This window comes from Sorex araneus, chromosome 2 (genome assembly GCF_027595985.1).
Source record: "Sorex araneus isolate mSorAra2 chromosome 2, mSorAra2.pri, whole genome shotgun sequence".
NCBI classification, from domain to species: Eukaryota; Metazoa; Chordata; class Mammalia; order Eulipotyphla; family Soricidae; genus Sorex; species Sorex araneus.
The window spans coordinates 46226375-46514732 of NC_073303.1; the positions used below are offsets into that span (position 1 = coordinate 46226375).

The following is a 288358-nucleotide window of genomic DNA, read 5'->3' on the forward strand; positions in this document are numbered from 1 at the left end:
CGAGAGAACAGAAAGGGGTAGAAAGGCTAAGGGAGAGACAGGACAGCAGTTAGGGTGCCTGCACACAGCGTACCCCATTCTGTATGGACCACACGGTCCCCTAGCATAGGCCGAGAGCAGACTGGGAGGGCCCTGAGCATCTCCAGGGATCCGGGTCATCCCTGGCACCACAGACCAGCTCAGCTGGGCTGGCATCTCATGAAAGGACTAGACCAAGCTGGTCAAGAAGCAGTGAATGAGGAGGAACTGGAGTGATAGTGCAGCAGACAGGGCCAGGCCCTGCACATAGTCAACCCAGGCCTATCTCTGGCATCCCAGATGTTCCCCAAGGCCATCAAGAGTGATCCCTGAGCACAGAGCCAGGAGTCAGCCCTGAGCACCTCTGGGTGTGGCCCCTAAATCAAAACAACAACAGAAAAGAATCACTAGGAGTAGCCCCTCAGCTTCACTTAGGAAGACCACAATAAACATTTTTTTTTTAATTTTAAAAATAAAAGAGATAATGGCTTGAAAAATCTCAAGGTTGAAAAAGATGTGAGTCTTTACATCTAAGAAGCTGAATAATTTTATTTAAGCAGGAGCATCTCAAAGAAATCCACACCACAAATGTTTCACCGTTTTGGAAAACACTATGGACACTTCTCAAAAAAGCTAAGACTTGAGTTTCCATATGATCCAGCAATTCTAATTCTGAGCATCTACGCAAGAACTTACCAGAAATGACTTTTGTGCTCCTATGTTCATTGCAACATTATTCACAATCGATGACTGGATAGAGTAACTGTGGTCTATAGACACAAATGACTATTATTCATCTATAAAAGCAGATAAAACCATGCAATTTGCTGCTTTGTGGATGGAACTGACAGGTATCACGCTGAGTGAAATTAGTCAGAAGGAGAAGGACAAACACAAACTGATCTCTCCCATATGTGGGATTTTAAAAAGCAGAGGAAGGCCAAATGCAGCAGTATCTCAGAACTGATCTACAGAACAAAGCTTACCATGAAGTTTACTGTAGTGGTGAGATGGGGTGAGAGGGGAAGGAGGAACCTGAGGGGGTGGGGGGGAAACAGGTGCTCTGGTGGTGGGTGCGGTGTTAGGATGTTGTGTACATGAAACCCTACTATTGATAGCATTGTAAATTTGTAAATTATGGTTGACTGAAATTAAAATAAATATTTTTTAAAAAGAAATCCACACCAAAATCCATACCATACATACAGTCTAAATACCCGAAGTAAAACACCAGTGGATCTTGATGGCAGTAAGAACAGTGACTGCTCACTCACAAGAGGGGAGATTCTTACGACAGTGGCAGTCAAATGCTCATCAGGCCAGCCCAGAGGGCAATGGAAGCTGATACTCAAAGTGAATGAAAGGAAGCAAAGACAAATCTTCTATCTAGGGACTAGAGCAAGTACAGCAGTTAGGGCACTTGCCTTCCCCCATCTGGCCTGGGTTCAATCCTCAGCGTCCCAGACCCAAGAACACAGCCAGGTATGACACAAAAGAAAAGCAACAACCAAAAATCCCATGTCTACAAAGGTTAGGTTAGGTCAATCCCCCAAATTAAGAAGGAACAAGATGTTTTAGGAGAAACAAAAGCTGAAAGAATTTGTCACTAGCAGAAGTTACCAGTGAGAAATATGAAACAGAGAATCTTGGGTTAAAATGAAAGGACAATAGAGAAAAACTGAAATCCACATGAAAAATATCACATGCACTGGTAAGCATCAGAGACAGTATGTGGTATTCGCATTTATAATTTCGTTTCCTCCACTCAGGACTAAGAGACAATTTCATAAAACATTCATTCCAAACATGGTCTTGAGAATGCATGAAGACTTCACTTTATAATACATAAATATTTCATTTAAATGACAATAATAGCATAAAGGATGGGAGAGGGTACAAAGCTGTGAAGCAACAATGTCTTTATCACTGTTGGAATTAAGCTGGTATTAACACAAACTAGATTTTTAAAGTCAAGGTGGTTATTTTAATTCCCATGAAAAACTCTAAGAAATTAACATTATATATTTCTATGTTCATTGCAGCACTGTTTACAATAGCCAGAATCTGGAAAAAACCAGAGTGCCCCAAAACAGATGACTGGTTAAAGAAACTCTGGTACATCTACACAATGGAATACTATGTAGCTGTCAGAAAACATGAAGTCATGAAATTTGCATATAAATGGATCAACATGGAAAGTATCATGTTGAGTGAAATGAGTCAGAAAGAAAGAGACAGACATAGAAAGATTGCACTCATATGTGGAATATAATGTAACTGAGAAGTACAAGTTGGCAACGAGAATACTAAATTACAGAAACCCAAAACTGAGAGGCCGCTAACTGTGGTCACTCGACCTCATACCTCTTCATCCTCAGCAATGGAAAACAATTATCTAATGCTTCCTTTTCAGCAGGTCTGACTTTAGGGGAGAGACTCTCCAAACAATAATAGTGAGTTTTGTTGAAATATTGTATGCAATCAAAGTGAAAGTAAAGTGAAATTTATTAGTTACACAGGCGGAGGGGGCTTAGGGTGGGGGGGCTAGGGGCGTGGGGGGGTTAGGGGTGTGAGGGGGCGGGGTGGAGCTATACTGGGATTCTTGGTGGTGGAATATGAGCACTGGTGAAGGGATGGGTATTCAAGCATTGTATAACTGAGATTTAAACCTGAAAACTTTGTAACTTTCCACATGGTGACTCAATAAAAAATTAAAAATAAATAAATAAATAAATAAAATAAGAAAAAGAAAAAAAAAGAAATTAACATTATAACATTATAAGTGTGTGTGTGTGTGTGTGTGTGTGTGTGTGTGTGTGTGTGTAATAAAATAGCAAGGAATGAAACTGATCTACTGGCCTACTAGGGAACTTCTACTAACCACAAAGAAGCCAGTAATGGAGCCCAAAAGGGCGAGATGTGTCATGCAGAAAACAAATGGAGAAATGGAAGATGCAAATACTAGATGATCCATAATTATATTAAATGACTAAATTCTCCAAAGAGGCCAAATGGGAAAAAGGAATTTTGCTTGTTTATTTGCTTTTGAGGAAGCCACACCAGACTGTACTTAGGGCTTACTCCTGGCTTTGCACTCAGGGAACATAATGTGATTCTGGGAACTAAATCCAGTCAGTCACAGGCAAGGCTAGTACCTTACCCATTGTACTGTGTCTTTGGCTCTAGAATGAACTTTTGAAAACATAACCCAACTTTCTGTTGTCCTTAAGAGATATAATTTAGTTTCAAAGATAGGAAGAAGTTGAAGGCAAAAGAATAGGGAAAAAAATATATAGCATGTAATAACACAACCAAATGAAAATATCTGCTAATATCAGACAAACCAGACTTGAAAATTCTCTTACCTAAATCATAATTGAAACAATTTTTAAAAAGATAAAGTGATTTCTTTATCTTGTAAATATCTTATAAAATGTGACCCCCAAAATTCACATTTTATAATAAGAAGGATAACTCATAGAGAATATATAGTACCTAATCCATAAAGCATATATAATACCTATAAGTATCTATTCACAATATCAGAGTCCCAAACCCAAAAAAGGAAAAACTGACCAAATTGAAGAAAGGAAAATACAATTCAGCAACAGCAGTTGCTGGCTTTGGTACTTCCCTTTCAATAATGAATTGACTATACTGAAGGTCAGAAGGAAAATGAAAGAATAAACAATATTACAAGCCATTCCTAATAGAACACTAGTTCCTACAGGGCAGAATATAATTCGTCTTCCATGCATATAGACTCCTTCAGAACAGTTCATAGTTAGGCAGTAAAACAAGTCTCATATAGTATGTGTGCTTTGCACGGACAAGTCTCTGGGTTTGTTGTTGGCACCAAAGCCACAACACACACACACAAACACAAAACAACCCATTACTCCAAAATAAAACACCCAAAATTAGAAGTCTTGGGGCTAGAGAGATAGCACAGTGAGTAGGTGTTTTGTAGGCCGCTGGCCCAGGTTCAATCCCTAGCACCCCATATGGCTCCCTGAGCCTGCCAGGAGTGATCCCCAAACACAGAGTCAGGGGTAACCCCTGAGCACCTCTGGGTGTGTCCCCTCAAAAAATTAAAAGTCTCATTAAAATATCAAAGATTAATTGGGAATGTAGCTCAGAGGTAGAGCGCATTTGCCTTGCACAAAGCCCCCAGTTCAATTCTTGTACCACCAAAACATAACACAAAAATATAAAATTTCAAAGATTAAAACTATACAGACAAGACTGAAATATGTTCATAAACCATAGTGGAAAAAATGTGAAATAAATAATAAAAGAAACTGTGGGGAAATAATCAGAATATGGAAATTAAGTACCACAGTCCTGAAATAGGTCCAAAATAAAATCATGAGAAAAGAAAAAATCAAAAGTAAATTTGAGATGAATAAAAATAAAACCATGTCTCAGGTGACCAGCATGACCTCTCAGCTGGATTATTCACTAGAACTCATGGACTCCTGTATAGTTCACTCCAGGCTTCGGCATATTACAGACGCAGAGGGACACTAAATGAAAGAAGCGTAAGACAAGATGTAGGGACAGAAATCAGGACAGTCTGGCCCCAACCTTTCAAAGGTCACTTGTGTTTAATTCCTCCAGCAATGAACTAGGACATTTACTATATTGCTAACATCTCATTCAAGATGCCAAACACAGAAATTTTGGTAGGACTTAACAAAATAGGAAGATCCTCCTGGAAAATAATCAGATTTCATTTGCCAAAAAAGAAAGCTCCCCAAACATTGGTCTGAACAGAAAGTGTTCAGGGCCAGGGTGAGCTTAGTTGGCAGAGCACCTGCCTTGGAGGAGGAAAGCTGCAGGTTGTTTTTGTGTTTGTTGGTTTGGGGGCCACACCTGTTTGTGCTCAGGGCTTACTCCTGGCTCCGTGCTCAGGGGCCATTCCGTGTGGGGCTCAGAGGCCATATGTGGTGCTGGGGATCGAAGTCACGGCAGCCACGTGAATCACTCCAGCCCCATGAGGCTGTAAGTCTGATTCCCAGAACTGTGAGGAGTGTGACCCCGGCCGAGGCATTCCAGTGTAGAACCCCCAAAGCCACAACCTCTTCTGCAGTGCAACCAAGTAAGTGCGAGCCCCGAAACCCAGGAACTGAGTGTGCAAGGACCGCAGTCAGGTATGTGACCAACTAGCCACCACCACAGTCAGGTAAGCTCCACAGCCAAGTGAATGAACACCAAAGGCTAGTGTGTGACCCATGGCAACACAGTGTGCATGAGCACAAGACTGAGTGTGCAGCCACTTGCAAGCACCACAACCTGGGGTGTGTGGGCAACACAACCAGGTTGCAACCCATGATCACCACAACATCAGAGGGAAGGGAGGGGGGAATTTTATTAAAAAGAAGGTAGGATTTTAGTATAAACGATATTGTACATATATATCATCCAGGAGTAACTTTTATTAGTCTAGAAATAAGACTCTTAAATCTAAAGTTCTAGGTACAGGCCAAGGCTTGACACTGCGATCAATCCTTCGGAAGGGTGACAGCTCAGCCCTTGCATGACACTTAGGAGACGCCGCAGAAGCCTAGAGACAGACTGGAAACTGCAGATGAATGATTGAACGGATCTCAACTCTATAGCCTCTTACTTCACCTTAAGAAACTTAAAAAAGAACAAAATAAAACAGCATCTAATTCCAAAGCAAGCAGAAGGAAGATGATAGTGAAGATTAGAATAGAAATAGATAAAAAGACAAAAAAGAATAAAGAAAAATCAACAAAATGAGAATCTGGATCTTTGAAAACATCAGCGAAATTGTCAAACTTCAGGCATGAAAGAGGGTAACATTACTACTGACCTCTTACAAACAAAGAGGTTTAGAAGGTTTATAAAGGTTTCCTTTAGGAAACAGAAAATTATCCAAAAACATAAACTATTGAGATAGACTCAAGGACAGAAAATCAATATAGAGTTATAATAATAAAGTGAATTAACAATCAAACCAATTCTATCAAAGAAAAACTGGTTTGAGATAGCTCCATTATTACATTTTACCAAGTGAGTATAGTAGAATTAGCATCAATTCCCATACAAACTCTCTTTAGAAAAGAAAGAAACAATGCTTAAATTGGTCTATTGGTTAATATTATCTCTGATATTCAAATGAAAGAAGATCATTACAAGGAAATCATACAACAATAATCTTTGCAAACACTGTATCACTATATCACTGTCTCGATTTACTCAAGCAGGCACCAGTAATGCCTCCATTCATCCCAGCCCTGAGATTTTAGCAGCCTCTCCTTACTTGTCTTTCCCATCAATTGGAGGCTCTTTCAGGGTCAGGGGATTGAGACCTGTTATTGTTACTGTATTTGGCATACTGAATACACCACGGGGAGTTTGCCATTTGATCTTCTCAAATGAGAGAAGATCATTACAAGGAAATCATACAATAATAATCTTTGCAAACACAGGCTCAAAAAAATTGAACAAAACAAGTTAGCCACATAAAGCATCTGTAGTTGGACTAAGTAATTTATCTAGGAGCACAAGATTGGCTGAATTTCTAAAAAACAACCAATAATAACCCTGTCAAGAGAATTAAAAATGACAACCATATGATCACAAATGTTGGTATAAGGATAAATGATGGATTAAAATTGGAGTTTATGAATAAACCTTTACATTATCTTGAACTGTTCTTTATGAACAATGCAATGGAGGAAAGAAAAGTCTTTTCAACAAATGGTGCTACAAGTAGCAATCTAGATGCAAAAAGAAGGAAGAAGAATCATACCTCAAAAATTCACCAAAATGGCCCATTTCTCCGCGCCCGCACCCCCAGAATGACCGACGAAGAGGATGGAGCTGCTTGGGACACCGGCAGCCCACCAGCAACCTGCAGTATGTGACTTGAGAGTTTCCGCCAGGTCCCCCGTGCGGAAATCTCTCTCTCTCTCCTTCAACTTTTTCCCTGGACTTTAGACAGAAACCCAGAACCGCGCGGCCTCTGCCGCGGCCGCGCGACCTAATGTCATCTTAGTATCAGCAATATGTAATGGTTCCTTCTTAATGGGTCGGACTTTTGTGGGTGAACCTAACAAGAATAGTAAGTATTTTGTTGAAATATTGAAGGCAATCAAAATGGTAGCCATCTCTCTAGACTGAACTAAGCTATATCTCCACGCCGGCTGAGAAGAAATATCCTTCTTTCTCGGGAAGAAACGTGGCGTGGTGTCAAACATAGTGTGATGTCCATTAAGCAAACAGACCTGGTGGCGTGGGAATGGGAAATAAGGGGAAAAATTAGGTACATGGACCAGAGGGACGCTGGTGGTATCTCGAGCCGGAGCCGATATCAGCGCAAGAGCTTTGGTTCCAGAAACTGTTTGCAGACACTCTACTAGACTATCAACTAAGCCAGAGCCCCACGCCGGCTGATGACGGGAAATAACCATCCTCTTCGGTTTTTTTCCCTTTGTCAGACAGCGTGGCGATTACTAAACAGGCGTGAACTCGGTGGCGCGGGGCAAGGGGGAAAAAGAAAAGTTATGTAACAAACAGCAGGACTTAATATCTCTATATGCTTAGTAATGGAGAATTATCAAATGCCTCATTGGCAATAGGACTGTCTTTTTCTTTTTGGGGGGAAACCCCAGCAACGGTAGTGAGTTGTGTGTTGAAACATGGAATGTAATCGAGATAAGCGCAAATGAAGTGAAACTTATCACGTACAAGGGTGGGGACTAGGGAGGTGGGAGGGGGCGGCAGATATACTGGGGGGGTTGGGGATGGAAGATGGGCACTGGTGAAGGGAGGGGTGTTTGAATATTGTATAACTGACATAATCCTGAGAACTTTGTAACCCTCTACTTGGTGATTCAATAAAAAAAAAAAAAATCCACCAAAATGTATCAAGAAACAAATGTAAAAGCTAAATCTTGTAAAACTGTTGGAAAAAAAACCCAAATATTGATCACCTGATATTAGGCAATAACTTCTTTGAGCTGACACAAAAGCATAATATACAATGGAAAAAAAGAGATAGTGTGAACTTCATTCAAATGGATATTGTTGGAACTAGAGATCTGGAGAGTTAGTACAGGGGTTAAGGCACCCACCTTGCATGGTCAACCACAGTTCAAGCCCCAGCACCTCATATGTGTCCCCAAAAACTTCCAAGTGTCATCCCTAAGCTCAGAGCCAAGAGTAAGCCCTGAGTACAGCTGGATATGACCCCTAAACCCAAAAATTTAGTCAAAAAAAAAGTAAAATGAAATGGAAAACATTTATCCTTCAAAGGATACCATTGAGAAAGTAAAAAAAGACAACCTACAGGAGAAAAGATGTGTACATCAGATCCAATAAGAGTTTAGTATCCAGAGCCAGAGTGACAGTGTCGAAGGCATGGCGCTCGCTGCACACAGGGCCGATGAGTTTTCATTTTCTTTTCTTTCCTTTCCTTTTCCTTTTTTTTAGCCAGAAGTGATGTGTGAGCACAGAGCAAGGAGTAAGCCTTGAGCACTGCTGGGTGTGGCACCAAATAAAACCTCAAACAAAGAGATCTGTATTTAGAATATATGAAGAACACTTACAACTCAGTGATAAAGTCACCTGTAGCAAGAGGTTTAAGTAAATACTCCTCCAAAGAAGATAATGAACAACACACACGAAGAGAGCCTCATCATCAGTCATTAGGGAAGTGTAAGCTGAAAGCTCAGTGAGCTCCCACGCACAACGGGAGCCCAGTGCAATGACAGTAATAAAACACGAGCACCAGCGAGGACGTGGGGGAGGAATCAGAACTCGCATCTACTGCTGGTGGGATTGTAAAACTGGCACAGCCACTGTGGAAACAGTTTTGCAATTTCTCAATAAGTCGAACAAAAGTTGTCTTATCCCAGTAACTCTCTATTCCCCAAGACAGTAAGACATTCACTCAGGTATTAGTGCGCACGTGCTCACAGCTGCATTGTTTGGAGTATCTACAAGGTGGAGACAAGCTGGATGCTCATCAACTGATGAACGGCAAACACTGTGGTGTGCACGTGCAGTGGGACATGTTTAGACATGAAACAACTGCAGTATTGCTACATGCTATGCCAGGTAAGAACCTTGGAAACATTACTGAGTGAAAATGAAGCCCCCACCCCCCTGCCCCAATGCCTACATAGTACGTAGCTCTATACGAAGCGTCACCGGTAGGAAAATCTACAGAGTGAAGGACAAGAGCAGAGAGAGAGAAGCACCAGGGAGTGACTCATGGAACAGGGTTTCTTTTGGGGGCGTGATGGAGGGGGATGAATATGTTCTGTAACTAAAGAGCAGTGTTGGTTACACAGCTCTGGGAATACATGATTCTATCAAACCACTGATTGTATAGTGTAAAGCTTGACCTTTATGGTATGTGGTTCAGATCTAAAGGGAAAAAGCAATATTTGGATTTGTCCTCAATACCAGTTCCAGGGCAAGTGCCCGACCCTCTGTACCATCTCTCCAGCTGCTCTAAGAGTGTTTGACATCACAAGTCACACAGACACTCCCATCAGGACCAGAGGCAATGGAAGCCTTGTGTTTGATGGAGCCCCTTCACTGGGGTCCTGCGGGCATCCACAGGGTCACCGAGGGGCCGGGACTAGCCACTTCCTTTCCTGTCATCACCACCCTTCCTGCCAGGGCAGATGCAGCTGTTCCGCACGTGTCTCGAACTGCTGAGCACTCTGGTGTGGGGATGAGTCTAGAGGCACCCGTAGCTGCCCCCGTGTCCACACACCCACCTGCCCCGCTTCACAACTGAATCTCGAGCAGATGCCAGCCAGTCAGTAAAATTCATGGATACACAACTCTCATGATGATTCTGGGGTGCTGGGGGCCGAGTACCCACCCTGCAGCCCAACTGCCAACTCCACTGCCTCGTGATGAATCTCTGCAGAGAGCCAGGACTACAGAAATTCCAGCACACAGGTTTTCGGGGGGAGCTCTGCGGGGTCTCCTTGGAGTGGGGTGGCGTCTCCCCAACTCCCCTGCACTCCGCCGCTGCCCTGTGACTCACCCAGCGACCCGGGCCTACAGATCCCGGAGTTTCTGGGTTGGGCCGCATGCACCGCTGATCCCCATGGCACTGACAGCTGCGGAGGAGCACGGCAGCCGAGGCGGGGGGCGGGGGGGGTACACAGGAGCCGACTCAGCACACAGGGACAGTCACACAGGCTCAGCTAGCAACAAGCAGTTTGTGAGCCGACAGACAAGGGCAATCCCCTGGGCGAGACATAACAACTTTCACCAACTTTCTGTTACTTAAGTATTTTTAAGAAATGATTCCACTAGCTATACAGTGGCAACAAGCAATATAGATAAACTATTACGTGCCTGCTAAGGGGGAAGGACTGAGGGCTGCCGGAGGGGCCAGCGGAGGCGAGAGGGTCTCCTGGTGGCGGGGTTGGTGCTGGCAGGACGAGTGCCTTAATGTAGTCCAGGAAAGACTTTGTAAACATGGTTCAAAACTTTTTTTTTTTAAGAAAAAAAGAAAAGAAAAGAACTTAGAGCGGGTGCAAAGGGAAGGCTGGTCAGTGCAGGGAGGGCCTCTTTGCTTTCAGCCACCACGGCTGCCAGCGCGCACAGCCGGCCCCGCGTCTCCGGAAACTGCGCTGGAGAATTCACTCAGCAGAGCAGAAGTGGAAAGTGAAAGTGACTCAGACTTTTCAAGAAAGGTCAACAAAGGTCATTCGCCTGCTTTCAAATTCCTCTGAAACCTTTCTTTGGAGCATCCCGGGCCCACTGCGTACCCTGCCCGGCAGCAGCTGTGTGGCCCTCCTACTGCTCTTGGGCACGGGACGGGGGCTAAGGCACTTGCCTAGCAGGTGGCCAGCCTGGTCTCCTAGGACCTTCAGAGGTCATCCCAGAGCACAGGGCCAGCAGTGGCTCCTGAGCACCACCACGTGTGGCCCAATTCCCACCGACCAGAGGAGCCTAAGAACTTCTCCTGAGTGCCAGAAAGATAGCCTAGTGGGTAGTGCACTTAACCTGCACGTGGCCAACCTGAGCTCGTGAGAGAGCGGTGAGCATCAATGTGAAATACTTCTGTACCCAACTTGGCAGCCAGCGGGGGTCAAGCAGGAGGAAAGGCTGCCTTGCTTTCCTGGCCCGGGTCAGGGCCCTGCAGCACCCACCTGTGCTGGCAGCTACAGGGTTCGGGAGAAAGTGGGCTTCTTTCCAGACAACCTCCCAAGCAGGCCTCAGGGCTGAAGCCCCAAGTGGCGTGATGGCGCTCGCAGGGTGGAGGCGACTGTCTCACGGACCACCCAGTCGCTGCGGTGTCCATTCTCGGTGATGTCCGGTTCCCGGTGCCTCTCAGCTCCCTCCTGCTCCCCGACACCCACGAGCTCACCCAGAGCAGCACCCGAGACCTTGGAGCTTCAGTCTGTCCCGCAGGGGGAGTATGGTCCTGGCCGCCCGCACCCCCGCCCCCCCTGCTCACTTCCTGCATCAGCCCAGCTTAGGGGCTGCTCACGGGCCTCGGGGGGGCCTAAGAAGCAGCCCCCAAGGGCCAGAGAGACACAGTGAGCAGGGGCCTGCCATGCAAGCGAAACTGGGCTCAACCCCTGCACCCCTAAGGCCCCCTGGCAGCCCAGGATGAACCCAGAGCAAAGAGCCGTAAGCCCCGAACATTTCTAAGTGTGACTCAAAAAGCCAATAAAATAAAAAACAAGTGAATACAATACAAGGAGAAGCTTCCCCTGGTGACTGGGCCCGCCCCCCTGACACGGAGCAGCGGGCAGAGTGGCCGGGAGACCCAGGGCCTCCTCCAGGGCGGCAGACTCAGCACTCCTGGGGCAGCCACAGGGGCGCCTGCACGGCTCTGTTCCTGGACCCACAGCCCCGTTCCTGGCCTGGCCTCTCAGCCGGAAGCAGCTGCGACCCCCCCCACCCTGCCCCAGTGCTCGCCCCTGCACGTGAAGCACAAGAGCAGCCCCCTCTCACAGCCCCCCCACCCGCTGGAAGCTCCAACCGTGACCCGCCCTCTCGGGATGTGCTTTCTGCAAGGGCTGTGTGGAGAGCTGACGTGTGGCCCTTGTGTGTGAGCCTACGGCTCCTGAGCCGGCATTGGAGGTGAGAGCACGGGACAGAGCCAGGCACGGCTCGCCCTTCCCCAGAGGCCCCCCCATTGCTTACTTCCCTAGGGGGGTTGCTCTGACAGACCAAGGAAGCCCTCTTGGCAACCGCTGGCACACGGGGAGAGGGTGGGCTGACTCCTCGAGGCAGCTCTCTCGTCCGTGCGGTCACGAGGGCAAAGAGCGGGCTGGGGTGAGTCCGCGGCCACGGTGCTTGCTTTGCACGCGGCTGACCAGGATGGACCCATACATGGCGCTTCCAGTAGCGACCCCCGAGTGCAGAGCAGGAGTGAGCCCCGGGCACCCCCGGGAGTGAACAAAAAGCAAAGAAAAAGGAGAGGGAAGAAGTGGGGGAGGGGCAGGACTTCCTTTACTGAATCTCCTGGGCCGCTCTCCGGGATGCCTCACCTTGATGCAGCCTGCACACGGGGAGCCCTGTCCACATCTGCAGGCCTCTGGGAGCACAGCAGAGCGAGGCAGCACAAGTGTCCCTGTCGCAGAATGTTCCGAGTTCCTGTGGAGTGGTTTTGAATCCCCACTGTCAGGTGCTCGTTTCCACAGTCCTGTGGGAAACCGAGTGAGGACTCCGGTTTACTCCCTGCTGGGCAGATCACAGCGGAGGGAGGGTGTGGGGGACAGAATGAGCATGGGCAGTCTCAGAACACGCAGTCCTGCAAAGCTGAACCACATTCTGCAGCGGTGGGGTGGGGGAGGGAGGGAGAGAGAAGTAAAGAGAGGGAGGGAGAGGGAGAGAGAGGGAGAGGGAAGGAGGTAGAGAGGGAGGGAGAGAGGGAGGGAGGAAGGGAGAGAGGGAGGGAGGAAGGGAGAGAAAGGCAGAGAGAGGGAGGGAAGAAAGGAGGGAGAGGGAGAGAGAGGGAGGGGAGGAAGAGAGGGAGAGGGAGAGAGAGGGAGGTAGAGATAGAGGGAGAGAGGGAGGGAGAGAGAAAGGGAGACAGAGGAGGGAGAGAGGGAGAGAGGGAGGGAGGAAGGGAGAGAAAGGCAGAGAGAGGGAGGGAAGAAAGGAGGGAGAGGGAGAGAGAGGAAGGGAGAGCGAGAGGGAGAGCAGGAGGTAGAGATTGAGGGAGAGAGAGAGGGAGAGAGGGAGGGAGGAAGGGAGAGAAAGGCAGAGAGAGGGAGGGAAGAAAGGAGGGAGAGGGAGAGAGAGGGAGGGAGAGCGAGAGGGAGAGCAGGAGGTAGAGATAGAGAGAGGGAGGGAGAGAGAAAGGGAGGCAGAGGGAGGAAAAGAGGGAGAGAGAGAACAAGTTTTTATTCCCAACATATTTCAGTAAGACTTCTGCCGCTTTCTAATTCCACCTCTGGATGTCCTAAGAAGCTCCCTAGCTTAGAAGGGACGTTCCCTGGTGTCTGCGAGGGGCTTCTCTGAAAGCCCCCTGATCTGCGGGGGCTCCCCACTGCGGGCTGCCTTTCCGGCACGCCAGGTCCCCTGCCTCTTGGTGGCGAGAAAGGCAGTGACAGGGCCAGGGAAGCGCTTTTTTGGCAACGTGCTGGGAGGATGGAAGGTGGCGGATTCCTGCCCTCCGCACCCCCATTGGTAGGAATCACTTCCGAACCACTCACCCAGACTCACTCCCAGGAAACGACAGACCTGGGAGCAAGACCCCCACACCGGTGGGCCGTGGCCAGAGCCTCCCAGACTGGCTCTCGACTCCCAGAAGCAGCAAACACACCTCGGGGCTCTCGTGACCAATCCAGCTCTCCCCGCTGTCTCTGATCTGTTAAAGACGGACCCTTTCCCTGCAATTTCTGTGTACCAGAAGTGAAAGTGCAGGTGCAGGTAGTGCTCCGTGCCACCTCACTGGCCCTGCCGCGTGCCTGCCGCCCGTGATCAGTTGCTGCATGTTCAGACCATCAGTTTTCCCTTCGGAGAGAGGCTGGTCCACTCAGGGCCTGCTGGCACTGGGGACCCAGCAGGTGCTCTGTGCAGTTTCCGCTGAGCAGGGGTCACAGGCCCAGTTCCAGCACACCCCCCGCAGGCTGGTCAGGCCGCGACCTCCTCCAGGGGGCCAGGGACAGTCACTGCAAGCGGGACGCCCTGAGGAGCAGAACATAGAACCCTGCACTTCCCAGCAGCCTCATCCTACCGGAGCCTGCTTCTCCCACACCCGCTACCTGCTGTGACCTCAAGGAAAACGTTTCCTGGACTGAAAGCAGCTGGACGTTGTTTTCTCTGCCACGCGATGCCCACAGGTGTCAGGAGACCCACTGCTGCCTGCCAGCAGCTTTCGATCATGAGGTGGCTCTGATGTAGCCCCCTAAATCTCAGACTGCACGACGTTGACGTTGGTGCAGGGTCAACCCTGACCAGAGCCGAGCTGTGGGTATCAGCCACCCTCCTGCACTTTACTCGGCCGGCCTGTGCCCAGCTCTCATCTGAAACTTCATCTGAAAACCAACGCTATGCATGAAGCTCGAAGTGTTGGGCTCGGGAGCTACCCGTTCCTGCAGACGCCAGCAGGACGCCAACAGGACCGAAAGGAAAGCATGTGAAAGCCAGGGGGTCAAGGGTCTCAAACCGACAGCTCTAGGGATCCATCCCTTTATTACCTCCTCAGTATAGGCTGCCATCATAGTCTATGATCTACATCATCTACACAGAAAAATGGTTAATTGAAAACATTTTAAAGTTATTTAAAATGTTGCATTTTTCCCTTCTGTGACCCATCCAAGTATCCTTTGAATATAACAATTGCCACTGTTGTTTTGGTAGCGCCCAGTAAATACTGACACCCATCAGCTAATATTTAATCAGGTGGGTTGACAACTAGAACAGCGTGACTAAATTTTACAATGCTCTGACTGCCAGGATTCCTAGACTTCGTTTAAGAGCAAATGCAGAGCCAAGCACGACCAAAGAGGGAAAGTCAAGTGAGGAACAGGGTCAGCGGCTGGCCGCAAGTCTGTTTGGCATTTTTCTAAGCATGGCATAAATGCAACCCACCCCTCTACGCCAGCCCACGTACAAAGCTGTCAGGCAAAGTAACACTTTGTGACAAGCCAATTTCTTGACAGCTGGGAGGGGAGGGAAAAAGGAATAGATTGACAAAAAACCCAGGTCTTTAAAAATATATATTATTGGAAACACACACTTATAAATGATCCTCTAAATCACAGAAGGAAATTACAGAAAAATCTGCCCCTTCTTTTGGGCACTATTGATCTCATCTCGTGTCTTCCAATCTCAGTAACTTGGAGACTTCTTTATCTTTTTGAAAGAAATGATCAATTAATCAGCACAAAGTGACTTCAAACTAGTAGGGTCCGGCTGTAAGGGAGCATGAACTGCTCTTTCCGGAACCGTGACTAGCTTGGCCGACCAGCCCCTGGGGCTGCTTTAAGTTACCTGAACATCTGGACAGTCGCTTCTGCTGGCTGAGGCTTCCCGTGAGCACCGGTCACCCCAGAGCTGGGAAAGGCAAAGGCACTCCCGGCCAGCAAGTCTCAGTGAGCCCGGAGGGGTGAACCCCCTTTCCCAGCCCCTGCTCTGGGGTCACGATCATCCCCAGCAATACTACTGCTAATGACAACATAGGGCAAGGTCGACAGCCATCTGCATGGACAGGCAAATATTTCTCTTGCTGTCTGTACTACCTCAAGGACGATGTTTCTGACTACAGCACAGGCCAGCAACTCAATCGGATCTTGTTAGGACAAGATCTAAATGACAGTTAGAGACAGATTAGGAGTTCCAGTGAGGCTAAACAAGTCATCGAGTACATTCTTAGGACCTTCCCCCATGACTAGAAGTATCACCTTGTCTGAAAAGTGCATTTGCACACAGGCCAGCTCAGACAGAGCCTCGAAGGACCCCGAGAACCAGGCCCAGCCGGCCCCTTCAACTACCCTGCATGCCCCAGACGGCACAGGCAGGGTGCCAAGTGCGCCACGTGGCAGAACAGCCAAGCCCGACCTCTGAGGAGCCTCTGCCACAGGGCGCTCGTCCGCCGAGCCCCCAGCCCCAGTCTACGGCTGCCCTGGGCGCCCGCCCACCTGGCACGGGGGGCTGCAGTGGCAAGTCCACGCTTGCCTCTGGAAGAGTTTTCGATTGAGAGTTCAACTTCCCAAACTACAAACCAAACAAAGCTTCCGCGATGGAAACATTCAGCGTCAACCTGTTTTCAGAGAACAGCTGTTTCGGGGCTGACCCAGGAAGGCCAGGCCAGCCCAACTGGACATACGGGGCCGTGGCTGAGAGGGCGCCTGCAGCTCCGGGAGGCAGGGCTCCCGGCCCGTGGTACCAAGCCCTGCGGAGCCCAGACTGGCGGGTGAAGCGGGGAGTGCGGCTGCCCGCTTCTCACTGAGCGCCGCGCCAGTGCCAGCAACGAACCCCCCATCCCGAGGCTCGCGGCGCCCAGGCAGGGTCCCGGGGGCCGGCCCGGTGTGTTCCTGCGCCAGGCCAAGCGGCCACCGGGAAGGAGGCACAGTGGGTGTTGAGCCCAGGCCAGGCCTGCAGCCTCGCTGGACTCTGGCCACAGCCTCCTCGCTCTACACCGGGCCAGGGGCCAGGCCGCTGGTCAGGAGATCCGGACAGTGTCAAGGTCGCAGGCGGCTCGGCAACCTCGCGAGGCCGTGGCCTCAGTCTCGGGTCGGGTCTTCACTGCCCAGAGAAATGGCGGGGAGGGTGCTTTCCTCCCAACTCCAGCGTGCAGTGATTCATCCCATTCAGAAAGAACAGGGTCCAAGAAAAATGTCCATTTTCACGGGTTTTTATTAATATTTGGTATTTTCAGTCAGAATATTAATTCCTGGATTAGTCTGAGATGGATATAGGTAGGTGTGTCTGTGCAAGTATGTATAATCCCTTAGGGAGACTTTATTTGGTTTAACTTCACATTTTTGGTATGTAGAAATAATTTTTTTATTTTTGTTATGCAGCACAGTAGACATCTGATCAATAATATTATCTCCTAGAATGTGCAATATATAAATTATTCACATTAAAAAGTTAAGAACAGAAAGCCTCATATGCAAGAAATATTTAAAAATGTACACCTAACTCTGGATCTGTGTTTCTGACATTATACACACTAATGTTATCAATCTGGATGAAGATGACAGGACACAACATGAACAGAACACACCATGGTCCATTCCAGACAGGTAATGCACTAAATGTGACGCTGGCTTTTCCCTCTGGTCGCTGGGACCCCCAGTGTCAGCACTCAGCAGATCTGAAGAATACTGCCAGAAGCACATCTTTCGCAGGAACACAGCAGGGATTTCCTTTTCTTCTATTCTCCTTTATAGCGAGGAGGCCTTTTCTCTTTAAAAGCAAGAAGACCTTCGAGTCTATCTTTCGTTGGAATAGTCTAAGAGAAACAAAACACTGTATTATTTATGTCAAAAGGGACAAAATATATTTCAGGCTCCAAGTTCAAGGATTCAACCACGACAGATGCTGGGAATTCATGAACACAGACCTCTCACACAGCAAAACGTGCACAAAGTTCAAAACCACGCAGCTCCAGGGCCGAAGTCTAATGGCAGGGTGGCATTCCCGCATACTCCCCTCTCCCCGACCCTTTTGTTGGTTTTGGGTCACACCCAGGGATGCTTAGGAGTTGCTCTGGGATGCTGGGGACTGAACCTGGGTCGGGCATGCCTTACCCACTGAGCCACCTCTTCAGTTTCATCTCCACAGACTCCTTAAAATTCCCCTGTCCCTTCCCCCCTATGATTACTCCTATATTAATGTGGCACATTAGCTGCATGAGATGGATCAATATATTGTTATTAACTAGGAGACACAGTTCACACAAGGGCTCCCTACGTGGCAGCTCTCTAGGTTCTGACAGTTGCAGAATGTCATGTAAAATCTCACGATTTTCCCATCCTTTGTGCTCCCGTTCTTCCTTTCTGTCTCTCGGCCGTTTGAAATCATACAGTAGATATTTTTCAATCAAGGCAATGTAGCTAACAACAGAATTAGTACTTATGCTTTAGCACACAATGGCAGCTGCATCCCATCCACCACTGAAGTGCCAACATTCCTCCACCACTACTTCTAGGTCTCATCTTGTCTGGGTCACGTCCTTGTTTTTTCTGAGGGGGCAGCGTGTGGGTCACACCCAGCACTGTGCAGGGGACCATATGGTGCCAGGGACTGAATAAAAGTCAGTGGCGTGCAAGATAAGTATTTGATCCTCTACACTATCTCTCTGGCCCCCAACCCGTCCGTTTTTATACCTGTACCACCTTTGGCACACGGCAAACTCATTCTGTTGACAGAGTCTTACGATTTGTTTTCATTGTCTATTCCCTTGTTTTATTTCTTCCTATTCCACAAATTCGATCATCCAGTATCGGTTTTTCTCCTTCTATTTCTTTTAACATAACTCAACCCTAGTTCCATCCATCCATGTTGTAACAAAACACAAGAGTTCAACTTTTCTTCTAGATGACTAGTATTTCATTATATATAAAACTGTATTATATGTATTTATATATGTATAAATGTGTGTACACTTTGTGTATATAGACCATGATTTCTTTACCCATTCATTTGCTGTTTGGCACTTGGGATAGTTCCAGATCTTAAATACCATAAATAGCACTGCGGTGAACATAAGGCACACGTATATTTTTAAATGAGTGATGTTGTGTTCTTGCCATAGATGCCAAAGAGTGGAGTTATGGGATCCCATGCTAATTCTTCAGATTTCTGAAGTCTTTCCACACCATTTTTCATCAAACTGGACTGTATGACAACTCCACTACCTCCGGGCCTGCCCTGCTTGCTTCCAACTTTTTCTGACGTAAGCCACTCTTACGGCTATGAAGCGTTAACTCGCTGTTACTTTGACTAGTATTTCCCTAATTATCAGTGATAAACACTTTTTCACGTGTCAACTAGCCCTTTGAAGGATGGCTTCTTTGGAGAAGTGTCTGTTTAGTTCTTTCCCATTTTTGTTGTGTTTTTTAGCTGTTGCTAAGGTTTGTTTTATGATTTGGTTTTAGGGACACACCTGGCTGTGTCCAGGGCTCACTCCTGGCTCTGAGCACAGGGATTACTCCGAAATTGCTTGGGGAACCATACAGGGTGCCAGGGATAGAATCTGGGTGAGCCATGTGCAAGGCAAGTGTCATACCTGCTGTAACATGGCTCTAGCCTCTGTTGTGGTATTTTATGAATGCTGTATATATTTTGGATATTAGCCTTTGCCAAATGCATGGAATGCAAGTATTCCCCCCCATTCTGGAGGGCAGTTTATAATTACCCATACTTTCTTTCATAGAGCAAATGTTTTTAGCTTGGTAATTGATGTTATTTATTTATGCTACTACTTTCTTGGCCAATGGTATCTTGGTCACTGAATATTCCTCTGATATCAGTATCACAGAGATATAATCCTCAATCTATTTAAAGAGTCCAGATCTAACATCAAGGTCTTAACCCTTCTGAATTAATTTTCATGGATGGTGTGAGGGAGTGTTATAGCTATCTTTACAAATCTTGCATTTTTCCATTTCACAGTTAGATCTCGGACCCATTTTGAGTTCACGTGTACGAAGGATGCAGTTCTATGTCTAGATTTGATTGTGTGTATGTGTGGTTGTGTGTGGGGAGGGTGAAGAGACAGGTGTTTCAGTATTATTTGTTTTCAAGAATATTTTTTCTTCTTTGCACTGCCTTTACTACTTGTCAAGCAACAGAAAACGACCTTTGTGTGGGTCTACTTTGAGGCTCCATATTCTGTTCCATGAACACATCTACCTGCATCACCGCACTGCTTTCATTACTGCACTGCGCTCGGGAACTGCCTCAGTGCTCTGATGCTGTTTTTCAGAATTCTTTTGGGGACTCTGGTTCTTCAGAGTTTCCATATAAACTTTAGGAGATGGGTTTTACCAACACAACAAGCAACTTACTGGCTGTAGTATAACAGTGGTTTGTCCTTTCTGCCTTGCCACAGTGAGCTTAGGTTTATTGGGTTATTCCTATCACAGTGCTCCAATCCTCTTGTGTTTATTTGTAATCTCTTTCTTTGTGCTCTGCTCTGCTTCCCTAACCGGTCAATCACCTTTATCCCCAAATCAGACTGTTGACTTGTAAATACTGCTTTTCTCTTCTCCTTAAGTCCTTGTGGCAAGAAAGAAAAGGCTGCATAATTTCTATTTTTTACATTTGATAAGGTTTACAGCCAAATGTGTGTTCATAATTTTCTTTCAGACTCTGAGGTCATCATTAAATCCTTTAAAAAGACGGCTTGTCATTTATTTCATTCATGGCAGGTAGTCACTAATGAGAAGAGGTGATTAATCAACAGAATCAGGCCCTGAACAACACACTACAGAGTTCCTAATTTAGGGTACTGCCATCCATCTGTGCAAGCCGATGCAGTGATCAACTCTCACAAAGATCAGAAGAATCACTTTTATTTTAAATATGCCTTTAAACAGAGTTGGATAAGGATGGAAGGAGGAGCGGGCGGGAGGGAAGATACTTGGTCCTCTACAGAAAGCCCTGCTGGCGAGTGTACGGAAGGACACTGTACCTCGGCTGGGAACTTCCAGTGGGCACAAACACCTGGGAAAGCCAGTGACTGTCAACACTCATGTTTTGCCACAGATCGACTCATTTCCGTCTTCCTAACTCATGTTTATACCAGTGTTGGGACTCAAGTCAATGGGACTAAATTTAAATGTTCTGTAATTATGCAGACAAGAATAATTAGTATATAGAACAGGATGTTATCAGAGCTGGTAACAATCCAATGGGAGAAGTATAATGCAATCCATTGGTGGGAGAAAACTCCTGCTGCGTGACTGATTACACACATGACTTCCACAGAGGTAGACATGATTGCTAAGGCAGTAAGTATGTTCCCTGCATCTGTGATTGTCTTACATACCTGAGCATAACAAGCTTCCTCTATGGCTAATCCTGTAACCAAGTCAACCTGAGGATAAAAACATCATTCATTTCAGCATAAATCATTTTTACAAACACAGTAGGCGCAATAAAACTTATTCTGAAGAGGACAGGCGGCTCAGAGGGCTGGAGTGCATGCAATGAGAGAGAAGGCCACAGATGGGTCCCCAGCCTGGCATGGACCCCGAGCACTGCCAGGAAAGACCCCGAGACACCCTCACCCAGTCCATTTTTTTCCATGCTGGAGCAGACCACATAAACTGCTGGACTCATCTCTCTCTCTCTCTCTCTCTCTCTCTCTCTCTCTCTCTCTTCTCGCGCCTCCCCCTCCATTTGAATACCCCTAATTTCACATAACCAAATCCTCTAAAAGGTCACAAATTAAAACTGGGCCTCAGGAATACAATTCTGACTCCATTGGGGGAGTTGTGTGACAGTCATCATTTCTGTGCATTAAAGTGTCACAGCTAAACAAACAAGGGGTAATGGTAGCACGTCCAAAAGAGTTATTAAGTGAGTCATTCTAGGTGAAACCTTTAAAAAGCACCTCTGATTTATATGATATGCACACAGGAAGGACCATACAAGACATTTGCTATCAGTACCGGTGCTCCTATACAGAACTGTAAAAGAACCATAAAGCTACCTCTAACATACTTGAAACTGCATTCACTGCTGACTAATCAATCTTTAGACAGCTGTGAGGCCCAGGAAGGTACTGTGACCTCTGGGCCTGCCCCCTCCCCCACCAAAAAATGTATCTCTCCCCAAACTTCCCATAATTTCATCACATTATCAGTGACAAGTTCAACACATCTGGGTGCCCACACTTCTACTCTGCCCTGTCCACCAGCAAGGGGCATCTGCTCTTTAGTCACCTGCCAGAGTCCCAGGACCCCGGGCAGAGGCTCTGGGTGCTCTGAGAAAGCAAACGGAGAGTTTCAGCAGGAGTGCCAGGCACGCTCCAAGCTGGCCAAGTCTCCTCGGGCTGCTTTCTTTTCTCTCTTTCTCTTAAAAACCTCAGTGCTGGTGCCGAGAGCATGCAGAATGCCGCCCCCTTTTGCTCTGCTGGGAACTCTGGCCACTTAGTCTGTCTATTAACAACAGGAAAAATGACAAGGTACCATCAATTGCAGAGCATAAGGAAAATAATAAAATTCTGCAATTTCATTACTGAGCCAACTGCAACTATAAGCAGACTAAAGTCCACACAGCTCAATGCCCCCTCAGCAACTTTCAGCAATGTTCATACTGAAACAGCTGCATTACAGAGTATTAAAAAAAAAAGTGTCAAAGTCCAAACATGACTGTAATGATCTATTCCAACAAGCACTGGGAACTTACCTCCATCCCTTGATTAATTGCTAATTTTGCCACTCGCATTGCAACAGGTCCCTAGAATTTAAATTAAAGACAGATTTCAGTTGTCATCCTTTGAAAGTGATGTTCTTAATCTCAGTGAAATTGAGAAATTCCATTTTTGCTTCATGCATACCACCAATAATGGGTGTGAGAGAGCTAAGGGAAATTTTATTTTAGGAGTCTTGCAGGTCTTTACTCAACAACTGTAATGGCTCTTAACGCATTAGCAGGTGATTTTGATTTTGCAACACACTGTAGCACACAAATTCTAGATGCTAGGAGGTCAGCATCGGTATGTGCCCAAGGGATGTGTGTATCTGAGATGTAGGGATAAGAAAAAGGGATAAGTGGTTTGGTAGAATATACTCAGGGAAGTTTGGGCTGGTGGGTGCTGTTGATTCCTGTGGGGCTTGGACAGCACCAGGTTCAAACACTGGCTCTGCATCTCTCCTGCGTGGGCATCAGTGGACAAGCAGGCCCAGGGCAGGTTAGCAATGAGGCGTCCTTCAGGCAATGTTCCTACTTCACACGGCAGCTTCAGACCACAGAGTTCCTAGGGTGTGTGAGGGGCAAAGAGGAAAGAACTGGGCGTTCTTGACTTAATTAGCTTCTCTTCTTAAGACATAACATCCATGTCATAAAGTTTTAAGGTAAAGAAAGAAAACTGGAAGCTTGCCACAAGTGTGTGTGGGTGGAGGGCAGTTAAGATAGAGAAGGGAACAGTAGGACAGTAAGAGTTGGAAATGATCACTCTGGACAAGAACTGAGTGTGGACAGTGAGCAGAGGGATATACATGATGGCCTTTCAGTACCGGCAATACAAACCATAATGCCCCCAAGAAAAGGCAGAGGGGGAGAAAGAACAGTACCTGTCCCAGAGGGGGGTGGGGTGTGTGCATGCGCGCCTGTGTGTAGGTGGGGGCAGGGGGGAGGAGCAGGAGGGAAACTGGGGACACTGATGGTGGGAAATGTACACTGGTGAAGGGATGGTGTTGGAACACTGTATGACTGAAACCCAATCATGAGCAACCTTGTAGCTGTGCATCTCATTATGATTCAATGAAAAGAATGAAACTATGTCTATTGATATCTTGAATCCTTTTCTTGGGACATATTTCCCAATAGTTCTAGGTAAGTATCTATACCAAAGTTAGAGTGAGTTCTACCCCTCACCCCACAGCCCCCGAAAGCAATAAAACTCTTTTCTATGTGTGAGGTCTCCATCAATACAGTGTATCATATATGAAGTCTGAATCACGGACGGGGCTGGTTCTCAAAAAGCTGCAGCCCCGGGCTAGTGGAGGAGCATGAAGCACTAGCCCCAACACCGCGGTGTTAAATGCCCCTCGATGGGGAGGCCTTGTCCAGCAGCACGCAGGGGACAGGTGTATCTCCACAGACTTGGTCCTTGTGAGCAGACAAGTGTAAGAAGCCCTGCTCACGTGGCTGTCCACGAAACCGGCAGTGGAGGCTCTGCCTCTCACTAGACAACCATCTCGTGACACTCCCACACGCACACAAATCCTGTCTGAGCTGGGTGACTCTGAGTTCTAGAGGAACTTATTTTGACTCCAGAAATTATTAGGAGGACTATAAAGCTGTAAAAATGACTGCAGCGAGAAACTCCAGTAGGGGTAAAATCGTAACAGAAGCAGACTCCTCTCCTCAAGTGAAGATCCCTTCCTTCACCACCTTCCAAAGAACAGAACACTTGGAAAATCCTCCCAGGGATCTCCAATCGACTGCTATTATCCGAAGACGACAGCCATCCCGGGAGAAAGGACTCTCTGAGACCCAGGTTTCGAAAGTCCACTTACGAGGATGTCCACTGTGTAAAGGAGACCTAGATCATCACAAGACAAACACAACAGAACAAACGATGGTTGCTGCTCAAGCTGCTTGTCTCAAATGAAGCGACAGCCCAAGCTTCACTGGAAAACTCACTAAAGTGGTCATTATACCAAACTCACTTAAACTTGCCAAATTCACTGAAGTGGCCATCATACTTGAGCTGACTGACCATCCTACTAAACTCACTGCAGCGGCCATCTGACTCAATGGACTCATGCCTAAGGCCGCTTCCTGACGTCCAGCTGCACCGCACCCCCCCCATTCCTTGCCACCTCAACCCCAGAGGCTCTCTCAGACGGCCGCCTGGCCAGGGCTCTTTCTAGTTTTACAGGAAACACCAGCTTCACTACTTGCCGAACAAGCCACACACATCACAGCGCGCGGGACGGTTGGCTTTTGCCGCTGTGGCGGGAGAACTCTCTAGGGGAGACTGACTGGGTTTACCTGAGGTAAGAACTCCTTGGCGAGGTCCAAGGCCTTCCTGTAGGCAGCGTCCCCCTCCTGGTTCTGCTCCAGGACGTGGCTGACCAGGCCGACCGCCTTGGCCTCCTGGCCGTCGAGCACACGTGCTGAGAAGATGAGCTCTTTGGCCAGGGCCATCCCGATGGCGCGCGGCAGCCGCTGAGTGCCCCCTGCAGGTGGGCGAGAGAGCACAGGGGTGCGTGACCTTAATGGGCAGTGTCTCTGGGTGTCACATCCAGCCGGGCCCCGAAATTCAGACACCAACATTAGTCACTGGGAAGCCACTTGGAGACAATCTCATTTCTCAGTTCATAAAGTCAATCACTTGAATGTCTCACTGCCGTGACGCAGCATCTACGTTTCTGAGCTGGATCCATAATCATAAGTAAGACGCACAGTGCTGGGCAAGTGCCACTGTCCATCAGAAAGTCCGCCAGAGAGGTGGCGGCTGAGGAAGCCTGGATTCTTGTCTAGCTTACACACAACTTAAAACTGGAGAAATTCAACCATGCATTTGTGGCAAAATAAACTGCTTTACCACAATGAATTCATTAATTTATTAATTTACCATTAATGAATCTTAATGCAATTAACATGAATACAGAAAGGAAAACATTTTTGTCCTGGTGATATTTCTTATTTTTCCCCAGCAGAAATAGTAACGGGCCTCTGATATTCTACGCCAGCAGATGCATCTACCTGCCGAGTGTTCTGTGACAGGATGAGATCGCATTAATTACAGAAACTGGAGCGAAGTAACACAGATTCAGCTTTAGTTTCTATGAACTAAAATGAAAGAATAGCTGCAGTGTTAGAAATTAATCTCAGTATTCTCCTTAAAATGGACAGAGGCTGCTCAGGGCACTGCTGGCCAGGAGACTGGTCAGGGGCTGTCTGCCAGGTCTCAGAAGGGAAAGCAAACCCATCTTTGGCTTGGGTCCAAATGTACGTACTTTCTCTTTCTGTATTAGTCAACAGCATATAAAAACCGGGTGGGCGACCTATTAAACAAATCGCCTCATAACTGAAACCAACTACAGGTAGACTTTTAGACACAACACACTCATTTGCCAAAGCCCCCATCAGCCCATATGACAAACTCTTCAGACAAAGAAATCTTTCTTTCAAATAACTTTAAAAGGGAAAAATACTCTTGTCTCTATCAAAAGTGGGAAAACAACAGCAAAAAAGTAAGATACAAGAAGGTCCATTTTCCTTCGGTGGTAAGGTTCATGCCTACCAACAGGAAGAAGTATGTTCGCACCCAGAGAACAAAGCTTAAGAACAAAGGGGGGGGGGGAGAACAAAGGAGAGAAAAGAACCCGTAAAACAAAAACTGTAAGAGACTATTCAAACAAAAAGAAGACAAAGAAGTAGAAAGGTATCCCATATTCATGGGCTGGAAGAAATAATATCACCGAAAAGTCCAAATATTGCCCACAACAGTCCAGATTCAATGCAATTCCTATCAAAGCCCCAAGGAAATTTTTCAAGGAAAAAAATTCATACATTTCTAAAATCTGTACAATTCTAAAATCCATACAATTCTAAAATCTGTATTTTAGAATATACCTGACAGTGAATATATGTTTTGATTGTTTAAACTACGCAAATAGGATTTCTACTACCAAAAATGCCTGCAAGTACAGATGGACTGAAGAAAGAGATTTGAATAAATGCAATTGGGCCCTGGAAAAAAAAATACACAGTAACTAGGGTAGAAGGGCTGGCTGGGTCAAGTTCCCCACTTGAGACCAATAACCAAAACACAAAAGGACCATGAGTAGCCTAAGATCCTGAGAGAAAAGAAAGAAACAGAAGTATCACCTGCCCTAAGTTCAAACTATACTACTTGCAACAGTAATCAAAACAGAATGATACTGGAGCAAAAACACAAGGAGGCTACTAGCATGGAGGAGCCCAGAAATGCATCCACACAAATGGATGTATAGTTAGGACAATGAACTCAGGGCCATGCAATGGAGCCAGGAAAGTCTCTTCAACAAACGGAGCTGGAAAAACTCAACATCCTCTGTCAAAAAAGCAAAAAGGAGAGAGAATGAGTGAGGGATAGCAACCTCGCTCTTCCCGCAGGTTTACTGAGTTACCCCCACAACAGAGCCCTGAGGCACACCCAATTCCACCAGGCACTAATAATACCATGTTGCTTTTCTCTTTCCTTTATGCCTTTTGGTGTCTTAGCAATGTCCTTTTTGTACAGACACAGGAAGACAGTTGATACTATGTTTTATAACATGGGAGTTAATTGACTCCAAAAGATGTTTACTCCTGGGCATCCATATTTACTTGACTTAAGCCTCAGTTGCCCTTCATTCCTAGCAGTCCAAAAGCAGGGTCCCAAAGAAGGGACTGGATGGGCCCAGGACAAGCTGTGAGCTATGCTGGCATCAAAAGGAAACAAGCTAAGTGCCACAAGTATAAAAAGTTAAAAGCACGGTCATGGAACAAACTCTGTCATGACCCAAAAAGAAGTAATTGAATAAGGACCCTGCTGGGGTTAAGAAAGACTACCCTGGCCTGAGGACTGTGGTCTGGGATAGATAGTGAGATGTCCCCAGGAAGAGCCACCCTTTAAGCTTAATATATCTTTGTGTTCATAAAAAATGACTAAAAATATTATCACTGTATCACTGTCATCCTGTTGATCATCCATTTGCTCAAGCAGGCGCCAGTAACATGTTCATTCATCCTAGCCCTGAGATTTTAGCTGCCTCTACTCGTTCTTCCCAGAGGTGCCACATTGGAGGCTCTTTCATGGTAAGGGGAATGAGACTCATCATTGTTACTGTATTTGGCATATCGAATACGTCACGGAGAGCTTGCCAGGCTCTGCCATGCAGGCAGGATGCTCTCGATACCTTGTCAAGTTCTTTGAGAGGGAGAACTAGGCTATAAGAGGTCGCTTCTGGGAGCATTGTATTACAGTCTCTGGATCTTGGCTGTTGATAGGATTAGACAGCACCGGGCAGTTTGTGGGTGTGGCTGCCAAGCTACTGAAAATGGGGGATCTGGGTGGAGGATGCCCCCATCCCGATCTGAGCAGGCTTGGAGGTCTCAGCACCGGGTCCCACACACCTGGGCTTCTTTGCCGGTTCCTTCATGCGTGAGGATCGCCAGAATGTGTGGAGAGGGGCCTTGAGCATGGCTGTGGCTGGATTCCAGAGGTCTTTGGCTGCCGGGGCTCAGCTCGGGGTGGGGAGGGGAACTCAACCCACCCCTCTGGATCTTGGCCGTTGATGGAGTTACACAGCGCTGGGGACAGTTTGTGGATGAGTCTCTTGCCCCGTGCCTGGTTGTCTTTCCCGGGGCCCCTCAGAGTGGGACAGGTTGAGTTCCCCTCCCTGCCCCAGGCAGAACCCCGGGAGCTGAACACCTCCGGAACCCAGCCACAGCCATGCTCAAGGCCCCTCTCCACACGTTCAGATGAGCCTCACGCATGAAGGAACTGGCAGAGGAACCCAGGTGTGTGGGACCCAGGGCTGAGATCTCCAAGGCTGCTCAGATTGGGACCGGGCCTCCTCCACCCAGATCCCCCATTTTCCAGTAGCTAGGCGGTCACGCTCAGAAATATTATCAGAAGTAAATTCACTATGATTGTTTAAATGGATTATTAGCTGAGGAAAGGAGAAAGCAGTACACCCTGGATGGAATCCCGCCCTTAAGCAGATCTCCTAGTAGTCTGGGGGCTGAACCCTCAGGTGAGATCTTGTCCTTGAGTTAATCTCCCAAAGGACTGGCTTTACCTCTGTTGTTAGGACAATGTCCAACCCCACCTTATTTGTATCCCCACCCTCATGATTCCTATAGGGGTCAGAGGGGACTGAAATGTTGAAGACTAGTAGGATGAGAACTGAAACTTTGGAGACCTTTAGACTCTGGGGACTAGAAGGGGGCCCAGACGATGACATGACTGGAAGCAGAGGACCATGTGACTATGACAAGACGAGGACTTTGAGGTCTGCGAGGAGACTAGGGTGATGGGATATGATGATCCAGACTCCAACTATGACTGTGCCGTAAGGTGGGAGATCGATCACGCTGAGGGGAGAGAAATAAAACTCTCTACCGACCAGCCTGGGGCTCAGTTCTTGTCTCGCTGTTCCCCACTGTTCATGCATCGCCATCCATCGCCCGGCCTGGGGAGGTGGCTCTCGACCACCGAATGCTGAGTCCCCTGCATGCCTTTTTCTTTGAAACTCACAGCTGGCATCCCTGGGCCTGGGCCTGGACCACCAACTGGAGGGCATCGAAAGTTAAGGACTGCATTGGTGGACTTCCACTTACAGGGGTGAGAGGGAGAACAGATTTTCAGGTTACTGGGACCTAAAAGTCCCCCACGCAGAGGAGAGTGGGACAGTAGATTTTTCGGGGTGCTGGGAGTTAGAATCCGAGCTGTACCCCCACTGAGATGGGACAGATTCTGGGTCTCCCCAGGCTCTTCTAGTGCTTCTCGAGCCAGACTGAACGGGTCAAGCTATTTATGGAATGATTCAGTATCTCTCCCACAGAACAGGGGACCTGGAAGACCACATTTCCCGAGACCAACTATGGGCCTGCTTTAAAGTAGTTTATGAAATAAATGCATGGTTCCTAGATGAAGGGACTCTAGAGACCAAGATTTGGAAAAAAGTTAAGAAAAGTGTCTACATGGCACCTAAGGAAGTGACTGAGATCTCCATGGAATTCTGGGATACACGGGAGTCTGGGGGAAGTACAGTACTCTGTCCCTCTCGGAGAGCCCGGCAAGCTACCTAGAGTATCCTGCCCGCACGGCAGAGCCTGGCAAGCTACACGTGGCATATTCGATATGCCAAAAACAGTAATAAGTCTCACAATGGAGACATTACTGGTGCCCGCTCGAGCGAATCCATGAACAATAGGAGGACAGTGCTCCAGTGCAGTGCTACAGTGGAGGAGGAGAATATTAGGGATGAGACGCCCTCAGCTCCTCCCATACCCAAGTCCTGAAAGAGACTCAACGTGTTTCCAGCAGAAACGCATCTCAAAGTAAAAGTATTTCTGATGATGGCAAATTAATGTTCCCTACTGGGAGAGCCCATCTCTTCCATACAGCTCCACTTCCAGAGCATCAGGTTAGAGTGATGCAGACGATGAGCCTGCTGCCACCTCCTCGGGTTCTGAGTCCGAGTGGCTCGGCAGAGAAGGCTTCCTGCTTCTCAGCCACGTGGCCTCCAGACCGCTCCGGACATGCTCCCAATCGCCCAGTCCAGCTGGAGGAGAGCAGCCTCCATCTCACCAAGGGTCAGGAACGGATTCCCTCGGCTGTTTCAAAAAGGCCTGTGCCTAGTACGGACCTACATCTCCGTACTGTAGGGAGTCTCCTATAAGACAGTGTAACAGTGCCTATTAGGTACCCCAAGATTTTCACGTGGTTGCTAAAACGCGCTTAAGCCTTTCTCAGTATATGCAATGGAGGATGTGGTTCAGTGATGAGGCCAAGGCAAAACTTTATGACTTACGTCATTCTGGATGAAAATTTTCAGGGATTAAATTGACTCATGAGATGTTAATAGGCGAAGGGAAATGGCACAACCCCAAAGGGCAAGTCGCTGTGCCTTGTGCTATTTTAGCTCCTACCTGTGAGGCAGCCCTGTGTGCTTGGGAGAAGATTGATGCAGATGCTGAATTTAAGAGAAGCTTTACAAAGACTGTTCAGAGGGCCTCAGAACCATTTGCAGACTTCATAGGGAGGTTGATGGATGCAACTGATAGGCAGGTTAAGTGTAAAGTGACTCGCCAAAACCAGCTGAAACAACGGGCTTTTGAAAATGCTAATGAGGACTGCCAGGCTGTTGTGTCCCAGTAAGGAAAAGCAGGAAACAGCGGGGTACGTGAAGGCGTGTCGTAATGCTGGTTCCCTGAACATCAGGCGCAGACGCTGAGGCCTGTGCAGTACAGAGACAAGCTCAGAAAAATGTTTCAATTGTGGGAAAACAGATCACTTTCCAAACGACTGCAGGGAAGCCCCTGCTTCTTCAGAAGCACCGTGTAAGAGAAAAGCACCTCCCAGGCCCCGCCTCCGGTGTGAGGGGAAACCACTGGGCCAGGGACTGCAGTGCCAGATTTGATGCTCTGGGTAACCCGACCTCGGGAAACCAGCAAGGGGCCAGCCCCAGGTCCTGTGAAACCAGGGGACATTCCGGACTGCAGCCCCTCTTCCCACTACGGTGCTCCAGAGCGCCAGTCGGTAGATGCGCGGCAGCCAGCCCCAGCAGGCCTGGACATTCCCTGTCCTGATACAGGTACTGTAACCCCCGCCCGGTGTCCCTACGCATTAAATTCTGATGTAAATGGACCAACCCCCCGGGGCACTGTGGGCCCACTCTTAGGGAGAAGCAGTCTGACCACTAAGGGAATCACTGTTCACAGTGGGTCGCTGACTCTGGTTATACTGGTGAGACAGCAACTGCTATGACGGTGCCAGCTGCTTGGACGTTTGCTAAGAGAGAGCACACTGCTCAGCTTCCAACGCGCTCGCCCAGGACGGGAGGCACGGCAGCGCCATCTCTGACTGCCTTTGTCGCCTTCTTAGGGAGGGCAACTCTGAGATCCATGGGAAGAAATTTAAGGGAACGACAGACTCAGGGGCCGATGTCTCCATCATCTCTATACAACACCGGCACTGTAACCGGCTTCTTCACAAGATGCCCCGGCATTCCTGATGGCCTGCCGGACTCCTGAGACGCACTGCTGTGACGACGAGCACTGCTGCCGCCGGAACAGCTTTTCAGACCTCACCACGATGCATGATTTCGTCAGAACGTGGCAACATGACTCTCACCACCTCTGGACAGTGCCGGCGACTGTCACCCACGACACTGAGCAATGCCTGGACACGTCATTACAAACACTGCTCTGGGTTGGGGGAGGGGAGGCTGAAATTTCAATGTTTTGTGTCTTTCAAACAGAAAAGCGGGCGGCGTTGGATAAGGGGAAAGGCTTCCCAGCGAGCCCACGCACCTTTTCTTGGAAACTCACAAATGAGAACTGAGAGAAGCCTCTGAAATCAGAGACGTGAGACTGCCACTCCCGGGTGACCATCAGGGGTTTGAGGACAGGTTACTGTCCGTGGGCAGGGCGGAGCTGGGGCTACTAGTGGCAGAGCTCCCAGAGGCTCAGAGAGGAGTTTCAGAACAAGCTGCCGAGGCTTTCAGCATTCGCCGCGGTCCAGCATCCCCACTTGCACGGCCCCACTGAAGTCTGGTCTTGGCGAATCCTGTGCATGGGCGGCTGGGGCGTAGATGCCCCTTCCCAGGGGGGTGGGGGCATGGCGTCCTGCTGCTGTCCTGGGCAGGGGCAGAACATCAGGTCTGTGGGACTTGACTCCCTGGACTGAGAGTCCATGTGGGTGGCCTTGCACAGAGACACCTCCCAAGTGATGGGCACTGCAGGGCGATGCCGTGTCAGCCCGGCGACTCGGACACAGACCCCAGCGCCAGGCCCCGTCGCTGGCCGGGCTCCAAGGCTGCAGCCTGTGTTCTAGCTCTGGTTGTCTGGGTTTGGGGAACTTCCAATAAAGCACCCTTTTGATCTGGGTATGTTTTTGAAACTGCATGCTTTCCAACATCATGGATGATACAATAACTTAACGGGTGGTTTTGCTACTTTCTCAAGAAAAAAAAAATCACTAGTTGAAACTGAATGTGAGTTTGTTTTGCTTTTTGCAAATAAAATCTATGGGTTCGGTCACTAATTTATTGAAACCTTGCCACTACCATGGAGGTTGAAGATCTCGGACAAACCAGAAAGACCATTCCTAGTTTTCTGAAGCTTATGGCCGAGGGGCAGAGAGCAAGCAGGGAAAAGAGGAAAGGGGCTGATGCTTTGGAAGGAACCGGGTGCAGAGGAAAGACTCCAAGGCCACGTCAAGATGACAGTTTCAAACTGGGTGGCTGGGAGGAGCCTGGTGATAAAGGTGTGGCCACGTGTGACTGCCACCAGGCAGCGACACGCAGATCAGGGAGCATTTCCAGGGTGCAGAGTGGCTGCGTCTGAGTCAGGTCAGGCTCAGTCTGTGTGAGGGGAAGGGCTGCACCAAAGGCAGAAGGTTCTGGAGGGAAGGGGTCAGGCAGGCAGGGCTAAGCTCACAGCAGGTGACAGCAGAGGTCTGCGCCAGTGTTACTCCACCGAGGGTACAAAGATTCTGGAGGGTTCCCAGGTTCTTACAAGCATTTGCAAAGACTCTCAGCTTGAGAAAGACTAGGTTACAGGGTGAGGCCCCCTGCTGCCACTCAAGTCCCCTGTCAGGGCAGAGGAGAGTGAACATGAGAACATAAGTGACAAGGAAGGCGGCAGGGGTCCCGGGGTGCTGCCCCCTCGCTGAAGCCTGGCCGGAGCCTGTGACTGCCTCTCTGACATCGGCCCGCCTCGCCCTGGGGAGCTCAGGACGACGCTTCTCCCAGGAACGACTCGGCTCTGAAGCATCCTTCCTACAGTTACCAGGCCGTCTCCGGACACCGCCACGGCTGCCCCGACACCGGGAGCTACGATGCCACTCAGACAGGACAGGAGCCACAGGGCAACCCTCTGCACTGCACATGGCCCAGGAGAAAGGGAATTCTCCTTGCTGACCTTGACAATGCTCAAACCACCTGACCTGTGAGCCCCCAAGACAGTTCAAGTATGTTCTTATTATGTAAACTCCGTGGAACAGGATTTCTAGTACAAAAAATGCCTCCAGATACAGAGGGATGAAGAAAGAGATCTCCATATGTGTACTAGGATCTGGATAGAGACATACACTAAGAAAATAGGGTAGAAGACCAGGTGGACTAAGCTCCCACCCGAGACACATAACCAAGAGGAAGCGTGATTATCCACGTAGTTCCACAACTCCGTGATGTCCGGTGTTGGGTCGGAGTAGGCAAACAGGCTAGACACGCGCAAGGAGCCGAGGGACAGCACTGGCTGACACTGGCGGGAAGGAGCCAGGGTGTCCATGTTCACTAACCGCTTCCTACACAGTGGTGTGTTTGATTTGTTACAGTCACTCAGGGAGGTTCCAGAAAGGCGGAGATCACTTTGCAATGAAGGCATTCTTGCAAAAAACAGCGAGTTCTCGCTTGATGAGGCGAGGAACGAGGCTGACAGAGAAAGTGGCCACAGGCAGGCGCGGGCTGCGAGCCAGAACCGGCCACGACACCAGCATAGACACAAGGCTGAAACCCAGTTTTGTGGACAGGACGAGATGCCGTACATAAAAAAAAAATGCTGAACATAATTTCTCAAATCGGTGTCTATATTTTAAAATCTGTTGACTAGCAGCCAGGGAATCTATCAATCTACTGGGGGAAGTATATTCGTGGCCTAATCAAAAGCCCCAATCAATTTCCCTAAACATCAATAAAACAGCTGGGGAAATTCTTTAAACTGGTATCTAACAGCCTATCATGACTTCTGTGTGGTATTTCACATTTTTAACACCAAGCACCTGATCACGGAACATTAATGAACTCATCTGGCACACGTCTGCGTGCTTACAGGAACCTGTTAGGATGGGATTCTGTTTCCTTACTCAACACAGATGTCATGGAAGTAAAGAATGTATAAGCTTCCCAAGGGTCAAATGAGAAGTCTGCGATGGGGGTCAGGGCAAGACTCCCAGAGGACGCTGGGTCCCCAACGTGCGCCAGGACAGTGGAGGAGCAAGCAGAGACTCAGAACTCACGGCCACTCTCCTTGGTTCCTGGGCTCTGAAAGCGGGTTGCCTGGAACCTGTGTCAAAGCCCGCCAGGCAGCAGGAGAGAACACGTCACAGAGATGTCTGTGAGGCTTCCTTTGCTTGTGAGGACAAGAATTTTATTATCCATAATAAAAATGTAGGCTGGAACTCTGGTTTTCACAACGGCTGCTTCTATTCCAAACCAGGGTGTTTCCTAGCATCCTTCCAAAGGACAGGTAAGGTTTTACTCTTTGGGACCTTCACAAGCTTACAGATTCTGACTCATTTCAGGCGCTGGAAAGAACTGTCACTATTCTCACAGCCGCTCCAACCATGCCCCTCTCGCCAGGAACACACTGAGACTGATCCTGGTCCTTCTGACAGGAGCTCAGCTCAATAGTTCCCGCTACCTTCTCATTCTCTAACATCACAATGGTTCAAGCACACAAGCCAGACCTTGAACCAGGAGCCCGGCGCTGTCAGCTGTTTTGTTTGGGTTTGGGCAGCGCTGTGATTTACAGGACTGCCGTGACAGAACTTCCTGTGTAAAACACGGAGCTGTACTTTGAAACACAACACTCAGACCATGGCCAAGCTTACTTATTCCAACAGTCGCGGTATTTTTGATATGCATCTTCTGCACACATACTCTTTGAACAACCCTGCATTACATCTCAAGGCTCCTCCTTCCCCCAAAGGGGATGAGCACAGGGTAAACATTAGCAAGTGCCACGGGGAGTGAGTTCTTTCTTGGCCACCAGAACTCTCCTATGTGACAGTACCAGATCGTCAACTTTTCCACTTGCCCTTAGACATCTAGCCCCTTCACAAAGACATCCAGATTCACTACTTGGATTTAAACACATCCTTGACACTCCAGGTGTCAATCAAAAGCCATGGAGCCAGTTTTCTCAAGCCTTCCCCAAGGGTCCCAGGTGCTGGCCCCTCCACCCAGGCCCTGTTTCTCCCTGACTGTGGTCATGCTCCACCCTCAATCTTCCAGGAAGGAGCCAATGAAAGCTAAGCCCAGCCCCACGTTTGCAAGCTGGCAGCGGGCAGGAAGAAGCAAGGAGGGGAAGAGGGAGCTGTCACCAGAGTCACCAAGTCTAAGCGGCAGCTTCTGTTCCTTCCCTCCCTGGCCTGGTCGAGTCCCGTCAGAACTGGGAAAGGTGGCCTTCCTTCTACTTAAGTGCTTTGCAATTGCACAGGGCATGTGGCTAAAACTCTATTACAAGTGGAAAATGAAAAGTGGTATTAATGGTAGCAACTGTAAAGCTGTAAAAAAAAAACTGTTATAAAAATATCTGCATGCTTGTATTTCTTGGAAAGAATATAAAAATATATTTTGGTTTCTGGGCTACACCCAGCGGTGCTCAGGGCTAAGTTCCAGCTCCGCGCTCAGTCATCACTCCTGATGGGGCTCGGGGGACCATATGGATGCCGAATCTGGGTCAGTCACATGCAGGGAGAGCACCCCAACCCTCAGCACTACAGCTCTGGCCCCGAAAACATTTTTTAACTGTCAGATTCTTTTTTTTTTTCCTTTTTGGGTCACTCAGTGATGCACAGGAGTTACTACTGGTCCATGCACTCAGGAATTACCCCTGGTGGTGCTCAGGGACCTTATGGGATGCTGGGAATCGAACCCGGGTCGGCCACGTGCAAGGCAAACGCCCACCCCGCTGTGCTATCGCTCCAGCCCAAAATGCCGGATTCTTAGCCCCCAAATTTCTACCACTTAATCCACTATTCTGAGGAAGCACCAAGAAAACAATTTCTCCCTACAGGGAAGTCTCCTAGGGTTATACCACCCAAACCACAGTATTTTCAAGTAGCATCTTTACTGCAGCAGAAGATAAAGCAGCAGTAAGTTTGTTTTTGCCAGGAAAAGGGAACAAACATCTTCAAACTAGCCAGTTCCATCTTTCCTGCAGACACGCAGACTTCCAGTGTGGGGAAACTGCGGACACTCTCCCCACCCAAGTCCTAGATAGTCTAAACCCAAACACAGACGCTACTTTGTTTCCTTGCAGTTAACACAGGCATTTAAGAGATTTAAAGCTAAGACTGACATGTCACAATCAACAGCAATGCAATGTGCAGGTAACCTAACTTAACAAAGGTTTAGGATAACAAATTATGCTTCTGTAATATTTACAAGGCAGAAAATACCAAGTTTTGACTTCATTCTGGGGGGTTTCACATCTTAGCCTTTCTCTTTCCCCTTCTTAGGACTTCATGAAGACATAAGACATACTTAGGCCGACAGCATTACCACTGTTATAAAATAAATGAATAAATACATGTATAATAAAAGAAATAAGCCCTAAAACCTGGGGGGGGGAAGGTGCTGGTAGCATTTTTCAAGCAGAAATCCGGGCAGATGCCTTATTAAGGACATTTGCTGATATGTTTAGAAGAGATATTGTTTTTGACTTCTAGAAGTAAATCTTCCTTACTTTTAAATCTTATTTAAAAAAAAAAATCTAATTAAGTGATTGAACTGAGGATTCCTCAGCTCAGGGGCCCGGGGCCACTCCCAGCAATTCTCAGCCAACCACTGGGCCCCGTGAGAGCCCCAGCACCACCACGGGTCAGGCAGGTCAGTGCTGGGGGCCGAGGGCCTCCAGGGCGCCCCCCAATGGGGGCAGGGGCTGCCATGGCGGAAGCTGGGCTCACGCAGCGGCAGAAGCACCTGCCCTTGGCCCCGGCTGCCACCCTCCCCCACAAACTGGCTCCTTCAGCCTGTGCCCCACTGCCACTGCTTGTCCTTCGGGGAGCCCCCCAGTCTCCCTTCTGAGGGACCGTCCTAGAGGTCCCCAAGTCACCTCCTGTCTCCTCATCTGCCCTTTACCCCAAGAGCAGTTTCAGTCCATGTCTCCCCCCCCCCCACCCCCGATCTTCTCTCAGTCTCAAAACCAACAAGGAGATAACTGGACACCAGAAAACCATTCAGTGCTGATCTTTCAGACAACGAGCAAGGGCCCGTGTGATCACACAGAGGGGAGGGCGCTTCCTTGCATGCGGTCAGCCAGTCTCCGGCATCCATCCCCCAAGAGCACTGTCAGGAGTGTTCCCTGAGCACAGAGCCAGGAGTAAGTCCTAAGCGCCGTCAGCGTGGCCCCCAAACAAAAACAACAGCAAAACAATAAAATGCACCCGGGCTCAAGGTACGGGCACGCACGCCCAACAGGACTTCCTGAAACTCGGCCTCTGCTGTCTTCATTAAATTAGGGTCTTGCAATGGTCGCAGGTGCAGGTGGCCAATCCCCATGTCTTTCCTGAGAACATCTGGCTGTGAGCAGGTGTCGGTAAGATGGACAGTGGTCCTGCAAATGGGAATGACTTTGGTGTTCTTGACTCACAGCAGACTCAGCGATGAAAATCAGCAGCCCCCTTGCTCACTGGCAGACATGTGCCCTGGGAGCACTTACTGAAACTTAGCAATTCTTCCTCGGAGTTTCTGTGAGAATCCAATGGGGTGATGACTATTACTCTTCTTGAACATCCAGACGCCCTGAGAGCTGAGCAGGACGCCCGACCATCTGCAGAGGGCAAGGCTGGGTGTCTGCACCCGCAGGCGGGCAAGGCTGGGTGTCTGCACCCGCAGGCGGGCAACGCTGGGTGTCTGCACCCGCAGGTGGGCAAGGTTGGGTGTCTGCACCGGCAGATGGGCAAGGTTGGGTGTCCGTGCACCCGAAGACGGGCAAGGTTGGGTGTCTGCACCTGCAGGCGGGCAAGGTTGGGTGTCCGTGAACCCACAGGCGGGCAAGGTTGGGTGTCTGCACCCGCAGGTGGGCAAGGTTGGGTGTCCGTGAACCCGCAGGCGGGCAAGGTTGGGTGTCTGCAACCGCAGGCGGGCAAGGTTGGGTGTCCGTGAACCCGCAGGCGGGCAAGGTTGGGTGTCTGCACCCGCAGGCGGGCAAGGCTGGGTATCTGTGCACCCGCAGGCGGGCAAGGTTAGGTGTCTGCACCCGCAGACGGGCAAGGTTGGGTGTCTGTGCACCGCAGACGGGCAAGGTTGGGTGTCCATGAACCCGCAGGTGGGCAAGGTTGGGTGTCCGTGAACCCGCAGGCGGGCAAGGTTGGGTGTCTGCACCCGCAGGTGGGCAAGGTTGGGTGTCTGCACCTGCAGGCGGGCAAGGTTGGGTGTCCGTGAACCCGCAGGCGGGCAAGGTTGGGTGTCTGCACCCACAGGCGGGCAAGGTTGGGTGTCTGTGAACCCGCAGGCGGGCAAGGTTGGGTGTCTGCACCCGCAGGCGGGCAAGGTTGGGTGTCCATGAACCCGCAGGCGGGCAAGGTTGGGTGTCTGCACCCGCAGGCGGGCAAGGCTGGGTATCTGTGCACCCGCAGGCGGGCAAGGTTAGGTGTCTGCACCCGCAGACGGGCAAGGTTGGGTGTCTGTGCACCGCAGACGGGCAAGGTTGGGTGTCCATGAACCCGCAGGCGGGCAAGGTTGGGTGTCTGCACCCACAGGTGGGCAAGGTTGGGTGTCTGTGAACCCGCAGGCGGGCAAGGTTGGGTGTCTGCACCCGCAGGCGGGCAAGGTTGGGTGTCCGTGAACCCGCAGGCGGGCAAGGTTGGGTGTCTGCACCCGCAGACGGGCAAGGTTGGGTGTCTGTGCACCGCAGGCGGGTAAGGTTGGGTGTCCGTGAACCCGCAGGCGGGCAAGGTTGGGTGTCCGTGCACCGCAGACGGGCAAGATTGGGTGTTTGCACACGCAGGCGGGCAAGACTGGGTGTCTGTGCACCCGCAGGCGGGCAAGGCTGGGTGTCTGTGCACCTGCAGTGCACCAGCTGCCTCCCCCGAGTGGATCCGAGACAGACCCTCAGCGGGCAGAGCTGTGGTGGGAGGAGCCAGCCTACGGACGTCCCTGGGGAGTGGGAAGAAGACAGCAGCGTCAGTTTCAGCGCTGCTGGCCGTGAGGCGGGAACAGGCAGAAACGCTTCTGAACAAAAGCTCAGTGGCCACGGGCCACAGGGAAAGGGTTGATGGAGAGACACGGAGTCCTCTGAGGGTCCCCGGGCTGCACGCCCACACCCTGTGGCTGTGGCTCTCCCAAGCACTCCCCCGCTCCCGTCCTTTGAACATCCTCGGGCCGACTGCATTGGAAGAGCAGAGACACAGGCCCCATGGAACTGAGGAAAGGTCCAAAGGCTGACGGGTCCGAAGTGAGACCCGCGCCCCAGGTTGCTGAGGTCTCTTGGACACACGGCCCAGGTCCTCTCGATTCTGTCCCCTCCCCCACCTTTCCACTTTGAACAACAAAACAAGCACACTGAAGCGAGCATGGTTATTCCCAGTGGGCGGAGCAATGGAGAACTAGCTGGCATTTCTACTGGAAGAGCTATCGGACATTCGGGAAATAATAATATGAGGTTTTGTCCTCTAGAAAGTAAGTCAACAACTGTTTCCTGTCAGGAAAGAGGGACGAACCCCACTCTAGAGTGTGGCAGGCAGGACAGAGCAACCTAATGACTGGAGACACATTAGTTTTGTAAAATACACCCGGCCCCCAGCCTGTTCCCACAATTCTAAGCCCTGTCGGTGAGAAAGACAAAAAGCAGGTCAAAACCATCTCACCGCCCCTGACAGTGACACAGGCTGCAGGAAAGCGGCTGGAATCTCTCCCAGGCCAGCAAGGGAAACTGCCAGCACAGTAATGCTGGAGACGCATGTCCTCACCGTGCCTGCAGCTTTCTCACATGCGAAAGCTAACTTGTAAAAATGATCCAATGGCATTTAAAAAATGTTCACTGGCGAGCCCTGACAGTAGAAATTAAAACAACACAACAGTCACCGTGAAATACTGGGCTGAAGTGGCCCTAACATTAGTTGCCTATAAGCTTTGTTATTTGTCTTGCTCACCGTTAATCAGCCACTCACGAAGGAAAGAAACTTCCCAGCACGTGGAAGAAGCAGGTCTTTGGGAATAGGTCAGAGTGTTACTTCAAACGGAGGCACCAGGCACAACCAGAGGGAACCCAGAGGGACATCAACAGGTCCCAAAACGCCACATTCCCATCCCAGGGCTTCTCACGGGCAGGGCGAGCAGTGAGCCCGTCCAGCAGCCCTGGCTGTGTCCTGCGGGGAACCCAGGGGCCTGGCCTCAAAGTCCCTGGCCCACCACCCCACCTCCAGGACATTCACACCCAGCAAGAATTCAGTATTCAAAAAAAAAAAAGAAGAATTCAGTATTCTTACTCCAGCAAAGAGCAGTCAAATATCTGTTACCATAACTAGAAACACGGCGTATGCCCTCAGTGGATTACGAAGAAACTCCTCTCAAGAATGAAGACTGAGATACACACAGCAAGATCAATGGGTGAACAGGATTTCAAGGAAAAACTCTGCAAACAATGAAAACCCAGTATGCATTGAGGGTCAATTTAAAACACATATAGGAAATACGGGCCCTGGAGCAGGGAAAGCCCCAGTGAGGCCACGACAGTCAGGGAGCCTCGGCCGTCCCCTGACACCGACCGTCAGCATCCTCCGCGCTGAGAGGAAACTGAGGCCTGGCGTCAGGGCAGAGGCAGGAGCCAGAGCTGTGCTGCTGAATGGGGGAGACAGCCTGTCCCCGGCCTGTCCCCGTCCGCTTGCCCTCCCTCCGTGGCTGAGGACAGCAGGGGACACGGGCACGTCTGCATCCAGACCCGCAGGGGACGCACCCGGGAAGCCTTGGAGCCAGGTGCGTCTCCGTCGCCTCCAGACCCTGACCTCTGCCGCCGCCAGATGGAAAACCAGGCAAAGCTCAGCCCAGGAGAGAACGCGATGAACGCCTGCCCTGAAGAACCCCCCGGAGACGCACGGTGAGCCGGCAGCGCCCGCCCCAACACAAGCAAACAGCCCCGCGCTGAGGGATGCCGTGGCAGGGCGGACTAAGGGCCGCCTCGCCTCGGGAAGGAGAGGTGCGGGCCTCGTCCCCGGCCTCGGGGCTGGGGCAGTCACGGGAGGAAAGCACACACGGCGGGAGGCGCGGGCGAGCCCGGCTCCCGAGCACTTGCCCGGCTCGACGTGCGGGACCGGGCTCCACCCCTGACACAGAGACGGCTCACCAAGGCTGGGGCAGTGTGGCTTTTTCATTCGCTCCAGGAACCGGCCCGGCTTCCACTGAAACCCCCAGAGCCTGCCCAGCCTCTTCTCTCGGCCAGACAGGTTCCCTGGGCTAGTCCCCCATCTGCTGACTCCACGGACCCCCCAGCCCCAACCCCCAGCCCCTTCCGAGTCTCCCTTTCCAAGTACCCTCCCTCCAGCTTCCAGAGCCATCTCTGCACACGCCCGGCTCCTTGATGCAAGCCTTACTTCCACCATTCCCCCCCACACACACGGCCCCCACCAGCAACTGGCAATCCCATAGGGGCCACACTGCCTTCAGGACCTTCCCTGGCACCTTTCTGGGCGATGTGACTTCTGCAGGAAACCTCCAGGGCTACGGGATGGCACCACTCGGTCAGTCCTGGTGCCAGGGAGCCCCGCCACCCGCGAGTGGGCACGCGCGGTCACTCCTCCCTCGGCGCCCACGCTCTGCTCACACGTGCAGGCAGCCCTCCTGGCCGGGGCCCCTCTCCACGGAGCTCTCAGGCCCTGCCCTGCCTCATCCACCGAAACCACTGACCTCAGAGAAGCGAAGCCTCCGGTTTTCGCCATGAGTGGGAGACCTGAATTGGGTGTGATCACCATTACTCTCTCTACAACGACACCGCCTGCTGCCAGCCTGTTGTGACTGTGCGCACGCTGCACACGCCGAGACAGTGCTCTTCAGGTACACGACATCCGGCGCACGGAGAATACAAGGGCCGTGACTGGAGGGAGGGGATGGCGGGGCAGCACTGGGCTGTGTGAACCCCGGTGCCCTGGCAGGAGTGATCCCTGAGCACAGAGCCAGGAGTAAGCCCTGAGAACTCTTGGTATGGCCCCGAAACACAACAAAACACAATGGCACAAATCAACACTTCAAAAATGATCTTGGCTCACCTACGTGGGGCAACACTGTGGTTTCCATTTAAGTGAGCAAGTTCCATAAAAAGACCCACCACATGTTTTATTACTCTGAGTTTAAGACATTATTTCTCATGACGAAAAGCAAGGGATATTTTAGGTTGCAAAAGAAAGAGCGCATTTGTTTTAGAGGAAGAAAACCTGGCTGGAAAGCACTAGGTTTAAAAAAAACTTGACATTTCTCAAATTAGTTTTACAAGTTTTCCCTGAGACAAAGAAATACAACAGTCAATGTCCGCACTGCACCCAGGCACAGCACAAGAGGACTCTGAACCACGGGCTGTCCACGCGGAAGGACAGGCTGCTCCGGGCCTCGCTCCAAGCCCAGCAAGTGGACGGTGGCCCTCCATGCCCCTCCGCCCCGACACAGCAGTGCCGGAGGACCAGGCAGACCCCCCTGAATCGGGCAGCCGAGTGGGCAGAGACCCAGCCTCGCCCAGGGGACCCGGCCCAGCGCGGCAGGGCTCGGGAATCAATGACCCGGCGCCGCTCAGGCCAGGCCGGCGGCCTTGGGAGCCGGCCCTCCCGAAGCCGGGCCACAGGACGGGAAGGCCGGCATGTGGCGTCCCAGGGAGCAGCTGCTGTAAGCCCAACTGCGGGGAGCCTTGTGTGACCTCCATGGGGCTCCCGTCAGTCCCAGTGAGCACAGGATGCTCAGATCCACCCTGGGCAAAGCCAAGAGACAGCGCAAGACCCCGGCAGCCCCGGGATGTCTCCCAGAGGGAGCCGCCCGCTGGGGTCTACCCCTCAGCTGAGGCACACACACAGGGCCTGTCCCTAGTGCTGTCCACTGCATTCACCATCGGACCCGTGGCAGAAGCCTCCTCCCTCTGACGCAGGGGTCTGGGAAGTATAAACAGGATGGAGATGAAGAACCCGAAACCAGTTATTACATTCAATATGCGTGTAAGATACATAACACCTCTCTGTCTCTCTCTGTCTCTCTGTCTCTCTCTCTGTCTCTGACTCTCTCTCTCTCTCTCTGTCTCTGACTCTCTCTCTCTCTCTCTGACTCTCTCTCTCTCTCTCTCTCTCTCACACACACACACACACACACACACACACACACACACACACACACACACACACACACACACACACACACACACACACACACACACACACACACACACACACCCCGGGCACATACAAACACTGTGCGAGATCACAAACAAAACCTCAGCCAAGCAAAACCTTCTTGTGCTCCTTGTCACAAAGTCACCAGCACCAGGTACCAGACAAAAGTAGACTCAGAGTCGGGTTTCAAGTCTGAAAACACCTGCATGGTGACTGGTAACTGCGGCCTAACAGGAAGCTGATCCACATAAGGAAGCTGTAAGGGACCAAGAAGAAACGGCCTAATCTGGAAAAGATTTCAATCTTCCTCAAATTTAGTTATAAATTTAATGAAACACCAATTTAAAGATGAACCAGATGGACCTGTTTCAAGATGGGGAGTCGGTTACCTGGATCAGGTGATTTTCCAGCAAAGCGGGGGGGGGGGGGGGCGCGTTCCTGGAGTTGATATGTATTTTTATATCCTCAAATCTATCATTTTAGCTTTATAGAATATGTACTGATACGCACACACAATGAAAAGTACTGGAGATCTAAAATACCAGTAACAGAAACAAACAGCAAGGAAGCCCAAGGTCACTTTAGGAATAAAAACAGGGGACGCAGAAGGAAAACACGGGAATCCCAACTGGCAGGAGCCAGAGGCTGCAGTGTGAGTGGGGTGGGGGAAGGGGGGCCGGGAGGCAGGGAGGGGGAGGGAGGAGGGAACCGGCCACACCGGCCACACCGCACATGGGGTTCTGAGGGCTGTAGGCTGAGGGAAGGGCAACCACTGCCTCTGTCTGGGGTGGGGGCGGGGGGCTCGATGGCAGAACAGGCTGCGCTGGAGCCGGACAGCGCCAGGACCAGAGGAGGGAAAGCTCCCGGACATCGTGAGCACAGGGCACCCGCGTCCCCTGCCTGGATCCAGTGGCCCGAGGCGGCAGCTGTGGCAGGGCTGTGCCTGAGCAGACCAAAGCTCTCTGGTGAAAATGTCCACGGTGCCTCTGCGTGGACAGATGTGGGGAGCATCAAGCCGAGTGAGGAGTCAGAAGGGACACACACAGGCGGAACGCACTCATCTGTGGGACACAAAAATCACAGTATGTGACTAACACCCAACACAGCAGAAACAAGGACAGGAGGGCTGGCCCAAGGGGAAGAGGACGCGGAGCCAGGACAGAGGACCCCATGGCAGTGAGAGCGGGAAATGATCCCTCCGGACAAACCTGAGTGCTGGAAGGAGTAAAGGGAGAAGCACAACACCCTTTCGGCAGCAGCACTGTAAACCACAGTGTAACAGGAAAACTGGGGGCGGGGGGTGAGAAAAATGCCTACCACTGAGGCGAGCTTGGGGGAGGGGGGCTGCGGACATCAGTGGCGTGAATGTGCACTGGCGAGGGGAGGGGTGTTGGGACACAGCATGACGGAAGCCCAAGGTGATTCAGTAATGAAAGCAGTGGGGCGGGGGTCCTCAGCAGAGCACACGCGCAGTCAGGGGCCGGGTAACTCAGGAACGGCCAGCAACCACCCGAGGATCCAGAGGCGCACGGGAAAAGCAAGTTCCGGACCCAAGAGATCAGTGCATGGAGCTGCTGAAGGCTCCGCAGACCACCAGCGACATCCTCAGACACGTGTTTCTCAAGCAACTGCCTTTCCCACAGGTGGAAAATGACAAACGGGTGTAAGACCAGGAACAGAAAACCGGAAAAATGCGAGAGGGCAGAAATGGCAGTGGCCTGGATTCCCGGTGAGGGGACAGAGCAGAGACTCCCGGGCGTGCACGGAGGGCAGCTGAGCACTGCGCAACAGGCTGGGAAGCCGCGTCCAACACTGCACCAGAGGACAGAGGGTGCGCAGCTGGGTGCAGGCAGGGTCCGAGAAGGCAGGAGCCGGGGGCATCCGCGACACTATCGCAGAAATATCGCTGCTGCTTCCCAAGCACCGAGGGCCGCCACCCATCACTGTGCAGTGAAATGCACGACTTAACACAGTACTGGAATGCAGCTCGCAAGGGACAAAGGAGAGACTTTAGGGCAACCAGGGAACAGGAGGACAAACGTCCCCCTCGAGGGAGCAGGAACTGACCAGAGCCGGCTCCTCTGCACAAGCCCTGGGCAGCGGGGTCCTTGCGGGGAGGGTGCCCGCCCCCAGCACACGCACCAGTGGACACAGACCTGAAGAATGAGGCGAACAGGCCGTTCCACTCAGGCGACCCGGAGGGGGCCGAGAGGGCCTTCCCCGCACCATGGCGCCAGCCCTGGCGCCGAAACGCCCCGAACTCAACTGCCGCTGTGCTCCGGGGCTGCTCCGCACATGCGGGCCGGGCCCACCCGTGAGCGAACCTGCTCCTGGTCCGCGTGGCCGCATTCGCGCCACTAATGCTCCAAGAGCAGCGCGCCACACTGGGTGGGGTTAAAGCAGAAGGCAAGCAACCGGGGGAGGGAAATTTTATTTTACAGATATATAATATAGATACGTACACATGTCTTTCCTCTAAGGAAAGCTTTCCGGATCATTTTCAGCAGTTTATTCATGACAAACAATACAAAATAAATTATTTTGGTTCTGCTTTGGGGCAGGGGTTGGGGTTCGGGGTGGTGGGATTGGTGTTTGAATATTAAATGTAATCAAATATTGTTAACTACTTTATAAGAATAAAATTAAATTAAAAAAAGAATGAAGACAACACCAAGAGACAAAAAATGAAACTACAGCCACTGCTCAGCAAGTATCAGTCTATCTGAAAGCGGGTGAGAGCGCCTGGTGCCCCCGTCAGGCCACATCTGTCTCCGACAGACCGCTCACAGCCCCCCGCTCTGCAGCGGCCACACGGCACCCTCGAGTGACGCGGCTTCTCAGGCCTCTTTCGATTATCTCTCAGTTTTGTTTTCTTCCCGATGAGCTCTGAGTTCCTGACGGCTCCTGGACACAGACCTCTGCTTCCTCAGTCTCGAATCTTTCTATTTTTTCTCAACAGTGTCTTTTAACAACAGATATTCTTAATTTTGATCATGTCTAATATTTCCCATTTTCTTCCTCATCGGGCCTGTGCTCTGGCACCTTTTATGTTTTATTTTATTTTTGCTTACGGTTCATATTTGGTTCATATGGTTCATACGGTTCATATGCAGTATCTGGGGTAACTCCTGGCTCTGCACTCAGGAACTACTCCTGACAGACTCAGGGAGCATATGGGATGTCAGGGATAGAATCTGGAACACCCGTACGCAAAGCAAATGCCCCAGCCCACTGTACTACCACCCCAGCCCCTGCTATTGGCATCTTAACTGAGAATTTTTACAAGAACACTAATAGTTGTTTTCCCACAATCTTGTCGAGCAGTTTTCTATTTTCAGGTTTCCTATTGATATTACTGATGCATTGTGATGTACTTTTTTTACTTAGGTGAGAGATAGATCCAAGCTGGCATTCTTGATAAGCAAACAAAAATATTAATTGAAGAGATTCTTCCCCAGTGAGCGGCTTTACCCCCAGATGCTATCATTTCTAAATTGCTGTTACTATTTATGTCTCTAAGAGATCAGATCTAGGGGTAGTGTCTCAAAATAAGGTACAGCCCTTTACCCTAAAAATCTCAAAAAATTAGAACTGTAAGCGCTCAAGGAAGAGCTCAGAGACGTAGAACTCCTCCTGCCTTGTGGGCTGACAGTCGCGTCTGAAACCCGGAACCACATGTGCCGGCTCGAGCGCGTGAGCGAGGCAGAGTGGCCGCCCTGCCCGGCCTCCCAGGCCCCACACAACGTGGGCACACCTGGCTGAGAGGAGTCACTCCTGGCAGGGACGTGTGACAAGCACACGGGGACCCCAGTGGGCCCTGCCAGCAGCATGGGGCACCTCAGTGGAAGACGGGGGCCTCAGCCCAGACGCGCAAACACTCTGACTGAAGAGTGACGCCTCAGGGAGCACCAAGGCGGAGTATGTGAGTTCCGTGGCCTGACACGGGAACCCCTGGGTGGGCCCCAGGGCTAAGTCTCCCTCACCTCAGCGTCACCACCCTGGTGAGGGGGGGAGGAGTTCGCCTGAACGTGGAGAAGGGGGGCTGCAGACAGGACAGCAGGGAGGGCGTCTGCCTTGCACGCAGCTGGCCCATGCTCCATCCCCACACCCCGCAGGGTCCCCTGGGCACTCCCAGGAGTGGTCCCCGAGTGCAGTCGAGAGTAAGCCCTGAGCGCTGCAGGGTGTCACCCCCCAAAACCAAAACAACAGAAACATAAGTAAAGGCGTACATTCCCGATCGTGCCGGACTTCTGACAAGAGGCACCCAGGTCTAGAAGCTGGCGGAAGGCAGGGCCCGGCCTCAGAGGGGCAGGACGAGGAACCTCAACACTGACAAGCACACCTCACCCTGCGGCCCCTCCACTGGCTCACAGTAAGAAGCCGCGCGCACACGGGCACACACCTTCTGTCCGCAGGCAAGCGGAACGGTGTGTGGGCTCCCTGTCAGCAGTGCCGCACGGCGTGTCTGTAAGGAGCAGTGGCGGCAACCGGGAGAGGAGGAGGCAGGAGGAAGCAACGGCTCTGAGCGCTGGCGAGGGCAGCCCGGCTCCGTGGGTGCTGGCAAGCAGCGGAGGAAACTACCCGGCACAGAGATCAGCCTGACACGCCCTTGCGGCTCCCTGGGCAGCCTGCGCGTGTCCGCAAGCACTGACTTCTCCCAAGGGCGTCGAGTCGGGACCTTGGCTCATAATGAAGGACGTGCCAGGTGGGAGTAGACAAAAAGAACGCGTTTGAAATATGCTTACCAACCACGGCTTTGGCTTATATTAAACAAGAAGATTATTTAATTTTAAGCAAAATTGCAGGCTCCCTGAAAGTGGTCATCCCCCTTAATCTCGTCTTTTGGAAAGACGAAAAAATACAAGAGAACTAAGAAATTCCCTCTAGGTCAGGTGGAAGGAAAGAGAAGCAGGGAGACACACACACACACACACACACACACACACACACACGCATGCACGTGTGCACACACGCACACACCCCAGGACTCAGTGGCCCTGTCTTCACGCAGCTGTTTCTTACCCCTCTGAAAAATGCCTTTAAAGACAAAACCACACCAACCCTTCTGCACCAGGCCACAGGGGCCACTGTCTCATTTAGCAAACACGCACGACGCCCGTGACGGTGACACGCTCACTTTCCTCCAGGACCAAGGCCAGGCTCGGCCTCACACCAGGACTGGCCCTCCCCAGAAGCAGCTGAGCCTCAGGTGCCCCCAGAGAGCTGCACTGGCTGAAATCGCATGTTTTGCTAGTATTTGCATCTAAATCACTATAAATTATTTTGTCACTGCGATTAATTTTGCAGCCAGTTGATAATCTGATTTCCCCTCTTATTCTACTATCAAAGCAACTAATTAAAAACCTAAAAGAAAAAGTTGAGGACATATTCATTATGCTCTTTTATTTCTGGAAAACAAGGCCTATAATTTGCAATTCATTAAGCAGGAGGGGGGAGGGGATACGAGTTTCCAAACTAACACATCGCTGATCTTCCTCCCTGTGACAGGGAAGAGGCCGGCGTGCCCCGGCGCTGGGGCGGGAGCCCGGCTTTCTGGACGCCAGCGCCCGGATGTCCAGCAGCACACGCCGGAGCATCTTCTGGCCAAACGGGCTGTGACAGGCCAGAAGTGGCCCTTGAGAGGAGTGGCGCCCCCTGTGGTGGCCCGACGGAGCAGAGCCAAGGGACTGGCACTGGCCACTTCTGTCTGGCCAGGCGGTCACCAAGAATGAGACAGATCAACTCTGCAGCCTTCCTTGGTGACAGGCTAATAGTCATTCATGGAACACAACTTCTGCGCCTCAGCCTGGCTCCGGGCTCCGGACACAGGGGCATCGAGGGCAGCTAGCAGGGGCAGTAAGAGTCCCCAGGTCAGGGCCTGAGGGACAGCACAGCAGGGAGGCCACTCGCCTTGCACTCGACTGACCCAGGTTCAATCCCCGACATCCCATATGGCCCCTCAAGCCCACCAGGAGTGATTCCCGAGCACAGTCAGGAGTAACCCCTGAGCACCACCAGATGCTCAGAGTCAAGAACTACCACCGAAGTTAACCGGTATATTGCTGAAGTGGCCCCGGGAGCCAAACTGCAGCCGTGCCTGAAGCACCACACCGCCTCCTCTGGACTCCTCCCCCGTCTGGAGAACTCTCAATGGCACAGCAGCACGCGGGCCCTCAGGTTCCTTCCAGACCCGGCCAGGACCAGGGGCGCTGAGACGGTGGGGGCGCAGGGGTGCTTGTGTCACCAGGAAGCAGCTGGGGCGGCTCTGGCTAGAGGGGTACAGCCAAGAGGACTCACTGGAGTGCCCTGGGCCTGGGGGAGCCGGTGAGTCCGACAGAGAAGGGCCCTGTGCACAAGGTGCCAATCGACTGGCCTTACCCACGGCCGCCCCAGGCGCGTCTCTACAGGACTGCCCCGAGTCTGGACACTGGGGAGTCCCGGGCCTGCTGGATGAACACACTGCACTCCAGGCAAGCCCAGCAATCCGGGTGAGTTAGCAGGGAGGGAGGACCCGCCCGGGGGAGTCACACATCAACAAGAAAGGGCCTCCCCAGAGGGGTGCGCCCACACCCAGTGCAGAGCGCGTCTGCGTTAGGTCTGCTCTGTTTGTGCTGACAGGGATTAAGCCGCGCTCAGTGTCGTGCACGCGCAGGCAAGGGCCCTACGCCCGAGCTCAGTCCTGTCCCACGCGCCAGCTCCAAGCCGCAGGTGGAGCCCAGTTCTCCTTCCCGCCTAGAGTGGCTGTGTCTCCACTGCCCGCCAGCTGTGCTGTCTGTACTACTTACAAAGCGGCTGTTTCTGGGGAGTCACGCGAGCATGGTGAGCACCAGCCAGTCACTGGCTGAGCGAGTGCAAAGCCAGAAGCTGTGGCTCCCACTGCTCTGAGCCCCCTGAGCCTGTAAGAGAAGGAGAAGGAGCCAGTGTCGACGGCAGCCCGCAGACGCGGCCCCCCGCTCAAGCCACACGGCCTGGTCACCCATGCCGGCTTCCCGCACACGCCACACGGCCTGGTCACCCATGCCGGCTTCCCGCACACGCCACACGGCCTGGTCACCCAACCCCAGGACCGCGGGGAGACCCGGCAAACTTCACCAGTCAGGTCAAGAAGAACCAACACTGGCCCCTCTAGAGCTGTTAGAACTGCGTCTTTATCAGTGTAAGGGCCCGTAAGTTCCTTACCCGTTACCGGCCCTTTATGTCTTACTGGGTCGGCCTACCACTCTCTCTCTTCTTTCTCCGGGAAGGGCAGTAGCAACAATGACTTATCTATCTACTTATTTATTTATTTTCACACCTTGTGGGGAGGGGCTATTACCAAAGAACAGTTACAGGAAAATAGTGGTGTCCTGAAAAAAAGTTTAGGACAATAAGCAAGGCCCCAAGCTCCAGGCACTCTGCAGAGAAAAGAGGAAAGAAAAGAAATCCGCCACGAGATGTGAATATGCTTCCACTAAAAACACCATGAAACACTCAGAGCAAATAAAGACATTAAAATTGACCTTTCAGATGGAGGTTTTAAAATAGTCTTTTGATTTTTACATTTCCACTACTAGACTATAATTTAATCACTTATGGTGCAGATGAGTGTTTACTGAGAATAGGTCAAATTGTGTGTTTCCATACTACCTGCTAACTGCTAATGTACTCTTGCTTTTTTAATTAAGCTCTTCCCCTTTCTTAGGGGGGAGGGGTGTTTGGGTCACACCCAGGGGTGCTGAGGGCTTACTCCTGGCTCAATACTCAGGGGGCCCAGTGGGGGCCACGTGGGATGCTGGGGACCGAGCCGTCAGTCACATGCAAGGCCAGCGCCCTACCTGCTGTATCCTCTCTCTTTTTTCTTTAAATTCAAAGTGTGACTACTGATTTTTAAAAGTCCATTAAGGGTGGCCGGAGAGACAGTACCAGGGCGACGGCAGCTGTCTTGCGAGCGGCTGGTCCTGATCGGATGCCCGGTACCCTCACCCAGGCCCCTCTGCCCAGAGGGAAGCAGGTTCTTCTTCAATGTGACGAGGAGCTGGTTTTCCAGCTCGCCTGTGATCCCAAAGCTAGTCACGTCCTGGAGAGCAGGAGACACAGCACGGGCACGGGGGCAGCTTCCGCCTCCCCTGCAGGCCCTAGGACTGCTGCCCAGGAACGCGGCACCGGCGCAGGGAGGCAAGGCGAGGCGTCACTACACAGGGCTGACATCTGTCATCCCTAGCCGGCCTCTCAGCAGGTAAACGGTATCACGTATAGGGTGCGCCGGTGGGGAAACAACTAAGAATGTGCAAGAAGACGTCAGCATAGGAGACAAGTCAAGGAAAGGCAGCGAGAAACACAACCCCACTACTTTAGATGGAAATACAACCAAGATTCTTTGGTATATATTTAAAAATCCTGAAGCAAAAAAAAAAAAATTAGTGGAAAGAATGCATCCAAGTAAGAAAAGCAGACAGAGGCGCAAACGGCGAGCAGGGAGCAGACTCAGGGAGCCGAGGCGGCCTCTGTGTTCTCAGGGGGCTGGGGAGAGGGGCTCGTCACCTGTGTTCTCCCTCTCCTCTGTCCTGTCCTGCCCTCCCCCCCACCTCTCTCCACTGTGACTTTCAAAGCTGTCCCAGGCTCTAGGCCTGCAGTGTTCCGAGGACAACCCCAGCTTCCCTCGCACCCCAGCCTGCCCCCCGGCAGCTTCCCAGTGGGGGGGTCTTCTGCTTGCAGTGCTCCTGGCTCCGTGGTTTGGGACAGGACGAGTTCACGGTTTCTTCTTCAGTGTGAGGCACTGAACACTGGTTTGGTTTGGTTTCGGTGTTTATTTTGGTTGAGGGCTCAGCACTCAGGAGTCACTCCTCGCTGGCTGGGGGAACCCTAGGGGGTGCTGGGGATCAAACCGAGGTCAGATGGGAGCAAGCATCCTACCCACTGTACTATCTCTCTGGTCCCCTTTGTTTTGTTTCTTAAAAGGGGCCCAGGGAGGCCCAGAGGCACTCAAGAGATAAAGCTCAAGGCCTCACCTGCGCCTGGCACATGCTCTACCAACGGGCATCTTTCTGGCCCACCACAGTGATCATCACGTCGACACCATGTGCACCTGAGGGAGGGGACAGAATTCCAAGAGACTAATTTGTAAGATTCAGAATAGAGTCTGGATGGCAAGGAACGAAAATCCCAACAGAGTGGCAGCAGAAACAGAAAGGATATCGGACATTAGAGGTGGATAAACTGAAGCCAAGAACTACGTACATTCGCAGTAACCTGTATGCTATCCGCGCAGCCCGGCCAGGGCCGTCCGGAACACCTGTCCACAGGCATCCGGGCCAGTCCTGCCGTCCTACACCTACGGCCCGTCAAGAACAAGCCTCTGAACAAGCGTCCTTCAGCCTTTGCACACCTGCAGCCCAGCACCTGTCCGGAATCGTCCTCCGCAGGCCGGGTTCCGGCAGCTCTGCCGCCCTGCCCCTACGGCCACCAGCAGACTAGCGGGTGAAGGCACTTCTAACAATCCTGAGCTGCTGCTCGGGCAAGCTCGGCCCTCTCTCTGGGTGAGACGCCCTCAGCAGCTATTCCAACCTAGAGAACGTCCCTAGGTTCACTCCCTATACCTATGAAATGGGAGCGACCTGGGGAAAGAGGCGACGGAGAAGGCTGGGTCAAGCGGGCAATTCCCGGGCGCAGAGCTAACATGCAGCCTCACCCGAGAAGCCAAAGTGCTTCAAGTTCCACATAAAAGCTGTAGCCATAATTCCACTTGGGTCAATAAAGGAGTACTTATATGTCAAAGTCAGCATTTGGGCCACAACATTTGTAATTTTAGACAGCTGACAGTCTTATCAATGCACTTATCCATATCGTGAGATCTGGCATAAGAAGTTTTTTAAAAAACAAAACCTCAGGGCTGGCGCAACAGCAACTGTACACGGACAGGACATTTGCCTGGTGCGCGGCTGACCTGAGTTCAATACCAGGTATCCCATATGGTTCCCCCGAAAGTACCGCGAGGAGGAATTCCTGAGAACGGAGCCAGGAGTGACCCCTGAGCATTACCAAGTGAGTTACCCAAAATTCAAACACAGCAACAACAACAACAACAACAAAACTTTAAGGATGATAATCCATATAATTTCAACTTTTGTGATTGTGTTGTGATTAAATTTTAATATTTTCAGCTTACGTGAGGCCAGAAGAGTATGCCTTCCAGAAAAGCACCTGAAACATAGTGAGGCCACATATTTCAGCTACTTCTACAGTTTATTTGAAATTTGTGATGTGAGTGAGGACAGTGCTACAAGAGAAAGTCATAAGAAAAGGCTTTGCACAGCTGCTTGTAATAAAATAAATAAACCTCACAGCAAGGGTTGATTAGATAAATATAGTGACACATACTTAAGTCCAAAATAGATCTGAGAAAAACTGTTATAAGGGACATTTCCATGATTGTCCTGAGGAGCAATTTTTAATAATTAAATGTGCCCATGCATGTACTGGCTTTTTATATAAAAGCTAATTACAATACCGCCTTGCAACTTGAGTCAAAACTGCATGTTTTGAAACTAATCTATCAAATGCTAATCTGGTACGTGGTAAAACTATAAATGACCTTTATTACTTCAAATCAAAAGAACAGAAAATAATCACTTAAATAGTTTTTTTTTTTAATTCTTTTATTGAATCACCATGTGGAAAGTTACAAAGCTTTCAGGTTTAAGTCTCAGTTCTACAATGCTCAAACACCCATCCCTTCACCAGTGCACATATTCCACCACCAAGAATTACGGTATACCTCCCCTCCTCCCCCCACCTCCCCAGCCCCCCACCCCGCACGTGTAACTGGTAAATCTCACTTTACTTTCACTTTACTTTGATTACATTCAATATTTCAACAAAAAATTCACTATTATTGATTTGGAGTTTCTCCCCCCTAAAGTCGACCTGCTGAAAAGAAAGCACACTTAAATAGTTTTTAAAAACACCAAGCTGAGGCATTATAAATTACCTAACTCTGAAATACTAATAAAGCACAAGCTATGTAAGCTCTGGTATTTTTTATCTTCCATTTTATTGCAACTAAATAGAATAAATATTTTATTTCCATTTTGTGTTAAACACAATAAAGGTCAATCATTTGTGATAAACAGGAGTATTTCATTTTATTTTTGGTTTTGGGGCCACACCTGGCAATGTTCAAGCCTTAACCTTGGCTCTGTGCTCAGGGGTCACTCCTGCTTGTGCTCGGGGAACCAGGTGTGGTGCCAAGGACCAACCCCTAGTCTGTGGCGTAAAGGCAGGCCCCCCACCCACTGTACTCTCTCTCCGGCCACAAACAGAAATATTTTAGATTGTCTTTGGTTGGTTCATTAAATCAGTTATTCATGCTTAAAATGCTAAACATATGTATACATATATGTGTGCATCTATATGTATTTACAATTATAAATTATAACCGATAACAATTAAGCTGATGATTTATTTAGTGGTTTAAATCAACACTGCATAAGGTTTATCCTGAAGTAGCATTTACTACTGAAACTAGGGTCAAGCTTGTTCTAAATAATAAAAAACTCTGACCCATTTTGTGACTCAGCTAGAGAACGGCCGGAGGTAAGGGGCAGAGCCTGCAGCCTCTGCGAGTTCTCACGGGGACGTGCCGCACGACTCCTCCGTCTTCAGTCGGTGTGAAAATCGAGCAGCATAATTTACCTCATTTGGTTCTTTCCTTCTCTGTTAAATTTCAGAATCACCTTGCCATGTCACAAAAATAAAGAAATAAAAACACTACTAGGCCAACCAGGGTCCCACTGAATGTCCAGACAAATGTAGAGAATGTCTTCAGGAGACCCTCTTCTGACACGTGAGCGGGCCAGGCCTTGCACTTAGTTCAATCTTCTTCCATCTCTCCTCACCATGTTTAGAATGGTGTGCATAGATTCTGCACAAATTTTGTTAACTTTCTAGTATTTCATGTTTTTAATGCTATAAATGGGAGTGATTAGCTTTCATTTTACAACTATGCACTGCAAAACATAAACGTACAGTTCATTATTAATACACTGACTGTGTATTCAGAGAGTCTAACTAGTTCTAATAGTGTTTGTCCTGAAGCCTTTCTTGGAGCATGATTATGGCGCCTGAAAATAGAATGTAAGCTCTCCTTTCCAATCCGTGTGCCTTCATTTCTTCCCCGTGCTTTCCTGCGCTGTCTGGGAGCTACAGCACATGCGAGCAGAGAAGGGAGCGTGCATGCCCGCTCTGCTTCCGTGGCAAACGAGAGAGGGCTCGGATTTTCATCATTACATTCGGCAGCTGCAAACTGTCTATATCAGAATATAGTCTGCATATCCTTCTGTCCCAATTGGACGGTTTTAATTTTTATTAAAGCAACAATGGCTTAGATTATATAAGCTTTAGATGTACAACAACACTGTATTTTAACACCTGTATATTCATTACAGTCACCAAAATTCTAGCTTTGGGGCCAGAGAGATAGTACAGCAGATAAGGTGCCGGTCTTGCACGAAGCAGACCCATGTTCGATCCCCAGCTCTACACACGACCCCTCCAGCCCTGCCAGCAGTGACCCCGAAGACAGCTGAGTGTGGCCCAAACACTCCATGCAGCCGCGCGACAGCTAATAGCCTAGTTCTCCCTCTTGGAGAACCTGACAAGCTAGTGAGAGTCTATTATCTGCTCAGGAAGCCTGACAAGCTCCCTGTGGCGTATTCATATCCCAAATACAGTAACAGATACATACATCCCTCTTGGAGAGCCCAGCAAGCTACCGAGAGTATCCCGCCCCCACAGCAGAGCCTGGCAAGCTATCCGTGGCGTATTCGATATGCCAAAAACAGTAACGATAGGTCTCATTCCCCTGACCCTGAAAAAGCTTCCAATTGTTGGGAAAGACGAGTAAGGAGAGGCTGCTAAAATCTCAGGGCTGAGTGTAATAGAGACATTACTGGTGCCCGCTCAAGTAAATAGACGACCAACAGGATGACAGTGATACAATAATGGCATTAAAAAGAAAATAATGTAAATTGGGGTGCTGGAGTGGTAGTACAGTGGGCAGGGCCTTTGCCTTGCATGTGGCCAGCCCTGGCTGAATCTCCCATATCCCATATGATGCCCCGAGCACCGCCAGGTGAGATTCCTGAACGCAAAGCCAGGAGTAACCCTTAAGCGTCAACAGCTGTGGTCCCAAAATACGAACAACCAATCAAATAGTCCGTTTGTGTAAAGTCATTATTTCTGCACTAGCTGTTTCTGTAAGTCACTCTATCTCTTTCCTCCCGGAATTCTCCCACTGGTGGTCTGTCCACAAGATAGCCATGAGTGGGAGCCACTCTCCAGCGTCAGCCACTCTGAGCTGTCCTCCTGCCTACCTGGACACCTGTGCTGGGCTTGACACTGGCCAGAATGGGCAAGCCTTACTCACGTGGACAGAACAGAACCTGAGCACTGGCCAGTCGCCCCTGAAAATGAGATGTACATTTAGCTTCATGCCTGAAGAACTGTTTTTGCCTCCTTTGCCTGAGACTCCACGAAGGCTGCTCCTGCTTCCTGGGCCTGGGGAACAGGGTGGGGAGCTGGGCCATCCTGCAGGCACACCAGACACCTTCTGCTGTACCTGCTTCTGGAGCTTTCAGCTCTCAGCCACGCCCTGAAACAGCTGTTGAATCTACTTGCTGCTGACTCCTGCCCTGAGCTTTGTGACCTGTGGGTTAATGACACTGACTTAGTATTTTTCCCTTTGACATGCTATGCTTTCATTTTTTAAAGAGGCCTTATTAAAATGAGGAAAAAGGAGAGTGCCTAAGACCTAGTCTGCTTCCGAACCAGATACATAAATAATTTAAGCTTACAATGGAAAGTTACAATCATGAAACTAAAGAAAATGGCACAATGAAATGTCATGACTGATGACTAATGTTCAAGAATCTATTCAATTTTTTTGTGAGGCCAGAGATCAATCCCAGGTCACATGAATCAACCCCAGGCTTGCATCTTTTCTGCTGCACCTCATTCCTGGTACCAGATATGTTTTCAGCAAATGAAGTCTGCTCATCTGTGGTCTCACAAATAATAAACTCCCCTGAAACTGGCCTATCTAAGAATTAATCAGCATCCGGGAGAGGCTGGAGTCTAGATGGCCAAGGAGCCGTCCTTGCTGAGGCCGCAGGAGGAAACGTCATCCTGTGGAATGGAGAACTGCAGACAAGGTTGGAGCTAAGGAGCATTTCCCCTGAGCACTGTGCCAGGAGTATGCCCCGAGCACCACCAGGTACAGCCCCCAAACCAAATACAACAAAATGGTGTTCAGGGGCTGGAGCAATAACACAGAGGGTAGGGCGTTTGCCTTGCACATGGCCGACCTGGGTTCGATTCCCAGCATCCCATATGGTCCCCTGAGCACTGCCAGGGGTGATTCCTGAGTGCAGAGCCAGGAGTAACCCCTGTGCATTGCCGGGTGTGACCCAAAAAGCAAACAAAACAAAATGGTGTTCAGAAAACTGGGTAGCCACATTCAAAACAATGAAACTGGAGCTTTATCTCACACCATATGATGAGGACAGAATCCATTCAGTCTATCGAGGAAAACACAGGCAGACACTCTAGGGTGTGGATCTAGCGGTATCTCAATGATTTGACTCCAATGGCTTATTCTTTTCTTTAATGAACTAAGGAGACTATATCAAATAAAAAAAAAAACACCTTTGTGCACGGCAAAGCAAACCAACACTAAAATAAAAAGACACCCTACCAAATGGAAGAAAATATTTGCAGACCATGTCAGAGAAAGGGGATAGTATCCAAAACATAGAGCTCTCACCAAGCTCGGTAAACAAACACCTAATAAGAAGCGGGGAGAGAAGATGATCAGATACTCCCCCAGATGTTCTCTTGTTCGGTTTCTGCTTGTCACTTCATCAGCGGTGCTCAGGGCTCACTCCTGGCAGGCCCAGGGAACCATACAGAGTGCCAAGGACTGAACTCAGGTCTCTGTAAGGTAAGAGTCCTACCCACAGTGCTCTCTCTCCGGCTCCAAGGTTTATCCCATGGAAGTGACAGTGTGCAAATAATGAACCCTTTTCAAATGCAGAAGTCATGCCTCAGAGCTCCCTTGCAAGTGAATCTGCCAGCAAAATGCTAAATTGTCTGGAAGGCTGAATGCAGAAGTGCAGGAGTCAGGGAATGATGTATTCAAAAGCCCTCGGAGGGACCCATCTAAATATAAATGCTCAGAGATTCCACTCCATTAGTTCACACTCAGGAAGGGGGAAAAAATCTCATCTATCTTCAGAATTCTTGCAGCAGTATTTCAGTAAGAAACAGATGTATAACAAAAGGGTTCCTCATCCTAGATGAGTCAACCTGGAGGTGCAGGAGCGTCAAGATCAGTCGCGTTACACTCCTGAAGCTAAAACCGCCACTTCAAAATTACAAGAGGGAAAATGATGCAATTACTATGCTTATTAGAAAAATAAATAACCCACGGGTGGGGGTGGCGTGCCTACACAGCACAGTGCGTCTCCTCTCCTCCGTCTCCCGCAGGCCCCGGTTCAAACCCCAACACTCAAGGCCCCTCCACCAGCACCGCCAGGGGCCATTCTCAGCACAGAACCAGAAACAGCCCCTGGCACAGCTGAGTGTGGCCCCACCCCCCAAAAAACAAACAAAACCCCCAAACTACACAGATAAACACTCCACTACAGACCCCGACGCGCCACCAAACTGCCAAATCAGCCCGAGGACCCTGATCTCCGGCCTCTCAGGAAGGGGGCGGGCAGATTGTACGCGCAGCAGCCCACACCTGAACGCCCTGACCGTGAGAAAGGGCCCAGCTCCGAGCTCCTGCAGCGCGTGGCTGCGTGCAAGGCCACACAACACCCCCTCCAAGCCCTGGTGTGCCGCCAGCCCGGGAGGAGCACAGGGGCCTGACGGGAGGGCCGCCCAGAAGCCCAGCCCCAGCCAGCAGGAACAGGAACCCAGAAGCCCACTGCACCGACGCTCGGCGAGCCCTGGCGGCCTCAGGGCCAACAAGCACCACCAACTGACTCCTGCTGATCTACTTCCTGATGGCGTCACGCGCCATTTTGTTGCAACAAGCAATATGGAGCAACTTTGTGCCTGCAAGCTTCGGGGGTGGGTGGGAAAATGGGACACTGGTGGCGGGAAGGTCACGCTGACGGTGGGCTGGCATCAGAGCACTGAGTGCCCGAAACAACTCCGTCATAAACAGGTGCTCTAATTTTAAACAACGCAGCTTCAAAAATGCTCCGTTTCAGTCACTCCTTCTGCACATCACCCAGGGACTGATTTTGAGGGTGTGGGTCACGGGTCTTTGTATTTCACATACAGGAAACAGGAAAACACTGTCTGATACCCAGATCCGTGGAAACCAAATCTTCCGAAGCCCACCCCAGAGAGACGCGGCCCCGCCCACTCCGCCTGGGAGCAGCAGGACTTTCCCTGAACTCACATCTGCAGTTGGACTTGCAAACAAGACACCTCTCCAGCCAAGCGGGGCCTGAGAAGGGCAGTCAGCGCGACACAGACCGAGGGTGAGGTGCACCAGAAGGGCCTGGTCTCGAGGGGCTTGGGGCAGGGGTGGGAGGGGCACACCCAGCCATGCTCAGAGCTTGCTCCTGGCCTCGCACTCAGGAATCACTCCTGACGGGCCCCAGGAGGACCATACGGGACACTGGGGACAGGGCCTGGGCTGATCACAAGCAAGCCGAGGCCCTCCCTGATGCACGATGGCTCCAGCCAACGGCTGGTTTCTGCAAGCCTCTTGTGGATAGGCCTGAGAGAGAAGGGCAGAGATCAGACAGACCGAGGGCCAGGCAGAGTTAGGGCTGCAGCCCCCCAGCAGTCCTGTGCAGGGCTCCAGGCCCCTGGGAACAGACTCCACACTGGCGTGAACACGGGGGCATCTCAGGAAGGGAAATGCGTTCTGGGCAGAGCGAGCACTGCACACTGCTGACCCCGGGCAGAGCGAGCACCACGCACTGCTGACCCCGGGCTGGCCGTGCAGAACTACCCGCGGGAGGGGTGTGCACAGCGAGAGCCACGCTGGGACGCAGACACGGGTCGGGCAGTCCTGCAGGGCGAGGAGGAAAGACCGAGCCCCTTCTCTTCTGGCTCTCCCTAGATCTGATCTGAACAGAGAACCCGGCTGTGACGCACTCAGGTGCAGCCCCTCGGACCGTCTGCGGCGGCCGTCACGGAAGCTGTCAACAGAAACCAGAACAAAACCCACCCACAAGGCCGGAGCCAACCCCACCACCGCACGCACAGGGCCGGGACTCGGCAGACACAAGGCTCATGAAGCCTAAACGTTATTTACAGGCAAAAATGCACTGACAGCTACTGCTGCCACAGAATAGTGGAGAGAGCAACTGCGCTAATCCGGCCCAGCTCCTACCGAGGTCACGGTGCCGTCCAACGCTGAGGCGCCCAGGGGAACGGGCGCACAGGGGCAGAGGAGCCCGGTTTCCTCGGAAGCAGCTTTGGTAAGCAAAGGCAGGTGCAGCAGGAGTAGTCCTGTTTTCAATCACTCTCTTCTCTATACAGAACAATACAGATTCCTAACACTTCTTTAAAATTAAAATATTTGTAAGCTCTCCTCTAAATATCCAGTGTTACGAAACTTGAAAAATGCCAGTTACGCAGAGGTGATCTAGGGCTCGGCTAAAAGAACTTGTGTTTGCTTATTTATTGGAAATGATGCAAAAAAAAATCAAATCTGAACGCAACGCACAGCAGTGATCACCCAAACCCAATCATAAAATACTTTACAACAAATTAATACAAAACAGCGCGCCTCCGAAGGGCGGCATTTGCTCAGAGACAATTAATGCATGCAGCTGGCGCTAACCTTCAGTAAGTTTCAATCAAAGCTTGACAGCTACCAGCTCCACTTCGCACAGGGTAATTATAGCAAATGGCATTCAGGCTTAATGTTCTGCCATTTCTTTTTCTTTCTGGAATGTAATCAACAAGATATTAAGACTGCCGCAGCTCGGCTCTGCTTTAATCTTCACACTGACAAAAATAAATATTCAATCATAAGGCAGTTAGTGGAAAGTAAAGGTGAGGAACAGCCTCAACGCTGGATAAAAATTTTCCCTACGACAATTACTTCAGCAAATGATGTATTTAGAGCTCTTCTGCAAGAAACACTCTATTAATCCTCTCACAACAGAAGACAAAACACCGCACCTCACTGCTCACTGTCTGGTCCCAAGGCTCCTGAGCAGCCCCGACGGCAGCACGTGAGCTGGTGGTGTCCTAAATCGGTGCTCCGACACGTCCTTTGTCCGTGGAGTGACAACTAAAGCAGACAGAGGAGCATATGGCTGCACGCTTTCGTCTGCAGACTGGAGCACTGGAAGAGTTCATTCTCAGATCCTAATGTGCTTTTCAATGACACTCTGCAACGACCGTATTTGTACTTAAACGCATTACGGGTGGGGAGGGGGGGAGCAGGGCTGAGGTCTGAGCTGGGGGCTCCTGCAGTCAATTCCTCCCCCCAGACCCACTAAATGTGAAGGGGGTGCTGGTGGTTCTGGAGACGCTCCATCTAAGGGCTCCTGGCGCAGTCCTTGGACCAAGCCAGCCTGGTCAGAACTGGGTGAGCCTCCCGGTCTTTCACGGTCTCGGCGGAAATGGACCAAGGGTGCGTGGGTGCTGCCCAGAGGGAGTGAGTCCACTGAGTGTGGCCTCCACCCTCCGATCAAGCCTCACCCTTCTCGAGGCATTTGCTTCTGCACTTCTCTTGATGAACGACATCAGCCCTCCGCCCGCCCTGTCTGTAGTGCTGCTGCACACACCCTCAACGGCACGTGCCACGAAGGCAGAGATCCGGCCTGGCCTGTTCACTGATGTGTTTTCCTAGTTGCGGTAGGTGTCTGGGACAAGAAGGGCCCTTGTCCGAATACAGACTAGAGACTGAACACAATGGCCACTCAACACCTTTATTGCAAACCACAACACCTAATCAGAGAGAGAGAACAAAAGGGAATTCCCTGCCATAGTGGCAGGGTGGGGTGGGAGGAGACGGGACTGGGGAGGGGGGGAGGGATGTTGGGTTTACTGGTAGTGGAGAATGGGCACTGGTGAAGGGATGGGTTATCGAACTTTGTATGGGGGAAACATGAGCACAAAGATGTATGGATCTGTAACTGTACCCTCACGATGACTCTCTAATTAAAAATAAACTAATTAAAAAAAAAAAAAGAAGAAGGGCCCTTGTCCTGCATGCGGACAACCTGGGTGCGATTCTCAGCAACCCATATGGTCCCCGGAGCCTTCCAGGAGTGACTCCTGAGCGCAGAACCAGGAAGAAGCTCTGAGCACCAGCAGGTGTGGCCCCAAAACCAGACCAGAAAAATAACTCTTCTTCTACCTCTTAATTATTTCAATGAATCCATTTGCAAACTCACATACCCGCTGTCACCCTCTCCAGGGGATTCAGAGACTTGTGGACTCGGAAAGAGGGGAGGTCTGATGCTGTCAAAGACGCACAAGATTGAACACGGAGTCGTTGAGAGGGGGCTTCCCAACTGTGGCCCCTGCACCCCAACCTCCCCGCTGGCACCCTAGTCTTGTGCCGAGGCCACCCATGCGCCTCCCTGCTGCACTGCTGCTCTTGCGCCAGGGAGCCGTGTGTTCCTTACCCTTCTTACCCAGGGAGGGCTGGTGTCCGGACTGGTGTCTGGGCACTGCAGGACAGCGGTATGCACCTTTCCAGACCCAGGACCCAGCAGCCGTCTGTGACTGGCCATCGGAAACCACGGTTTCAGCCCACCGACGCCAAGGGGCACAGGCACAGGTGCAGCCCCACACAAACACACAGAAACCACTATTCCAGAATCTAACTCAAACTGCGGAGCTGCAGTATTCTTAAAAGAATAATAATAAAGTTTATTTCAAAGTAAATTGGTGGGGCCGGAGCAGGCTCCATCTGCAGCGCCCCAGACGGTCCGCGGAGACTGACAGGAGTAATTCCTGAGTGTGGGGCCAGGAGAAAGCCCCGAGCACTGCTGGGTGTGACCCAGAAAGACCAAAACAAACGAATAATAAAATAAACGTGTACTATATCCTTGGAATGATCTGAAATTTCTCAGACTTCAGAAAGCGGAGTCTGAAACACACGTCTCTGGCCCTGCTCCCGGGGACACGCTCCCTGCGGAAGCCTGCCGCCTGCCTGTCAGCGATGCCTGGGCCGTGCTCGGCTGGCTGGGCGTGCGTGAGAGGGACCGGGGGCCACGGCGCGAGGCTGAAGCGTGCAGCTTCAGGTGGCTGAACCCCTGCCTCATTCTGGAGCCCTAGCAAAGGGGCTGACAATCCAGACTCTGCAAACGGCACCCAAGGAAAGGGGTTCTGTGTGTTTCTGTTGGGGGGCCACCCCACAGTGCTCAGGGCTTTTTCCTGGCTCCGCACTCAAGGATTACTCGTGCTGGGGCTCGAGACTGCTCGGCTCCAACTAGGGGCAGTCACAGGAAAGCCAAGCGCCTGCCGTGTTCCCGCCTCGGGCTCGGTGGAGTATTTTAAACGCCCTGTCTTCCCATCTCTACTGAGACGAGCTTTAAAGTAACATCCATGGGGGCGGCGTGCTCAGCTACCAGGCCCTGGGGCCCTGAAGAACCCCTTCTTGGCCAAGGTGCCCTCTGAGCACCTGGGCAACGGGGACCCCCGCAACTCTCAGGGGGGCTCACGCGGCCGCAGTTAATTTTCCCTTTCCCAGCACTTTGCACTCACACCTCAGCTTCCAGGACCTCATTCTGAGGAGGACAGCCTGTACCCCACACATCAGGCCAACAGCCGACTCGCCTATTCCAATCAAAAGCCTCCCTAGACTCACGGTGAACACAAGAATCTGAACAAGCCTACTGTAAAAGCACACACCCCCTGAAGCTGCGCCAGTGCTTGAACATCAGGCACCACTTGTATCATTTCTCAGCCCGTTGATCCTCGATTTGCTCGAGTGTGCGCCAGTAAAGTCTCCATTTGTCCCTGTAGCGTGCTAGTATAGCCCAAAGACATCTGCTCGCTACAGGAACAGGAAGAGCCTCAAATCATTCATTCAGGGTTTTGACGAAGAAGTCTGACCATCTCGTAGGTGGGCGGCCTTTTGACGTCCCATGGAATCTGAATAGCATTCTTATCCTGTTTGTGTAGGGCCCAGGTCTCTGAGGTGTATGTTAGTGCAGGAAGAACAGTGGAGTCGAAAAGATGTGCCCGGAGCTGGAGGTTTTTCATGAACATTGTCTTAGTGAGATTCAGCTCAGTCCGACCTTTCAACACTCGCGGTCGAAGTCAGCCAGCATTTGTGCCATTGGCTAATGTCTGGTGTCATGAGAACGATGTCATCAGCGAAGCGGAGGTGGTATAATTGCTGACCATCTATCTTCACTCCCATTCCTTCCCATTCCAGTCGTCGCATGATGTTCTCAAGGGTGGCACTGAAGAGTTTCACTGAAGTGGTATCACCCTGCTGAACCCCTCTCTTTACGTCAATGATCACTTCCTTGTAAAATGGTGAGATCCTAGTGGTGAATCTATAATACAATTCGAGGAGATCTTGATGTACTGAGTTTGAATGCCCTGTTTAGCTAGGGCTTCAATGACTGCTTCAGTCTCAACAGAATCAAAGGCCTTCTTTAAATCAATGAACGTTAGACAGAGAAGCATCTTGAACTCTCGCAAAACCTCAATGAGCTTGGTCACCCTGTGGATATGGTTGATTGTGCTGAATCCTTTTCGGAACCCAGATTGCTCGCATGGTTGTCCTTCGTATAGTGTTCTGCCAATCCTATTCAGGATGACTTGAGTGAATAACTTATAGACGATGACAACAGGAAGATCGGGCGATAATTGCCGGTCATGAATGTTTCCCTTCTTGTACAACAGGACAGTCCTGCTGGTTTTCCATTGGGATGGAACCTTGCATTCAGACAGGTAGCTGTGAAGAGCCAAGTCAGTGTACTGACGAGTACTGGCGGCAGATTCTTAAGGCATTTGGGTCTGACCTTGTCTGGACTGGGTGGTGTCTGCATCTTTACCGACGAAATGGCGTGTCGGATTTTGGAAAGGAGGACGTTGGGAACGACATATCCACCCTGTGGAATTCGGTATGTGGGCAGGTGGACATGGCTGTCAAAGAGATCCAAGTAGAAGTCGTGAATAATCCTCTCCATTGCCCTTCTGGAAGATGTGATAGATCCATCAGGATGTCGGAGGACAGTCATCTTGGTCTTGTAGTTGGCGAAGGACAGGCGAGCATTGCGAATACTTTTCCTGGCTTCTGCCGCATCAGCCAACACTGCTGCTCTTCTCTCTTTGAGGTCTTCCTTTATCGCTTCTCTGCACAGCTTTGCGAGCTTGGACATTAGCTTGTGGTTGCCTGAGGCTCGTGCCAAACCACGCTGGCGAATGAGCTTGAGAGTTTCCGAAGACAGTCGGAAACTACCCAGCCACGACCACACTCCAGGATGCTTTCCGGAGCAGGATGCTTTGCAACCGCACAACACAGCATAGAACACTTAATACGCATTTTCCATAATTTTCACACCATATTTAATGGGCTTCAAATATGGTCTGAACCATGGGAACACCAGTAAGGGCGACTGGAGGTCACCTAAAAGCCTCCATCCCTCTCAGAGAGCCCAGCAAGTTACCGAGAGCACCCCGCCTGCACGGCAGAGCCTGGAAAGCTATCTGTGGCGTATTCGATATGCCAACAACAGTAACAACAATGAGCCTCATTTGCCTGACACTGAAAGAGCCCCCAATGCGGCAGCGTTAAGAAGGATGAGCAAGGAGAGGCTGATAAAATCTCAAGGACAAACTAGACTGCCAAAATGAAGAAAGACTAAAATGACTGCCTGTACTTTCAACGCATGTACGCTGGCATCAGAAGCATCCATCGAGGACCTGATGGTGCAAGCACAGGAGATCAAGTACGACATCATTGGTCTGACCAAAACGAGAAGGCATCAATCACATCACGCCATTTTCGACACTGGAGAAGAACTGTTCCTTGGAACATGCGACCGCACAACACAGCATAGACAACAGATGCATCAGTGGCGTCGGTGTCTTTGTCCACACAAACTTGGCCATGAGCACTGATTCACTGGAATGCCTAACAACCTGAATCGGACAATTATGCTTGAATAGATGTGGCTCACTGCCAGCAGTTTCGTCGTCTACACACCAACATCCAACTACGATGAAGAAGAAAATTGAGAAGTTCTACATGGAGCTGGAGAAGTTCTATAAAAAAAACCACACCTTCTACAAGATCATTGTTGGTGATTTTAATGCCAAGATAGGACTGAGAAGGCCGCCCAATGAACTCCACATTGGGTCCCATGGACTAGAATGGAATGATCAGGGCGAGAGACTGTCTGAGTTCATCATGTCAACCAAGACCATCCATGGGAACTCACAGTTCCAGAAGGCTGAATCTAAATGTTGGACATGGGAGTCTCCCGGTTCCACAACAAAACTGACCACATTATATTCAATTGAAGGTTTTGCCTGACTGATATCGATGTTGTCCCAAAATTCCAAACGGGATCGGACCACCATCTCCTTCGTGCAAAATTCTACTTCACAGAGTGGGGAGAAAGGTCTGCGCAGTTAAGCAGAGAACTCCCAGAATGACTACCAACTGGGAGCTCCTTGGCATTATTTCGGCAGCGTGAGAAGATGCCGTGGTTGACAACATCGACAAGGAATAAGATCGACTGTTCAGCACCTCCATGATTGCGCAAAAAATGCCGAAGGTGGGAAAGCCAGAAACAGACAGCTGTCTTCGGAAATCTTTGATAAGGGAGCAATAAATACATAAGTACCTCACGCTAACCGACTGCGCCACTGGCGCTCTGGGAGGAAGAAATATAAAGTGGAGCAAGGAAAGACTCTCTAACAAATGGTGCTGGCAAAACTAGACAATTACACGCAAAAAAAAAAAAAAAAAAAAAAAAAAAAGGGCTCAGGTCTCTACCTAACACAATGCACCAAAGTCAGGTGAAAATGGATTAAAGACCTCAACATCAGACCAGAATCCATAAGGTACACTGAAGGTCTGCAAAACCCTCCATACCAAGGACGCTAAAGGTATCTTAATAGATGAAATGCTACTAACCAAGTAAGTGGAAACATAGATAAACAAATGGGACTATCTTAAACTAAGAAGCTTCTGCACCTCAAAAGAAACAGGGACCAGAATACAAAAACAGTGTACAGAATAGGAAAGGATACTCACCCAATACCTTCTGATAAGGGGTTAATATCAAGGACCAAGGATAAAGAAGGTACTGGTTGAACTTTACAAGAAGAAAGCATCCAATCCCATCAGAAAATGGAGCAATGAACAGAAACTTTCTTAAAAGAAGAAATCCAAATGACCAAAAGGCACAAGAAAAAAATGTTCTTCATCACTAATCATCGGGGAGATGCAGATCAAATCAACAATGAGATATCATCTCACACCACAGAGACTGGCCCACATCTAAAAGAACAAAAGAAACTGGTGTTGGTGTGGATGTGCGGAGAAAGGGACTCTCCTTCACTGCTGGTGGGAATGCCGACTGGTCCAGCCTTTTTGGAAAACTGTGTGAATGTTTCTCAAAACATGAGAAATTGAGCTCCCATTTGACCCAGCAATACCACTTCTGGGAATATATTCCTGAGATGCAAAAAAAGCATAGTAGAAATGACATCTGCACTTGTGTTTACTGCAGCACTATTTACAACAGCCAGAATTCAGAAAAAGCCCAAGTGCCTGAGAACAGATGACTAGTTAAAGAAACTTTGGTATATCTATATACAATGGAATATTATGCAGCTGTTAGAAAAGTTGAAATCATGAAATTTGCATATAAGTGGATCAACATGGAGAATATCATGCTAAGTGAAATGAGTCAGAAAGAGAGGAAGAGACATCGAATGAGTGCACTCATTTGTGGAATATAAAATAACACAATAGGAGACTAATACCTAAGGATAGTAGAGATAAGGGCCAGGAGGACTGCTCCATGTCTTAGAAGCTGGTCTCACGTGCTAGGGGGGAAAGAAGCTGGGACAGAGAAGGGACCAGTAAGTAAATGATGGCTGGAGGGCTCACTCGGGATGGGAGATGCGTGCTGAAAGTAGGCTGTAGACCAGATATGATGGCCAGTTATTACCTGTATTGCAAACCATAACACTCGAGAAAGAGGGATCTGCCTGCCACAGAAACGGGGTGGGAATGGGTAAGGGTGGTGGGAGGGATACTGGGAACGTTGGTGGTGAATGGGCATTGGTGGAGGGGTAGGTACTTGAACACTGTGTGACTGAAATGTAATCATGAAAGTTTGTAAGTCTGTAAAAAAATAAATTTAAAAAATTAATTAAATAAATAAAATAGCATTCGTGTTTGGAGTTTCACTAGGTAACTAGGCAAAAATCAGCCCAGTGACCCAAATAATAGGACTGGGCATGGTGACTCCCCTGGGGGCAGAGAGGCCACTGGTGGGAAGGCCCGGCCAGTGTCCTGTACTGAGAAGGGGCTGCACTCTGACCGGCACACTGGCTCCTCTGGCCACAAAACACACGTCCTGGAGCCTGCCTGCCTTTCCGGTCTCGTGGAGAACCTGAGCAGGCTGGCAGCTGTGCTGAGAGATACAATCTGTTCCTCTCTTCTCCCGCTGCCTTGGGATCTCAAATGATGGGCACATGAGCCCTCTCCAGGGTGGCATTACTCAGAGCCTGGACAGTTCAGACATGCCCCCCACAGTGTAAAGCATGTGTCCATGTGACGATTAAAACCAGACCGACCTCAAATCAAAGTCTAAGGGCAGAGAGAGAACTCAAGTGCGCTGAACACACGGACTTTGCGGCAGAACCTAATCCAATGAACAAGCATGATCAGTGGACCCGCTGCCTAGAAAGCCTAGAAGCAAGGGGCTCGCAAAGCGCCCACTGATCTCTCTGGACAGATACGTACGGGGTGCCCACGACTCCCTAAGCTTTGAATTAGACACTGCCAATGCAGGGGAGAAATGCAGTAATTCAGACCCTGAATTCGAGCCAAAGACACAGGAGGACGTAACCACACAGCAATGAAAGTGGGCATGTTAATCACCCAAGGAGGCAGGAGACAGAGGAAGGCTGCGTGCGACCGTCTGCCTAAGCTGAGCAACACCAACCGGTCACCGCCTCCAGGCCGTGAAATCCACACACCGAAAGTGGTGAACCACAATCAGCCAACAAGCCTACACCAACCATCCCGGACCTCGTCTCCTTACTGCGCTTCCCTCTTTTCTCTTGTCAAGGCCAGAGCAGTCAGACAGCGCGGAGGGCGCCTGCCTTGCCAGCAGCCAACCTGCGTTTGATCCCTGGCGTCCCATATGGTCCCCCAAGCACTGCCTGGACAAACTTCTGAGTGCAGAGCCAGAAGTAACCCCTGAGCACTGCCAGGTCTGGCCCCAAACCCAAACAGTAATAGTTATATAAATAACAAGTCTCTCCCCAGTTTGTATCAATGAAGCGTTTCTGAATACACTGTTTGCGTTCTACTCAAACTGTTGATTAAACACTCAAAAACTGCCAAGAAACAGTGTTGACACTAAGGAACCAGCCCTGCAAGAGGCCGACCCAGGTTCAATTCCCAGGCACCATATAACCGTGTATGACCCACTATGCAGGGTCAAGAATACCCCTAGGCACCAGAGGGTATGGCCTCAAAATCAGAAGGGGTGTGTGGGGGCTGGGGGGTGAGGAGTGGGGCTAAAAATATTAAAATGCTGTTTGGTAGAGTAGCTTTTAATTTTAGCCCAAATATCTTGTGACTTCCTTTTTTTTTTTTTTTGCCCACAATACATCAGATAAAGGACTATTAATCAAAACATTTAAAGCACTGAGACTCAGCAACGAGAAAACCCTGAGCCGTGAGGAAACTGGGCGAGGGGGAACAATCACTCCCATGAGGAAGGCTTGTGGTTGGCACCAGCTCCATGCAACAGTGCTCGTCACTTATAATGCGGGAAACACAGACCTAAACAACCATCTTCCGCCAGTGAGAAAGGCACATGTCAGAAACACTGGCACTAACCCCCACTGGTATTAAAACTTTCACGCAGTGGGAATGCTATCTCGTTCAGACCCAATGGAAAACAGTATTAAAAAAATTAAGAACATGGGGCCAGAGGGACAGTTCAGCAGATAGGGCACCTGCCACACCTGAGCCACGCCAAGCTCCACTGGTGCCCCGAGCCTTGCCAGGAGATCCCTGAGCACTGAGAGGAGGGAAGTGAGAGACTGAGGGAAGGCCCTGGGCATACCGCTCGTCAGTGATGCTGGGAAGATGCCACAGGCACAGACAGTCCCTGCCGCTGACTTTGGAGCACAAACTGAGAGCCCCAGGCGAGGGGTCAAGGACGAGGTGGTGGCGGTGACAGAGGCTATGGGTGAGGGTCTCGGGCACTTCAGTAGAAGGAAGGTAGGTATGGACACCGAGTGCCTAAGTATTACCGTGGTTCCAAACACATAACCAAGGTAAGAACGACTTTTTATGTTTTTAATTGTTTTTCGCTTTTTTAAAATTCTTCTTTTTTTAACAAATCACTATGAGATACAGTTACAGTCTTAGAAACTTTCGTAATTACGTTTCAATCACACAATGATTGCGTACCCTCCCTCCACCCCTGCCCATTCTCCACTACCAGTATCCTTCCTGGCACCCCCCAGACCTGCCCCCCACCTCCTCTGGGGCAGGCACATTCCTTTTTTTTTGGGGGGGGGGGTCACACCCAGCAATGCAGAGGTTACTCCAGGCTCATGCACTCAGAATTACTCCTGGCAGTGCTTGGAGAACCATATGGATGCTGGGAATAGAGCCGGGTCAGCAGCGTTCAAGACAAACACCCTCCCCGCTGTGCTCTCGCTCCAGCCCCCATGCACATTCCCTCGTACTCTCCCTCCTTTGGGCTGTTACAGTTCACAATACAGCTACTAAGTGGCCGTCAGGTTTGGTCCATAGTCTACTTTCAGCACACACATCTCCCATCCCGAGCAAGCCCTCCAGCCATCATTTACTTGGTGGTCCCTTCTCTATCCTAGCTGCCTTTTCCCCCAGCATGTGAAGCCAGCTTTCAAGTCGTAGAGAGATCCTACTGGCCCTTATCTCTACTGTCCTTGGTTTTAGTCTCCTGTTATGTTACGTTATATTCCAGTCCTTCTATGTCTGTCCCTCTCTAACTCATTTCACTTAGCACGACACTCTCCATGTCCATCCACTTAGAAGCAAGTTTCATGATTTCATCTTTTCTAACAGCTGCATAGTATTCCACTGTATAGGTGTACCAAGGTTTCTTTAACCAGTCATCTGGAGAACGACTTTTTAAATGTGTCATGCCTGTTCATCTCTTAACAAATCACAAACCCTGATCTGTATCTGAATACCTTGTAACAATGATTCTAATCCATGTAAGGAAACAATTCAAATCCTTTCCGATTTTAGGCTTATTTCTTACTGAACTCCTAACAGTTTAGGAATAATTAATCTAGGAATAATTAAGAGCCCCTGCAAAATCACACATACCTTTCGTTGTGATTTCATGACCCTGATTCCATTACAAAGCAGAAGGAAGGGCTAGCAGTGGCGAGCACAGGGCAGGGAGGTTCCCCAGTGGCCGGGGGCCCAGCCCCAACGTGGTGGCCCAGTTCTCACACTCCCAGAAGCTTCTCCAAAGGCTGACTGGACTGACACCAGCATCAAAGCCACTGCTTTCAAACAGCAGGTAGCACCGGGTCTCCAGGGAACTACTCTGAAAGGAGTCCTGACATTTATTCTACCCTACAAGTATTTCCCAAACATGTTTGCAGTGGATCACAGTGAAATGAAATTTATAAACTCACATACATATCTCAGCCATCTTTTAAAAAAACTTTTTTTAATAGTGAATCACTGTGAGGGTACAGTTACATATTTACAAACTTTCGTGTTTGTGTTTCAGTCATACAGTAACCAAGTACCCATCCCTCCACCAGTGCCCATTCTCCACCACCAATGATCCCAGTATCCCTCCCACCACCCCCACCCCGTCCCCCCACCAAACCCCGCCTCTGTGGCAGGGCATTCCCTTTTGTTCTCTCTCTCCTTTCTCAGCCATCTTGAGTCAGGCAGATCCCAGTGTGGCATCAGGGCTCTATGGCACTGCCCAATAAATAGCTCCTCAGTTTGTCTAAGCATCGACTGTAGTGTTCAACAGATCAACCTCGCCACACGACCTCTGCGGAACAGAAAAGCTGTAAGTTACCCTATAACTGGAGGACTATGACCATGTCCAGATACTTCCTCTGCTTCTGAAACGTTCATGATCAAGTATAATTAATTACTAACAGGTCAAAGAATAAATTAATTCCAGGGCACTGGGAATTATGTTCGTGAAATGGAAAGTGGCCTTGCTGACATTGCGTCACTATTTCTAGACAGCACACTTGAACATCAAATAAATCTCACATCATGGAGATATGCCAAAAGCCAGTGACCTACTTTCGTTTAGGGTGGGAAAGGAATAGCAATCTGTCCTTTGAGACTCGTACCAAAATAGCTTTGCAAAGCAAAGCATCAGGCTTTTAAAAAGTTTTAAATAATTTTTCCATGCAAGGACAAAAATAATAGCCAGAGCTAAAATCAAGCATGAATTTCCTTCACATACATCCACAGCATTGAAATGCTAGCTCTCAAGACAGTATCTGCATTTTCAACATTTAGGGAAAAAATAAAGAACAGTAGAATTGAACATGAGGCTATTTTATGACCTTATTGTTAGTATTATTTTTTATATATTCTGCTTCCTAGTAATAAGTCTTAGTTTTACTGTAACCTGTTCAGCTAATGTTTCAGCAGTACCACTTCTAAGAATAAGAAAAGGCAGTTTCACTTTGGATAATTATTGCTTTGGCCAATTTCTGTAACTAGACAGCATGGTTTTTAAAGAGGGAAGTATTCATTTTGCTTGCAGAGTTTAGACATGGTTTATTCCACTCATTACAAATTTTTTTTGTAATGTTTAAGTATCCACTACCATTGTGTTAATACCCTGCACCAGGCAATTAAACCACACCATGAAGTTAGCATTATTTTTGAGAAATTCAACAAAGATTACTGATGACTTTGTCAATGCTACATCTAAAGAAAACTGCAAGTAATGACACCAAACTTTTTCAAATGCATCTTTATAGTACATGTACTTTTTTGTTTAAAAAAACATATATAGAGAAAGGGCTGGAGCGATAGCACAGTGGTAGGGCATTTGCCTTTCACGCAGCCGACCTGTGTTCGATTCCTCTGCCCCTTTTGGAGAGCCCGGCAAGCTACTGAGAGTATCGCGCCCGCACGGCAGTGCCTGGCAAGCTACCTGTGGCGTATTTGATATGCCAAAACAGTAACAACAAGTCTCACAATGAGAGACATTACTGGTGCCTGCTTGAGCAAATCGATGAACAACGGGATGACAGTGACAGTGATACAGAGAAAAATTAACTCCTACATGACATCAGCACGATGTATAGACCAAGCATCTAAACCCACTTGGTAGAGGGAGGACGCCAGATCTATAAATATACTTACATATTAAATCTATAGGCTTAGTGGGGGTTTCTTGCAACATCAAAGATGTGAAAACTAGATAAAACTACCTCTTAGAGGAAAACATCATTTTACATCTGCAAACTGCAGCTCAACAGACAAAAAACAAAGGCTGGATAAGAAACACAGGCAAATGATATTTAAATAAAGTCAAGGCTCATGTATCATCAGCAGGAATTTTAAAATCTTCATAGGAAACAGAAGTATATCACAATGATGAGGTTCTATAAACTATAATAAATGTATGACTCCATCAAGCACCAAAAAACATATAACTGAAATACATATACATATACATATATGAAAATCTGGTAGAAAAGCAAGGAACTGACAGAAACATAACAGCATAGGGTGTAGGAGAGACATAACCTTATATAATTTCTCTCCAATTTCACAAAAATAATATATCCAATTAATAAAGTACCAAGTGATGACTAAGCCCTACAAAACAACACTTCCTTTCAAAGGCCAAGAGACTACGTATTTACAAAACTTGCCCAATGCAGCTATTATCCAAAATGAAACTGCCGTCACTTCCTCCACACTCTGCTGCTGAAACATTAACTGAACAGGTCACAGTGAAACTGAGTTAATAATAGAAACAGGAAGCACAAAAATAACTGGAACACTAAAATAAGCCGAGGAGCTCTCACACTAAAATGATTAAATGTGCAAATCTAGTAAATAGTAACACAAGAGCTGTAAGAAACTGGCATCAATTAATAAAGATGAAGAAACAGTCGCTTCAAAGAAACAGAACTGCACACAGCAAGGTCTTCTGGGAAATTAAGGTCGAGTGACCTGGGCAACCCGGGAGCTGAGAGACCTGGGGGAGCCTGGGAGACCAGAAGAGCCCGGTGATCTGGAACATCTGGGGACCTGGGGACCCAGGGGGCCCAGGGGGCACAGGGGTGCTCAGTGAGAGGCACCCGCCAGCCCAGCGAGAGGTGGTGAGTCGGGGAGCTGAGGTCACCCTAAATGCAGCTGAGTCTCGGCGCGCCAGCGCAGGTGCAGACGTGGATGAGCACCAGGAAGGCGAGCACCAGCAAGGACCTCAGCTAAGGCAGCAGGCGACCCCGAGCCATGAGTCAGGGGAAACGGCAGCAAAAGGCGCCAAGTCAGGGAAGAGCAGGAGACCAGACGGACTACAGAAACAGGCGCACACAACTGCCAGAGACAACGGGACCCAGACACGGGCACCAAGCGCCGTGACAGAAGGAAACAGGTGTGCAGCAGCAGACACGTGTGTGAGCCTCAGTCTTACTGAGAAGCAGCAAAGAGCCTTGCGTAAAAGCCAATTCAGCACAGAGCGAAGTCAAGAGGTCCAAACGCTGGCCCAACGCTTCCCCACTCTGCCCGCCACGATGACACCAGACGGCGCTCACCTGCGTGGACAGGTGACTCGGAACTGACAGGACGTGCCCAGGAGCGGCCCTGCTCTTGGCTTCTGCCACGAGTCTTTTAAGATCATTTCTCTAAGCCTGATTTCACCTCTGTGGGCAATAAATCCTGAAAGCAGTGTGGTGAGATCTCAGTGAAAGGAAAACAGCGAGTTAGTCTGAGTGTACAGGCAAGAGGATATTTCCTAATTAAGCTGTCTTTGACAAAACAATGCAACTAAAGATGAAAGCATGTGTATGCATTAAGAAACCCAAGAACTTCTTCCCACAAAGGTAGTAAAAATTAAATTAACCTCCCTCAAAAAAAAAAAGAAAAGCTAAAAACATTGTACAAACATTGTACATGAGGTGGCATCAGACAGTGGCACTAGAAAGATGGAAACCAGGAATTAGGAGAACAGAGAGACCCATGCAGCTAGACTGCGCAGGAAGAACGCCAGAAAAAAATCTAAAGGTCCTTCCTGAGCATTCAGCGCAAAACTGCCTGCTCGTGCCCGCCGCGAACCTCTGAGGCTACAGCCTCAGCGCAAGGCGGAGCTCCAGAGAGGCCCAGCGAAAGCAGCAGCAGGAGGACAGCAACGAAGCTGCTCCTGGCCGTCCACGGCGCAGGAGGAAGCGGGACGGCCACCCCGGGCATCCGGAAGGCACAGCACAACACTGGCCTGAGATCTCCAGGGAGGGCCACCTGCGAAGCGGAGTAGCAACAGGCAGGACATGGGTCTACACAAAGGGAAAACAAAACTTAGAAGAGTAACTTCAGAAGTAAGCATGCTTTTCTAATAACTGATTATCTAACGAAAGTGGTGATGAGTATCTTGTAAGAGTACAGCAGCACAAAATTCAGGGAAAGATGTGGAAAAACTTATTGTAACACTGTAGCACTCTTGTAGAGTGAACTTGTAAACGGATGCTCTGATCCCAAAATTCATTATGGAAATGTGAATGACATATATGAGACAGAACAATGTAGAGGACTGACACCACCTCATCTCACCACTTACTACAGTGCTCGAGTGAGAGGACACAGCGCTGGCCTCACGGTGGGCACAGAAAAATGGCAGCACAATGTCCAAAGAGTGAGAAATTCCATTCTTCCTCTTCCTCCCTCTCTCCCTCTCCCTGCCCTCTCCCTCTCCCTCCCTGCCTCCCCGTCATCCAACGAATTTTTAAAAGGGACATTTTTAATAATCAGATTTCTGTATGTCCAGAAAACATCAGCCCATACCTAATACTTTATTCAAAAAAGTGAGTCAGATATGTCACATACACCTACAAATAACATGACACTGAAATGTTATGTTTGTATGTATGGAAGTGGAAACTACAGAGAAACTTTGCCTTGGCAGACTCATTCTGGTCAGAGGCAGGACTGGGCGCCCCGGGCCCGCGGTGCCAGCGAGCAGAGGAGCCGCCGGACCTCAGCGCCACAGGAGATCTCAGCAGCTGGACACTGCAGTCACTTCAGCGACGGCTGCAGGGTGAGATGTGCCACCAACAACCTGAGATGGAAACGTGTCACCAAGCGGGTCATTTGTGAAAGGTGGATTCAGTCTTACTTTTTAAAGAGAGAGTGAAAGGAACGGTCACTTCCTAATTCGCACAGACAGACTCACTCACCTTCCCCTGGTCGTGCGTTTGCATCTCATGTCCGTGCTTTCGGCACCTGCTTTCTGCAGCCCCTGGTGACCCAGAATGCTCGTCACGGAGCCTGGTACCAAAATCAAATCAACAAAATGGGCCGTGGGGAAGCACACAGCAGTCAGGGCCCGTGCCTACACTCACCCAGGGCTGTCCCCCGCACAAGGTCACCTGGAGACCCCCGGAGCACCAGCATGGTCAGGTGAGGCCCAGGTGGTCCTGGACACCCTCGGCAACACAGGGTTTCGGCAGTGCCACACCCCAGGGCTGAGCCCTAAACAGCAAGGGCCACTCGAGAGGCCAAAATCAAAAAAACCAAAGCCCCACGTAACAAAACCATCTGAACTGCAACTGGACAAGAAAAAAGTAACAAGGCAGCTGACAGGATGAATCACCTAGTTTCTACAACACTGAGTTGCTGGCTATTAAAACAAAAAGATTTAACGACATTAACATCAATCCAACACAAAAGCGGCTGGAGACGCGGTGCTTCCCTTGCAAAGGGCCAGTCTGAACCGCATTTGCATGTGGTCACCAAGCTCCTACCAGGAGGGATCCTCACAGTCAAGTGTGCCCCGAAACCAAAAACAAACAAAACTTAGAATCACTAACTGATCGTATTATACAAACTGGACACAAAAGTGCAATTTAATCAAGTGCCATTTACTGAAAACATGCAACTGAAATACTCCCGTACCAGTAATTCTCAGTTTGCTCTGCATAACCTCTCTGGGTGGCTGGAGCAGCACGCTACCTCCCCGGGCGGGATCACACACGCAGAACCGCAGGCTCAGAGACCTCAGGGACCCGGGCCCAGCTTCCCACACAGTGTCGCCCTCGGACCAGGAGAGAGTATCTGCCTCCAAGGAGATTTGTAGATGAGTACAGCTGTAGTTTTGGGGTTTAAATTTGTAATCCATTTTTAGCTAACTTTTGTACAAAAAGAGACTGGGTTTTTTGGGGGGAGGGGGTTGGGTTTGTTTGTTTTTTTGCATACTCTTATCCAATTCGCCCAACATATTTTTTCCCCCACAGAATTGTCTATTGTGCCCTTGTCAAATAATTCTATGGGTCTATTTCTGAATTCGGCTGTGCTGCACTGAGCGATGTCCAACGTCTCCCAAGAACACCATGGACTGGACTCGATGATCGGCCAATGTCCTGGTCCACCCTCCTTCCCAAAGGACATGCTCTCTGGGTATCGCATTCCTAACCACCACTGCAGAAACACCATTTTTATGAGAAATTTGGTCATCAAATCATTCCCTCCCTAGAAGTGATGTTATCTTTTCATGGGTGGTGATTGTTTTAAATCATTTATGTATGATTGTGTCTGTTTGCGCATCTCCTTGGTTAAATTGGTTGGGTGCACTTAACTTCTTATATATGCATGTTCATCACATCCTTCACATAATTTGCGTTCTCAGTTATTACTTCTTCAAATATTATTTTCTGAACTCCTTTCCTTTCCTTTCCTTCTAAGACTCTTGTGACCCAAATGACAAACATTTCGGTAATGCTTACAGAACATAGGAGTTTCAGTGATTCAGTGCTTTTTTTCTCCTGGTTATTCACGTGAATGATTCCTACTGAGCCATATTCTCACTCTCTTTCTCCTGTGTCTCTATTCTGCAATTCAGTCATTCCATGCTTTTCCTACTTTAGTTATTTGTATTAGTTTGGGGTGCATACCCAGCAGTGTCCAGGGACTGTTCCAGGCTCTGTGCTCAGGGATAACTCCTGGCAGTGCTCAGGGGACTGTCTGTGGTGCTGGGAATCAATCCTGGGTCCAGTGTGCCAGGCTAGCATCTTCCCGGCTGTCCATGCTATTAGGCCCCAATTGGAGCGAAAATTTCTACTTGTGGATCATGTTTTCTCTTTTATGTGTTAAAAGATTGTCTGTTTTGTGGTATAGGCTTAAAATTAAAATGCATTACATCTTTATTATTATTATTATTATTATTTTGCTTTTTGGGTCACACCCAGCGATGCACAGGGGTCACTCCCAGCTCTGCACTCAGGAATCACTCCTGGCAGTGCTCAGGGGACAATATGGGATGCTGGGAATCGAACCAGGGTTGGCTGAGTGCAAGGCAAATGCCCTACCCGCTATGCTGTCACTCCAGCACCTAAAATGTATTACATCTTGTGCTGCCAAAGAAAAGGGACACCTGATCACAAACGCCCTGACCACACTCTCCTCCCCACTCTGCTCCCTGGGTTTACATGCGAGATCAGTGGTTTTCCACCATCCATACTGTTCACCTGTGGAATAAGAGCACTAAGGCGGAAATAAAATATAGCACATTTATGGAAGTATTTTGAATATTCCTTTTTAAAATAAGTATTATATGACTATGGGAATTTATCTTCCCTAACCCCCCCCCAAAAAAACCCACCAAGAATGGGGTATGCCCCTAGGTAAAATAGATTAGGTTAGAATGCAAAGGGTTTGCAAATATACACCAGGGAAGAACAGAAAGTCAGGAAAAAAATTTTTTAAAAGATGACAAACTAGCTGTAAATGTGTGCCAGGAAAGCACAGAACAAGACGATTCAGGGTCTTCCAGATGCTGGGGAGGGGGGACTGGGGGGAGGTAGTAGGACGCTGGCAGGGCTTTATTTTCAAGAGTGCCTCCTGGCAGCTGGGTGAAACGCCCTGCCCGCACGCACCCACTGACGGTCAGGCTAACTGTCCTGAACTTCTCTGCCAACAGTGCCTCCCCTGCTGGGAGCCCAGCGGGGCCAGTCTGTGAACTCACTCACAGCTGCCCGGGCAACCCCAAGGCCTGGCCCGTCTGCGTGTATTTGTCTCATTCTTGGTTAGTGACCCTCACTGGGCAATGGCTGAAGGCGCGATTCGCCTGGCATTCTCCCTGTAACGAAGACACCGGGACTGGTGAGTAAGCACACACGCATGTACTACGCATCACCCACGGCAAACCCAGCTCAATCCCTGGCTCCATCTGTGATACCCCAGCAGGCGCCAAGAGTGACCTCTAAGCACAGACCCAGGAGTGGAATAAAGTAAAATATAAATTAACCTCTTACCCAGGTGTATCTGGTATTGAGCAGCAGGAAGTATTTTGTGGACCAGCAAGAAATTTCTGTGGCTGGCACCAGTGGCATCAGTGACCACGGATGACCTAGAGCCTGTCTTCATAAACTGTGAGATGTGGCCACATTAGTGTCACTCAATGTGGAGGTTAAAAGAAAAAAAATTAAAAACAGCAACAGCAGAACGTGGAAAACGTGTTCTGGTCCTAGAGAATCAAAGTTTCTCACTGGGACAAACCCAGTGAATTTAATTTTCCTGGTCTTCCGTGAAACCATTCAAACGAAACAGCCACACCCTCGGCTGGACAGAGGCCACTCAGCCTCCCGGCAGCCTGACCCCGCGGCCCGCACATCACTGTCCTCATGCACACTCCCAAATGCCCCGCAGGCACACACGATGCGGAAACTGCTACCAGCTGCACCGACCCGGCGTCAGCTGTTATGTGCTGGGCCGTTCTCGGAAGCCCGAGACAGGAACCCGTTTCCCAACAGCAATGCGAAAAGGAAATTTGATTCTCTAGGACTGAGTGGCTCACTGTTACTCGGTGGAGTTGCTTAGTAAGAACACTCTGAAACTCTCCGCCAGTTAGGGGCTGGAGCGATGGCACAGTGGACCAGGTGCTTGCCTGGAACATGGCTCACCCAGGTTCAATCCCCAGCACCCCGTGTGGTCCCCTCAGAGCTGGCCAGGAGTGAGGCTTGAGCACAGAACCAGGAGTAACCGGTGTGTCCCCATCCCCAAAGTATCTTTTGCCAGTGAATCTGAACCTCTTTGGTTGACAGCTGGTGATCACCTTCTTCACCCAGTTCTGGCTGGGTTCGTTTTGTCTCAGGATGCAATTCCCGTCAGCCGTGGTCCATCCTGGCCCCCATGCCCTCGTGCGTCTGCTGCCCGGACGGAAGAGGATGCGGGCGCCCTGGCGACTCATGGCCTCTCCCAGCTCACTCACTCTCCCTGACACAGGAGACGCGGGCGCCCTGGCTATGCACGCCGCCCCCTGCCTTCCCTCCACCTCGCCCTCCCTGGCACTGTCTCCCTCCCGGGGCTCCCCGCTTCGCTCCTTGCCCCCTGCTCTGTCTTGCCCTTCCAACAACCATGTCTATGGAAGAGAAATGGCAGACAGATTTAGGAAAATGAATAAAAAGGCTCCCGTCTCCTCGCCGCCGGAGACCACAGCTTCTCCAGCTGAGGAAATGGTTCTCTCCAACGTTTGGTGTTTGGGAATCTTGGTGCTGCCACTGGCCCCACCGCTAAGGAATTCATGTCCCCATTTCTCAGCACAAACTAGGGGACAGCTCTGGAGTTCTGTCGACACCAACGTCCACATGGGGGTCCGTTAGCCCAGACCACTGGATTCTGGGGCAGGGGTGGACACAAAATACACATTTCACACTTTTATTTCCAGCCTGGGCCCCTTCCTACATGATCAAGCACCGACTCCTTGCCCAGCGCCGCAGCCCCGCGTGCCCAGTAACAGCCGCAGGACGGCGCCAGGCCGGCTTCGCCCAGCACCCGCCGCTCCAGCCAGAAGCACCGAAGACAAGGGGAGCACTGTTCCTACCCCTCGAGTTCACCCATTCCTCTTCTGTGTCTGCACCTTCCGCCCACACCCCACCGTGCCCCCAACTCGCCGAGCCCACCTGCACTGTGGCGAGACGCTGGCGCCACAGGCCCGGCTCAGCTCTGCCTCCTGGTCTGGCTCAGGGCTCGGTCTCTGGCCCCTCTCCCTCGTGCTCTGTGCTCCCCGGGGGCCCGGCACGGCGAAGCCATGGGCGACACTGACGTGACCAACCAGCGGCTCCACCTCAGTCCCTTCCCCGGGCCGCCTGCCGGAAATGCCCTTCCTCACCCTGAACTTCCTCAGCTCCTGCCAGCCCCGGTGTCTGTGGGTTTCTGGGCCACACACAGACACACACAAGAGTGACCCAGAGGCCACGCCTGGTGGTGCTTGGGGGGGTCGTACGGGACGCCGGGGGTGGGGCCCAGGGGCTGCATGCAAGGCCGGCACCCCACCGCCCGACCCCACTCCCGTCAAGCCGCCTCTGCTCCCCAGGGTGTGGGGCCTCGTCCCCATGGCCTGTCTGCAGCAGGCTGCCCTGTCCACATGCGGCAGGGGAGCTTGTCCTTACAGACTCGGAGTCGCATGCTCAGCGCCGGGTGTGTGGTATGAGGCTCGGGAAGTACCTGCCGAGCTGAATGAACACATGGACCAAACACGACAGAAAGGAAAGGGTTTGTCCTCCCTGTCTCTTACAAACCCAAGCAGATGGTGGACAGAAACTCGTTAATTCCTAGTCATCAACTGTCTTGTTTCTGTTTGATCATAACTTTGTAAATAACAGGGCAGCTGTAACAATGTACACATGGTTTAATCTCTCCAACCAGATACCAGGTCGGCAAGTTCACGGCAACACTGATCTCTCTCTCTCCTCCACTCCCCCTCCCACCCCCCCCTCCTTTCCCCCGCATCCCTCGCTCCGTCCCTCATACATTTCCTCCAATGCATCTATGGGAAGTCAACAAGTAACTTCCCAAACACTTGAATTAAACACTATAAATGCAACACTATATGCCTGAAACTCAGCAAAGAAATAGAGCATGATGCCCTACAAAGTTGTCACTGAGGCTACAGAAAGAATGCAGTGGATTGGGCACTGTCCTTGCACATAGATGACCGGGTCCCCTCTAAGGTCCCTGATATACCCTATAAGGTTCCCAGGACTGGCCGAGAGCAATCCCTGAGCACAGAGCAAGGTATGTGCCCTGAATGTGCCCCTGGCCCCCCACATAAAAGCAATCATTTAGATACACTTTATTTTATTTGGGGGCCACATGCGATAGTGCTCAGGGATCATTCCTGATGGTGCTCAGGGGACCACAGGCAGTGTGGGGACTCCAAACAAGTGAGCTGTGCGTCTTTACCCCTGCAATACAGTAAAGGTACAAGGAAACAAGACTCCACGCTGTGTGAGACATGCCGGGTACACGACCCAATGTGTAAACTATGTGGAAACTGGCCTCGGGACACAGCCTTCTGCAGCTGACAACTCTCAACACAAGTGGCACTGCCACAGTCCACTGCAACACCATGGAGTGTCCAGCATTATATTTTCCTTCTTCCAGAAATAGTGTGACCTTACTAATCAGATCAGCACAGAAGGATCTTTTGCTCTTTAAAAAAAAAAAAAAATTACCCTCCCAAGATAAAGATGAGTCAGTGCTGAGCATAAGGGAAAGAATCAGTTCACATTCTGATGCAAATTCTAGAGGATTCCAACAAAGGCCACACAACAAAACTCTCCACGATGACTACAGTGATCAGGCAACACAGCAAGAAGGACTGAAGAACTGCATCACTGCTTCACAGACATCTTCAGAGCGCCTGGGACCACGGCAGACAGCAAAGGCCACCTCAGGGTAAGGAGGACCCGGGCACCCCGCACCCTCAGCTGGGGAAAAGAAACGAGACAAAACCAGAAATTCTCATTCTGGTACCCTAAACCTGGGAGCTCTAATATCCACGCCTTTCTGAATCTGTGTGATCATGCCCATTATTGTTGCTGTTATACATGTCGCTAACATGCCAATTACTGTTTTGCATGAGAAGTTTCTTAGAAGATAATGCTTCACGCATATCCACAGTTAAGTGAATCACTGCCATAACCCAAGACCAAAATTATCATCACCCAAAGCAAGAGACAGAATCTTAACCCTGATGTCACAGGATATGAAATGTCGAGCACTGCCACTATACATTTCTTGGTAATACTTTCTTTACATCTCAACGTGAGGAAACCACCAGGCTGAATCCAAATAAGCCGACCTTATTAAAAGAATCTGCCTGAACTCTTTCGTTTTTTGTTTTGGACCATACCCAGCTGTGCCCAGGACTCACTCAATCGCTCCTAGCAGGGTTTGGGTGACCGTGTCAGGTGCCAGGGACTGAGTCAGGCCATCTGAGTATGGGGTAAGTGCTCTACCCATGGTACCATCGCTCTGGCCCCCACATTTTCCAGAATTCTCTTTTTCTAAAAAAAGAGAAAGTTTTATGGAAAACATGTCTGGATTGTGGGGGAGGGGCATCAAGTGGGCCTTGGGGAGAATTTTAGGGCGACACCCTGTGGTACTCCGGGATCCCCCTGGTGGGCTCAGGGAACCGTCTGGGGTACCAGTGGTCAAGCACTCTACCCTCTGATTCTGGCTCCAGCCCCACACGCCCAGATTCTGAGGCATTATTTTATTTTTTTAAAGAAAAAGAAAAAATACTTAGCTATGTGCAATGTGTGACATTTAACTGGTTCCCAAATGAGATAGCACAGTGAGTAGGGCATTTGCCTTCCTTGCACACGGCCGACCGGGGTTTGATTCCTCCGTCCTTCTCAGAGAGCCCAGCAAGCGTATCCCGAGAGCATCCTGACCCACGGCAGAGCCTGGCAAGCTCCCTGTGGCAGAGTTGATATGCCAAAAACAGTAACAATGAGTCTCACAATGGAGACGATACTGGTGCCCGCTTGAGCAAATCGATGAGCAACGGGACGACAGTGATACAGTGATACAAACGTTTTGAAACATCTGTGGAAATCAAAATATAGAACACAAGTCCAATGAAATGTATGCTAATCTTGGTAGGTAAAGGCATTCCATTTATGTTAACCTTGTACCATCGATGAGTCCATCGTCATTCTTAGGGAATGCATACTGAAGGGTCTGTGTTCTTTTCTTCAAAACTATGTAAATAACTGGACATCCCTCTGAGGGACGGCGGAAGAGGGAAGGGGGTGGGGAGGAGCAGACTCGGAGGGAGGGTTTAAAGTTAATTTCCTTGCCTTTCCAATGTTGTGGGGCTGTGCAGCAGTACAGCAGAGAGGGTGCCTGCCCAGCGCTGCTGCCCCCGGTTCAACCCCTGGTCCCCTGAGCACTGTCAGGAGCTCAGAGTTAGCCTCCCACCCCCCAAAAACACAAAAAGACAAAGCAAAACAAAATAAAAAAAACCCCACCACATCGCCTTACAAATTTTGCAAGTTGGAAAAGTTCCAAAATAAAAAGCTAGAGAGAACTAGGAGAACCACAAGCGGGCGAAACACTCAACAGCTTGAGCACAACGGCGTCTTCCCAGGCAAGCGGTTGTAACAGTTATCTTGGTTATAAAAAGATTCCTGACATATACCCCAAATTTCCCAATAGGAGAGCAGAAACTAAAGAGTGGGGGGTCGGCCAGAGAGATAGTACAGTGGGTCAGGCGCTGGGACTGCAGGCGGCTGGCCTGGCAACATGGTCCCCTGCGCCCGCCAGGAGTAACTCCTGAGCACAGAGCCAGGAGTAAGCATTGAACATAGTCAGGTGTGCCCCCACCCCCCCAAAAAAAAGGCAAAACATTCTTTTAAAAGAAGTAATCTGGATTGAACCATCTCTGGCACCAAGTAACCTCATTCACCAGTCATGACCCAGAGGCTCATAAATGAATCTTGAAAGAGGTAACAAGTTGCAGAGATTCTCCCAGACCCAGCACAAGGCTAAGTTGTCTGTGGCACCAAAAGGGGAGTGGGCGAGCCTACACCTGCCCAAACAGACCCCCGGCAGCCGAAAACCTCCACACTCCACAATCATCCCCATGTGCCAGCCAGCATGAGCTCACCCAGAAATGAACCTGCTGAAACCCTCAGGCATGTGGGGTTTGTCAGGGAGACCCCCAGGCTATCAGAGTCAGAAACAGGTACTCTCAGAGGTCCCAGCAGCCACACACATGCCCCAAGCTTCGACCCAGTTAAAAACTTAACTGCAGCTGTATCACTATCACCCCGTTAAAAATTCTGGACTTTTTGGAGTGTGCGGTCGCATCTGAGGCCAGGAAACATCTCAAACTCCACAATTTGATGAACCAGGAGTAGCACACCAGATTGGATGGGATATAATGTAGAAGGCAACCAATCTCGACTATCAAACTACAACACAGAAGGTGTGACCTGTAATAACGACACTCTAATAATCTCTTACACAAGGGCTTCGTGACTCCAGTGTCAGGTACAACAATCTTCACTTTCTTCCAACAAAATATTTTTTGATCATTCTTTTAGCAAATTATTTATAACAAGCAATATAAAATATATTATTGAGGGCCTGCTATGACAACGGGCTTAAGGGTGGTTGGTAAAATTGGAAATAATGGTGGTGCGAAGGTGCAAAGGTGACGGGATTGGTGTTAGGATATTAAATGTCTGTAACAGATCATCGTGAACAACCTTATAAAAATAAATAAATGACAAAAAAAGAAGTAAATTTGTCAATAACTTCTATGCCAATCATGTAAACTACCAAATAAAAGAATGCCACTTGTCTTATATAAAAAGTGAATGGAGTTTGAGTTGCTCTTTCTTTTAATAAAATTTGAATCACCAGAAAATCGAGTTACAAAGTTAGTAAGTTAATATTAATATTAATGAGTTAATAAGTCTCAGACACAGAATGCCCCAACACCAGTCCCTTCCCCAGTGCTCACTCCGCCCTCACTGCCCCATTTCCCTCCCCCCACCCAGTCTGCCTCTGTCCCCTCCCCCACTGTCCTAGTGCTCCTTCCCCTAGCCCCGCCTCACCCTGAACCACGCCAAGCTTCCTGCTGAAGACCAGTTCTCCTGCTCTTCCTTTCTGTTGTGTCTGAGGCTTTATTTCCCTTACAAAGTTTCTTTAGATCCGCATATGAGACCACTGTCGGCCCCTCTCCCTCTGACTGACTTCACTCAACCTGATACTCGCCAGTTCCGTGCAAGTCCAGCAAACTGCATGGCCTCATCTTTTCTTAGTGCCAAGGAGGACTCCCCTGGGGCGATGTACCACCACCGTTTCTTTAGCCAGTCATCTGTTCTTGGGCACTTGGGTTGTTTCCAGATTTCGGCTACTGAGAGTGAACACAGGAGTGCAGATGTCTTTCCAGGACTGTGCTTTTGGACCCTGGAAGTATATTCTGAGGAGTGAGATTGCTGGGTCAACTGCTAGTTATTAGAATTAGCTCAACTGCTAGTCCTCTGAGGAATGACCACACTGACTTCCCAAAAGGCTGGGTCAGTCAACATTGTCACTGGCAAAGAATGAGGGTTCCTTTCCACCACGTTCTCTCTAGCACCAGCTGTTCTTCTTGATGAGTGCCAGTCTCTGGCATGAAATGTGTATCATTGTCTTTTTCATTTGCATCTCCTTGACTATTAATTAGTGATGTAGGATATTTTTCATATGGCCTTTGGCCATTTATTTTTCTTTTTTGAGAAAGTTCCTGCTCATCTCCTCTCCACATTTTTTGATGGGTTTGGGTTGTTTATTTTGTTTTTCTTGTAGAAAGTCCTCTACCAGGACTTTATATATTTTGGTTTTAACCCTTTATCAGATTAAGTGGTGGGCAAATAATTTCTCCCAGGTGGGCTTTTTTGTATTCTGGACACCATTTCTTTTGAGGTGCAGGTTATTATTTAATGTAATCCTATCCATCTCTCTTTGCTTCCATCTGTTTGGTCAGTGGTGTTTCATCCCATAAGAGAACATCTATGTACCTTATAGTTCAGGTCTGATATTGAGGTCTTTAAAGCACTTTTATTTAACTTTTGTGTATGGCATTAAAAATAAGTCTGTGTTCATTTTTTTTGCATGTGGCCAACCAAATTTTTTCATCACTACTTGCTGAAGAGGCTTTCCTTGTTTCATTTCATATTTTCTGATGCTTTATTAAAGATTACCTGACTATATATCTGGGTCTATCTCTGGATTTCCTATTTTATTTCATTAATCTGAGGGTTTGTCCTTATTCCACTACCAAGCTGTTTCAATTACTACAGCTTTGTAGTACAATTTTAAGCTGAGTCTTAAGTTTTAAGCCTCCCATCTTCTTTTTCCCAAGTAATACTCTGGCTGTGTGGGTGGGAGGTGGGGAATTGTTCTGTACAAGTTTCAGGAATGTTTATTTCTTTGAAAAAAGTCATGGGTATCCTTATAGAAACTACACTGCATCTGCATGGTGCTTTGGGGAGTATGCCATTTTCATGTCAATCTTCCCAATCCATGAGCAGAGAATGTGCTTTCATTTCCTCGTGTCTTCTTTTATTTCTTGAAGAAGTGTTTTTTACAGTTTTCTTAGTATAGATTTTTCACCTTTTTAGTTAAACTGATTCCTAGGTACTTAATTTTCTGAGGTACAATTGTAATGGCACTGACCTTTTATTATCTCTCCCTTCTACTTCATTGTTTGTGTAGAGGAAAGTAATGACCTGTAGGATAACTTTTGTGTAGGGTAACATAGCCTCAGGTAGTTTAGGTTTACTGGGTTACTCCCATTACAGTGCTCCCATTCCTCTGTGTTTATTTGTAACTTCTTTATGTTCTGTTGACTTGTAAAGATTGTTTTTATCATCTCCTTGAGTCCTTTGCATAGTTTATTCAGAGCCATGTCCTTTAGCACAGGAAGACTGTAGCAAATCCTATGCTTTGTAACCTGGGAGTCATTTGACTCTACATGATATTTTCCTCCTGGGCATCTGTTCTCTCGACCTAAGCCTCAGCTGCCCTTACTTCCTAGCACCCTCAAAGGCAGGGTCCTGACGAGGGACAGGATGGACCCAGGGCAAGCGGTGAGTTGTGTGCTACCCTGGCATCGAGATGGGCCTGGCCAAGGTGCCTAATGCTTAACTATAAGCTAAGAGCTTGTCATGGACAGATGCTGTCATGATCCAAAAAGTAATAACTAGATTCAGACCCTGCTAGGGTTAGAAATGATTAATCTGGCCTGAGTGCTGTAGTCTGAGTCTGTGGCAAGATGTTGCCAGGAGAGCTGCCTTGCAAGCCTCAATGTATCTCTTACTGTGTCGATACAAAAGTAACTAGTATTAAGATGTTGATGGAGTTTTTGGACTGAGGAAAAGAGAAAAACACTGTAAGAGGTATTTTGCCTGTGGGCAGTCAGGGAGGGCTTTGGAATGCCCATAGGTGGGTTTCCTTTGAAACTGGTGGGCCCTCAGGAAGGGCTTTCTTATGTTGATTCTGCTACCAGAATGTGTGTAGCCCAGAGCATAAGGTAGAGAGAGACAAGTAGGGGGAGAGACTAGTGAGGAGGGAGCAGAATCCAGAGAGCAGGGATGGAGGAGGGAGGAGCTGGGAAGGAAGAGTGCTGAGATGAGAGAGAAGAAAGACTGAATAAACAGTAACTAATCAGCAACCAGCTGGGTCCTCGCTCTTCCTTTGCCTGTCCTTGGCCAACAGCCATTCTGATCCAGCCATACACGGCGGCTCGAGAGCACTGAACGAGGGCGGTGAGACAGAGACGCCCGGAGAACCCGAGAGCACACACCCTCCAGCATGGGAAGCTTTTTACAATGACTTTCATGTGCTGATTTTACTGCCACTTTACTGTACAAATCTATTGTTTGCGGGAACTTTGTTGTAGGGTCTTTAGGGTTTCTAAATATAGTATCATGTCATCCACAAATAGTGAAAGCTTGACTTCTTCCTTTCCTATCTGGATGCCCCGGATATCTTTTCCTGCCTAGCTGCTCTGGCAAGTACTTCAACTGCTATACTGAATAGAAGTGGTGAGAGCGGGCATCCTTGTTTTATGCCTTACCTTGGAGGGAAGGCTTTTAACTTCTCCCCAGGTTGCTGTTTCTTAAAGGGAATTTCATTTTTCACTACTGAGAAACAGGAAGTGTAGCTTCTTTCCTAAGGGCAGAAATACTACAGAACAGAATAGGTTCTGCAGCACACTGGCAGGAGGGTACTGAGGGCTTAGCTACTTTTAAACTAACTAGAGCTTTAAACCATTCACATTATATTTTGTATGTTGTAATATTTTTCTATAATGCATGTATACATACATATATATACATATATATGTACACACACACACATATATATACATACACTGGTTCAGTGTAGGATAACATTGGGTTTGTCCTTTCAGCCTTGCTGCAGGGAACTTAGTTTACCTTAAAGCAATGTCCTCTCTGTATGGACACAGGAAGACAGTTAATGTTATGCTTTGTAACTTGGGAGCTGATTGACTCCAATAATATTTACTCCCGGGCATCTGCTTTCTCAACTCAGTTGCCCTTAGTTCCTAGCACCCCAAAAGCAGGGTCCCAGTGAGGGATGGAATGGACTCAGGGCAAGCTGTGAGCTACCCTGGCATCCAAATGGGCCAGGCCAAAGCGCCACAATAGTCAACTGTAAGTTGAGAGCATGGTCATAGACAAATGCTGCCATGATCCAAAAGTAACGACGAGACTAGGACCCTGCTGGGGTTAGGAAGACTAACCTGGCCTGAGGACTGTGGTCTGGAATATACAGTGAATGTCCTCAGGAAGAACAAAACTTTCAGTTTGATATATCTCTTACTGTGCTCATACAGAATGACATTGCTAGAAATATTAGAAGCAAATTTACTGTCACTATTTAAGTGGATTACTAGCCGAGAAAAGAAGAAAATGACACACCCTGGATGGGATCCCGCTCTTGAGCAGATCTCCTAGTAATCTGGAATAATCTCCTCAGGTGAGATTTTGTTAATCTCCTGGAGGAGTGGTCTTACCCCTCTTTGTTGATTTGTTAATGTTCAACCCACCTTGTGTCACCGTCCTATGTGACTGCGGTATAAACTAAGACGGTAAGAGAAGCAGAAAGAAGACACAGGAGAAGACACGGAAGCAAGGGTAAGCCACAGAAGAGGAGAGAAGACACAGAAGCGGGAGAGAAGACACAGAAGAAGAGAAGACACAGAAGCAGGGGAGAAGACACAGAGACAGAGAGAGGTCAGAAGAGACCAGAGGAGAGACTAGAGAGACAGAGACAGAGATAGAGACAGAGCGCCACCCTGAGAGCCTGCAAACAACAAACACACATTATCGCACCCTCCCGAGTGCATGCCTTTGTACCTTTTACAGTTCAGTATAATAGTTCATCACACCAACTTTCTAAACCGTGTCTGCTCTAATACTTGTCTTCACGTCTCTCACAGGGCTCCGGAGGCCTCAGCAAGCCATGGTCCTCTTGGACGCAGAGACACGTTGCTTCAGTCTGTCTCTCTTCCACTTCTGCGTCTTTTCTTCCTTCCAGGACTCTTCTCATAAGATTAAAGCTTCCTTCAGATAATCCAGCTTAATTTACTTTTAACTCCGTAAAGACGTTGTTCCAGGCCGGAGGGATAGGTAGAGGGACTAACTTGCATGCACAATCTAGGTTTGATATCTACGGTCCCCAAAGCACTGCCAGATGTGATTCCTGAGCACAAAGCCAGGAGTAAACCCACCCAACCATCCCCCCCCCAAAAAAAATACTTTTTCTAAATTAAGCCACGCTTCTCATGTTCTGTATTCTTGATGGGGGCGGTGGGGGGAGGGGAGGGTGCGTGCAGAGAGAGAGTGTTTCAACCATTCATTCAACTACAGTCAACTGCCTTCCCAATCACCAATAAATCCTTACTTTTCAAAGAACTTTTAAAAACATTCATATTCTTTTTCTAAGCCTAATTTTATCTTACTTGCCAATTAAAACAGCATTTTCATATACCTCTAATGTAAGAAACTTCACCGAGTCACTGTCATGACTCCTATTCTACTCTCTGCCTCTGTGTCCTCCTCAGAACGCATACCCCTATGACGATACGACAGAGCGGCAATGCAGCCTCGTGAGGACCAAAGGCGCCTGATGTGTCCCCACATGCTGCCTCCGGACTCTGACCCCACTGCTGCTCTTCACTCACACACACATCCTCAAGCCCGTCTGTCTCTTGAGAGAACGCCACTGTCCAAAAGGAACATCCCCAAATAAGATCTGGCAGCGGGAAACGTGTCAGGCACATGAGCTCATCTTCAGCGTGGGAAATGCCTGCCTGAAAGGGGTCCCAGAGAAGCGGGTCCCTGTCTTCTAGGCAGCAGCAGCCTCACAAGCAAACCAGCCACTGCCCGCGTGTCCTGAGCCTGGTCCTGCCGTTGCCACAGGGAGACAAGAAAGGGGGCGGGAAGCCGGGGACACGCGAGTGTCCACTACGTGGAAGTTTGGGAATATCCGTACCCTCCTTCCCCAAGTGACAGGAGCAATGACCGAGACGCCCGGAGAGCCCCGGGAGGGCGGCAGCCCAGCTGCCCCCGCACACTCACCCCCAGGCTGTGCGCCTGTCGGGGGCTTCCTACAGGAACACAGAGAACACGCTGTGCAAATACACAGAAGCGAGGGGGTCTCTGGGCCAAACCCATCCCCCCAGCCTACTGTCCCCCGTGCCCTGACTGGAGCAGCAACAAGGGCTGACCCTGAGGGGAGGGCGTGGGAAAGGCCTACCTCCGCCGGGGATGATCGCCAGCTTGGTCTCAACCAGGCCCATTTTGGCAGAGGAAGCTACAAAGGAAGGGAGAGAGTTCAGTAGCATCTGTGTGAGCGAATGTCAAACAGGGCGGGGAAAGTCAATCGAACAATCTACAAATACCCACTCACTAACCAAAGTTACGTTGCAAACACTTTTCTAAAACCACTTCAGAGGTACCGAGTCATGGAAATGAGTAGTGCACTCAAGGACACGTATGACAAGACCCACCGCTTTCTGTTAAAAATGACTTGGCGGTAAATTCACTTTTGAGCAGCAGCGTCAGGGTCGTGACTATCTACCTAGTGCTGCCAGAGCATTCTGGAGACTTAGATGCCATTAGTCAGTCAGAATCAGGAGAGAAGCTGGATCTGACAGGTGCCCAAACAGGCGTCCAGACCAAGAGCTCAGCGGCTCATGTCAGTGTGGGGCCTTCTCACAGACCGCTTGGCTGTTCTCACAGCTGCACCAGGTTCCTCTTCTCTTTTCTTTTGTTTTTATAGCTACTTAGAGCGTCTTAATTATTCTTTCATCTGCATATTCAAACGTAGTTGGGCTAGTCCCACACCCTAACTCCCAGGAACTGTTCTCTTCAGAAATGAATTACACAGTCCTGAGCTTTGCCTGCTTCAAATCCAGTGATTTTAAATCAGGAAATTAACCATCAAAACTCAAGTGCCAAAGAAAAAAAGAAGTCGTGAACTCGCAAATTACAAATTCCTCCCCACAAAAAGGGTCACCAAAACCTTAATAAAAACGCACTGTTGCTTCGTTCTTAGTTGTGGTTAGGGGGCCACAGCCAACAGTCCTAGGGGCTTGCTCTTGGCTCTGCACTCAGGGTCACTCCTGGCGGGCTTGGAGGGCTTTAGGGGGTGGCAGGACTGAACCTGCCATTAAGACTCCATTCTTAATACCACCTGGTCAGCAGTGGCAGGCAGCAGACCAAGGGGACAACAGTGTGGGCACCTGCAGACCCCACGCTGTCTGCCAGCCCTGATGACACACGTCCTGGCATCACCAGGACCATGTGTGTGCAGTGTTCCTGCGGCCACAGGGGGCAGGGCTTGCACGGCACCCTGCTTGGCCACAAAGCAGGGCTTGTGGCTTCCTTTCTCCCCCCTGTGCTCTCCTGCACCGCAAATACCAAGTTCCCGGGGCCGTGGGCCCATCAGAATCTTGGGAGAGACCGCTGCCCATGGACGGCTCCTCCTTCTTCTCTAAGGGCAACTGAGAGTCCGGGCAGGGGACCGGAGTGAGGTCCAGTGGGCAGGACACTGGCCTCAGGTTTGATCCCGGCATCCCCTCGGTTCCCGCGAGCCCCCCAGGCGTGATCCCTGAGCAGAGAGCCAGGAGTCCGGCCTGAGCACAGCCAGGTGTGGCCCAAAAACAAACAAAAAATGGAGACTGGACAAAGCGCACTGTAGGCCCAGCCCCGCAGCCAGCACGTCCCAGGAGAAAGCTGACCACACCCGGCCCCGCCCGCTCGGACACAGCAGAGTCCGCTCTCCTGATTAAAATGTCAAGCATTTCAAAGGTCCGAAATCATTCCTCCCATAAGGAACTGACGTCTCTCTTTGATCGCAGACTAATGATATAAAAAGCTGGGAAAAAAATAAAACAAATAGCACTTCAAGTATTTCATAAGCCCAGTAGAAACTCTCTGTAAATACTCTAGGGGCCCTCAGGAGAGAAAGAAATACTGAAAACTGACTCAACAGTAAACACAAACTTCATTTTTTTTTTTTTAATAGAGAGAAAGTTAGTCAGGGACTCCATCTCACCTGCTACTCGTATGTCACAGGCTAAGGCCAGCTCCAGGCCCCCGCCGAGGGCCAGCCCGTCGATGGCCGCGATGGTGGGCACCGGGAGGTTGGCTGGAAAGGAAAGGAACAAGTCACGGCTTCTCCGGGAAGAGGCGGCTCGCGTGCACCTCCCGTCGCGGAGGGAGAGGGTTCCAACGCGGGTTTCACCTTGCCATGAGCAAAGTGAGCACTTACTTCACGGCAGTCTTCAAGAATAAGCAACAATAAATACAAAAATAATCAATGCAGTGTTTCATCACATACATGGACCTTCAGGAGGGGGGAGCAATAGTACAGTGGGGAGGGGGCGTGCCTCGCCTGGGCTGACCCAGGTTCCATCCCCAGCGCCCACAGGGTCCGAGAGCCCCACCAAGAGTGATCCCTGAGCGTAGAGCCAGGAATAAGCCACAAGCACCCCAGTGTGGCCACAAAACAAAACAAAAAAAGGTCTAAGTAGGAGCCGGAGTAATAGTACAGCAGGTAGGGCATTTGCCTGGCACACGGCCGACCTGGGTTGGATCCCCGGCACCCCAGATGGTCCCTCAAGCACCACCAGTAACTCCTGAGCACAGAGCTAGGAGTAAACCCTGAGCACCACCGGGTGTGGCCAAAAAATACAAATAAAAACATGTAACTTTAAATTCTTCTATATCATTGAAATACTTCCCTGAATAATTTTCATTAATAGAATTCCACTCTGACGTCTTAACCGTCACACTTGCATGTTTTGTTCATACAAATCTCAAGCTGAAATGACTGTAGTACAAACTCTGCAGCCCGCTGGGTGTTTAGAATCACAGGCACGTTCACGCAGGACAGCAGCCAGCTCGCGGGCCGGCACCGGCCCGGCACTCGCGCCGTCAGGTACTGCTAAGTACAACCGTGGACAGGAATAAGCCCCCCCCCCCCCCCCCCCCCCCCGCCCAGAGAGAAAGCACTCAAGAAAGCTCTGGGGACTGCCCAGAAAAGCACAGCTGAGGCTGAGGCCCAGAAACCAGGCTTGCTCGAGTGCAGAAACCGTATTATTTTAGCAAGGACTTCTGTACAGTATATGGATTCCATCTTTGTAAGTGACTTTTTGAGTCAGTAGATTGTTCTACGAGGTAGAACGGGAAATTAAGACACCATCCTGTCTCTCCCTTGTGTTCAGACAGGCAAACACAGAGACGTTCTCTCCCTATACTCAGAGACATTCCTGCCCCAAAGCTTCTTAAACTGATACAAATTTGGTGAGCTGCACCGAGTCTCATTCCTGCATAACGAACTCGTGGGGTGACACATACTCAGAGCAGGCAGGAAGGTCAGGAAGGCTGCATGCAGATTCTGCCCACTAAGGTCAGTGATTCTCTGGGAGAGCAGGGGAGATACAGCACTGGGAGCAGCATGTCACTTAGGACGTAATGCACACTTTGTGAAAAAGAAAAGGAAAAAAACAAAACAGAGAGCAGCTACATCAGTGTCTGCAGTCAGGAAAGGAGCTCGGGCCAGAGCGAAGCACAGCGCGCAGGGCGTTTGCCTTGCCAACCCGGGTTTGATTCCAAGCATCCCACATGGTCAGAGTGCAGAGCCAGGAGTAACCCCCGAGCATCGCCGGGTGTGACCCAAAACACAAAAACAAACAAACAGAAAAAAAAACAAAACAGGAAATAAGCTTCATGAAAAAATATTCTCTAGTGTTATCTGACCCCCCCCAAAAAAAAGAAGGAGGGAGGGGGGAACGGTAAATAAATGCAGTGCTAAACTAACAAGATTTGCTGCCAGGGCCACTGCCAGCGAGACAGGGCTGCCGTGTGACCCGCCCCGGCCCCTTCCTTCACGCAGATCTTGCTGCACTCTGGGCTCGAGACCCCGTGAGCCGCCCGCCCTGCCCCTCACATGCCCCTCCTCCTCGGGGCGGCTGTGGCCAGGATGGCACGCATGTCACCAGGCCTCGGCCCCTGGACGGGCGCCCCTCGGGCTCCAAGCCCTCAGCACCGTCCATCTCGTCCCCAGCCCCCTGCTCGGGGCCCTCTGACTGCCCCTCCCACCTGACGAGGCGTGCCCCACTTTCTCCTCTCAACAGAAGTCCTGCCGCCTCACCCCCAGCCACGGCCACCAACCCCACCAATGACGCCCGGGCCTCTAGCTCTCCCTGCACCTCCCTGACGGGAGGCACTCAGGGGGAGGGGCCACACGGGCACTGTGCTGGCCTGACTCTGGCCTTGGTGCTCAGGGATCATTTCCCACTGGTTTATGGGGACCCTACGGGGTGCCAAGAAACAAAACTGGGGCCGGCCACATGCAGGAAGCGTCCCCAGTGTCCCGCTCTCCACTGCCCACTCCTGTAGTTGGAATTCTGGCCCCACACTTCTCTGCCTTCTCTCTCCTTCACCTGCAGGCCGCCCTCCGGCTGCATCTTCCCTCCACCCTGGCCACAGACCGTCTTCCTACAGCACAACACAGGCACAGGAGCTCCTTGCAAACACGGGATAACGACAGACTTGATGTTTCCGTCAAAAACGGCGAACGCTCAGCGTGGCAGAGAAGGCACACGCTGAATGAAGGCTGCCACGCTCCCACGCTCCTCGGCGCCCAACACACGCTCTGGGCTCCAGCTCAGACATCTCAGAACTCGCCCCATGCACTCCTCGGCTGACCCCACGGTGTCCTGGGGCACCGCTCAGAGGTCCCTTCCTTCCACTTCCCCACAGTCCATGCTCACATCTGCAGTGCTCGAGCAAACGGCCTGCTCAGAAATCAGTGAGCAGTCCATCAAAATGGTCAGTGACATCCTTCTTCCCACGACGAGGCAAATCTCAACGCTTTTCACTGCCCCTTTTCTCGCTGACTAAATCAGTGTCTGCCCTACTTTTCATCATAAAGCACCTCAGAGGTATATGCAGGTCAGATTCCTGACAGCTGTAAAGCAGCAACTGTTAGAAAAATCTGGTTTACCCGTGTCTATGCTCACACAATATTACGCACTAGCAATGTGCCCTAGTTAAATACGACACAAACCCAAAGTGAGCATCTGACACGGGGGGGGGGGGGGGAAATGAATAGACTCGCTTTATCTGGGGAAAATACAAACCTTCAATTTATAAAAATAATACAGAATACCTGCAAATGTCAATAAAGCAAAGCCAACAAAAATAAGGTGTGCCTGTATGCTTCTCACTGAAGGCCTGAAGAAGTAACCCAGGCTATGCACAGAGGCGGGGGGCAGGGGAGGCTAGGGGGATACCAGAGTTCTTCAAGGTGGAAGATGTGCACGGAGGAGGGTTGGGGGATCGGTCACTGTATGACTGAGAAACAGGAAACTCTGTAACTGTATCTCACAGTGATTAAAAAAATAGTACAAAAATAAAAATAATAAAATAAATATTCTAAATTATTTTTAAAAAAGTAATGTGGAGTTTATGCCCAATTCAATCAGCTTAGTCAACAGCTGAATAAATAACAGTACTCCTACATTAAAAAAAATAATTATTTAAAATGTTGAGAGTTAAGGATCTGTAGATGTTACTCAGAGGTAGAGGTTTTGCCTTGAACATGTGAAGCCCTGAGTTCAACTCTCAGCCCCATCACTCGAACAAAAAAAGCAAAAGCAAAAACTCTAGCAAAATTTCTCAAGACAATATTCAACATTATTACCTACTCAAAATATCACTGTCACTGTCGTCCCGCTGTTCATCGATTTGCTCGAGCCTCACCAGCAATGTCGCCGCTGTGAGACCTGTTACTGTCTCCATGTGCCAAAAACAGTAACAAGCCTTAGATAAAACACAGAACACAAAATGCCAAGAAGGTGCAATTCAAATGTTCCCTCATTCCCCCTACACACACACAAAAACAACCTACATTTGTAGTGTGATTTGTTTTGGGGTTTTCTGTAGGTAAGGCCCTTGTCTTGCACTCGCCACTCTGGGTTCGATCCCCAGCACCATAATTGTACCCCGAGCCCAGAGCTCAGAGCCAGGAGTAAGCTGTGAGCACAACTGGATATGGACCCAAAATTTTAAAAAATAATAATAATAATTAAAAAGTGCTCAAATAAAGACCAGAAAGACTGCTCAGTGGTTGGAAACCTGCCACAGGTGGGTGGGGGGGGGAGGGCAAAGGGTGATTAGGACAGAGAAGGGACCAGTGTGGGGAAATGTACACTGGTTAAGGGAAGGGTGTTCCAACACTGTATGACTGAAAGGAACAACTTCTAACTGTGTATCTCACTGTGATTCAACAAAAAAAAAAGGAAAAGAAAAAAATAATGAAAAAAGAAAAGTTAATCAGAAAACTTTTAAAAACACTCAAATTATTGAAGAGGCTGACTACTTGACAACTGAATATTAACAAACTTAACATTACAAAATAAATCATTAAATGTTTTCCTACTAAAGAAAGCAAAGCTTCTTAACAGTTCAGTAACTATTTTTAAAAATCACATATCCTGAAATTCTCTATAGAAAGCTAGTGTTTCTCTTCTATATGTGTATATACATATATGTACATATATGAATATGTGTGTATATATCATCAACATCATCCTGTTGATCGTCAATTTTCTCGAGCGGTCTCAGTCCTCCATTCGTCCTAGCCCTGAGATTTCAGAAGTCTCTCATTATTCGTCCTTCCCAATGGTGCCACATTGGAGGCTCTTTCAGGGTCATCTCAAAGCACAGGCTAGTTTGACAGTTAACAACCTGGGAGTAGTTAGTCTAGAAGGATATTCAACGAAACACATTTATGAAAGGTAGATTATCAGTTTCAAGGCTGAGGAATATCACAATGGCAGTTGTGTACATGTGAGAGTGAATGAAATCAGAACTGCCACAAGCGATGGTGATTCCAACAGTGAGAGGAAGAAATTATGACTCACGTATGTTTCGCAACCAACAGAATCAGATACTATTTTGAGTGGAGTAGCAGGAAATGAGCCAGGTATGACAAAGAAGATAATGATCCTTTGAAATGCTCCTAAAAATATAATTAAAGGAAACAAAAGTTTGCCATTTCAAAAGAAAAACAAAAACCAGTTCAGGAGCTGCAGGAAAGGTCGGGATGGTCTCTGAGGGTGAGGAAGACGCCCACTTCAGGACAGACCTGGGCAGACAGGAAGTGGAGCTGTGCCCCGGGCTCTGGGGAGATCCACTGCGTAATGAAGGTTTCCAGGGAGCACCAGAAAAATCAAGCCAGTCTGACTCGAGAGAAAAATCTACTGCCAGCCAATGATTTTTCTTTCATTTTCTTTGGAGATTAGATTTGGCCTTCTGGAACTGTGAGTTTCCATGGATGGTCTTGGTCGACATGATGAACTCAGACAGTCTCTCACCCTGATCGTTCCATTCTAGTCCATGGGACCCAATGTGTAGCTCTTGGCAACCTTCTTGGTCCTATCTTGGCATTAAAATCACAAACAATGATCTTGTAGAAGGTGTGGTCTTCTTTATAGAACCTCTCCAGTTCCATGTAGAACTTCTCAATTTCTTCTTCATCATAGTTGGATGTTGGTGCGTAGACGACGAAGATAGAAACTGCAGGCAGTGAGCCACATCTATTCCAGCGTAATCGTCCGATTCAGGTTGTTAGACATTCCAATGAATCAATGGCCAAGTTCCTGTTGACAAGGACACCAACACCACCGACGCAGACATGGGTGACTCCCGGTGGACAGTTCCACAATGAAATTGACCACATCATATTCAATCGAAGGTTTTGCCTGACCGATGTCACTGTTGTCCCAAAATTCCAAACGTCATCGGACCACCATCTCCTTCGTGCAAACTTCTACTTCACAGAGCGGGGAGAAAGGTCTGCAAAGTTTAAGTCTACAGGGAAGGGAACTCCCAGAATGACCACCAACTGGGAGCTCTTTGGCACTATTGTGGCAACAAGGGAAGATGCTGTCCTTGACAACATCGACGAGGAATACAATTGACTGGTTCAGCACCTCCATGACTGCACGAAGAATGCTGAGAGTAGGAAAGCCACAAACAGATGCCTATCTTTGGAAACTCTTGAGTTCATTCGTCAACGTGGTTTGGCACGAGCCTCAGGCAACCACAAGCAAGCTAATGTCCAAGCTCACAAAGCTGTGAGCTGCGATAAAGGAAGACCTCAAAGACAAAAGAGCAACAACGTCGGCCGAGAAGCCGGGAAAAGTATTCGAAACACTTGCCTGTCCTTCGACAACTACAAGACCAAGATGACTGCCCTCCGACATCCTGATGGATCTATCACATCTTCCAGAAAGGCAATGGAGAGGATTATTCACGACTTCTACTCGGATCTCTTTGACAGCCACGTCCACCTGCCCACATACCATATTCCACAGGATGGATATGTCGTTCCCAACGTGCCTTCCAAAATCTGACATGCCATTTCGTCGGTAAAGACATGTACAGCACCTGGTCCAGACAAGGTCAGACCCAAACACCTGAAGAATCTGCCACCAGTACTCAACAATACACTGGCTCGGCTTTTCACAGGCTACCTGTCTGAATGCAAGGTTCCGTCCCAGTGGAAAACCAGCAGGACCGTCCTGTTGTACAAGATGGGAGACATCCACATCGTCAACTATCGCCCAATCTGCCTGAGGTCTGTCGTCTACAAGTTGTTCACTCGTGTCATCCTGAATAGAATAGGCAGAACACTAGATGAAGGACAACTATGCGAGCAAGCCGGGTTCCGAAAAGAATTCAGCACGAGACCATATGCACACAGTGACCAACTCATTGAAGTTTCGCGAGAGTTCAAGATGTCACTCTGTCTAACGTTCATCGACTTAAAGAAGGCCTTTGATTCTGTTGAGACTGAGGCAGTCATCGAAGCCCTAGCCAAACAGGGTGTTCAAACTCAGTACATCAAGATCTTCTGCAAGCTTTATTACGGATTCAACACCAGAATCTCCCCATTCTACAAGAAAGTGATCACTGATGTAAAGAGAGGGGTTCGGCAGGGCGATACCACTTCATCAAAACTCTTCAGTGTCACCCTCGAGAACGTCATGCGACAGCTGGAATGGGAAGGAATGGGAGTGAAGATAGTCGGTCGGCAACTACACCACTTCCGCTTCGCTGATGACATCGTTCTCATAACGCCAAACATTAGCCAAGCGGCACAAATGCTGACCGACTTCAACCGCAAGTGTAGAAAGGTCGGATTGCAGCTGAATTTCAACAAGACGATACTCATGAAAAAGCAAACTAGTTCCTGATATTCCATTTGCTCTCAATGGAACGAACATCTCCAAATGCAGCAGCTATGTGTACCTCGGTCGAGAACTCAACTCATGAGGAACAACTTGGCGCCAGAACTGTACAGGAGAAAGAGAGCAGCATGGAGCGCCTTCAAGAGCGGCGTCGAAGAAGTGCTTAAGAGGACAAAGAACCTCCAGCTCTGGGAACGTCTTTTCTTCGACTCCAACATTCTTCCTGCACCAACATACACCTCAGAGACCTGGGCCCTACACAAACAGGATGAGAATGCTATTAGGGTATCCCAAAGAGGAATCGAAAGAGCTATGCTAGGAGTATCACGTCTCATTCAAGTGAGAGAAGGAATCTGGAGTTCCAACCTCCGTGGATGGTCAAAAAATCAGGGACGCTGTCTTGTTTGCTGAGACATCAAAAATCAGATGGGCCAGACATGTAATGCGATTCAGAGATGACCGCTGGACTAGAACTGTTACCGATTGGATTCCACAGGACGTCAAAAGACTGTGTGGCCGCCCACCAAGATGGTCAGACTTCTTCATCAAAACCCTGAATGAACGGTTTGAGGCTCTTCCTGTTCCTGGAGCGAGCAGATATCATTGGGCTACACTAGCACGCTACAGGGACAAATGGAGACGTTACTGGTGCCCCCCAGCAAATCAAAGATCAAGGGGAAGACAAGTGATACAAGTGGTTTGTTGGGGGGCCACACCTGGTGGTATTCAGGGCTTACTTCTGGCCCTGTGCTCGAAAGAACATCTGGGATGTCCAGGGTGGAACCCCAGCCCACCGCATGCGAGGCGAGAGCCCTCCCCACTGCCCTCTCTCTAAAGCCTTAGTCCCAGCACAAGCCGAAAGTTCCCACCTGGAGCACCTTACCGTGCTCTTCAGTGCATGCCCGTGGTACCTCAATACACTGTTCTTAAAAACCATGGCCCCATTAAAATAAATATAATAATTTCTACAAAAATGTAACATGTTTCTGGATCTTCTACAAACTGAAATAAGTCAAGAAATATAATTAAAAGAAAAATGTTTGTGGGGGGCGGAATGCAGCCGGAATCAGGTATTTGGGCACCCGGCTGTGTTCAGGGGTTATTCCTGGCGGAACTTGGGAGACTGGCTAGGATGCCAGGGATCACATGCAAGGCTGGTGCCCTGACCCACAGAGTAGCCTGAACAAGTGTCACTCACATGCAAAGAGTGCTGTGACTCTTGTAATTATCTTTCCAGTCCAAGAAATAGAAAATCAAAAGTTATCGAATGATACAAACATGAATCCATTTAAACTGATTTTGAGAACACTGAGAGGAAGTAGAACAGAATGGCTGAGAGAAGAACATAAAGCTGAAAACACACCAAGTCTATCACCGCTCACAGGAGTAAGTCAGCAGAACATTTTAAAGAACCAGGATCAAAACGAAGGAAAGGAACAGGAAGTTCATGCTCTCATTTCATAAACTTACAGTAGCAAAGATAGTTAAGCGGGGGCTGAGGATGTGACTTAGTGACAGAGCACTTACCTTGCATGTGTGACCGTGTGCACTCAAGTCCAAGCACCACCAAAAAAATTTTAAATGGGGTACAAAAATAGATCCTTTATTAAAATAAACACACCAGGGGGTATGGTGCCACTAGCAGGTCAACCCGTACCTGCAGGGCGAGTGCATCAGAAGCCTGATGGTGTCTTCTGGCTTCCTGATACCCCAAAATACACGCTGTACCTTTGGCCAGATCCCAACAACTTGGGACCAAGTTTACTAAGAAACTGAACGGCCAAAAGTGATGTCTGAGTCAAGCCCACACGCCACCTCCAGCTCAGCTATATAAACTTACTTATTGGCCTTATTTCTGAGACCCCTAAATAAATCTTGAAAGAGCTCAAAAGCCACAATTAGTCTTGGACCCAAGCATGGCTGAACAGACAGGGGTAAATCGGAGGGGGGAGGTTGGTCTGGTGCCCGCCCAAGCAGAGCCCCGGGCAGCCGCTTGCTTCCACAATCAAAAATCACCCCCATTACCCTGGCCTGACTCCACCATCTCAGGACAATGTAACCTACTGAAAATTCAGGCATGCAGGTTTTGTGACTGAAATCTCCAGGCTTTCTCGGAGCTGGGTGGGCTACCTCCCCCCGCTTCCCAATACTCCTGGAAGCACCGGCAGTCACCCCCATGAACCAACTCCAGTGCCGCCATGTCAGCTCTACTACCGGCCTTGCTTCAGAGACCCATAAATAAATCTCGAAAGAGATCAAAAGTCGCAGTTAATCTCGGACCCACACGTAGCTGAACAGACAGATGTAAATCAGAGAGGGGAGGGTTGGCCTGTGCCCACCCACGCAGAGTCCCCGCAGCCACTTGCTTCCTCAATCCCAAATCGCCACAATACCCCCTGCCTGACTACACTGTCTCAGGATGGACCTCACCAAGATATAATCTGCTGAAAATTCGGATATGCGGGTTTTGTGACTGAAATCTCCAGGCTTTCTTGGGGTCTGGTTGGGCTACCTCCCCCACCTCCTGTACTTCCAGAAGTCTCAGCATTCACCTCCACACCCCAAAGCTGCCACCCAGCTTAAAAGCTACTCCAGCCTCACCGTCAACACCGAAAGCCCTGAACAAACACCAGGACCTCTTAGAACCTGTACTGCAAACCATAATGCTCAAAAGGAAATGGAGAGAGAGCAAGAAGGAAAGTGCCTCCCACAGAGTGAGGCTGGGGGTGGGGGGGTGGGTGTTGGAGGAAGGTGGGAGGGAAACAGGGGATATTGGTGGTGGGAAATGTACACTGGAGGGATGGGTGCTGGCTTATTGTATGACTGAAACCCAATTATGAACAGCTTTGTAATGGTCTATCTCACAGATATACAATTAAGAAAAAATTTAAAGTAACGTGGAGTTCATGCCCAATTCAATCAGCTTAATCAACGGCTGAATAAATAGCAGTACTCCTACATTAAATAAAGAAAATAAAAAATAATAAATAAACCCACCAGCAAGAAAAATGCACAGCACATTTTAAGTACTTTTAAAATATAAAATGATCAAAATTAAAAGGCAGAGAAAATCAAGACTCAACACTTTTAGGAGCATAGGGGGGAGAAAGACTCCAACTCGTTTCCAAAGCAAAACCCAAGACAAGCAGAACATTAAATATCTAAAACAAAAGAGAAAACAATTATTTTTAATGTAGAAGATGGGCACGGTACTACAGAGTCAGATGCAGCGAAAAATACCTTAATAACTAGGGCCACACTGGGGTAAACGCAGTAATGGAACCGAGGACAGGCTCTCTGAAAGCATATTAATAAAGGAGAGTCTGTGATGAAGATGGGGAAGGAATAAAATAACCTACATACCAAACACAACTACAACATACGCTGAAGAAAAATGCAATAAATTCAACCCAGAATAAATGCTAGTCATTCTGTGACCAATATGCAGTCAGCAAGAAAAAAATAACAGGTCCATGCCCCACCGCCAGGGCCGTGTAAGCTCATCCTACCGACCTACTTCCAAAGACTCATAAATAAATCTCAAGAGTTCCACGAGCTTCAAAAAATTCTTGGAACCCTGATCCCAGCTGAGACCTCGTGGGCGCCACTGGAGGGGGCCCGCTCCCCCCAAACAAAAGCCCAGGAGCTGCTCCCACAGTCCCAAGCCACTGCCATGCCTCCAGCAGGGATGCCCAGTTGAATATTCTGGATTTTCTGGAGTGACACCTCCAAAATCCACAGCACTGACATCCCAGCAGGAGCACACAGACTGGACAGGATGCAACGCAGAAGCCAACTAATCTCGACTAACAAAACATTTACACAGGAGGCTTACCTTGCAACAACAGCTTAGTAAACCCTCAGACAAGGATGTTGTCTCCAAGGTGAGATAGACCAATTTTCACAAATTTTCTTCTACAGAAATATTTTTTTATCATTCTATTAGCCACTTAGTGGCAGCAAGCAATATAAAATAAATTATTGTGGCCTATTACAGGGACAGATGTGAAGGGTGGTTAGGAAAATGGAGACAGTGGTAGGGGGGAGGTGACAGTAGTGGTGGGGCTGGAGTGATAGCACAGAGGGGAGGGTGTTTGTCTTGCACACGGCCGACCCGGGTTCGATTCCCAGCATCCCATATGGTCCCATGAGCACCACCAGGAGTAATTCCTGAGTGCATGAGTCAGGAGTAACTCCTGAGCACCCCCAAAAAGAAAAAAAAAATATCATTATGAACAACTGTGTAAACCATTGTATTTAAATAAAGTGGAAAGGAAAAAATACTAATAAAAACACAAGCAAGGGGCTGGAGCAATAGCTCCAGCGGGTAGGGCATTTGCCTTGCATGCGGCCAACCCGGGTTCGATTCCCAGCATCCCATATGGTCCCCTGAGCACTGCCAGGGGTAATTCCTGAGTGCAGAGCCAGGAGTAACCTCTGTGCATTGCCAGGTGTGACCCAAAAAGCAAAAAAAAGAAAAAACACAAGCAAGTTGGGAACACAGGAACAAATATGAATGGCCTAGAAGCCTAAAAGTTCAACAATCAGAATAGAAGGTCCCTCAGAATTGTGCAAGGAATGGAGTTTCTGCATCGTAACGCCATCACCCACAGCCTTCCTAAAAAGACACAGCAATGGGCAGGTTGTGAAGTCCAGGTTGGTCCTTCTGTTTATCTTACGTGCCCCGTCTATGAGCGACATCCAGCCCTCCTTCTGAAATACCATCTCCTCCGTCTCCTCACGCCATCCTGACCCTGGCCAAAGCTGCTGGTGCCCATCTGGTTCTTTCTCAGTGCTACCACGCCTCAGGGCCTCAGACTGTCTCTGAGAAACACAGGAAACCTACCCGGATTCCGAACTTCCCAGGACACGAAGGGTCTAATGACATCAAGTTTACATCCTGAGCCTGCACTCCTGGCCCCCAGCGCCAACTAGAACATTGCACCTGGACACCTACGAGGAATCAACTACCTCCACGTTTCATATGTGAACTCCTGGGCTGTGGAGACGTACAGGGGAAGGCGCCTGCCCCGCATATGCCCAGCCCAGGCGCACCTCGGCACCCCCAGGAGCTCTCGAGCCCCGGCAGGAGCGGCCCTGAGCCCCGAGCCAGGAGTGAGCCCCAAGCACTGCTGGGTGAGGCCCCAAATCAAAACAAAACCAAAGGAACAAAAATGAACATGAACTCCTGCGCTATACACCACGTCCACCTAGCCAAGGGGCGGTCACGAGAGGGGCTGAGCACACAACACGCACTCCGTAGTCGTCAGTCACTCGCTAAGGCAGAAAGAGCGACCAGAAAGCAGGTGCCAGGCTCAGCGTGCTTGCGAGCCTCGTCCCACAGAAGGGGATTCTGGGAGAGGGAGCAACAAGAGGCCGAGTCCAGTCTGGCCCAGAGGAGAGCGGAGGCTGCACCGGCCGCCCCAGCAGCTGCCACCATGCCGCTCGCCATGCCGGATGCACTAGAGGAGGAGAACAGAGACTCTGCCGGCAGGGAGGGAGGTGGCTGGGCACAGCACCACGGGACAGAGGTCTGGGGCCTGCAGCCACGGCAGGAGGCACTGCCCAGAACCACGGCTCCAAACTCCTCTCACAGAGCCTCCCGGGACATCTGGCAGGGGCAGAATGGGTTTTTCTACATGGCAAAGGCTTCGGAACACTGTTGGGCTGGTGGACATCCTATGGCCACTTTACTCGACGGAACAGAACGTGACTTCCCGCTTGAGATGAAGACGACAGAGAGGCTGTGGCTCGCAGGACGCGCCTACTGACCTCAGCCCCAGAGGAACCCCCTGCGCCTGCGTTTCTATTACGCTCGAGCAAGTCTCCCTTCTTTCCCGAGAATTATCTGTGACCTTGTCTGAGCTGCTCTGAGCTCCTCAATTCTAAAATTCAAAACCATACTAAAGATGAAAGAAAGAAGCACTATCCCAGAAAAGAATTTGCCTGAAAGATTTACATAACATTATTCGGGCAGAATTTTTCCACTGCACAAAAATATTTCCTATGTCTTTGCGCTGATAGCTTTTTCCGATCAAAAAATGCACATGAACAATAGGCTTTCAGTCACACAAAAGAAAGCTAACTGGAGAATTTGAAAACTTTCAAAAATTAAATTATCTCCTTTTATAAAACTGCAGTATTAAAAAAAAAAAATTAAAACAAAGTGTTAAATAGATGGAATTTATAATCTGCCACTTTTTAACATAATTACCTGCATTTCAATGCATATTTAGCTCTGCATTCACATAGCTAAATTAAAGCTTTTGCAACACTACTTCATCAGAAAGGAAAGGGAAGCTGGAAGTGCCTGGCATTTCAAGAGGATTACTGTGAAAGGTAATTCACAAAAATACCACCCGCATCACACGAAGTTCTACAATTAAAATTCTAGTGAAAACCTATTTTAAATATTCCTGTATCTTACTCAACAATTATCTGATGTCTCAACTTGAGAGAACTTGGGCCTCACCCATGCCACAAAGTTTCCTTTTGAGAAAATTCTCAAAATGTTTTTCCAGCCCTCCGAGCAACACCATCGAACAAAGTCAGACACTGTGACGCTCGTGTTCTTGCGTCCCAGCGGAGAGTCAGGCGCGGCCCAGTCCCGGGAGAGCAGCTGCCGCCATCTGTGCGAGCGCCCTGCACACTCGCTAAGGCCCAACACTTCAAGACAACCGGCTGCGGCTCAGAAGCAGCCCGTGCTTGACGGGGGAGAGGGAGCTCACAAGGGCGGACCTTCTGTCTGCTTTGTCTGGGGACCACACCAGGCTGTGCCGGCTGACCACTGGCTCTGCGTTCAGAGTCACTTCGGGTGGGGCTCAGGACCATACATGGCACCACGGGTGCGGCCAGCTCCTTCTCAGCGGTGCTAAGCTCCAGCCCCTGATTAACTGACTAAATAGCTGAAAATACAGTTTCTCAAAAAAAAAAAAAAACTCATCTTTTTTGCTTTGTAAAGTACAAAAGAACTAAATTTCATTCCAGTATTCTGAAGTTATTTTAAGAAAAAATTTTCTAAGAAATGAGTAGAAATTTGGTGATTTTGAACATATTATGAGCTTACTTTTTTAGGGGAGCTGGAGGGGGCACACCTCTGGTAACGCTCAGACTTTACTCCTGGCTCTGTGCTCAGGAATCACTTCTGCAGTGCTCCAGAGACCATTCGGGTGCCGGGGGTCAAACCCGGGCCGGCTACGTGAAAGGCAATGCCCTATCTCTGGCCCCTGAATTATTTTCTTCTGATGCCCATTTTAATAAAACAGAGCAGCTTTAAAGTGAGTCACTTTAATGCCGTCTCATTAGAATTAGGCAGAATCACGGCCAAGAATAAAGCCCAGGTGCCTCCACTACCATCCACCCTAAGCCAGCCACTGCTCGCCACGTCAGCAGTTAACTCCAGGAAGCTCTTCTTGACTGAAAGTGAACAACACGCAAACTCTCAGATAAGGACCCAGAGGAAAATTGGAGGTCTAGTTTCATTTGCGATCTGACTCACTAATCAATGCCATTTCACATTCAATGGGTTTAATTCTCACCCCTGAAAGCCCTTAACATGAGGAAATAAAATATGGAAAATTTTAGCCTCTCTTAATGTTTAAGGGAAAAATTAACAGGGGACCAGAGAAATAGTACAGTGTTACAGAGAGGCACTTCCCTTGCATGCAGTCAACCCAGGTTCAACCCCCGACATCCAATGTGGTCCCCAGAGCCCACGTGGTGTGATTCCTGATTGCAGAGCCAGGAGTAACCCCTGAGCATCACCGGGTGTGACCCCAAAACCAAAAAGAGAAAAAAGCATACACATAAAGAAAAGCATTATTCAACAAATAGCAAAAAATAAAGTCTGCAGACCTCAAGGCAGGTTAGACTTATAAAATTATGTAATTTGGCAAATGTAAGGAACATGTTACATTACACACCAAGTCAAATGCAGCTATTAGAAACCACCAGTCACAACACAGTGACCAATACTAGTAACAAAAGGAGAGTGAAGATTAGTAAACCTATTCATTAAACCCTAACACATACCAAAAAAATAGGTGACAAGCAACATGACTAAAAAAATACATAAAACATTCCTAACAAAGGCAAACAAACTCCTTGAACTTACTAATTCTGGCAAAATAACAAAAGCATCAACCAAGTTATGTCTGGAGTTTGAGGCCAGACCTGGAGGTCTCAGAAGCGGCCCCTGCTCTACAATCTGGGCACTCCCAGTGGGACACCAGGCGCGTGGTGCTGGGGAGGAAAGCGGAGCATAAAGCAGGGCCCCCACATTCAGTATGGGAAGGAGGGATGGAGAGATATAGGGAGGTGGGGGGAGGGAGGGATGTCACTGAAGAAATAACTTGAAATTTTGAATAAGACTATGCTGCGCGTTATTAGCAACAGAGTTTAAAGTAGTAGGAGTAAAGTAGATTAATACAGACTAATCTGTGACGTGACAGACTATAATACTAAGTAAACAGCATAAACAGCATATGAAAAATAAACAATGCAAATGACGGGCTGGAGATGTACAGTACTTGCTCTGCATGCAACAGCCCTGGGTTTGATCAGCAGCTCCAAGGGAAAAAATCTGTAACTATATGTACGCAGTGTGTTAAGATAGATAGATACTTTACATCAAAGGCTTGTACCAAGTTATTCTTTGTTTGCTAATAAGTACCTTCACATGCCATGTCATCATACATGAGGATCATCTATAATTACAAGATATTTTCATAATTTTTCAAATAAAACATCCTGTTTTACAGCAATCAGCTATACATAATTATCTAATTATATGTCAACTTTCACCCAAGTTTACACTTAAGGACAGTGTGCAACTTTGGAAATCTGATATTTAAGGTCCTTTTCCACAGGCCGAAAGGAGAACTTAATTGTGCTTACCGACTTCACTAATCACTGCTCTGATTTTGGAGACAAAAGGGCCGACTTCACTGGGGTGCATTTTCACTCTTTCCTTAAGGTCAGCACCTGCAAGGTATTTTTATTATAAATATCATCCAGTTACACACAAAAATTTCAGGCAATTAATTAAAATTTTACACGAAAGCCATATGATAGAGTCACTGGACGCATCTGCTTAGGGAACTGTATTGTCCAGGTACTCCTTCCCAGTAAACACCACACCCAAGAATGTTTGCTCAAGCGCTTCAAGAAGTGGTTCTCTAAAGCTGTGCTCTCTGAATTCCTTTAAAGGCTTAGAGGAAGGAAAAGACTTTGTTTAAATGTTAACTTTCGATAATCACAAGAAACCAAAGCTAAGATACTTTAAGATATTTATTCATATACTTTATAATAAAATAATTCCATTAATTCTAATATGAATGACCACAAATTATGCCCTTCTGTGGTTCTTATAAAAAAAGATGCTGATGGAACGATAGCACAGTGGGTAGGTTGTTTGCCCTACATGCAGCCGACCCGGGTTCAATTCCTCCATCCCTCTCGGAGAGCCCAGCAAGCTACCAAGAGTATCCCGCCTGCACGGCAGAGCCTGGCAAGCCACCCTTGGCGTATTCGGTATGCCAAAAACAGTAATGACGAGTCTCACAATGGAGACGTTACTGGTGCCCGATCAAGCAAATCGATGAGCAGACACCACTGTCACGGGGTGACGGTGACCGTGACAGTGGTGACTTTCTCCACCACTGACTTCATCCCATCAGAGCAGATGCCAACTCAGTGAAAAAGGCAACGGCCGACGTGCTCGTGCTGTGCCAGCCCTCTTGGTGACCACACGTCACATGCGAGAGTCACCGGCTTTAAATTCTAAACAAACTGACAAATTTGGAGTTAAAGTTTATCGTGGAATCGTGACTTTGAAATAGAAAAATAAACACATGGAATTCCTTAGGGATATTTTCCTCTGTGGTTCAACCAGACATTCTTGTAATAAAATGAATTTAGGAACATCAAACCACAGAAAAGAGATCCCCACAAAAGCAGAGAAGCAAAGAAGGAAGTAAACTTCGTATAACTAGTGTACACATGGCTCCTTGCTCTAATTTGTCTACTCTAAGTTGCCCCTAACTAGACCTCACATCAAATGTACACTCTACACTTCCTTATGGGTCTGACAAATGCAAAGGACAAAGCATATGCTTAGAACCAGGCTAGTATCATAGTGTAGAAAACCTGATATTCCTCCAGGAAATAGGAAAAATTAACATTCTATTCAACATATATAAAATAGAAAAGAAAAAGGCAAAAGAACCAGGCTGGAAATAATCTAAATGATATTAAGATTATTAATAAAACTGTAACATACTTATGCCACAGAATGTCATAGACGCAGCATGCAAATGGAGGAATTGGGAGTGTAAATACGGACAAACCACACTGCTGAGGAACACAGATACATGTAAGGCACTCACACTCACGCTGCAAATACGGATACGACAATAACCATCTGCCTAAGTTTTAACCTAGGGATATAAAACACGCATGGGGGCAAGAGGACTCAACTCCCAGGACCTCCGTGGAGAGGACAGGGTGGTCTGTGGGTAGCGAGCCCCAGTCAGATGTCTTCATACACCAACAGTGGCCTTTAAAGTTCTGTAGATACCTACTATGTCTTCATTTTAAGTCTTTCACAAAAAATTAAACTGAACAAGGAAGAAAATGTTGGTAAAGCTGAAAAGCTCTTTGCAATATTAGATCTATTTGTCGAAAGAAGTAACGGTCCAGGAGTGTAGCTCAATGGCAGAAAACACTCCCATACGTGTGCGGCCCTGGGTTGGATCCCAGGCTCCAGGAAGGCAGACAGGCGGGAAGTCTGAGGACTCGCGAGTTTCTAAGCACACTCCTAGCAAGAGACAAAATTAGAGGGGACGGCCTGGAAGGAGGAACACCTGAGGCTTCCCCAGGGAACTCTGAAGGTGAAATATAAAACAGGGAAACCCAAAGAAAGCCAAACAAAGAGGAACTGCTAGAAAACCAAAGTCAAAAAGAGAATCCCGCAAACTTCCCAGAAAGAAGACTGTACTCCCTGGCTTCTCAGTGACCGACGGACAGTGCTTCCAGTAGGGAGAGAGTAAGGGCCGGTCTGAACTCTCCTTCCAGCAACCCCATCCTTCCGCGATGAAAAGCCAGAGACATTTTTAGACATGCACACTTGTCAACAGCAGGCTCGCATGCACAGAAATACTAAGAGAGATTGTTCAGGCAGGTGACATGAGAGTCGTCATCATCATCATCATCATCATCATCATCATCCCACTGATCGTCAAATTTCTCAAGTGGTCTCAGTAACGTCTCCATTCGTCCAAGCCCTGAGATTTTAGAAGCCTCTCCCTACTCGTCCTTCCCAACGATGCCGTACTGGAGGCTCTTTCAGGGTCAGAGGAATGAGACCCAGCTTGTTACTGGTTTTGGCATATTAACACACCATGGGGACCTTGAGAGGCGCTCCCATGTGGGCAGAAACTCCCAGTAGTACTCCCAGAGAAACAACTAAGCTATAGGACATCGCGCAGCCGCAAAGCGGCTGAGTGCTTCCGGGAGCTGGCCTTTAAGTCTCTGGGTGCTGGCCGTTGACAGGATTACTCGGCGCCAGGGCAGTCCCTGGGTGTGATCACCAGCTACTGGGAAATGGGAAATCTGGGCGGAGGAGGCCCAGTCCCCATCCGAGCAGCCTTGGAGGTCTCAGCCCCGCATCCCACACACCTGGGTTCCTCTCCCGGTACCTTCTTGCGTAAGGCTTGTCCAAACATGTGAAGAGGGGCCTTGAGCATGGCTGTGGCTGGGTTCCGGAGGTCTTTGGCTGCCGGGAGCTCTGCTCGGGGTGGGGAGGGAAGGGAAGCTGGAGACCATCCCCTCCGAGGCCGCCCCGGGGAAGACAGCCAGGCGCGCGGGCAAGAGACCATGAGAGTAGATTTTAAAATCTTATTTTTATAGTACTTAGGAGAAACAGACCTAAAAATCAACAGGATGTCTCGATATAAGGCCACAAGGGACTACAGGAAAGGGGCCCGCGGCCCAGGGTGGTCGCACGTGTCTGGAGGAGGGTGAAAGCTACCTGCAGGACAGGCACTCCCCAGGCTGGGGCTCTCTATCTCTCAAGGAAGGTAACGCATATTAGCCAGTAGATTAAGAAGAAAGATTATTGGAGGCCTCCCAAGAGGCACTCACGGGCTCAAGGGGAGTGCCTTTTGTGCACTGGTTTCACCCCTGGCAGGCTGGGGAACCAGAGGTGCTGGGGATAGAACCCAGGTCAGCCTCACACAAGGCAAATGCCCAAACCGCTACACTACTGCTTTGCCCCAAATCAAATATTTTTTAAATATTTCACCAAAGACTTTTAGAAGGAAAACCAAAACTTCTATTGTCAAATAAACTGTGAATATGCAAACATAGGGCAAAGAGTAGAAGCTATCTGAACTATCGCACGCATAACAAAGAGATGAAAAGGAGTAAAACTTGAATAACCACCAAGGGAAAACAAACTCAAAGTGCAGACAGTATCAGTTTTGTTTTATTTCACTCTTCTGGCCATGTCCAACAGTGCTCAGTGATTACTCTGGGCTCTGTGCTCACGGGCGGATCCTGGTGGTGCTGGGAACCACGGGCTCCGACTGTCCGAATCAGGCCTCTCGCAGGCAAAGCACACCCGCAACACACCACTGAAAACTAGCTTTCTGAGCACAACCAGTCCACTTTTGGTGAGAGTATAAGTAATGCAAAACCAATTCGTTGTTTCTAAAGATAAATATGAGTGGAACAACAGCCACCAAAAACTCGCCACAGAAAGCTCCCACTCCAAGCACCAGGACACAGGGACGCCCGCAACAGCCAGGCAAGGACATGCCGAAAGGCATCTCTCGAGAGAAGCGGCATTCCCAACAGCTAAAACCCAACGGCTCTCCAAACACACATCAACAACAGAATGGCGGTCACGAACTAGTCCCACAGAACTAGGATTCCAATCCTCAAAGATGAGCAAGGACCGACCGAATCCACACACAGGTTGCGTCAAAGACAACCTAAGTTGAGTTTACAGAGACACACTGGCTGGCTGTGATCCCACTGGGATGTCTCATTCAAGGTCAGCACCAGGAAGCAATTCATGAACTTCAACACATCACTGAAGCTCTGAGGAAATATTTTATTTATTAGCACTGTAGCACTGTCGTCCCATTGTTCATTGCTTTGCACAAGCAGGCACCAGTAACATCTCCACCGTGAGACTTGTTACTGTTTCTGGCATACTGAATACACTACGGGTAGCTTGCCAGGCTTTGCCGTGCGGGCGGATACTCTCAGTAGCTTGCTGGGCTCTCCGAGATGGACAGAGGAATTGAAACCGGGTCGGCCACGTGCAGGCCCTACCCACTGTGCTATCGCTCCAGTCCATTTTATTTTATTTTATTTATTATTCCTTTCAAATTTTCCACCTGCAATGCCCCTCTCCTAGGACCAGGAGAGAGATGCAGGGCTGGAGTGAGGCTGCCTGGGAACTCGGGGTCAGTCCTCAGCAGCCCTGGGGGGCAGCCACACGCTACAACTGGGGGTGGCCCCGCCACCACTCGGGCAGACCCCAGACAACTAAAGGGAAAGTAAATACATAAAATGGCCTCTCCTAAAATCAGCTTTTAAAAAAATAAGCTCCTTTGATACACATTTTAGGATGATTATGCATTATTTATCTATAATAATTTTAACTTTTATTTTCTGTGGACTGACTGAGCAGGATTTTTTAAGTTATGCGCAACAATAGTATTCTTCACCGCACAGTCCAGACCCCAGTGAAGAGAAGACAGCGACGGCCTCCTCACTGGGAGGCGCAGGTGGCCCCCGGGTCTCACTGCCACAGCCAGCCGTGTCGAATGCGTCCAGCACGTGATCTTATTTGGGACTGTCCAATCCCATCGTTTCTTCTCTTTGTGAACTGCCATTTCCAGCCGTGGGGAGCACCAACGTACTAGAAATCCATTACGCAGAGAAAACCTGTCCAGGAAACAGCTCCTGAGACTGAGGGGGAGGCAGGTCTCAGCAGCCCGGCTCCTGCTGGAAAACAGTCTCACACGAGAGTTCCGCATCAGCAGATCACAAGATTCTTTTAACTCCTTAAAGCTGTTCAAAAAAATCCTCAGTAACAGGAAACTTTTAACAATTCCCTAACAACTCAATTAAGTTGTTTTTAAACTATGCTAAAAGCAAAGAGTTGAAAACTGTCAGAATAAACATACATACCAGTTGAAATCTTCAACATCCTTTTGTTTGTTTGTTTTTTGGGCCGAGCACGATGCTCAAAGGTTACTCTGGTTCTGCACTCAAGAATTACTCCTGGCAGTACTTGGGGGACCATCTGGGGTGCCGGGGATCGAACCCGGGTCAGCCATGTGCAAGGCAAACGCCCTACCCGCTGTGCTATCTCTCCAGCCCCAACATTCTTACTTTAAAGACACCTCACACCACCCCACCAAGGCACACATACATTTTTGTTCTTGTTTTTTGACTAGTTAAAGGCATTCCTCCACCCTCCCCTGAAACGAGGAAGCAAACTAACGTCGAAAATGGCTCGTGTGGGGCTGGAGAGACAGTACAGAGACAGGGGTGTGCCTGGGCTCCATCCCTGGCGTCCATACGGTCCCCCGAGCACAGTCACGAATGACTCGTGAGTGCAGAGCCAGGAATGACCCCTGAGCACCACTGGGTGTGGCCCAAGACCAAAACCAAAGTGCTTCTGTTAGAAGTTAGACCTGAGCATGTTCTAATTCCCACTACAGTTCGTTCGCGGGTTAGAGAGACAGAGCAGCAGACAGGCGCCTGCCTTGCCCGTGGCTAACTACGTCTGATCCCCCCGATGTATATAATCCCCAAACACGAGCAATCCCTGAGCAGTCAGGAGAAACCCCTGAGTGTGCTCGCTATGACCTCCTCACCCCAAAAAAAGATTCCTTTTTGAGCTGTCAATTATTTAGAAATTATTTTAAATTTCCCAACATGGGGGAATTTTCTAATCGCTTTTTGGAAATGACTTCTATCTTAACTGCCTGCAAGTCATTAAACACAACCTTTAATATTCTAGCAGAGGGTTACTCGTGAAAATACTCCACGGGTGCTTACAAGTAAAGCTACCAACTGTTGAGGACAAAGACGCACATGGCTTTATTACAGTGACCCTCAGAAGACCAGGAATAACCAAAAAAAAAAAAAAAATCAACACCCTTAATCAGCCCCACCCAATGCCCAACCTATATTTTAGGTACTATTTTAGTCATTTTATAAATGTAGAAAAACAAAAGAACAGTAAAAGAACAAAACTTCTGGGAATTTGAGTCAAAGTTTAAAAACCAGCACACTTGCATCTTTTTTATCTTCATGGTATGTATGTACATACCCACACACACACATTCCCACAAATATATGTATAAATAGACACACTACAGACATGCGTACAGACTCACAAATACATACAGTAACTAACAGAAACCATTAATCAGCTGACATGCAGGGAACTTGGACCATACAGTCTAAAGGACTGACTCCAAAGTCCAAATTTATCTCTAACAGCTTATCATCACCTCTGGTTCTTTCTTCCCTTGCCTTGCCGATACACTGCTTTGAAATTTTGTATGGGGTCCTTATTTCTGCTGAAAAACAGCTGCATTGTTTGTTGTACTTTCATTGTTAGATTTGCAAATAGAATGATCAAGCCAGTAATTTGGCTTCATCCTACGTCATCCATTTCCTTCTGGGCATATCCCCGCCTTCATGCTTCTCGTTTATGAACTATCTCAAGTAAATATTAATGCCAAACATGTGAAAGGCACAAAAACTGCCGTATCCTTTCAACAAAACTGGATGAGCCAAGTTCTTCTTGTCACAAAATATGCATTTTTTCCTCCAAATGACTAAATACTATGAATTTCATATTTCCTTTTTATACAACGGAAATACTGTTCACTGATCAATTCAAGTTCAAGAAAGTCATCTTCTAGAATATTGTCTTCTGATGATTCATAGTCTGAGACTTCACTTAAATGATCAACTTCACCATCTGATTCATGCTTTGAGCCACGTTTAATTCTTTTTCATCATCATTTTATTTGTTTTCTAACTGTGAAATGTCTTCTGTCAACTTCTCTATTCCTGGTCATTATAGGTAAAAAATGTGAAAGCTAAAAGAAAGATTACTAAAATGGTACCTCCAGACCTCATTTATATTTTCTTAAGAGATGACGCATTACTTAGGCAATGCAAAGAAAATAATGCAAAAAGGAATAATACAGTGGGATGATTTGACTACAGAATCGTGTTTCTAATTTCATTATTCTTCCATTTTCTTACTTTTCCTTAGCATAGTGGAAATAACTGATGATAAAATTACCAATTAAAGACACAGGGAGTCTTGGGCTGGAGCAATAGCACAGTGGGTAGGGCATTTGCCTTGCACACGGCCGACCTGGGTTCGATTCCCAGCATCCCATATAGTCCCCCGAGCACCGCCAGGAGTAATTCCTGAGTGCATGAGCCAGGAGTAACTCCTGTGCATCGCCGGGTGTGACCCAAAAATCAAAAAAAAAAAGACACAGTGAGTCCACAATACATCAATCTAGATGCGCACCAAGGTGCAACAGACCCATAACTATTGCACGGTCAAATGAAGTTTTGTCTTTTTTTAAAGTTCATTACCAAACTATTTTTCTAAAATTCCCATCACTGTAGTATATTTGTACATTCCAGTGCTGTAAAAGTTTTATGCCATGTATTTTTTTTGTTTGGGCTGGAGCGATAGCACAGCGGTTGGGCATTCGCTTTTCACGCGCTGACCCGAGTTCGATTCCTCCGCCCCTCTCCGAGAGCCCAGCAAGCTACCGAGAGTATCGAGCCCGCACAGCAGAGCCTGGCAAGCTACCTGTGCGTATTGGATATGCCAAACACAGTAACAATAAGTCTCTCAATGAGAGACGTTACTGGTGCCCACTCGAACAAATTGATGAGCAACGGGATGACAGTATTTTTTTGTTTATTTTGGGGTTTTGTTTATTTTTGGTCTTTGCTTTTTTGCTTTTTTTTTCAGGGGAGGGGGGGGTGACTGTTCTTGTTTTTGAGCCACACCTGGTGGTGCTCAAAGCTTATTCCTGGCTGAACTCAAGGATCACTCCTGGAGGTCCTCGGGGGACACTAGGGGTGCCGAAGACTGAACCCAGTCATCACGTCTACGGGAAGCTCCCACCCTGCTGGGCCCCGTTGCCGCTCTAACCGCATGAAAGCTGGTAACCCACTGCCTGGGGAACTGATCCTTTACCACAGCTCCATACGGCTCCTCTGCCGCTAATAATTACTATAATCAAAGTATGTTTGAAAGACACAGTATCGAGACGCAAGACTCTTGCCTCGCACCCGCAGCCTGGTTCCAACCCCCGAACCAAATATGGTCCCCTCAATACCAGAGGTCACTTCCGTGCCAGGTGCAGTGCAACCCGCCCCCGAAGAAAGAAACGGCAAGTCTTTCCCTTGGTGGTGCACGCTGACTCTGCCGCTCCGTCTTCCTTTCCGTGGTTCTAACACCTCCACTTTCAAAGCACGTGGCAGACCAGCGCCTTCCACCACCACTCTGCTAGCTCGACCATGGCATGAACATATCAACTACGGTGTGACATGGGGAGTCACAATCAAAGACCGGCCCTCTGCAACAGCCTCTGCCCCACGGGAGGAGAGAGCAAGCCTGTCAGCACTCAGGCCAGTGCTCGCCCAGCTCTGCCCAGTCTGACTGACACAGCCCCTCGCCTCTGCCCCGGGACAGCACCAGGTCCGCCACACGCACCCCTGCCCCACCCGCCCGTCTTCACGGTCTGCTGCAGACACCGCAAACACTCCCACCGCCTGCTCTTCCCTGGTCCCCGTGCCTGGACGCCCTCTGGGAGCCTGGGCCTCTAGCCCACTCTCCGTGCTCCCGGGCTGCATCTGCGGCGTCCAGCACAGCCAGGGTGTGGCCACGGCAAGCACTGCAACCGAGCAGTCTGCAACACTCGGCCAGGACTGCGGCCACAGCAGCACTGCTCCCAGGAGGAGTGTGCGGGCAGCCCCGCCAGCGCCACGGAGAGCATGTGAGTGTACAACCTGTTCCCTGAGCACTGTGTGTGCGTGCCACACCCTCAGCCCGCAACCACCGCAGGGGGAAGGGACAGCGGAAACGAAAACAGAGGCAGACAATTCTGCTTTCTGGAGCCTCACGAAGAAGGGCAGAAACACGCCACACTGTCCCAAGAACAAGTGAAAAGCTGAACATAATGAAAAAAAATTAAAAAGCCAAAATTCTTCTAGGATCTGTAAGGCAAGTGCACAGTGGGCAAACCCCGGCCCCAGATTTCAAGCAAAGAGACCTGGCAGGCCCCGATACGGCAGTGCAGGCTCGCGGGAAAAGCTGGGCTGAGGCCGAGGGGCCAAAGGGGGCTGAAAAACTAACTGGAGACTCAGGGTAGTTCGGGAATGTCACCGGACTCCCCTCGAAGCCGTCAGAGGAAACCCCCGCCTGTTTCTGGCCAGGAAGGAAGGAGACCACCTGAGCATCGGAGCATTCTGCGCTTCCTGACCAGGCCCACCAGGGGAAGCTGGTCAACTCGAGCCTGGCTGAGCTGGACACCAGCAAGGCCTAACTCAGGGACCAGGGGACAGTGGATGCAGTGGGAGAGCACGGGCCAGGCACGCAGCCAACCTGGGTTTGACCCCCGGCACCCGTACGGTCCCCTGACCCCCACAAGGAGTGATCCCTGAGCACTGCAGGTGAGGCCCAAACCTCCACCCAACCGAGAGAGCGAGCGAGGGAGCGAGGGTGGGGGGAGAGCGAGAGGGAGAGACAGTGGGAAAGAGAGAGTGGGAGAGAGAAAGAGAGGGAGAGAGGTAAGGAAAGAGAGAGAAAGAGAGAGAGAGAGAGAGAGAGAGAGAGAGAGAGAGAGAGAGAGAGAGAGAGAGAGAGAGAGAGAGAGAGAGAGAGAGAGAGAGAGCGCAAACGTGCAAGCAATTCTGCAATTCTTAGCTGACCTGAAGAAGGGAAACCCCAACTCTGGTGCCCCCTAGTCACTGGGTCCTAGCTAAGAGGAAGAAGAAAACGGAGAAATATTTATAGACGTCACAGCTCAGAGGCTCATGGAAAGACAGACTTTGCCACGGGTTAGAGCACCACATCTGTGGCCCCAGGGGAAATCCCGTAAACAGGAGAGCCAGCACTGGACTCGGGGCCTGACGGGCAGGACAGGCAGCTGCAGGAAGGAAGGAAGGGAAGGAGGGCCATGGGCAGACCAGGCTGAGAACACTGGGTCCGGGACACTTCTCGTGCCCGTGGGCACCTATGCCTTCTCCCAAGGCACCACGTCTAATAACTAAAATGTGAACATCACAAGCGAAAGAGACACACCAAGCATCAAAGCCAGACCAAACATTTTAGAATGATCAAATCAGGAATGTTAAAGCAAAACGATTAAAACGCTACAGGAATTCGTGATAAAAAGAGACCACAGAACAAGAGCCAACAGCCAATATACACAAAGATGCAAATCTAAGAAACAACCTCAAATGCCAGATATTAAAAAAAACATAAAGTGTCATTCATGGGTCTCTCAATAGATAGGACACAGCTGATGAAAACTTCAGTGCTGAAAAGACTGTAGCACTGTAGCACTGTCGTCCCCGTTGTTCATTGATTTGCCCAAGCGGCACCAGTAACGTCTCCATTGTGAGACTTGTTGTTACTGTTTTTGGCATACTGAATATGCCACGGGTAGCTTGCCAGCCTCTGCCATGCGGGTGGGATACTCTTGGAAGCTTGCCAGGCTCTCAGAGAGGGACGGAGGAACTGAACTCAGGTCAGCTGAGTGCAAGGGAAACGTCCTACCGCTGTGCTATTGCTCCAGCCCACTGTGACAAATACACTGACAAATCACGTCACAGAGAGCTGCTCTCCACCCCAGTGTTCTGATTTCTCCCTTTACCCATGTACAAATTCTGGTCCTTCCTGTCCCTTTGCTGTCCACTCCCGTCCAGTCATGATGGCCTGGTCTTGTCCCTTCACTTCCCCGGTCCAAGACCTGTGGCTGGACCCCTGTGACCTGCATCCCCAGGGCCCGTCACTCAGATCTCCGAGGGTCACCTACCGGCTCCTTGTCCCTGGGCTTTCCTGGTCTCCAGCCATGGCAGGGGGGTGTGGGTGTCCCGCTGTCCATCTGGGCCCGGGAGGGGGGACAAAGGAGTTGCAGAGCTGGGGGCTGCCTTTGTCTCAGCCATCCCATTGTCTATTCTGACTTCTCAGCAGGTGAGAGTTAAAGGGATCAAGGGATCCTACCTGGTACCTCCCACCCATCTGCCTCCACCATGAACAGAATTAAAAAACCAAAATCACTTTTGACCCACTTAGATACGAGTGTGTGTGATTCATTACAGTGGCTCTTTGTACCTAGTGTATGTGAACCTACAAGATCAAGTGCTACTCAAAGACGCAGTGAGAGCAGAACTGGGTGTAGCGCAGGGCTGAGGGGAGAGGGGGTGCGGGACTGCAGCTGAAAAGACAGGATGAAACACCCCCGGACTGAAGCTCAACCATATAGAGAGCGGACACAGCAAAGGAAGAGAAAACAGGCATTTGAAGCAATGACCAAATTCCCCAAATCAATGCTGGACACCAAACCTCAGGCCTAGAAAGTTCCAATCACAATAGCAAGAACGGCAAGAGCCCAGGATCTGGGGCTACTGTTTCAAACGACAGGAAAATCACAACCAAAGAAAAATTCTGACCACAGCCACGGGGCGGGGGGGTCAGGATTCTGTAAGAAGAAAGGTAGGAACTGCGCCTGCCATCTCAGGAACCATGCAAGCACCAAGGCAAGGGAGTGAAATATTCAAAGGTGGAGGGGAGATGGGGGAAACGCACATGGAGTTAGAACCTGCAAAATTGTCCTTCGAAGGGGAAAAGGGAAAAAACCACAGATCTTGTCAGAAAACAAGCTGGAGGAACTGTATTGCCAAACACACTCCTTGCAACGAAGGCCAAAGGAGGGCAGGGAAACTGCACAGGGCAGAAAAGCTGGGCCTGGGGCCGGAAAGACACTGCGGCAGGGCGGGCGCTGGCCCAGCGCACAGCCAACACAGACCCGATCTCCGGTGTCCCTGGCAGCCCCCAAGCACTCCCAAGAGAAATCCCTGAGCATCACTGGGTGTGGCCCCCAAACCAACCAAATATATATACAAAAAACCAGAAAAGCCAGGCCTGAGAGATTACAGGGAGCGGCCCCAGTTCAACACCCAGCACCCCACGATTCCCGAGCAATGGGCGGGCCCAACAAGCCCCTCCCATAATAAAAACAATGTCCTTGATTATGCATATTTAGAAATATAACCTATGTCTATGTATGTGTCGAATGTTTTTGTACACAGAGAGAGAGAGAGAGAGAGAGAGAAAGAGAGAGAGCGAGCACACTGACCCTTGAACAGAGATTTTGAGTCATGCAGGTCCACTTAGTTATGAATCTTCTTCGAGGGCAGATTCTTCATCCAGATGCAGTGAAAGGCTGGTGACCATGAAGACACAGAGCCCTTGGATCCAGAGGGTTGGCTCTGGGGGATGAGAGTCCCAGACTTCCCGCCTGGGTGCTGGGATCAGTAAAGCAATGTCCCACAGACACTAAGGGATGAGCATAGTTAAACTTGGGGGGAAATCACAGTTCCTCACGAACTGTGAACTGCGTGAAGGTCAGTGGTCAGCATCCCGCCTCTATGCTGTCCAAGTCAACTACGTGGACATGTGTGTGCAGACAAACATACATATGTGCACACACAAGCACCACTACCTGTATAGACGTGTAAGCGTATACACGGCTGTCACTGAAACAAATGGCAGCAGTGACAAGAGTTCAAGGGCACACAGCCACCACCAATGACACAGTTTAGCGCTGAGAGTCGGGAGAGAAGAGAAAGCATAGGGGTACAGGCTTATGCCTAGCATGAGGCTGATTCTGACCCAATCCCTAGGACCACACGGCCCCCAACTATGGCCGGACACGTGCCCAGAGACCCCTGAGTACCACCAGGAGGCCCAGGTAATGGGATACCACACAGCCCCACAGCACTGCAGCCCTGGGGTCCTCCTGGCATCTCCCCGGGCCAGCTGAGTACTGCTTACAGGCCTCTTCAAAGCTTAGAAACTGAAAAAGGAAAGCTCACCCAAGGTCACTGTGAGGGAACTACAATTACAATCTTTAGAGAGAATGGGGAGGGAGAGTAGGAAAGAAATGAGGGCTCCAGGGCTAGGCAACAGCTCAAATGGCTGGCACGTCCCACACCGCGTGGTTCCCCGGGCACCACTGAGCAGAGACGGGCAAAGGGGTACAGTGACGGGACCCAGCTTCCCAAGCATGGGCCCCTGGGCTTGATCCCCAGCACGGCCAGGTGACTCTGACGGTCCCTAAACACCACCAGGAGACAACAACAAAAAATAAAAAGAGAGAATAAAACCATTGTAAGTGCTCAATTAAAACCACAAATGGTAGGGGAAAGCGGAAAGTAGGAAATAAGGAGGACAAATAGGAAGAGGAATACGGCAGCTATTAATCCAGCTAGACCAATAATCACTGTCAACATCAATATCTACGAGCATGAACAATTAAAACAGAAAAAAAATCCACTTCAGGGACTGGAGCAGTAGTACAGGGGAAGAGCATCTGCCTTGCACATGGCTCACCGGGGTTCGAGCCCACCATCCCATACGGTACTCCGAGCTCCACCAGGAATAACTTCTGAGTACAGAGCCAGGAATAACCCCTGAGCATCACTAAGCATGATTCAAAAACAAAACAAAATCCAGTTTAAATATGAAATAACATATAAATAGAAAGCGAAGAGAAAAGTATTACATATTGCAGTAAGTGAAAGAGAGGCGGAGAAGCAACAATCATTTGGACATAGAAAACTTCAAAAACCAGAAAATGCATTGTGATAAAAGATAAATTCTTCAAGAACACATAACGATCCTCAATACGTGCACCTAAAAACAAGAATCAAACTTAGGGAAACAAAACGCGAAAGGTCACCAAGAAGAAAAAAGGAATACAGCATCGGGCTTGGGAGACATGGACAAACTTTCCTGAGAAACACACAGACTCAACAAGGACATAAGTAAAATCAACACCACCAGCACCAACACCAGAAACTGGATAGAATGATGCCAACAGACGGCTCCATCCACAGCAGGACATTCTCTCAAGTACCCTGGAGCATCTGTTAGGGAGGACCAACTCAGGCCCATGAAGCATCTTCCCAAACTGAGAACTGAAATCAGACCTTCTCCCCTCTGACTGTGGTGACAGTAAACAAGAATCAAGAACAGAAAAATGACTGGAAATCCGAAAACACACAAGATAACAAATATAATACTTCTAAATAACATATTAGTCAAAGAAAAACTTTCAAGAGAACTTTTTCTTAATATTTAGACAAAGTAAAAATGAAAATTTATCAAAATTATGGTGTATAGGGGCTGGAGCGATAGCACAGCGGTTGGGCATTCGCCTTTCACGCAGCCGACCCGAGTCCGATTCCTCAGCCCCTCTCGGAGAGCCCGGCAAGCTACAGAGAGTATAAAGCCCGCGCCGCAGAGCCCGGAAAGCTACCCGTGCGTATTGGATATGCCAAAAACAGTAACAATAAGTCTCTCAATGAGAGACGTTACTGGTACCCGCTCGAACAAATCAATGAGCAACGGGATGACAGTGACAGTGATGGTGCATAGAGGAAGCGCTACTTAATGGAATGTTATACCTGGAAATGCATATATTTTAAAAGGGATATAACCAGTGACCAATATTTCTACCTTAGTAAACTAGAAAAAAACAATTTAAATCTAAAATAAGAAAAAAAGGAAACACAGGAGTAATTCATGAAATGGAAAATAGCTAATTAATGGAGAAAAATAATGAAAAACATTGTCATAACTACCAACAAAATATCTAAGCTTCTAGCTAAGCTAAATAAAAGAGAAAGTAAATAATCAACTTCAGAAAAGAGGGACATTACTCTAGACTCCTGGAAAGTAAAGATATAAAGAACATTCTGGCAAATTTGAGAAACTATATGAAATAGAATAGTCTCCTAAATCATACAAACAACAAAAACTCATGGATGAAAGGAGGGAGGGAGAGAGGGAGAGAGGGAAGGAGGGAAAGAGGAAGGGAGGATAGACTATGCCCATATCTATTAAAGAAATGAAATCGAGTTAAGAACCTTCCAAAACAGAAAGCACCAGACCCAGAGGATTCACTGGTGAAGTCTACCAAAACTTATGTCAAGAAATAATTCCAATTCTTTACAGTCATTCAGAGAACACAAGTACTGGAATTACTTCTGAACTATATACTATGTATGAGGCCAGCAATATCCTAAACCAAAACAAGACAGAGATACGATACTACACCAGTGTCATTCATGAGGCTCAAAGACCTCCAATATTAAGACATCACGATCACGAAATCCCGTTAATCACTGATTTCTCTGGCGGGCTTAGTAACCTCTCATTTCATCCTTTCCCTGAGATCTTAGAAGTCTCTCTCAACTCGGCCCTCCCAACGATGTTGCTCTGGGAGCTCTTTCAGGGTCAGGGGAATAAGATCCAGGATTTAGCACCATGGGAAACTTGCAGAACTGTCCCATGTGGGCAGGAAACTCTCAGAAGCTTGCCAGTTTCTCCCAGAGGGAGAAGTCGTCTACAAGATATCGCTTCTGAGAGCTTGCTTTTAAGTCTCTCTCTGGATGTTGGCCCTTGATGGGATTACACACACCTGGGTTCCTCTGCCGGTACCTTCATGCACGAGGCCTGTCCGAACGTGTGGAGAGGGGCCTCCAGCATGGCTGTGGCTAGGTTCCGGTGGTCTTCGGTTGTCAGGAGCTCTGCTCGGGGTGGGGAGGGAAAGCTGGAGCCCATCCCCTCTGAGGGGCCCCGGGGAAGACAGCCAGGCGTGCCGGCAATAGACTCTCTTTTATAAGACATAAAATACAATAATAAGGGCTGGAGGGATAGCACAGCGGGTAGGGCGTTTGCCTTGCATGCGGCCAACCTGGGTTCGATTCCCAGCATCCCATATGGTCCCCTGAGCACCGCCAGGGGTAATTCCTGAGTGAAGAGCCAGGAGTGACCCCTGAGTATCACTGGGTGTGACCCAAAAAGCAAAAAAAAGAAAAAATACAATAATAACTACAAATAAGTATATAGTGCAACCAGGTGGCATTTATTACAGATAAAGAGGTTATGTAACAATCAAAATTCAATTTAAATGGCAAATGAAAAATAGGCCAAAAAATTACCACATAATCTTATCAACTGATGTTCAAATTATTTGATCTATTCATGCCTGATGTATGCTCCCAGAACAATAATAAAGGGGGACCCTCCTTAATCAATAACATCTACAAACTGAAGTGCCCATAACTAACCTAAAATGAGACGTACCTTAGATGATCAAACCAGGCTCGGGCACATGCCAAACAAGTACCTCCCCTCGAACCACTCTCCAGCCCCTACACAATGTTCGTGCGAGACTAGGACGCATGGAATACTCATGAATGTCTGTTAAAGCTGAGTCCTACAAACCAACACATGTCACTTCTCTGAGACAGTTTCGTGAGCATTTTCCCAGTCTGCAGAAAAATATGCTAACACACAATCTGCTACTGATTTCTACACTGCAGCTGAAATACTACACACGGAGGAAATGACGTCATGTTGTGACGCAGAGAACCACAAAACTGAACTCCAGCAGCAGAGACGGTCACTGCACTGCCAGCCATCCACCAGGCCGTCTCCTCGGCTCCACTGCGAGGGGCCGAAGCAGCAGCCCCGCAGAAAGGGCACTTGCCTTGCACACAGCCAACTTGGGTTCGATGCCTGGCATCCCATGTGGCCCCGTGAGCAATGCAGGAGTTAATTCCTGAGTGCTGAGCCAGGAGCAGCTCCTGAGCATCGCCAGGTGTCAGGCCTGAGCAAGGAGCCGTGCGTGCCCCCTCACTCCGGCCCAGGCACCAGGAACTGCTCCCCTGGAGACCAGCAGTGAGCACGTGATACTTGGGGAAAACAATACCATGCCCACTAGCAGCCCCATGGAATAAGCCCAACAACACAGTAATATCCATATTTTGTGGAAAATCACAAAACCAATTTTTTTAAAAGTCAACTGAATAGAAGTGGGAAGATATTCCAGGTTTATGGATAGTAAGACTCAATACTGCCATTCAATTCTTCCCACATTAGTCAAAAGACTCAATGCAATCTCAATCAAAGTACCGGCAAGTTTTTTTTTATAGAGTTCAATAAACTGATTCGAAAGTCTATGTGGATAGGGGAAAAAACAGAGAAGAGCCAACACCACCCATATTCAATGAAGACACGGACAAAGGTACAGGGCTAGCATTAGCCCACCACCAAGACTTACTTTTTTTTTTTTATTTAATTTTATTGAATCACCGTGAGATAGTTACAAGCTTTCATGTTTGGGTTACAATTTCACAATGATCAAACACCCATCCCTCCACCAGTGCACATTCCCCACCACCAATATCCCCGGTATACCCCCCTCCCACCCTCCCCCTGCCTCCATGGCAGACAATATTCCCCATACTCTCTCTACTTTTGGGCATCATGGCTTGCAACACAGACACTGAGAGGTCATCATGTTTGGTCCGTTATCTACCCTCGGCATGCATGTCCCATCCCGACTGGTTCCTCCAGCCATCATTTTTTTAGTGATCCCTTCTCTATTCCATCCGCCTTCTCCCCTCCGCTCATGAAGCAGTCTTCCAGCTATGGGGCAATCCCCCTGGCCCTTGTATCTACGGTCCTTGGGTGTCAGCCTCATGTGATGTTATTCCATAATCCACAAATGAGTGCAGTCCTTCTATGTCTGTCCCTCTCTTTCTGACTCATTTCATTAGAATGATACTCTCCGTGTCTATCCATTTATAAACAAATTTCATGACTTCATCTCTCCTAACAGCTGCATAGTATTCCATTGTGTAGATGTGCCAGAGTCTCTTTAACCAGTCATCTGTTCTTGGGCACTCGGGTTGTTTCCAGATTTTGGCTACTGTGAACAGTGCTGCAATAATTATAGGTACAGATGTCATTTCTACTGTGATTTTTTGCATCCTCGGGATACATTCCCAGAAGTGGTATTGCGGGGTCATATGGAAGCTCAATTCCTAGTTTTTGAAGGACTATCCATATTGCTTTCCAGAAAGGTTGGACCAGTCGGCATTCCCACCAACAGTGAAGGGATCTGCACAACAGGAAGAACTAACAATACTAAATATATATGCACCTAATGAGGGATCAGCAAAGCACTTAAAACAACTACTCATAGACTCGAAGAAAGACACTGATAGCAACACAATACTAGTGGGAGACTTCAACACCGCTTTATCACTTCTTGATAGATGAACCAGACTCAAGCTTAGCAAGGACATACTTCATCTGAGGGAAGAAATGGAAGAAAGGGACTTAGTAGATATATACAGGACACTTCATCCTCAAAAAGCTGAATACACATTCTTCTCAAGTGTGCATGGAACATTCTCTAAGACAGACCACATGCTGAGCCACAAAACATACCTTCATAAAATTAAGAAGACAGAGATTGTATCAATGACTTCTCAGACCATGATGCGCTGAAATTAGAAATAAATCACACACACAAACAGAAAACTAAATCAAACACCTAGGAATTAAACAGCTCACTATTTAGATAACGAGTGGCTTAGAAAGGAAAGCAAAGAACGAAAATGAGGACACGAGTTACCAAAACTTATGGGACGCAGCAAAAGCTGTGTTAAGAGGAAAGTTCGCAGCTCTCCAAGCATTGCTCAGGGGTAAGGGAAAGTACAGACCATCCTTGGTATGGTGATGACTTCTTAAAAGATATACTTTGACTGACGGATTTGGGGCAGTGCTGGGGACTACTCCTGACCCTGCTGGTCCTGCTCAGGAATCACTCCTGCTGGTGTTGGGAGGCCACTAGTGCCTAGTCCAGGGGACGGAAACAGGGTCAGTCACGTGCAAGGCGAGTGTCTTACTTAGCCTGCACATACCCTGTCACAGGCACACCTACCTGTTACAGGTACAACTAGCCTAAGACAACCGACCCTGTCGTCTCGGGCAGGTAGCAACTTTCAAAATAACTGAAAGGCAAGACCCATGAAAGAAACAGGGAACATGCTTATTTACATTTACATGTCAACTCTGTTGACATGTAAATTACATGTCTACTCTGCAAAAGACGAAGGCAAGAGAAGGAAAGGCCACAAACCAGAGGAAAACAATGGCCAAGACATGTTTAGCAAACCTGTTTCCTGTAATATCCAAGGAACTCATGGAAGTTAACATTAAATCAACAGCTCACTGTAAACTGGACCTCTTTGAACTATTTTTTACAAAAACCTTAACAGACACTTCACCAAGGAATATACAGAGACCTCATGCTAATATATGAAAAGATGTCCCATAGAATGTCACACGGAAATGCGAATTAAAATAGCAATGAAGTTCACTACACCCCAGTGCGAAAGGCAAGGACTTAAGGCTAGAGGAGGGCAAGTAACAAAGCCTTCAGATGTCCTGGTGGGGACTCAGAACAGGGCAGCCACTAAGACGGCCTGGCAGAGTCTAGGAAAGGAAACACCTTGGCCATTAGGATCCAGAACTAGACACTTCCTAGTAGTTACTGAAGAAATCTGAAAACCCACATCTATGCAAAAATCTTCACGAGTTGCTTCATTCACACCTGCATCATACGATAGTAATCATGAGTCTTTTTGGTGAGTATATACCTGTGATACATCCAGAGAATGGAATATTACTTGGCACTAAAAACAAACAAGCTGGGGCCAGAGCGATAGTACAACTGGTAGGGGCATTTGCTACCAGGGACACTTGCCAGCACAGCCAGGAGTAATTTCTGAGTGCAGAGCCAGGAGTAATCCATGAGCATCACTGGGTATGACCCAAAAAGCAATATCAAACAAACAACAACTGAGTTACTAAAACGTGGAAAAACTCAAAGAAATTTAGAAATCACTAAGACATTTCTTTTTTTTTAATATTTTTAATTTTTTTTCTTTTTCACTAAAACATTTCTAAGGTACAACCAATATTGCTTTCTCTTAGATATTACTATAATTACTAAGAAAAAGAAATCAATCTGAAAAGGCTCTGTGATACTGGGTTCTAGCCACAAAACTCTGGAAAAGATAAATTTATAGACAATAAAAAGAGCCATGTTTGGGGGCTGGAGCGATAGCACAGCGGGTAGGGAGTTTGCCTTGCACAAGGCCAACCCAGGTTCAATTCCCAGCATCCCATATGGTCCCCTGAGCACCACCAGGAGTAATTCCTAAGTGCAATGAGCCAGGAGTAACCCCTGAGCATCACCAGGCGTCACCCAAAGAGCAAAAAAAAAAAAAAAGCGCCATATTTTGGGCCTGAGAGGACAAAGGTGCTTGTCTTGAAGGAGTAAGCCCTGAGCACTGCCAGGTGAGAGATGGGGTTAGGGAAATGAAGATACTGTTGATACTGCAGTAGAATCTACATGTCATCATACATCTGTCCAAGCCAGAGCATGTACAAAGCTGAGGGAGCACAAACTTCGACAACATGTTTTGAGCAACTACTCGGTCAGTGAAGCCCTGTCTGTTCAAGACGCTCCCTGAAAATGCTGCGCAGGACTCTGTGGCAGCAATGTGAGGGGGAGGGGCAGAGGGGAGAATCTCTGCTCTCCCTTCAAGTCTGCCTGCCGTAACCCGAAAACTTCTTACAATAACAGATTCACTTTTTTTTTTAATTTTTTAACCATGATTTACAAAGTTATTCATAGTACCATGATTTACAAGGTCATTCTTGATCAAATTTTTCCAACACCAATCCCATGGCCAGCATCAGGGACCATTTCTGCCTAGGCTCCAGGACCATGTAGGGTCCCAGGGACCAAATCCAGGTCAGCCCCATGCAAGACGACAGCCCCAACCCCTGTACTATCTTTCTGGCTCCAAGATTTACACTTTTTTTTAATTATCAATTTTTTTTTGGAGGCATTTCTGCAGCTTGTTGATCTCTTCTGAGATTTATTTGTGTGTCTCTGGATCATGGCCATTAATGAGCTTATATGGCACCAGAGGCAGTTTAGGTAATTAGCAATTTTTTTAAAGTCACTGAAGGTCATTTAAAAATAGAAACTGCTAGGTCAAAGGGTTTATCAAAAAGTGTCAAGAAAACAAGGCTCCCATCGTCTTTTTCTCAAAAGTAAACCAAAACCAAAATTTTGCATTCCAGCTCCTTCTCATGCCATTTCTTACTCCCCAACCTGAGGAGATCCCTATCTCCATCTCGAGAAGGCCTGAGCTGCAGACACTGGCGGCTCTCGTTCCATTTCCATGAACTACTGTGGGTTACTGTCTAGACCACAGGAAGTAAAGCACAAGGAATAGGTAGAGAATGCTATTTGTATATGAAAGAGTGGAAATGCAAACAAGTACTTAGCCTTATTTCTGCAAAAAGAATCGTGATAAATAAACCAGAAAGGAATTAAAGGTCATTAAAAGTGTTAAGGCCAGGATCAGATGTAAGGACCTACAGTGGAAAGGAATATACTGACACTTGTGCAACTAGTTTGAATTCTGAAAATATGTTCCTATTTACATGGTCAAAGGAATTTACCTATTACAAGAGGAAAAATGAATCAAGCAGAATTGCATTGAAGGAGAAATTATTTAAATTTTCAGCACAGCATTTTTATGCTATATCCCCTAAAACTGTAAATACTTAAGCATTTAATTCAAATTTGAATGTGTTTATTTTACGAGTTCTAATAAAAGCATGTATTACTGTTGTATGGATCACCCATTCGGAATCTACTTTCTGCATGTTATCAGATTGAGCAATTAGAAACTAGACTGCAGGTAATGAACGGAGACTGGGAGAGAGGCAGGACGTAGTGGAGTGATGAAACAGCGTCAGTCTGAACTCACCCGTCTGTGCGTGTAAGCACTGACACTGGTGTACACGATGGTGCACACGTCATAGAACTTACTACTTTTCCTTTGTATTTCTTAGAAGCAGAGACACCCGAAGGGCACCAAGCACCAAGCACCCAGCACCAAGGCATTCAGCTCTTGGGTCTTACAAGCAACCCCAGACCCTCTAGGAGTTGGGCTCGCTGGCCTCCTGCCCTCCCCCCACCTGAAGAGTCCTGCAGCTGTGGAACAGCGGGTGACAGATGTGGAGGTCACTAGACAAAGAGGCTGCGGGTGGTATTCTGCAGGACAGGGAGGAAACCTGAGGAAAGAGAATAGGCTCAGAGTCCAGGTTGCTAACCTGCTCACTCAGAGGCAATCAGATAAAGAGCATCTCCGGGAGGCGCTGCATGAAAAACTCCTGGTATTCACATAATAAACACCAGGAATCCAGAGAATGCGCAAGCACCCCAGGGCGGTAAAGACAGCAGAAGCTTTCAGAGCCAGCCTCAAAGGGCCTGGGCACTGCTGCAGGAGAAAGTGAGGCCGGGAACAAAGCAAGGTACCAAAGGCTTCCCGAAGGCTCCTGGGCCGCCTCACAAAGCAAAACCTAACTCACAAGAAAGCCAGAAAGTGATACTGGCAAAACAGAACAAGGGGCCACAAGTCATACTGTTATAAATATTCTTAAATAATAGAAATGCATTTACTTATTTCAATGTATTGCCTTTAATTTCAGAAATGTGCGAATATTACAACCTCCATCGCTAAGACCTCACTTCCCCCTCCAACCCTAGCGTTATTCAAACTCATGACTGGAGTGGGGGCACACCCAGCAGTGCTCCTGGCATACTCCCGACTCTGTGCTCAGGGCGTGCTCCAGGCAAGGCTCTCGGCCATCTGTGGGAGTAGGGACGGGAAGCAGGTCAGCCGCACGCAAGGCCAGTGACCCACTACCCACTGCACTATCTCGGGAAACCGCAAATTAATCGGGGGGTTAGGAACTCTTTTTAATTTTATTTTGGGGCCACAGCCAGCAGTGCTGAGGGCTTACTCCTGGCAGTGCTTGGGGGACCAGCCGTGTGCAAGGCAGGTGCCCTGCATCACTGTCCTGTCTCCAGCCCCGGTTTCAGGACACCCAAACGATGAACACTGAACACAGGCTGCAGCTGCAGCTATGAACTGCAGAACTTGCTGCAGGATGCGAACAACCCCTCAAGGGGCGGGAAGGCATGTGAGGAGACACCATCGCCACGGGCCAGACCTCCGTGGAGTGGTCCGCGCTCCCCAGCCGTGGGTGAGAGGCAGGCCAGGGCACAGGGCCTTTCTCCCTGCCAGCGGCAGCGCCCGACACTGTGTCTGTGAGGACCCTGCAGAAACATGGCCACGATTCTTGTCAAAAGGTCTACAAGATGTTTCAGTTTAAAAGAGAAAAGATGGGGGCTGGAGCGATAACACAGCGGGTAGGGCATTTGCCTTGCACGCGGCCGACCCGGGTTCTAATCCCAGCATCCCATATGGTCCCCTGAGCACCGCCAGGGGTAATTCCTGAGTGAAGAGCCAGGAATAACCCCTGTGCATCGTCGGGTGTGACCCAAAAACCAAAAAAAATAAATAAATAAACCAAAAAAAAATAAAATAAAAATAAAAGAGAAAAGATGTTTAAGTTAAAAAAAAAATCTAAGAACATACACCAAGGAATCCGAAAAGCGTATCTGGCCTTTCGCCGCAAACGCCTGACGACACCCACCCAGACTAACTCTGCCCCCCCCCCCCCCCCCCCCCCGAGGCAGCTTGGAAGGCAACGCCTGCTGGGACCCGCTGGAGCGGCCCGGCAGAAACTCAGCTGCTTTCTTCAGCTCTGCCTGTCTCACGCGGTTCCCCAGGGTCCAGGGCCGACCCCGCCGGGCTGCAGGGCCCTCCAGAAGCCTTCCAGCCTGCCTGGCCTCCGAAGCCCAGTGGCCAGGGAGGAGATGGGCAGCCCGAGGCAGCCTGGCCACTGGCGGCCTGCACCCCCACAGCCCACTGCAGTCCCCTAAGGGACTGGGCGCACACCCGCAGCAACCCATTCTCCCACACTGCACTGCCGTCTGCCGTGCCCGCCACAGAACACACTGCTGGCTCCTGCCATGGGTGCTGCCGAGCTCGAGCCTGACTTCTGGACTACTGTCAGCAAGGACCCTGGAGGGGGCCAGCTGCTGTCCCGACAAGGGGCCCCGATTCCAGCCAAGGAGCATCCTGGCCGATAAGCTCTGTAATAAACAAAAATAAGACTGAATTCGGGAGCAGCCAGCAGGCACAAGCAGCTAAGAGGAAACCGAGTCAGGGACAGGACACAGGGAGGCCTGCTGAGCCAGAAGGATAAAGGAAAGGGTCTCGAAGGAGATGAAGGACATTTCGACATTTCGCAGTGTGAGAAGCCGAGCGACCGGCTGCGCGGAGAAGGGTCTCTAGGCCGGCACACGGCTGCAGACAGGGGGCAAGTGAGGAGGGCACCCACTTCGGCACTGTGGCAGCAAGGGGGTGGGACACACTCCAGAGGCTCAAGAGAATGTGCTGGTGGCCCTTTCCTTAATTCTAGAAGCTTCCATACCCTTTGGTTCACAGCCCATCTCTGAATCACTAACGCGTTTCCCTGGGCTCCTTCTACACAGACCTTCACACAGACCCACCTTCACGTTAGGCCCGGGCTCATCCAGAATCTTCTCATGTCAAATCTCACATCTACTGGGGCTGGAGCAATAGCACAGCGGGTAGGGCGTTTGCCTTGCACGCGGCCAACCCGGGTTTGATTCCCAGCATCCCATATGGTCCCCTGAGCACCGCCAGGAGTAATTCCTGAGTGCAGAGCCAGGAGTGACCCCTGTGCATCACCGGGTGTGACCCAAAAAGAAAAAAACAGGGGTTGGAGTGATAGCACAGCGGGTAGGGCGTTTGCCTTGCACGCAGCCGACCTGGGTTCACATCCCAGCATCCCATATGGTCCCCTGAGCACTGCCAGGGGTGATTCCTGAGTACATGAGCCAGGAGTGACCCTTGTGCATTGCTGGGTGTGACCCAAAAAGCAAAAAAAAAAAAAAAAATCAAAAAAACAATCTCACATCTACTGGTATCTGTGACTGTAGAAGGGCATATTTATCCCTCCGATTAATTTTTTTAAGTACCTATATATTACTTTCATGGCATATTCTTAGAAATAAACATAGGATAAGAAATGAGCTATTTTAATGTCATCCCAGCATGTTCAGAGAAATTAATTAGCAATATTAGTTAAATATTGCATTGGGATTTTTGTTTGTTTCTTGTTTGTTTTTGTGCTTTGGTTTTGTTTTGTTTGATTTATTAGTCATCCAGCTGTGATCAGTGCTTATTCCTGGTTCTGTGCTCAGGGATCAATCCTATCAGAGTTCAGGGGACCATATGGGGTTGCCCACATGCAAGGCAAGCCCCTATCTGCTGGCCTCTCTCTCCAGCCCCAATATTAAAAAATTTGAAACATCTGAAATCAATGGTCTAAAGCTAAGACCTTAAGAAACTAGGGAAAAAAAAAAAACTAGAATAGAAAAAGAAGGAAAATTGAAACAAAATGCCTGTTCTTTAAGAAATCAAGAAAACCAAAAAAAGAAAAGAAATCAAGATAACCAATGGAAAAAAATAAAAACTGTTTTGCCAGAATCTTTAAAAAACATTTATTTTTAAGTAGCAGCAACATCAACCTGCTGGGGCCGCCCAGGCCCACCCCCTCCAGGAGGCTGAGAGCTGGGGGAGCAGGGTCCAGCAGGCCTGTGGCCTTGAGCCCTGTGCGAACCCCCGGCCCCCACATCACTCTGCAGAGTGAAAGAGCTGATGGAGGGGTGTACCGGGAGGCCGGGAAGAACACACGAGGTGCATACGGCACGCTTGGCACTTTCACCCCACGCCCTAATGAGATCAGAACTGATGCTCTAGAACAAAATTAAAGGCCAGCACTCTGGAAAGGAAGAAGCAATACTCTCTTCTCAGATGACCTGACACGGAAAAATTCCAAGGAATCTACCGAAACAAGATCCCTAAATCTAAAACCTCAGTTGAACAAGGTTGCAGAAAAAAAAATTAATGCAGTAACATACTTGATTTTGCCGCAGTCACAACTGTAACTTGGGAGTATAAATCAAGAAACATCAGCTACACTAGCATTAAAAAACTGGAAATACTCAGGAATAAATATAAGCAAATATGCCTGAGCTTATTCACTGTCTCAAGAGAATAAAACGCCTGGGTAGAACATAGGTGCTCTGGTCAAATCATTTCTTTTTAGCAAAGTCCTAAGATAATTCAACATTTCCAAGCTGGGAAGCCCCCAGGCCCCACTGTCCGTGGGTTTTTCCGGGGTTCCTGTCACTTAGGCACGCTTGATTAAACCAGTGATGGGCTGGAGGCCTGGAGCCCAATCTGTGCCCGCACACTTCCTGCTCCCTGGAGGTTGGGAGAGCCCAAATGCCAAATTCTAACCTCTGAGCATCTGGATTTTTTCTGGCAAACAGTCCACAGCAGAAAGCTATCCAGGTGCCCAGCCTCGAATGCCCATTAGCATACAAAAGTAACTCTTATCACTCCGGAAATTCCAGCTCGGGAATTCCAAGAGAGAGAAAGACAGAGAACCTCACTGCCAACCACTCACAGCTAGCCACAACTCAGTCAGACCCCTGCTAAACACACGCACCAAAGCAAGGCAGCCAGGACGTGGCCGGAGGGCGGCTCTCTCACTGACGGAGCAAGACTGCTCCGGCCTCCCCAGGAACAGTGGGCAGTCATTCCCAAGACCAAATGGGCGAACCCCAGGAATCAGCCGGGAGAGCACGTGACTCTGTAACCGTGGTATTCATAAGAAACAAACCCCGGACCCCAAGGGCTGAGCTGTGATTATACCCCTACACCCAGCACGTAAGACGGCTTCCCATTATTCATAACACGCAATATAAAATAAATCACTTAGCTCCTGTTTGGGAGCAGCCTTTGGGGGCCGGGGTGGAAACACTCGGAATGTGGTGTGGGAAGGTGGGTTCCAGGTTCACATGGGTTCGCCCTTCCCCCTTGGCCGCTGGAGCTTGTGTTTGCTGATCACCCCGAACCTGTCAACTGCCTCTGTCTGCTGGTCAGACTCTGACTTGAAAACACTGTCTCTCCTCTCCTTACTGTCCTCGGCACGGCTGCTATTTCAGAGCAGTTGCTTTGTGTGGATACAGGAAGACAGTGGAAAACACGAGCCTGTGGCTGGGGAGTGGACTGAGCCCAGATGATACACCTCCTGGACACCTGCCTCTCCACTGAAGCTCAGCTGCCCTTACTTCCCAGATCCCCAACAGCAGGATCCCGACGAGGGACTGGATGGACCCAGGGCAAGCGGTGAGCTAGGAGCCACTCTGGCATCAAGAGGGCCTGGCAGAGTGCTAATGCTTCACTCTAAGTCAAGAGCGTGGCCATCGACAGATCCTGTCATGATCCAAAAGTAGTAACTAGATAAAAGTAATAACTAGATTTGGACCCTGCTGGGGTTAGGAATGACTGATCCAGCCTGAGCACTATAGTCTGAGTCTGTGGTAAGATGTCCCCAGGAGAGTCACCCTACAAGCCTGAAAGTGTCTATTACTGTGTCCATACAGAATGGTAAACATTAGTAGAATTAAAAATGCTAATTAAGTTTCGGGTCTAAGGAGAGGAGAAACATACCTAAAGGCTGTTTTGCCCTCATGGGCTGCAGGGAGTCGAGAAGTCCGGAAAAACAGTTTTGATCACGCTTCCCGGGGGGAGGTGTGTTTGGGGAGGCGTGGGGAGAGGACAAAAAGAGCGACTGCAGGGCGCATGGGGGGGTGGATGGTTGGAGAATGGGGTTGACTGCTGGCTGGATTGATCGACTGAAACAGAGACAGGAGAGAGAGAGAGAGAGAGAGAGAGAGAGAGAGAGAGAGAGAGAGAGAGAGAGAGAGAGAGGAGACGGACACAGCGGGAAGAAAGAACTGCGCGGTTAGAGAGAGACAGACACAGAGAAAGGGAGCTGGGAGAGAGACTGAATAAACGGCAACTCATCAGCAGCCAGCTTGGCCCTCGTTCTTCCTTCGTCCGTCCAAGGCAACAGCCAACAGCCGTCCCGGGCGGAGAGGCAGCGAGAGAGAGCCCCCGAGAGAGCCTGCGAACACCCTTTCGTGAGTCATCCCTGCGCCCGTGAGGGGCTGACACAGCCCTGCGAGGTGGGGAACGTCACAGGTCCTCACGAGCGCAGAATTTGTTTTTACAGCGTGTGGTGGTGGGGTTGGTGCTGGAATAGTCAATGGAATATAAATAAATAATTTTTTTTAAAATTTCCCAGCCACTTATGAACAACACACCCAGTGTTGAAATCAATCTCCTAGGTACACGGGGTGAGCCTCGCGGCACTGTCCTGTGAAGGCAGCCAGCCCGCGGCCCCAGAAGGGGATTCTGCTTAGGAGAGCATGGCGCGCAGGCCGCAGCCCGGAGCAGGTCCCGAGGGCTGAGCCGCTCTTCCGCGGTCCAGACAGGGTGTGCCGGGGCTGGGAAGACGCTTGCAGTGCACTCATCCGACCTGGGCCCGACCCTCTGCAGCCCAACGGCCCCCCGAGCACTGCCAGGAGTAACGCTTGGGCATCACCAGGTATCACCCACAAACTTAAACTAACAAAACACCTGAAGTCAGGTAGCAGGGGAGGTGCCCACCTGGCACACAGCCCACCAGCGGTAAGAATGGCTCCCGACCCTCCCTGCCCCCGTCCCCGGGAGGGATCCCCAAGTACGGCTGACAGTCACCCCTAAAAAGAAGGGTCAAAAATCACCAAAAGTAATTCATTCATATCAACATTTTTTCATTTCATTCCATTTCAAAATACTCTTTACAGGAACTCCACGCAGGCCTGAAACAAACCTGTGGTACCTGCACTCTCCCTTCACACATCAGCTGTCCAGGGGCCTCTATCAAAACCACGAACATACGACCCGAAACTGTGAAACAACACGCCACAGGCCCCACGCCCGGCTCTGCGGCACGGCGCGCGGCTGTGAGCACAACGACGCAGCCCGGAACTGTAGCGAGAGATTTTCCTCAGAACACAGCTGAGGAGAATCCAAAAGCAGCAACAAAACCACCTTCTTTTTAAGCTCACACTAGCAGAATTCAATGAAACCCTGCCTCCCAGAGTTCTAAGTAGAGAAATAAATTACCAAGAATTGTTTATAATCTATTTCAGGAATTTCAAAGGACACAGAGTCCTGTGTCATTTCTCAAAATTTCATCTCAAAAAAATTGGTGAAATACAATAATTATGACTTTGCCACTTAGTGTCAGCCTAATGAGAGGAACACAGTGACCGCCTGACTGAGGCGAACGCTCACAGCAGACACCACAGCTGAGTCAAAATAACTTGTTCATAATTTCATCTTTGACAGAACACTGAAGTTGGTTAGCTAGACGGTTTTAAATAACCCGATTATCAAGCTTTACTCTGTGCCTGTGTGCGCGAGAACACAAAATCAAAACACTGTGAGAAGTAGATCTGGAGCCCACCCAGCAGTGCTCCCAGTTTACTCCTAACTCAGTGCTCAGGGAAACACGCAGAGTTGGCATAAATCCCAAGCTGGCACCTTTGCCCCCTGGGCTATCTTTCAAGCCCAAGACCAGATTTCAAAACCCCTAGAATACACAGAAGACGACACGCATTCAGAGTGATCCCCTATACAATCTCTGTGACTTTGGGCGTGGGTGAGCCAAGAGCTTGTTTTCAGTACAGAGAGAAGTACCGGCAAGAACACATAACAGGAATTCCCAATCTGCAATCAGGCCAAGGGTGCGACGTGCTTTGGAAAAACATGGAAATACAGGAAAAGCTACAGGCAGAACAATACCCCAAGAATCTACCCATTTCTAGACATTGTTGTAGTCAGCCAGAGAGAATTCCATCAAATACACTGCTAGGAGGAGGGGCACTAATCTTGGCACTAAGCTTCTTCTCAAGCAACGGAAGATTACTATTTGTATACGTGCAGAAAATTTATTTGGGGGTGGAGGGCGAGAGCGCCCCTGGCAGTGCTCAGGGGCATCGGGGTGCCAGGGCTCGGCTCTGGAGCGGCGGCCCGGGAGGTGGGCATCCTAACCCTACCCTGTTCTGTGCCTCCGGCCTCCCGTGCAGACTGTTCGGAACTGAAGAGCTCGCCTCAAACAAAAACCACTGCCCCGAGACCTGGGGTCAGAGGACACCTGTGAAAGGCCACTTTGGGGCAGTGGAGAGGGCCCTGCTCGTGGCGAGGCGCGGACGTGGGCAGAGCACGCCATCTCCTGCACGCAGGGCTCCGAGCAGCCAAGACCAGGCCAGAGGTGCAGGGACCTGCGTGCCAAGTCCTGACTACCCTGCGAGTTCCCTAAGTCACCCGCAAACCTCAGAGTCACTTTAAAACACAATATGGTTAACATCAGAACTTAACTCCTAACAATACATCAAGGTTTTTTTTTTTTTTTTAATTTATTTGTTTTTAATTAGAGAATCACCGTGAGGGTACAGTTACAGATTTATACACTTTTGTGCTTATACTTCCCTCATACAAAGTTTGGGAACCCATCCCTTCACCAGTGCCCATTCTCCACCACCCGTAAACCCAGTGTCCCTCCCACCCTCCCCAATCCCATCTCCCCCCCACCCCACCCTGCCACTGTGGCAAGGCATTCCCTTCTGTTCTCTCTCTCTAATTAGCTGTTGTGGTTTGCAATAAAGGTGTTGAGTGGCCGCTGTGCTCAGTCTCTAGCCCTCATTCAGCCCGCAACTCCCTTCCCCCACATGGCCTTCGACTACAATGTAGTTGGTGATCGCTTCTCTGAGTTGACCTTTCCCCGGAACGTGAGGCCAGCCTCGAAGCCATGGAGTCAACCTCCTGGTACTTATTTCTACAGTTCTTGGGTGTTAGTCTCCCACTCTGTTATTCTATAAACCATAGATGAGTGCAATCTTTCTATGTCTGTCTCTCTCTTTCTGACTCATTTCACTCAGCATGAAACTTTTCATGCCCATCCACTTAACTACAAAATTCTTGACCTCCTTTTTTCTAACAGCTGCATAGTATTCCATTGTATAGATGTACCAAAGTTTCCTCAACCAGTCATCCGTTCTGGGGCATTCGGGTTTTTTCCAGATTCTGGCTATTGTAAACAGTGCTGCGATGAACATACATGTGCAGATGTTGTTTCGATTGTACTTTTTTGCCTCTCTGGGATATATTCCCAGCAGTGGTATTGCTGGGTCAAATGGGAATTCAATATCTAATTTTTTGAGAGTCGTCCAAATTGTTTTCCAGAAGGGCTGAACCAGTCGGCATTCCCACCAGCAGTGAAGAAGGGTCCCTTTCTCCCCACATCCTCTCCAACAGCGGTTGCTTTTGTTCTTTTGGATGTGTGCTAGTCTCTGTGGTGTGAGGTGGTATCTCATGGTTGTTTTGATCTGCATCTCTCTGATGATTAGTGATGTAGAGCACTTTTTCATGTGCCTTTTGGCCATTCGTATTTCTTCCTTGGTAAAGTTTCTGTTCATTTCTTTGCCCCATTTTTTGATGGGGTTGGATGTTTTCTTCTTGTAGAGCTCAACCAGTGCTTTATATACCATTGATATCAACCCCTTATCTGATGGGTATTGTGTAAATATCCTTTCCCATTCTGTGGATAGTCTTTGTATTCTGGTCACTGTATCTCTTGCGGTGCAGAAGCTTTTTAGTTTAATGTAGTCCCATTTGTTGATCTCTGTTTTTACTAGATTGCTTAGTTCCGTGTCACCTTTGAAGATACCTTTATCTTCAATATCGTGGAGGGTTTCGCCGACCTTGTCTTCAATGTACCTTATGGTTTGTGGTCTAATGTTGAGGTCTTTAATCCATTTTGATCTGACTTTTGTGCATGGTGTCAGGTCAAGGTCTAAACCCATTTTTTTGCATGTGGTTGTCCAGTTGTGCCAGCACCATTTGTTAAAGAGGCTTTCCTTGCTCCACTTCACATCTCTTGCTCCCTTATCAAAGATTAGATGGTCATACATTTGGGGTTGTGTGTAGGGATATTCCACCCTGTTCCATTGGTCTACGGCTCTGCCTTTGTTCCAGTACCATGCTGTTTTAATTGTTACTGCTTTGTAGTAAAGTTTGAGGTTGGGGATGGTGATGCCTCCCATCATCTTTTTCCCAAGAATTGTTTTAGCTATCCTTGGACGTTTGTTATTCCATATGAATTTTAGGATTGCTTGATCCGTTTCTTTGAAGAATGTCATGGGTATATTTATAGGGATCGCATTGAATCTGTATAATGCTTTAGGGAGTATTGCCATTTTGACAACATTGATTCTCCCTATCCACGAGCAGGGTATATGTTTCCATTTCCTCATGTCCTCTTTGATTTCATGGAGTAGCGTTATGTAGTTTTCTTTGTAAAGGTCTTTTACTTCCTGCATCAAGGGTTTTTTTAACATTCACTTTGTATAGACTCAGTTTTGGTGTTTGGTTCTTTTAATCATTTTTCATGAAGACGGAGAACGGAAATGTCACCCAAATCTCTGAATCTTCTCTGGGAAGCGCAGACACAGCCAGAGCCCTACTGGGCATTTCATGTCAGATGACAGATGTCTCCCACTACAAAGCTGGCCACAAATGTGTCACGTGAGATCGTTCCTTAAATCCCTAAGTGCATCTGGGAATATGGAGGATAACACTGGTTGGTCCTTTCTGCCTTGCCACAGGGAGCTTTGGTTTACTGGATTACTCCCATTACAGTGCTCCCATTCCTCTGTGTTTATTTGTAATCTTTATCTCCTAATCAGATCTCTTGACTTGTACTTTTCTCTTCTCCATAAGTCCTTTGCACAGTTACTTCAGAGCAATGTTCTTTCTGTATAGACTCGGGAAGACAGTTAAAGCTGTGCTTCTATAACTTGGGAGTTAACTGACTGAATAATATTCACTCCTGGGCATCTGTCCTCTTGACTTGAGCCTCAGTTGCCCTTAGTCATTTTGTGATTCTTAGTCATTTAGTGATTACACAAGGATGCATATAAATTCATGGACAAGGTCTTTATATGCCTAATGAAACTGAAAAATACTGAAAATCTGTATTTTCATCTAGGAAAGACTGGTGCAGGGGGACCTCTCTTTCCCCATACTTATTTGCACATTATTTCATCTTACCTGCTGTGCTATCGCTCCAGACCCCTGACATCCTATTCTTTTTAAAAATAAAAAAGAGAGAAAGTCTAATTTAAAATTTTAAATGTAAGTGAAATAAATAGCAGACTAAACAGGAAGTCAGAAATTACTCAGTTCAACTTCCAATGCAACGTATGTGACCCTGGGTTTGATTTGGGCACTACAAAAGGAACAAAGGGGAGGCGGAATGTAGAGATAACAATTTTATTTTATGGAGCTAAAATTAAATTTTAAAATAGATTTAGGTCTAAGTAAACTAAAATTGGAAAGGAAAGGTTTGTTTCTGTCTTTGTTGGGCCACACCTGGCAGTGCTCAGCGTGTACTCCTGGCTTGTACTCAGGGGTCAGCCTGGCAGTGCTCAGCGTGTACTCCTGGCTTGTACTCAGGGGTCAGCCTGGCAGTGCTCTGGAGATGCTCCTGGCTCTGCACTCAGGGGTCACTCCTGGCAGTGCTCAGGGAACTATACTGATTGAACTCAGCTCAGCTGCATGAAAGCATGTACCCTACCCGCTGTACTAGGTTTAGAAATGTGTTTTATACACAGAAGGAAAATAAAACTGCAACAGAGGTTGGCACAGAAGAAATGAACTTCAGTATACAAAACTGAAGAAAAAGGGAGAAGAAAAATGGAATCACTCAGAGTCAAAGACACTAACAATGAGCATTCGGGGAAAGCCTTCCAACTCACACACAGAGTGTAAAGAATGGCTAATTCCAACAGACACCAAACTGCTGTGTTCTGAGAATATAAAGATGATTTTGGGGTTAACAAAAAAAAAAAGAAGTTCCCATCCTCAAGCTATATATGCAGAAAGCCTTAAACTCCTGAAAACATACAAGGAACTAGGTGCTACTGGAATACAGATGTACAGAGAAGAAAAGTATTTGGGGAGGAGAAAAGGGAGAAACAAAAATAACTCAAGGGGTTGAGAGGTGAAAAAATAATTAAAATCACCAAATGAATGAGATAAGATAACCCGGGATTTTTGTAAAATATTACTACTTTCTAAGAGAAATTAAAGTGCTAATTACAGGAAGACTATATTCTTCAACAAAAACTAAGAAATCAGATTTGATTATAATTTTGAAATTTTACATGAATATGGGCTCATAAATTTTACTAGTTTTAACTAGATGTTATCTCTAATTATACTTAACGTCTATATAAAAATAAAGGTAGATCTACTACACCTTGTTTCAAACATGGAAGAAAAACTTCCAAAGACATTCAAAAGAACCACTACACAAGGGTTACTTAAAACAAGTGACTTGTCCCAATTCCTCTACAGTGCCTTCCCCTTGGCGAAGTCTCAGGAAGTAGGAGCCGGTTACGCTGATCACACAAAAGATTAAAGGCACATAAAGCAAAGAAAACAGATCTGATTAGTTCTTCAAACAAAATGGTGAAAACTAATGCACTGACCTTGAAAAACTCAGATCAGACACAGGGCCGGGCAGAGGGAGCCCAGGCTCCGCCTCCACCAGGTGCATCTGGAACCACCAGGTCTCCCGGGCTGGCCCAGAAGGCAGCAGCACACCCGGGGCGTAACCTCCCCCCCCCACCCCGCCCCCCGAGAGTGGACCCCTCTCCTCCCCTACAATAAATGCATCTGACGCACTGCTTAACAGATCCCCGAGAAGGAAGTCTATGATGGAGGACCTGAACTGTATCAAGCCTTTAGTAGTCTTCAAGGACTATTATGGGTAGGGGAGAAGCACAGCAAATGGGCAGCGAAGGCACAGATAAAACGAGAAGAATTCTACCAGCAGTTACAGTGTCAGAATTACAAAACATAACAGGACCAACGAGGCAGCCCATGCACAGGGGCTGTACTCCGGAGTCCTGAGCACATGACTGCGGCCTGCCATGCAGCCGCCTGGTTCAGACCCTGGTACCACGTGGTTCTGAGTCTTGCCAGGGCAGCCTGGGTGATCCCCAGCAGCCAGGGGCCAAGCGCCCCCCGCTGTGGGCTCTCACAGGGAACGCAGGGGGGTGGACAGGAAAGCTACCCTCACACTGGCTTCTCGAGTGGAACCGTGTCCTAGGTCTACTCTAAACCAGAGGGTCCCAACCTGGGATAGCCCACCACCCCTCTTCCAGCACTGCCCGGCTAACCCACCTTCACAGAGTGCACCCCAGTTTACCAAAGGTCACGAGTGCCACCTGCTCTGTGCACCTCTTTGGGAAACAATGCTCTACAACACCCAAAACCAGGGGCTGGAGCGTCAGCACAGTGGATAGGTGTTTGCCTTGCAACAGCCAACCCGGGTTCAATCCCCAGCACCGAATATGGTGCCCTGACCAATGCCAGGAAAAATTCCTCAATGCAGAGCCAGGAGTAACCTCTGAGCATTGCTGGGTGCGACCCAAAAAGCAAAAAAAAAAAAAAAATACACAAAACAAATAAGTACTCAAAACCCAGGAATGTCACATTTAAGCAGTTCCCTCTCGATATGCAGATTATCTCAACCTATACTGCTAAAACAACAAACACAAGGATGCCTTCACGTCTATCCGCCTCAGCAAATTACTGAGGAACTAACAAGTCAGCAGCATTGCTTATTTATTTTTACTGGCAAAAACAGACTCAATCTCTTGGCTTCGAAATACAAATATGAAAATACAAATATGGAAAATGCAAGACAATCAAACTTTAGCTTTTGTTAATATGGCACAAATGAAAAACTAAAGAGATCTTGCTGGCGTCGAGGCCAATTTAAAATCCAACCCATGGGCACGACTACAAATGCCCACCCTCAAAACATCTTGAGTAAATAGCATTCACATACTACAAACAAGTATTTAAATAACTTGAATTCTTTTTTCCAAGTTCCAATATGATTTACATGTTATAAGAAACATGAAGCAATTTTTTTTCTTGGAAAAACAATGAAAAGCAGACGGCAAAATTTTCGGTATGGAATGCAAACCACAGAACGCTTCTCCAGAGTGGGATATCACTGAGGAAAACGCAGACACCGTTTAGTTTCACAACAAATTTTTACATACCAGCACAGAAAACTCCCGGGACTTCACTCCTGACGATTATGGTCCGGACTTTCTTATCAGATTTTAAAGCATCCACAGCTTTGGACAGCTAAAAGAAACGAGGAGAGGGAAAAAAAGAGAAAAGAGGAAAAAGTAATTTTCAAATTGCAGTCAACTCTCTCTCTCAATGTTAGAAGCAAATGGTTTAATCTCTATACTCACCATTTTCATTAGATTTTTACTGATAGAATTTTTGGCATAAGCTCTGTTTATTCCAAGCACCACAATTCCTAGTTAAGGGAGGGAAAAATCACAAGCACTTGAGTTAGTATGATGTTATTGGATACGCACACTCCCCAAGACACTCCAACACACACACACACACACACACACACACACACACACACACACACACACACACACACACACACACACACACACACACACACACACACACACACACACACACACACACACACACACACCCCGAGCAAGCCCCTGAGCCTTACTTCTTTACTCTGCAATTCGCCTCTAACCCCAGTGCGCCCCTTTACAGACGCCGTCTGTCTCAGGTCTGTGGGACCAATCTGGTGCTTCCTCCACTGCTGTTCTTGAACCTTTTCCTGACCCTTGCTCCTTCTACCCTCATTCCATCGTGTACCCACCCTCCCCCCAGCTTCAGCTGCCCGCACGGGCCGCCTGCCTTGGCTCACTTTCACTGCACCCCAGTGTGATCCTGGGCCAACCTGCAGCCATATGGCCCTCGGAGGACGGATGCTGTTTTAGGGATCTCGGGGCCTTGTGTCCTCTGCAGTACGCGCAGGGCCACCGGCCAGAGCTGTGTGGCTGTCACCTCCCCACGTTAGACCAGGCGGAAGGAGCCACACGAGTCAGTGAAGCATTCCCGTCAGAGGACACTAATTCCCACTGCGACCCCAAGCAGCAGCTGCTCCCGAGCTGAGGCAAGTGACCCCGCAGGACCGGCAGCTCACCCTGCTCTGTCCTGCTCTAGTTTTCCGGAGTTTCCATCTCAGCTTCCTCCCAGGCCTCTGCCGCACACCTCCGGGACGGCAGTGCGCGAGCACCACTGCACAAAAGCAACGCCCACCCCTCCCCACAAGCTCACTTCCCTCTTCCTCGACTGAGTCTCCGTCCATTCCAACTGATGCCGTCAAATCGCTTCTCTAAAAATAATTTGTATGAAGTTCACCATTTTCCAATCCTTTCGCTCTAAAATACCTGAGTCCAAAGACCTTCACTTGATATTCAAAATCCTACTGATCCAGTGCTCAAGCCCCTTCTCCCCAAGGGGCACAAACAGTGCTCACACACCACTAGTGCCCAGCTCAGGCGGGGGGGGGGGGGGCATACAGTCCTCCCTTGAAATCAGGTTAAACTGAAGGCATTAAATGGACACAGGCCTTTTCTATACAAAAAAAAAACAGCATTTTCATATGGAAAATTCCTTCAGGAAAGTACCAGACGAACCGCAGCTCTCTGCAGAATAATTCTGTGAGAATCCAAATGGGGCTGGAGAAACAGGCCAGTGGGGAAGGCGCTGGCCTTGCACATGGCTGACCTGAGTTCGATCCCTAGCACTCCACGGGGTCCATCGAATCCCACCAAGACGGATCCCTGAGCACAGAGCCAGGAGTAAGCCCTGAACACAGTCAGGGTGACACAAAACACTACAATCCCAAATGACCGCAGTATGGAGGAAACCATGAGAGAGCACTGAGACCTAGGCCACATTCTGGACTAAAGAAGGAAAGAACTTGTCCCCGAGATGGATGACAACAGCTGCCACTGATGAGGCGCTCGCCGGGCCCCATCGCGAGAGAGGCCAGGAAACGCGGCAGGGGAGGCCGGGAGGCTGAGCCCAGAGCTTCAGCCCCCGCCTGGGATCACAGGCATCGGGGAGGCCTGGGGGACCCTCTAGACCCGAGCAGCACCAACTGCACCCCTCAGCCTGGGCACCGAATGGTGAACTGTCAGACCTCCCAAACGGGGAGCAGCCGGGAGCGCCCCCCAGGTCAATGGAGCACTGCTTAGGAGGCAAAGAAATAAGTGAGAAGATAAATGAGAATAAACAAGAACAGAAGGGAGGGAAGGAGGGAGGGTGGGAGGGAAGGAAGGAAGGAAGGAAGGAAGGAAGGAAGGAAGGAAGGAAGGAAGGGAGGGAGGGAGGGAGGGAGGGAGGGAGGGAGGGAGGGAGGGAGGGAGGGAGGGAGGAAGGAAGGAAGGAAGGAAGGAAGGAAGGAAGGAAGGAAGGAAGGAAGGAAGGAAGGAAGGAAGGAAGGAAGGGAGGGAGGGAGGGAAGGTGGGAGGGAGGAAGGAAGGAAGGAAGGAAGGAAGGAAGGAAGGAAGGAAGGAAGGAAGGAAGGAAGGAAGGAAGGAAGGAAGGAAGGAAGGAAGGGTGAAGGGGAAACAAAAAATCAAATTGCGGGCCAGAATGGACGGTACAGCAGGGAGGACACTCGCCTTGCAAAGGGCCAATCCGGATTTGATCCTGAGCATCCCATATGGTCCCTCAAGACAGAGCCAGGAGTAACCCGAGTTTCACTGGGTGTGCCCCCCCCCCAAAAAAAAGCTTTGCATGAATGGATAAAATGGAAGCAGGGTGAGCTGGAGAGATAGTACACGGGCTAACACTGGCCTTGCACACAGCCGACCCGAGCTGGATCCCCACCGGAGTGAGCACTGCCAGGTGTGGCCAGCAGCAAAACCGAAGGCCAACCCTGACTCCAGGAAAGGCAGGACCTGGCGCCCATCCCGTCCCAGCAGCCTTGGTCTGTGCTCGTCTTTACTGGAGGAGGGGCTGGGGTGAGACCACATAAGCAATTCCCCCTTTTTTTTTTTCCAAGTTTGGGAACATCCCCAGAGGTGCTCCCAGGGGCCATCCCGGTGCCTAGTACCCTGTGGACCGTGTGGTGCCAGGGATCCAACCTGGCCCCCACAGGCAAAGGTTTATCCCAGCCCTGTGAGTTCCCCTTGCACCTTTTTCCTCCCCCAAAGTTTCCTTATGGTTACTGCTCAAGGACTTCAGAAAACAAAATTATTTAGCCCAATGTTCCCACAACCTTTTCCAGAAAACAGAAGCAAGTGTACTTCTTAGCTCATCCTATGAGACCAGGATCAATTACCCTTTTACTCAAAAGAAGAGAAATCTCAAGAATGGAAAATTAAAAGCCACCATGTCTCAAGAACACAGATGACAAACCCAAAAGAAGGCAGAGCGACAGTACAGCAGCTAAGGTGCTTGCCGTGCGTGAGGTGACTGAGTTCAATCCCTGGCACTACATAAGGCCCACCGTGCACTGCCAGGCGCAATTCCTGGGTGCAGCGCCAGGAATAACCCTGGAGCACTGCCCGGTGTGGCCCCAAAAGCAAAAAAATATATGTAAAAATTAAAAAAAAATTAGCAAATCAAGCCCAAATATTTCTGAAAAGAATCATCACGAGAACCAAGTGGGGTTCCCTCCAAAACACAAGGCTGATTCCTTACTCCAGCATCAATCTATGCATCGACAGGCTAAAGAGGAAAAATCACATAACCTTCCCAACAGGTGCATAAAAAAGATGTGACAAAATTCCACATGACTAAAAACAGAAACTTCCTCAACCTGCCAACAGGCATCTAGAAACAGCCCAAATCTAACACCAGGCTTAATGTGTAATGATAAAACACTGAATATTATCTACTCAAAATCAAGATGAAAACAGGAGGTCTGCTTTTGATCCTTTTTTTCTTTCTGGTTTTTGCGCCACACTCCGAGATGCTCAGGGCTCACTGCAGGAGTGCGTGGGGTCCCGCCCTCTGGGACGCCAGGGACCCACCCCAGGCTGGCTACGTGCAAGGCAAGCGCCTACCTGCTGCTCTAAGTCTCTGGCCCTGCTCTGGTACTACTATGCAGTACCATCATGGAGGCACCAAGCAGGGAAACACTCTTAAAAACCAAAAACAAAGAAAAAGAACAAAACAAAAAGCTGGAGAATTCTCACCGCTCATGAATCCTACTACAGAGCTACCGTAATCAGAGAAAGAGAGGCACAAAGGCAGGCCTGTGGATGAATGTGGGAGAATTAGGTCGTTCTTTTGTTCTGCTTTGTTGTCTTGTCTTTGGGGACACACCTGCGAGTGCCAGTGCTCAGGGGTCATTCCTGGTGGTGCTCAGACGATGCAGTGCCGGACAGCCAGCCCTGCAAGCAAAGCCTCACGCCAGCCAGGGAACTGTCGCAAGGCCGCTCTAAAAAGGAAACAGGCCTAAAACTTGGAGAGCCTGGGTTAGGCAAAAAGTTTTCGAGATATGTCCAAACGCACAACTAACAAAACTAATAAGCAGAACTACATGAAAACGAGAGGCATGGGTTCTTCAAAACACACCACCGAGACTATACAAAGGCAACCCCACGGGTCGGAGAACATATTTACAAATCACAGACCGTTCTCAAGAGCGCCAATGTCCGAACAGCTGATTTTGATTTATTAGACATCTGAAAGCAGCTGAACTTACTCAAGCGTCCTCCCAGCTGACAGATGGCCTTTCCTCTCTTTCAGGTTCCAACGTCAGGGCCCCGCAGACATCTTACACAAATTTACACTGAATTTGCAATCACTTGAATCAAAAAGACAAAAAAATGTGTAGGCTACAGTGCCCGCTACAAAGGTGCCCACCACACACGCCCGCACACCTGGTGCAGCACTGGCTGTGAGGAAAACCCCAGAGAAGCTAAGTCACTTCCCACCCCTGGTCTGGTCACTCCAGTGCCCATCTGCTCCGCAGAATTTCTCCATATTCTGCCGCGGCCACGGCCCAAGACCCACACTTGCCTCGGGCTGTTCCCCAAACACCCCCCACACTCCCCGTTTCCTGCCTGTCTAGGCTCGACTCTCCGCCTGGAGCACAAGCAAGGAGGAGAAACAAGAGAATCCCAAAACGTACAGCAGGCACCAGACCCAGGTTCAACCCCAGGCACCACCAACGGCGACCGCTGAAAACAGAGCCGGGACTAAGCCCTGCGCACTGGGGTCGGGAGAAGCGGCGAAGGAGCCCCCACGCCCGAACTCCAGCCCCAGCTACACGTATGGCAGTTTATGTAGGCATGCTCGTCCCCGAGCAGCCTGGGCTGCTTGCCGCTGTCCCTTGTGTCCACGTGAGGAAGGCCAGGCAGAGGGAAGTAGGCCCAGAGAGTACACCGGGCGGAACAGGTGCCACGTGAGGAGTCCCTGGAGGAATGCCCAGCCCTATCCCAGACCCCAAAGTGGCGGAGTCCCTCGGGACCTCGCCTTGAAGACACAGAACACAAGGCCTGCGCTCCAGCCTGCCTTGGGACGCATCACTGCAGTAGTCAGGCTTGGCCGTCCAGGAGTGAGCCCTGGGCACCCTGCGACGTAGGCCCCCAACCCAAGAAGCAACTGGGAAAGAGAGAAAAATAAAGGGGGCAAGGACAGAATAACCGTCGCCTTCTCCCGCCAGCCCCGGTGCCACGATCCTGCTCCTTCCGACTCATGTTCGGTCAACGCGCGCCAACGGGTGCCTAAGGTGGCCGCGCTCCACGCGGGGTCCAGCCGGTACAGCAGGGCAAAGCAGCCAGCTTTCTGGCCCAGCCGTCGGGCCCGCGCCCCGGGGACCCACACCCCTGCACGGTCTCCGCCCGGGCCTGCACCCGCCACTGCCGCCCCGCCCCGCACCCCTGGCAAGGCCCTGCAGTGTCAGCCCGCACCGCCCCACCCCGCACCGCACCCCTGGCAAGGCCCTGCAGTGTCAGTCCGCACCCGCCCCGCCCCGCACCGCACCCCTGGCAAGGCCCTGCACAGCCTCGGCCCACACCCGCCCCGCACCCCTGCCAAGGCCCTTGCACGGTCTCAGCCTGCACCCGCCCCGCACCCCTGCCAAGGCCCTGCAGTGTCAGCCCGCACCCGCCCCGCCCCGCCCCGCACCCCTGGCAAGGCCCTGCACAGCCTCAGCCCGCACCCGCCCCGCACCCCTGGCAAGGCCCTGCACAGCCTCAGCCCGCACCCGCCCCGCACCCCTGGCAAGGCCCTGCACAGCCTCAGCCCGCACCCGCCCCGCCACACACCCCTTGCGGGTCTCGCGCTCCCGCAGCCGCCTGCGCCCCGGCAGGAGCTCAAGGGCAAGATCAGTGTCGCGCACATCCGCGTCCCCGGGGCGACGCGCGCTCGGGGGGCACCCGGAGAAGCCGAGCTCGGCACCAACTCGAGCCTCCCAAAGGCACTCCGCGAGGGACGGCGCGGGCGCGGGCCGGCCGGGCGCCAAGGCGGGGCAGCAGCTGGCCCTGCTCGCGCCCGCCCTGCTCGCGCCCCGGGGCCTCGCGCACAGGTGAGCAGGACACCTGCGGGCGCGGGGTGCGGGCGCCCCGGGACGGGCCCTGCCGCGCTGCCCGCCGCCCCCCGCGCCCCCCGCGCCCCCGCCGCCCCCGCGCCTCACCTCGGTGCTCCTCCTCCAGGTACCGCACCCGCAACTCGTCCTCCGTCTTGGCCTCCGAGCTGTACGCTCTGCGCGCCGCCGTCCCCACGACCGCGCGCGCCCAGCCCCCGGCCCACTGCAGGGTGCCCGGCCGGGCCCCGCTCGCCGCCGCCCAGCGCGCACGGCCGGCCCGCAGGGCGCCCAGAGCCCCCGGCGCCGCCGCCATGTTGTGTGTTTACGGCGTGCGCCCGCCGCGCCCCGCCCCCGCCGCGCGCAGGCGCCGCCGGCCCCGCCCCCGCCGCATGCCCCGCCCCACCGCCGGCCCCGCCCCCGCCGCACGCCCCGCCCCCTCGGCTGGGGCCCGCCCGCGGCATCCACGTTCCTGCGCTGCGCTCCAGGCGCTGGAAATGCTGCGTCATCATTTGTCAGCACCGACTGGGTGGAAGAAGCGCGCGCTGCGGCGGGTGGGATGCTTTTGGGGGCTGTTTTCTCTCAGAGCCCCGCAGAGGGAATCGCATCCTTGCCCTTCCTGGCCTGTGTATCCTGGGGTCTCGTTTTCTTCACCAAAGAGGATGCCTGTTTCTCTCCTCGGACCCTGAGCCGCTCCTCCTGGATTTCAGCGGGGCTGGCAGTGAAGTGGGTGCTCCCGCGCGGCCGCAGCTGGGCTTCCTGGTGCTGCTCTCTTCGTGCCCTGCCCAGCCACACCCCGAAAGCTCTCTTTCACCGCTGGTTTCCCCCCCAGGTCTGCTAAACCTGCCGCGGCCCCGCACTGACAAACAGGGTCTGCAGCACAGACCCTTCAGAGCTCCACTGCCCCAGTCTTCTGCGCCCAGGCCGCCCTCCGGCGCGGCCAGGTTGGGCACAGACGCGCGTGCAGGCCTGCTCCGAGGACACTGCAGTCCCGCCACCTGTTTCAACTGGACACACCCAGGCAGTCACAAATATGCATTCCTGGCCACTGCCCAGTCTACCCAAATTCAGTTCGCTTGTGCGCTCAGGAACCCACAACCGCAGTCCAGATGGCTCCAAGTTGGCCGCACAGGTCTTGCAAAACGCTCACAACCTTGTTCCCGAAGAGCGACCGGGATCTGCCTGACCTTGGCATTAATGATGCTACAAATGCTTTTTTTTTTTTTTTTTTTTGCTAACACCTGGCTATGCCCAGGGTAAATGCAACCCCCTCAGCAGTCACAGAAGTCAGCTCAGTGCTACTGGGACGTGCGCGCAGTGCCCACACTCGGCTTGAATGCTGCTGCCACGCCCGCCACCGGGAACTGAGCACATGCCCGTCCCTGCAGCTCGGTGCTCTGTCTCTCGCAGGCCCGCAGGCCCGCAATGTGTGCCCTGGCCCACGGAAGCCAGCAGCCAGGTCCCTGCCTGAAGTGTGGGGCGTGGCTGCCTGTTCACTCCCAGCCCCCAGCCCCAGGTCTAAGGAGTCCCGAGCAGACCTGCCACGCCAGATCCAGACTGGAAAGGACGCCGGCGGCTCCAAAACTCTAAGGTCTGGTGAAAGCTGAGCACCAGGACTCATGGTGCTCACTGCAGTGAAGTCAGTGAAGGGAATAGTGAAAAAGACCGGAAAGAGGAGAGAAAAATCAAGCAGAAATCACTGAACTCTAAGGAATATAGTAGGAGGGGGTGGGGAGATCACTGGAAGGAAACCCAGGGTTCAACCCCGGCACCTCCAGGACCAGCACCAGAGCACAGTGCTGAGAGCAGCCCCAGGTCCCAGCGCGGGTTCCGTCCCCAGCACGCCATAAGGTGCCGTGAGACGGGCCAGAAGCAGTCCCTGAGTGCAGAGCCAGGAGTGGGCCCTGAGCACAACAAGGTATGGGAAAAAGAAAATCAGAATAGGATGAATGATGGGGCTGGAGCGACAGCACAGCGGGGAGGGCGTTTGCCTAGCACAGGGCCAACCCAGGTTCGATTCCCAGCATCCCATATGGTCCCCCAAACACCGCCAGGAGTAATCCCTGAGCATCGCCAGGTGTGACCCAAAAAGCTAAAAAAAAAAAAATATATTGAGGTCATTGATTCTAATTTTTGTGAAATGTCATTTGGAAATTTCTCTTTAAATTTAGGAAACTTAAATTACTTCCTCTCCTATCTTTCCCCTTTTCTATCACGTTTGCTCTCAAAACTTGGAGGCTCAGGATTTTATTTGCAGTTCCTTCATAATGATTGCAACAATTTACTGTTCACTTGTATTAATCACTAATTGTTATTGATATTATGCTGACTCATCAATAGATTTCAATTGAATTAGAGCTATAGAACATCTGACACGTTGTTAATTTTTGAGAGGTGGGGTGCATACAATACTCAGAGGTTACCCCTGCTCTGCACTTAGGAATCACTCCTGGTGGTGTTCTGAGAACCACATGGAATGACAAGGATTAAACCCAGATTGGCCACATGCCAGGCAAATGCCCTACCCATTGTACTTTTGTTCTGACACCAACACATTGCTTTCTAAAACAAGGCAACCCCCTCCCTAATCCTTATTCAAAGCAGTCAGGAGGATCCCTAGTCTGTGAAAAAAACAGATTCTGAACCTTAATGTAAATAACTTACTCAGCATTAAGGCCTGTGTGGAATAACAGCTCACGGAGAATTGCAGCATATCAGGTCAGACAAAATATGTCTCTGCTACCTATTTACATAATTGCTTCACTTGAGATATCCATGAGTTAGTTACTATGCCATACTTTCATTTGCAAAATAGTCTATGTCATTTCACAGCTTCTCTTATACCAACTTCTTCATCTATAAAACAAAAGGTTATATCCATTTCATAGGGCTTTGCTGATGAGATAATTAGATAAAAACAGTTGGCTCCAGGAATAGGAGCAGAATCGATAATTTTCACCACCTTTTCATTTTCTTTTGGTTTTTGGATTTGGGGCCACCCGGGTTGTGTATAAGACTTACTCCTGGCTCTGTGCTCAGGAGTCACTCCCAGAGGGCTCAAGAGACCGTATGCGCTGCCAGGGATTGAGCCAGGCCAGTCACCGGCAAGGCAAGTGCCCTTCTCACTGTACTCTTGCCCCGGCCCTTCACTACCATTCATTAATTCCTGCTTCAGTTTGTTATAATTATTTAGATGAGTGATTTTTTTTCCCCAGTTGTTCAGAAAACTTTATTATCCCATTTTGCCGGTGAGGACACAGATCAATTATTTCAACAAACTCTGCAGCTACTTGAGGACGAGGACCTGGTCCTGATGAATTTGACGCCGCTCAAAGCCTCATCTTCCGGCTCTGGTCCCTGTGTTCTTCACTCCTCTGCGTTTCCAGTAAGCACAAACCTGTGCAATAAAAATCCGTCCCCAAGAGCCAGGGTTAAACTTCCAAGAGGCAGAGCCTGTGCTCTGGCTGCAAGGCCCTGAGCTCCCTCCCCGAGCAGAGTCCCTGTCCCTGAGCACCACCGCGTGTGTCCTGACCCGCTGAGCAGAGCCGCGCCCAGGCCCAGCTTCCCAGGGCTGCCCCTCAGAATGCTGGGTGTGGGCCGTGTTTTCAAAAATGTATTTCATTTCTGCAGACCTTTTTCTACTTGTCAGTGAAAGACGGGAGCTAGGAGCAAAGACTCGGAGCCCAGAATGAAGGCGCAGGGGAGGGGCACGTTGGTTTGGGTTTTTTTTTATTTATTTATTTTTTTGAATAGCCGTGAAATGCAGAGTTCCAAAGCTGACCATCGCTGGATTACAGTCATGCAGTCTCCCAACATGCACCCATCCCTGCACCCCTGCACATTTCCCACCACCACCCTCCCTCCACCACCCTCCCCCCAGCCAGTTGAGCTGGCAAGCACTTTCCTTCTCTCTCCCTCCTTCTCTCCCTCCCTCTCTCCCTCCCTCTCTTCCTCCCTCTCTACCTCCCTCTCTTCCTCACTCTCTCTCCCCCTCCCTCTCCCTCTCTCCCTCCCTCTCTACCTCCCTCTCTTCCTCACTCTCTCTCCCCCTCCCTCCCTCTCTACCTCCCTCTCTTCCTCACTCTCTCTCCCCCTCCCTCTCCCTCTCTCCCTCCCTCTCTACCTCCCTCTCTTCCTCACTCTCTCTCCCCCTCCCTCTCCCTCTCTCCCTCCCTCTCTACCTCCCTCTCTTCCTCACTCTCTCTCCCCCTCCCTCCCTCTCTACCTCCCTCTCTTCCTCACTCTCTCTCCCCCTCCCTCTCCCTCTCTCCCTCCCTCTCTACCTCACTCTCTTCCTCACTCTCTCTCCCCCTCCCTCTCCCTCTCTCTCTCCCTCTCCCTCTCTCTCCCTCTCCCTCCCTCTTTCTCTCTCCCTTTCCCTCTCTCTCCCTCTCTCCTTCTCTCTTTCCCTCTCTCTCCCTCTCTCCTTCTCTTTCCCTCTCTCCCTCCCTCTCTCCTTCTTTCTCTCTCCCTCCCTTTCTCTCTCTCCCTCTCTCTCTTTTCCTCTCTCCCTCTCTCTCTTTTCCTCTCTCTCCCTCTCTCTCCCTCTCTCTTTTTCCCTCTCTCTTTTCCTCTCTCTCCCCCTCCCTCTCTCTCCCTCTTTCTCCCTCTCTCCCTCTCTCCCCTTCTCTCTTTCCCTCTCTCTCTCCCTCTCCCCCTCTCTCCTCTCTCCCTCTCTCTCTCCCTTTCTCTCTCTCCCCCCCCCACTTCGGGGCATTATGGTTTGCAATAAAGCTACTGAAAAGGTTGTCATATTTGTTCCTTGACCTATTTTCAGCATGCAGTTCTTAGTCACAGTGACCATTTCCAACTCTCTTTCTCATGGTGGTCTCTTCTCTATACCAACTGTCTTCTCCCCCATCATTTGAAATAAGGGTCTAATCCTCCAGGCCCTTATTTCTACTGTCCTTGGGTACTGGTCTCATATTATGTATGTATGTATGTATGTACGTATGTATGTATGTGTATATACTCTTTTGTGGGTATATATACATATATATATATGAATCCAATTATTCTATGGGAAAAAAATAGGAATACATGGTTTAGCAGATGAGGGCAGGACAGGTTTATTATTATTACCCCTATCTATTGACAGGATTCAGAACCAGGCATCCAGCTAGCACTCAATTTGAAATCTTTTTTGCAGGCCCAGAAAGATAATACAGCAGGGAGTGTACATGCTTTCCATGCAGTTGGCCTGAAAATAGGGTTCTCTGTGCTCAGCCAGGAGTGATCCCTGAGCACAGAGCCAGAAGTAAGACCTGAGCACTGCTGGGTGTGGCCCTTTCAAAAGCAAACAAAAATCTTTCTTGCTCTGCACTGCCCTGAAATTTTTTCTAACGCTTATTTCTATGTAATATTACACAAGTGCTAGAAAGGCTCACTGAGGCCCTGGAATCTATCCAGACAGAAGCAATTCCTTCCAAACACAGGTCTGCTATGCAGGAAGGAAGTCACTGGCCGAATGAAAGAGCTGTCAGCATGACTATCAGCCACAAGAGGAGAAAGGAGCAGAGGTAACCCATGCAGTGTGAGTTTAGCTCCGCACTGCCTGAAACTGGGGGCACTTGAAGCCTCTGTTCCCTGAGACAGCCCAAGAAAGTACACAGGGTTAGCAAACCGGCAGGTGTAGCATCAGCAGGAACAAGCACTTGGACAGGAGAGGATGACAATGTCTGGTGAGAAGGTGGCCTTCTTTAACAGGATTCTGTCTTGGGGTCTCTCTGCAGCAGCAGACAGCAGGGAATGGAGAAGAGATGCCCACAGAAGCTGCTGCTCGGGAGTCACTTCCAGGATGCAGTGCTAGGGATCAAACCCAGGGCTCCTGCATTCGGAGCTTGCACCCCAGCCAGAGTCATCTCCTGAGCACCATCTATGTGTCTAAAGTCATGACCTCTGGCTATGGGTCTGGTCTCATTACCAGCAAGAAGGAAAAGATGAGGAAAGTACCTGCTTCTATGGAGAAGATCTCATAATGGCGCCTATTCTTTCTACTATGTCCCACAGCTGTACCCAGCAGCAAGGACAAGGCCGTGTGTCCAGTTATAACTCTTGGTGCCGTGTACAAAAGGGGAGCCAGGGATGGAATTCAGCAGCAGAGCACTTGCCTTCCATATATGAGGCCATGGGGCTAGAGCAATAGCACAGCAGATAGGGCATTACCTTGCACGCGGCCGACCCAGATTCGATTCCTTTGTCCCTCTCGGAGAGCCCGGCAAGCTACCTGTGGCTTATTCAAGATGCCAAAAATAGTAACAACAAATCTCACAATGGAGACGTTACTGCTTGAGCAAATCGATGAACAGCAGGATGACAGTGCTACTGCAAACAACAAACAGAAAGGCTACATACCAGGGATTACAATCATATTTACAGAGGGTGTTACAGGTATTTGATGACTCACTCTAGCATACTCTTTCAATTTTTAACTTTTAAATCCAAACTTTATGAATCCTAAGATAAAGATTCATAGTCCTCAAATATGATAACTTTCACAAAAACTTGTTATTTGAACAGAAGACCATCTTATCATATGGGCTATCTGGGAATAACTGTTAATTGCATCCTCATAATTAAAGGGTAATATAAAAGACAGGTGCAATGACTAGAGACATAGTACAAAGATAAAAGCAGCTGCCTTGCATGCACCCAGCCCTGGTTCAATCCCTGGCACCACATAATGATCCCTCAGAGCCCCGCCGGGAGTCATCTCAGAGCATAGGACAGGACTGGAGTGATAGCACAGCGGGTATGGCATTTGCCTTGCATGCGGCTGACCCAGGTTCGATTCCTCCATACCTCTCGGAGAGCTCAGCAAACTACCGAGAGTATCCCACCCGCACAGCAGTGCATGGCAAGCTACCTGTGGCGTATTCGATATGCCAAAAATAGTAACAACAAGTCTCACAATAGAGATATTACTGGTGCCCGCTCGAGCAAATCGATGAACAAAGGGATGACAGTGCAACAGAGCCAGGACATAAGCCCTGAGAATTGATGGGTGTGGCCCAAAATAAAAAGAGGGAGAGAGATGTATGAAATAGTATATACGACAGTTACAACAGTGTTGAATCTGGGTTTATCTATACAGCAATCCACAGGACGGAAATACTGGGAATCTGCATTTCGATGATAAAAGAGTAGGAGAAACTATTTCAAAATTTATAATGGATAGTGACCAGAACATGAAAGGATATGTATGCATATAATAATATAAAATCAAGGTTTTGATCAACACTAGCTTGTACAATTTTCTGTAAAACTCACTATTAGCCTTTTCAAGTATTTGTTACTTCGGGGCTAGAAAGAGATCGCCAGGTAAACACATACTTCATACATGGAGGCTAGAAAGAGATCGCCAGGTAAACACATGCTTCATACATGGAGACTTAGGTTTCGTCCCTGCACTGCGTGGTCTCTTCAGCACTCATTTGAAAGTATCTTAAGAGTAGTATAGGTGTGACCCCAAAACAAAAGCGTTTATAAGGCCAGAGAGACAGGCCTAAACTAAGGTGGTTGCCTAACCTGCAGCTACACCTTATATGGCCTCAAAAAAAAAAAAAAAGATGCCAGAAACATTTGTCACTTTAACTGGAGCTACCACAAATAGGCACAGTACATTTCAAGTAAAATGTGAACTCTTACACATGCTCTAGTCCCAAACTAAAAATTGAAATAGCAGCTTCCCTATATTTCCTTGAGTTTCGTTTCAGTGTTCTAATATTCTCTTTTTCAAATCTTCTCTAAACTCCACATTGGATTTCTCTCTAAAATATCTAATTTCTCAATCTAAGCCAATAACTCATCTCCAGAATGCAAAGATATGCACTCAGTCTCAGAAAACTACATTCTTGAGTGTTAGAGGTTGAAGGAAGTCTAACCCCAGGACTCTGACTCAGGGGAAATGTTTGGTAGAAAGTCCTGTGTTCCCTCTGCATCAAAGTCCTTCTAGCCAAGATTTTCCTATCTCCACTGAGAGTGCAGGGGCTGCACTTATAAGTACCAGCCTCATATGCTGTGAGTTCTGATACACGCGAGGCAGAGCTTGGTGGTGTACCAAGAAGCAAGATTTCAAATGAGTGAGTTACAGACCTGATGGGCTACAGAACAGGACAGAAGCACTCAACCCCCGCACCAGAATTCTTCATTCTCACCTTGTAGTGTCTGCCTTTCCCAGAGGACGTGAAGGCGTTGCTCCCTCCCCACCCCCGACTCCCAGCCTGGGAAATCTGGCCCATCCTCTCTGTTACCCTTGCATTTGGAAATTGCTCCTCAGCACTGGGTCCTACATCATAATCTCCCAAATAAGGTCTTCTCCCTTTGCCACCCCACAGTTGTCAGCTGTGAAAGCAGGGACATATACAAACATACACACACACACAAAACCCAATACCCTTGGACTATCTCTTCATCATGACCTAGGTGTGTGAAGCATGTAGTGATGGGGGATGAGAACTAAAGAGTAGAGAACCTTTTTATAGTCATAAAGATCAGGGGTTGGAGCGATAGCACAGTGGGTAGGGCGTTTGCCTTGCACGCAGCCGACCCGGGTTCAATTCCCAGCATCCCATATGGTCCCCTGAGCACCACCAGGGGTAATTCCTGAGTGCATGAGCCAGGAGTAACCCCTGTGCATCGCCGGGTGTGACCTTAAAAAAAAAAAAGTCATAAAGATCAGCGATTGTTGCCAAACTGTGAGTCTACTCCAAGCCACAATTGTTCACTAAACTTTAAAACAAGTTTAAAGTTTTAAACTTTAAAACTTTAAAATAATAGCTCATTGGGAAATAAAGGTGAAATAGGGAACTTGAACATACGGCCGATTCTTCATCACCCAGGCAATACATGGGAAATCCAGAATAACTTCCTTTGCCAGGAAAGGATGATTAGGCTTTGGAATTTGGTTTCTTGGGATTACTCCTGGCTCTGTGCTCAGGGTATCTTAGGTGGGACCAGAAATCAAGCCCAGGTTGGCCAGATGCAAGCAAGTGCCTTACCTGCTGTTCTATGTCTCCAGACCTTCACTAGAACTTCTAGTATCTTCTGTTCATGGGCTTGGGGTTCCTTGGCATTGGCTCTGCCTTCTCCTTACTGTATTTTATCACTGGACTAGAATTTCCGTCTTCAGTCAACCATCCTCTGGCATGAAAGGATCTTATGGAGCAAGTGAGGGTAGCATTCAGTCAGGCCCCAGAACAAATACGCCAGCCAACATGGGGGGGGGGGGGGAGTGTGAGATGGGGTTTGGGCATCTGTGACTGTGACTTAGCGAGGGTCCTCTCCTGCCATGTCAGCGCATGGCCTGTCCCCAGAGAGACCACCTCCTCGGAATCTTGTCTCTTCTTCTGAGGGATTTCAGCCTGGATTAAGCCACATCATTCTGACCTCAGTGACCCCCTTAGAAACTTCTATCACGTTCCATAAGGAGACAGGCCTTGGGCCTAGGAATTTGGGAAGACACAATTCAGTCCAATACTGATTTTTCTCCCTCACTGACCAGCTCTGCTGCCCTCCCTGGCCCCCCTGACCCCACATCCTTACATACACACTCACCCCAGGTCTGCACAGCCCCCACCTGTGACTACGGCATTGTGGGGGTGTGGACCCACTTGGGGGCTCAAAGACTGCATGATTACTTCCAGTGGAGGACATTTGGAAAGAAAGAAGTCTCTAGAGCTCGTCTTTCTGTTTTTTATTTGTTTGTTTTGTTTTGGGGCCAGACCTGGCAATGCTCAGGGGTTACTCCTGGTTATGGACTCAGAAATTACTTCTGGCGATGCTCAGGGGACCACTTGGGATGGTGAGAATCGAACCCGGGTTGAGCATGAGCCAGACAGTCAGCTCCCACTATACTGTCTCTCTAGCCCAGCACTTGTCTTTCTTATCAAAGCAGAAACTTGTGAGAGTAAAGCTGTCTCCAGTCCCTCTGCACGGAGTTTCACAACCAAGAAGGAAAAATAAACAACAAAGTTTGCACCTGCTTAAACAAATATTATCACAAACTTCCTTATCTCTGACTTGTTCTCCTAAAAGCCATTTGTTTTTCCTGAAGAAACAATTTGTCCTCCCCATGAACTCCTTTCTAGCCCCTTCTTCCCACTAACTAAGTTATGCGTGTAGGTCACAAACTTTAACACAAACTGTGTTGCAGCTATCTACGTTAGTTTCCATATATATAAACACACCTTTTCTCCTGTTCATCACAGCATTTGGGAGGGGAACCAGCAAGCTTTTCAAAAGTGAAGTATGTTAAATCTGCTTTCTCTACACTTAGAAACCATTCTTGAGTCACATTTTGCTATCTTCATTTTGCTGGTAATACTGTTAATACAAAAGCGGGCTTATCTCTTCAACAAATGGTGCTAGCACAACTGAACAACCACATGCAAAAGAATGAGCTTAGACCTCGACCTGACACCATGCACAAAAGTCAGATCAAAATGGATTAAAGACCTCAACATCAGACCACAATCCATAAGGTACATTGAAGACAAGGTCAGCAAAACCCTCCACGATATTGAAGATAAAGGTATCTTCAAAGATGACATGCAACTGGCCAACCAAGTGGAAACAGAGATAAACAAATGGGACTACATTAAACTAAGAAGCTTCTGCACTGCATAAGATACAGTGACCAGAATACAAAGACAATCTACAGAATGGGAAAGGATATTTATCCAATACCCATCAGATAAGAGGTTGATATCAAGGGTATATAAAGCACTGGTTGAACTCTACAAGAAGAAAACATCCAACCCCATCAGAAAATGGGGCAAAGAAATGAACAGAAACTTTCCCAAGGAAGAGATACGAATGGCCAAAAGGCACATGAAAAAGTGCTCTACATCACTAATCATCAGGGAGATGCAGATCAAAACAACCATGAGAGACTAGCACACATCCAAAAGAACAAAAGCAACCACTGTTGGAGAGGATGTGGGGAGAAAGGGACCCTTCTACACTGCTGGTGGGAATGCCGACTGGTTCAGCCCTTTTGGAAAACAATATGGACGATTCTCAAAAAACTAGAGGTTGAGTTCCCATTTGACCCAGCAATACCACTGCTGGGAATATATCCCAGAGAAGCAAAAAAGTATAGTCAAAATGACATCGTGCTAATATGTTCATCGCAGCACTATTTACAATAGCCAGAATCTGGAAAAAATCCTAGTGCCCTAGAACAGATGACTGGTTGAAGAAACTTTGGTACATTTATACAATGGAATACTATACAGCTGTTAGAAAAAATGAAGTCATGAACTTTGCATATAAGTGGATCAGCATGGAAAGTATCATGCTAAGTGAAATGAGTCAGAAAGAGAGAGAGAGACATAGAAAGATTGCACTCATCTGTGGAATATAAAACAACAGAGTAGGAGACTAACACCCAAGAATAGTAGAAATAAGTACCAGGAGGTTGACTCCATGGCTCGGAAGCTGGCCTCACATTCTGGGGAGAGGGCAGCTCAGATGGAGAAGGGAACACCAAGTAAAATGTGGTTGGATGCCACGTGGGGGAAGGGTGATGTGTGCTGAATGTAGACTAGAGACTGAACACAATGGCCACTCAACATCCCTATTGCAAACCACAATACCTAATTAGAGAGAGATAACAAAAGGGAATATCCTGCCACAGTGGCAGGGTGGGGTGGGGGGAGATGGGATTGGGGGGGGTGGGAGGGATGCTGGGTTTAATGGTGGTGGAGAATGGGCACTGGTGAAAGGATGGGTTCTCGAACATTGTATGAGGGAAACATGAGCACGAAAATGTATAAATCTGTAACTGTACCCTCACGGTGATTCACTAATTAAAAAATAAATTAATTAAAAAAGAAAAAGCGGGCTTATTCCTGAGCTCATGGGTTCTTGAGCCTTGTACAAAATATTTGTGGGCAAAACTCAGAAGTTTAAGATGCAGAAATTTACTGTGCAGCTTAAATAGATGGGCTTGGGGCACCCCCAGTATCCAGGCCTCTCCTCATACCTGTGTATGACATCTCTTGTCCTGTCTCTTAACGACTGTCCAGATTAGTGTCCTTGGCCTGTCCCTCCCCATGCTCACCTTCAGAGTCCAATGCCCAGGCTGTCCCTGTGCCCCTCTCTGTCCATTGCGCACGTTCCAGACCTGGGTCTGCAACTGGGGTCCTGTCACCTGTGTCCACTTGCTGGAGCTGCTGCCCTGTGACCTGTCTCCGGGCTTCCCCCAAGTGCCCTGTCCCCTTGGCCTCTTGGTCTCTGGTTCTGTGCACGTCGGGAAGATCCCTGCTGTCTTGTCATCTGTCTGGGCACGGGTGAGGGGTTGCCTGGCTGGGGGCTCCCATTCATCTGCGGCTGTCCACCACCCGCTGTTCCATTACTGTTTCCTGTCTTCGCTGGATCCCTTCTCAGTGGGTGAGATGTAAAACAACCCCTTACATTAACTGGTTCTCCTGGTGACATCTCATGTCCTGTCCCTTAACAGTTGGTTAAGTGGCTGGTTAGGTGGCTGGTTAAGTGGCTCCATCCTGCCACTGCACCATACCATCGTGAAAAATTTTCTGAACTGCAAGTTATCAAATGAAAGAGAGATTTGTGAAAACAAAGTCAGACTCTCTCAGCTTCTTTCTTTCTCTCTTTCTTTCTTTCTTTCTTTCTTTCTTTCTTTCTTTCTTTCTTTCTTTCTTTCTTTCTTTCTTTCTTTCTTTCTTTCTTTCTTTCTCTTTCTTCCTTTCTCTCTCTCTTTCTCTTTCTTCTTTCTTTCTTTCTTTCTTTCTTTCTTTCTTTCTTTCTTTCTTTCTTTCTTTCTTTCTTTCTTTCTTTCTTTCTTTCTTCTTCTCTCTCTTTCTCTCTCTCTTTCTTTCTCTCTCTCTTTCTCTCTCTCTCTTTCTTTCTTTCTTTCTTTCTTTCTTTCTTTCTTTCTTTCTTTCTTTCTTTCTTTCTTTCTTTCTTTCTTTCTTTCTTTCTTTCTTTCTTTCTTTCCTTCTGTTTTTGGGCTACACTTGAGAAATCTCAGTGGTTACTTTTGGTTATGGACTCAGAAATTACTCCTGGTGGAGCTTGTGGGGACCATATGGGATGCTGAGGATCAAACCGGGTCTGTCTCATGCAAGGCAAGCATCTTACCCGCTATACTGCAGCCCTGCTCCAGCCCCTGATCTTTGACTTTGGGGATTGTTTTGTGTCTGTGTGTAAGAGTGTGTGTGTGTGTGTGTGTGTGTGTGTGTGTGTGTGTGTGTGTGGCACACTGCCAAGGTAACACATTTTTTGTTTGTTAGGTTTCTTGGTTTTTAACTCCCAGTTCTGTGCTCAGGGATCAATCCTCTCAGGTCTCAAGGGACCACACAGGATGTCAGGGATCAAACTGGAGTAACAGCATGGAAGACAAGTGCCTTTTCCACTGCATTATCTCTCTGGCCCCAGAAACATATTTTTTAAAAATAGGAGTCACCCACAGCAGTGCTCAGGGACCTTGGGCCGCTGCTGGTGGAGCTTGACCTGAGGCATGGCCTATAGATTTAGTGCTCAGTTGGGTGATGCTCGATCCATCAGGACTTGGGAACCCCCAGGACAATACTAAGCATTTCGGGGTGAAGGGGGTGACTAGTCACACCATGCAGGGGATCAGCTCAGGACTTTGGACCTGCAGGGCATGTGCTCCATTACTTGCCCTATATCTTGGGTTCCTTAAAGAACTTAAAAACATTTTTTTAAATTTAATTTTCTTTTTAAAAGTTGTTCACAATAATTTGTTACATTTAATATTCCACCACCATTACAATTACCCACCATCATATTTCAAATGTCTCCACCCTGACCCTCAAACCTTGCACCCAAAGCAGGACCTAAATAATTCATTCTGTATTGCTTGTTATGAATAATCTGCTAAAAATGATCCAAAATATTTCCTTAGAGGAGAGTGAAAGGACATATTTTGTTAATTTTGTTTGTTTGTTTTCATTTGCTCTGGGTCAACAGTACTCCAGGGCTACTACTTGCTCAGTGCTCAGGGGTCACTTCTGGTGGGGCTCAGAGAATTGTGGGGTGCTTGGGATTGAATCCGCCACTCCTCTATGCAAAGCAGGTGCTCTAGCCCTTTCAACTATTTCTCCAGCCCCTAAAGGAATAAATTTGTAAGAAACCTTGGGGCTGGGAAGCAAGTAAATTCTGCTTTGCCTTCTTCAAGCATTAATCAGAATTAATAGCCCCAGAGGGGAAATTGTGCTGATAAAGCAAAATGGGAGGCAGAGCTGTGGGAGGGGAGAGGGGCTCGTCCACGCATACTTGTTAATGAACGCAAGGCAATTACAATTCCTTTTTGTCATTGCAGTTATTTGGGCCATACCTACTGTCCTCAGAGCTTGCTCCTGCTCTGCAGTAAGGGGTCACTCCCGGTGGGCTCAGGGAACCAAACGGTGCCAGGGGTTGGACCGGGGTCAGCCATATGCAGACAAATGCCCTTCTCACGGTACTATCCCTCAGCCTGAAGAGTTTGTATATTTAAACATACCAGAGAATCTATGTTAGAAAGACCTTAAACATACCAGAGAATCTATGTTAGAAAGACCAGGTCAAGAATATCAAAGTTAAATAATTTTCCCACACTCGGAGGTGCTCAGGGATCACTCGTGGTGGGCTCGGTGGGCGGCACAAGCAGTGTCAGATACTGTTCCCAGGTTGTCACATTCAGGGTAACGCCCTACCCGCTACACTACTGCTGAGGACCATCTTCTTCTCTCCTCTTTGTTCTCGGGCCATGCTTGTTGATAGCGGGAATTATTTCCAGGATTGTTCCTGGCACGCACTTGGAATCACGCCCAAGCCACCCCGTGCAAAGCATACACTCCAGTCCCTCCTGTGTCCTCTCTTGCATCTGGTGCTTTTAGAAGAAAGCTGGAGAGATTTAAATGTCAAAAGAATACCTCTCAGTGTCTGTGTTGCAAGCCATGATGCCCAAAAGTAGAGAGAGAGAGAGTATGGGGAATATTGTCTGCCATGGAGGCAGGGGGAGGGTGAGAAAGGGGGGTATACCGGGGATATTGGTGGTGGGGAATGCGCACTGGTGGAGGGATGGGTATTTGATCATTGTGTGACTGTAACCCAAACATGAAAGCTTGTAACTATTTCAAGGTGATTCAACAAAATTTTTAAAAATATGAAGAATTTTAGAGATAGTACAGTGGATGGGACATTTGCCTTGCATGCAGCTGACCTGGGTTGGATCCCCAGCTCCTCTACATAAGGTCTCCGGATCCCACCAGGAGTGATCCCTGAACACAGAGTCGGGAGGGAGCCCTGAGCACAGTGAGTGTGAGCCCCGAAGCCAAAACAAACAAAAGCAGGCATGGCTGAGAAGTATGAGCAAGTCCAGCAGACTGAGGCGGAAAGTCACACTTGCTCAGAGCCCCTGAGGGATAAAATAAACGGAGGAAGCCCTTGGAAAACCCTAGACAGCTCAAGTATGGATGTCGGCTCCGCCCACGCCAGCCCATTTCTCTGCAGGCTCTGCAAGCCAGGTGGAGCACATTTTGGTTGCAAATTTATTGCTGCTACGGGGGCTGGCCAGGGATGTGGACTAGAAGCTAACCATGGTGGTGGAAGGTTACACTGGCAATGGGACTGGCTTTGGAACATCGACTGCCCAGAACAACTCTACTTTAAACAACTTTGTAAACCACAGTGTTTAAATTAAATTTAAATCAATATAAAGTAAACACAAAAAAACTCCCTAAAATAAGAAAAAAAAGTAAGCAGGCACACCTAATTTTGTCCAATGCCCACCAGTACTGTACAAACAGCAACCTTAAACCAAATGACTGCTGCAAAATTTATGAATTTTCTTCTTCTTCTTTTTCTTCTCCTCCTCCTCCTCCTCCTTTTCCTCCTCCTCCTCCTCCTTTTCCTCCTCCTCCTTTTTCTCCTCCTCCTCCTTCACCTTCTCCTTCTCCTCCTTCTCCTTCTTCTTCTTCTCCATCTTCCTCTTCTTCTTCTCCATCTTCCTCTTCTTCTTCTCCTCCTCCTCCTCCTCCTCCTCCTCCTCCTCTTCCTCCTCCTCCTCCTCCTCCTCCTTCTTCTTCTCCTCCTCCTCCTCCTCCTTTTTCTTCTTCTGTAAACACCATGGTTTACAAAGTTGTTCACAGTACAGTTGTTAGGGGCCTTCAGTGCTCCAACAATTCCACCTGAGAGAGCCCCTCCCTACTCATGTTCCCAACAGCCCCAAGCCTGCTTCCTCAGCAGACAGCACAAGAATGAAAAACCTTGAGGTTTCCGATCAAACGCCTTTCCCCATCTCATGTGTATTCTCAGAGACACAATCAAACCTGCAGCGGCACAGCAGCACGCCTAGAGCCAAACGTTCTCCTCACACAGACTGGGGACACTGTCTCTGAGTGGGATTATCTGCACAACCCTCCACACTGGTCCTCTGTGGCAACAGAACAGCGGGTGCAGAGCGCACAGATGCGTGACTGGGAGTGTGCACCCGAGTGCAGGCCTGCTGAGCCACCGACGGCCTCTGCTTCACCCCTCTCTCCCCAGTGCTCTAAACAGCCTTAACCAACTGTACTTGCAGCAGTTTAATTGGGCTGCTGAGACTTTCTGTTCTGTGACCTTTGGGGCCACTTGGCTGAGGGTGTCCAGTTGGCGATGAAAATGGGATGAATCCCAACTAAGTTCACAGGAAAATGAGGTCACTCAGCAGAAATACTCCCTAAAATGCAAGGACCGTTTAGAAGAGAAAGTCCCATGGGGCCGGGGAGATAGTGCAGGGGTGAAGGCACTTGCACGGAGCTTGCCTTTCACAGGCCGAGAAACACCAGGAGGCACCTTCAGTCTCTGGAGCACTGCTTGGGAGCCTGCCCTGCCCCCAAAGGAAAACACTCCTGCATCAGGAGACTGTGAAACATGGACCCATTTCCTAGAGTAGAGAAGGCAATGAACAAGATTAAATCTACAGGGGAAATAAAAAAACCTAAGTCCCAAAGCCACCATGGTGACAGTAATGGCTGGGACTAACGTGGGTATGTGGCAAAAACCATTCAAAGCAGCAAATGTTAACCAACCCCAGAGGATTTTCTGACAACTGGCCGCCAACTCTGCCTGGGGAACACAAAAAAGAACATTATGATCAAACAGCAGAGCCTCTGAAAAATCCAAAAATGCCCAGGTGGGCCACAAAAATGGGAAATTTACATAAAGTCAGTCTTAAAACAGATAAAGAATTTCATCAAATCCTTAAAAAAAGAACAAACAAATAGACAAAACCCCAAATTAAAAAGGTTCTTAATAATATGTAATGTAATCAAGGTAAAGAGAAAATGAAGTGAAATTTATCAGCTACACAGGTGGGGGTGGGGGGTGGTGGTATTCTGGAGTTTTTTGTTGATGGAATATGGGCACTGGTGAAGGGACAGGTGTTCGAGCATTGTATAACTGAGACATAAGCCTGAGAACTTTGTAACTTTCCACATGGTGATTCAATAAAATAAATAATTTTTTAAAAATAAAATAAAATAATAAAGTACAGGATATTTAAAAGTAAAAAGAAAAATTAAAAAAAAAAGGTTCTTAAACTATAGAGCACAATGATGATTGTCAGAGGGAAGAAGAGAAGAGGGATATTGAGGAGAACAGAAATGTGACTTTTGGTGATGATAATAATGCAGTTCACTAGGGCCAGAGAGGTAGCATAGTGGTAGGGCATTTGCCTTGCGTGTAGTCAACACAGTTTCAATCTCCACAGGGATAATTCCTGAGTGTGGAGCCAGTATTATCTCATGAGCATTGCTGGATATGACCCCAAAACAAACACAAAAACGGAAATATGCAGTGTACTACTTCTTTCATGGTATTGTTGTATACATGTCATAACATATATGTCCTAAATCACTGTGACTACAATAAAATGAATTTAAGCATGCTTTGCATGTGGAAGGCCTGGGTTTAATCCCTGGCAGCACCTGGTCCCTTAAGCACTGCCTGAGCAACCACTGAGTTCCTTCAGATGTGACCTCCCCCTCACCCCAAAGGGAAATTGAGCATCCTTGCCTGATGAACCATCTTAGAGTAAACGCTTTCAGCTTTTTCACATCAGCTTGAGTTTAGCAGTGGTTGGCTCTATTCTCTTTGTTGTGTTGTTGTTGTTGTTGTTGTTGTTGTTTTGGGGCCACACTCAGCAATGCTCAGAGATTATTCCTAGGTCTTTGCTCAGGGATAATTCCCCTTGTCAGGTTTGAGGGACCGTATGGGATGCTGAGGATTGAACGTGGATCAACCACTTGCAAGACAAGAGCCCTCCCTTCTGTACTATCACTGGTCCCTGTTCTGTTCTTATTTTGTTGAGGGTTTCCACATCACGAGTGTGTATTTAATCTTGTCAAATGCTTTCTCTGCATCTATGGACGTGATCACAAAGTTTTTGTCTTTCTTTTCATGAATGTTGTGTGTCATGTGTAATTGATTTGCATATATTGAACATTTCTTGCATCCCTGGAATATATCTTACTTGATCATACGTGGTATATGATGCATTTAATGTGTTGTACCTGATTCACTAGATTTTACTGAAGATCTTTGCATCCATGTTCATCAGAAATATTGGTCACAAGTTTTCTTTCTTTCGTTTTTTGAGGGTGGGGGTTTGGGCTGTGCTCAGGGCTTACTTCTGGCTCTGTATTCAGAAAGCACTGCTAGCAATGCGTAAGGGGCCAGGTGGAGTCCTAAGTATTGCACCCGGGTTAGCCATATACAAGGCAAATGCCCAACCCACTGAACTTACTAGCTGTCCTGCACCTCAAGTTTTCTTTTAAAGTCACATTTCTGTCACTATCAGAATAGTAATGGTTTCATGAAATGGGGACGATTCCTATTTCTTTTATTTTCTATAAGAACTTGTGAAAGGTGGGGAATAGGTCCTCTTTGATAGTTTCGAAGAACTCACTAGTGAACCCATCTGGCCCGCTGTTTGTTTGATTTTATTATTATCATTATTTTTATTATAGTTTAGGTAACATGGTTAGAATACTGTCAATGTTTTTTCATTCTGATATACAAAGTTATTGCATCACCACCAAAGGCCCATGACCCTCCACGACTGTCTTTTTTTTAAAAAAGAAAAGTTACAGCTGTAGGGCATTCGCCTTTCACACGGACGACCCATGTTCGATTCCTCCATCCCTCTTGGAGAGCCCGGCAAGCTACCGAGAGTATCGCGCCCACACGGCAGAGCCTGGCAAGCTACCCGTGGCATATTGGATATGCCAAAAACAGTAACAAGTCTCACAATTGAGAGACGTTACTGGTACCTGCTTGTACAGTGACAGTGATAGTTCAGGCGATATGTTCACCATAGTGTTGACGTTTATGGTTTTGATACATCCAGCTACCTTAGCTCACCATCTCCAATGTGAAGCAAGGTATTTTTTATTGACACTTATGTTAGAAAGATGTGAGGAGAAAGAGAGGAAGTACATGTTCAAAAGAGAGCATGAGTTTCTCCAGAGTGGGAAAAGCAAGAAAACAGACACAGAAGCAAGCAAGCAAGATCTGTGTTCAAGGGAGAACACAGGCTTGAAAATACCCCCTCTAGAATGTACCACGCCTGGCCAGAGTGACAGTACATCGCGCAGGGCATTTGCCTTGCATGTCGCCAGCCTGGGTTCAACCCCAGGCATTTTTTATGGTCCCTGCGTCCACTAGGAGTGATCCCTGAGCACAGCATCAGGAGTAAGCCCTGAGCACTGCTGGGTGTGCCTCCTGCCCCCCCCAAAGAAATTTATCCATTCCTCCTTGATTCTCTAATTTAGTATCATTAAGTTACACATATTAATCTCATATGATCATTGGTATTTTGATGAGTCTGTTGTAATTTTTCCCTTTTCATTTCTGATCCAATTTATCAGATTTCTCTCTCTCTCTCTCTCTCTCTCTCTCTCTCTCTCTTTCTGATGAGTCTAGCTAGGGGGTTGTTGAACTTATTAATTCTTTTAAAAATAATTAAAGAGCTCCTGGCTGCATTGATCTTTTGTGTTTTGATGTCGATGTTGCTGATATCTGCTCAGTTTTGTATTTTTTTCCCTTCTACTTACTTTGGGCTCTCTTTGCTGTTCTTTGTCTAGTTTCTTAAGATGTGAGATTAGAAAGTCTGTTTTCTTATAAAACAGAGAAAAGAGAATTTTGTTGGTCTTTTATACAGCTCAAACCTAGAGTTAATTTATATACTTCAAAAAGTCAATCTTTACTGTGGTGCTGGAGATCAATGAGTCATGGAATTGATTGGGACCTTTCACATAAAAAATACTGTTCTACCATTCAGCCACATCTCTGGTCTACAAAGAGTTACTCTGCTGAGAAATTTGCTTTCTCAGAATCAGTGTAACTTTGCAAGGATTTCTTGAATCATTTTCAACAAAATCTTTCATTACTAAAAAGGCAAAATTATTTGATAGTAACTTACTTAAATCTCTGAATCTGGCACTAATAATTTCAACCACTGATGTGATTATATCTTTATAATTCTTCTTTGACATTTCTTCTCTCTAGTCTAGTTCATGACAAAATCAAAACGGGCAAGGTGAAAATGGAAATACTTGATTATGTTGTACGAAGTGGTGCCGACGTTCATGCTCCAGTGATCATTTGCTCTCCAAGTTGGCCAAAATCACTTGAGATAAAACTGTTAAGAATGGCCCAGGAGGGGAAAGGTATTTCTCTCTCTCGCCTCTTCCTTTCCGGGGATGAAGGGCGTGGTGACCGCCATATTATGACGACCACAGATGGGATTTACGACAAAAACTGCAGCAAAAGGATGCTAGGGTGCTCTTGGGAAGGTGGGTGGCACCCGGCCCCTCCTGCCGCCGAGAGGTGACCCCGGGGGCCGCACATGTGTGAGGCCTCTCTGCAACTGCATGAGCGTGAATCCAGACCCAGCTAAACTACTTTCCGCATGGGCAGCTCCTTGCAGAATGTCTCCAGCCTGAGAACTAAGCTGTAGCCCCATGCCCGCCCAGGAGGGGAAAGGCATTTCTCTCTGCCTCTTCCTTGCTGGGGGTGAAGGGCGTGGTGACCGCCATATTATGACGACCACAGATGAAGTTTACAAGCTTGCAATGATCCAATATCTGGAAGAAATCTCCCTGGACTTAGTTGTTAAAGAACAGAAATCCAGAGACTTCATTCCTCTTCATAACAGGTCTGACTCTAGTGGGGTACTCCTAACAATAATAGTGAGGTTTGTGTTGAAATATTGAATGTAACCAAAGTAAACAGAAAGTAAAGTGAAACTTATCATTTACAAGGCAGGGGAAGGGTGCGGGATGGAAGGTGTACTGTGTGGGTTTTTTTTTTTGTGGTGGGATATGGGCACTGATGAAGGGATGGTTGTTTCAGCATTGTATAACTGAGACTTAAGCCTGAAAGCATTGTATTTTTCCACATGGTGATTCAATAAAATAAAATTCTTATTAAAAAAAAACTGTTAGGAATGAAGGTCTGTTCTTAGATCCAAAATATCTTGTAAATTGTAACTCAACAACTAATACATAATGCCTTGCCAAAGAAATCATAACACCTTCACTGACCAAAGGCTCTTTCTCTCCACATCATCCTTGGCTAAGCACACTTAGATAAGGAATATTGAGGTGTTCCTTCTCATTAAATACAATAGACTCAACAGATAATTCAAGCAAATTCAGAAACTACAGATTAGAAATTGAGATTTCTTGAAGTAGTAAGAGACACCCCTTCCCTCTCAAATGGGAGCAAGTACCAAACAGATTTCTACTGCTCTGCTTACACACAGCAAACAGCTATTGGTTCTAGAACAGCAAAGTTTTAGCAAATATTCTGAACATCTCAATCTTATTCCTAAGGCCACATTATTGAATCAACATGAAATTAGTTTCAGAAGAATCTACTGATGATACATATGTCCAACAAGGGGTTGCTATTAAAAAAAACAATAAAGTGCTCATATAACACATAACTAAAAGCAAGAAATTTAATCCAAAAATGGGCAAAAAGTCTTAAAGATATTTCTCCAAAGAAGATATACAGTCAATGAGAACATAAGACAATGTTCAATATCATTGTTACCAGGGAAACAAGAAAAAACAAACAAAAATGAAGTAACATTTCACAATGGTGAGAATGATGCATATCAAAAGGTCAGAAAAAAACAAGTGCAGTGAGGGACATGGGAAAAAAAGAATGTAAAATGATACAGCATCTCTGGAAGATAATAAGGAAACTCCTTAGGACAAGTAAAATGGGGGTTAGAGAGATCATACGACAAATAGGGCACTCACCTTGTGTAACACAGCAAGGAGGCCGGTCTGTGACCCATCCCTGGCACTCCGTATGACCTTCTGAGTCCCACCAGGAGTGATACCTGGGTCAGAGCCAAGAGTAGCCTCTGAGCACTGCTGGGTGTGCTCCCCAATTAAACTGAGGCCAAAGAAATGGTATAAGGCTCTGACCTTGCATCCCACACAGCCCAGTTGAAATCCCAGACACCATGTATCCCTGAGCACCACCAGGGCGTATTCTTGAACATAGAGCCAGAAATAGCCCCTGAACATGGCTTGGTGTTACATGCAGCAAAAATTAAAAAGAGATAAATAGGAATAAATATATATGTATGTTTTAATAGAAATGTAAGATGCAGCAATACCACTCCTAGGCATTAGCCCAAAGTATATAAAACCACTAATTTGAAAAGCTATCTACATCCTTATGATTATAGCCTCTTTATGCACACCAGTCAAAATGTGGAATCAACTCAAAATGCTCTTTGACAGTTCATGGATAAAGATGCTGTGGTCTGTATACCTAAAATTTTGCCATTCAAAAAGATTCAGTCTGGCTGCGGTTGTAGCTCAGCTACATAGCACTTGCCTTGCTTGTTTGAGGCCCTGGATTGGATCCCAGCTCTGCAAAGATAAATTAATAAGACGAAATTTAAAAGATGAAATTATGACTTTGGGGACAGAATGGGTTGAACATGAGGTGTCTGTGCTAAAAGCGGGATAAGTAAGGAAGAGAAGGACAGTGGGTGACTGCCTTCAAGTGGAACCAAATCACTTAATTGGGACTCAAACCACAAACTGAGTCTGAGACGAGGCTTTCCTGTGTTTACCTGCTGGAGATGGTGGTTTCCAGTTTGTTTAGCTGAAACTCTGACAAGTTATTTAATTTCCAATATTGTCACTTAATTTATGACTTTTCATGGAAACATGAAATACTCAAAAATATACTGAGAGCAATGATGATGTCCTGATGAAATCTTTGAGAATAAATACAACAGTAACATATTCCTGTGATATGCTCTATGATTCTACTGTCAATCCAAATACAGTCTTGGATTTCATCAAGACTTGAGTAGCAATTTCAGGGGAAGGCGTGGAGGTGATTGGTTTCATAGTTTGGAGTGAGTCCTGGAAAGCCACAGGTCTCGGTCTCATTTGGTCATCCAGAGGGTCAAATATTCCTGTGCATCTCATTGGCATGCTGGATTCCCCAGTAACCTGGGTGTGGGCCAGCAGGAAAAGCTCAGAGCTCTACTCAGGTCTCACAGACCAGCAGTAATGAGGTGTAGATCCTGAGCATCAACACAAAACTCACAGATATCAACGAACTTAGAAATCATTCCAGGACTTCAGGCTAGGAAAAGAAAGAAGACTTCTCAATCTCAAATATTAAAATTGACATGTGACTATTACATATCCCCTAATGAATTTCCCTAATTAAACTGCTGTACTTGTAGCACTTTTAATGACTTGCATTAAAAATGCATGTTCTGGGGAACCAGAGAGAAGTTCAGTGGGCAGGGCAGTTATCTTACACCTGGACAACCTGAGTTCAGTCCCCACCAGGAGTGATCCCTTAGTGCAGAGCCAAGAGTAAGCCCTGAGCATAGCCAGGAGTGGCTCTAAAACAACCACAAAAAGCATGTACTTGAGACCAGGGACATAGCTCAGTGCTACAGTACCTGTCTTGCACGTGGGAGGCCCTGAGTTTGATCCCTGGTACCACAAAAACAGACCAAAAATAACTGAGTAGTCTCATATTTTATTTTATAAGCAGTGAAGTTATATTTCTCTCGGTGTAGAAAAATGCCTATAGACCAGGAGACGGCAGGGTATTGAGGGGCTGTGAATATGGAATGTCATGGGCCTGAAATAAATCAAGAGTTTAGCAAATGTTCTATTTCATAGCCATAACCCCAAATGCCTCATCTTTGAAGGATTAAAAAGGAATTTGCACGCAATGTATGATATTCTCGACTTTTCCCTTTTCTTTTCCTCTTTATGTGATTAATTAATTATACCCTGCAAAACTATGGCAGTATCTCGCCTTTGTTCTGAATTACAGACGTTTCCTTTTTCTTAGGAAAGAAACAATGGCCCTACCAGAGTGGGTAATTTGCATCAGGAAATATCACCCACAACATACACACCAATATTATTCATGACATAGACACCAATATCACCTATGAAAAACATACTAATATCATCCATGACATATGTACACTATCATGACAAATGTGGAGAGAAATTCAGAATTAACAAGATTAAATTAACAACTTAATTGACAATTAACAGGATTAAAATTCAAAAAGTTCCATATCTCCCAACTGCCAATTTAATTGAACTAGACTTTCTAATTTAGAGATGCATAATTACCAAGTGACTTCAGATGAGATGACACTTATGGAAAGAGTCTATGGGACACATCTGTAGTCATGATGTTGATTAAAATAAGGTCCTTCTCACTTCCTGGATTATCAATAAATTTCATTGCTTAATATAAACTCAGTATCTCAGATAGAGCTACTTGTCTGGGGGTTTAACAATGGGATATTGATAGAGTACCGGTTTGTGAATAAATGCAGCAATAGTCCCAAATGGGAATATTCTTATCTCTCACTACACACTGGCAAACTTGAAGTAATTAATTAATCATTTGAAAATGTGTGCTCTGCATGAAAAATACTTCATTTTGAGAATGAAAATGCTATAAAAATATACTTACCAGTTTTAACCCAATCTATGAGCAATAGTTTCTTTTATTATTTTTCTTTACATATACCATAAGAACTAGGGTTAAGAAGTTAAAGCATAGAGGGCCAGAGAGATAGTACAGTGGGTAGGGTGCTTGTCTTGCAGCTGACCAGAGTTTGATTTTTGGTACCACATGTGATCTAAGCACCATTGGAGTGGACCCCCAAAATATATGTAAGAAAATATGGTGTTTCCTCAGGAACCTAATGACAGAACTACTAGATGATACAGCAATCCCCAAGCAGGGCCGGATGGATAGTGAATTTGCCTTGCATGTGACCAACCCGAGTTCAGTCTCTGGCATTGCATATGGTCCTCTGAGCCTGCCAGGAATAGTCCCTAAGTGCAGAGCCAGGAGTAAGTCTTAGCAGTGCTGAGTGTGGCCCTTCCCCCACATTTATTAATATACCTTGATTTGGGGCAACACCTGTCAGTGCTCAGGAATTACTCCTAGCTCTGTGCTCTGGGACCATTTCTGATGGAGCTTGGGGGACCATATGGGGTGTTGGGGATTGAACCCGGGTCAGCCGTGTACAAGACAGGTGCCCTCCATGCTGGCCCAACCTTTTAACGAAACAAAACAACTTTCAAATCTCATGAGAGCAGTGAGTTAGAAACACCCCCCCCACAGAGAGAGAGAGAGAGAGAGAGAGAGAGAGAGAAAGAAAGAAAGAAAGAAAGAAAGAGAGAGAGAGAGAGAAAGAAAGAAAGAAAGAAAGAAAGAAAGAAAGAAAGAAAGAAAGAAAGAAAGAAAGACAGAAAGAAAGAAAGAAAGACAGAAAGAAAGAAAGAAAGAAAGAAAGAAAGAAAGAAAAGAAAGAAAGAAAGAAAGAAAGAAAGAAAGAAAGAAAGAAAGAAAGAAAGAAAGAAAGAGAGAGAGAAAGAAGAAGGAAGGAAGGAAGGAAGGAAAGAAAGAAAGAAGGAAGGAAGGAAGGAAGGAAGGAAGGAAGGAAGGAAGGAAGGAAGGAAGGAAGGAAGGAAGGAAGGAAGGAAGGAAGGAAGGAAAGAAAGGAAGGAAGGAAGAAAGAGAAATGAAGGAAGGAAGAAAGAAAGAAAGAAAGAAAGAAAGAAAGAAAGAAAGAAAGAAAGAAAGAAAGAAAGAAAGAAAGAAAGAAAGAAAGAAAGAAGAAAGAGAAAGGAAGGAAGGAAGGAAGGAAGGAAGGAAGGAAGGAAGGAAGGAAGGAAGGAAGGAAGGAAGGAAGAAATAGAGAGAAGGAAGGAAGGGAAGGAAGAAAGGAATAAAGGAAGGGAAGAGAGAAAGAAAGAAAGAAAGAAAGAAAGAAAGAAAGAAAGAAAGAAAGAAAGAAAGAAAGAAAGAAAGAAAGAAAGAAAGAAAGAAAGAAAGAAAGAAAGAAAGAAAGAAGAAAAGATCAATAACTAACTCCAAAGAAAAATGAAAAGATTAAAAATATACTACCACCCCAGAAAATAGACCCAGGGAACTGCAAGAACACCTCCCCTCAGCCAAGGTACCCCCCCAGCATCCAGGCCAGAGGGGTTCCCTGGCAAGCATTAGGACTGCATCAGAAGTGGGACTTAATTCAGCTCAGGTACCAACGCAGCCAACTCTCTCCGGGGCGGGTGGCATGGCCTCCAGGGCGGTGGCTGTGAGTGGCCATAGTTATTTTCCCCCTTCCCAGGGCTCTGGACTCACATCTTAATCCCCATTACCTAATTCTGAGGAGAACATCCTGGCTGTCCCAATCACCTTAGGACAATAGTCCAGTAGCCTAGTCCAAGCTCACCAAAATAACAAAAAACTGAAGAAGTCTAATATAAAAGAACACAACCCCTGAAGCTTCAGTAGAGGCCTCACACAAGTCACAGGGGAGCACCAAAGAAAAGTTAGTATTCTAATAAGGGAAAAGGGTGACCACCATCGACCGAGCTCATCCAGAATTCTTTCTCACAGCGATAAGTGTGCACTGATAGTGAACTAGAGGGTCCCATCTCCATACTATGACAACATGAAGAAACAACGTAAATCCCCACCACAAGGTATGGATGAAAAAAAGAGTCCAGAAACCTCAACAGGGATGACTACAAATATGATCTCTCCAATAAAGAATTCAGAGATGAAATGCTGAGGATGATCAATGAACTCAAAGAAATGGTGGAACATACATCCAGTAAATTAAAGGAGGACATGAAAGAAACAGTGGAATGGACAGCCAAGAAAATACAGGGAGGAATGAGAATAGAAATAAGGAAGCTACAAACATAAGTGTCACTAGTAAAGGATTTGGTAGATGAAATAAAAAACAGTAGGATGACAACAGCTGAAGACAGAATCAGTGAGCTTGAAGATGAGCTGCAGAGTGCTTACGGGCAACAACATACAATGGGAAAAAGACCTCAAAACAGCTCTAGGGCCAGTCAGAGAGCTAAGGGATGAACTCAAGAGGTACAACATAAGAATCATCAGAATACCAGGACAGGGAGACAACCCCAATGAAAAAGCAACAGTTAAAGATATCATCACTCAGATGTTCCCAGAGATGGACAATGCAGGTATCCAGATCCAAGGAGCCTGAAGGGTGCCAGCTAAAAGAGACCCTAATAAAAAGACTCCAAGACATATCATAATCAGAATGATGATACCACAGATAGAGACACAATACTTCGAGCAGCAATGTCAAAGAAGGAAATCACACACAAAGGAGCACCCCTTATATTTACAGCACACCTATCAGAGGAAACCTTCCAAGCCAGAAGACAATGGTGAGATGTAGGGAAAAAACTCAATGAAATGAACACCTCACCAAGAATACTTTATCCGGCTAAACTCTCACTCAAACTTGAAGGGGAAATACACTATTTCATGGATAAACAACAGCTCAGGAACTTCATAGACTCAAAACCAACCTTAAAAGAAGGACTAAAGGGTATGTAAGACAGGAAAAACCACTACAAGCACAACACACCTCTACAGAAAGATGGCACAAAACCCAATGACAATTATCTCTCTTGATGTCAATGGTCTAAATGCACCAATTAAGAGACACAGAGTGGCAAAATAGATTAAAAAACTGAACCCAACATTCTGCTGCTTACAAGAAACACATCTGAAGAGTCAGAGTAAACACCGACTCAGAGTCAAAGGATGGAAAACAATCCTTCAAACAAACAACTCCTTCAAAAAAGCTGGGGTCGGGGCTGGAGAGATAGCACAGCGGGTAGGGCATTTACCTTGCATGCAGCCAACCCAGGTTTGATTCCCACCATCCCATATGGTCCCCTGAGCACGGCCAGGTGTAATTCCTGAGTGCAGAGCCAGAAGTGATCCCTGTGCATTGCTGGGTGTGACCCAAAAAGCAAAAAAAAAAAAAAAACTGGGATGGTCATGCTCGTATCCAACAACATAAATTTCAGGCTGAAAAAGGTTAGAAAGGACAGTGAAGGCCATTTTTTAATAATCAAGGGATATGTACATCAGGAAGAAATCATACTCTTAAACATATACGTACCCAATGAGGGACCAGCAAAATATTCAAAACAACTGCTAATAGACTTCAAAAAGGACATTGGTAGCAACACAATAGTGGCTGGAGACTGCAACACTGCTTAATTACCTCTGGACAGATCAGCAAGATTAAAACTCAGCAAGGAAGTATTGGATATGAAGGAAGAAATAGAAGAGAGGGGGCTAATAGATGTATACAGGGCCTTCATCCACCAAAAACCAAAAACACATTCTTTTCCAGTGCACACAGAACATTTTCCAAGATAGACCCCATGCTGGGTCACAAAACATACCGCAATAGAATCAGGAAGATAAAAATTATATCAACTATATTTTCAGACCACTATGCACTAAATCTAGAAGTTGATCACACACAGATGCAGAGAATCAAATCAAACACCTGGAAATTAAACAACTTAATGTTGAACAGTGAGTGGGTCAGAGAGAAAATCAAGGAAGAAATCAAAAGATAACTGGAAACAAATGAGAATGAAGACAAGAGCTACCAGGACCTGTGGGATGCAGCTAAAGCTGTGTTAAGGGGAAAATTTATAGCTCTAGAAGCATTTCTCAGGAAGGAGGAAAGGGCCCACATAAATTACTTGACTTCACAGCTCAGGATCTTAGAAAATAACCAACAAAAGGAGCCCAAACCAGGCAGAAGGAAGGAAATAATAAAACTTAGAGCAGAAATTAACGACATGGAAACCCAAAAAACAATCTGAAAGATCAATGAAACCAAGAGCTGGTTCTTTGAGAAAAAAACAATTGATAAACCACTAGCAAGACTCACAAAGAAAGAGAGAGGGAGTGAACACTAATAAACTGTATCAGAAATGAAAAGAGGCACTTCACAACAGAAACCAAAGAAATTCAAAAGATCATCAGAGATTACTTTGAAAGTCTGTTCCCACGAAACAAGAGAACCTAGACGAAATGGGTAAATTCCTGGATTGCTATAATGTCCCAGGGCTGAACCAAGAAGATTTGGAATACCTGCATTACTATTAAGGAAATTGAAACTGTAATCAAAAGTCTTCCCAAAGGGGCCGGAGCGATAGCACAGCGGGTAGGGAGTTTGCCTTGCACACGGCCGACCCGGGTTCGATCCCCGGCATCCCATATGGTCCCCCAAGTACTGCCAGGAGTAATTCCTGAGTGCAAATCCAGGAGTAACCCCTGAGCATCACTGGGTGTGACCCAAAAAAGCAAAAAAAAAAAAAGTCTTCCCAAAAACAAAAGCCCAGGTGAATTCACTAGTGAATTCTTCCAAACATTTAGAGAGGACATATTGCCAGTTCCTTTCAAGTTTTTCCAGGAAATTGAAAAAGCAGAAACACTCCCAGTTTCTATGAGACACATATCACCCTAATACCAAAGCAAACAGAGACACCACAAAAAAAGAAAATTACAGGCTGATATCCCTGATGAACACAGATGTGAAGATCCTCAACAAAATATTAGCAAATAGAATCCAACAACTCATCAAAAAGATCATACAGCATGACCAAGTGGGATTCATCCTGAGGATGCAAGGATGGTTTAACATTTCAAAATCAATAAACATAATCCATAATATCAATAAAAGAAAATATAAAAACTATATGATCAGATCAACAGATGCAGAGAAAGCATTTCACAAGATCCAGCACCCGTTTATGATAAAAACTCTCACCAAAATGGGTATTCAAGGAACTTTACTCAACATAGTCAAAGCCATCTACCTTTGGCTTTACAAGCCTATGGCAAGCATCATCCTCAATGGGGAAAACTAAGAACATTTCCTCTAAGATCAGGGACAAGACAAGGATGCCCACTCTCACCACATCTGTTCAATATAGTACCGGATGTACTTGCAAAAGAGGTTAGGGAAGAAAAAGATATGAAGGGCATCCAGTTATAAAAGGAAAAAATCAAGCTCTCACTATTTGCAGATGATATGATATGATATTTAGAGAACCCTAAAGCCTCTACCAAGAAGCTCCTAGAAACTATAGACTTGTATAGTAAAGTCACAGGCTATAAAATCAATACTCAAAAGTCCATAGTTTTCTATATTTAAATAATGAGAGAGAAGAAAGTGATATGAAAAAAACAATCCTGTTCACAATCATGCCTCAGAAAATCAAATACCTCAGAATCAGCTTAACTAAGGAAGTAAAGGACCTGTACAAAGAAAATTACAAAATGCTACTTCAAGAAATAAAAGAGGACATGAGGAAATGGAAACATATCCCCTGCTCATGGATTGGGAGAATTAACATTGTCAAAATGGCAATACTCCCCAAAGGATTATACAGACCCCTATAAAGATACCCATGAAATCTTTCAAAGAAATTGATCAAACACTCCTGAAATTCATATAGTACAACAAACTCCCACGAATAGTTAAAGCAATTCTTGGGAAAAAGAAGATGGAAGGCATCACCTTCCCCAACCTCAAACTCTACTACAAAGCAATAACAATTAAAACAGCATGGTATTGGAACAAAGGCAGAGCCACCGATCAATGGAACATGGTTGAATATCTTTACACACACCCTCAAATATGTGATCATCTAATCTTTGATAAGGGAGCAAGAAATGTGAAGTGGAGTAAGGAAAGCCTCTTTAACAAATGGTGCTGGCAACACTGGACAGCTACATGCAAAAAAAAAAAAAAAAAAAAAGGGCTCAGACCTCTCCCTAACACCATGCACGAAAGTCAGATCAAAATGGATTAAAGACCTCAACATCAGACCAGAATCCATAAGATACATTGAAGACAAGGTCAGCAAAACCTTCCATGACACTGAAGCTAAAGGTATCTTCAAAGATGACACGGAACTGACCAAGCAAGTGGAAACAGAGATAAACAAATGGGACCATCTTAAACTAAGAAGCTTCTGCACCTCAAAAGAAACAGTGATCAGAATACAAAGACAGTCTACAGAATGGGAAAGGATATTCACCAAACACCCATCTGATAAGGGTAAAGATAAAGAAGGCACTGGTTGAACTCTACAAGAAGAAAACATCCAATCCCATCAGAAAATGGGGTGATGAAATGAACAGAAATTTTCTCAAAGAAGAAATCCGAATGGCCAAAAGGCACATGAAAAAATACTCTTCATCACTAATCATCAGGGAGATGCAGATCAAAACAACAATGAGATATCATCTCACACCAGAGAGACTGGCACACATCCAAAAGAACAAAAGCTACCGGTTTTGGAGGGGATGTAGGGAGAAGGGGACTCTCCTTCACTGCTGGTGGGAATGCCAACTGATTCAGCCCTTGTGGAAAACAGTAAGTTTCTCAAAAAATTAGAAATTGAGCTCCCATTTGACCTAGCAATACCACTTCTGGGACTATATCCTGGAGATGCAAAAAGTACAGTAGAAATGATATCTGCACTTGTATGTTTATTGTAGCACTATTTTTAATAGCCAGAATCTGTAAAAAAAAAAAAAAACAACCGGAATGCCCAAGAACAGATGACTGGTTAAAGAAACTTTGGTACATCTACACAGTGGACTACTATGCAGCTGTTAGAAAAGATGAATTCATAAAATTTGCATATAAGTGGATCGATATGGAGAGTATCACGTTAAGTGAAATGAGTCAGAAAGAGAGGGACTGATATAGAATGACTGCACTCATTTGTGGAATATAAAGTAACATAATGCGAGACTAACACCCAAGGATAGTAGAGATAAGGACCAGGAGGATTCCTCCATGTCTTGGAAGCCGGCCTCATATGCTGGGGGGAAAGGCAGCTGAGATAGAGAAGGGACTATCAAGCAAAGGATGCCTGAAGGGCTCGCTCAGGATGGGAGATGCGTGTTGAAAGTAGACTACAGACCGAACATGATGGCCACTTATTACCTGTATTGCAAATCATTACCCCCCAAAGGAGAGAGAGAGAGAGAGAGTTAAAGGGAATGTGCCTGGCACAGAGGTGGAGGGTGGGTGGGGATGGGAGTGCTTGGGTGGGTGGGAGGGATACTGGGAACATTGGTGGTGGAGAATGGGCACTGGCGGAGGGATGGGTACTTGATCATTGTATGACTGAAACATAATCACAAAAGTGTGTTAAGTCTGTAAAAGGAATTTATATATATGTACACCCCATAAGTGTGTGCATATATGTATATATATATACACACACACACACATATATTTGCTTTAAGACACTTAAATACCCTGCACTTAATACCCTTAAAATTGGTATTAAGTACTTGAATTACTTAATCATTACAGTGCTGAAATAAAAAGCACCTTAGAGATAGTCTTATCTAAACTCACCATATCCCAGGGAAGGAAAATGAATTCAAAGAAGCAGATTCTTATCATTCAAAGATCATTCTTGGGGCTGGAGCAATAGCACAGCGGGTAGGGCGTTTGCCTTGCATGCAGCCGACCCGGGTTCAATCCCCAGCATCCCATATGGTCCCCTGAGCACCACCAGGAGTAATTCCTGAGTGCACAGCCAGGAGTGATCCCTGTGTATCGCCGGGTGTGACCCAAAAAGCATAAAAAAAAAGATTATTCTTTTGATTTATTGTTAAAAACAGAATCAGAAATAGAAAGAATATAATGCTGTCACCAATTCTTCACGGTCATGCATGCATTGCTCAACACTGGAGGAACTTTCTGGGAAATGAATCGTTAGGTGACATCAGCTTCGGGCAAATATCTTAGTGTGCTATTACACAAATCCACAGTAGCATCTACTATGCTTCCTGGGTTGTGCAGTAGTTAGACCCTACTGGAATATCTGTGCTGGACGCAGCCCAGAGCTGACTGATAGCAGGAAGCCATGCATGACTGTGCTTGTTCTTTGAATCAGTAAGAAGTACAGAATACTTCAGGAAAGACCCCAGGACTTGACAAGGCTTTTAAATGAGCACAGGTTGTCTGGCCATCACTGGTTGGTGGGAAGGCGAGGGCCACCTGAAATTGCAGCATTGCTCCGAGACCAGAGTTGGCAGAAGTTCCATCATGTTGATACCAATATCCCAAAAAGAAGCTTCCAAGTGAGTTGTGATGCAGGTTAGGGAAGAGCAGTCTAGAGTATTCTAGAGATGCTGCCCTTACTTAGAGTACCAGTGATCCAGTGCAGGGTGTAACTCCCAAGAAACCGGAAAGTAGAGGGAACCATAGCTGATGAGCATTCATAGCGTCTAGGGCAGCCCTGGTCTCTTCACTGCTTTCACATTTGACCCCTCAATATTGTTCACTGTGTATTTCTAGAAAATAGGGACATCCTGATTTTTCTGCAGTGTTTTCAATGTGATTTATAGGCATTATAATTCACTTCCGTATACTTAATGTGGGGCTAAAAACAGTATAGCAGGTAAAATATTTGCCTTGCTTATTGCTGTTACAGGTTTGTTCCCTGGGTTTGATCCCCAGCACTGCATATAGTTCCCTGAGCACCACCAGGAGTGAGCCCTGAACACAGAGCTAGGAGTAAGCTCTGAACACCACGGCCTCTGGCCCAAAACCATCAAAGAAATAAGCAAATAAATGAAAACTTCAATATGCATTTTTTGTCACACCCAGAGGTGTTCAGATGCTATCCCCCACCCCAGTTTTATGCATGGGAGTCACTCCTTGCAATGCTCAGGAGACCATGTGATACCAGGATAAAACTCAGCCAACCCTCCAGTATAACTGTTGCGCTATCTCCGGGCCTATTTATATGCATTTTAAAATATGTGTATATTTCTTTTTTTTTTTTGAAGTAAATAGATTTTATTTAGAGGTTTCTGAGGGAAAGAGGAAGTAATAAGTGGGGAGAGAGAATAGTGAAAATAACGCACTCAAGAGAGAACGTGGGCTTCTCCGAGGGTGGAGGAAGCCCCTACACATAACCGAGCTTTAGACTCAAAAGTATGAAAGCATGAAAGTACACATCTCAAGAGGGGAGATGCGGGCGACACATGTGCTCGGGCAACACATGTGCTCGGCCACGCGGGCGCAAGCAGCACATGGGCTCAGGCAGCATATGCGCCAAAAAATATATGTATATTTATTTTAAAAAATCTCAACCTTCTTTTTGCAATCACATGCTCATTACTACCCAAGCAAAATGTATAATTCCACAGTATCTCCAATTTCTATTCAAAGTTAAGTTTTCTAAGTACCTCAAAACTTGCCTATTTTGTGATCATGTCAGAATCCAACCCAGGAGTGCACACTGCATTATCATATCTGGTATAATCTCTCTTAGTAAATATCTCCTACTGTCATCCTGTAAAACTTATATGTAATCTTAACTTTATTTGCAGAGAGAGAGCTCAAGAACCCAGGGATTGAACACACATGAGGCATGTGTCATACCCCTGAACCATCTCACTGTAATTCAATAAAAAATAAATTTAAAAAATTTTAGAAAGAAACTTTGGTACATCTATATAATGTAAAGAAATTAAAGAAATTTTATTCTTTCAAGAAATTAAAGAGTTGGTTAATTTACTCTATATTTGGGCATGCAATTATGGGGCAGGGGGCCCTGGATCTGCTGCTTGCAAGCTGGAGACCCAGGAAAGTCGATGCATTGAACGCCAGCCTGAGTCCAGAGGCTGGTCACTGGGGAGCTGTTGGTGTTCAGTGCCGTTTGGAGAGCAGGTATCAGAGCGTGCCTCACCCCAAGTGGTGAGGCAGTAAGAAAATTCTCCTTCATTGCCTTTTTGTTCTCTTCAGACCTGTAATGAGTTGGCACAAGCTTACTCACTCTGAGGAGCACCATCTACCTGACAGGACCCACCTGCCAAGGACTAGTCTCATCTATAAACGCCATCACAGGCATGTCCAGACATAACACTCCACCAAATGGCTGGGCACAGGGGCCCAGTCAAGTTAACAAACATAATTACATACCACACTTGGCATGCCTGACCCATGGCTAGTATGGCGGCCTCTGCATTCTTAACATACTTATAATGATAGGCATCATTGTGAAATGTAATCTCTTTTTTCTCCCATTTTATTTATTTTTTACTTTTTATTTTAATTTTCATTTTATTTATTTAGTTATTTATTTTTATTGAATCACCATGAGATACAGTTACAAAGCTTTCATATTTGAGCTTCAGTCATACAGTGATCCAACACCCATCCCTCCACCAGTGCACATTCTCCACCACCAATGTCCCCAGTATACATCCCCCCTTTCCAATCCTCCCTCTGCTTCCATGGCAGTTTCCCTCATACTCTCTCTACTTTGGGGCATTATGGTTTGCAATACAGATACTGAAAGACTATCACATTTGGTCTTATATATTTCAGCACACATCTCCCATCCTGAATGATTCCCCCAACCATCATTGTCTTAGTGATCCCTTCTTTATTCCAGCTGCCTTCTCCCCCAGCTCATGAGAGAGGCTTCCAACTATGGGGTAATATTCCTGGCCCTTGTGTTTACTGTCCTTGAGTGCCAGTCTCATATTATGTTATTTTATATTCCACAAATGAGTGCAGTCCTTCTATGTCTGTCCCTCTCTTTTTTGGGTCTTTTTTTTTTTTTTTTTGCTTTTTGAGTCACACCCAGCAATGCACAGGGGTCACTCCTGGCTCATGCACTCAGGAATCACCCTTGGCGATGCTCAGGGGACCATATGGGATGCTGGGATTCTAACCTGGGTCGGTCGCATGCAAGGCAAACGCTCTACCCGCTGTGCTATCACTCCAGCCCCTGTCCCTCTCTTTCTGACTCATTTCACTTAGCATGATACTCTCCATGTCCATCCACTAATAAGCAAATTTCATGACTTTATCTCTCCTAACAGCTGCATAGTGTTCCATTATGTAGATATACCAAAGTTTCTTTAACCAGTCATCTGTTCTAGTGCACTTGGGTTGTTTCCAGATTCTGGCTATTGTGAACAGTGCTGCAATGAACATACAGGTGCAGATGTCATTTTTTCTGTGCTTTTTTTTGCATCTTTGGGATATAATCTCAGAAGTGGTATTGTGAGGTCATATGAAAGCTCAAGTGAAATGTAATATTCAATGCACATCTTGGCAGGAACAACTCCTATAAGTTCCGTATAACTACATAGTTCTTTATCTCAAGCTTCCTTTACCAACCAGGAGAACAAAATGTACGAAATGTCAACTCAGTGCTGAACTCAGCCTGCTGCAAAAATTGAAAGACTTTCTCAGTCTTAGAAAACACCCCCTGCTCCTTGTCACTAACTTAGCTTTCCAAAATACGGCAAGATCTCCAGATATAACGGCTGAGAAAAGCATGGAGGATGGTTGAAAGAGTCCTTCATCTCTTCTGGCATCTGGAAAGATGTTTTAGCTTCATGCCTTGCTGTCTTCCTTGACTCTGTTTTATTTGCTACTTGTAAAAAGTTGACATCTGTGATGCCATTTCTAATGAGAATTGGGTTGCTGGAATGGAGAGAATGGATTTCCTGTCCCCTAGAACTCAACCAAAATCTTTTGAGCAAAATCTGAGAGAAGCTGTTCTTTTTAATTTTTTAATCAACATACAGCCAATTTTATCAAATGTTAATTCTATTAATTAAGTAAAAATAATACATATATGAATAATGATACGATTGTTTTCTATCATTGAATGTTCACTATGGTGAACAATTTGTGGTAGTTCTTCATATATATTTACACATGTAGGACATTTTAATGTAAAATAGCAAATAAAAGTTAGGAGTGAAATTATTTCTATTCACAAGAGAGCAGTTGTTCTAACATTTAGAACTAGCAATCTAACCATCAGACTGACAATTGATGACAATTGATGAACAAAATGAGTTAGTTACCTTTTCATTTTATTCTAGAGAAGCCAAATAGAAGAATAAGAATGCAATTAAGAATAGTTAAAGCTTAAAAAAAAGTAATATGGAGTTTGTGCCTAATTCAATTAGCTTAATCAATGGCTGAATAAATAGCAGTGCTCCTACAATATATATATTATATATATATATATTTAAAGCTTGAAACAGCATTTAACTTATGTTTTGTTTTGTTTTTCCGGTGGGTGGAGTTCACACTCAGTGGCACTTGGGGACCCATGCCATGGAGGATATGAACTGAGGTCTCCTGCATGAACTGGAGTCTCCTGCACTCTGGCCCTTTGAACATCTCCCTGGCCCACCCACCAGCTCTTCACTCCTCGTCTATTGCTCATCTTCTTCTGTTCAGCTCAGGAAAACCGATGAGCCTGTCCTTCCTAGGGGCAGGTTTTAGGTTTTCTATCTGAATTTGGTACCACAAATTTGATCCCCAGTAAAATTTCTTTTTAGTTCCTGAAATTTTAGATAGAAAGAAAGAAAGAAAGAAAGAAAGAAAGAAAGAAAGAAAGAAAGAAAGAAAGAAAGAAAGAAAGAAAGAAAGAAAGAAAGAAAGAAAGAAAGAGAAGTTACTCGACATGGTACTGAACGTACTCAACCAGCCGTCTGTATCTGTCAGCTCTCCGTGATTGGAGTTCACTCCCTGGAAAAGACCAAACTAGAAAGAAACACAGGTGGACCAAACAAAATGGAAGGGAAAGGTGATAAAGGGGTGATAAAGGGTGTCGATGCATTTTCATGTCTTCTCATCTTTCCTTCAAGACCTTCAAGACCTATGTTGGCACTTTTTGTTTGAAATAATTAAAAATTTGCAATAGAAATCAATTACCTTATCTATATCCCCCACGAATTAAAAGAAAAATCTTATGTATATGCAATACACATACTGTTTGTTTTGGTTTTGTTTGGGGGACATATCCAGCGGTGCTCAGGCTTACACCTGACTCTGCACCTGTTCTCTCCCGGTAGTGATCAGTGGACCATATGGGTGCCAGGAATCAGGTCCAGGTCAGCCGTGTGCAAGGCAAGCACTGATGTATTATCTCTCTAGCTCAAAAATCTTTGCTATTTTTATATGAAGGCAAAAATTATTAGACTAGGGAGATAATTCTATGAATGTTAAAGATTGTTAATTCAATCAAGCGTATCTTTTTATTTATTTTTGGCTTGGGGGCCACTCTGGCAGTAGTCAGGGCTTATTCCTGACTCTGTGCTAAGGACTCACTCCTGACTGGGCCCAGGGCACCCTGGATGGTGCCACATCAGCTGTGCGCAAGACAAGTGCCCTGCCTGCTAGTCTATCTTTCCAACCCCAAGAAATTTCTTTTAAAAATAACTGAATACCATAAAGAACACTTTAAACCCATCCATTCAGATTTTAATAAAAAATGCCACCATTTTTGTCCCATGCATTATTTACTTGGTTTTCTTAAGCATGCCACCAAAAATTGAGACTTAGATGAAATAAATTACCCAAGGACACACAAAATGACGGCACTCAGATTATCGCCCAGATCTTTCTGACTGCAAGGCTGTGCTCAGTCATCCTGTCAACCCCTGTCTCTTCAGCTGTCTCTTCCATTATGACTATCGCCCTCATCTGATAATGTGTGGCTGGCTGTATAAGTTTAGAATACCAATTTGACCACCTTTTATTATGGCAGTGAACTATTATTATTATTATTATTATTATTATTGAGTCACTGTGAGATTCAGTTACAAAGCTTCATCATCAGGTTTTAGTCATACAATGTTCCAACACACATCCCTCTACCAGTGCACATTTCCACCACCAATATCCCCTGTGTCCCTCCTGCCACCCCCCACCACCCCAGTCTGCCTCTGTGATAGGCACTTCTATTTTCTTTCTCTCTCTCCTTTTGGGCATTATGATTAGAAATACATATACTGTTTGGTCCTTTACCCACTCTCAGCACACAACTGCCATCCAGAGCCATCACTTCCAACCATCAGTATCATAACGGTCCCTTCTCTAGTTCAACTGCCCTGTCCCGCAGGCCTTGAGGAAGGCTTCAAACCATGGACCAATCCACTTGGCTTTTATTTCTACTGTCCTTGGGTGTTAGTCTCATAGTACATTTTCCCCCCTTTTTTATATCCCACTAATGAGTGCAGTTATTCTATGGTCTGTCCTTCTCCTTCTGACTTATTTCACTTAGCATGATACTCTCTATGTACATCCACTTATAAGCAAATTTCATGACTTCATCTTTCCTAACAGCTGCATAGTATTTCATTGTGTAGATGTACCATGGTTTCTTTAATCAGTCTTCTGTTCTCAGGCTCTTAGGTTGTTCCCAGATTCTGGCTATTGTGAACAGTGCTGCAATGAACATACAAGTCATAGCAGTAATATTCGCCCACTTACTTTGTCCTCCAATTGCTGTGCCAAGTGTTTGTCACACTCTGCCCTGTCTGAATGTTTGTACTCTCATCCTTGTCTTTGAAACAAAACAAAAAAGAGAGACCATTAAAAGGAAAAGCCCTATCTACAGTTCTCTAACTGGTAAGGGCCAGAGCCTGGGGTTGAGCTCCTCGTATGTATGCTTCTGGTTATTCAACAACTTGTTTGTTTAGTTTTGTTGTAGTTTGGTTTTGCTGTAGTTTGTCACTCCATGACACTCTGGGCTTACTTGTGGCTCTTTGCTCAGGGATCGTTTCTGGTGGGGCTCAGGGAACCATATAGGATGCTGGATTGACCATGTGCAAGGTAAGTACCCTACCTGCGGTACTATCACTCCAGTCATAGATTATTAAACATCTTTAGTGAGCTTCCCAGATGTTCTAACATCTCTGCACAGGGATCTGGGGTTGGTTCTTACTCTCTGTCTTGTGCCTTTGTTTATTGTCTTTATTTCTCTATAAATATTTTATTTTAACATTTATTTATTTATGAAATAAGCACATTTGTAATATTTGTATTTATCTGCAGCTTTATCTTCCACATCTTTAATGTCTATCTCTACTGAACTGAGCTATTGACTTTGTCTTGTGAAATATTTTTAAAAGAGTGTCTTATGGCCCCTTTAGTTTAAAATTAAGATTATTATTAAGGCTAAATTCTTTTTTAACTATATGTAGAAATTCATTTCTAATTTTTTCAAAAATGTTTTCAACTCTACAAAAAGGTTGAGAAGAGGACATCAAACACCTGTATTTTAACAGCTTGTTGGCTGGGAAGTTTATGTATTTGCCATTAACTTTTGTTTTTCTAAGTATTTCGGCAAGCGTGGTGACATTTCACCCATAAGTGTTGAAACGTGTTTCTTAAGAATGAGGAAATTCTCTTGTACCCATATCCATATGTGACTGTTATTGTACTTAATACCTGATAGGCTTCTGTAATATTACCTACACTTACAGCTTCCTAGCTCGTCCCAAGATTTTGTCAAATTACTATATCAAAACTCTTGAATCTTTTTTTTTATTTAAACAGGTGCATCCTTTTAAATTCCCCCCCACCCCCAATACAGGCTTTTTCTATTTTTCTTTTGTGTTTCAGGAGACCATGCAGTTCAGGGATTGAACTAACTGTCGTGGGCCTCATGCCAGGTAAGTACCAGAGCCCCTGTCCGATCTCTCCATCCTAAAACATAAACTTCTCAAAAGGAATCTAGTAGATCAGGCTGCGCTGGAGAATGTTTGAATGCCAAGTTGCCGAGTTTCTTTGGTTATTTCCCTGTGGTTGGGCTCAGGCTGCATATTTCGGCAAGAATATTGTTCTCACCTGGGTGTTGCGTCCAATATTTCTGCAAGAGCGTTTATGTGAAAGAGGCATATTGCCCGGTGGAACTGTTCCAGGTGCTGTTGTTTAATCACCAACGAGACTCTCATATTTCTTGCTCAGTCCTTGCTTCTATGTACTCGTTTGCTAGAAATATAAGCCCTGCTGGCGGTGAAGACCACGAGGGCCGTTAGCACAGGAGAGCTGGTGCTGCCGAAGGACAGACCTATAACAAATCTCACTTCACTGGGACTCTGAATCGGTTTCCTTTCCCTAAAACCGAGACAGACAGCTCAAAGGACCAGAGCGCACACTTTGCATACAGGGGCCTGAGTTTGATCCCTGGCGCCACATGGGACCCCTGAACAGCAGCAGAAGCAATTCCTGAGTATGTAGGTAAGAGTAGCCCCTGAGTATGCCAGGGACATATGCCCCTCAAATCAAAACTTTAACCAGAACCAAAACACCTTCACCAGAGGTTGTGCTTGCTGACTCAGGAATACCAGACAAGAGGAGAAAAGTCAAGGCAAGTCTGTCTAACTGCTAGTCTTGCCCTGACTGTTGGACACCTATCTTGGGTCACAGCTAGTGAAGGGATGGAACATGCTCCAATTAGCCTGTCTTGCTCTTGAACTTCACCTTGTCACATTTGACCACAAAATGCTATTCCAGTCTCAATTCTTCTCTGTTCTTTGTATTCACCTCCCTTTGGTTATTGAGGTCCGGCCTGGGGCACTGCAACAGCCTCCAGCCTCTGGAGGATTTCCATTACAAACCCATCCCTTTCCTGCTGTTCTTCCCATAAGCTACTGACATGTCACTCTGCAGCTCAGTCTGCCAACAGCTCCTCCCTCCTTCCAGGGGAGCCCAGGAACTTGACTCAAGACACAAACTTCGGGGCTGGAGCGATTGCACAGCGGGTAGGGCACTTGCCTTGCATATGGCTGACCCGGGTTAAATTCCCAGCACCCCATATGGTCCCCCGAGCACTGCCAGGAGTAATTCCTGAGTGCAGAGCCAGGAGTAACCCCTGTGCATCGCCGGGTGTGACCCCCCTCAAAAAAAATAAGCATAAAAACAAAGACACAAACTCCTCCTTCAGTTTGAAATGCAATTTGTGGATCCCCTTATTTCTGTTGACTGAAGTGTAACACAAGTGCAGAAAAGCACAGGATCTGTGCAGGGTCGATTATCCACAAAGCAGAGCAAGAGTCAGATCACAGCACCAGCGTCCCAACTTTCCACATCCTCCTTCCCCTCCAAAGACCACCTTTCTCCTGCCTTCAACACCATGAGTACCCACCTTCCTCTCCCTTAAATACATAGATGGAATCCAGAGTGCATGTTCTTCTGTGTTGCCCACATGGTTGTAAGCTTCCTTGGCTGACTTCCTTCCTCAAGGTTGTCCTTGGCTCCACAGACGTCTCTCTGTAGGACATGCCAGGATTCATTGACCTATTCCACTATTGATGGTTATTTAATTTATTTCTGGTTGTGATCTATCCTAATAGTGCCACAGGGATACATGCATGCAGGCTTTGTGAGGACGCATGTTTTCGTTTATATTTGCCTCAGCTCTCACAGTAAAATTGCTCAGCCATAAGGCAAGCATATGTTCATCTGCTGTCATTTAAAAAATCAGTTGACCAATTTATATTCCTGTTAATAATGTGTAAAAGGTCTACTTGCTCTCTTTCTTTGTCAACATTTGGTATTTTTATGAGGGAGAGAGATAACACAGTGGGCAGTCACACAGCTGACCTGAATTCAATTCCCGATACCACACATGGTTCCACCATGAATGACACCTGAGCACAGAGCTAGGAGTAAACCCTGAGCGCTGCCAGGTGTGATCCCCAAAATAAGCAAATAAAGAAACAAAAAACACCTTGGCATTTTTTCTTTTTAATTTTCAGCTGTCTAGTGGGTGCTTAAGCATGAAAGTGTGCTTCATTGCCATGTCTTCGATAATGAAGATAGCTGGGTGCTTTTCACATTTGCCTTTTAGCTAATTGGTTGCCCTCTATGGGAAATTCTGCCATTTTCCTTATAGATGGGTAGTTTTTACTATATCTTGACTCTTCTTGGTGATATATACACTGTTAGAAATTATCTGCCAGACTGTGGGTTGACAAATCATTCCACTAATGGTACATTTTGCTGTAAAACTTCCTAATTTCAACATAGTTCAATTCCTAGGGAGCTCTTCTTTTGAATGTGAGAGCATCCTAGTGGTTTGGGGGCCTGGTCACCTCAGGAGACTTTATCTAGTGACAGAAGAAGTATTGTAGACATTGCTTCTTTTTGTCAGGAAAGACAGACATTTCTCAGAAGTCACAACTGACTTCCCTTTCATTTTACTGAAACCTCCCTGCCTAGTGCATGAGAATAAAGAAAGGGAAGTAGGCATCTTGGTCTCTGTTGTGAGCAGAACGAATAACTTTCACCATAGAATGATGTGGTGGTGAAGGGCTTGGAGTGCTGATGCCTCATTTCACTATGCACATGCAACTCTGTCCTCCCCCAAACTTAACTACTGATAATAGACTGCTACTTGGTGAGAGTAGTTTGTATAGTTACTTTGCACACATTTCATTGATGCATGCAACATGCTATATTCTTGCAATAGGAAAAAACTGCTATTAAGAAAACAAAAAAAAATAACTTTGGGGACTGGAGTGACAGTACAGTGGACAGGAAATGCACACCTTGCATGTGGCTGACCCTGTCCAATCCTCAGCACCCTAGCCCACCAGGAGTGATCCCTGAATGCAGAGCCAAAAATAGGCCCTGAGCATAGGCAGGTTCAGCCCCAAAATCAAGAGAAAAAATAACTGTATAGTACCATGCTATATTTATCGATACTATGAGTTGATAGCATCTGTTTACAAGAACATTCACATATGAGCAAACCCATGTGTTCAAGGGTTTATGTACCATTCCTCAATCTTGAGAGAACAGGGTGAGGGAAACAATGGCTAGGAAGCCCAGACACGAAGTCTTTCCAAAAAGGGGCTGATGAGCTGGTTGTCTCCTGCTCTTTCCGGAAGGTAAAGGCGCATCACTTCTCTCTCGCCCTCACTGATGCACTGATTACAGGTGATGTGGAGCCGTTAAGTACACTTGCATCGAATGACACCACGAAACTGACATATGCTGATGGGTGACTGATAAAGTTAAGTGGATGTGAAAAGATTCCCATATGGAGACTCCATATGTGCACATTTTAGTGTGAGTTTTCATACAGAAGCATTTTTAATGTGGGAAATGCACATTGCATCTCTTAACATTGGTCATCTTAGGAGAATGAACTGGAAGGGCAGGAAGCACATGTGACCCAGGCGGTATCTCACACCACTCACACTCCAAGAGCTCCAAGAGTGGAGCACCACCTCTGATGGGCTTTAAGGTAGAAGGCCACCGTCTTAGAGGGAAATATACTTTTATAGATATATATGGATATATACACATACATATATATATATAAGCACACAAGGCCCAGCCCTTAAGAACATATTAGTAATCTCTTATAGAAGGGCCCCTGGGTGAAATACAACAATCTTCACACACTCACCTCTAAGGAAAGTTTTTTGGAGCACTTTCAGTGGTTTATTCATAACAAACAATACAAAATAAATTATTTTGGTTCTGCTTTTGGGGTAGGGGTTGGGGTTCAGGATGGAAACATCCAAATATGGTGGTGGGAAGGTGTAATGGTGGTGGAACTGGTGTTCAAATATTAAATGTAATCAAATATTGTGAACTACTTTATAAAATTATAGTAAATTAAAAAAAAAATAGATACTAAGATGTCAAAAAAAAAAAAAAGCCCAACACTTTCTTTCTGTTAGTATCCAGTGCTTTTTTTTATAATCTTATAGGTTGAACAAATACTGTAAGAACCACTATTTATTTGGATCATGGAGGAGCCAAATCCCATGTAACCAGGATAAAATAGTTGGGTTCATCATTTTTAATTTACTGGTGCCTGCATTCTACCATGAAATTTGTAGTGTTTGAAAGATTTGGAAAGCCTGATAATTGGCTGGATTTGTGGAGTAGACAGGGGGTCACAGACACCTGAGTTTGGTTAAAACTCCATCAAATACTTTCTATGCAAAAATAAATAAAGGGGCTAAATTGAGTTTCTATATTTTTAAAATTTTTTTAAAAAATAAAAAATTTTTTATTGAATCACCATGTGAAAAGTTACAAAGCTTTCAGGCTAAGTCTCAGTCATACAATGATCAAACACCCATCCCTTCACAAGTCCACATGTTCCACCACCAAGAACCCCAGTATACCCCCCTCCCACCCCCCCACCCCCCTCACACCCCGCCTGTGTGGCTGATGATTTTCACTTTACTTTCTCTTTACTTTGATTACATTCAATATTTCAACAGAAAACTCACTATTATTGTTTGGAATTTTTCCCCCAACAATCAGACCTGCCGAAAAGGCATCATTTGATAATTTGTTTTCCGTTGCTGAGAATGAAGGTCTTATGAGGTCGCGGCCACGCAGTTTTGGATTTCTGTTATTTTAGTAATTAAGTCAGAGAAATTTCTGCCAGAAGTCGCATCATTGCAAGCTCATACCTCTGTCTAGTGGGCCTTATAAGATGGCGGTCGCCACGCCGCCGGGGCTGTAGCTTAGTTCACAGTCTAGAGGCATTTCTGCAAGAAGCCGCTGGGTGCCGAAAGTAGCTAGCTGGCCTCTGGGATCATGGGCGTTCAGGAACAGAGGGGCCGCACACAAGCGGGATCACATCTGGGCGGGGAGCGTTTAAACTGAGTCCCGTTAAAATGCATTTGTTGAAGCCCCAACTCCTATCACCTCAGACGTGTCATTGGGAGATGGGGATCTTACGGTGGAGCCAGATGTGATAAGGCTTTGCGGGGGAGGGTTTACTTCAGTAGAACTGGTGACAGGAAAATAGGGACGCGGACTCATAGAGTAGCCGCCTTCTGAGACACAGGGAGACGGCAACCGTCTCTATGCCACTGAGAGAGTCTTAGAAGAAACCAGTCCAGCCACTTCTCTTTCCCCATTGCTTATGGCCGCCCCAGACCTGCTCAGAGCCTGCTCTGGCTCAGTGCTCTGGCGCTGCTTTGGCAGGACTCCTGGGGCCGGGTGGTATCCGGAATAGAGCCGGGCCTCTGTTCAGACAATGACGGGTCTTCTGAGTCAGCCCGCAGAGCGTGACCCGAGTCAGACCACAGTGGCGGACCTCCAGCTGTGGTGGAGTCTGGCTGAAGCCCAGGGGCAGTGCAGGAGGGTCCCACACTGACAGGGTCCTGAGCGCAAGCGGCACCAGAGGAGGCCAAGGCCACATCACGTGTAGAGAGGGCTAGACTTCTGTGCTTCCTTTATCAGATACAACAATGAATTAAAAGCTGGCATCAGATTGTTGAACTTTCATTCTGTCTAAACCCATCTCTAATTTAACAGCTTGGTGGGAGGAGCAGTAATAACAACTGGAGGAGACATTTTTTTCTTCTATGAAAACCGTGTTGAAGATCATTGACCTTTGTGAAAAAACTCTGCATTAATCCCACCAAGCCAATGGTGTTTGTGTGTGGGGGGGAGTGAGGCAGGGGGCTAGGGGTTAGGTGTGGGGGAGGGTAGTCCTGCAAATCTGCCTCCCATTTTAAGGGAGATGTGAATCACTTGGCATCTGATTGGGATGCAGATTCTAATTCTAAACTGGGTGTGAGATTCTTTGTTTTTCATTCTTTTTGGTGTGGGGGCGGGTGGGCTTGGGCCACACCCAACTGTGCTCAGGGCTCACTCCTGGCTCTGCACTCAGGCACCATTCCTGGTGGGGCTTGGGGGGACCCTATGAGGTGCGGGGGTTGAGCTCACATCTACTGCACGTGAGGCGAGTGCCATGCCTGCTGTGCTCTGCCCAGCACAGTGACTCAGGTCCTAGCCGCAGACTCAGTCTATACAGTTAGAAATCAGACGCTGCGTGTAGCAGACGCATTTTAAAAAGTTAAACTAGATCATGACATAGAAAATGATTGCAGCAGTTAATCGTGTACAAAAGTCCTGTGAGTTATGAAAGGATGACTTTCACCGACCTTCTGATCCTCTGACTCATAGCAGGAATTCCTCCGATGGCAAAAACACCTCACAGATTTACAACAATACATGCTTTGAATGGACTCTCTCTTGCCAACTTAATACTCTTGGCCAGTGTTTCTCCCCAAGGGGACCACATGGGCCCTTGTGGGCTCCCAGAATATTCCAAGTGGACTGCAGGTGAAAATCTTGTAAATGGGGGGAGCACAGCATGAGGGCAGGGGTCTTACTGGTAAAACAGTGGGGGGCGGGGATGGTCACAGGAAGGAAACAAGTTCTTCAGAGGGAGCCATGGTAGAAAAAGGTTGTGAAACACTGGTTTTGTCTTCACTTAAAATAGCTGTACACTAAGAAGTGGATTTCTGATGGAGTTCTTATAAAGAGAACGTTTCAGGAACAGAGTCTCTACGGCCCAAAATAAAATGACTTAAAAATAGGGGGAAATCAAATCAGCAGTAGTTGACTTTGTGCCATCTTCCCTCAGAGATTTGGGCAACGATTGGGTCCCATCCACGGAGAGCAGATTGTTCCAGGCGAGGCCTATTAGAAGTGAACTCTGAAGCAGATGTTCTCAAAGCCCCTGCAGCCATTATAGACAAGCTGTTCTCATTTTATAGAAAAATAAATATGTAATAATACATTATTATATTTACCTTCATGCCTTAATAAGTCAGTCATTATGAACATTCACAAATGGGGTGAGATTTTTTTTAGTATATTATTTAAAATAATTGATATTTTTATTCTTCAGGAGCCCAAGACAGAGTAAGCAATAACAGATGGCAACTTTAACAAATATCTGACAAATATTGGAAGGCTGCTGGAACCCAAGGCAGAAAATAGCAAAACAGAATGACTTGGGGGTCAGTTTTAGTTTTTAAGGCGCTCTAAGTTCAGAGACCAGATGGTATTCTTGAAAAGAAGAATCCAGAGATGTCCCCCACGAAACTCTTTAATTGGTGGTTGTTATTCCCCACAGCCTAGTTGAACATCAGCCTGGGGAGATCTTTAGTCTTTCAGGGGACTCACAGGCTGCAGCTGTCTGCTTCATAAGGGAGGAGAGGTGCTCTGGGCACACGCGACTTCTGCTGCACACGAGCTCGCTCATGGCGTTCTCCACAGTCTCACTGAACCTCGGTCAGCAGCAACCCTCCCCAGACCACCGGGAGAATCCCAGGAGGGGTCTTCACTCAGCTGCTTTGTTCTCTTTCCATGAAAGACAAATCAGAGACATCGCAGGAAATAAAAATACAACCTCAAAGCCAAGATCTAATCTACCCCTCAAATATAGTTTGCAACGAGAAGACATTTTTAAAGCTCTGTTGCTAAAATCCTGATTTATGAAAAGAAATTGGGGTAAGAAGAAATAGGGCTGTGTGTTTATTTTTAAAACCAGAAATATAAGGCTAGATAGGTAGTACAGTGGGGAGGGCATTTGCCTTGCATATGGCTGGCCTGGGTTCAATCCCCAGAACTACATATGGTCTCCCAGTCTGTCCAAGAATGATTCCTGAGCACAGATCTAGGAGTAAGCACTTAGCATTGCTGGGTGCTGCCCCCAAACAAGCAAATAAAAACTGAAAAATACAAACAAACTCAGAAATAGGGTCCAGATAGTCTAGCAGGTAAGGCACTTCAGCCGACCCCAGTTTGATCCCCAGCACCACACAGGGTCCCCTGGGCACTGCCAAGAGTGATCCCTGAGCCCAGAGTCAGGAGTAAGCCCTGAGCACAGCTGGGTGTGGCTCCAAAATCGAAAATAAAATAAAACAAAATAAAATCCAGACACATATGAGCTTAGAGCAGGAACCCTAAAATATACCTTCGAGAGGAAACTTCTAATCAGTTCAAGTATATGCAGAGCTGACCTAGGTCCCTTCACTGCCGACCCTCTCACACAGTGAGTGCCTCCCACCTTGGGTTGTTATCAACCCCAGGGCTGTCACGAGGTTATTCTGGTAATGAGAGGATACAGAATTTCTTTTTTACATTTACTTATCTGAAAATAAGATACATTAAACTTTACTAAGACTCAGTGTTTTAGCTGACTTTTGTACATGTACTATTTTCTCAGAATGGTGGTTAGATGGTGGGATAAAGCCCTTAAAGTGTATTTTGTCCTGAAATATTAGAAAATTTCTGGGGTCTGATCATATCATTTCATTCATTGAAGATGTTTACACTGTAGCAAGGGCACAGCATCTGAGCTATCCTGACTCCCAGCGGCCAGTCCTGGGACCCTGGTGAGGTGTGAGGGTTACTGTGTTGACTTGACTGGCCACCAGGGCCCAGAGGACACTATTAAACATTACAATTAAGTATCACTCTCAGTGTGCTGGTGAAAGTGTTTGCAAATGGCAGGAACATTCACAACAGCTGAGTATGAAGTCAGCTCCCTCTCCCCAGGCAGGTGACACCATCCGATTTGCCAGGGCAAAGGAGGGAGAAATCTGTCTGCCCGACACATCCCATTTCATTTTTCATCTGCCATTGGCATGAAATTGACATATTGGCTTTGCTGGTTCTTAGGCCTTCAGACTCCAACTGAGTCCCCTACCTGGCTTTACCAGCTCTCAAGCTTGCAAATGTTGGGTTGGGAGAACTCTGAGGGCAATAACTGTAGGAGAAAATCCCTCACAATCTCTCTCTCCCCTCTCCTGTTCATCCATCTATCCATCCACCCATTGTTGTTTCACCTTCCCAAGATGACTAACTCTCCATCAATCCATCTACCCACCCGTCCGTCCGTCCATCCCCGTCCATCCGTCCATCCATCCATCCATCCATCCATCCATCCATCCATCCATCCATCCACCCATCCAACCATCCGTCCATACATCCGTCCGTCCGTTTGTCCGTCCGTCCGTTCGTCCGTCCGTCCGTCCCTCCCTCTCTCCCTCCCTCCCTCCATCCATCCATCATTGCTTCACCTTTTCATGACAAGTAACACAAGCATCCATCGTGGGGACACAAAAGCACTCCCCAAAGCACACACTTTGTTCTTTGTGCTGGGGCCCAGAGCATCAAACATCCTTATGTGTGCTCACTGAAGAGTCCGACTGTGGCCAGTCACATGTCTTGAGGCTAAACAATTCTACCCAGAGCCAAGCAGTATGTTTCTCTGCATGCATCTTCCAGACCCGTCTTTGAAATCAGCTCTTTTAGGCATCTGGCTCTCCAGCTCTGTTGTGGGGGAGGGTGCAGAGGGCTGCTGTGCAGGAGGAAAGGCCGTACTGCTCTTAGCTTAGTGCTCTCCATCCTTTTACATGTTTCAGGTCTACCTCCCATCCTTGCAAGGTACACACACACACACACACACACACACACACACAAAACAAACTTGTAATACATTTGGGTGTATTTTTTAAGGCAGTAGCAAACAAAAATAGTAGATTCTAACAACTGCTTACATTTTCCTCCATGTAGTCATTTTGATTGCTTACATCAGTTATTATGTTATACTTTTCTTCATCATAGAACATACTGATCTGAGGCTAATTTATTTCCAGACTCAATGCATACAGAATAACACTTTCATGTCTGCTTTATTGCCTGACTCTATGGTGGTGGCTTCTACCTGGAGGAGATGAGTTTCCAATTGTTTTGTAAGCTTTCTGCCTAATTGCATATTCCGGGGAAGTGAAGTGGAAGTGGAGAATACCATCTCTCCACTTACTAAAGAGGCATTCATTTACAAGAGAAAACATTCAGGACACTTTCACTTGAGCTATCAAAATAATTATTACATTTCCCCCAGCAGTGCTGTAGTTATGATCTTAGATGCCATTTGGCCTCTGATTTTTTTTTAAAGCAACTACAATCAAAGCAGTAAGCTTTTATATTATTTTGCAGTCAATACAAATTTATTTTGCAGTAGCAATTTATTGTGATATTTATTATAATTGATAGAAGACCAAGAGTAGGTTCATGGTAACCCTTCTTTTTTTTGTGGGGGGGTCCAAGCAGTGTACAGCGACCCCAACTCATCGTGTATGCAAGGCATTCTCCCTCAAACCTGGCAGGGGCCAATCATCACCATCCACATGTTTGGAAAATCTGGATGTAGAACATACGAAGGAGAGGAGAACACTGCAGCTACATATAAAAGACCCGTGTCATGTCCACGATGCTGTGTTTTCAAGCTCCCGAAGAAGCAGCAGTGGGTGCCCGCTGCCTGCTGAGGGTCCACATCTGAAAGAGAAAAGGCATATTTTCACGTGTTCATGCGGGAAGAGGCTCACTTGCACTCATCAATTTGGACTCCTGGCCAATGATGTGTGACCTTGAAGCAAGCTGTGGTGATACAGAATACTGAGTGGGAAGGGCTAGCTGGGACCTGTCTAGAACTTCTAGGCGACTTGTGAGGAAAGAAGCAAACCTGTCTCCTGGTGGCAGCCTGGATGCTGCCTTTGTATTTTGTTATTCATTTTCATTTTGGGGGCCACACTAAGCGGTGCTCAGGGCTGACTCCTGGCTCTGCACTCTGGATCAATTCTGGCGGTGCTGGGGGACCATACTTTGTGCCAGGGATTAACCCTGGGTCAGCCACATGCAAGGCAATTCCCTCCCTGCTGTCCTATCTCCGGCCCATCGCAGCCTGATTTTTATCCCCACACCACAGCCACCTTCTCCAGATCCTGGCCCCCAGGAGAACTGCCCAGTGCCAGTTCTCGGGCCACCTAGAGCTGCCTCCTTCCTCCCCCTTCTTTCCTTCCTGCCTCATCCAGCTCCCCGCAAACTCCTCTCTCCTTCCCTCTGCAGAGTCATCCAAGTGTTCTCAGATGGGACCAGGGACAGACAGAATTGTAGCTCCAGGATCTTCAGGCGAGCGCAAGTTGGTCACTCCACAATACGCACTGCAGCAGTGACATGATGAATGTGGACCTGCCCTGTGCTGAGACTGACTGCCAAGCTCGCTCTCTGATGGGCCGGGGACTGTCGCTCATAGCTGGCCAGCGAACCTCGACAGGGAACTAGCCACGGGAACCTGCACCCCAAGTCCTTCGTGACTTTCACCCAGCTCCCTAGAATCTTCCAAGCCACAGCCTCTAAAATCTCTGCTCTGTGTTCCTTCCCCCACCCCAGCCCCCTAACACACACACACACACACACACACACACACACACACACACACACACAGACACACACACACAGACACAGACACACACACACACACACACACACACACACACACCACGCACCACTGCTCCAGCTTCATGCCTGGCCTTCAACCTTCCCCTTCTCCCTGTCCATCTGCTCTGGGCCTAGACTGGAAGTTGCCACTAGCCTTCCTCCCTCCACACTTTCAGCAGGCCTGGTCACAAGCTTGAGTGAGCTACAGCCATTCCAACACGAACCGGGCAGCCTCTGAAGGCCGGAGTGGAAGATGCTGCTGTTAGCTGCTTCTGTGTTTCCTCTTGGGTATGTCCCTTACTGATCCTCTCAGTGAATCGGCTTGCTCAGAGCACAGGCCTACCCCACTCCCACGGGCTGCTCTCGGCTCTTTCCACGGTGAGGACTAATTTCCACTTCAAAACCGGCAGAGATGTCTCATGGCTCCTGCCCAGGAACCCAAACTGTGTCCTCTGAGCTTCTGTGGTAAGCACATTTGGTTCCATACGGCCTACATGGAACATTTGGTTCCACACGACCTACATCTTGTGATGTCTGTGGGCTTCTTTGCTGACTTTTTTGGCTGGGGCTTGTGGGAGGCGTTTGTGTCCCACCTGGTGGTGTTGAGGGACTACTCCTAACTCTTAGTGCTCGGGGGTTATTCTGCTGGTGCTCTGGGAACCGTATGAAGTGCTGGGGGTTGAATTTGGGTTAGCTGTACGCAAGGCCAGCACCTTACCTGCTGTCCTGTCTCTGGCCTCTGAGTACTCTGCGCTGCCTTCACCAGCCCATGACAACTCCCAATGGAGAGTCTCTGCTCGGTCTCCTCCTTCCTGCATGGCGTAGCACAAAGGCATCCACAGGCCCGTCAAGGGGCTGGTAACTAGTGTCCCCCTAAGGGCACAGTTACAGCAGCGGGCTCCAAAACTCAGGTGTTGTTTTGTTTTGTTTTCGCTTTTTGGGTCACACCTGGCGACAACTCTCAGGAGTGACTCCTGGCTCTGCTGGGACCCTATGGGATTCCAGGGATTCAACTGGGTTGGCCACGTGCAAGGCAAACATCTTACCCACTGTGCTACCACTCCAGCCCCACAGGTGCAGAGATTTTGTAATTTAATTTAACTTTTTAAAATTAAATTACTGTGAGATACAGTTACACAGTTGATCATGATTTGGTTTCAGTCACACAATGTTCCAGCACCAGTCCCTTCACCAGGGGACATTTCCCACCACCAGTGTCCCCAGGTTCCCCGAGCTTGCCTTTATGGCCGGTGCTTTCCTTTCTCCCTCCCTCCCTCCCTCCCTCCCTCCCTCCCTCCCTCCCTCCCTCCCTCCCTCCCTCCCTCCCTCATAGCTGGCCAGCAGACCTCAATAGGGAACTAGCCATGGGAACCTGCACCCCAAGTCCTTCATGACTTTCACCAAGCTCCCTCCCTCCCTCCCTCCCTCCCTCCCTTCCTCCCTCCCTCCCTTCCTCCTCCCCCTCCTTCCTTTTCTTCCTTCCTTCCTTCCTTCCTTCCTTCCTTCCTTCCTTCCTTCCTTCCTTCCTTCCTTCCTTCCTTCCTTCCTTTCTCTCTCTTTCTTTCTTTCTTTCTTTCTTTCTTTCTTTCTTTCTTTCTTTCTTTCTTTCTTTCTTTCTTTCTTTCTTTCTTCCTTTCCTCTCTTTTTTCCCCTCTTCTCCCCTTCCTCCCCTCCTCCTCGTCCTCGTCCTCATCCTTTTCCTCCTCCTCCTTTTCCTCCTCTCTCTCCTTTTGGGCATTATAGCTTGCCAAATAGGTATCGAAAGGTTATCATGTTTGTTCCTTTACCTACTTTTAACACGTGGTTCTTGCCCAGAGTGATCATTTCCAACTATCATTGTCACAGTGCTTCCCTCTCTGCCCTAACTCCCTCCCCCCTCCACCTGAGGCTTCCAACCACAGGCCAATCCTCCTGCAGAGCGCAGAGTTTTGATGGCGGCAAGGAACCCCTGAGATCAGTACTAGCCTTGGCGCTTGCTCCCAGGCCAGCTCTGTTGGTTACAAAAAGATGACCAGCGGACAGTTCCGTGAACGTGAACTCACTGGCACAGACCTGAGAAGCCACTAGGCCGACAATTGGAGAGGAGCCCGGAGTTTCTCCACATGAGCAGCAGTGGCCTAGCTGACCCCTTTCTCTTTTCTCCTGACCCCATTTCTGTCACGAGTCACGAGACACAGTCTCTTCTCCCAACTACCCCCTCATTTCCCCTGCAAAGCACCGGCCTAACTGTTCTTAGAGCCAGGGTCACCTTGTCATGGCACGGCTTCAAGGTCTTTTTCTCTCTGTGACCCCAGCTGCACCTTAAAGTTATTTTCTCAGGGTATGGAGACAGGGAACACTGAGCTCTACCCCCACCCCCAACGCGGGTCCTTCAGAGCAGGGACCCAGATTCGAAATGCAGCTCCACACGGGCCACTGGGCGTCACCAGCCCCTCTGGGTGCCACTGCGTCCTCGGGCATAAACACAGAACTTCCAGCCCACTTGGCTGAGTGTTGCTGGGAACAGCCCTGGGTCCCCTGAGACCGCTTGGGAGGCCTGTTCACCCCATCAGAAGCATCATTTTCTTAGACTGAAAGTTCACTTTTTTACTGGAAATTTGCCAAGCTATGGATGTTTTCTGTTTGGGCGCCACACCTAGTGGTGTTCAAGGCTTGCTCCTTGCTCCTTGGTCTGCACTCAGGGACCATGCCTGTGAGACCTGGGTGACTCTATGGGGTGCTGGGGATCAAACCCGGGTCAGCTGCATACAAGGCAAACGCCCTGGCCGCTGCCTTCTCCCCACGGGCATGTCTGAGGAGCCTCGGTTCAGGGAGTGTCTGTCACTGCAGGAGGCCCCATTAGATGCTGCCCCTCTCCGCCCTTGCCTGCTCAGTCACTGCCACCCAGTCCCTGACTGCCACCAACACCTTCTCCCCGGCGGCCTTGTCCCCGTGGTTTCCTACACGAGCCCTCTCACAAACGGCCATAGTCTGATCTCCAGATTCCCAACTTTTCTCAAGCACTGTCTTCCTTGAGTGCATAAATCGGCAAAATGAACTTACCAAGAATGACAAAGCCCAGAAAGACAGGCCAGCAGCTACGGCTTGTGTCGTGCATGCTGTACCCCAGCTCGATGCCCTGAGCCCAAACAGGAGTGATCTCTGAGCGCAGAGCCAGGGAAGCCCTGAGCACCACTGGGTATGGCCTCAAAAGGTAGCACCCCCCAAAATGACAAACTTGCAGGTGACTTGGTTGTTTACTTTATAATTTACCAGCCCTGATACTCGTCACCAGTAGACTTTCTCTGTGGCACTCCTGGTCACGAGTCCTCTGGCTTTGTCAGAGTCTCAGCCACCTCCTAAGGCGACCTCTTCTCTGTCCACAGTGTCCACCTGTTAGCATCCATTAGTTCTTACATTGCTTTCCCCCTCATGTGCATTCAAACCAGAATACACTGCCTTAGACGGAGAATACTGCCCAGGTCTCAGATCTTTCCATAAGACATTCCTCTAATTATATCTGGTTATATTATTATATATATTATATTATCATATATTATATTTATTATATCTAAGTATAGCTCATCATTTCTGAGATTTCTCTATTTCTCTGGGTATTTGAATATCCCACAATTTCACAACTTTGGCAAGTATCTCTATTTCCACTTTTCTGATGTAAGGATCTTAAGGGACACTGGACAAATCATCCCAATTTTACTACTTCCCAGGGCAATCAGTTCCCAATCGCTGCCCTACAAAGCATACAGGAAAACAAAACTCAGTTGGGGCCGGAGTAATAGCACAGCAGGGAGGGGGTCTGCCTGGCATGGAGCTGCACTGGGTGTGATACCCTGCATCTCAAAGGGTGCCCCGTGCACCACCAGGAGTGGTCGCTGAGAGCAGAGCCTGGAGTGAACCCCAAACAAACAAAAACACCAAAACAAAACTGGATGTTGCAAAGCATTCTTTCAGGAATTAATTCCTAGCTTTCCAAAATAAGTCTTACAGCTACCAGGTTTTTAAATTAAATAGTGTTTGTTCTGGGGTCATAAGCAGCAACGCTCGGGCCCAGTGATCCTGAGGACCTTCCGCAGGCCCGGGATGGAACCAGCCAGCTGTGCGCTTTCACCCACTCCTCTCCCTTGCCACCCCGAAGCCAAGTGGATTTTGAAAGAAGCTGTAAATCAACAGTGGCGGTGTGACAAAAGGATCCTTTTATAAGGGACTGGACTTGAGAATAAGAAATGTTTGTGAACTTTGACATGACATGGGAGGCCCACACAGATTAGCTGTTTTTTTTTGGGGGGGGACACGGAGACAGGAGCCAACACCTGACTCACTCAACAGAGGGAAAAATAACTAACAATGTTGCCGATTTCCAGCGAGAAAGGAACAAGTGGACACATCCCTACACCCCATCCCTTTCTGACGGTTAGCAACGCCTTTCTGATCTCTCTGAGCTTTATAGGGGTGAGGGGGACAGAGGATACTTGGCTGCTCTGCCTTTTTCCAGTCTCTGGGGCTGCTTTCAGGGAGCTCTGAAAGCGTCAGGACATTAGCCTCAGTCTCCAGAATCCCTCCGTGAAATGGGCACAGCAGTAGAAGTGAGACGCTGTCAGCCAGAGCAGGGCGGCCTGAAGACACGTTGTTCCTTCTTAGGAACTTGCTTGCTGGGTCCTGAGGATTTCATCCCAATTCCCACATCCTGCCTGGGATCAGGGCAAACTCCTGTGCATTCTGCGCATGTTCCAGTGAACCCCACTCATTATTCATGGATTCCTCCCATCCTGCTCCTGGGCTGAGGTCAGGTGGAACCTGCAGCTAGTGGATTTGTTTCTCCTACCAAATGACCTTCTTTTGGGGAATATTTTTTGTTTTTGTGAGGTGCTCAGGGTTCACTCCTGACTGTGCTCAGAGATCACGCCTGGTGATGCTCTGGACCGAGGGATGCTGAGGACCGAAGCCAGGTCTGATGCATGTGCGGCAAGTGCCCTACCTGCTCTACCATCTCTGGCCCCTGAAGCTTCTGTTTTTAATTCCAGCTCTAGACTTAACTTGGTATTGTTTCCACACTGCTCTAGAGAGTTAGTATGCTTCCTAGAACTCCTGAAAATTACCTTTCTTGATAGTCTCGTAGTGGGCCTTACTCTCCCTTTCTGTAGCAGAGCACACGGAACGGTTCTTTCAGTGGGGATGGGGGTGTGATTTATCAAGTTTCATCATGTTTTTCTCCTGTCAGGGCTGTGAACCTTCCATCTCCGCTGAACTCTTTTGGAGCTATTATTGAGCACTGTGCCTGTGTGCCTAGGGGGCAGCCAGGCTGCCATCTATTAGCAAAACCCAGCATTTTGGAACCTCCCGGCAAGCTGGTGGGACAGACCTAAAGTCAATCTCCCTTGTACGTCATTATTTCAGTTTCCTCCCATGACCTGAAGTTTTGTCTCCGTTGAGCACAGCAACGCAACTTCCCGGAACATGAGTGCCTGTTACAAATCAGATTATTAGGTTGTCAGAGGCTTTAGGATCCTCAGGGCCAACAGTGTTTTTTCTGAGCTCTTCCCACAGTCCCAAGGGAGATTGGTTTACCCAGTCACAGGACAAGATCAAGGGGCTGAGGCTTCCAACACAGTTCTCCAAGAGCCATTTGATTTCAGAGAGAAAAATGGTGCTCGTGAGCAAAAGGGCAAAGCCATTGTCATGTTTGTACATGGCATGACTGTCACTGAATCTAAAAGACCACATACCAACATACAAAGGTGCCTAAGTTGGAGTTGCAGCAATAGAAAGGTGCTCGTCTTACATGCGGCCAACCCAGGTTTGATCCTCAGCACCATGGATGGTCCCCTAAGTCCTGCTGGGAGTGACTCCTCAGCACAGAGCCAGGAGTAAGCCCTGATCATTGCCAGGTGTAGCTCCAAAACAGAAGCTCACAAGTGCCAAGGTTGATTCTAAAAAGAACCAGACCTTGACACGAGCCCTGCAGTGCAGATCCCTACACAGGTCACAGTGCCTGTGGCAAGGGTCCATCAGATGGAGCTGGATGATGCCATTCTTTAGGGCTGTGCTAAGGCATGCCTCAAGGTCTCCTACCTGCTTCTGAAAAAGAGGGTGGTGAAGGAAGAAATGATTCTGCATGTGGTTCTGGGAAGAAGAGCACCTGGAGAGAAAGCTGGGTTTGACTGGTTCCAAGCCCTCTCTCCCCGCAAGCCTGATGGTGGTCTCAGAGCCTCTACTGGATTCCTGCAGGCGGGGTCTGTGTGGGAACTGAGCACCTGGGCAGACGAATGGCTTCACCATCCATTTACTTGGAATGATGCTTTCTTCTGGACTTGTGTTAGAGTTTCAAAACAAATATGTAGAGATGAAAAACTATTATTATAGCCATCCTTAACGATTCTTAAAGAAAAGCAAGTCATCATATATACTCAGACCATATATATTGGTTGGTATGTGCTAATTGATGGGCTTCTTGAAGGCTGGGAAACAAAATAAAAGCAGTGTTTCATGAGCTTACTTCCCTAGTCTGTTATATGCCAGAACTGTTAAGATTTATAATAACATAAAAATGACTTCATCTGTAATCTTTATCCAGTCTTTTAAAGGAACCTCTAATTAATAAAGTGGGTCAGTGACTCAACTGTCCACATCCATGCGTCATACTTAAAAGACAGATGACTAAGAGGTCCGATGCGAAACAACATCTACTTGGAAGAATTATAGAGACAGCTGAACCTTAAAGAGAACGATGCCAGGGAGAGTAAGTGATTAGGCAAGTCAGCTTCAAATGCAAGAAGGTTCATTGCCCTTTTTAAAATTCGTTTCATTGGAATGTTTTAAAAATTGGAATGTTTTAAAATTTCTTCTGGGGAGTATGGTGCCACCAGCAGGTCAACCTGTACCTGTGGGGCGAGTGCATCAACAGCCTGATGATGCCTTCAGGCTTCCTGACACCCGGAAATTGCTGCTGTGCCTTTGGCCAGACCCCAACAACTTGGGACCAAGTTTACCAAGAAATTAAACAGTCAAAAGATAGGTATGTGGGAGCCATGCCCACAAACCACCTCCGGCTCAGCTATACAAGCTCTTTGATTGGCCTTATTTCAGAGACCTTTAGATAACTCTCGAAAGAGATCAAAAGGCACAATTAACCTAGGACCCGTGCATGGCTGATGTAAATCAGAGGGGGGCGGGTTGGCCTGGTGCCCACCAAACCAGATCCTCCCAACAGCCGCTTGCTTCCACAATCCAAAATCGTCGCCATAACCCCGGCTTAACTCCACCCTCTCAGGACAGACCTCACCAAGACATAGTCTGCTGAACATTCTGGTATGCAGGTTTTGTGACTGAAATCTCCAGGCTTTCTCGGAGTTGGGGTGGGCTACCTCCCCCCACTTCCCAATACACATGGAAGCACTGGCAGTCACCCCCACAAACCAACTCCAGTGCCACCCTATAAGCTCTACTACTGGCCTTGCTTCAGAGACCCCTAAATACATCTCGAAAGAGATCAGAAGCCACAGTTAAGCTTGGACCCGCACATGGCTGAACAGACTGGGGTAAATCGGAGAGGCTGGGTTTGCCTGTGCCCACCCAAGCAGAGCCCCTGGCAGCCACTGGCTTCCACAATCCAAAATCGCCGCCATAACCCCAGCCTGACTCCACCGTCTCACGACAGGCCTCAAGATATAATCTGTTGAAAATTCAGGTATATAATCTGTTGAAAATCCAGGTATGCGGATTTTGTTACTGAAATCTTCAGGCTTTCTCAGGGTCAGGATGGGCTACCTCCCCCCATCTCCCTGTACTTCCAGAAGTCTCTGCAGTCATATCCACACCCCAAAGCTGCCACCCAATCGAAAAGCTACTCCAGCCTTAAAGTCCCAATGAAAACACTGAATGCCCTGAACAAACACCATGACCTCTTAGCACCTGTATTGCAAACCATAATACATAAAAGGAAAAGGAGAGTGAGAGCAAGAAGGAAAGCGCCTCCCATAGAAGGAGGCTGGGGGTAGGGATAGTGGTGGGGAAACAGGGGACATCGGTGGTGGGAAATGTGCGCTGGTGGAGGGATGGGTACTGGATCATTATATGACTGAAACCCAATTATGAACAGCTTCGTAATGGCCTATTGCACAAAAAAATTAAAAAAAAAAAGTAATGGGGAGTTTATGCCCAGTTTAATCAGCTTAATCAATGGCTGAATAAATAGTGGTACTACTACATTCACTGTATCACTGTCATCCTGCTGTTTGCCGATTTATTCGAGCAGGCACCAGTAATGTCTCTATTTATTAAAAAAAATTTTCTTCTGGGTCAAACTAGAGAAAAGGCAAATAACTTTTTCTTTTTTTCTTTTTGGGTCACACCTGTGACGCACAGTGGTTAGTCCTGGCTTTGCACTGAGGAATTACTCCTGGCGGTGCTCAGGGAACCATATGGGATGTTGGGGATCGAACCCTGGTTGCCGCGTGCAAGGCAAATGCCCTACCCACTGTGTTATCACTCCAGCCCCGAAAAAGCAAATTACTTGCTGAATTTATGATTGCAGTTTTTTGGGTGGGACAGTGTAACAGGTAGAACCTTGCATGTGACAGACTGGGGTTTGACCCCTAAAATCCCATATGGTCCTCTGAGCACTGCCAGGAGTAGTTTCTGAAAGACAGACAGAAAGAAAGAAAGAAAGAAAGAAAGAAAGAAAGAAAGAAAGAAAGAAAGAAAGAAAGAAAGAGAGAGAGAGAGAGAGAGAAGACTATTTTTCCTTAAACGGGTAAAATCCTCTTGCTCTTCTGCACCAACCCCCACCCCACCTCCTGCCAAAAGTCAAACACACACTACCTTAATATCTTCTTTGGGAACTTAAACTGCTTTTTCTTTCGGGAGGAGGGTGGTGGAGCAGGTGTAGGAGGTGGGGCCCAGGGATCAAACCCAAGACCTCACACATGCAAGGCATCTGCTGAGCTATACACCTAGCTCAAGGTGCCTGTCTTCCCCCTAAAATCAAGTGCGATGGAGCAGTTCTGTGTCCGTCACCAATCATTTATTGAAACTGGTAACTTACACACTTTATAATAGAACAACAAAAATAATGTTCAATATATACAGCCTTTGCATGGACTATCTGACTATACACAAGGCAGAGTGATAACACAGTCTAATTCTCAGAATAACCTGTGCACACACAAGACACTCAATAGACAACATGTGAACATTACAGTGAAATGACAGCACAGGTCCAGTGAAAATTCAGCCTAATACAAAATGCACTCCTCTACAGCCAGCGCCTGACCCCCTTCCCGAACGCCCTGAGCCGCTTCAGTAGTAATTCACCCAGAGTCGGAAGCCGAGATTTGGTGTGTGGCGATGAGTCTCTTCAGCGAGACCACCTCTGCCGGGAAGTTTGCTATCCCCTGCTTCAAAAACAAATTCTCGGGGTCAGAAACTTTGTACCTGCTGTCTTTCATTTCCACCCCGCCCGTTTTGAAACTGTGCTGCGTCTGGCCGTGGAGTTCTTTTTGGGGCCAGTGTTCGGATTTGAGGGACCAGTCCTGAATGTTCGTCACCTGCACGGAGAAGGGTGGGAGGGAAGGGTGGACCCTGCCCGGGCTGCTGTGTTTGTCCAGCTCGAAGTGGCCCCGGGAGGTCATGTCGATGGGCGAGGAGGCCAGTTTGGGCGCGCCGTCGAACTCGTGGTCGAAGGCCTCCACCTTGATCTGCATGGCCTTGCCTTTGATGCGCAGCTTGTGCGGCAAGGCGGACGAGGGGTTCACCTCGGGCACCTTCACCACCGTGGCGTGTCCCCGCTGCAGCTCCACGGGAGAGTGGATGGGCCCCTTGGGCACCTGCTGCTCGTCCTCGCCGTCCGAGGCCTTGCCCACCACGCCCTCGTCCGTCTCTGACGTCCTGGGCGAGTTGCTGGACGAGCGGCTGGCCTGCAGGAGCGGCGGGGAGTGCGCGTAGCCGGGGAAGGGGGTGCCCATGTAGGGCGGGAACGCGGACGCGCGGAAGGGGCCCGGGTCGTCGCGGGGCTCGCGGGCGAAGCCCTCCAGCTCCAGGGGCTCCTGCTTGATGAGCGGGAAGGCGGCGGCGGGGGGCGCGCGCTCGGGCGCGGGCTCGAGCCCCGGGCCCTCGGCGCCGTCGGCCGGCGCGCTCTGCGGCGAGTGCTTGATGACCGAGACGCAGCCGCCGGCGGCCAGCGCGGGCTCGGGCTCCTCGGCCAGCGCGCCCGCGGCCGCCTTGCAGGCCGGGTAGTCCTGGAAGTAGGCGGCGGCCGCGTGGCTGAGCTTCTGCACCTCCTGCGCGTAGGCGGCCGCGCTGATGAGGCCGAACTTGAGCTTGAGCGCCAGCAGCTCGGCCTTGAGCGTGGCGTTCTCCTCGCCCAGCGCCACCAGCTTGTTCTCCAGCACCAGGTCGTTGAGGCGCCGCTTCTCGCGCGAGCGCTTGGCTGCCTCGTTGTTCTTGCGCCGCTTCTCCCAGTACATGGCGTCCTTCTTGTCGTCGGGGATGAACTCGCGCTTGCGGCGGCACGACGCGGCCGCCCGGCCCCGGGCCGCGCCCCCCTCGCCGGGCAGCAGCTCCTCGGCCGCCGGCTCGTCGGGCGCGTCGGGCTGCGCGGCCGCCCGCTCGGCGCCGGGCTCGGCCGCCTGCTCCCTCTTGATGGCCTGCATCCTGCGCAGCTGCATCCGCGCCCCGGGCCCGGGACCGCCGGCTGCTCACTGCGCGCACGCGCGCGCCATCGGGCCTCGCCCTGCTGCTCTGGTCCGGACGCAGTCGGGGCCTCGGCGGCGACCTGCGGTGGATGGAAACAAACGATCAGCCAGTTGGCAAACAGCTGCCCATCCATGCAAGGTACTGCAGACGGGTGCTCTAGCTTTGCAACGCAGCACAGGTTTGGGGGTCGGGGGGGGGGGGCCACACCCAGCCATGCGCAGGGTGCCATGGGGGATGTCGGGGACTGAACCCAGATGGGTCGCGTGCAAGGACACGCCCTACCTGTTGTACTATCTCTAGCTCCTTAGGTTTGCCTTACTTTGTTTGCAGGTCTGTTTGCTTTGGGGCTCAGGGATTACTCCTAGCTCTGTGCTCAGGGATCACTCTCGGCTCTGTGCTCTTGGGATCCTCTATGCTTATCAGAGATGGAGGACGCAGGGTCAGCCCACTGGACTTCAAAATGTTCGCCACCGGGTTTGATGTCTATAATGCAACACTGTGAAGCGCTCACCCCAGCAAGAACCATCAGCGAAGTGCTCTGCAGCCCTGGAGAGGGCACAAGGAAAAGACTCAGAGGGACAGGAAGGCTGCACCGACCAGAAACAACGCAGGCTGACGCCCACCGGGATGGAACCTTACAGGAAACGGCAAGTTATATCAAGCTGGTCAGTTTTGATTACAGGAGAATTTGGCGCCACACCCAGCAATACTCAAGGCTGACTTCTGGTTCTGTGCTCAGGGATCACTCCTGGCAGGTACAGGGATCCTGTAGGGTGCCGGGGGTTGAAAAGGGTTGGCCCAGTGCCCTAACCCCTGACCCATCTCTCTGCCCCCTGGCTGACACGGTTTGAAACAGCACTTACACAGTGGTACTTTCGAAAAAAACTGAGATAATACAACACTGCTGCAGAACAAACAAGCCGCCTCTGTGGAGGGACTTTCCCGGCATTTTCTTTACTGCCAATGCTGCCACTGCCCAGGGAGTAACACATACGTGGAGCTCAACTCCAGTTCCCACACATTCGATGAAGGCCCAACAGCAGTGCTCCTGACGGGGACCACTGCGCACCCCTGCCAAGGCGGATTCTCTTCCAGAAAGCTGCCTTTCCTGACGCATCTGTGCCTGGCGTGCAGGAATCGACCCTCTCCTGAGTTCCCCCTAATTGGCCAATCCAACATTCACTTAACCTTGACGCAGATAAAGTGCTAGTTCCCGTCCTGAAAATTCAGTCTTGAGAGATTTCACTTGCATAGTGAAATGGAACTACAGTTATCATTAAACGGGATTTTTAAGGGTCGGAGAGAGAGCCCATTGGATAAGGAGCTTGTCTTGGATGCAGCTGACCCCGAGTCACCCCACAGAGCCTGTTAGGACCTACCGAGTGCAGAGTGAGGAGTAAGCCTTGGGCACCACCTGGTGTGGCCCAGAAAACAAAAGGGATACAGTATGGCGACTGAGTGACAGTACGGGGGGCGGGGGGGGGGGGGGCTGTCTGCTCTGCATGTGGTCTACCCAGGGTCAATCCCTGGCATCTGATGTGGTCCCCTGAATTTGCCAGGAATAATTACTGAATGCAGAGGCAGGAGTAAGCCCTGAACATCACCAGGTGTGCCGCCCCCCCAAACCAATACCAAAAAATACTGTATATTCTTGAAACAAAATTATTCTAAATCGAAAACCTAATTATGTAAAGTTTTATTTACATATTTACATGATATTTTCCTCCTGGGCATCTGTTCTCTTGACCTAAGCCTCAGCTGCCCTTACTTCCTAGCACCCCCAAAAGCAGGGTCCCGCTGACGGAACGAGACGGACCCAGGGCAAGCGGTGAGTTGTGTGCTACCCTGGCATCGAGATGGGCCTGGCCAAAGTGCCTAATGCTTAACTATAAGTTAAGAGCTTGATCATGGACAAATGTTGTCATGGTCCAAACAGTGATAACTAGATTTGGACCCTGCTAGGGTTAGGATTAATCTGGCCTGAGTGCTGTAGTCTGAGCCCGTGGCAAGATGTTGCCAGGAGAGCTGCCTTGCAAGCCTCAATGTATCTCTTGCTATGTCCATACAAAAATAACTAGTATTAAGATGTTAATGAGTGTTTGGACTAAGGAAAGGAGAAGAACACCTTAAGAGTCAGGAAGGACAACACCCAAGAGGACAGAGGACAGAAGGGAATGACCTGCCGCAGAGGCAGGGTGGGGTGGTCGGGGATGGGGTGGGGGTGGTGTGAGGGATACTGGGAACATTGGTGGAGGAGAATGGGCACTGGTGGAGGGATGGGTAAACTATCACGTGTATGACTGAAATGCAAACATGAAAGTTCATAAGTTTGTAACTGTACTCACAGTGATTCACAATAAAACATTTAAAAAAAAAAAAAAGAGTCAGGAAGGGCTTTGAAATGCCCTGCCCTCAGGAAGGGCTTTCTTATGTTGATTTTGCTACCTGGCTGGGTGTAGCCTAGAGAGAGAGGCTGGAGCAGATCCAGAGAGAGGACAGAGCTGGGAGTGTGGGAGATGAGAAAGATGGAAGGTTGAATAAACGGCAACTAATCAGTAACCAGCTTGGTCCTTGTTCTTCCTTCGCCTGTCCTTGGTCAACGGCCGTCCCGATCCAGCCCATACACAGCGGTTCCAGAGCACCGAACGTGGGTGGTGAGACAGAGCCGCCCTGAGAGCCCACAAGTGCGTGCGCCCGTCGGCGTGCTTTAGTTTTTTACACTCTCCCTCTTCCTATCCCCTCAGTTTTTTGGCTATACCCAGCAGTGCTCAGGGCTTACTCTTGGCTCTGCACTCAGGCATCACTCTTGGCAGTGCTCAGGGAACCAACTATATGAGGGGTGCTAGGGATTGAACCCAGGTTGTCTGCATGCAAGACAAACACACTGCCACAAACGATCTCTCCAGCCCTGAATTATTTTCTCCCTCCTTAGGCTAGAGCGGTTAGGGCGTTTGCCTTACTTGCAGCTGACCCAGGTTTGATTCCTCCGTCCCTCTCAGAGAGCCCAGCAAGCTACCGAGAGTATCCCGCCCACACAGCAGAGCCTGGCAAGCTCCCTGTGGCGTATTTGATATGCCAAAATCAGTAACAGCAAGTCTCACAATGGAGACGTTACTGATGCCCGCTCGAGCAAATCGAAGAACCACAGGACAGACAGTGCTACAGTGCTTTCTTCCTCCATCCCTCCCACCCTCCCTTCCTTCCCTGTGTTTTGGCCACTCCTGGCCATGCTCAGAGCTTATTCCTGGCTCTGCACTCAGGGATCTCTCCTGGTGGGTTTGGGGACTGCATGGGACTGGCGGGGATTGAACTCGGGTCAAGCTATATGCAAGGCAAGTGCCCTCCTCACTGTACTATGGCTCTGGCCCCCAGAAAAAAATTTTTTTTGACTTAGTTTCTACACAGTTAAATATAGAATCCTCAATGTGTTTCCTCTTTCTGATGAAGTATCTGTAATCTGAATGGAGCTGATGAGATAGTAAGTCCTTATCAGGTTCTCCTTTATTTGCATTTTGTTTCCGGTCCACAGCTGGCAGTGCAGGAGTCACTGGGTGTCCTTGTGGAAAGCAAGTGTGACCCCGCCCTTCCAGCCTATCCCTGCCCCCAGATCACCAACTTCTGGGGTGGTCCAGGATCTGTGCTCCCTGCCTCCACTTTTCCAGCAAGTGATATATTCATGACGGAGGTGGGGCCAGATAAACTATTCATTCGGTGCTACCTGCAACTGGCACTCTATCCTGACACCCTAAAAAAAGATTTAATACCACATAAAAAAAAAAAAAGGATTTAATGCTCTTGTTTTCCATCACTCTTTCCTATCCAGAGTTTCATAATGCGCAATGAAATGAAATTTAATTTTATCAGCTGGAAAAACTTGCCAGTTCTGTTTTGTTTTGCTTTCCTCAGGGGAAAAAAAAAGGAGTGATGCAATAATTTCAGGATCATAAAGAACAAGATTTACTGGCACATTTGCCACCCGAACGAGCTGATAAAGAAAGAGTGACTTGCAACTTAGTGAAACTGGTGCTCATTAACACCAAGTCTCTATTTCTCACTTTTTTTTTTGTCTTGGTTTGGGGGTCAGGCCTGATGTGCTCAGGGGTCCATGCAGCTGGGGGTCAGGTCTGGGGCCCCCACAGCGGAGCAAGACTCAGCTCTCTGAGCCCTCGCCTAGCCCTCCAACACCAAGGATGAAACTGGGGCGGGAAATGAACCTGGGCAGTCACAGGCAGGCGGAGACGAAATCTTTCTGGCTGTTGTTAGTATCTACAGCGTCCATTTAGGCTTTATCTTCAAAGATGTAAGCCCATTTTCCCTCTACACACTGAAGTGACTCTTCTTATTAAAGGCTCACATTCCAGAATGCATTTACATCTCCAGCCTTAAAATCCAATGAGTATTGAAGCAGAGGAAACATTCCTGCATAAGAAGGAAAATTACACCAATCTTTTCCAAGGAGCCCTTAAAATCTCCACCATCTCCTCTATATTTCATTTTAGTTTTTAGACATCCTATGGTTCCATGAGCAGTACCGGGCTTTTCTCTATTTGAGTATCCTCTTCAACGCAATGTCCCCTTCTTCTTTTTTAAAAAAAAGCACTCATTTTACATTTTTAAGATTTACGTTTCTGAGATATGCTAGCATTCTGTTTTATTCTGGCTACACTTTTTATTACTTAATTGCATGTCCATTTTCATCAACTCAAAACGCAGATGAACTGAGTTTGGAACTTTTTCCAATGTCCAGACTCTTGGTTCAAAGGTCTGTAACTGAGTCCGCTCTGTTGCTCTCATCAGCCTTGCAGAGAAAATAGTTCCAGTTTCATTTTGTGAAATGTTCGCACTGCCTGACCGTCTCTTCGATGCCTTTCTTCCAGGGGTCATCGTACTTCATCTTCCCAACAACTTTTACTGGTGCATTAAAAAAATTCCCGACATTGCTGTTCTTGTTTCAAACCTTCTCCTATGTGGACTTCAGCAGGGGCTGGAACAGCGAGGGATTCTTCATGGATCTACACCTACCGACTGGATCTCTGACTCCACTGAAAAACTGCAAGATACCATCTAAATAAATTGGGGGGAGTCTCTAGCAGTGCTCAGAGAGCCTGGGGAGCACTCCCAGGAACACTCGGCCAGGCTGGGGTCCTACCCGAGAGGCAGTGCTGCTGAGGCCCTGCGGTTGCCTGGGGCCTTCCCTACAGCAGGGCAGTGCAGGGGAAGGCACCGGCGACTGGGTCGGCCACGACCCTGCTTTAAATTCCCAGCACCACATGTGGTTCCCTGGTCACCCCCGACGGTCACTCGGGAGCACAGAGCCCAGGAACAGCCCTAGAGCACTGCTGAGTGTGGCCTATCCTCCACCCCTCTCCAGGACCAAATCTTAGCACACTGGAGAGTGTATCAGCAGTGGCAGTGTAAGACCATGGGCAGAGAGGGGGCTGGAGCGAGAGCACAAAAGTCAAGGCACTTGTCTTGCATGGAGCCAACTTGTGTTCGATCCGTGGTACCACATCCAGTCCCCGGAGCAGCAGCGGGAGTGACGCCTGAGCACTGAGCCAGGAGTAAGCCCTGAGCAGCTACAGGTATGGCCCCCACACGAAAACAAAAGAAACAAACCAAGAAAAGGGAGAGACGGGCTAAAGGGGAGAGGCAGGTCAGAGGGGAGAGACGGGCTAATCTCGCGTGCCCTGTGTCTCCCTTGCTTTGTGGATCTGACGAGAATGCAAGTTACTTCTGGAGACCAGTCAATACAGCGGTCTCCTAGCAACAAATGGAACATACTAGGCACTCAGTGTAGTTCAGCTGACAGTCGCTTCTTTACTTCATGGAAGAGCGTTGTAACCCATTCTTTTTTCCTGATAATCTTTAAAAACTTAGTATCATTTTGTAAATTTGAAAAAAGAAAAGGCATTTGCCTCACGAGCAGAGACCGTCTCTTTTGGATTAACTGACTTGTTCAACACATAGGCGACACCTGCTGTCTACGGGTCCCGAGCCAGAAGGGGCGTCTCCGAGGTCCACCAGGCAGGGAGGCCTGGCACCGACTGACCGTCAGAGAAGGGTCCGCTGACGCACCCACTGTGCGCTGGCTCCCCAGCCTTCGCTAACTTCACAATAACCGTTTTCTGAAGAGAACACGAAGGGGCCACCCTGTCACAGCCAGTGAAGGGGCGGCCCTGACAGCCCTAGGCCCGCTCTCCCCTCACTCCCCTCTGAGCTTTGGGGGGCCGTGCTGGGGTGCAGCCAGCTGCAGCTCTCTCACTCAGCAGGCTACTTTGGGGGCGATAAGGCACTAACAAAAAAAAAAAAATGGAAGTTTTGCTTGTTTTCTTGGCTACCCGGCTGTGTAACAAGGAACATAGGCAGGGAGGGAGGGAGCTGGGTCAGCCTGTGCACGGCGAGTGCCTCGCCACTGCGCGCCCTCTCTGCCCTGCAGAAGCACCAGCGGGAACTGTTCCCTGGCTTCTTCAGAACTGTTACAGATCTGAAAAATATTTAATGAATTGAGAAAATGTTCTCCATATTCCTACCTCGGCTAAATAGCTGATTTTGCAGAGATACTATTTATGGTAAAATAAGGAAAGGAGAAGAAAAAGGGTAGTTATGAACACAGTTGTAATACATATGCATACATTATTTAGTATTATCGTTATTTAGTGTGTTCTCAGGGTTTCTCCCTGGCTCTGCGCTCAGGGATCACTGGACAGTGCTCAGGGGATCACGGATGCCGGGAAGGGAACCCAGGCTGCCCTGTGCAAGGCAAGCGCCCCCACCTGCTGTGCTGTGTCTCTGGCTGATACTTTTATTACTTAACAAAGCTAAACGCATACCTATATCCAGCCTGCAGGCAAGTGGACAATTAAGACAGAAATACTCACTTCCCAGGGCCTGACAGTTAAGGGCAAAACTGAACTGAACAACAAAATCTGTTTCTACCAGGAATTACGAGGCAAACACAAGGGGCGTCTGCAATGCCGCTAACAACAACACACCCCTCTGCCATGCGGGCTGCCCTCCCAGCTTGCTGTCTGACCCCAGGCCTGGCCTCCTGGAGACCACGGAGCGCGTCCTCGGTGGGGAGTAAGTGACACTGAATGCCCACTGTGACGGGGTGCTCAGCGCCACAGCTTCATCACCCCCGAGACACGGCTGCTGCTTAAAACACAAAGGGAAAGAGCGACCCGGCTCGGGCGCGTCCCACCCGCCACCCCACCCCGCCCGGCAGCCGTGCCTGCTCATCAGGCTGATGCTCAGAGCACGGCTCCGTGCTTCTTCGGGCAGGAGTTTCTGCTTCATGGGTTCACATTCGTGCAGCCTATTGCAATTAGAGGACTGCTGTGGCTTTTTAATCAAGATTAAACAAGACCTTCGCAAGCTCCCTAGATTGGGGACAGCTTCATCCGGGACAAGTGCCCCCTGGCCCCTGCTTATGAAGAGTCCTGTATCCTCCCGGCCTCCACTCGGCGCGCGGTAAATGACGGCTTAGTTAACGTCTTCCCGAAAAATACGGAAAGAAGGAAACACTGTATTTCATGCCTCTAAAATCTTACTGATGGAGTAGACATCAAGTGGAAATACAGTAAAATGTGTTTTGGGGCCGGAGGGGTAGTGCAGCCAAGGTGCTTGCGGGACTTGTGGCAGACCAGGATGGCCCCCCAGCACCTCAGGTGGTCCCCTGGCACCTCAGGAGTGGCCCCTGAATACAGAGCCAAGAGTAAGCTCTGAGCACAGCTGGGTGTGGCCCAAAGAAAACAAAACAAAACATGTGATTTTTAATTCTCTTAAGGAAAAAAAAAAAAACCTTCACACAATTTTTTTCTTCAGTTTTTTTTTTTTTTTTTTTTGCTTTTTGGGTCACACCTGGTGACGCACAGGGGTTGCTCCTGGCTCTGCACTCAGGAATTACCCCTGGCTGTGCTCAGGGGACCATATGGGATGCTGGGATTTGAACCCGGGTCGGCCGCGTGCAAGGCAAACGCCCTACCCGCTGTGCTATCTCTCCAGCCCCTTTTCTTCAGTTTTGCTATTAAAATTCTCTCAATATAAAAGGAAATACTATTTGATGTGTTCAATGATTTGGAAACAATTTTATAGAAATTCTTACTTCACCTGTACTCTGTAACTATACATTTTATCCCTTGGAGGTACAACAGAGGTACAATATGATACCATTAAAAAAAAAATTACTGTGAGTTGTTCCGTAAGCAATCTCTTCATGAAGAAGGCAGTTACTTGTTTTGAATCAAGTACCATTTTAGTTAAAATGAAAGTTGATTAATCAATCAACAGCTCTTTAAACAAGTACTATTAGCAAAATAATAACCTACTATTCTGTGGGCGAAATCACGATAAGACTGCTTCAGTAAGCTATTTCACCTTTTTCCACGGACAAGGCTAAAAGTCAGTATTTGAAAGCAAAGCCAAACTAAGAGAGCGGCAGAGGAGACAACTGGGGAGCAGTGTGTGCATGTGTGTGTGCATGTGTGCATGTGTGTGTGTGGGGGGGGGTTAAAAATTCAACAGAACAATTAAGTTGCGAACACTTTTCTAATCAAAACCAGAAGGCTGTTAAATTAAGAAAGCTATGTCAGATCTCGTCAAGTGCCAACCAAGTGCCTCTCATTAATAATATAATTCCGTCTGTAGTAAGATTTAAAATCAGAGCTAGAAATGCTTACTTGATCAAGATACGAACTCACACATAAACAGACTCTCACACTTTGCCAAAATCTCTTCTATCATAGCAACAGATTGACCTACTTTTTCTATTTGGGTGCATCTGTAAATAGATGTGTCACAGCCTGACCGAGTTAATGACAAGTGAGAAGAGTTCAGATTATTTGCTTTCTCGGCCTTCACAAAGGACTCCTTGAAAATTAGATCAAAACTTTATAAACATGACCAAGTTGCGTTATTCAAGCATTGATCCCCCTGCCTTTTTTTGGGGGGGGGATGTCTGTGTAACCTGATTTCCTCTCACAGAAGCCAGTGCCTGTGACCTAGGACACAACGAACCCAATCCTGACAGGAGAGTCTGGGGTGAGCACAACGAAATGAAACACATCTACAGAGCCACGCAGCTTGGGAAATCAAGAGACGAAAACCCCAAATCTACTGCCCGGATAAGGGTGCCGGGCGTGGGGGTGGGGAGGAAGGGAACAGGGAGGCCCTTTACAGCCTGCTGTCCGGTCAGACAGGGCCCAGCGGGCTTCCTGACATGTTCTGTAAGTGAACTGCTCACTCGGGCCAGGAATCTGCAGTGGGAAAGGAGGCCAACAACTCTGTCAGCGGGCAGGGGGCAGCGAGGAGACCGGGAGCGAGGAGCGGAGCTGGCAGGAGCGGGGCTGAGGCGAAGTCCGCCAGAGCCCCCGACTGAAGTGAAGATCAACTCCAGTTCTCTTCTGCTTCACTTTCTAGCCCAGAGAGATGAGTACAAATGCCATTTACTTCACTCTGTGCTTTAAGAATAGAGCGGATTTCAAAAAAAAGTTTACTTGTAGTGGTTGAGGGCTGCTTAACTGCAGTTTTAGATCCCTGGAAAGTTAATTAATAAAAGACACCATGTTCTGATAACTAAAAGAATTATAAACATCGTTTTGATTCCAATGAAACAAAGGCCTCCTAGCACAGACCAGACCCACCGCATCTAGGAAATCCCTACCAAACTTTCTTATCACAAAAACAAGCTTATACTGGCTAATTAAAACTGTATGAGAAAGAGTATTTAAAAAAAAAAAACCTACAGGGAAGTTATTTGCAAAGAAATGTGAGAGGTAATTGAGGGTGGCGGTAATACAAATTCATTTTGAAACTGAAAAGCTCTTATGTAATGTCTGTGATCAAAGGTCAATGTCTTTCAACATTCTCCTAGGAGTAGAATCTGGATAAAAATCAACTCAAATATAATTTAGAAAAATAACAGGATACCAAACAATGTGTTAACCCCATGAAATACAGGCATACCTTGGAAAAACAAGAAATGAATATTAAAGGAAACTTCAATTACATTGTTTCGGTCATTAGTTTGAATTGAGTCCCAAGTGTGCTCTCATTCCTCAATACAAATTAAAAATAAACAACTTTTAACAGCATCCATGCCATCTGGATTACAATGGAAATAATGAAGTATGTGTGATCTTAACGTGGGTAAAAATAAAGCCTCGGCAACATGACCGCGGTCTCATTCCAAGCAGCAACCACATTCCTGTCTTGGAACTGACTCCGGACCACGGCAAGGTCAACAGAAATATCCACTCAGCTGTGAGTCAGGGCATTGCTCAACCTGCAAGGGGCTCGAACAAAGGGTTTTAATTTCCAGGCTGTTGCATCACAGTGATGTTATAATTGCACTTTGCAGAGATAAGCCTTTAACACAGAAAAGGAAATTGTTTCAGAAACTACAATGAGCCTTCAACCTCTCCCTCAGGGAAGCAAGAGGAAAGAAAAAAGGGGGGGTGGGCGGCAGGTGGCACAGAATCCCCTTCCGGGCCCAGCTTCAGGCTCTGGGTGGGGGTGCTGCCCAACAGTTTCCCTTTTTCAGAGAACAGGGATCATCACAGAACACACGGCACAGCATCTGGCACACGCAGGCCGAGCGCCGGGCAGAAACCAGCACTTTAAGTCCTGTTTCTGCAAAGTGAGCGGGGACGGGGTTCCTCCTGGGACCCCAGCGATCCGGGCCCTCCTTTGCGCCGAGTAAGGGACAAGGAGTGAAATGCCTTGTGTGTTGGTCAGAAGGATCAAACACTAACAATTTCACAGGGTTCAACCTTTTATTATCTGGCCACAACACACACTACACATACACATACACATACCTCCCCCCACCCCCCACCTCCCTCTCACACCTTGGGCCCTGAGCCTGCAGATCTCAGATCGCAGGACTTCAGATGAAAGATTGTCCAAAGTGTGTCCAGACAGGGAAGCAGTGATGACAAAGAAAGCCACGGGGGAGGGGGGGAAGGGGGGGCGGAAAAAGCCCAGCTATTGGGTTTGTTTATTATCACTCTGGTCCCCACTGCTCACCTCACCCAGTTCCTGAGAACCATTCCTCTAACCCTAAGTGGGGGGTCCTGGCATCCTGGCCAGTGGTCCCTTCAAACTTGAAATTACTACGAGTCATATGGGCAGCTTGGAGAACAATTAATTGATCATGATTAGAACAATGTCTCTCAAGCAGAATCTTGAGTAATTCTGGGCTGTGGGTCAGACTTCAGCCCTGCGACTACAGACTGAGACCCCCTAAAACGAGAAGAACCCCTTTGGGAAAAAGAGACCCTCATTCCCCGCCCCCCGCCCCCCTCCGGGCAGCGGCAGACGGGGGCGGGCGCGCTGGAGTTCTCCCCCCAGCTCCCCCCGACTAGGTGGGCGGTGGCTCCTGCGGACGGAGCGCCCAGCGGTGACCGGTGACCTCCTCAGCCAGGCCACGGACCCCAGTCCTGCGGGCAGGCCCAGAGGGCACTCGGGCTTCCCCCCTCTCCCGTTTCTCCCTGAGCCCCAGAGCACAACTGCCCTGGCTTCAAAACGAAGAAGGAAAAAAAATCCACCGGCCTCGCCGGGTCCGGGTTGCGCCCGGCGCCACGACCCCCCACCCCCACTCCTTGGGTGGGCACTGGGAGGATTCCTCCGGTCTCCCCCACCCCCCAATGCAACGAGCTCCTGGAACAAAGGTGCCGAGCGCTCGCGCGCTCGCCGCGCCGGGGAGGCCGGTCCCCGGCAGCCCAGTCTCGGGTAGGGAACCGGGGCGCCCCGGCCGCCCCCGCACCCCTTCCGCCCCGCGCCCCCAGCCACCCTCCGCCCGGTGGGCGGCGCAGCGGGGCCTCAGCGCCGCGAGGACCCCCGCGCCAGAACAAAGGAATGTGGGGAGGGGGTGGGGAGCACAGGCTGGGGTGCAGCGCCGCCCAGGGCGCTCCGGGGCAGGCCCCCGGCCCCCTGCCACCCCCGGGCTCGGCAGGAGCTACACCCACTGGAGGGGGCGGTCGGAAGGTGGCGCTCCGCGGTCCCCCACAGGCCCGGGGCTCCTAGCCCCGGCCTGGAAGTGGGTCAGTCCCCGGCTACACCCGGCGTGGGGGAGGGGAAGTCTGGAGCAAAGTCAGCCCCCTGGCAGGGCGGGCAGTGATCTGGGGTCCTACCATTTGTCCCTCCCCCCACCCCCTAACAAAAATCCCGACAGCTGCACATTTTGTCCCGTTCGGACAGAAACCTGACGTGTGCATACACCTCCTGGACCTACAGCCACACGGCCACGCCGCCCGAGGGTGGCACCCAGAGCACGGGGCATGCGGCGTGGATCCGCGCCGTCACGGGGCTCAACCACTCGGGCCCGGGCCCAAGTCCAACGCAGGGTCCCCTCTGCTCTCCCCCAGCACACGGGCGCGGGAGACCCCGCCAGCCCCGCCGGGCGCCCAGCGCTCTCCCAGCGCCCCTTCTCCGCGGGAGACCCGAGCAACAGCCGGCGAGTCCGCGCGCTGCCTAAAAATACAACCTTATCAAAGGTCCCCGAAGGCGTGGAGTTAAAACGACAGCAAATGGCCTTGAACTTGTGTTTGCACACAGTACGGGAGAAAACCCAGAAATAGCACCGCGAGGCCACAATTGTTACACTGTGATAGGGCTAAATTTAGAGGACGCACTTTTCATTTAGGGCAAAAGACGACACATTCCCTAACATGAATAAACTCAATGCGAACCCAGGTGTCTATTTTCTTGTTCAAAATTTTTTTTCTTTAAGAAAAAAAACTGTTACAGTGACATTTTTAAAGGCTGAGATTGTCCTACTTTTTTTGGTAGTGAGATTATAAAAACCACGTAATTAGCTCCCTCTTCCTATGCTCACTGCCAGCAAATTCGTCAGTTACATAATACATTTCCAGGAAACTATTATGTGATCTGTCTTGTGTCTCAACAGCAGTGACAATAAGGTGAGAAATGGGGCAGATCGAACGGAACGCATCAAAAATTGGGAAGGTGGATCAACGTCACAATGGCTCGTCCCAGATTCAAAAATAATAGCTGGGAACAGCGAGAGGGCGAAGCCCGGCACAATCCGCGCGCAGAAACCAAGCAAGGGAATTCTCCCTTTGATGCGCATTCCGAGCGCAGGGGAAAAAAATGTATCTTTTTTTTTAAATGTGGGACACAGCGTAGATGTAAATAGCGATGTCATATCCAACGCCGAGCTAAAATTACCAAATCATCGTACACGGACGCCCACATTCCCACACCGGCCCAGGCTCCGGCCGATATTCCACCGTGGGCAGATTATGCAATGGTGCAAGGACAAACCCCACAGCCCCCGCGAGCGCCGGGAAGGCGCGCTGACACCCGCAGCTGGAGCGCGCGGGTGCAGACCCAGCCCGCGCACACCCCCGCGCCGCCGCCCCCGCGCCCCCGCGCCGAGCCGCGCGCCGAGCCCGCAGATCCAGCCCCCGGCTCGGCGCGACCCGCCCCCCGCCCGCAGCCGCCCAGCCCCGCACCAGCACGGAGAGGGGCGCGCGCTGCCCGGCTTCCCGCTCGCGGCGGCCCAGCCTGGACTCAGCCACCCCGGCGCGCTTTTCCACCAAAACATCAATTTTCCTGAAATCAGGAGACATTATGCAACCGCGCAGGGGGAGGGCGCGGTGGGGGGGACGGACGGGCGGGCGCGCGGGGGGGGGGGACGCCCGCCGAACCCGGCTACGTGCCGGCGCCGGGGCGCTGCAATCAGAGCCGCCACCTTAAGGTGGCGAGTGCCACCGCCAGTGACAGGCGGCAAAAGTTTACCGAATGAATGCCCCGCGCACACTCGCCGCCGCCGCGGCCCCGCGCCCCGCGCCCCGCGCCCGCCGGCCGCGCGCCCCGGGAGAGGGCGGGGAGCGGGCGCGGGGCGCGGGCCGGGCCGGGGGGCGGAGCGCTTACCGGGTCGGGCTCGCGTGCCGGCGGCGGGGCCCGGAGGCCGCTCGGGGCCGGCGGTGGGCGCGCGGGCGGCGGCGGCGGCGGCGAGGGCGCGGCGCGGGCGGCGGGCGGCGGGCGGGCGCGCCGGGTCCGCGGGCGCCGTGGCCGCGCCGGGGGATGTGTGTTAGTAGGTCAGTTCCGAGCGCCGCGCGACGTCGGCGCCCGCCAGCCCCTCGGTGACTGGCGGCCCCGGCCCCAATCGCCGCGCCCGCGCCCGCCCCCCGCCCGCCGCCAATGGCCGCGGCCGCAGGGGGCGGTGCCGCGCGCGCCCCGCCCCGGCCCGCCCCGCGCGCGCCCCGCCCCGGCCCGCCCCGCGCCCGGCCGCCCGGCCCCGGTGCGCGGTGGGCAGAGCCCGCGGCGCCCGCGTCCGCGCCTCGGCCGGGGCTTGCGCAACGGCGGCCGGGCCCGCGCCGCTCCCCGGGCCGCGGCGCCCGCCCGTCCCCGCCACCCGCGGCCGCTCGCCGACGCGCTTTTTTGTGTCCCCGGGCGCGCCGCCGGCCCGGCTACCTGTTGCCGACCGGGCCCCGCGCCGCCCCGCGCCGCCGCCCGCACCCGGGGGCCGCGGGGGCCTGGGGCGCCCGGCGTGGGGAGACGCCCCGACTCCGGCGCGAGGACCCGGACCAGGGCACCTCGCGGCCGGTTGAGCCGCGGCGCCGACGCCACACTGGCACGTGGCGCTCGGGGCGCGCCCGGCCGGTGCGGGGCGGGGGTGGTGGCCACATTCCTGACCGAACGCGGGGCCCGGGGGCCGCCGGCCCAGCGCCTCCCGCTCGTCCCGTGCCCTCGCGCTAACGTGCAGTCACGCGCGCACACGCGCACACACGCGCTCAGCCAAGCGGGCGGGAGAGCGACCCCGTCCCCTCCGCTGGCCGAGGGTGTCTCTCCGCCTCCCCCGCTGCTCCCCCGCTGCAGTCCTGGCAGTGCCCCACGGATGACGGTGTCAAAACTGTTGGACGTGTCTGTCACAGTGAGGGCTTTGGAAAGCCTCACATTTCACACCGTTCACCACCGGCAACGCTGTGGCTCAGAACACACACGTGTTCACGATTTATTTGGAATGGTGCACATTTACCAGCAACGCAGACGCCCTACCCCTCGCCCCATCCACCTTTCCCGCCCTCGCCGCTGAAGCAGCACAGCTGTCTGACGCCCTTTGAATTCTTCCATGTATAGCCCCAAGAGCTGGCTTCTTTCTTGGAATGAATCCCAATTGTTTCTCGTTTTTACACTGACCACAACCCGCCCTCCAACTTGTACAAACACCCATTATAGCTTTGAAAATCTTAGATGAAATTCAGAAAACGTACAAAACATACAAATTACCTTTTCAGAGTTAGATATGCAGCTAGTTCCTTGAAATACTGAGCACTTTTGCATAATCTCCTCTCCACACCTACAGCTGTTTTTCACACTTTGAAATTTTGAGTAATTTCATAAATACCAAAGTTGCTATAGATGGGAAGTAAGTAACTTGGTCAGATATACAGGTTGGAATTCAAGAAAGTTGAATATCATGAGCAAGAAGCCACCCTGAAGACGGCCGGTAGATTTCTCAGAGCCTGAAGCCTGGTTCTTTGGGCCGACTTTTGAGGCTGGTGTGATCCTAGTGAGTGGGGCATTCTGGAGAGTGTGCTGGTGTCCCGTCTGTTTTTTATTATCATCTTACATGGAAATCACATGAAAAGCTATCAGTGTTGGCATCTCAGAAAATAACTCTTGAGCTCCTCCTGGTGATTAGAAAACCACTAAGCACCATGAGGGATTTGTCCCCATTACCCAAGAGGTGATGCGTCCACTCTGGCAAGCTAGGACATTCTCCAAAACAGCCAACACTGGCAAAGTGTTGAGAGTAAATGGAGTGGGAAGCCGGAGGCGCTTGTGGTGCGTTCCTGGGGATGGGGAGGGGTAGGGGAGGGTGAGTGGGGAGGGGTAGGGGAGGGTGACGTGTACCTGGCTGAGGGGGAGGCTGTGGCCAGATCTGAGGATGATAAAACGGTTCTGGTGGACCTGTGAGTTGAAGCATTAGAGCGCTCTCGCTCTCAGTCTCTCAGGGCTGGGGGAGAAGGGGAAGGCAGATAAGGGACCGCGGTGAGAAACGACTGATGACAATCAGCCATATTCAGCTCCATCTTACGGTCCTGCCTCTGCTCACTGACTGGGTGGAATTAGCTGCTCACACGTCTCTCAGAAAGGAGATGCTCCACATTTTGAAATATCTAAGAGGCCCTGTGTGTCCAGAGATTTCCACCCTTGGCCTCCTTGGGAAAACTTGGACACTTGCCCGAGTATGAGAGAGAGGGAAGGAGAGTGGAAGGGAGAATGATGCCCCTCCTAGGAAGACCCTTCCCCCTTCCTCACTGGCACCCACAGCCCTCCAGGATTGCTGTAGCCAAGGACACAGTTATGGGGACCCAGGTGCCAGTTTTTTTCAGTAGAAAGTCACATTTGTGTGCATGTGTGTGTGTGGGGGGTGTCTTGGGGCCACACGGAACAATTCTCAAACCCTGACTCTGTGTTTAGCGATCATTCCTGGCAGTGGTCAGGGCCCAAATGTGTTGCTGGGGATTGAATCCTCGTGGTCACGTGCAGGCCAAGTGCCTTCACCATTGTCCTATGTCTGACATTTTAATCTGGAGGCGTAACACCCTAACTTTCCAGCTTGGCAAGCAAAGAGAAAGACTCGAAGGCCCCCTACCTGGCCGTCCCACCTGTCTGTAATGGACCTTGTCTGGATCTCTCTGAAGAAAACTTTCAGCTGCTGCTCAGGCACCCACAGGTAGCATTCTCTGCCCTGCACACAGTGCTCAGGCAGAAGCTTGTGTCATCCTTTTGGTCTTCATGACTGGGAGTGCAGACAATTTCAGGAGTTTTTGTCAGGCTCTCTAGCTGCTCCTCTAAACCCCCAACAACAGTGGCTGCAGTTGCCTGGTTGCCACAGGACCTTTGCTCACACACACCGCTCAGTGTGTGATTTCTGCTGGCATGTCTGCTTTGGCCTAATCTTGAATGTTTAGGTAAACTCTTCCTGGGATGGAGCCAAGCCATAGTACAGTGAGGAGGGCGCTTGCTTGCCTTGCATGTAGCTGACTCAGTTCAATTCCCAGCACTCCATACGGTCCCCCAAGCCTCACCAGGAGGGATCCCTAAGTACAGAGTCAGGAAATAGCTCTGAGAACCACTAGGGAGTGTGACTCCCACCCCCCCAGCTCCCAGCCCCTCAGGGATGGCATTTCCTTCACCCTTTTGCTGCCTTTTCTTTCTATATCTTGTGTCGTTCCTGCCCCTCAGCCTCCCTTCCACTCTCTTAGGTGCCTTCTCATTTCATTTTCCTACTTTTACAGACTTGCAGTCTTTATTTTCCTCTGGATTTTCTCCATTCATTCTGGATTGCTTCCTGGGGCCTTTAAGCCAATCATCAAAATTCTCATTACTCCTTTGAATTCTTTCCTCGACTCAGACTCTTGTCTGCTCTGCTCTTTCGCCCCTGCCCTCCCAGCTAGGGCCAAGATGTCGTGAATGATTCAAATTTCCACTCAGTTTTCCAGCATCTGATGCACAACTCCCCCGATTCCGCCCCTCGGCTCCTCAGGCAGCAGCCCCGTTAGCACGCTTGGCCTTATTCTTCAAAAATTAGTGTTTGTGGGAAGTTGGGCAATAGAAAACAGTCAAATAGCACCCCCATGGAAGCCAAAGCTTTAAAGTATGGGAAGCCAAAATGTTTCCTATTAAACAGTTCTTGCTCAAGCTAAGAAAGAAATTAGATCTCTACACAGACTACATGATTTCCCCAGACAAAAGCAGCTGATGGTCTGAATACATTTCAAAGCATTTCCAAAAGACCCCGGAAAAGACCAGAATGAGGTGATTTTGCAAAGGAAGAGAAAATGTTGCAAGTATACCATTACAAAAACTTGAACCACGACTTTAAATTCACCGCCCCCCCCACCCCCACCCAACACACACAGATGTCTTAGATTTTGGTTCGCATTTTTATTCATTCAGACTAAATGGTATATGTGAGTCAAGGTGACAAGTGGAGCCAAGGGAGGAAAAACACGCTGGAAATGGTCTGGGAGAGGGACGGGTACTGATGTGCTCATTGCAGAACCACACACACTCTGCAGCAAGCACTGTGGCAACAGTTGGCTGGAGCCTGGGTCCTAGGAGGTCAAATGTGTGAAATACAAAATTGTGAAATGTGTTCCAACAAGCATCATTTTACTGAGAATAGGAGATGACATGTTCCCATTGCAATGCGACTCATTGCATTACAAGCCACCAAGGCAAGTCTTACCTAAATGTCTCTCTGCAAAGTAACGCCTGGGGTAGTTTGTTTCTGGGACAATAATGGTATTTGTTCATGATTTGACAATCATGGACAATCAATCACAGAGGTGGTTAGGGCCTAGCACATTCCTTACTGGGCACTCATGAAGGAAACCATTCCATCTCTCCGAGCCTCCTGCCCTCTGCTGCGATGTGGTGGGGCTGAAGCGGCTATTCTGCAGCTCCTTCCTGGGGGAGCACACATCACCTTCCCTCTGCCTGATGCTGGTGTGCACAGAGGAAAGCCCGCTGCGGAAATGCACCCTGACCAGTTTAGATACAAACTTGATTTCTGCAGGTGCAGCTGGTCTTAGCAAGACGAAAAAGAATGCACCAGGTTGGCAGATGAACTAAGGACCCCCGAAGTCAGGCATTTGACCACATTTCTGATCTTTTGAAAAACTTACATTTCACTAGACTGAGCAACTCAGCAGAAGTGCTCTCGAGATCAGCTCCTTCTCCGGTCCTCCCTGTGGGTGGATGACTGGGCGGCAGAGAGACTCTCTCGGCCATCATCTGCAGCAATGGGTAGTTTTTGGTCTGTGTCCTTTCCTCTGGGACTGTGTGCTTGAGGCAAGTGACTTTTCTTTCTACTCTCCACTTTGGTTTTTCTTTCTGGCATCTCTATGACAATGAGAGGCTGAAAGGAGTTAAGATCTCCGAGCTGCTCAGACGTGTGCCCAGTAGGAGATAGTGATCTAATTAGGTATTATTACTATTAACTCAATTAAAAATTGGCCTGCATCAGGGAAGTGGTAACATCACCGAGAGGTGTTTGCATGTGAACAGATGCATGTGTGAGGCTGAGTGTGCACACAAGTTTGTGCTCCTATTAATTGAACACAGTGAACACACAGTTATTTTTCAGCGCATCACTCAATACAGTTGGTCAAGTCTGTGTGTAAATCCTCAAGACAGTGAGTGTTCCAGAGGTGGATGAAGAGAGAATCTTACTAACTCTTTCATGCATAGAGCATCGTTTGTTGAGGCTTTCCTGGAGAGGTTGGGTGAGATCATAATCCTGGACCATAAACTCATTCATTCATGTGCTCATTTAAGAAAGATAGTTTTTTTTTTTTTAAATTTTTATCTTCTTTTTTTTTTTATTTTATTTATTTTTAATTAGAGAATCACCGTGAGGGTACAGTTACAGATTTATACACTTTTGTGCTTATACTTCCCTCATACAAAGTTCGGGAACCCATCCCTTCACCAGTGCCCATTCTCCACCACCCGTAAACCCGGCGTCCCTCCCACCCTCCCCACTCCCATCTCCCCCCCACCCCACCCTGCCACTGTGGCAGGGCATTCCCTTCTGTTCTCTCTCTCTAGTTAGCTGTTGTGGTTTGCAATAAAGGTGTTGAGTGGCCGCTGTGCTCAGTCTCTAGCCCTCATTCAGCCCGCAACTCCCTTCCCCCACATGGCCTTCAACTACAATGTAGTTGGTGATCGCTTCTCTGAGTTGCCCTTTCCCCGGAACGTGAGGCCAGCCGCGAAGCCATGGGGTCAACCTCCTGGTACTTATTTCTACGGTTCTTGGGTATTAGTCTCCCACTCTGATATTCTATATACCATAGATGAGTGCAGTCTTTCTATGTCTGTCTCTCTCTTTCTGACTCATTTCACTCAGCATGAAACTTTTCATGCCCATCCACTTAACTACAAAATTCTTGACTTCCTTTTTTCTAACAGCTGCATAGTATTCCATTGTATAGATGTACCAAAGTTTCCTCAACCAGTCATCCGTTTTGGGGCATTCGGGTTTTTTCCAGATTCTGGTTATTGTAAACAGTGCTGCGATGAACATAGAAGTGCAGATGTCATTTTGACTATACTTTTTTGCTTCTCCGGGGTATATTCCCAGCAGTGGTATTGCTGGGTCAAATGGGAGCTCAACCTCTAGTTTTCTGAGAATCGTCCATACTGTTTTCCAAAAGGGCTGAACTAGCCGGCATTCCCACCAGCAGTGTAGAAGGGTCCCTTTCTCCCCACATCCTCTCCAACAGCGGTTGCTTTTGTTCTTTTGGATGTGTGCCAGTCTCTGTGGTGTGAGGTGGTATCTCATGGTTGTTTTGATCTGCATCTCTCTGATGATTAGTGATGCAGAGCACTTTTTCATGTGCCTTTTGGCCATTCGTATTTCTTCCTTGGTAAAGTTTCTGTTCATTTCTTCGCCCCATTTTTTGATGGGGTTGGATGTTTTCTTCTTGTAGAGTTCAACCAGTGCTTTATATACCATTGATATCAACCCCTTATCTGATGGGTATTGTGTAAATATCCTAAGAAAGATAGTTTTTGAAGGGCGATTCACTCAACAGTGTCTAGACCATTCCCGGGTCAGTGGCCAGGGGACCATGCAATGCTGAGGAGCAAACCTGGGGCTCCAACATGCAGACCATGTGCTCCAGCCCTGCCCCCAGCCCTCATTTCATGCATTTTACCTGCCAGGCTCCACGGGAGCTTCCACACGCCACAGAAGTTACACTCTCATAACTGTCAAAACAACTGGACCCCGTAGAGAGCCCACCCAGAAGAGACCCCCACTGCATTGGAAAGAGGCAGAAACACTTCTTGAAAGAGGAGAATTTAAAACAAAGCAAAACAAAATTTAACAAAGCATTTTTGTTTGTTTTCATTTTTTCCAGTTGTACCAGGCAGAGCTCAGAGTTTACTGCTGGCGCTATGCTCTGGGTTCTTTCCTGGTAATGCTCAGGGGGCCTTACACAGTGCCTGAGATTGGACCTGGGTCAGCTACGTGCAAGGCAAGTAATTACCTGTGATACTATCTCTCCGGCCGCATAAACATGAAGTTTTGGAAGGTGAATGTTTTGCAGATCAGAGGACATCAAATGGAAGGACCTCCCCAAAGGCCATGGGTCAGGAGGCCTGGGGACTGTGAAGGGTGAGCTTATGCTGATCCCAAGGTTTGTGATGTCTGTGACGGGGAGCAAGGCAGGACGTTGCTCTGGACCGCGTGGCCAGACCATGAGGGACAGACTGTCAGCAGGTTCACAGACAGCTCAAGGAACGTGGTCTTTAAAAGTGACACGATTTTATTTATTTTCAAGGTCAGACCACAAGCCTTACAGGTAGCAATATTTTATTTATGTACCTACTTATTTTTGCTTCTTTTTTAGTGGTGCTCAGGACTCACTCCTGGCTCAGCACTCAGGCATCACTTCTGGTGAGGATCAGGGCCACCGGGCGCCAGGGATCAAACCTGGGTCAGCTGCGGACAAGGCAAGCACCCCGCGTGCTGCATACTATCCTTTTTGCGCCTCGGTTTTTGTTCTGGTTTATTTTGGTTTTGTTTTTGGTTTGGTTTGGTCTTTGGTTCAGGGGTCACTCCTGCTCTGCACCCTGAACCGTCCCTCTGGGATGCCTAGGGTTGAGCCCAAGTCGGCCACACGCAAGGCAAGCGCCCGGCCCACTCTGCTGACCCTTAAGCTCCTCTGGCTCCATGTCAGAGACAAGCTGGCCACACACATGAAGCATTAGTGTCAGCCTGGACACTGGTCTCCAGAGCTCGCCAGTGCCCAGGCTGGACCGCAGTGACCTTAGGGAAATCAGTGCATTTGGCCGGCTCAGTGTCCTTCCCTAGAAAACAGTCCCTTGTGGCAACAGAACTTGATCCTGCGGCCAGGGAGAGCAGGTGGGTCTGGTTTGTGGGAGGGCTGAGCTGGGTGTGGCACAGCGAACTTGGCTCTGGGTCGGTGGAAGATGTCCCGCAGAGGCGCAGAGGGAAAGACCCTCTAGGCCTTGGTGCCCTCCTCCCCACACTGGTTTTTCTGCCGGAGACCTACAGACACCCTCAGTTCTCACTGCCAGGGCCCTCATTGCGCTCACACCTGCCGCCCTGACTTGTGTGAAAGAAGCACGACAAGCTGCTCAGAGTTGCTGTGGAAGGAGCCAGCTGGGGTGACTGGCAGCCTGACAGTGGATGTGGGAAAGTGGAAATGACCATCTTCGTTCAGGTGCGAAGAGCTAAGGCAGCAATATCGGGAAGGTGGGGACATGGCGGCTGGCAGCGTGGATCCAGAGGATCCAATCCACTTTCTGTGGGCAACAAAGGGGCAGAGCCACTTGGAGGGGCCCGATGGTCACAGCCATGCCAGAGGGCTGGGCAGTACCTGGTGTCAGGTATTTGGGGTTCGGCCTCTGTGTTTCCAGTTCCTTTTCTCAGGGGGCTCATATGGCTGTGCTCAATGCTTACCAATGTCTCTGTGCTCGGGGATCACGCCTGCTGGGCTCGCGGGATGTTATGGAAAGCCAGGGATTGAACCTGGGTCAGCCTTGTGCAAGGCCAGAGCCCACCCGGCTGTACCATCTATCCAGCCCAGCCTCCAGCTCTCGAGACGTCTCTGCTCTGCTCCAGGCAGGAACCACGTGCTGCCTAGTTCCTACCCTGCTGATAGTCCCCTGAGATGTCTTCCCAAAACGTCCTGAATTCAGGCTCAGGAAGGAAGGAATGCCCCTGGAAGGTAGGATGTGGGTGTGCAGAGTTGGCTTCGTTTCCAGAGCTGAGCCTGCTGGAAAGCATCGCCAAGACCCAGGCCAGGAGCCAACGTGGATGGACCTTCCGCAGGAGGAAGCCAGATGTGAGTGGTTATCCTCCATGCAATGGGCAACTGGCACTTCTGGAGTACCACAGTGTGCCAGCACTGACTTTAAACACTTTTTAAATTTAATATTCTAAATTAAATTTCCATGACCCACAAAGTTAACAAGTTCTTAATGATAGAATTTTAGGTGCACAATGTTCCAATACCTTCCCCAGTATCCCACTGCCTTCCACCAATGTCCCCACTTACCTCCCCCCTCCCCGGCCCCTCACCCCCCCACCCCCGTCTGCCTCTCTATGGTAGGTGCTTTGTGCCTCCTGGCACCACTCTGTTCTTTTACCGAGGGACCACTTCCCTCCACCAAATGTCCTCTTGAACCCTGCCCTGACTTGGGCCTTGGTTATTCCCTACTGTGTTTCTTTATATCTTGCGTAAGAGAGAGATCATTCTGTGTCTGTCTTTCTCCTCTGACATGATTCTCTCCAGATCTGTCCACATAGCAGCAAATAGTATGACTTGCGGCTGTGCTCAGTGCTTACTAGTGGCTCTGTGCTCGGGGATCGTCTCTTCTTGTGGTCAGTTGTATGTATGTACTATAGTTGTGCATATTCTGCTCTGCATATATACCACAGTTTCTTCATCCAGTCATCTGTTCTTGGGCATTTAGGTTGTTTCCAGGGTTTGACCTTTGTGAAAGTGCTGCAATGAACATAGGAGTACAGATGGCTTTCCCGAGTTGTGTTTTAAAAGAGATTCTCATCCATTGCTGGTGGGAAGGCCTGTTTCAAAGCATGTCACCCACATGTCACTCCATGAAGAGGGGAGAGGCATAGGGCCTGAGCTTTGAACCCAGGCTGCCAGGTGGGTCTGTGAGCTCACACTCTCCTGCTGAGGTCCCTGGGGTGACTGACCATGCACCTGCACCCTACAGGGACAGACTTGCCCTGTGCTGCATCCATGCAACTGGGCTTCAGGGGCCATGAAGCTCAGGCTGCTTGGTGTTGGCTCCAGGCTGCTCTCGCTCGGCACAGGCTGTGCGTTGGCCCTTCTGCTCCTGTGTCATCTGTCCAGTGGAGGGCGCGGCTCTCAGACGTCTATGTCTTGCCATGTCCAAGACACATTGCGTCCGTGGGCATTGCGTCCTCTCTCCCTACCCACACACACGTCAAGCCTTCCTGGGGTGCTGGCTTGTAGCCAGTTGTCTCTCACTGGTCTGAGCAACAGGTTTTGCAGACCTGTGGGTCGCCGTGATTGTATAAGAGCTCAGACGAGTTCTAAGACAGGGCGTCTCTCCTCCACGAGGCTCCCAGAACGCGGGCCTCTCTTGAGTCTATTCTCTGTTTGGGGAGGGGAGGCAGCAATTTGGGGCCACTCTGGGCTGTGATCAGGGTATGCTCCTGGCTCTATGCTCAGGAATCACTCCTGATGGGGCTCAGGGAGCCATGTGGGTGCTGGGAGTCGAACATAGGTAGGCCAATGCTCGCATTCCCAGTTGTGCTCTCTGGTCCCCAGAGTGAATTCTGATGAGGAATTTAAGGGATATCGTGGCAGGGTGTAAGCCATCACTGAGCAAGGATCCTGCTAGCTGAGGCTCCTGTGACCTGGGGGCGCACTGAACACAATTCAGGCTGAAAGTTCTGACACAGCACAGCTTTAGCACCACATTGCATGGCTTTGCTTGCTTTTCCACCCCATGCCTTTTCTCTTATTCTTGGAATCAGCTGTACCCCAGGAAACCTTAGCACCTAAGTTTGACTTGGTCTCTCACTTCTAGGAAACTGAAGCCCCAAGAACCATCTCCTCCACTTTTCCCTTTTAGAACTCTAGGAAATGAAAAATGTGGCAGTATTCTCCAAAGTTGCTTTTCTGATAAAGTATGCACTGTACTGTAGCACTGTCATCCCACCGTTGTTCTTCGATTTGCTCGAGCAGCACCAGTAACATCTCCATTGTGAGACTTATTGTTACTGTTTTTGGCATATCGAATACGCCATGGGTAGCTTGCCAGGCTCTGCCGTGTGGGTGGGATACTCTCAGTAGCTTGCCAGGTTGTCTGAGAGGGGCGGAGGAATCAAAGCTGGGTTGGTGGTGTGCAAGGCAAAAGCCCTACCCGCTGTGCTATCACTCCTGATAAAGTATAGCTCACTGAATGCAGCAAATAGAGAAAAACATCAACCTGTCTTGTGGAGAAAATGGTGGCAGTTTCTTTTGCTTCTCACCGAATTAGAAAACCACTCCTTCGAACAGTCATTCCCCACGTATTCCAGTAGTATTAGACAGATGGTATTTCTGCTGTAGGTCCACAGAGCTGAATAGAAACTTGGAGTTTTTGGGCAAAGTATTAGGAAGTCCTTTCAGCACTGTCTTTTATTAATTAATTAATTAATTAATTAATTAGTGAGTCACCATGAGGGTACAGTTACAGATTTACACATTTTCGTGCTTGTGTTTCCCTCATACAGTGTTCTCGAGCCCATCCCTCCACCAGTGCCCATTCTCCACCACCAATGAACCCAGTATCTCTCCCACCCCCCAATACCATCCCTCCACCCTACCCTGCCTCTGTGGCAGGGTATTCCATTTTGTCCTCTCTCTCCTTTTGGGTGTTGTGGTTTGCAATAGGGGTACTGAGTGGCCATCATGTTCAGTTTCTAGTCTACTTTCAGTACGTATCTCCCTTCCTGCGAGGGCTCTCCAATCACATTTTACTTTACCCTTCTCTATCTGGGCTGCCTTTCCCACAGCTTCCAAGCCATGGAGCCAACCTCCTGGTATTATATACTACTATTCTTGGGTGTTAGTCTCCTACTCTGATATTTCATATTCCACAGATGAGTGCAATGTTTCTATGTCTATCCCTCTCTTCCTGACTCACTTCACTTAGCATGATACTTTCCATGTTGATCCACTTATATTCAAAGTTCATGACTTCATCTTTTCTAACAGCTGCATAGTATTCCATTGTATAGATGTACTAAAGGTTTTTTTAGCCAGTCATCTGTTCTCGGGCACTCAGGTTTTTTCCAGATTCTGGCTATTGTAAACAGTGCTGCTATGAACATAGAAGTGCAGATGTCATTTTGACTATACTTTTTTGCTTCTCCGGGGTATATTCTGAGAAGTGGTATTACTGGATCAAATGGGAGTTCAATTTCTGATTTTTTGAGGAGCGTCCATATTGTTTTCCAAAGGGGTTGAACCGGTTGGCATTCCCACCAGCAGTGTAGAAGGGTCCCTTTCTCCCCACATCCTCTCCAACAGTGGTTGCTTTTGTTCTTTTGGATGTGTGCCATTCTCTGCGGTATGAGGTGGTATCTCATGGTTGTTTTGATCTGCATCTCCCTGATGATTAGTGATGCAGAGCATTTTATCATGTGCCTTTTGGCCATTTGTATCTCTTCCTTGGAAAAGTTTCTGTTCATTTCTTTGCCCCATTTTCTGATGGGGTTGGATGTTTTCTTCTTGTAGAGTTCAACCAGTGCTTTCTATACCCTTGATATCAACCCCTTATCGAATGGGTATTGGGTGACTATCCTTTCCCATTCTGTAGATTGTCTTTGTATTCTGGTCACTGTATCTTTTGCGGTACAGGAGCTTCTTAGTTTAATATAATCCCATTTGTTTATCTCTGTTTCTGCTTGGTTGGTCAGTTGCCTGTCATCTTTGAAGATACCTTTAGCTTCAATATCGTGGAGGGTTTTGCCGACATTGTCTTTGATGTACCTTATGGATTGTGGTCTGATGTTGAGGTCTTTTATCCATTTTGATCTGACCTTTGTTCATGGTGTCAGGTCAAGGTCTAAGCTCATTCTTTTGCATGTGGTTGTCCAGTTACACCAGCACCATTTGTTAGAGGTTTTCCTTGCTCTATTTCAGCAATGTCTTTTACAGCTCAGTTGTTAAAGTTTGGGTCTCATGATTTTAGTGTTGTTCACTCTGTGTTTTGGATATTTGGCTCTATCGTTCCTGAGTCATCTTCAGCTGCACCCTGCGATTCCTCATGTCTTTTCTTCCTCTCCCTCCACTTTATTTCATTCCTTCTCCCTATACTCTGAGGCCAAGAAGGACCTAAACCTTTGAAATCACTGCATTCCCTCATCCAGTAATTCTAAATACAGAGATAAGTGGTATCATATTGTGTTTATCCTTCTTCTGGCTTACTTCATTTAATATGTTGTCTTCCATTTTCATTCATGTTGCCACAAATCACATGATTTCATAATTCTTATAGCTGTATGGTATTCCATTGTGTATAGACACCACATCTCCATGATCCACCAGTCTGTTGACAGACATCTAGGTTGATCCAAATCTTAGCTGTTTCACTGAGTGCTGCAATGAATAATGGCATACATATGTTATTTTGAATGAATGTTTTCTATTCTGGGGATAGGTACCCAAAAATGGAATTGCTGGGTTATACGGGAACTCAATTCTGATTTACTGAGTACCTCCACACTGTTTTTCTTAGGAATTGGACCAGACAAGATTCCCACCAGCAGTGGATGAGGGTTCCTTTTCCAGTATGTACCCACCAACAGAGATTGCTCCAGTTATTATTTTTTTTTATGTGTGGCATTCTCACTGGTGTGAGATGGTATGTCATTGTCATTTTGATTTTGATTTACATAATAATAAGTGGTGATGAGAATTTTTTATGTGCTTCTTGGCAGCTATCATTGGTCTTCCTTGGAGAAGTATCTGTTCATATCCTGTCCCCAGTTTTGGATATTTAACCTTTATCTGATATACTGAGTGCAAATATTTTCCCTGCTCAACTGTCACTTATATTTAGCCCTATATTTCTTTTGCCATACAGAAACTTTTTAGTTTGATGTAGTCCCATTTGTTTAGTTTTGATTTCATAGCCTTTGGGTATCATTGGAGACACAGGTACAGGTCTTGGAACATTCTGCCTATATTTTCCTCAGTGTATTCTATAGATTCAGATCTGATCTCAAGGTCTTTAATTCACTCTGAGTTGACATTTATATAAGGTGTGAGATATGGCTCCAGCTTTAATTTATTGCATGTGGTTATCAAAATCTCCCAACACCTTTTCTTGAAAAACTTGTCTTTATTTCATTTCATGCTCTCAGCTCCTTTGTCAAAAATTAGCTGACCATATATATGGGGGTATTCTTGGATATTCTATTCTGACTCATCAGTCAAAGACTCTGTCCTTATTCCAGTACCATGCTGTTTTGATCACTATAGCATTAGAGTATTGCTTCAAGTCAGATAGTGAGATGCCTCCCATTTTCTTATTTTTCAATATGGTTGAACTATCTGGAGATTTTTATGATTCCACACAAACTTTATAATTAACTATTGTAAGCCCTTGAAGAGATTTGTCTGAATTTGAGTAGGGATTGCATTGAATCTATATAGTAGTTTAAGTAGGATGGTAATTTTGAAAATATTGATTCTTCCAATCCATGAGCATTAATGTTTTTCCATTTCCTAAAGTCTTCTTTAATTTCTTTTTTAAAAAATTTATTTATTGAATCACCATGAGAGCAGTTACAAAGCTTTTGGGTTTAAGTCTTGGTCATACAATGATAAACCACCTGTTCCTTCACCAGTGCCCATTTTCCACCACCAAAAAACCCAGAATACCCCCCATCCCACATCCTCCCCCTACCTGTGTGGCAGATTATTTCCACATTGTTCTCTCTCTACTTTGATTACATTCAATATTTCCACACAAGACCTACCATTATTATTTGGGATTTTACTTTGATAGTCAGATCTACTGAAAAGGCAACACTAGACAATTTGTTTTCGTTTGCTGATTATGAATAGAATATGTTTGGACTTCTGAAGTTTTAATAATTAAATCTGGAGGCTGTCTATAGGCCTCTGGAAGATGTCGATGCAGCCACCAGGGGGAACAGGCCAAGGAACAAAACCTGTTCCCACCTGGGGGCCCGGCATCGAAAACCTAATGCAAAATCCAGACGCATTTCTGCCAAAAGCCGCTGGGTTCCGAGATTTGTTTCTGAGTCTCTGGGATCATGGCCCTTAAGCAGCTTGCTTGGTCGCCAGAGGGCTCGTTCGTGGGCCCTTCTTTAATTTTTTTCAAAAGCATTTTGAAGTTTTTATGATATACATCTCTTACCTCTTTTGTTAAGCTAATTCCTATGTCCTTAATATTTTGGGACACTATTTTACTCTTTGGTCTTCTCCTCTGATTTATTATTTGTGTATAGAAGTGCAACCAATTTTTGTGTATTAACTTTGTAACTGGCATTTTACTGTATGATTTATCATTTTTAGGAGCTTTTCTGTGGACTTTTTAGGGTCTTCAATGTATATCCCCATATCATTGAAAATAGAGATAATCTGACTTTCTCTTTCTCAATTTGAATCCTTTTTAGTTTTCTTTTCTTGCCTTATTGTTGTTGCTAGGACTTCTAATACAATGTTGAATAAAGTGAGGACAGTGGGATCTTGTGCCTGATCTCAGTGGGAATATTTTCAGTTTTTCATCAGTAAGAATAACATTGAGGGGGCTGAAGCGATAGCACAGCGGGTAGGGCATTTGCCTTGCACGTAGCCAAGGGGGGTTTGATTCCCAGCATCCCATATGGTCCCCTGAGCACCGCCAGGAGTGATTCCTGAGTGCAGAGCCAGGAATCAGCCCTGAGCATAGCCAGGTGTGACCCAAAAAGCCAAAATAAATAAATAAAATTTTAAAAAAAGAATAACATTGACTATAAACTTTTTATAGACAGCTGTTACTATCTTGAGGAAGATTCCTTCCACCCTTATTTTATTGAGGGCTTTTATCATGAATGGGTATTGAATCTTGTCAAAAGCTTTCTCTGCATAGATTGATATGATCATAGGATTTTAATCTTTCCTTTTATTGGGGTGTGTATTATGCTAGTTGATTTGCATATATTGAACCATTCTTGCATCCATGGGTGAATCCTACTTGATCATCATGTATGTTTGAGCTTTTGATTTTGTTGGCTTGCTAAGGTTTTGTTGAGGATTTTTGCATTAATTTTCATCAAGGAGATTGGTCTGAAACTTTCTTTTTTTTTAAAAAAGTGCTTCTGTCAGATTTGGGAATCAGTGTTATTTTAGCTGCGTTAAAGGGGTTAGGAAAGACTCCTGTTCCTTCAATATTTTGGAAAAGCTTAAGAATTAACGACAGTAAGTCTTCTCTTACAGTCTGATAAAACTCACCTGTAAAAAACTAAGGCACGCTGACGGGCGTGTGCACTCGCGGGCTCTCCGGGCAGCTCTGTCTCACAGCCCACGTTCGGTGCTCTGGAACCGTTGTGTATGGGCTGGATCGGGATGGTGTTGGCCAAGGGCAGGCGACAGAAGGAAGAACAAGGACCAAGCTGGTTGCTGATTAGTTACCGTTTATTCAACCTTCCATCTTTCTCATCTCCCACACTCCTAGCTCTGTCCTCTCTCTGGATCTACTGCAGCCTGGATTCTCCTTCACTAGTCTCTCCCCCTACTTGTCTCTCCCACCTTGCCCTCTAGGCTACACACAGCCAGGTAGCAAAATCAACATAAGAAAGCCCTTCCTGAGGGCTGCCAGGTTCAAAGGGAACACTACCTAAGGGCATTCCAAAGCCCTTCCTGACTCTTAAGGTGTTTTTCTCCTTTCCTTAGTCCAAACACTTATTAACATCTTAATACTAGTTATTTTTTTTTTATTTTTTTTTTAATAGTTTATTTTTAATTAGTGAGTCAACGTGAGGGTACAGTTACAGATTTATACATTTTTGTGCTCATGTTTCTCCCTTACAAAGTTTGATAACCCATCCCTTCACCAGTGCCCATTCTCCACCACCAGTAAACCCAACATCCCACGCCCCCTTCCCAGTCCCGTCTCCCCCCACCCCACACTGCCACTATGGCAGGATATTCCCTTTTGTTCTCTCTCTCTGGTTAGGTGTTGTGGTTTGCAATAAAGGTGTTGAGTGGCCATTGCGTTCAGTCTCTAGTCTATATTTGGCCCGCATCATCTTTCCCCCACATGACCAACAACCACATTTTACTTGCTGTTCCCTTCTCTGAGTTGCCCAGAATGAGAGAACAGTCTCCAAGCCATGGTGACAACCTCCTGGTACTTATTTCTACTATTCTAGGGTGTTCGTCTTATAGTCTATTATCCTATATTCCACAGATGAGTGCAATCTTTCTATGTCTGTCTCTCTCTTTCTGACTCATTTCACTTAGCATGATACTTTCCATGTAGATCCACTTATATGCGAACGTCATGACCTCATTTTTTCTGACAGCTGCATAGTATTCCATTGTATATATGTACCAGAGTTTCTTCAACCAGTCATCTGTTCTAGGGCACTCGGGTTTTTTCCAGATTCTGGCTATTGTAAACAGTGCTGCGGTGAACATATAAGTGCATATGTCGCTTCGACTATACTTTTTGGCTTTTCTGGGATATATTCCCAGCAGTGGTATTGCTGGGTCAAATGGGAGCTCAACCTCAAGTTTTTTGAGAATCGTCCATACTGTTTTCCAAAAGGGCTGAACTAGCCGGCATTCCCACCAGCAGTGTAGAAGGGTCCCTTTCTCCCCACATCCTCTCCAACAGCGGTTGCTTTTGTTCTTTTGGATGTGTGCTAGCCTCTGTGGTGTGAGGTGGTATCTCATGGTTGTTTTGATCTGCATCTCTCTGATGATTAGTGATGTAGAGCACTTTTTCATGTGCCTTTTGGCCATTCGTATCTCTTCCTTGGTAAAGTTTCTGTTCATTTCTTCGCCCCATTTTTTGATGGGGTTGGATGTTTTCTTCTTGTAGAGTTCAACCAGTGCTTTATATACCCTTGATATCAACCCCTTATCTGATGGGTATTGTGTAAATATCCTTTCCCATTCTGTTGTATTCTGGTCGCTGTTTCTTTTGCGGTGCAGAAGTTTTTTAGTTTAATGTAGTCCCATTTGTTGATCTCTGTTTTTACTAGATTGCTTAGTTCCGTGTCATCTTTGAAGATACCTTTATCTTCAATATCCTGGAGGGTTTTGCCTACCTTGTCTTCAATGTACCTTATGGTTTGTGGTCTGATGTTGAGGTCTTTAATCCATTTTGATCTGACTTTTGTGCATGGTGACAGATCGAGTTCTAAGCCCATTTTTTTGCATGTGGTTGTCCAGTTGTGCCAGCACCATTTGTTAAAGAGACTTTCCTTGCTCCACTTCACATCTCTTGCACCTTTATCAAAGATTAGATGATCATACATTTGAGGTTGTGTGTGGGGATATTCCACCCTGTTCCATTGGTCTGCAGTTCTGCTTTTGTTCCAGTACCATGCTGTTTTAATTGTTACCGCTTTGTAGTAGAGTTTAAGGTTGGGAAGGGTGATGCCTCCCATCATCTTTTTCCCAAGAATTGTTTTAGCTATCCGTGGGCGTTTATTGTTCCATATAAATTTCAGGATTGCTTGCTCCGCTTCTTTGAAGAATGCCATGGGTATCCCCATAGGGATCGCGTTAAATCTGTATAATGCTTTGGGGAGTATTGCCATTTTGACAATGTTTATTCTCCCTATCCATGAGCAGGGGATATTTTTCCATTTCCTCAGGATGTCCACTCTCACCACTTCTCTTTAATATAGTACTGGAAGTATTAGCAATAGCCATCAGGCAAGAAAAAGATATTAAGGGGATTCAGATTGGAAAGGAAGAAATCAAGCTCTCACTATTCGCAGACGATATGATACTATACCTAGAGAAACCTAAAAGCTCTAGTAAGAAACTCTTAGAAACAATTGACCTATACAGTAAAGTCGCAGGCTATAAAATCAATACCCAAAAATCCATGGCCTTCCTATATGCAAACAATGAGACAGAGGAAAGGGACATGAAAAAAGCAATCCCATTCACAATTGTGCCCCAGAAAATCAAATACCTTGGAATCAGCTTAACTAAAGAAGTAAAGGACCTCTACAAAGAAAACTATAAAACGCTACTTCAATACTAGTTATTTTTGTATGGACATAGCAAGAGATACATTGAGGCTTGCAAGGCAGCTCTCCTGGCAACATCTTGCCACAGACTCAGACTATAGCACTCAGGCCAGATTAATCACTCCTAACCCTAGCAGGGTTCAAATCTAGTTATCACTGTTTGGATCATGACAGCATTTGTCCATGACCAAGCTCTTAACTTATAGTTAAGAATTAGGCACTTTGGCCAGGCCCATCTCGATGCCAGGGTAGCACACAACTCACCGCTTGCCTTGGGTTGTCTCGTCTGTCAGCGGGACCCTGCTTTTGGGGGTGCTAGGAAGTAAGGGCAGCTGAGGCTTAGGTCTAGAGAACAGATGCCCAGGAGGAAAATATCATGTCGAGTCAAATGACTCCCAGGTTACAAAAGCATAGCATTTGCTAAGTCTTCTTGTGTTCATACAAAAAGGACATGGCTCTGAATAAACTGTGCAAAGGACTCAAGGAGAAGAGAAAAACAGTATTTACAAGTCAACAGAAAATTAAGAAAGAAGCTACAAATAAACACAGAGGAATGGGAGCACTGTGATGGGAGTAATCCAATAAACCTAAACTACCTGAGGCTATGTTATCCTACATATCCCCCTTTTTCTTTTTACAAAAACACAAAAATTGAAAATGAAGAACAATTCCAAATCATAACACAGTTTCAAATCACAATCACCCATAAACCCATCTGGGCTAGAACTTTTATACTTTGGGAGATTCTTATTACTGTTTCTATTACTTTGCTTGTGACTGGCTTGTTCAGGCTATTTCCTCCTCATTCAATTTTGAGATATTAGATGTTTCAAGGAATCTTCCTATTTGTTTTAGAACCTTTCCCTTTTTCTGTTTCTTTTTTCCTACCTCACAGACACTTTCTTATTGCTAAATTTTTTTTAACTATTAAATATTTAAATGGCATACTTTTCCAGGACAAATGAAGTAAATTCATTAACAGTGAAACAATTAAGTCTCCTACACTTCTTTTCTTTCTTACTTTCTTTTCTTCCCTCCCTCCCTCTCTACCTTCCTTCCTTCCTTCCTTCCTTCCTTCCTTCCTTCCTTCCTTCCTTCCTTCCTTCCTTCCTTCCTTCCTTCCTTCCTTCCTTCCTCCTTTCCTCCCTCCCTCTCTCCCTCCCTTCCTTCCTCCTTTCCTCCCTCCCTCTCTCCCTTCCTTCCTTCCTTCCTTCCTTCCTTCCTTCCTTCCTTCCTTCCTTCCTTCCTTCCTTCCTTCCTTCCTTCCTTCCTTCCTTCCTCCCTCCCTTCCTTCCTTCCTTCCTTCCTTCCTTCCTTCCTTCCTTCCTTCCTCCCTCCCTCCCTCTCTCCCTTCCTCCTTCCTTCCTTCCTTCCTTCCTTCCTTCCTTCCTTCCTTCCTTCCTTCCTTCCTTCCTTCCTTCCTTCCTTCCTTCCTTCCTTCCTTCCTTCTTCATTTCTTTCTTTCTTTCTCACTCAGTGGAGCAGTGCTCAGGATTTACCCCTGGCTCTACACAGAGATCTCTGGTTGGCTCAGAGGACCATATGAAAAGCTGTGGATTAAATCCAGGTTAGTGGTGTGCAAGGCAAGCACCTTACATACTGTACCCTCTGTTTGGCTCCAAGTCTTCTACACTTAAATAGAAAAATAATCCACAATTACATATCCAAACTATTAAAAATAAATATCCACAATTATTTGCAGAAAAAAATGAGAGTGAGTCTGAGAAAGGAATGATCACTGTTACAAGAAAAAAAAAAGGGTTTAAAAGTTTATTTGCCTATAGTAGGCAAGGAAACTTAAGCTGCCAGAAATAAAAGGAGAACTGAGTTATGTAACTGGACAAAATGTTAGTACTGGAAGAAACCACTTACTGCTGTGTAACCACAGACAAATTGCCAAAGATCCTTGTGCTTCGTTGTCTTTGACTCTGAATTTGGGGTGATGATTATGCTACGCTCAGAAGTTTGGGTAAAAATATCATGATGAGAATTACTGTGGCTTGAATGCTCAACATGTAATTCCAAGCTTAATCATCTAAGCCCTTCTATATTTCACAAGTGTCATAGACTTTCATAGACTTCCTTGAGGTACAGTGACTTTTGAAAACAATTCTGGCTGAAGAGGAATGGAGTTCTAACTGCTCCAGTCTTAAAGATAAATGAGATGTTGTGTTGCGTTTAGTTCGTGCCGTCGGAGGCGCTGAGATAAGGAACGCGGAAGAAATATGTTTCATGGAGGACCAGGCTCGCTCTGGCTCTTGGCAAAGGCAGAGGGCCTCGTGGATCTCCTTTTATTGATCATGGCACTTCCAAAAGGCGCAATACATTGATGTCACCAAAGGCACCAAAAGATGTTACAGGAAGAACATTGAGGCAGCATTATTTCCTTGTATCTGCAGGCCAGTAATCTAGGCCTCCGGAAAGAAGATACAAAACCAGAACTGAAACCTTCCTTGGGCTGAAAGCACTCGGATTTACATCCCAAAGACCAGGCTGGGCTGGCACAGGAAATCTACATGTCAATTACAAACTAGGCAGCACCTGAAATCTATATCCCAAAGACTAGGCTGGGCCAGAGCCTGGAATCTACAATGTCAAAAGTCAGGCCTGGCTAGCACCTAAGATCTGCATGTCAAAGACCAGCCAAGGCTTCTGCTAGGAAAGGAAAACTGCCTCTAAAATTATTTTCCTGAAGGCAGCTGAAAAGGGGAAAATATTCCTGTCTGCAGTACAGTGTCCCCAACAATGTTGAGTCTGTGGCTCCCATTTATCCCTGAGAGGAAAGTCAATATCAGCAAAAGGCTTCCCTACCTCTTGGTTTCTGGAATGTGAGACAAAGATTAAATTGGCTTAAGTGATTGTTAGGTGAATATTTTGTGGCCTGAAGGTTTTCACTGGTACCTGAATAACATGTAAAGCCAGTATAAATCACATCTGGAGTATAGTAACTACTTCATGAAAGTTAGCTCTTATTAAATTTCAAAACATTAAATTTAAATATGTATTTTTATATAATGGGAAAAGGAATTGCACATAATAAAAGCTTAAATAATACTACATTTGTCTATCTGAGCTCTGTGTAAAAAACAAAACAAAACACTTGACAACATAAAAGGAAACAGAAAAGTGAAGAGCTAGAACACATTTCTAGATTGAGTCAATATTATATGTCAAATTAACTGTTAAGTATAAATCAACAACATCAAACTTTTAAGGGATATTGTGAGGAAATTGAACAGTTGTTTTTCATTATCTACTGGAAGGACAAATATTCCAAAGTATCTAAATTGTCTTTAAAAAGAAGAATAAAGATAATGAAATTATATGATTTATTCAATAATTGTTAGAGGCTAGGATATTTTGATTTACAAGAAATGTATATTTGGCCTGTATGTACAATACGTGGCTTATAGCTTCCAAAAATGTTGTGCTTTCTAAAATGAATTAGGAGTTAGAGAGTAAATATGGAAACCAACAGTAGCAGAGGGCGGGACTTTTAGTTCCACCCCACCCCAAATTTCCTGTGCCGGGAGAAGAATAGAGGTTGGATTCAACAGGCAGTGGCTTATGAGCTAATCAATCAAGTCTATGTAATGAAACGTCCCCAAGAAATCAATAGGAGGGGCTCTAGGGAGCTTGTGGGGAACACATGAAGATTTGAGGAGGACGTGAAAGCTCCACACCTCTCCTCCATAACTTGCCCTAAGCATCCATCCCTCTGTTCCTGAGTTACATTCCATGCAATAAATCAATGACACAGCGAATCAACTGGTTTCCTGAGTTTTGTGTTCTCAAAAATTAATCAAAGCTAAGAGGAAAGAAGGTCCCAGGGAACTCTTAATTTATAACCCGTCATCCAGAAGCACAGGAAACAACCTGTGTTTCTTAAAGCCAAAGGTGGGGTGATTGGGACCATAATTCTGTTCTTTGTCTAAAGTGGCTGATGGTGTAGGGGAATTTATCCTGAGGAGAGAGTGTGAAAACTGACTTGAATTGTAAGACCCCTGCAGGTGTCTGAGAATTGCTTATTGGGTGTTTGGAAACTTCCGCACATTTAACCTGGAGATTTGTTCTGTAACCCTATGGAGAGCTATATTAGGTAGAAATGTGGTATCATTGAAAGACTAATTGAATGATCTATAAAATAAAATTAAAGTCATAAATAGATACATGTGTAAGTGAAAATCCATATATGATCATTATAAACACCAAATCAAAGATTATATCTGTCAAGGTTGAGTATAGAAATAAAAGTAGGTATTTATTTTGGACAGAGGGTGATTAATTTTTTTCTATTGTTGGAGAAACATTAGTTTATGAAAGAGTAAATATTTATTTGTTTTAGGGGAATGTTACCACACCACCCCATTGCTTGCTGAACCTACTTCCCCTTCTTGGTAAACTCAGTTCTGTGGTCAGAGTCTCAGAGTTTGTTTTAATTGAACAGCGTCTATTCTTCTGCTTTGTATTTTTTAAATATGTCATCTGTGAGAGAGATGATTCAGTATTTCTCTTTCTCACCGTGGCACCCTCCAGTTTCATTCCTTGTAGCAGAGGTGAATATTTTAACCTTTCTTTTTTTAGCTAAATACTGTTCTACTATATACAGCTTCTTTGTATATTTCTTCTTGGGTACTTGGGTTATTTTCAGATCTTGGCTATTGTAAATACCGCGGCATTAGCAAAGGTGTGCATGTTTTTTTTTCCACAAAATTTTCACTGTGATTTACGAAGTTGTTTACATACAGTTATTTCAGGTAGTCAGTGTTCTAACACCAGTCCCACCACCAGTGTGACCTTCCTTCCACCAATTTCCCACTCACCCTCCAAGCTTGCTCTCTTAGCAGGCACAAAATAATTTTCCTTACATTGCTTGTTACAACATATATCTTGTTATGGTATTACTAAAGCCATTGTCTGAGGATTTACTGAGCTGTTAGGTTTAGTTGAGCCTCCTGAGTTACTGTTTTCACTGTTGAGTTTTGTGGGCTTCTGTGAAACTTTCCCATATAATTTTCTGTGACCCTCTGGAGCTGTCAGCTCTGAAGTTTGGAGGTATTGTGGGGTTGCCTCAGGAGTTTTGCACTGGGGCCATCAGCTGCTGGTGTCTTTCCAAGATCAGTCCTAAAGCTGGGCCCTTGTTCTGTCGGTGGGGGAGCCAGCTTTGGGTGGATGGAGCTCTGGGCCTTCGCTAGGGTGGGAACTCAGCCTGCCCCCATTTGTTCATGCTTCAGAATCTGAGCCTGGCAGCAGACAAACCAACCTAAAATTACTCAGTTGTCAGAGTCTCTTCATGCACATATGTTTTTGAATCAGTGTTTTGTGCTCTTGGGGTAGGTAATGAGGAGCTGACTTGCTAAACCATGGGGGAGCCCTGTTTGGACTTTGCTCTTGGCAATGTCAAATCTCTGTAGTGACCCAGTTTACCCCTCTTTGGTAGTGAAGGAAGATTTATTTGACTTCACCTCCCCTCCAACGTTTATTGTTCCTGGCCTTTTTGATACAGGCCATTCTCACTTGTATGAGGTGATATCTCATTGTCATTTTTAGTTGCATTTCCCTATTAGCCAGTAATAATTCCATTCCCTTTTACTTCATGTGCCTATTGACCATCTGTACTACTTTTTGGAAAAGTGTTCAGCTCTTTTTCTTATTTTCATGGGCCTCTTTCTTTGTTATTTGCATTGTTATATGAGCACTTTATATACTTAGATATTAGCCCTTCACCAGATATAATATATATATTAAGATATATTTATTATTGATATCCTACTGAATGGGATATATATATGTATATATACATTAAGTAGGATGCCTATTTGTTTTAGTGATTTTCCTTGGCAGTATGATACAGCTTGTCATTGGATACAGCTCCATTTGTTTATTTTTCTTTTTCTTGCCAGTGGAGTTGAATCACTAAAAATACCATGGAAGTCAATATCTTACAGTGTTTCACTAATGTTCTTATCAATATGTTTTGTGTATTTAGCTCTAAGTCTTTAATAACTTTGAGTTAACTTTGGTGAATGGTGTGAAATAGTAGCTCATTTCATTCTTTCGAATGTGTCTATTTAGCTGTTATTTATTTATTCATTTATTTATTATTGTAGTTTAGGTGACGCGGTTGCAACAGTGTTCACATCCACTGCTCTGGTCAGAGGACTGCAGCCCACCACCACGCAGTGCCCAGGACTCTCCCTGCTGTCCCTTTGGTCACCTCTAAGTCTCCCTCCTCATTCCTTTCCTCTTGACAGTCTGAGTTTTGTAATCGATGCCAAGGGTTTGTCATCGTTCAATACTGTCTGTTCCCTTGTTTTGTCTTCCCATGTGCCACAGATGAGCATGTTTTTGGTATGCATCACTCTCCCTCTGAGTTATTTAGCTTAATATGATATACTCCAACCCCATCCACATTATGGCAGACTGCACAATTTCATCTTTTTTAACAGCTGCTTAGTACTCCGTTATGTCTATATTCAATTTTTTTCATTCATCTGTCATTGGACATTTGGACTATTTCCATATCCTGACTATGGTACAAAGTGATGCAAAGAACATAGCTGGATATTTATCTTTTAGAATTAATGAATGTGTGAGGAGGTGTCAGGAAGTAGAACTGCTGGGTCGTATGGAAGCTCTAGTATTTTTTTGAGCAGTTTCTATACTGTTTTCCATAGAGTGATCTAGATGACAGTCACACAAAGAGTGCATGAGTGTTTTTTGTTTGTTTTCTTATTTGTTTCCCTTGTTTTCTAAGTACTGCACCTGACAGTACTTGTGGCATGCTCCTGTGCGAAGAGCTCACTTCTGGTGGTGCTAATGGAACCATGTGTGGTATTCTGAAATACCTTAGCATCTCCTGACTCAGTAGTTTTTTGTTCTTGTTCTTAAGATAACCTGTTTGAAATGGTGTCAATCTTATGGCTTTGATATACAGCTACTGCATCTCACCACCACTAAAGTGCCCAATGCCCTCTGCTAACGTGTTTGTTATTTCTAATCCACCACTTCATAGTAGGATGTTATTTTACTTTATTTTTAAAAATTTTTAGGGGGGGTTGTCTTTTTACTATAGACCATTTCTTTAGTATGTAAAACTTTTAAATTTGGTGTAGTCTCATGTATTTGTTTGTTGTTTTTTTTGCTAATAAAGCTACCTCGCTCAAGACACCCTAAAATTCATATCCTGCCCATTTTCCTCAATGTGTTTTGTGGATTCTGTTCTAATCGAAAGCTCTTCAATCCACTTTAAGTTAACTATTGTGAATGGTCTGACATATGGGTCTAGTTTCTTTCTTTTTCTTTTTCTACACGTGGTGCTTAAAGTTTTCCAGCACCATTTGGTAAAGAGCCTTTCCTTATCTACTTTATATACCCTGACCCTTTGTCAGTAGATTAGGTATCCATAAATCAGATGATTCATCTCTGGGCACTCAGTACTGTTCTATTGGCCTGATAGTTTATTTTATTCCAGTCCCACACAATTTAGACTATTATTGGTTTATATAGTACAATTAAAAGCCAGGAAATGCAAGAGTCCCTCTTTCAACTATCAGTGAAAACTTTGCTTCCTAGTTAAGGTTCTGTGCATTCAATACTTTGTGTATGTCATTTCATTCTCTTCTTGCTTGAAGAGTTTTACTAGAGAGATCTGTGAATTCTATGTACTTTTCCCCCTTTATATATGTGAGGTCTTGCTTCTCTTTTGCATCTTTAAGAAGCTTGTTTGCCTTTGTCTTGGTGTTCTGCTTGGGTTTACTTTGGCACTCTTTGGGTTTCTTGGCTCAGTGCTTCTGTCCCCCTCTTCAGATTGAGGGGTTCACATGAATTATTTCTTCAACTAGCCTTTCTTCCCCTCTGTCGTTATTCTGGAATTTCTATGATTCTTAGGTTGTTCATCTGATATTGTTAATAGTATCTCATATCCTTTTAGTTTCTCTTTCTCATTTTCTTTCCCATTGCCTCTTTTTACCTGGTTGAGCTGCGAACCATATCTTCTAGTTCACTGGTTGACTTTTCAGCTTTTTACATTATGCTGCTGAAACTTACTACTGTAGTCTTTAGTTCCTTTACTTCTATTTTTTAAAAATTCTTCCATTTTTTTCCCCCATCAGGTTCTCTTCAAGTATATATTTTTTTGTTCAGACACCTTTTTCAGATAAGTGACTACTGATAGGAATACTGTTCTAAATTCTTCTTCGGGTAAAATTGAAATAGCTGATGTATGTGGGGATTTTCCAGGACTTTGGTCATCTTCTGATGACATGGTCAATCATTTCTCCATTGTTCCTGGCACTCAGTTGCCTGAGGGTGAAACACTCACTCAACCTATTTCAGGGTTTCTCTCAACAGTGGGTCTGGTTTGAATTGCTCCTCTGGGAAACTGCTCTGGATAGGGTTCCTGCTAGGCTAGTCTGGTCTGTGTTTGCTCCAGGGACTTTGCCTGGCTGCTCTGGGTGTGTGTCCGAGCTTGCCATGCATGTCAGTGCTTGGGGTGGGACACTGTTTTTAACAGGGCTATCTTTTCTTCTTCTTTTCTCTTCTATTTTGTTACTTGCACATAGAAACACAACAGATTTTTTGTATGTTGTTTTCTATAACATTTAATGTGACTTTGTTGTATCAAGTGATTTCTAAGACTGTTTTGTTAAATGGAGTCTTTGGGGTCTTCTATGTACACTATCATGTCAACTGCAAATACTATTGTTTAACTTCATTCTAATTTGGATCCCTTTGATTTATGTTTCTTACCTGGTTGCTGTGATTAAGACTATATTAAAAAAATGCCACTTGCCTTGTTCATGATCTTAAAGGGAAGCTTTTCAGTATTCCTTGTTGAGTGCTGTGTTGGTGGTTAGATTGTAGATGGGTGTTACTATCTAAAACCGTGTTTATTTATTCCATATATTGTTTTTTGGGTTACACCTAGCAGTGTTCAGGGCTTACTCCTGGCTCTGTGTACAGGGATCACTCCTGGTGGGCTTGGGAACCATCTGTGGTATCAGGGATTGAACCTGAGTCAGCGGCATGAAAGGCCAAATGCCGTACCTGCTGCTTTTATCTCTCTAGCCCCAGTTTACTCACTATATTGTTGAGAGTTCTTATCAAGAGTAGATGCTGAGTCTTGTTAAAAAACTTCCCCTGCATCAGTTCATATGGGAAAGTTATTCTTGTCTTTCCCATTATTGTTATATATTTTTTGCATTAATTTATTTGTGCATATGAAATCATCCTTCCATCCCTGGAGTAAATGATCCTCTTCATATGTTGTTGGACTGACTACATTAAGATTTTATTGAAGATCATTTCATAAATGTTCATTTGGAATATGGTTTTTTTATTCAGTGATATCTTTGCCTTTTTGTTTTGTTTTGGGGCCACATCTGGCTGTACTCAGGGATCACTCCTGACTTTGTGCTCCTGGATCACTCCTGGCATTGCTCAGGGAATTGTATGTGTGCCAGGGACAAACATGTGTAGCCACATGCAAGGCAAGTACCTTACCTATTGTATTATCTCTCAGGTCTTATCTGATTTTGCTTTTAGGGTTTTAGCTTCATAAAAACTGTTAGAAACTGTTAGTTTTATAGAAACTGTTTGATACTTGGAAAAGCTTGAGGAGTAAAGTTAGTATGCTATCTTTTGTTAGTAGAACAAATAGTAAATTCATTTGGACCATGGCTTTCATTCTTTGTTTTATTTTTTAAAATAAGTTTTATTGGAACACTGTGAGATACAGTTACAAACGTGCATGATTATGTTTTAGTCACACAATGCTCAAGCACCCATCCTTCCACCAGTGCACATTTTCCACATTTTCTACCACTATTGTTCTCAGTGTCCCGTCTGCCACCCCCACTTGATCCCTCCCCCTGCCTCTGTGGCAGGTACAATCCTTCTTCTCTCTCTCTCTAATTTTGGGTATTGATTTGCAATATATGCTGTTTGGTTAGACCAAACACCAAACATCATGTTTGGTCCTTGGTCTATTTTTAGCACACATCTCCCATCCTGGGCGATTCATCCAATTCTCATTTACTTAGTGGTTCCTTCTCCATCCCAACTGCCTTTCCCCCCGCCCCCTGGCATGTGGGGCCAGTTTACAAACCATGGTGTGACCCTCCTGGCCCTTATCTCTACTGTCCTTAGGTGTACTCTCATACTATGCTACCTTATATTCTACAAACGAGTGCAGTCATTCTATGTCTGTCCCTCTCTTTCTGACTAATTTCACTTAGCATGATGCTCTCCGTGTCCATCCACTTATATGCAAATTTTATGATTTCATCTCTTCTAATAGCTGCATAGTATTCCATTGTGTAGATGTACCAGAGTTTCTTTAACCAGTCATCTGTTCTTGGGCATTTGGTTTTTTTTTTTTTCCCAAATTCTGGCTATTGTAAATAGTGCTGCAATAAACATAGAAGTGCAGATGTCATTTCTACTGTGCTTTTTTTGCATCTCCTGGATATATTCCCAGAAGTGGTATTGCTGGGTCAAATGGGAGTTCAATTTCTAGTTTTTTGAGGAATATCCATATTGTTTTCCAAAAAGGCTGGACCATTCCCACCAACAATGAAGGAGAGTCCCTTTCTCCCTGCATCTGCACCAGCACTGGTTGTTCTTGTTCTTTTTGATGTGTGCCAGTCTCTGTGGTGTGAGATGATGCCTCATTGTTGTTTTCATTTGCATCTCCCTGATGATTAGCAATGTAGAGCATTGTTTCATGTGCTTTTTGACCATTTGAATTTCTTTTTTGAGGAAGTTTCTGCTCATTTCTTCTCCCCATTTTTTGGTGGGACTAGAGATTTTTTTCTTACAAAGTTCTACTAGTGTCTTGTATATCCTTGATATTAAACCCCTATCTGATGGGTATTGGGTAAATATTTTTTCCTGTTTCATGAGCTTTTTCTGTATTTTAGTCACTGTTTCTTTTGAGGTACAGAAGGCTTCTTAGTTTAATGTAGTCCCATTTGTTTATATTTGTTTCCATTTGCTTGGTCAGTGGTATTTCATCCTTGAAGATGCCTTTAGCTTCAATATCATGAAGGGTTTTGCCTACATTTTCCTCCATGTACCTTATGGATTCAGGTGTGATATTGAGGACTTTACCCCATTTTGATCTGACTTTTGTGCTTGGCATTAGACAAGGGTCTGAGTTCATTCTTGCTCCTTTATCAAAGATTAAGTGATCATATACTTGGGAGGCTGTGACAGAATGTTCAACTCAGTTCCATTGGTCTGTGGGTCTGATTCTAGTCCAATACCATGCTGTTTTAATTACTACTACTTTGTAGTACAGTTTGATATTGGGGAAGGCGATTCTGCCCATCTTCTTTTTCCCAAGGATTCTTTGGCTATTAATGGGGGTTTATTAATCCATATAACTTACAGGAGTGTTTTGTCTATTTCCTTGAAAAATGTCATAGGTATCCTTATAGGGACTGCATTGAAATTGTATAATTCTTTGGGCAGTATTTTATTGATGTTAATGCTCTTAATCCATGAGCAGGGGATGTATCTCCATTTCCTAGTGTCCTCTTTTATTTCTTGAAGTAGTGTTTTGTAGTTTTCTTTGTATAGGTCCTTCACCTCTTTAGTTAAGCTGATTATAAGGTACTTATTTTTCTGAGGCACTATTGTGAACGGGATTATTTTTTAAATATCTCTTCTCTTTCATTATTTGTGTATAGGAAAGTCATGGACTTTTGGGTATTGATTTTTTTCTTTTTGGGTCACACCCGGCAATGCACAGGGGTCACTCCTGGCTCTGCACTCAGGAATTACTTCTGGCGGTGCTCAAGGGACCATATGGAATGCTGGGAATCGAACTTGGGTCGGCCGCATGCAAGGCAAACGCCGTACCCGCTGTGCTATCACTCCAGCCCCTGGGTATTGATTTTGTAACCTGCCACTGTGCTATATGAATCTATTATTCCTAGGAACTTTTCTGTAGAATCTTTAGGGTTCTTTAAGTACAGTATCATGTCATCTGCAAACAGTTGATAGCTTGACTTCTTCCTTTCATATCTGGATGCCTTTGATATCTTTTTCTTGCCTAAGTGCTAAGGTGAGTACTTCCAGTACTATATTGAATAGAAGTGATGAGAGTGGGCAACTTTGTCTTGTTACCGATCTTAAAGGAAAGGCTCTCAGCTTTTCCCCATTGAGACTAATGCTTGCTTTGGGCTTGTGGTAGATGGCTTTGACTATCTTGAGGAAAGTTCCTTCGAGTCCCATTTTGCTAAGAGCTTTTATCATAAATGGGTGCTGGATCCTGTCAAATACCTTCTGCATCTATTGATATGATGATATAGTTTTTATCTTTCCTTTTGTTGATATGGTGTATTATGTTGATGGACTTGCGAATGTTAAACCATCCTTCCATCTCCAGGATAAATCCTACTTGGTCATGGTGTATGACCTTTTTTATGAGCTGTTGGATTCTATTTGCTAGCATTTTGTTGAGGATCTTTGCATCTCTATTCATCAGGGATATTGGCCTGTAATTCTCTTTTTTTTTTTTTTGTGGTGTCTTTGTCTGCTTTTCATGTGAGGGTGATATTTGCCTCATAGAAACTATTTGGAAGTGTTTTTGTTTCTTCAATTTCTTGGAAAAGCTTGGACAGGATTGGAAGTAGGTCCTCTTTGGAGGTTGGAAGAATTCACTATTGAATTAATCTGGGCCAGGGCTTTGTTTTTTTGGGAGACTTTTGATTACTATTTCAATTTCCTTGATAGTGATAGGTCTGTTCCAAGTCTTCTTGGGTCAGATTTGGGAGCTTTAGGAGTCAAGGAATTTATCCATGTCTTTGAGGTTGTCTAGTTTCACAGCATAAAGCTTTCCAAAGTAATCTCTGATTATCCTTTGAATTTCTGTGGGTTCTGTTGTGATGTCTCCCTTTTTGTTTCTGATTCTGTTTATTCTCTTTCTCATTCCTTATGAGTCTAATTAGTGGTTTATATATCTTGTTTATTTTCCCAAAGAACCAGCTCTTGGTTTCACTGATTTTTCGGATTGTTTTTTGAGTTTCCGTGTGATTAATTTCTGCTCTAAGTTTTATTATTTCTTTCCCCCTGTCTGGTTTGGGTTCCTTTTGTTAGTCATTCTCCAAGATTTTAAGCTGTGAGGTTAAGTTACTTATGTGGGCTAACTATTTCTTCCTGAGGAATGCTTGTAGAGCTATAAACTTTCCTCTTCACACTGCTTTTGCTGTATCCCATAAGTTCTGGTGATCCATGTCTCAATTCTCATACATTTCCAGGAATCTTTTGAATTTCTCTTTGATTTCCTTTCTAAGCCACTCATTATTCAGTAGTGAGCTGTTTAATTTCCAGGTGTTTGGTTTGAATTTCTGTTTCTGGCTAGTTTTTACTTCGAAATGATTCACTTCAATTTTCAGTGCATCATGGTCTGAAAACATTGTTGATACAATTTCTGTCCTCTTAATTTTATGGAGGTATGTTTTGTGGCCCAGTGTGTGGTCTATCTTGGAGAATGTCCCATGCGCACTTGAGAAGAAGGTGTATTCAGCTTTTTGGGGGTGAAATGTCCTATATATATATCTACCAGACCCCTATCTTCCATTTCTTCTCTCAGATAAAGTATATCCTTTTTGAGCTTGAGTCTTATTGATCTACCCAGAAGTGATAAAGCGGTGTTGAAATATCCAACTATTATTGTGTTGCTATCAATGTCTTTCTTCAAATCAATGAGCAGTCATTTTAAGTATTTTGCTTGTTCCTTGTTAGGTACATACACATTTAGTAACGTGAGTTCTTCCTGGTATACAGATCCTTTGATCATTAAGAAATGATCTTCACTGTCTCTTGTAAACTTCTTCAGTCTGAAGTGTATGTGGTCTGATATTAGTATCGCTACTCCCGCTTTTTTGAGGGAATCATTTGCTTGTAGGATTGTTTTCCATCCTTTCACTTTGAGTCTGTGATTGCTCTGCTTGTACAGATAGATGTGTTTCTTGCAGGCAGCAGAATGTTGGGTTCACTTTTTGGATCCATCCTGTCACTCTGTGTCTTTTAATTGGTGCATTCAGCCCATTGACATTGAGAGAGATTATTGTTATGGGGTTTTATCTCATCTTTCTGCCAAAGTTTGGTGTATTTGGGATGCTTGTCTTGTCTTAAAGTAGTCCATTTAGTTGCTCTTATAGCCATGGTTTTGAGGCTATGAAGTTCCTGAGTTGTTTGTCTGTGAAGCTGTATTGTTCCTTATGATATGAATGAGAGTTTAGCTGGGTAAAGTATTCTAGGTGAAGCATTTGTTTCATTGAGTTTATTCACTATATCCCGCCACTGCCTTTAGGCCCTTAAGGTTTCATCAGATAGGTTTGCTGTGAATCTTAAGGATGCTCCTTTATAGGCAATTTCTTTCTTTGATCTTGATGTTTTCTGAATTTTATCTGTCTATGGTTTTCGTCTTTCTGATCAGGATGTATCTTGGAGTATTTTTATTTGGGTTTCTTCTAGCTGGTACCCTTCAGACGCCCCCACCCCCAGAAACTGCTCTCATGTGCTCTTCAGCTTTGGGACCATCTTAGCAATTATGTTTTTGACAGTTTCTTCTTCATAAGGGTTTTCTTCCTGTACCCCTAGGACTCCAATCATTCTTATGCTATTCCTCTTGGCTTCATCCTGATTTTCTCTTGACACCTGTTGGTTTATTTAGAGACTCTTTTCCATTTCCTGCTGTTGTCTGGAGTCTCTACTCCTCATCTTGGAGCTCATTGATTCTGTGCTCAGCAGCTGTTACTCTGTTGCTGAGATCTTCCACTGAGTTTTTCATTTCATGCATCAAGTTTTTTTTAGGTCTGTCATTTCTGCTTGTATTTTTATTTGCATTTTCTTCACCTCCGCTTTCATATCCTCTTGTATCTTATCAGCAGTGCGTTCCATTGCTTCCTTGAGCTCTCTTTACATCCTTAAAAGTTCAGTTTTAAATTCTTTTTTTTTTTTTTTTTTTTTTTTTTTTTTTTTTTTTTATTATTTTTTTTATTGAATCACCATGTGGAGGGTTACATAGTTCTCAGGATTATGTCGGTTATACAATTCTCAAACACCCTTCCCTTCACCAGTGCCCATCTTCCATCACCAACCCCCCCAGTATACCCGCCGCCCCCTCCCACCTCCCCAGTCCCCAACCTTGTAAATGATGCTTCGCTTCATTTACGCCTTATCACGATTACATTCCATGTTTCAACACATAACTCACTACCGTTGTTGGGGTTTCCCCCAAAAAAGAAAAGCAGTCCTATTGCCAAGGAGGCATTAGTTCTCCACTGCTAAGAATATAGAGATATTAAGTCCCGCTGTTTGTTACCTAACTTTTCTTTTTCCCCCTTGCCCCGCGCCACCGAGTTCACGCCTGTTTTGTAATCGCCACGCTGCCTGACAAGGGAAAAAAAACCAAAAAGGGTGGTTATTTCCCGTCATCAGCAGGCGTGGGGCTCTGGCTTAGTTGATAGACCAGCAGAGTGTCTGCAGGCAGTTTCTGGGAACAGAGGTCCTGCGCTGGTATCGGCTCCGGCTCGAGATTCCACCAGCGTCCCACTGTTCCATGTACATAATTTCCCCCTTATATCCCATTCCCACGCCACCAGGTCTATTCGCCTAATGGACATCACACTATGTTTGACACCACGCCGCGCTTCTTCCCGAGAAAGAAGGGTATTTCTTCTCAGCCGGCGTGGGGATATAGCTTAGTTCAGTCTAGAGAGATGGCTATCACTTTGATTGCCTTCAATATTTCAGCAACAGACTATTCTTGATAGGATCTCCCACAAAAGTCCGACCTGTTAAAGAGGAACCATTACATATTGCTAATGCTAAGATGACATTAGGTCGCGCGGCCGCGCCAGCGGCCGCGCGGTTTTGGGTTTGTGTATAAAGTCCAGGGAAAGTACAACCAGAAATAACATCACTACAAACTTTTACCCTTATATGGTGCTCATAAGATGGAGAAATCTAGAGAGAGACTCGGAGTTGAGAGAGAGAGAGGTTAGAGGAATTGGGGGATGCCCGGCTCCCACTGTTTCAGCGCCGTGAGGTCTCTGGTCCCGTGCCGGAATTAGTTCAGTGGGCAGTTTAGAGTCCAAGGGCGCTTCCTTGGGCTCTTCCATCGTGCTGGCTCCGCAGCAGGTTCCAAAAGGAGGCACACGTGGGGGAGGTGGGTTTAAGTATCTATCGCGGTGGGCGGGGGTCACTGCCCCCGCCCCCTGGGGCCTCCCGCAGGCGCGCGCATCCTCATTCAGCCCGCTCAGCATTTCCATTTTGCGCTCAGGAAAACCGCGGGTCCTGCGCTCTGTTCAGAAGGAGTTGAGAGAGAGAGAGAGGTTAGAGGAATTGGGGGATGCCCGGCTCCCACTGTTTCAGCGCCGTGAGGTCTCTGGTCCCGTGCCGGAATTGGTTCAGTGGGCAGTTTAGAGTCCAAGGGCGCTTCCTTGGGCTCTTCCATCGTGCTGGCTCCGCAGCAGGTTCCAAAAGGAGGCACACGTGGGGGAGGTGGGTTTAAGTATCTATCGCGGTGGGCGGGGGTCACTGCCCCCGCCCCCTGGGGCCTCCCGCAGGCGCGCGCATCCTCATTCAGCCCGCTCAGCATTTCCATTTTGCGCTCAGGAAAACCGCGGGTCCTGCGCTCTGTTCAGAAGGAGTTGAGAGAGAGAGAGAGGTTAGAGGAATTGGGGGATGCCCGGCTCCCACTGTTTCAGCGCCGTGAGGTCTCTGGTCCCGTGCCGGAATTGGTTCAGTGGGCAGTTTAGAGTCCAAGGGCGCTTCCTTGGGCTCTTCCATCGTGCTGGCTCCGCAGCAGGTTCCAAAAGGAGGCACACGTGGGGGAGGTGGGTTTAAGTATCTATCGCGGTGGGCGGGGGTCACTGCCCCCGCCCCCTGGGGCCTCCCGCAGGCGCGCGCATCCTCATTCAGCCCGCTCAGCATTTCCATTTTGCGCTCAGGAAAACCGCGGGTCCTGCGCTCTGTTCAGAAGGAGTTGAGAGAGAGAGAGAGGTTAGAGGAATTGGGGGATGCCCGGCTCCCACTGTTTCAGCGCCGTGAGGTCTCTGGTCCCGTGCCGGAATTGGTTCAGTGGGCAGTTTAGAGTCCAAGGGCGCTTCCTTGGGCTCTTCCATCGTGCTGGCTCCGCAGCAGGTTCCAAAAAAACCAGTTTTAAATTCTTTATCTGAGAAGTTATAGAGTTCATTGTTACTGTTTGATTAATCAGGGCTAGCAACTTCAATCATTAGGCTTGGTGAGTTTCTGTGTTGTTCTACTATAGCGATCTTTACGTTTTGGAGTTTTTTTCTCCTGTTGTATATTTTGGCACCTGCAATTGGGCTATTTTAGTGCATTGCTGTGGCTTATTAATAGGTATGTGTGAGGCCTGGGTTAAAAAGTACCTCAAATGTGGGGTACAGAGAAAATAAGTTCTTGTGGTTAGGGGTTTACAGGGCATGCCTAATGGGTAGGTCGGGGGGCGATGCTAGGGACCCACACACCTGATAGAGGGAGCAGGTTCGGCGCTGATAGAGGAAGTGGGGCCTGCGCTGGAGGGCTGGCCACTGGGAGCGGGGTGCATGTCTGGAGAAATTCTGGAAGTTTTCCTGGGGGTGCCCAGATGGGGTGCAGGTGAGGGGGATGAGTCACTGGCCAGGGCAATTCACACCTGATGGAGGGAGCAGGTTCAGCACTGATCATGGCTTTCCTTCTTTGGGAGATTTTAAATTAGAGTTTCATGTCCTTACTCATGATTTTTAATTCATATTTTTGCATAGCGGGTAGGGTATTTGCCTTGCACGTGGCCAACCTGGGTTCAATTCCTCTGTGTCTCTCGGAGAGCCGGGCAAGCTACCTAGAGTATCTCGCCACACAGCAGAGCCTGTCAAGCTACCTGTGGCGTATTTGATAGCCAAAATCAGTAACAAGTCTCACAATGGAGATGTTACCGGTGCCTGCTCGAGCAAGTCAATGAGCACCGGGATGACATTGATGACAGTGATAATTATTTAAACTTAGGATGCTGTAAGATTCAAAGAATGTATCCATTTCTTTTAGTTTCTTTAGCTTAGTGACCTTCTAGCAACCTCTTCTGATCTTCTGGTTTTCTGGAAGTCTGATATAATTTCACCCTTTTAACTCTTATCAGATTTATTTGGGTTTTCTCCTTTTTTCCCTTATAAACCTAGCAAAGTGTTTGTCAATCTTGTTTACTCTTTAAAAAATACAGGTTCTGATTTTATTTACTCTTTATTTTGGGAAAAGGAGATCAGGCTAAGATGCCATCCCTAACCAAAGGAATAACTGAATGGGCTGAGTGTATGCTTTGGACTAGGGAGCTCTGTGTGCCATCCCCAGTACTACATGGTCCCTTGAGCACTGTTGGGAGTGATCCTCAGCACACAGAGTAATAGAGAATAGGTCCTGAGCACTTCCAGGTGTACCCAAACAATAACAACAACAACAACAGAAACAAATGGAAGAAGTCATCCTTTTCAGCAGTGCTACTTGATTCCCAGAAAACTGGAGATGGACATGAACATTAGTGCGAAAGCATCATCTTTTCTGAGTACCTTTGCTAAAGGCAACTGCCAGTGTTAAAATTCAGGAGCAATTACAAAGGCAAAACACATTTATTTGGGGGCGAAGAGTTGAGATTAGAAGTATATAGGTTCAGGGGCCGGAGCGATATCACAGCGGGTAGGGCATTTGCCTTGCACGCAGCTGACCCGGGTTCGATCCTCGGCATCCCATATGGTCCTCCAAGCACCGCCAGGAGTAATTCCTGAGTGCAAAGCCAGGAGTAACCCCTGAGCATCGCTGGGTGTGACCCAAAAAGCAAAAAAAAAAAAAAAAGAAGTATATAGGTTCAGGCAGAAGGTCTGTTGACCTCTCAGAAAAGGAAGGAGTTGACTTGGCCAATACGTAAAGTTGGTTGAAAGCAAACATCAGAAAAGCAGGCAGACTGTCGCATGTACTTCCCTAACTCTTGTTTATAGCAATCTATTTCACTCCGGGGGAAAAAGGGGTAACAGAGCGAGATGTGGGGCATGCCGGGTGCTGAAGTTTGCTGATTTACAACACGTATGGGCATGCTCTTACTTCCAAATATTAAAGAAGAGTTTAAAGAGTTTAAAGATAAGGTTCACATATCTAAAATGTGCTCTGTAGAGTTTCCCCCAAATGCCTGATACCCTACCATCGCAGGGAACTGGAATGATCCAGGAGGGCATATAGTTTCTGAGAATGCTTATAGGGGACATGTTTTCTATTAGTTCTGTTAAAGAAGGTAGAGTTCCAAATGATTTTTGTTTGTTTGATAAGCAAGCAATGGGACAGAAATGTTTTGTAGTCTCTTTTCTAGAGTTAGGCATCCTAAAATGCTTCTACTGGGGCAAGTGCTGTCAGATACATATCGAATTCAAGATGCATTTGTTTTAGAATTAATTTTGGTTTTGTTTTTGTTTTGGGCCATGCCCAGAAATGCTCAAGGGTTACTCCTGCCTCTGCACTCAGCAATCACTGCTGGCAGTGCTTGGAGAACCATATGGGATGCTGGGAATAGAAATTTGATCAGCTGCGTGTAAGGCAAGTAGCCTATCCACTGTCCTATTGCTTGGGCTCTGCATTAATATTTTTGATTGTTGCATGTTCTTTTACTGTTGCCAAATTTTTTACTCTCCCCCTTTGGTTATGCATACCCCATTTTTTGTCTTATGTGGGAAAATAATGAGAGGGATGAGATAAACCATCTTTAAAAACATGATTAGTGTTAACAGGCCTTACATGTTCTTTGCCATCCCTATTTGATTTTTGATTCTCTAGAAAGGATGGAAAGGGAACTTGATCAGATACTTTCCATTGGCTGAAAATGATCAGTTCTATCTGAAGGAGTTCTCAAGCAATTGTTCACTTGATGGTTTCTTAAAAGAATTGTGTAGGGCTCTTTTAAAGGCATTTGACCCAGCTCAAAGAGACAAACAATAGAATTTCTCAGCAATAGCTAACTGATTCCAATCTGAAAATGGCATCACAGGTGTCAACTTTTCTCACAACATTGAAGATCCACAGAAAGGTGGCTCACTGCTGCCTTCTAAAATCTTTCATGAGTGTCATCTACCTGAGCAACATGATCTGCTTCTAAGACCTGAGCTACAGGTTGGTCTGGGACAGATTTTTCCCAAAGCATTTTGGAAGACACTTGGGCAAATCTCAAATACCCTATATAGCCAGGTAAAAAAAAGGTTGAGATTTGCTGATCTAAAACATCTCCTAACAATAGGAAAGCACAAAATATTGGCATCATTGGTTAGACTCTCACTTCATTTCAAACATGAACAATCATCCAAAGTTAAAGATTTCCTTCCTTCCTTCCTTCCTTCCTTCCTTCCTTCCTTCCTTCCTTCCTTCCTTCCTTCCTTCCTTCCTTCCTCCCTCCCTCCCTCCCTCCCTCCCTCCCTCCCTCCTCTTTCTTTCTTTCTTTCTTTCTTTCTTTCTTTCTTTCTTTCTTTCTTTCTTTCTTTCTTTCTTTCTTTCTTTCTTTCTTTCTTTCTTTCTTTCTTTCTTTCTTTCTTTCTTTCTTTCTTTCTTTCTTTCTTTCTTTCTTTCTTTCTTTCTTTCTTTCTTTCTTTCTTCTTTCTTTCTTTCTTTCTTTCTTTCTTTCTTTCTTTCTTTCTTTCTTTGTCTGCTAAATCTATTTTTTAATTGAATCACTGTGAGATACAGTTACAAAGCTTTCATGTTTGAGTTTCAGTCATACAATGATTGAACACTCCACCAGTGCACATTTTCTTTTTTTGTTTGTTTGTTTTTGCTTTTTGGGTCACACCCAGCGATGCACAACGATGCTCCTGGCTCTGCACTCAGGAATTACTCCTGGCGGTGCTTGGGGGGACCATATGGGATGTTGAGGATGGAATCCGGGTCAGCTGAGTGCAAGGCAAATGCACCCACTATACTACCACTCCAGCCCCTCTTAGTTTTTTTTATTTTATAAAGTAGCTCACAATATTTTATTACATTTAATATTCAAACACCAATACCATCACCATTACACCTTCCCACCACCATATTTTGTGTGTTTCCATTCTGAAACCCAATACCTGCCACAAAGCAGAACTGAAATAATATATTTTCCTCTAAGGCTGGTTGCGTCCTATTTTGAATCCCATCAAATATGGTGCAGTACTTTTGGAGTATGGATAGGTTGTGTTCCATGAAGTGTCGAGTGGCTGCATTGCTGTCCATGAAAAGGTTCACTCATGTGTTGCGGCTTGGCCCGAGCATGTGGAGAGTGGTCATGAGACTGGCGGGGGTTGAGTTCTGGAGGTTTTCAGCTGCCGGAGCTGGGTCCCTTGGGGTAAGGCGGGATTTCACCTGCTCCCCTCTGGGGTTCCCCAAGTGAAACAGCCTACCAGTGCACATTTTCCACCACCAGTGTCCCCAGTATCCCACCCCACACCCCCATCCCAACCTTCCTCCTGGATCTATGGCAGACAATTTCCTCTACACACTCTCTCTACTTTTGGGAATTAAGGTTTGCAATACAGACACTGAGAGGCCATCACGTTTGGTCCTTTATCTACTTTCAGCACACATTTCCCATCCCGAACAATCCCACCAACCATCATTGACTTAGTGATCCCTCCTCTATCCCAGCTGTCTGACTTGCTTTCAAAGTAGCAAAACCAAATAAGGGAGAACAGATCTATTACATTGAGGTAGGTCATCACATAAATTACTCTTTGACTCTTTGTGACCCCCCCCAAAGTGAAAAAACAAACAAATAGATCAACATCAAGTAGCAAAATAGACAAGAAATAAGAGTATCATATTTTGAAGAAAAGAATCAAATGCAAATGATGTGGAAGCTTATGGAAAGACATAAGCTTTCATAAAGGATATAAGGAACAGAAAAAATTTCATTAAAATTTAGAATTTTATTTTACTAATTTGCATGGCCATAATGACTAATAATCATATGCTTTATTGGCAAGGGTGTTATAGATATTGAGTGTAAAAGATTACAAAGTGTTATTACGTAAATTTGGGGGGCTAAGCACCTAATCTAGTTGAATCCTGGCACCACATGCTCCCTCCTACCCCCTGGCTTTGCAGTCCTGGGGTCCCTCAGCACAGGGATGTTCAGGTGATGCTGGCATTACCATGCCTAAACAGAACCATATCCTTGGACCCTTACACCAAGCTGCCAGCCCCATTAACTTAGTGTTGCTGGAGTGGCCTTGTACCTCTAAGAACCGTTGGGAAGACAATTTTCTAAAAATGTGAATTTTGGTAGTGTGTATCAGGTGTCAAAATGTCCTCACCTTATAATCTGCAATTATACTTTCTGATCTTTGTCTCTGAGTATTGGCAATACAAGTCGAGAATGTGAGCCACAGAGATAACTCCATGAATGAAGACACATGTAATGTGTACTGCTATTTGTAAGAGGGAAAAATCAAAAACAAGTGTTGATTAGGGGGTCGTTAGGTAAATAATGGATGCTCCATCAATGCAACGGAGTATTGAGCAGCAAGTAAATGTTTAAATCATATTCATATTAGAAGGCGACAATAACTTAGTATGTAAAAAGAATTTGTATGGGTAGCATGAGCCACTTATTTTAAAGATGAAAATGAGTTTCATCATGCAGAAAATCACAGGATATGTACTTTATGGCTCCTGGTATCATCCTTGTGCTATAGGAGTTTCAGTCAGTGTGGAAAGCTTTTTCTTTTTCTAGAATCTACTCCTTCAGGATTTGATATCATTTGACAGATGTTGTATATAATAAAAGTGAATCTATTTTAAAAATTTATATTTGGTAAGCGACTTCCCTTCTTTCTCACATCAGTCATTTAATCTTTTGATAAAAAGTTTCACATCAATGATTGAGTTCCCATCCCTCCACCAGTGCCCATTCTCTATCACCAATGATGACTGAAACACAAACACAAAAGTTTGTAAGTATGTAACTGTACCTCACGGTGACTCACTTATAAAATTTTTTAAAATGGGCAGAAGTTATAAAATAAAAAATTTTCACATTATGGTGACTGGCCAATAGAGAGAGAAGCAGACCGGCACCTCCTTGGTCCTGAGTCTAAGGGGAAAGACTTGTGTTCTTCCCCAGGATCATAGTTCCTGGTCCTAAACCCTGAGCTAAAAAATGCAACAGCACTTTCAAATTGCATTGTACCTTCTTTTGAGAGGCTGCTGGCTGTGTTAGCCTGAGTCATTGAGTGGTTTAGGCAACTTGTCTCTCTGGATTAGCACCTGCAGCTCTGTCTCTGGCATGTACGTGCACTGTAGCACTGTCTGTGCAGAATCAGCAATTTATTGTTATCTTTACTTTTTGCTCTCAGTTACCTTCTCTTGTTTTCTTATAATTGGCCCATTGCTGTCATTTCCTGAATATAATCACAAATGTGATACTGCTTAAAACTTTCCTTTGAAAATTTGTACCTGACACTGGAGAGATAGTGTAGGGATGCACTTGCCTTACATGGTTGACCTCGGTTCCATCCCTGACACCACATATGATCCCCCTGAACACAGAGCCAGGAGTAAGCTCTGAGCATTGCCGGTGTCACCCCACTCACCTCCCTCAAATAAGAATAAAAGTGAAAATTTGTACCTGAACTTTCATTCCCCTGTCAGTTTTATTCATGTGTATTATCTAGATACTTCTTACAAATGCTTCAGTAGCCCATGTTTTCATTAAAAACAGTTTTTGAAGGTTGCCGAAATGGGAAAATGCCTTCTATGAAGAGAGGCAGCAGACTATGTGGCTGGGACTATGTACCTACCAACATTGTGCCTCTCCAAGCTGTGTGGCCTCAGGACTCCTCTTGGCCACTTGACTCCTCTTGGCCAAGCTGCCTTTCTTTCTTAGATATGACCAACCCTGTCATAGCATCCTATCTACATGAAAGAAAATATAGGTTCCAGGTGGCTCTGCTTTAAGGGCTTAACTATATGCAAAGACATAAGGAAGTCAAACTCTTGTCCACAAATCTACAAAATCTGGATGCTCTTGTCTCTAAAATACAACTCACACTCTCTTCTGATCGTTTAGGAGCCCAATACTCATCTTTCTGGTTTTCTGAATTTATCCATCTTATTCCCACACCAGGGCCAGTTTACTCAACACTATGTCTTCCTTCTCCTCCTTCAGGTCTAGCTTTATCACTATCACTAGTGATAGACATCTGTCTTCCGACTTCTTAGGGTAAAAGCATGCCAGCTTTTCTTTGTGAAATGTCCTTACCAGATTCTCCTTGGGTTCTAGAAAAGACAAGTCACAATATGAAGACAAAAGTCTCCAGTTCTGCTTCTTCAGAAAAGAATCCTCCAGAAATTCTAGGGATGAACTGGGAATAGTTATTCTATGGGGATAGAGTTCTATGGAGAGAACTCTATGCAGGGCAGAGAGTCTCTTGCCTGCGCGCCTGGCTGTCTTCCCCGGGCCCCTTGGAGGGGATGACTTCCTTCCCCACCCCCAGCAGAGCTCCCGGCGGCCGAAGACCTTTGGAACCTAGCCACAGCCATGCTCAAGACCCCTCTCCACACGTTCGGTACCGGCAGAGGAACCCAGGTGTATGTAATCCCATCAACGGCCAATATCCAAAGACTTAAAAGCAAGCTTCTCACGCGGCCCCACGCAGTCTTATAACCTACTTCTCCCTCTGGGAGAAACTCACAAGCTACTGAGAGTTTCCTGCCCACATGGAAGAGCCTCGCAAGCTTCCCATGGTGTATACATATGCCAAAGCCAGTAACAAGTTGGGTCTCATTCCCCTGACCCTGAAAGAGCCTCCAGTGCGGCATTGTTGGGAAGGCCGAGTAGAGAGAGGCTTCTAAAATCTCAGGGATAGGATGAATGGAGACATTACTGAGACCGCTTGAGAAATTCAATGATCAACGGGATGATGATGATGATGATGTGATGATGGGGAGAATAGAAAGGAATAACTGTGGTCATGTGATTTATTTTTTGTTTTTGATGTCTCACCACCATTTTATTTTTTCTTTCTCTCTCTTTTTTTTTTGTGTGTGTGTTGGGCCACACCTGATGATGCTTAGGGATTGCACCTGCCTCTGCACTCAGGGATCACTCCTGTGGTGCTTGGGGACCATAAAGGATTCCTGAGATTGACTACCAGTCAGCCACATGCAAGGCCAGCGCCCCTACCTGCTGTGCAGTCTCTTGGCACCTCTCCACCATTTTCTATACATGTGATATACATCTATGTTATGTTTCTCAGCTGTGCAAGCCCACTATTGCCCCTCATAAATATGTACATTTACATAAAAAACAACCAGGAGCTTGTGAAGTAGTATGTCTAGGGTGCTTGTCTTGCATGTGGCAACCCCGGTTACATCCTGAGCATCATGTATGGTGTCCCAGCACTACTAAGAGTGAGCCTTGAGCACAGGAGCAGGAGTAAGCCATAAGAACAGTTAAGTGTGGCCCAAAAGCAAAACAAAAAAGGAGTGACTTTGTATTTATAATTTGTATAATTTTGATGGTATTGAATACACTTTTAGTTGAGTGAATGTATATTGCAATTAAGAGTTTAAAGTTAGTAAAAAAGATAAAAATATTAAATAAAAAGTTAGTGCTAGGGAGCTAGAGAGACCATACAGAGGGGATGGAACATGCCTTGCACATGGCTGATCCAGGACCCTGATTCAAGTCGAGTTCCCAAGAGGAGAGGTTACCGAGAACAGAGCAGGAGTAAGCCCTGAGCATGACCGGATTTGGCCCTAAACTGAACACTAATCTGAATTATGGACTGTGTTAGCAAATATATTACTTTGGTTAAAAGTGTTGATAATGGGGGCAGTGAAGTATTTGCATGTGTGTGAATTGGATGTATATGGGAACTTGTGAGGCTATACATGGTCTTGTACCCAGAATTCCCACAGTACTGTCAGGTATATCTTTTCATTTCCTCCACATCTTCCAAGGTCAGTCCCAGGCTCGTGACCTTGGCTGAGGAGAGTCTGAGTGTTTGTTAATTAATCCCCTCTGCCAGTCTTCTCACTGGGGCCTTACTATTTCATTAACCCAAATCTCCCTTCTTTGAGTGAGTTTTCCCCATCTGCTTAATGTTGGTGGTATAGTACTTTTAAAATGTCATTTTCCTGGAATGGGGGGAGGAGCAGAGACCCTCAGTATACCATATGTCATATCTTTATCTCTCAGATACTATATCACATACCAAATATCTACCTCCCACTCAACATCAAAGGGTCCCTAAAATGCTTTCTGTTCTCTCCTTGGGGAGGTGACTGCATAGCATTTTCACTCAGACCTCTGACCTCATCACCCACTTGAAGGAAATGACTTCGAACCCTGCAATCTTGCAGAGAAATGACAAACTGCCGTTATTTCCCTTTACTTTCATCACTGAAAAGTTACCCAACTACGTAACCCTCTTTCTTTCTATTTCCACAAGCTCCTGGTGGAAAAGTACCCCTTCCTGTTTGAGCCTGATAACTGTCCTTCCCAATGCAAGTGATGTCCATTCCCAGGACCTTGCCCTATAACAGTCACTTGCTTCTCTCCATCACTTGATATTAGTCAACTAGCATCTGAACATAGAGGACCAACTGCCCTGGTTTTCAGGGAATGAGTTTGTCTGGATTCAAAGGACATTGAGAAGGAAAATCAGAATAAATTGGTTGCTCTGTTTTTCTCCTGGATTTTGGTCAAGTCCTCTTTTCCCTTCCCTAATTTACTTATACCCCTCACATGTCAGCTTTTTGGAGTAGAAATCTCCTTGTCACCTTCAGAGTTTGAGTAGTGCAGGCTAGCTCTCATTGCTGTTTTCAGCTAAGAAGGAGCAAGGAAACTGTGCTGGGGACTGACAGTGCAATGGCTTCACTGCAAGGGAAATGGAAAAGAGAATTATCAGGCAGTTTTGGTTTTTGGAGTGTGAATATTGATGCCGCATCAGAAGGTGGTAGAGTCCCCAAACTTTGGAGTGAGGTTTAGAAGCCACGTAGCCAAAAAGTATGACTAATTTTCTACAGTCTATCACCTCTGACTGTTCAACATACTCTCTTCACATCTGTGTATGACTTTTAAAAAGTCCCTGCTTGATGTACTCGTAAAGGAAAGCATCCCATTTGTAAAGGGAAACAGTCTTGGTCTCCCCTAAGCCATCTTTTACTCCATGAGGCTTCAAGCCCAGATGATGACCACTCTACTCTATTTATAAAATAATATAATATCCACAGTCTGAAATCTAGAAGTGAAATGAAGCACAAACTTTTCCTTTGTGAGTTGCAAAGGGAAGAAAAACAGAAAAAGTTCACAATATTTATTAATCAATATGTAGTATACCTTAAACCTCTAGATCAGTTCTGTGACAATAGAACTGGGAAAAAACTCTTCAAGATGTTAAAGAGGAAAAATATTCAGAATAATTTTATTTATACTCAAAGCATTCTGAAAGAAAATGTGGGAAATGTTATAGTCATTTGGGGTCAGTTATTTTAAAAATCAGGTCTAGTTACCAATTCCTTAAAATTTTAAGTCAGCCCTCAATTAGTTGTTTATTCTATGTGCTGATGCAATCATGTGTAATGGGGGCCAATCTTCGGTGACCCTCCCTTTATAGGTTTTTCTATCACATTTTCCATTAGAAAAGAGAGGTCAGGAGTATTAGAATATTTCCAGGAATTTCCCGGGCTCATTCACACTCTTTATGCTGCTTCCGTGTACAGCACTGCCCTATTTTCTCTTGATAACTAAGATCTTCGTATATCTCAAAGTACAGTCTTGTGACTGGAAAGATAGTACAGTGGGTAAGGCACTTGCTTTGCATGTTACCAATCTGTGACCCCATATGGTTCCTGGAGGCCTGCCAGAAATAATACTTGATCCCTGAGCACAGAGTCAGGAGTAAGCCTTGAGCTCTACCAGATGTGCCCCCCTACCAAATAAAATAAAAGCACAGGCTTAAGATCATAAGATCACTCATAAGGAGTCTGAGGCAGCCAGAAGGCAGTCTCAACTTTGAAATCAAAATCATAATGGGTCAATTGTGAAGCGTTTTCTTCTTGAGTGTTACATCCTCTAAATCAACAGTTTCTCAACTTACTAATAGGCCATTGCTGTTATCAAGTCCCTGAAAATATTGCTGCAGATACCTGACCCCTCTATGACCTCGCTCGCAACAATTGCTACATCAGCAGGAAAATGTACCTCACCACTCTTATACCACCAAATGTACTCTTCTCATCTAAAACTCCACTTGTAAGAAAGACGAGTAACGTAGAATTCAGCTTCTGTGGTACGAGAAGGATGACTCAAAGAAGGTCAGAATGGAGCCTAAGTCCCCATTCACTTAGCCCCCACAAGTTTCAGTCCAGTCCATCAGTGCTGGATGAGCACTTTTCATCCAGGACTCAGCATCGGGTTTAGTCACTGCTTCTGGCAAAGTGGGGTGGATCGCTGAGGTCACATTTCGTCTATGGAAGCTGATACTGTCTGAGCTCTTATTTTTAATACGGGGCTTCTGCTTCTTTCAGCTACATGATGTACAGGAAAAAATGGATCTTATGTTTCACTCAGTTTCCTGAGGTTCTAAGTCCAAATTTTGTGTCTCTCAGAGTACTTGGTCGCAAGCAACAGAGAGAGACCAATATTGGTTCATGTAAGTGAATAGTCAGTTATTGAAAAAGCACAAGGCAACTTCATGGCAAATTTGACAACCAGGTTTGAAGGTCGCTGAGTGAGGGCCATCGTCCTGCGTCTGAGCACAGAAACGACCTCGTGACAGAGACGCCACAGTGCACATGGGAACCGGTGCAGGGCTGTGACCTGAGACTGCACCTCTGTGAGGGGATGAGCCACTTTTCAGGTGCTGCTATCTTCATAGTTTCTGATTAAAAGTGCGGCTTGAAGAGGTTTGAAAGATGCAGACATTTCTCATTAGCAGAATCGAGGTGACATGCCAAGGACCTGAATCCCAGGAGTCTGAGAAATTGAGCAGCTGGTTTCCCCAACCTCTGTGAAAGGTGGAAGGCTTTCTTCCCAAACAGGAAGGAGTTCAACTGTTGAACGAGTAACAAATGTTTGATATGTTATCCCTGTATAGTCAAATACAATGTCCTATTCATTCCACTCCCAATATATTCTTTAAAATCTTGAACTGAAAGTGTTTGCTGATAACCTGAAAGTGAGGACAACTACAAACCCTTCATATGATTGCCTTTCAACACTGAATGAAGAAATCCCAAATCTGTGGCTTATATTTTTAATTTTTTAAGTTTTCAAAAGCTATTAGATGAAATAAGCCTTAATTCTGCCTCCCCTCCCCCCCGCCAACATATGGACAAGCTAAGAAAATCATCACGAAAACGTAGGTGTGAATTGTAACTGGAACAAAGACTTGGATGGGGCATTTGACTATTCCATTGGCTGGCCTTTAAAAAATAAAGACTTAGAAGTATGTTTTATCAAGCACCCATCCACATGCATTTTATATATTCTCATATAGGAATGATACCAGTTTTGAGGTGGAGAACAGTAAATAAAAAGAATTCTGGAGCGACTCACAAATGAATCTTGGAACCGTGAAATTTGTACCAGGCCGATATCACCTGGTGCCTCAGATGGGAGCAGGTGTGGTCCCTCCACCTGGCCCCTATGAATCCCGGCAGCCACAGACTTCCAGATCCCAATGAAAAACCCAGGAACTCGGAACCAATGATTGCAAAACTCCAGGCCTCAAAGGATCGGGGACAGGCTGCTCCTTCCCACATCCCACCCTTGGAGCCCTGGCGGTCATGCCACGAACTGCCTCTGGGTGCCTTTTACGGGCATTAATGGCCATGATCCAGAGACTCACAAATGAATCTCAGAACCAATCAACTCACTGCAGAGATGTCTCCGGACCCAAATTATTTAAAATTTTAGAATTCCGGGAGCACATGATCGCAAAAGCAGCCATGCAACATCTCATGCTATTCATAACAAGCAATACAGAATAAATTATCTAGAACCTGCCTATGGGGCAGGCTTGAGTGGGGGTGGGAAAATTTGAAATAATGATGTTGGGAAGGAGTAATGGTGGTGGGATTGGTGTTGAAATTTTGAATGTAATCAATTATTGTGAACAACTTTGTGAAAAGTGAAATTAAAAAAGGAAAAGGATTCTGGAGTAAGGAAAATAGTATATGGGATGTATGAATCAGGTTTGAAAGTAAGTAAAAGTTATTAACAGCTACTAGTTATTCATGTTTATCCATTGTTAATGGGCAAAATTTTTAATGTTTATCCATTCAGAATGTACCAATTCAATAGGTTTTGGTGCATTATTTTATTGTTTTTATATAGTTTTACATATCTGTATAGCTTGATATAATTTGCCATCTTTTAATCATTTTGAAATTTACCCATTGAGAGTATATAATTCAGAGATTTTTGATATATTACATTTATAGTGTTTGTAGATAATAATACATATATATAATTTGCCAGCCCATTGTTGTTACTGGCAAATTATATATATATGTATTATTATCTACAAATACTATAAATGTAATATATCATTTTGGACATGGGAGTCTCCCGTTGGAAAGTTCCACAATGAAATTGACCACATCATACTCAATCAATTCAATGGTTTAGCTTGACCAATGTCACTGTTGTCCCAAAATCCCAAACAAGACCAGACTCTCCTTCATACGAAAATCTACTTCACAGAGAGGGGAGAAAGGGCTGCAAAGTTTAAGAAGAGAACTCCCTGAACAACCACCAACTGGGAGTTCTTTGGCACTACTGCAGCAATATGGGAAGATGCCGTTGACAACATCGATGAGGAATATGATCGACTGGTTCAGCACCTCCATGATTGTGTGAGAAATGCAGAGAGAGAGAGAGAGAAAGCCACAAAAAGTCACCTGTCTTCAGAAACTCTCAAGCTCATTCACCAACGTGGTCTGCTCGAGCCTCAGGCAATCACAAGCTTATGTCTGAACTCGAAAAGCTGTGCAGAGAAGTGATAAAGGAAGACCTTAAAGAGAGATGAGCAGCAGTGTTGGCCGATGCAGCAGAAGCTGGGAAAAGTATTCGCAACACCCGCCTGTCCTTCGCCAACTATAAGACCAAGATGACTGCCCTCTGACATCCTGATGGATCTATCACATCTTCCAGAAAGGCAATGGAAAAGGTTATCCACGACTTCTACTTGGATCTCTTCAGTAGCCACGTCCACTTGCCCACATACCAAATTCCACAGGAAGGATATGTCATTCCCAATGTTCTCCCTTCTGAAATCTGACACACCATTTCATTGGTAAAGAAGCATACAGCACCCGGTCCAGACAAGGTCAGACCCGAACACCTGAAGAATCTGCCGCCAGTACTCGTTAATACACTGACTCGGGTCATCACATGCTACCTGTCTGAATGCAAGGTTCTATCCCAATGGAAAACCAGCAGGACCGTCCTGTTGTACAAGAAGGGAAACATTCACGAGATCGGCAACTATCCTCCAATCTGCTTGTTGTCCATCATCTACAAGTTATTCACTCAAGTCATCCTGAATAGGATTGGCAGAACACTAGACAAAGGACAACCATGCGAGCAAGTCGGGTTCTGAAAAGGATTCAGCATGATTGACCATATCTACACGGTGACCAAGCTTATTGAAGTTTCATGAGAGTTCAAGATGCTGCTCTGTCTAACGTTCATTGATTTAAAGAAGGCCTTTGATTCTGTTGAGACTGAAGTGGTCATCGAAGCCTTAGCCAAACAGGGTGTTCAAACTCAATACATCAGAATCCTCCATGAGCTGTGAGCTGTATTATGGATTCACCACCAGGATCTCACCATTCTACAAAGAAATGATCATCGACATAAAGAGAGGGGTTCAGCAGGGTGACACTATTTCACCAAAACTCTTCAGTGCCACCCTTGAAGACATCATGCAATGACTAGAATGGGAAGGAATGGGATTGAAGATAGACGGTTGGCAACTACACCACCTCTACTTCACTGATGACATTGTTCTCATAACACCAAATATCAGCCAAGCAGCACGAATGCTGGCCAACTTCGACCACAAGTGTGAAAAGATCAGACTGCAGCTGAATCTCATGAAGACAATGTTCATGAGAAACGGACTAGTTCCTCATGTTCCATTTGCCCTCAATGGAACAAATATCTGCGAATGCAGCAGTTATGTGTACCTAGGTTGAGAACTCAACATGACAAACGACCTGGCACCTGAACTGTGCAGGAGGAAGAGAGCAGGGTGGAATGCCTTCAAGAGCATTGAAGAAGTGGTTAAGAAGATGAAGAACCTCTGGCTCTGGCCACATCTTTTCGACTCCACCATTCTTCCTGCATTAACATATGCCTCAGAGACGTGGGCTCTACAAAAACAGGATAAGAATGCTATTTGGGTATCCCAAAGAGGAATTGAAAGAGCTATGCTTGGAGTATCACTTTTCACTCAGGTGAGAGAAGGAACCCGGAGTTCCAACTTCTGTCGATGATCAAGAATCAGGGACGCTGTCTTGTTTGCCAAGGCATCAAAAATCAGATGGGCTGGACACGTAATGCAATTTGGAGTCGACTGCTGGACTAGAGCTGTTATACCGACTGGATTCCACAGGACGTCAAAAGACCACATGGTCGCCCACCTATGAGTTGGTTAGACTTCTTTGTCAAGACCCTGAATGAATGGTTTGAGGCTCTTCATGTTCCTGAAGCAAGCAGATGCCATTGGGCTACACAAGCAGGTGATAAGGATGAATGGAGACATTACTGGCACCCCCTCAAACAAATCAATGAACAACGGGATGACAAGTGATACAAGTGATATAATTTGCCATTTTTTTTCCAAGAGAAGTTCAGGCTAAAATTAAGACACTCTAGTAAAATATTTGCATATCATACATCAGATAAAGCAACAACATTCATGACATATCAAGCACTCACAAAGATCAATAGTTAGAGAAACATTTCTCTATCAAAACATGGGGTACGATGGAGCTGGAGAGATAGTACAGAAGGTAAGATGCTTGTCTTGAATGCTACAGACCTCAATTTGATTTCCAGCATCCCATAAGGTCTTCCAAGTCTACCAGGAGTGATCCCTGTGCACAGAGCTCAGAGTAAGCCCTGAGTACTGCTGCGTGTGGCCCCAAAACAACAACAACAACAAATTGGGAGAAGAAATGCACAGACGCTTCTACAAGAGAATCTGCAGTTTGGCCAGTAGGTATATATAAAAGTGTTTAATGTTACTTGTTATCAGGAATAGGCAAATCAAAACAACAATGAAATATATCACATCAGAGAGGATGATGCATATTTTTAAAAAAACTGACTGGAAACAGCCAGCGTTGGTAGTGATGTGGTGAGAAAGGAACCCTCTTTCACTGTTGGTAGGGGTTATCTGGTACAACCTCTGTGGAGAGCAGTATGGAAGATTCTTAAAAGTGTAAGAATATTTTCCTCAGTATAGTTTCTGGTCATATCTCAAGGTCTTTGATTCATTTTGAATACTTCTGTGTGAAGGAGCACTGGTGGAGGGGAGCTGACACTGGTGGTGGGATTAGTGTTAAAATATTATATGCCTAAAACTCAACTATCATAACTTTGCAAATCACAATTATTTAATAAAAAAAGTGTAGGAGTAGGTCAGATGGGGCCAGAGAGATAGCAGAGCTGGTCATAGGGCATTTGCCTTGCATGTGACTGACCTGGGCACCCCCTGTGGCCCCCTAGCCACCAGGAGAGATCCCTGAGTATAAAACCTGGACACCACTGGGTGTGGCCCCAAACCCTCCAAAATTAAAAAATAATGGACCAGAGCAATAGTACAGCTGGTAGGGCATTTACATTGCACATGGTCAGCCCAGGCTTAATCCCTTACACTCCATAGAGTCCCCTAGCCCACCAGGAGTGATCCCTGAGCACAGAGCCAGGAGTAAGCCCTGAGCACAGCTGTGTGGTCCCCAAAACAAAAGCAAACAATAAAAAAAGTATAAGAATAGAGCTTTCATACAACTAGCAATTCCTCTTTATGGTACCTATGCCAAGAACAGGCAAACATGAATTTGAAAAGACGTGTGCAGATCTATGTTCACCGCAGCCTAAGTATGATAGCCAGAATACAGAAATAGCCTAAATTTCCAGTGGAAAATGACTGTAGTATAAATACACAATGATGAAATTCTTCAATTTGCTGTAACTTGGATGGATCTAGAGGTCATATTAAGTAAAATAAACCATAGGGGAGAAAGACAAGTACCAGATAAACTCATTAATCTGTGGTATATAAAAGGATGTTTGCTTTTTGATAGCACAGCGGGTAGAGCTTACACATGGCCGACCCAAGTTCGATTCCTCCATCCCTCTTGGAGAGCCAGGCAAGCAACCAAGAATCTCCCGCCCGCATGGCAGAGCTTGGCAAGCTCCCTGTGGCATATTCTATATGTCAAAAACAGTAACAACAAGTCTCACAATGGAGACGTTACTGCTGTCCGCTTGAGCAAATCGATGAACAACGGGACAACAGTGCTACAATGCTACATACAATATAAAAGGATAAAACAAGGGAATAGACAGTATCAAATAAAGATATAAGTCATTGACTTCATTCATTTGTGGTATATAAAATATATTTAGTAGAAGACTAATATCCATGACCAGGGAAAATAGGGGTTAGGAGGACTGGCCAATGGTTGAAACTAACCACAAGTGTGTGTGGGGCTGAGGGTCGGTCAGATAGAGAAGAGATCAGTATGACAGTAATAGCAGGGAATGATCTGAGGGTTGGAAGTAGGTAGAGGGACATTATTGATAACCTTTCAGTATCAATATAGAAAACCATAATGCCCAAAAGTGAGAGAGAGAGAGAGAGAGAGAGAGAGAATGAGAGAGAGAGATAAGAGCCTCCCATAGAGGCAGGCAGGGGGTGGGGCTGGGGGTGATGCGAGGGAACCTGAGGACACAGGTGCTGGGAAATGCACACTGGTGGAGGAATGGGTGCTGGAACACTGTAAGACTGAAATCCAATCATGAACAGCTTTGTAAAGGTGTATCTCACAGTGATTTAATTAAAAAAGTCTAAAACAAAAGATAAGTCATTGACCTTTGATTATGAAGGGCGTCAGAGACATCAGAGTCTGGGCATTTCAGTGTGGTGATGGTGCAACAACTTTGTACAGCAAAACTATAAACAACACTATGGTAATCATATTTTCTAAACCAAAAAAAAAACCCAAATTGCTATTATTTAACAATTTTAAAATAATAATTTAGTAGCATTAATTTTGTTACTAATGCTGTGAGACCATTATCTTTGTTTCTGAAACGCTTATCATTCCAAATAGAATCTCTGTGAGAATAATCAGCAACTCCTTAAACAACTCCTTTGTTTTCTAAAAGCAATCTCTAATTCACTTTTGTCTGCATGAATTTGTCCCTACTATAGTAGTAGAGTAATATAGTATTTGTTGTTGCTGTTCTTGTTCTCTTTTTAAATAGAATCACTGTGAAATACACAGTTACAAAGTTATTCATTATTGGGTTTCAGTCATAGAATGTTCAGTCATAGAATGTTCCAATACCCATCCCCCTTTTTTTTTTTTGCTTTTTGGGTCACACCTGGCGATGCTCAGGGGTCACTCCTGGCTCTGCACGGGTGGTACTCAGGGGACCATGTGGGATGCTGGGAATCGAACCCGGGTCGGCCGCATGCAAGGCAAACCCATCCCTCTTTTTATAAAAATTTTTATTAGTGAATCACAGTGAGGTACAGTTACAGACTTACAAACTTTCATGCTTGCATTTCAGTCATACAATGGTAGAGTACCCATCCCTGCACCAGTGTCCATTCTCCACCACTAATGGTCTCAGCATCCCTCCCACCCCCCCACCCTGTCCCCTCCACCCCATTCTGCCTCTGTGGAAGGGCATTCCCTTTTGCTATCTCTCTCTGTCCTTTTGACACATCCATTTTTCTTTATTTAGGAAACTATGTCTTCTCTTTTATTGTCAATCTAAGTAGTTTGTTGCTTTTGCTCAAATTTTTAAAGAACCAGATTTGGTTTTGTTTATTTTCTCTATTTTTAAAAATTCTCTGTTTTATCTACCTTCACTTCAATTTTCATTATGTCCTTCTTTCTGTTACCTTTGAATTTAGACAGCATTTTTTCCAACTTTTTCCAGGGACAGTTGTTATGTTTTTGAATGTAATGTATCTTTTAAAAATTTTCTTTCTTGTGCCACACTAAGTGGTGCTCAGGGCTTAGTCCTGGCTCTACATTCAGGAATCACTCCTGAAAGTGCTCAGAAGGACAATATGGAGTGTTGGGATAAAACCTGTGTCAGTCACTTGCAAGATAAGCACTGTACTATGTCATCCACCCTCTTGTTTTATCTATAAGCTAAGAAGATATATTTTGATGCTGTTAAGAGCGATACCACAGTGGGTATGGCATTTGCCTTGCATGTGGCCAACCTGGATTAGATTTCTCTGTCCCTCTTGGAGAGCCTGGAGAGCTACGGAGAGTATCATGCCCACATGGCCTGGCAAGCTTCCAGTGGAGTATTTGGTATGCCTTAAGCAGTAATAACAAGTCTAACAACGGAGACGTTACTGGTGCCCGTTGGAGCAAATCTGTGAACAACGGGACAACAGTGCACAGTACTACAGTGCTATTTATTTTGACTTTGGGATCTACACTCAGCAGTGCTCGGGTTCTGTACTCAAAGATATCTCCTGGCAAGGTTCATGGGACTATACATGAAGCTGGGACTGAACTCCAGGAAGCAAAATGCAAGGCAAGAGCCATGCCTGCTTTACTCTGTTGGACTTCATGCCTATAAGTATGGGGCCCAAGAGATAGTAAGAGATACTTTTGGTATATACAGTTGGTTTGGTTTCTGGGCTGCTCCCGGCAGTGCTCAGGGATCACTCCTGTCAGCTAGGGGACCCAGGAGTCACTCTAGTGACACTTGACCCTGCGAGGCAGGTTCACTGCCAGGACCCAGTGAGGACTGCCTCAAGTCACCCAGGCTGCCATTGCTACAGCCTGCAGTGCACATGAAGGTCACGCGGTGCTGAGGATCAAACTCAGGGCCTAAACATGCAAAGGCAGAGCTCCAGGCCTTCGAGCTCTCTCTGGGGCCCTAACTTCGTGCTTTCTTGCCAATCGGACCAAGAGCATGAGCCTGACCATCCTTTATCCAGGCCACTTTGCAGGCTTGGTTTCACAGTGAATTAAAAATGAATCTTTCTGCTTCAGTAATACATCTTTCTACTTCAACAATGGGTCTGTTCATCATTCTGTTCCTGTCACATAACACAGTTCAGTACATGTACAAGCAGCCATCACGAACCCTTCATTTGGTCTCGTGGATTTGGGGGAGGAATCGGTCACTTCCCACTTAGGCTCCTTTCGCCATTCCCCGGCCCTGCCATCATTCCTTCTTTCGGCTTCTGCACTGGCCAGAGGCGCACGCCCCACTCGCAGCGCATGCTCGGTTGGCCCGGGTGTTTGCAGGGACGGGGTGGTGGCACTTGCCCGGGAGCGGCAGTGTTTAGGCTGTGAGCTCGGGCAGAGCTTCCTCCGGCCCCTGTGATCTCACACACACACTCGCTGCAGGCCGAACTGCTGGCTGGGCATACACACATTTCTCAGTTGTGCTCACAGGAGCCTACACACTCTTTCTTGTGGTGCACCAGAGATTTCACTCTCTCTTGTGATGCCAGGGTTCCTAAGGACAGAGCACCTGGACAGGTGTTGAGTGGGGTTAGGTGGCCAGGGTTGGAACCCACCGCCTCAAGGCAGGCACTTCTGCCACGGAGCCATCCCAGGACCTGGTGTGATGCTCTTTGTTTCTGACCCAGGAATCTCCTGTCTTTTGCTAGCAGTGAGAAACACTGTCAGGCTCACTTCTTTGCTTATAAGTAGAGTATAATCCTAGGTCCTTCGCGATTTTTTTATAAGGAAAAGCATTTTCTTGGCTATATTTATTGGAATCAGCATCTGCATTGGTTTGCTAGGGCTGCTTTGACACAATAACACACTGGCTGGCCTATACATCAGAGATGAGTTTTCTCACTGGAGTAGGAGTGTGAGGTCAGGGTATTGGCGCATGTTGGAAAACCACCTTAAGAAGGTTGTGAGGGAAGGATCTGTCCCAGGTTGCTCTTCTTAACTTAGAGGTGACTATCTTCTCTCTGGGTTTTCACACTGTCTTCATGCTGTGTATGTCTGTGTCCAAGTTGTTTCTTCTTATAAGAATACAAGTCATAATGGATTAGCACCTACCCTATTCATCTCATCATAACTTAGTCACCTCTGTAAAGACCCTTTCTTCAAATAAGGCCAGATTCTTTAGTACTGGTTTAGAACTCGTACATATGATTCTGAGGTGAAGAGTTATCACTACTCAGACCATAGCAGTACCATAAACAGGAAACAAATATAGACATTCATTAGGCTTGTAGAATATCCTTTGTATTATTTGCAATTAATTTGCAGCATCAAAATAAAGTAAAATAACCTGGAAGATTTTTTGAAAGCTACAAATTTCATTTTTACTACACATTTCAAAAACTCTTCTTAAATCTTTCTGTACCTTGACATTTTTCTCAAGTGATTATCACTGTATCACTGTCATCTCGTTGTTCATAGATTTACTCCAACAGGCGCCAGTAACATCTCCATTCGTCCCAGCCCTGAGATTTTAGCAGCCTCTCCTTACTCATTTTTCCCAATGATTTGGGCAGAGAGTCTCTTGCCTGCAAGCCTGGCTGTCTTCCCCGGGGCCCCTCGGAGGGGATGGGCTCCAGCTTCCCTCCCCACCCCAAGCAGAGCTCCCGGCGGCCGAAGACCACCGGAACCTAGCTGCAGCCATGCTGGAGGCTCCTCTCTACACATTCGGACAGGCCTCATGCATGAAGGTACCGGCAGAGGAACCCAGGTGTGTGTAATCCCATCAACGGTCAACATCCAGAGACTTAAAAGCAAACTCTCAGAGTTTGCAATATCTTTAGCCTACTTCTCCCTCTGGGAGAAACTGGCAATCTTCTGAGAGTTTCCTGCTCCCATGGGACAGCCTTGCAAGCTCCCCATGGTGTATTCATATGCTAAATCCAGTAACAAGCTGGATCTCATTCCCCTGACCCTGAAGAGCCCCCAGTGCAACATCGTTGGGAGGGCCAAGTCGAAACAGACTTCTAAGATCTCAGGGAAAGGATGAAATGAGATGTTACTGAGCCCGCCCGAGAAATCGGTGATTAACGGGATATTGTGATTGATTGTGTGATTGTGTGATTGATTGGAGGCTCTTTTCAGGGTCAGGAGAATGAGACCTATTATTGTTACTGTATTTCGCATATCGAATACATGGGGAGCTTGCCAGCCTCTTCTGTTTGAGCGGGATACTCTCGGTAGCTTGCCAGGCTCTCTGAGAGGCATCTGTATGCCTTTAGGATGATGTGTCGCATGGCTGCAGAGCCGCAAATATGTTCACTCATGCGTGAGGCTCAGCACGAGCATGTGGACAGCGGCCTGGAGCATGGTGGCGGTGGGGTAGTGGCGGTCGGCTGCCAGG

General features: G+C 47.4%; 2 protein-coding genes across 4 annotated transcripts; both read right to left on the reverse strand.

Annotated features, from left to right (window-relative positions):
• Nucleotides 1-16821: 16821 nt before the first annotated feature.
• Nucleotides 16822-153367, reverse strand: AUH (AU RNA binding methylglutaconyl-CoA hydratase). Of its 3 annotated transcripts, XM_055126390.1 has the most exons (11): nt 152766-152905; nt 151199-151300; nt 146907-146974; nt 146706-146793; nt 110380-110466; nt 94278-94370; nt 92475-92531; nt 24661-24848; nt 22348-22398; nt 20984-21031; nt 16822-17440 (listed from the first exon to the last, which is right to left on the reverse strand). In XM_055126390.1, the coding sequence occupies exons 3-11, from the start codon at nt 146913-146915 to the stop codon at nt 17363-17365; spliced, it is 699 nt and encodes a 232-aa protein (XP_054982365.1). In that variant the 5' UTR covers nt 146916-146974; nt 151199-151300; nt 152766-152905; the 3' UTR covers nt 16822-17362. The 3 variants fall into 3 exon arrangements, with proteins under 3 accessions (XP_054982365.1, XP_054982362.1, XP_054982363.1); XM_055126387.1 differs by lacking the exons at nt 151199-151300; nt 152766-152905 and adding an exon at nt 153134-153367; XM_055126388.1 differs by lacking the exons at nt 92475-92531; nt 94278-94370; nt 151199-151300; nt 152766-152905 and adding an exon at nt 153134-153367.
• Nucleotides 153368-214290: 60923 nt separating this feature from the next.
• On the reverse strand, nt 214291-229954 carry NFIL3 (nuclear factor, interleukin 3 regulated). Its single transcript, XM_055126849.1, has 2 exons — nt 229872-229954; nt 214291-216054 (listed from the first exon to the last, which is right to left on the reverse strand). The coding sequence occupies exon 2, from the start codon at nt 215945-215947 to the stop codon at nt 214592-214594; it is 1356 nt and encodes a 451-aa protein (XP_054982824.1). The 5' UTR covers nt 215948-216054; nt 229872-229954; the 3' UTR covers nt 214291-214591.
• Nucleotides 229955-288358: the final 58404 nt, after the last annotated feature.

Coding starts and splice junctions, on each gene's coding strand:
- AUH (XM_055126387.1), bottom strand. CDS start 153,338: ATGGCGGCGGCGCCGGGGGCTCTGGGCGCCCTGCGGGCCGGCCGTGCG. Junction 92,532..94,277: donor CTGTGACATACGAGTAGCAG/GTGAGATGGAGT, acceptor CTTCCTTTGTAG/CTTCCTCTGCCAAAATGGGC. Junction 21,032..22,347: donor CAATTAATCAAGGGATGGAG/GTAAGTTCCCAG, acceptor TTTTATCCTCAG/GTTGACTTGGTTACAGGATT.
- NFIL3 (XM_055126849.1), bottom strand. CDS start 215,947: ATGCAGCTGCGCAGGATGCAGGCCATCAAGAGGGAGCAGGCGGCCGAG.